The sequence below is a fragment of the Argopecten irradians genome, chromosome 2 (assembly GCF_041381155.1).
Source record: "Argopecten irradians isolate NY chromosome 2, Ai_NY, whole genome shotgun sequence".
NCBI classification, from domain to species: Eukaryota; Metazoa; Mollusca; class Bivalvia; order Pectinida; family Pectinidae; genus Argopecten; species Argopecten irradians.
Window position 1 is genome coordinate 18207429 of NC_091135.1, and position 244694 is coordinate 18452122.

Below are 244694 nucleotides of genomic sequence, written 5' to 3' on the forward strand. Positions count from 1 at the left end.
GAAAAGAAAAATGTCTGTTTAGTCTTTTGTGATATGTCCAAAGCTTTCGATCGAGTCTGGCATAAAGGCTTAATAGTAAATTTGAAATCTTACCGTATCTCTGGAAATTTCTTGTCTTGGATTGAAAACTACCTAAGTAAAAGGAGTCAGAAAGTACTTACTAATAACTGTTCTTCAGATTCAGGTTATATAAAGGCTGGTGTTCCCCAAGGTTCAATTCTTGGGCCTTTTCTTTATCTATATTAACGACATTGCAGAAATACTTGAATCTACAACGCGTCTTTTTGCTGATAATACATCTTTAAAAGCGTCTTCTTCTTCTTGTCCTGAGATACAAACTGTGTTAAATAGGGATCTAGAGGCTTTAAACAGATTGGCAAATACTTGGCTTGTTACCTTTAATCCAAATAAGACTGAAATTATTTTTATTACCAATTCAAATGATATTGATGAAGATTTAGATCTTATTTTTGATGGACATTTTTTTTAATTTAAGCAGTATACATAGACACCTCGGTGTAACTTTTAACTCTGATGCAAAATGGTCCGATTATATAAAAGAAGTCTATAAATCAGCGATGAAAAAAATAAATGTTTTACGGAAGCTTAAATACATGTTGAAGCGTGAGGATCTGTTAAGGATCTATAAAACCAACGCATTACCAGTTTTAGAATATGCAAGTTTGGGATGGGTGTACTTTGGGTGATTCAGAAAAATTAGAAAAGGTTCAGCGTGAGGCAGCTAGAATAATTACAGGTATGCCATCATATGCCAGGAACGATTCATAATATATAGAAACAGGACTTATATTGCTTTCATCGAGAAGAGAGTGACGTAAAATGCAGTTGACTCATAAAATGGGTAGACACCAAATTTTCTAACTAACTTACTTCCTACTTTTGTTGGTGTAAATAGGCAAGGCCTCAGAAATAATTTCAACTATAGAATTCCTAATTTCAGGCTTTCAATCACTAATATGTCTTTTCTTCCTTCATCTTTAAGAATTTGGAACTCCCTTGATTATGATATCAGATCAATGCTTTTCGCATCTTTCTTCTCTAACTTACCTCTTCCTGTACCCCGCTTCTACCTACATAAATGCAGTTTACCACCTCTACCACGCTAACCTGTTCCCAGACTCAATTTGTTTAAGTTGCGGTAACTATTGTGAGAATGCCTACCAATACTTTTTTGAATGTCAAACATACTTAGCTGCTCGAACAGATCTAATTGATTCTTTAAATAATTTAGATTTTCATGTACCATTATTTCTTGATTTATTATTGTTTTGAAATGAACATATGTCTTTGGATGTAAATTGCAATGTTTTTAGTAAAGTGCATATTTTCATAAGATCAAGCGGAAATTTTTAACATGTTTACTTCATAAATGTATATATATATATGAGTCTGTATGTTAATGTAAGTCATCATTTTTTATGTTAATGCGTATTACCAGTCTATGCTGTCATCTGTTGTCTATGTAACTTTGTAAGGAGATTGCTTCATAAGTTGTCATAGCTTGTGCCAGATCTTTTTTTCCATTTGGTAAATGAAATATGTTTATATTAAAAAAGTAACGAATTTGTCATTCCCAAGATAAAATATGAGTTCCTGAAAATGTACACATTTTGGTATGCAGTAAATGATTGATTAAATTAAGGAAAATTGTAACTCTCTTTATGATACGTCGTCCATCCAACACTTTTAAACCCAAGTTAACGGGATGAAGGGGGCTACCACGGGAAAAACGAATGGACCTATGTATATTAAAATCTCTCCAAAATTCCGTAGTTGAAACTCCAGCCCTATTTTTTAAAGTCGTTTGAATAAGCATTGGTTTAAAGTACCATTTAATGTTCATCTTAGTTTTGTATACTGCGCAACGGGATAACTGTGAGTTATCAATACAAAACGTGCCAGAATTAGCGGACATCAACTAAGTATTAACGCAAATATGTATACAGTGGTCTAAGAATATGTAGTATCATGCAGGTATCGGGTAAGTGTTGGCTGATCAACCTATTTCTTGACATGTTTTTCATGTAGTTTATCTAGATCTGATTAATATAGATTAGATATTTGTTACATATAAAGAACTAATCATAAAAAGATGATATGAAAAAATATTTTGTGTATCCATGGCAACCGGGGTATATACAATTTTCTATTTGAAAAAATGCATTAAAGGCCACTACCTTTCCGGAGCAAAATTTATAGGTTTCTTAAAAACATTAATAAAAAGAAAATATATATCGATGGCTTAAGATATTACAACACCAAACATATGCAAGATTTCCTGTCTAATGTACGATAACAGTGGAAATTCATTTCGATGTTTTGCCGTCTGGCGCAGTGATAGTCAACTACCGCGCGGCATTTAGGACGACGGCGGGAAACATAAAACGACCCGCGTTATGAAAATTAACATTTTATTATTCTAATAAACAGTTCTGAAGTGATAAGTGTGCTAGTAAAAACTTCTGCGACTCTACAAAATTATTGATCTCGTTTTACATTCTATTTTAAAAATAAAAGCCGTTTCGAAAAGGTAGTGGCCCTTTAATCTAAAAATAACGAAATTTCTTAAAATTCATGCCATGTTTCATAATGCACAGCATTTTAAACTGATTAAATCCTTATAGGCGTGTGAAGTCTTTCTTTTGAATATACCGCTCCTGAGGATGTCCCTCTGTTGAGAAATCAAATACATCATTTATATTCGTGTTGTGTACAGAACTTCCATCTCCCCTTCACATAGATGTAACTTTACGTGACCTTTTCTGTAGAGTAAATTCATTTAAAGAGCAAGTCGCATTTGGCAACTCAGAAAAAAAGTCAGAATAAATCTATTGAGTCCCAAAGACACTGACAAACTTTCTGAGTTGCCAAACTAGAATCGCTGGCGGTATGCTCCAGTGAAATATCAAGTTATAAAAGGGCGTCATTAGAGACACAACACGGATGACATTGATTTCGTCGGCGACAAACCGCCCCTTTTTTCACAAATACATCCAGATGGAGGGCGAAGCCACTCAGGAGTGTGGCGAACTTTTGTCGTTTTTATATAGTGCTACATTCTACTTTGGTAACTCAGAAATTCGGACAGTATAGTGCTCGATAGATACTCTTTCTGACTTACCAAAGACACTCGCTCTTTAGATAACACTGCATGAATGCAGAGCCAATCAGGGAAGTCGTAGATTTATTTTGCTACTTGGGAAGTTTGGTTGCCAGAGAGGAAATGTCTGAAGGGGGTGTAGAAAGGCCAAGGGAGTGGTCATCATGTAACGAAGAACATTTGGGCATCAAATATGATTAGCATCTTTTCTCTGAGAATGTCAAGTCATATCCTCCATATTCCATGGGTTACTATTACTGACATTATATAAATCCACCTTGCAACAGAAGGCACAGGCGAATATACAGTGATAATAACCACTGGACTATCGAGTATGATCAAGTCATAGCCCGAGATACTCAGATACCAGACCTAGACGTTATGACAGCTGCAGATATATCTATATGTCTGGTGTACGGCAAGAGTATCTTGGGATAGTCAAGTCAGTACAAGTCTACCATTAATTGTTTTAAATCTCGTCTCAACAGCAATTGGCGAATACTATCGTTCAAATTTTACTCTTGTTTTTATGAGGCTGCGTAACCACAAAATTTTTAAATGTAAATACTCAAAACGCGCCGCAATTAGCGATGGTAAAAATATCATGTATATAATTGTCATGCTTTGTTAGATTGTGCTTCTTTTGTATCTAATATTTACTAAACACAGTGTATCATATGCCATGTATGCACTATGTTTTGTTGATCCAAAGATTTTATTTGACAATTTCCATAGTGATCATGTCAGCATATCGAACCGACTATCACTTCGTCATAGAAACATTCTTTTTTGGGGATTTGGATGTGGCGCATTGGTAGAAGGCGCAGACCTGTGTGTTTGGCTAGGCGATTGGATGTCGTAGATCGTGAGTTCGAGGCTTAATTGTGTTTCTTTGATATTTAATACCATCTATATCTCTATATATACCGGAGGTCGGTGTTTTTTTTTTATCTTGTTACTTCAGATTTTAGTATCCGCCTCTTAAACCTGCCATGTCCTTTTTATGATGGCTCTGACAACTGCTGATATGTAGTGTAAACTTATGCATTCTCTGATAGGACGTTAAAATAATCATAAAACACTCAGAACGTACACCAAGTTACGGTTATGGATTGACGAATCTAGGCGGAACTAAAGGAGTCATGCATGTTTTGTTTCAATTTCTTCAAGTCTGTTTGAGCGTTTGTGTATTCTCATCAGGGTGACGTTCCTTTCTCAGATTTGTTGTTTGTGGCCCTCAATTTCTCAAATTTGTTTGGTTGTTCTGTGAATTAATTCGGTATTAAAAACTGAAAATATCATGTAGATTATAATATATCTAACTAGCTATAGTGTCACTGTACATATTTATGATTTCTGGCTAGGCTATTAAACACATCTTATAATGGACAAAAGATCTGTTTTAAATAAACAAAAAAAGGGCCCGAAATCAGTCAAATATAATAATAAATGTAGATTCTAGTCCAATACATATACATGTATACAATATACAGTACCTGAACTCTAAACAAACAACACCAGCCTGACTAGGAGACTCTGATGTAACAATGCAATCTTAATCTTTGTTCAACAATAAACAAATTCGAGTCGTGATAACCAATTTAAAAATGTATTATGACAATAAAGTTGTCATTTGATCTCAAATTTTGAACTGGATATTTTCCAACTGTGTCAAAATTTGCGATATCTAATTGTATGTTTATTTCGCGTGTTCATTGTATTGAAGCGCATGTACAACAATAGTAAGACAAACATAAAACAATGGCGATCACAGAGATAAAACGTCTAATCTTTCAACAGCGACAAGGTTGACTGATCAAGCAGGTGTGAATCAGATAAAAGAAGAGTATGACCTTTGACATCCGCACGGCTTCCATTGATACCGAATCGACCAATCACAGGCGTCGTTACAAATTACATTTGTTGACCAAACAGGTGCCCCATGGCCGTCGTCTTGTGTAGTCTTGCTATTTATGTTGGTGTTAATAGAATAACTTAACGTGGATGTGATAGACATTTGTCTGGAAGGAACTAAGACTTGCTTCTAGAAAAAGGTATGGCTCTGTTTTGGGAACGATAACTATTCTTCAGATATCAAGTGAAAATGGCGACACTACTGAAGGGTCTGGATCGGTAACTTAGGACGCGAGCAATAGTCTCGATTTCCCCTGTTTACTTACACACCTGACACGGTCAATGTTTTGACTAGCCATTTGAACGCGGTAGTCGGTTTAAAAGACATCACTTGTTTTCACTGTATATATTCTAACTGTAAACATATAACACAAAATTCTATTGCTACAAACACGTGTTTTAATATTTTATAACTTTATACCAACATGGGATCGCGATATACTGTCAATTTATTACATGTATAAATGCAGCGTGGATATAGTTTTATAAGGTATTTTCTATGGGTATATTCATGATAAGATATTTATGTGAAGTTTTTATTGACATATAGACAAACTTAATTATGAAGAGTCTAGATAAATAAATAGCTAAAATGTAGCGTTATAATTTGTACGCGAACTACAAATGTGTATAGCCTAAGATATAACTGCAGCAATGTTAGAGGTAAAGCTTGATGAGCAACTTTTGAAACATCATGTCTTACGCTCGTACTTATATAAGAAAATAACGATGCCAGTCACCTAACGATCATCAGAAGTAAAACTACTTAAATTTAGGCCTGACACATACCAGATTAATTTAAAGACATTACAGATTAGTGTACATGTAGGATATATTGGTCTGTCAAAATATCCAAAGGTGACAGGGCCAAAGTATCTCGGGAATATATGTACATGTATACCCAGGGTACCTTCCTAAATGACCATTAACAATCACTATGACTTAATTAGAATTTACTGTAAGTATTTTTAATTGCAAAGAACACTATTAGAATTGCACTTTAGGGAAAGTGATTCAACCAAGAAAATGTTAAACATTTAGTAATAAAGAAGTGCATCATAAAGGAATATCTAACTCACAAAATATTTTTTAACTGTCTATGAATTACTAGGACTAGGACAATCACTATGCGTTCATGCAATATTAAATTGTGACACAGAAATAAAAAGTACAATTACTGAGGCACTAGTTATAAGATTAAGTAAATAACTAATACAGCTTTACAATAAGTATATGTTTGAGGTATAGATATACATGCCAGAGCCAACCACTTCAAGCACACTGCCACCTAAAGGCTGTACCTGGCTGCTAACCAAAGGTGTATAGAATTGAAAGTGGTTTGAAAGGTGTAGGTGTTGAATTAACTAATTAGATTCATAAGATCATTATATTTCTGCCTACTATTGTTAACCGACTCGTGTTGTAGCTCTCAAGGAGTCCCATTCAGCATTATGCTCATACCTGTACTATTCCGGGAAATCAAAATGGAATGAATGCTTATTAATAATCCAATAAAAATGGTTCAAGATTTCTGTACTATAAGGAATAAAGCCTTGTTTCTTTATTTTTTCTATTTTTAACTATTTGTTTGTTGGCTTTTTTTAAAACCAGTATTAAATCATTCTATATGTTATTTTTTAAGGTCACTCACATTTAAATGATGCTACCAGAATAGCACTGACAGGGCAGGTATGTCTATGACTTCAGGAACCCCTCAGCCCCCAGAGCCGGGGGCACCTGATGACAGCTTTAACCAAGGGGTAAGCGTAGGGGGTCGTAGTGCTGCCACCTATTTTGAACGGTTCGGACATTACGAGTGCCAAGAACTGCTGGGATGGCAGCAGTCACACTGGATGTTATCAACAGACGAATTCAAACATCCGACGGACCCTCCAATGGGAATGATCAGTCAGCTGAATCCTGGGAATTCCAACAGTTGTCTGGTCCTGATACCAGCGGAAGAATCCGACACACTACCTCTGGATTACCGAGAGGTTCATCAAGTCATACAGGAATTGACATTTGGAATTTATGTGTTAAATCAAACTCCAAACATTTGTCTTGAGGCAAACTATGACTTGAGTACATCTTGTCAGATTCCGCCGGCGTACATTGACACTCGGATTGGACAGATACTGGTAAATGTGGACTACATGATGAAAAGTCTGTGGCATGGTGCTTATTTTCCTAAGGATAAACGGACAAAGTTTTCTGAGAGTTGGAGAAGGAATCTTGATATTGATCCCAATGGAAAGGTGGAGAGGATGAAACCACTTCTTCCCGAGTTCTCTGGTGCTGGTAAGTGGGTCACTGTGACCTATATTCTGAATTTGACTTTCATTTACAGATGACTTCTCTTAATTCTCTTTCTACAGTACTTGACATTTGGGTCATGGGTCCTGGGCATGGGTTTTCTGTATAAAGACTGTTAGTCATGCTTAGAAACAAGATCACTATGACCTACAAATTGAATTTTAATTGATATATTAGGAAATCACTTTTCAAGAGTGGAACTAATTCAGTTATTTTTCATTTTGAATCATACACCATTATTGTATTGAGGCCTATTAAATGAGTAATTTAGTGACAAAACAATTGGACCAACATTTTAGTACCTGTGGTTGTTGTGTTACAGGTATGCTGGATATAACTAAAGATCCTGATTATACAGATGTGTACGACAACCTCCCGCCGGAACCTCAGAACGACCCAGAAATGAATGAGGAGCGCAAGTTCTTTATGAGTTTTGTCGAAGATTTAAGTATGCAAATGACATTTTTCCAAAAACATGTGCAACAATATAAAGATATGTACATTGCTGAATCTGATTGGTTAGTGTCCAGTGTGGTCAAAGTTCTTGACGATCGCATCAACCACATTGGCTATGAACGAATCAACACCAGGTTACAGATGCATGAACAGATAATAAAGGAAAAGTTAGGGAATAAGGCAGAAGTTCGCCGTAACCTGTACATGTTAAAACTGATCAGCTTCCTCACGCCGTTCCTTATTGGGATGAGAAAAAGAATGAAAATCCCAGACATGAGTCGACTTTTACCGAATCTATCAAGTAAGTATATTACAAGATATGACTTAAATTCATACATTTATATTTAAATATTTTGTAAAGAAGCATTGTTTATAAAACATATTATTTTAATGCCCTTCACTATGATGTATATCAATTGTGAATTGATTTCTATAGCGTAGTTTATATAAAAGATTTCAATCCTGTTATGTGGAACATCAAAGTTAAAACATATTAAGTTAAAAAATTGCGATAAAAATCAAATTGAAATGAAATAGAAATTGAACCAAGGGAATATGCATATCATTTAATATTCAATATTGTATTCATCCGTGCCGATAAAAGTACTAAAGGAATCATAATATATTCATATGTAACTAATTATACTATTGATGAGATGTTTTATTCATTGGCTTCTTTAGAAATCTGTGGGAGACTTTCATTTGAATTTTAAATAAAATTGATCTTAATGGGGGTTTGAGTAGATCGAGACAGAGGTGAAGAGGGTTTTATTACTAGGCAGGTGTATGGAACTTATATCTCCTGTCAAGGCTGTATAGGATATGGTTGAACTTGTTAAAGGATATATTACAATGCAGATATATTGTCTTTTGTAATGCTGAAGTAATGTATTGATTTTCAGTAACGATCACTTTTCCTTTTGTCTCATCATCATAGCAATGTCCTTGTAGTTGTTTAGTTATTGTAACCCTAAGGTTCTCCTCTTAAGGATGTGAAAATTGTCCAGATTTTCTATGACAATTGCTTTTTATGAAAATTGTAAAAATGCTGGGAAAGCGTTGATGCATCATTATGAAATGATATTTTTTACTTTTGTTAAGATACTCACATTCATATATTGCTGTAGGTGTCATTCAAATCAAGGCAATCCATTCATTTTCTAGAGAATTAACTGATGTTGCTTTTGATTGCAATAAACATCCTAAATTGATGGAGGACAGACATATACTTTGACAAATTGACACTTATCCTTCTGATCTACCTGGTCTCTAAGTTTCCTTTTGGTCTATATTTGTATTGATTTACATTCATCAAAACCAGTCAGGGAGCTACATGTTTTATTTATGTTCTCAGATGCCTAAAGTAGTTCATACAGATTGGTAGTGACAAGAAAGTAAGTTCTCAGTAAATGTTGACAGGACTGAGATAAGTAGCTTAATCAACTGACTGCCATGTTTAGGAATTATTAATAGAGCCATGATTACTCAGTGTGTATATGAGACACATACAAACTAATTTGATATGCTTGGTTCAATACTCTCTATCTAAATGGCAGTACTGGTCTTTATACGGGTATGTGTTTTGATGAGTTGTTGCCAGGGCTGTGTTGAAATTATATGGTTTTGTCTTTGGTCAAGATTTTTACCCTCATATAAGGGTAGCCACCAGCTTCTACAAGACACTTATGCTCCTTATTGATCCAGACTGTTTATTGCCCAATAAACTGTATAATTTTCCTATTGGGAAAAATGTGCAGATTGCTAATGTACTATCCTGAAAGGCAATTATAGTGGAAATAAATGCAATGGGTCTTTCATTGACCATTTTGTAAACTTTTATTTCCACTAATTAATTGTATGGTGGTGTGGAAAAGAGTTAATGGTACCATAATGATCTGATAGATTCCTCTTAGTCCAATTATCGTACCAGAATCATTAGTGTGTGCACTGGGTTTGTGTTATTTATTGATGAGATTCTACCTGCCATATCAGACCGTAGGTATGGTTCCATTTTCTTACCAGGAATGTCATTGGCTTATTGATCAGTGTTGTTGAGGACTGCCTTGTGATATAAATACAGTAACTATTCAGGTATTCATTATATATTACAGTTCGTTAGTGTGAATATGTTGTTGTTCAGTGTAAGTTTCACCTTACATATGCATGGTTACTAAGTAAATAGTTTTAATGATGAGGCGAGATTTGGGAAACCTTATGTCTGAGAGGAAAATTATGTTTTTGAAAGCAATTAAGATGATGATTGGATAAAGAGATTTGAAAAGGAAGACTAGGTCTTTTGTCCCTCAGTACACATTTATCAGAGAGTTAACTGGATACCACTATGAGGGGGTACCAGCCATAGGTCGGATAACTTTATAATGCTCATTCCAAAACTGACACTAACAAAGGTCCTTTAGTCCCAGCATAAAACCTCATTTCCAGATGTATAAATACTTGTCATTTGTTACTTAATCTTATAAAAGTTGTTGGGTTTTAAAGGTCCTTTTATAGATTGGAAACCAAAAGCAAATTGCTGCGATAATTCTATTGACATTTGTTGAGTGGCTTGTTTTATCTGATTCAAGTGACTTGTTTTTAGAATGACTTGTAGTACATCTTATGTAACATACCATTATATTTTGCACCCATTCAAATGAAACGTCTGTAGTATAAGTTGGTATTAATGTATGTTCAGTGTAAGGAAGAGAAGATTTGTGTCCAGTACAATAACAGACCACCATTGTTAATGCTATATGACTTTGTTCTATAATACACCTGTATTACATAAGAGATTTGGTGTCACATGTTTTATTATAGGATAAATTAATGTTACACACAGGTAGCAGAACATGTCTAAATACTGACAACAACAAGGTCATAAGTTAAGTTATTCCAGACTATGTGTGTACTGTTTGGAGATAGGTGCCAAGTTTGGAAAGGTGTCTCAAACACTGTACATGCTGTACCAGTTGAGAACCTGCATGGTCAGCAGTCCAGTCCTACTACACTCCTTAATTTGATGTTTTTTTTAAGTCTTTGACATTTTTGAAAAGGACTATTTCACAGGAAAAAAAAATGTAAATAGAAGTTTGATGGAACAGCAGAGGAGAAATAATCAAAGCAGCTAGATTGGGGTTAGAATTGTTCCCCTCCATAATCTAGATGGAGATTAATATATACAAATTAAGCTGCCTGATCCTATCTATAGTCTTACTACACTCCTCCTTCCTTTACCCAAGTATTTCATCTTTGCATATTACAAATTGATCTCCGTTGCCGGAAGGTATAGATTGTAATGTCATTGTTTTGTGAGCAAATATGTGTTGTTTTCTCCAAAAATTATGATGTTACGCTAGCAAACACATTACGTTACAATCAATACCTTCCAACAAGGGCAGATAACTCTTTTTTATGCAAGGATGGAATAATAGACCTAAACCACAGTGGGACTCTTGCTTACATGGAGCCTTCAGAATTGGGTGACAGAAGATAGGGAAAATCCTACAGGCTCAAGAAAGAGGCTCTATAGCAAATCCATTGAAGTCTGTTGTACTTATAGATTCATGGGTTAATTTAGAGATAATGTACAAAAAAGTAATAAAACAAAAAAGTTATCACAGTTTTGTTAAAATTTTGGTGCTTTCTGATAACTTATATTACTGAATTTAGATAATTATGCAGCTGTAAAAGAAAACTTAATAGCAAGTTATAAGATGTATGGATTGTGCTGCACTTATATAGTTATAGCTACAGTAACTACACAAAGTCGTATACCCAAAGGATTTTATTGAACTGTGTCGTAGGGGACCATTATGGAATGTTTTAGAGTCTTATTGTGTTGGAGTCGTAGGCTTTGTGATAAACATGACTACTTTATTGGATCAATATCACTATCTATGGAGGTATACCTTATTGTGGCTATGTTAACATATACAGGCTGGATGCTGTTTTCAGAGTGGAATATGTCGCACCGACTAAATGTCGTGTATTATTGAATTATACAATGGTCTGGGCTACCTGTATAGGTGTACGATTCGATTATATTTAATTTGTGTCTATAGAGGCGAGATCGATCACAGCAGGATGTAGAGGAGACAAACTCAATACCCTACATAGATATATAAACACTTATATACGCAATACCATACAACATATTTAATCTTTTTAATCGCTTAAGTGTTTGAAGTCCAAATGGCAGTTTTACTCAATATATCGCACCATGTGGTGCTCAAAACCGGGACAGAGGAACTTAACAAAATTAATTTAACTTACTAGCACTTCTCTATTTCTCTTCAAATATCATCATAGATTTATAAATTTTTAAATATTTTTTATGATGATTAAGGGTTTTTTTATTATTGAAATATTATGAAGTCCATTTTCTTCATTTCAAGTCATTAGAAAACATCAGATATTTTTTATGAAGCTAAAATTCAAACCAATTTGAAATTTAAACATCTGATAGCCATTGATTTATTTACTGGTAAACATCTGCTGAACAGGAAAAGACGTGTTGGGGAGAGAGACATTAAGTATTTTATACCCAGAGGTAAATTACTCACTTAGCCTACCACAAGTTGGATCATAAATAAGCCTGCACGTTCAGTGGATTAAAATGTTAAATTTCACTTACTGATAGCTTCTGGATATATTCCAAGTACAACATTGTGTTTTTATATTTGAATTGGGTAGTGAAAGAACAGCTTATGTAATTCAAAGAAACTTGTGTTGGAATAAATCTGTTTTTAATAGTGGGATATCATATATACCATGACTTCAATAACTCTAGATATTGATAAGACATTAAGCCTAATGTATAAAGCAAACCTAGCTTTCTTTCACTGAATGCATTAATTTATTTAATTAATTGGCATTGTATTTAAAATCTTATTATTAATACTTCATTTGAGTTAAGAATTTTTGTCTTTGTCATTGGTAAATATGGTATGTTAATTTGAAAAGCTGTTATAATTTGAGATTAGTTTTGATTAGTTCCCTACTAATATTAGGAAAGGTAACCCCATAGCTTTGTGTTATATTCAATATATTCCAACTTTCAATCGAATATCCCCCTCCCACATTATCATAGAATGTCCATAATGTTACCAGATATACCTTGACATCCTAACTGTCCACCCATGTTTATAGAATGTCCATGGTGTTACAGAAATACCTTGTCACCCTTACTGTCCACCCAACATTATAGACTGTCCATGGCGTTACAGAAATGCCTGGTCACTCTAACTGTACACCCCAAATTAAACACTGTCCATGGCGTTACAGAAATACCTGGTCACCCTATCTGTACACCAAGCATTATAGACTGTCCATGGCGTTACAGAAATACCTGGTCACCCTATCTGTACACCAAGCATTATAGAATGTCCATGGTGTTACAGTACCTGGTCACACTGACTGTCCACCCATCATTATAGAATGTCCATGGTGTTACAGATATACCTGGTCACTTTATAACTGTCCACTGATCTTTATAGAATGTCCATGGTGTTACAGAAATACCTGGTCACCCTACCAATCCACACAACATTATAGAATGTCCATAGTGTTACAGATAAATATCTGGTCACTCTATAACTGTCCAACAAACATTATAGAATACCCATGGTGTTACAGAAATACCTGATCACCCTAACTGTACACACAACATTATAGAATGTTCATGGCGTTACAGAAATACGTGGTCATCCTAATTGTACACCCGACATTATAGAATGTCCATGGTGTTACAGAAATTTCTGGTCACCCTAACTGACCAAGTATCATGAAAGAATGTCTACCCGGTATATTGCTATCATTAATTTCTTGGTTTCATACCTATAAATAAGCTACCTGCCCCCTTTTTGTAACGGAATGTCTAGGATGTTACAGGAAACCTGTTCTCAAACAATCCCAGCTTTGTGTCAATATACATTTATCAGAATTCAGTTTATTTTGAAATGACATTTCTGTTTAAGAAATATTTGAGACATATTTAAAAAAAAAACAAAGGAGGTTTCTAGTTGAGGTATTTGTAAAATTAAATTATCGTCAGTAGAAAACTGATAGCGTTGTTATAGGTCTGAGTTTGTGATTTATCGATGGTTATATTACAGGGGTGTTTTTGTATTCCAGCCACATTGTACATGTGATGGTCTATAAGGATGATATACCCCCAGTCAATCTATTCACCTTACACACAAACAGATTAACCTTATACATAACCAACAACAATTCTATTTCTATCATTAAGCATATAGATGATTTTGAGATCTTTAGAATCGTACAGATTAATCGAGCAGAGACGTGTTCATGTTTAATGTTGAATCAGACAATTACCATTCTAATGAACATTGTTGTCAGATTATTGAATATCTATTTACTCGTTTGTACTTAGACAATTCCAGGACAGCATATCACAGGTTAATAGGCTGGTTTTTAAAGTACAAACACATAAATAATAAGTACACATAGGGGTCAAATATGGACTTAATTGTTATTTGTATTCTATAGTCAATTTATTTTACTGTACCTAGTATTTACGTTTAGGTACTACAGTCATCAATCATTTTTATCATTACCATGATAAATACTTTAACCTATATCAGTTTAATCAATATTGCTTTTCGGTATTGTTTTGGGCTTATTACTTGTATACATAGAATCTTTTTGATATTAATACTTCAATGTGATAAAAAATTAAGTCTTAATTAATTTACTTTTGAAGACACATTCACCCAACTATCTTAATTCTAAAACTGAGAGTTTTCATTATGAAAGAACACAGAAGCATATGTATAAGTTTACAGAAAACTTTTTGAAGCAGTCCTTTTTGAAAGTTGATATTTTTAAGCTTAATGCTGAATACTGACTCATGAATGAGGCAAATGTTTCACACAAAGAATATATTTAGTGCTAGGGAATTAAAAAAAAAAAACATTGAAAATTAAGAGATCTAATCAACATTATTCAATATAGACATGGTCAGGCCAACCTCTATATAAACTAATGTTTTCATATTGACTTAGCTGGATGGGAACTACCAGGATCAGGTTTTATCTGATGTTTACATTTAGTATTTTTTAACAATTACACATTGTGATCAAATTTACAATTATCCGTCTTCAAGTTTACAGAATTTTATATCAAACAAAAACTGTAATGTTAAAGATCAATTTCAGTACGGCCGTCTTTATAAATGAGGGCTGTAGGATACACGGTGGCCATTAATGGGCTTGTATTTACTGTAGTTATTTACAGTTAAACATTGTCGACCGAGACAAATGTACATTCACCAAAACCCATAGAATACAAGTGTTTACAAAACAGAGAATTTAAATATCAATATTGGTTTTGTTCTGTACATTGTTAAGTCAGTGCTGTTATACCTATACAGGTATATCGTCTACTCCTGTATGGTATCAATGTCATAAGACCATGAAAATATTCTCCCCAAGGTTCCATTATGATATATATTGACATGAATTTTAAATGCTTCTTTATATTAGGATTTGTATAATTAACAGCATAAGATAACAAGATAGGAAACCCACTTCTTCTTTTGTTTTAAATAATTATGATGATTTATGTTAAGATCTTGCAACAGCAATTTTGTTACATGAAGTGAAATATTAAAAATTATGAAATTATTGAACTGAAATATCACTAAATCGACTATTTATTTAAATAATATCATGAATTATTATTATATATTAATCAGAAATTGTTCATAAAAGTAGTCCACGATCATAGTCATTGTTTCACAAACAAGATAGAACCACTTCTTCTTTTGTTTTAATAATTGTGATATTTATTATCTTGCAACAGCAATTTTGTTCATGAAAATTAAAAATATAAATTATGAACAGAAATATCACTAAAACGACTATCTATTTAAAATCATGAATTATTATATATTAATCAGAAATTGTTCATAAAAGTAGTCCACGATCATAGTCATTGTTTCACACCATGCAGTTTACTTACATGTACCTATCATAGAGAGTAAAGAATATCCATGATACATTTTGTCGTAATTTTCCATTTTTCAGTTGGTGCTAACAATACAGCAGGTATATAAGAAAAATAGGGTGTACAGCTTAAACTGACAAATTGTGATGTGGGAACTTTCTTTTCGTTTTAACTTGAAATGTAACTTACAGTCTAAAATGATATATACATGAGTTAAGGCTCTATGTAGATGTGCTAATGTTACTAGAGAACCAAACTGACCTGAATTGGCTGTGATGTGACTAAAAATTAATTACTCTTATGCATTGATGACATATAAATGTTTATACATCAACATTTTCATCTGAAATCTAGTTTAATATTGTTAATTAAGTTGTGGGAAATGGGTAATAAGAATTGGTGATGTTGTAACTAACTTGATTATTAAAGGTATCAGATGTGCAGTTTCTAACACCGATTTATTAATTAGAATCTACTTATGGTGGAGTTGTATACTGACCTAACAACAATGTTAAGTAGGGAGAAATGTAACTCGTAAAATGTATGTTGATACACTGTATGTATGTGTGACAGTTAGTGTCATAATTAGTGTGGTATGTTGACGTCGGAATTAATTATTTTGTTAATTTATTATCGACTTATCAAATATTGTTTTGCTGGATATTGAATTCTTGTTTACTGATGATTAATTAATCTTTTTTTCACAGAAAACAAATTAATCAGCAGCGATCGGAATAGACTTGATTGTTTTATGATATTTTCGAGATAAAATTTGGCCTTTACTGTTGTTAATTTAATGTTGATATCTGAAAAAAAAAATAATACATGTGTATTTATATATATATAGTTATCTTTCAATTTGATACCTTGGAAACTGCTGCATTACATCATAGACTTCCATAATTTTCTCTGGCATAACCTTGACTATTAAAAAATAGAGATTTTTCATTTTTTATATTTTGTTTCCAGGTGATGAGTGTCGAACAGAAAGAGAGTTGCCTCCCTTGTTGCTTGGTCCAGACTTCAAGTGCAAGAACTTTCATTTTGAGAATAAGTTATTCCATCTGCATGGAGGTAAGAAGATTAAGAGTGAATCTTAGTTGTTCAATAGATTATAAGTTCATATAATTTTGTTGATTTTAATTGTACTTTGGGTCAGAACAATGATGTAGAATTTATATATGTCATTTCTGTAATCTTTCTTTCATGAAAGGCTCATATATTTGTCTATTGAGGGTCCCAACTTACAAATAATAAACAGTTATCCATAAGAGTGGATTTTTTAAAATTGTTCTGTAATTCTGATCTGACCTAGATATGACCTTTGCCCTTTGATCTTGACAGGTATCCTGCTTGACCTTGAGACAGACCCTATTGAGGAGACGCCCAAGTCGTTCCAGGATCTGTACCAGGAGATGATGTCAGAATCAGAGGAATATCTCGGTAAAATCCTCGAGTTTGAGACGCTGAAGGAACAGTACAAGATCCCAACTCGGACAATAGATGGAAAAGTGTAAGTTTGTTATTCCTACAGATAGGTTGATCTGAGAAAATAACTGGCTTTATGTGGTAAAACCTGATCAAAGTAAATGTTGTATAATTTTTTATAACTCAAAAAAAAAAAAAATAATATGGCAACTTTTTATATCTCTGCTTTAGGTATTATGTAATGATGATGGAATTTGAGACATTTTACCCACAATCCCCTCACAAGCCTCTCTGGGTACGTAGCTTCTTTGAGGAGATTGGACGACTAAAGATCAAGAAACTACCTTTCCAGGACCAGCAACTGATCGAACAGTTCAAGAAATACTTTGGATACAAAAAGTCCATCAAATACAAGGTAAGATCTCAGAGTTATACAGGGTCACTTTCAGAGTTCCAAAATTCCTGTGACGTCATTCGGCCCTCGATAGGTGTGTTTTCTCTGGCCTATTCTACACCAACTCATGGTTTATCCTAAACTTAATGCAATTTTACTTTTTTTAATTTCATAAACTATAAGCTGCTTAAGAATTAAAGTTTATCATGGAAGCACGGAAAATGCATGCATGTGTAGTAATATAATCTAAAATACTGTGCAGCAGTGATTATCATCATTGTGTACCAAATTAGCTATATATATTACTACATGTAGTGATGTAATTTTGGGAAAGAATGAAAGTTTGTGACTATAAGTAATGATGAGATAATGAAAAATGTTGGTTTGTTAGATTTGTTATATAATCAGCACACTCTGTTAAAGCCTTCAATGAATGAGACTCTGCTTTACAATATTTAGGGAAAAAAGCCAGTAGAAACAATGCCGGTGGTAGGTTATTGATTGTGTTATATAACGTCACTTCTTCAGTATCATCTACTCAAAACATTTACTATGTGATTCATTGAATAAATACTGAGGAAATGACAGAGTCTTGTGTTGTAACAGTGGAAGGGATAGTCTGGTTTGATGATTTTACCGTTTATCTTAATACATTTTCAGGTACTTAACCAGTGACAGCCTTTTATTAATCCATGTTTCTTTTAATAATACAGGAATTTAAATAAATCAGGCTTACTTCCTTCAATGTTATAATTTTAACATTATACGTATTGTGTAATATTTCTTGATGCAGTTATTGATGAAGTCTTCAAATTATTACAGTTATATTGTTATTTATGTTTGACTTTCCAAGTAAGGAAATATAAAAGCTAGCGGTCTATTTTTTGCTAAGGGGAGGTAACTCAGTGGTGTTGCTGAGTTTGTGTGTGATGACAATGGTGGCGGTCAGAGTGGTATTGTTTGATGTGATGACATTTACATGCTGTTTACTTTTATGTATCAGGGTCCAGTATCACAAACATTCCTGAACTAAGAGAATCTCCTAATATTAAAAGCATAATATGGAAGTTAAGAAAAATTTAAAGTTAATGAAGGAGCTTAATTTCAATTCAAAAAGTCTTTAGAATTTTCTGAAGTTGAGAAATGTTCGTGAAACTGGGCCCTAGAAATATCATACCTGCTTGTTTGTATGATGTATGCTGACATTGTAAAATTGATACAAAGTAATATGTAGATCTATTAGATGTTCACACCTTACAATTAAATATTTTTAAAAATTTAATTTAATAAAACATTCATTTCTTAAAAATGATTTATTTCTTGTTGTTATTATATATTTTTAGCTAACAAATATTTTAAATGAAATTCTTAATGGTGGTTTGACCATACTTAATTTGTTCTAGTAAACATCAATAGTCTTTCTTTAATACAGACCCCTCTAAATGGCCTGAAAGCTGCAGCACAACGGGGTCTCGTCATCATGTTCATGACCCAGGTCAGGAAACTAGGTCAGGCGTCACGGTTGAGTAAACAGGACGAGCAGGGCCTATCACTGCTCCACCACGCTTCAATGAACAACCGACCACAGATAATCACTCACCTGCTGTTACAGTCGATGGACATCAACGTCCGGCGTAACAATATCATGTCTACAGGTAGGTCATAATAACTTAATGAATGTTTATCTTGTAGTTTCTATTTTTGCATCTTAATTTTTTTTTCAAATTTTAAAACACAATAAAATGGAAGATTGTAAATTTATGAAGGTCAAACAATTTTTTTCTTTTGTTTATTGTAGCTACATAAAATTTCAATATCAAATGGTAAATTTGTTTGACTTTGCCATTTGAATTAAAATAAAAAATAGTCATGTGTTTCAAATTCACTAAACATTTAAAAAAAATTCATTTTAAGAAGCTTAGTTAAGAACATAGAATAATGTAGCCTTTTTCATTATTATTCTTTACTTAAAATTTTTCTAAATTGAAGCAATTTTAGACTTCCCCTGCCTTTTTAAGTCATTTTCATTATAGGTAGAGCTCCTTTCCGACCCACCTTCTATATATATGTTGTTATAACAAGTACAAGTTTATGTCTCTTAAAAAAGATTTAATTCTATTTAGAAATATTCAGAATCTATTATTTTAGTTTTTTTGTTAGAATTATAGATTTCACCATTGTTTTTGAAATAACAAATTAAAATTTTGTGTTCGTTTTTAAACTGTGAAGGAAAATGTGAAATGAAAATAAAGCCTGGACATATAATTATTAGTCATATACATTTTATCATTTTTCCATTCAGATCGTTATTATTACCACTAAACACTGGTATAATTTATGGTTGGTTACAATAGTTTTATACTAACTCATGGAACAGGTTAAGGCATAGATTTAATATACTTAGGACAAAGATAAGGAAGTATTTTCAGGCAACAATTAAGACTATACAAAATCCTTGTTTGCCGTTTAACTTTCTCTTTATTATAATATTGCATGGTTTTTGTCGATTGTGATTTCCGATTTACAACGATGTTTGGAATGTTTCTGTCACCTGTCTACTGACGTGTGTGTATTGTGTATATCATATGCATGTGGAATCTTGTTGCACAATGATACACTATTAACTACCTTGAATATTGCAGCTAATTAATGTCAAGTCAATTATCATTTTGTATTAATTACCAATGCAGAATCAATGAGAGCCTAACATTATTCAACTGAAGTAGAATTAAATTTGCTTGAAATTCTTTCCTATAATCAGAATCTTAGTAGAATAATTCAAAAGTAATCACATGGTTGTTCCTATTTACGTTGTAATACCATAGTAAAGGTAAGTTCATTATGAAGGAAGATGTCATGCATCATGTAATATTTCCAACTCATTGTACACAGAAAGTGATGATATTATACACAATTAATCCCAGTTTGATGATGTTTTTCACAATTTTTACACAGAGGGCCAGGGCAAAGGGTCATCGGATGGCCTGCGTTCGTTCTTCCTTGAGATTTGTAAATAAACCTTTCTGATTTTAATCTTTTCTCTCCCTCACCCTGCCCAGTCTCTGGACAAATAGATTTCTATATAGACAGGAAAATCTTTCTGCATTACTGCTTATCAACTCTATACTTCATATTCTATCAAAATGTTACAATTACATGTATTATGTAAAATGTACTAATAACACTGTTATTAAGCCCAACCTTTCACCAAAGTTAACGAGACCAAATAATGATCATTATAACCTGCATGTATTTTAATTGTTGATCCAACTAATATGTCACCTACCCTAATCCCTCCCCACCCACAGTCCATGTGTGTAACACTAATTGTTGTAACCCCCCTATAACGTCAAAATGTCTTATACAACATATAAAACCAACGGTTTTACTCTCAAAGTTTGAAAATATCATAGCTTTAAAAGTTCATGCTCCAAGAAATATAAGTTAATTATTACTTATTTTAATGAAGTATTGCTCAATAAAGTACGTAATGCTGCCAACGGAAGAAGAATATCAGAGTTAGTTGAAGCAATTTATTTTCAAAATCTATTTATGCCAAAACAAATCAATCCAGTAAACTGTCTCCTACAAGGTCAGCATGCAATGACCTTTCTTTGTTCCCTTTGGCGTAGAGGTAAAACCTTGGATTTACAGCTGTATTCTATCTCATGTATAATACAGACATCCATCACGGCCGTCTCACAATCCAGCTGGATATAGACAGAAGCAATAGAAAACACATTAAAACAGCAGCACTATACATTAAATTAATCATTTACACTTCATTATTATTTTCTCACATGAAATTTTGCAATATTGAATGTAAATTGCCAAGCACCATAAAAAGCAGCACAAATAATGTAGATATTTAATGATAACAATAAAGCTTTGTGTCATTAATGTTTTATTTCAGGCTTTAAGGATTAAAATTTGTGACTAAAGTCATAGACCAATTCTTAAGAAGAGGTCAGCAAAATCCCTTATACATACTTCATTTAATTAATGTGTTTGAACTATTTTTTAGCAAGTTTTGAGTTGCTTAAATTAAATTTTGCAGCTAAATGTTTTTTCATTTTTTTTTTGGATGGAAATCAATTATAAAACAATTAAAAACCTCTTTTAAAGGGACAGGAGAAATTGTGATGGAATCTAAAGCCACAGGTATTTGTGTCAAATGCATGAGCCTCACTTTGGTTTTTACATGTGGTGACATCATGATCATCCTCCACACTTAAGGTCATGTGATAGCTCACATGACACACTGCATGCTCTCATGCACAGTCAGTGAATGTCATATATGCAGTGCTCTCAGACATGCAAAGCATGTGCTATACACACATTATCTTTTTATCGCGCTTATTTTGATTTTCTGGAAACATAACATGCTGTGTGGAAGACCTGATGCTGATGGTTTTTCTAACAGTTGTGGAGGGAATTCTTGTTATAGCTGCCTTATAGGTTAGGGGTCTAAATATCGGGAGAAATTAGGAAAAATGGTTTGTAAAAGTGATGGAAATATCAGTTTATTTAATTGGGATGGAATTCAAGTTATTTGGTGGTGATGACATTAACATTAGAGTTATGGAGAAGAGTGGGGCGAGAGGCTACTGTTAGTTACAGAGCATGAAATGATACAGGGAAATTTGGCAATACTGGGAGTGGCTTTTTAGTGATGTTTGGAGGAGTTATGGGGAAGAAAGATGGAGAGTTTTGTTATTGACCAGGAAATATGTACTGGACAAAGAGAAATGATGGGTAGATAATGTAAGGAGCTATGTGGTAATAGGAGGGATTCAAATAGGATGAGCAATGTGGTAATAGGAGGGATTCAAATAGGAGGAGCTGTGTGGTAATAGGAGGGATTCAAATAGGAGGAGCTGTGTGGTAATAGGAGGGATTAAAAATAGGAGGAGCTAATGTGGTAATAGGAGGGATTAAAATAGGAGGAGCTATGTGGTAATAGGAGGGATTAAAATAGGAGGAGCTATGTGTGGTAACAGGAGGGATTAAAAGTAGGAGGAGCTATGTGGTAATAGGAGGGATAAAAGTAGGAGGAGGTGGTAACAGGAGGGATTAAAAGTAGGAGGAGCTATGTGGTAACAGGAGGGATTAAAAGTAGGAGGAGCTATGTGGTAACAGGAGGGATTAAAATAGGAGGAGCTATGTGGTAATAGGAGGGATTAAAAGTAGGAGGAGCTGTGTGGTAACAGGAGGGATTAAAAGTAGGAGGAGCTATGTGGTAATAGGAGGGATTCAAATAGGAGGAGCTATGTGGTAATAGGAGGGATTCAAATAGGAGGAGCTATGTGGTAACAGGTGGGATTAAAAGTAGTAGGAGCTGTGTGGTAATAGGAGGGATTCAAATAGGAGGAGCTATGTGGTAATAGGAGGGATTCAAATAGGAGGAGCTGTGTGGTAACAGGAGGGATTAAAAGTAGGAGGAGCTATGTGGTAACAGGAGGGATTAAAAGTAGGAGGAGCTATGTGGTAATAGGAGGGATTAAAAGTAGGAGGAGCTATGTGGTAATAGGAGGGATTCAAATAGGAGGAGCTATGTGGTAACAGGAGGGATTAAAAGTAGGAGGAGCTATGTGGTAATAGGAGGGATTCAAATAGGAGGAGCTATGTGGTAATAGGAGGGATTCAAATAGGAGGAGCTATGTGGTAATAGGAGGGATTCAAATAGGAGGAGCTATGTGGTAATAGGAGGGATTCAAATAGGAGGAGCTATGTGGTAACAGGAGGGATTAAAAGTAGGAGGAGCTATGTGGTAATAGGAGGGATTAAAATAGGAGGAGCTATGTGGTAACAGGAGGGATTAAAAGTAGGAGGAGCTATGTGGTAACAAGAGGGATTAAAAGTAGGAGGAGCTATGTGGTAACATGAGGGGTTAAAAGAAATAGTATAGAAAGCTGCTTGAAACATAAGAAGGTGTACTGAGCATGAAGCATATATCACTAGGATGGACAACATCTGGCAGCATGTGAATGATGCATGTTAGCATGGAAATAAGACTTGATGGTTCTTAAGACTGGTCAGAATCAATTTGCATGATATCTAGTCAAACGGCAAAGAATTGGTTGGTGACCAATTGACATTTAAGTCAATCCAATTCATGGTAATGTGTTTGCATATTATGGAAAAGTTAAAATATTGTTGTTTAGGGCTTTTATACATTGTTATGATGTTAAAGACCTCTGTGATGATATTATCTTGATATGAGGTTAAAGGTCAAGATACTGTTAAAGGTCAAGGATCAGACAGTCATTTTCATTAGGACAAAGGTCACAATAAAATATCACCTGATTATGAGGTCAAATGAGGTCAAATGTCAAGGTTATTATCACACAAGTGTCAAGGGTATTATTACACAATTGGTTTATGCTGTTGGCAATAATGCCTTGTTTGACTTTTTTATATTCTAATTTTGCTTTTTGAACTTCATTGCACTGAATTTTCATGGATTACTCATGCTTATTAAAACATTTTTTACTTTAAAAATTTACATATGCATATTTATATTTATATTTTCTCACTGTATGTATTATTGAATAGATTTAATTATTATACACTTGTACATCACAGTTATACACAATGCCACAACATTTAAAACTTTTAACAAATAATGGATAGCCTCACACATTTTGTACCTTTATTTAATATTTTAATGCATGGTACTTTTTTTTCAGAAGAAAATCTGTATAAACAAGATAAAGTTGCATGTTATATCCAATACATAATGCATTATGGAAATTAAAAGTGGAGAATTTATTAATCATTTTCAAATTGTATCTATCCAAGACAATTTCAATATGTTTCTAATATAATAATTACTACAGTCTGTGTGTATAGCTACAGCGCCCCTATTCTACCTAAAGAAACATGAAAATAATTTCCATTTTGCATTATTTTAAGAATATCTGATCATATGTCTAAATATAACTTGGTCATTCTGCTGCACATTGCATGAACTAAGTGATGAACTCTTATAACTTATACCCTTTACATTACAGTATATAAATATAGCTTTAAAATGCTTTACTGTTGCATGAACTGGAAAAAATAAACTAATATATGAATTATGCATTCATGTATATAATTTATATTTATTGAAATCTAGTTTTATATATATATATAAATAGTCATCCACTGATATCTATGTGTATTACAATTGCATGAGCCAGTATAGTTTACTTCCTGTTTTTATTGACATTGAATTGGAATGGTGATATATAACACATACACACTTTTCTTTCAATTAATTTTTTTTACCTTATGATTAGTAATCAAGTCACCTTGACAACAAAGTCTCTCATGACTTCTGTTATGGTGCCTTTTGTCCAATATTGTACATCACAGACAATGATCAAATGGCTAAAAGTATTGATCTCCCATGCCAGTCCGAATATAAATTTCAGATCAGAGTCTTACACAATTGAATGACTTTGACCTTTCTAGGTCAAGGGGTCAAATGTGTTAAAATTTCAAAAAAGACTTTTTCTTATTCAATGAGCCATGGCCATAATGCTGTGCCAATATGATCGTATACAATTTACATGAATGACTTCATTTAAGGCCATCTAAATGGGTTGAAGATGTTTTTAAAGAACAGTTTTGTTGGTAGTAGTAGCATTACTGACTTCTTTTAATTTCTTAAATAAATTGAAGTATGATAAAAGTAAAGTAATTATGGAATAAATGTTATCATTTCTTGCATCATTTTGTAACTTGTTTAAAATGTTGTTGAGTTGATAAACATTGTCAATACATGCCTTTTACTGGTTCTAATATGTCGATTTGTCGCTTATTACAAATGTGGACAGTCAAATACAACTTATGATTATGTAGGGCATTTTATATCCTACATACAGACATTCTGAAATGTATGTGTAAGCTCTCCTTCTACCACTATAAGAATACCCCATTGTTGTTTCTTGCAATCTAAAACCAGGTCATGCTCTCAGATACCTCCATATTCAATGTTGTACCATGTTGTAATGTAAGATAGGTAATATTAAAACATTAATTGATTAATATTTAACATACCATATTTTTCTTTCCTTTGAAAAACTGTTTCAGCTAATGTTATTTTTTTTATTTTCTAGGACTTCAACACTTTGTATAGAAATGTTGATAATAGTAGTGAATTTTAACAAAATTAATGAATAATTATATTTCAAAGTAATATGTATATCTCATTTTCACTTATAAAATCTTTAACTTGTATTTTATTAAGAATCTAATGTTTAATTATCATTTTAGTTTTAAAAGTTTTCATCAATTTAATGAACCAGTTACAATAATTATATATATGAAATCATGTTCATGAATTAATAATCACACATTGTATTTCATGTTTAAGAAGATGTTGCAATATTTTGCAATTATGCTTTTGCAATGAATACCAATAACATGTGGAATTATATTAAAAAAATCCTTGTAAAAATAGTATAAATGTAGTGACCTTAACATGACCTTTAATTGTTGGGTTACAGGTCCGACCTCCCTCCACGTGGCGGCTCGGTGTGGTGCCCTAGACGCTCTCGCCTGTCTCCTTGCCAACTATGGTAATATCCTAGCTACAGATCAAGATGGCTGGGCTGCTATCCATCATGCTGCTTTCTTTGACCATGAACCCGCCATCAAACTGATGATCAGGAAAAATGTGGGACTTATGGAACTAGTCACGAAAAATGAGTGAGATATTATCATTATTCTTTTGGATTTTATTCATATGATTATCATAGTTTTCAAGATTTCAGCATCAGAAGATGGATTTTGTTGTACATATATATATGTAAAATTGCTGTCAAATAGATATTCCTATCTACATTAACTTCTAATGATATTTAATAAGTCTCTGATGCTCAATAAGAGATTTTCTGTTATGTATATCTTGGTATGGAAGCCCCATTTTTGGTATTTTGATTGAATGAATTCTTTAAAAATTTTACATGCTGATATTTAAAACAAATTAAAGCAGGGCAAAAAAAAGGAGGCAATGTCACTTACAATGTTCTCAGTCTTGATGATGATAACATTTGATATTCAGTTTGAAGTCGACGCCCCTTCTCCTGGCGGCTAGCTCTGGAGGGCTGTCTGCCGTGAAATGTCTGATATGTTTGGGTGCAGACATCACCAAACAGGACACGGAGAACAATAACTTGGTTACCCTAGCTGCTCTGAGATTCCATACAAACGTCCTGGAGCACCTGATCGAGTGGGACAACAAGAGCGTCCCTGTGTGGAGGATCCTTGTCAGTAAGTAATCAACATATCAATCAAATATGGCTTATTAGGATTTCTTATTACTATAGCCAATATCTACTGACCTTCCCTTAGAAATGAAGGATGCAGAGTATTCACTTTGTCTGCATATTTGTGCTTGAGTCTGGCAAACAGTGGCTCATTAAGGGGCAAGCGGCATAATACTACCACGTGCTCGTGAAAGCCATGTAGGATAATAACAGCTTTTCTTTGGGTATGTCTGACTGTCTTTCCTTCATCTCCTCTGATCCTGACAGTGATAGTAAAATAAACTAAACTGATGGTTAGTAGTTCTTACCATCAACACCAGGGCATTCAGATACATTAATAGAGGTCAATGTCTAAAAGTCAGATAAGGCTGATCACTTTGCAGTAGAGAGTCTATTCAATGGTGACCACATGTAAGTACAAAGGTCAAACAGTCCTATTATAATATATTTTGGCATTTTGTGGCGCAGTGTTGTATATCTCATTGAAAGACAGCTTCAGGCTTTTATTGAGAATCCTTCCCATCCATTATATAGAGATGTGTTATGAGGATTTACAACTTGATATGAAGCTAATCTGTTGTCTGTCTATGATGCCCTATGAACCTTTTATAGCCTCAGTTCACTGTTTACAGAGATGCTGATAGATCCAGACATTAAGAAGAAGGACAGTGCAGTGAAGTGTCTGGAGGTCCTGTCCACATCAAAGCCACACCACTGGCAGGCCATACTGGACGCAGGTTAGTAACAATTGACTGATTCTGTTTTGACAATTGCTTTCATATGCTCCTGACTGATTCTTTTTTGACAATTGCTTTCATATGTCCCTGACTGATTCTGTTTTGACAATTGCTTTCATATGTCCCTGACTGATTCTGTTTTGACAATTGCTTTCATATGTCCCTGACTGATTCTGTTTTGACAATTGCTTTCATATGTCCCTGACTGATTCTGTTTTGACAATTGCTTTCATATGTCCCTGACTGATTCTGTTTTGACAATTGCCCTCATATGTCCCTGACTGATTCTGTTTTGACAATTGCTCTTCATATGTCCCTGACTTGATTCTGTTTTGACAATTGCTTTCATATGTCCCTGACTGATTCTGTTTTGACAATTGCTTTCATATGTCCCTGACTGATTCTGTTTTGACAATTGCTTTCATATGTCCCTGACTGATTCTGTTTTGACAACTTCTTTCATATGTCCCTGACTGATTCTGTTTTGACAATTGCTTTCATATGCCCCTGACTGATTCTGTTTTGACAATTTCTTTCATATGTCCCTGACTGATTCTGTTTTGACAACTTCCCTCATATGTCCCTGACTGATTCTGTTTTGACAATTGCTTTCATATGCCCCTGACTGATTCTGTTTTGACAATTGCTTTCATATGGCCCTGACTGATTCTGTTTTGACAATTTCTTTTCATATGCTCCTGACTGATTCTGTTTTGAAAAACTTCTTTCATATGCCCCTGACTGATTCTGTTTTGACAATTTCTTTCATATGTCCCTGACTGATTCTGTTTTGACAATTGCTTTCATATGCCCCTGACTGATTCTGTTTTGACAATTTCTTTCATATGCCCCTGACTGATTCTGTTTTGACAATTGCTTTCATATGTCCCTGACTGATTCTGTTTTGACAATTGCTCTCATATGCCCCTGACTGATTCTGTTTTGACAATTGCTCTCATATGCCCCTGACTGATTCTGTTTTGACAATTGCTTTCATATGCCCCTGACTGATTCTGTTTTGACAATTTCTTTCATATGTCCCTGACTGATTCTGTTTTGACAATTGCTTTCATATGTCCCTGACTGATTCTGTTTTGACAATTGCTTTCATATGTCCCTGACTGATTCTGTTTTGACAATTGCTTTCATATGTCCCTGACTGATTCTGTTTTGACAATTGCTTTCATATGTCCCTGACTGATTCTGTTTTGACAATTGCTTTCATATGCCCCTGACTGATTCTGTTTTGACAATTGCTTTCATATGTCCCTGACTGATTCTGTTTTGACAATTGCTTTCATATGTCCCTGACTGATTCTGTTTTGAAAAATTTCTTTCATATGTCCCTGACTGATTCTGTTTTGACAATTGCTTTCATATGTCCCTAACTGATTCTGTTTTGACAATTGCTTTCATAATGTCCCTGACTGATTCTGTTTTGACAATTGCTTTCATATGCTCCTGACTGATTCTGTTTTGACAATTTCTTTCATATGTCCCTGACTGATTCTGTTTTGACAATTGCTTTCATATGTCCCTGACTGATTCTGTTTTGACAATTGCTTTCATATGTCCCTGACTGATTCTGTTTTGACAATTTCTTTCATATGTCCCTGACTGATTCTGTTTTGACAATTGCTTTCATATGTCCCTGACTGATTCTGTTTTGACAATTTCTTTCATATGTCCCTGACTGATTCTGTTTTGACAATTGCTTTCATATGTCCCTGACTGATTCTGTTTTGACAATTGCTTTCATATGTCCCTGACTGATTCTGTTTTGACAATTTCTTTCATATGTCCCTGACTGATTCTGTTTTGACAATTGCTTTCATATGTCCCTGACTGATTCTGTTTTGACAATTTCTTTCATATGTCCCTGACTGATTCTGTTTTGACAATTGCTTTCATATGTCCCTGACTGATTCTGTTTTGACAATTGCTTTCATATGTCCCTGACTGATTCTGTTTTGACAATTGCTTTCATATGCCCTGACTGATTCTGTTTTGACAATTCTTCATATTCCACTATGCTCCCTGACTGATTCTGTTTTGACAATTGCTTTCATATGTCCCTGACTGATTCTGTTTTGACAATTGCTTTCATATGTCCCTGACTGATTCTGTTTTGACAATTGCTCTCATATGTCCCTGACTGATTCTGTTTTGACAATTTCTTTCATATGTCCCTGACTGATTCTGTTTTGACAATTTCTTTCATATGTCCCTGACTGATTCTGTTTTGACAATTGCTCTCATATGCCCCTGACTGATTCTGTTTTGACAATTTCTTTCATATGTCCCTGACTGATTCTGTTTTGACAATTGCTTTCATATGTCCCTGACTGATTCTGTTTTGACAATTGCTTTCATATGTCCCTGACTGATTCTGTTTTGACAATTTCTTTCATATGCCCCTGACTGATTCTGTTTTGACAATTGCTTTCATATGCCCCTGACTGATTCTGTTTTGACAATTTCTTTCATATGTCCCTGACTGATTCTGTTTTGACAATTGCTTTCATATGTCCCTGACTTGATTCTGTTTTGACAACTTCTTTCATATGTCTCCCGACTGATTCTGTTTTGACAATTCGCTTTCATATGTCCCTGACTGATTCTGTTTTGACAATTTCTTTCATATGTCCCTGACTGATTCTGTTTTGACAACTTCCCTCATATGTCCCTGACTGATTCTGTTTTGACAATTGCTTTCATATGCCCCTGACTGATTCTGTTTTGACAATTTCTTTCATATGTCCCTGACTGATTCTGTTTTGACAATTGCTTTCATATGTCCCTGACTGATTCTGTTTTGACAATTGCTTTCATATGTCCCTGACTGATTCTGTTTTGACAACTTCTTTCATATGTCCCTGACTGATTCTGTTTTGACAATTGCTTTCATATGTCCCTGACTGATTCTGTTTTGACAATTCTTTCATATGTCCCTGACTGATTCTGTTTTGACAATTTCTTTCATATGCCCCTGACTGATTCTGTTTTGACAATTGCTTTCATATGTCCCTGACTGATTCTGTTTTGACAATTGCTTCATATGCCCCTGACTGATTCTGTTTTGACAATTGCTTTCATATGTCCCTGACTGATTCTGTTTTGACAATTGCTTTCATATGTCCTGACTGATTCTGTTTTGACAATTGCTTTCATATGCCCCTGACTGATTCTGTTTTGACAATTGCTTTCATATGTCCCTGACTGATTCTGTTTTGACAATTGCTTTCATATGTCCCTGACTGATTCTGTTTTGACAATTGCTTTCATATGTCCCTGACTGATTCTGTTTTGACAATTGCTTTCATATGCCCCTGACTGATTCTGTTTTGACAATTGCTTTCATATGTCCCTGACTGATTCTGTTTTGACAATTCTTTCATATGTCCCTGACTGATTCTGTTTTGACAATTGCTTCATATGTCCCTGACTGATTCTGTTTTGACAATTGCTTTCATATGCTCCTGACTGATTCTGTTTTGACAATTTCTTTCATATGTCCCTGACTGATTCTGTTTTGACAATTGCTTTCATATGCTCCTGACTGATTCTGTTTTGAGAACTTCTTTCATATGTACCTGACTGATTCTGTTTTGACAACTTGCTTTCATATGTCCCTGACTGATTCTGTTTTGACAATTGCTTTCATATGCCCCTGACTGATTCTGTTTTGACAATTTCTTTCATATGTCCCTGACTGATTCTGTTTTGACAATTCTTTCATATGCCCTGACTGATTCTGTTTTGACAATTTCTTTCATATGTCCCTGACTGATTCTGTTTTGACAATTGCTTTCATATGCCCTGACTGATTCTGTTTTGACAATTCTTTCATATGTCCCGACTGATTCTGTTTTGAAATTCTTTCATATGTAGAACTGTTCGTTTTGACATATGCTTTCATATGCCCTGACTGATTCTGTTTTGACAATTGCTTTCATATGCCCTGACTGATTCTGTTTTGACAATTTCTTTCATATGTCCCTGACTGATTCTGTTTTGACAATTGCTTTCATATGTCCCTGACTGATTCTGTTTTGTTTTGACTGATTCTGTTTTGACAATTTCTTTCATATGTCCCTGACTGATTCTGTTTTGACAATTTCTTTCATATGTCCCTGACTGATTCTGTTTTGACAATTTCCTCATATGTCCCTGACTGATTCTGTTTTGACAATTGCTCTCATATGTCCCTGACTGATTCTGTTTTGACAATTGCTTTCATATGTCCCTGACTGATTCTGTTTTGACAATTGCTCTCATATGTCCCTGACTGATTCTGTTTTGACAATTGCTCTCCATATGTCCCTGACTGATTCTGTTTTGACAATTGCTTTCATATGTCCCTGACTGATTCTGTTTTGACAATTGCTTTCATATGTCCCTGACTGATTCTGTTTTGACAATTGCTTTCATATGTCCCTGACTGATTCTGTTTTGACAATTCTTCATATTCCGCTGATTCTGTTTTGAAAACTTCTTTCATATGTCCCTGACTGATTCTGTTTTGACAATTGCTTGCATATGTCCCTGACTGATTCTGTTTTGACAATTGCTTTCATATGTCCCTGACTGATTTGTTGATCTGTTTTGACAATTGCTTTCATATGTCCCTGACTGATTCTGTTTTGACAACTTCTTTCATATGCTCGCGCGGCTGATTCTGTTTTGACAACTTCCTTCATATGTCCCTGACTGATTCTGTTTTGACAACTTCCCTCATATGTCCTTGGCTGATTCTACCTCAACATCATATGATTCTCCATGGCATTGTCTTACCAGGTCTACCCACACACATCCTCATTTAACCACAATTTTATTAATTTTCCATAGAGTTGCCTCCTTCAATGATATTCCACAAGAACAGGAGGTGTCCGATTTATGATTTTTCACTTGTTTGATTATGTATGCGTATATTTCTTTATGTACATGTGTATATTTGTTTGATCTTGTAAGTATTCGCTGATTACAGAATAATATTTGTTAAAACTTTTGATTAAATCATATTTACATTAAATGTTGCTGTAAAATGTTGATGTACATGATGGTCATGCTCATGTGTGGTGATCTTGTACACCAAGTCCTAAAGTAAAGCTGTTCATTCTGTACATTTATAGTTGGTAATCCTAAAGGAAATTCATTAGTATCACACAGTGTATAATTACCTCAACATTGTTTGGTTTTTGTTGAGAAGGATTTTTCATCCGAGGTAAGGTTGCAGTGTGTCATTATCTAGCAGCTTACAGATCTCTTCTCTGCAGCTACGGTTTGAAAGCAAAATGTGACAATATCATTAGTAAAATGTTAGTTTGGTATGTAGCTTGTTGTTATTGTACCACGCCGCAACAAAGTTTTTAAAAATAAGGGGGGGGGGGGGGGGGGGGGGGGGGGTTATACTGGTATACTTTCAATCTGTCCATCTGCCTGTAGAAAAGTTTTGGCCATTAATTACAACTGGATCAATTTCAATGAAACTTGGCAGCCATGTTGTGGACCATGTGAAGATGTGCATGCATGTTTTTGATTGCCAAAACTTTGGTTTCTATGATAACTAGGTCACTATACATTTTTTTGTAGAAATTTTTTGTTCAGACATGTCCAACTACTCATAAATTACTGGCTATATCTAATTTCAATGAGACTTGACAGCAATGTTGGAAATCATGTGTAGATGTGCATGCTGGTTTTATTTTACCAAAATGTATGTTTGCCATGGTAACTACTGGTTAGGTCACTATACACAGGTTCTGTAAAATAGTCAATTATTTGTTAGCTTTTGGATTGAATTTGTTCAAATATGAATTGGTCGATTGTTGTAATATATGGATGTGTATAATTGATGCATCACATGCTTCAATAATGGTTACCGTGGAAACAAAATGGAGAAACATTTGGCTGAAATGGTCTCTAACAAGGGGTAGTCGGGTTGGGGATATTACTTAGCCATTGGCTTACAGTTCATAGTTTTTGGTTAGCTTTAGATAAGTGTCCAATGTTTTTGTTTATTTATTGTGTTTGTATTGTGTAACTACATTTTGTATTACAGCATATGTGATTTAGATGTTTATACAAAGTATTTTTTTTTCCATTTGATAAATTTACGCTCCTCATATCTGGGGATGGGGGCATTAAAGTTTTACATTGTCCTATCTTTCCAAAATTAGGTAACCATGAACAACATTTTGACCTCTGACATACAATGTATATCAAGGTAAATATTTGCTAAGGTGCTATCTCCTCAGTCCAATTTTGTCATCACTTAGTAATTAGGAGATGAGTTAAATTCATATACTAAAAGGTGGTCGTTGTGACCTATATTTTGTTCTTTAACTTTTATCAAATATAGCCTGTCCTACACTTAGTGTTGCTTGACCTTCACATTTGGGTTAAGGCTTGGTTTGTCAAAGTGTCCAGTACCAAGGGTAGGTCACTCCTACAGTATGTTTATATTGACCTCTGACATATCAATAAAAAAAAACATTCTAAATGTTAAGAGCTTTAAACAAAACATTTTTGTATAGAATTTGATTTTTGATGTGACAGAAAAACGACCTTTGTTTTGGTGCTATCAGATAATGTGGTTAGATATAGCAGTAGGGCCTTAAGATATTCACCACAATCTTCATAACTAGAAAACAATAATTATGTTTAAATATCATTCATGCAACCATTCAATAAAACCACTCTTATAAAAAAGAGGGATTTCTTGGTTGAACAATTTATATTGATATCATTTGCAAACAATGTAACCCCTCTTTCCTTTGATACAGATGGTATTCCAGCCCTTGTAAGTGTACTGAAGATCAACAATGAAGAACTCCAGTCTGTCGCTGCTTCTGTCATCTGTAACATCTCGGAGCAGGATCCAGTCCGTATCGCCCTCACCAAGGCTGATGCTATCCCAATCATCATCCAGTTACTGGGGTCACCGCTGGACGAGATTCAGTCGCGGGCGGCTCTCATACTGTCAGATATAGCCTGTATGGATGATAACAAGGACTCAATCTTTGAGAAAGAAGGAGTTGCTCCGTTAGTGAATCTGCTGGACTCGGAAATGGAGGATGTGTTAGCAAATGCTGTCAATGCTGTCCGTGTCCTGTGTGTGGCTAACAAACGAAACCAGGACGCTGTCGCCGAATGTGGGGGCATACCACCACTGGTGGAGTTCCTCACAGTTAACTCAGGTTTGTAGTAGGCTGTATTACACAACCAATTATTTCATTTCATACAATTATTGCTTAACCTTATTTACTGGAACTCATTAAACTTACAGATTTTAAAAAAAATTAATTTGGTGTTCCAACCAAATTTTACAATACAAATGTATATGTTGTGTAACATTCACAGAGATTCTCCAGGCAGGAACAGCGGCGGCCATTGCAGCTGTCACCGAGGGCAACAAGAATAACCAGGATGCAGTAGTGAACGAAGGAGCTGTCAAGTGAGTTTTTTCTTTGAAACTTGTTTATTGGGTGATTTTAAAAGAATAACATATTTGAACAATCATTTGAGCTTTGAATAAAGTTACTTTATCTAAGAGAAATTTTGAAATTTTTGATATTTATTTTAAATTAAGTTTTGTCTGTTTTAGGGAAATAACATTTTTCTTAAAACTTGATCTGTTACAGGCCGTTGGTAGACTTGATAAAGGGCCTGAAGAATGTCACAGTTCAGGTGAAGGCTGCCAATGCTATAGAGGCTTTATCAGAAAACAACCCTCGCAGTCAGAAGGCATTCCTGGACCTGGACGCTCCAAAGGCACTACTGAAACTCTTTAAGGTATTTTAAAACAGTATTGCAAAGTATAAATAGTTCATTATAACTTACTTATGCATACTGATTACTATGGTCTAGGGGTGGCAAATATGTAGTGCTAAAAAGAACAAAGTTTGATACATTTTTTAATGGAAAAAGATGAGCAAATAAAAAAATCAAAATTATCATGCGTTATCCAAAATTAGGTGTACTGAATTGTTTATTTATTTACAAGTCTTATGATATAATTTGATTCAAACGCAATGTTGTTTTAAAACAGAACTACCACGTGGAAGTACGGGAACAAGGAGCCTGTACTCTGTGGTCACTGGCGGGAAACACTAAAACACAACAGAAATATATCGCAGAGAAAACCACCATCTCTAACATCTGTGGTATGCTGTATGACTCCACGGAAAAACTCTTACATGTTGGTAAGTCAGGAATATTTCACAACCAATCAACAAGGGAGAAAATCCATTATTTGTCTGTGTGACAGGATGAAATTGATATAATTTTTAGTTGAACATTCAATCAACAACTCCATTTAAGAAGCATTCAACAATACAAGACTAAAAATATAAATACCAGACAAAACCCTAGTTATGATATGACAAACCTTTACCTGTGTAGGTTGTATGATGGCCATTGCTCTGGGACGAGAGAACATCGAGAACCAGAACAAGCTTGCCCAGACCGACGCTTTCCAACAACTTATACGACTGCTTCGTATCTATGGTAAAAACGAAGGAGTGGTACTCAGGGTTATCAAAGTGCTTGGAATTCTCTGTGTTGGTAAGTTGTACATTTAAAGACGGCATAGTCTTGAAATTTTAACTAATTAACATCCTTATAATTTTAATTTGATATGAACATCATTAAACTAATCATAAACATAAGAACTAACAAGTTCTACCAGTTCCGATTGATTAGAATGAAACCTTTCCATTTATTTACATTGTGCACTGAATATAGTCGATCAAAGAAAATTGTTTATAATTTAAAGCAAAGAAAGTTACGCCTTGTCCCATATTTGACATGACCTTGACCTATGACCTTCAGGTGTTGCCTACTGTAACAACAAGGTGTCCCAGAGACGTATCGCAGAGGAGAATGCCATCCCAATTCTGGTGGGGATCCTTAATAACCCATTGTCTGAGAAAGTCCAGGTAGAGGTCGCGACCTCTCTGGGCTGTATCATCCTTAGCAACTCTGAGAACCAGGAGAAGTTACAGGACTGTGAGAACTTCAAGTTTGACATGCTGCTAGACCTGCTCAAGTCCAAAAACGAGGTATGTCACAGTATACACAGTACATTATATTATATAGTCTATTATAGGAAGGGCTTATCAGGTTATATATCTGATGCAAAAATTATAAACTTCAAACATTCTGTTGGTAAGATATGACATCTGATTAATAGTTGAGAGAATTTTAATATCATCAATACCACAGTTTCAGGATAGCAAAATGAACTTTGGATACTGTTAGTTTCTAATGGTATTTGTAATTTCATAGTCCTGCCGAAATATTTTGTCATCATGACCAGAAAGTGAGACTAATTGTATACTCAATTGTTGCAGTTTTCTATATCCTAAAACTGCTGTATTGATCTGATTCAGTTTTACTGGACTATTTTCTTTTTGATTGAAACCAATTGTTTGTTAATAATTATATATACCTGGGTGTCTGTTGGTATTCTCCAGGAAATTCGACTGAGGGCAGGCATGGCACTGACAATATTTGCCTTCAACAACACACCAAAGCAGTTTGCCATCAGGGAAGCTGGAGGCATCAAGTATTCCGTGTTTGAACCCTTCATCAACTCTAGTGATCCGTACTTTGTCTGTTACGCAGCCTTTCAGGTATAAATCCACATTAAAATGATACCATAAAGTGAAATTTCTATATATTAACTATTTCATTATTTTACTAGACAACACCCTATGACAATTTTACTCATTGTGATAAATAAATTGTCATTCTCATGTGATATGTGCTTGTTGGTACAAGTTTGAAAACGATGTGGAGCATTTGTGAGGTACTACAGGTCATTTTTTCTCTGAATATTCCACCTTTCCTCCACATCCTAAACGTAGGAAGTCCTTGAATGACCCTCGCTGTTAATAGGACTGAAAACCAAACCAAACAAAATCCTTTTAGATCACCATGGTTATAACACAAACTGTAGGTTTGTTTTCTCTCTATTTCATAGATTACTGTTTTGGCCCGAGTCATTGTTGACCAGGACCAGGTGAACTTGACCGCCCGTGGCGTCACTATGCTGGTAGAGAAACTGGACCATGAGGATGATAATGTGATTGTATTAGCTGCAAGTCTCCTATCTAGTCTCGCCCATACTCGAGCCGGCATCCCGGATGCCATGGTAACCACTGGTGCCATTGAACAACTGGTGGACCAGCTGGACTCGCCTAATGACCAGGTGCGGAGTGCTGTGGCTGTCGCCATGGGATACATGACCTTCAATAGAACGGCTGCCCGATTACTGTTCAGTGCCTGTAGGAATACTCCGGGATTGTACAAAAGTCTGATGGACAATATTGGGAAAAACGCTAAAATTAGCTCTGAGTTTGTAGAGGACTTTCAGCGAGCAAAGATTGTTGGATTGCCCTCCCAATGGTAACTATGGTGATTTTATGATGTATATCTGACTGGATCTTTACAATGTCTCTTTTATAGCTACAAAACTTAATACATCAAAAATTATTTTAGCTTAAAATTATTAATGATGATACATCATACAGGATACTGCAACATTATATTGTGAAAGATTGATCCTTTAATAAAACTGCTATTATAAAAGACAATTTAAGATATTGATCAGTTATTAAATGATAAATTTCCCTTTACAGTCTGGAGATCAATGGCGGTCCACCAGTGACTCCCCCGCCAAGGATAGGTGAGTTGCCTCCCTTACTTATCATGTTACTGTGTATAGTAGGTTTAACGTTAAAGACTTTGACAGTAGTACCAATTTAGATAAACGTTCATTGACAGATTTGTTACTATTTAGTACCTTTGGATAAAATGTTTTTACCATTTTAGGAACTGCCTCCACTAGAGTATCTAGTCGTGCCAAATCTGCCCCAAGTTTCTGGTCGTAAGAAGTCTGGATTCCTTAGTACCGTGATCAGTAATGATAGTCGCCCGTCCACTCGAGCACGACCCATGTCTGGTGTCTCGTCGCTAAAATCCAACAAGTCAAGGAAGCAAACGCCCTCACCTGAGGGAGGATTTAAAACAAGACTTTCATCATGGAACAAAAAATAACCTGTAGATTTTCATTTAGGGGGAAACAAACCTGGTTAACAGAGGGAGGATTCGAAACAAGACTCATGGCTATTTAATTTCAAGAAAGCAATTATGACTTCACCATTACGAGGATTTAAAAAGTAGACTTTCTACATGGAACAAAAATAGTAATTAGTAGATGTTTAACTTTATAAAATATCTAGACCATTACTATCATCATTCATGTATATAGGAGACAACCAACCTGAATTTTCAATTTTGTTGAGGGTATATATTTATTAATTTAAGGCAAATTTTTGTTATTTTTTCAGAAAGATATTTATTTCCTTGATCACTAAGCAGAAGACTTCTGGATAAGTTTGAAAACTTATTTAACTTTGATTTCATTTTATCAAAAAATGATCCATTATTTTAAAATGTTTCTTATTTGATTAGCACATTATTTATTTTCTCTTCATATTTTTTGAAAAATTTTGAATTTTGATTCCAGTCTGTGATATTTGTTTATGCATATCCATATTAGTAAATTTAAGTGTAACAACATTTGTACATACCTAAGTGAGAACATTATGTCAGTAGAGAATGGCCGCTAGTACAAGCTATGGGGCATTCTCATCCATCCATTTCGTAAATTCCATATGTCCTTGTTTGACTGGTCTAACCCTATGATTATCAGGTACTTGCATTTGAGATGTCTAGGGTCTGTGGGATCTCTTAAAAACCTGTATTGCTCTGAATGACCTAAATGTAGATTTTTTTAGGTGAGCAGCTGCCTTAAAACTGCAGTGTAGTTATTTTACTAAGAATAAGCTAAGCATTTGTGATAAACAGACTATTTCCATATTGAAAATTGGAGAAAGAACATGTTTTTACCGGACATTTTGTGATTCTGCTTTTACAAGTTCATTATATTCACTGCTTCAATGTTATGGTTATGTGAATTGTCTGGTACTTTCCTGTATGTGTCTGTTATTGATCCGTTACTGGTACAAACCCTTCATGATTATTATTTCTGAGAGAGTCATGATAGCATTTTAATTTTTATTGTGATTAATTTTCGGCACCGTTGTGCTTTCATCAAATGTTGAGTATTTGGACGACAGATTAATGTATACATCATGTATCGTTATTTGGGTTATTCTCCCAGCATAGTTACTTCTCTTTGCTTTGTGTTTTTAACATGAATTTTAATCATGTTCAGTTGTTTGTAAATATATAGAAAACAATGTAAAATTACCAGTGCTTTTATGCTCTCATGATGTTTTTGACATTACTGTAGAGATATAAACCGTGTGTGTAAGCTACATTATGTGCTAGACAAGTAAAAAGTTGATGACTTTTTCATTACTGTATTTGACCCAGTAAGCGCCCCTATCCCAATATTTTGAAGCTTCAATTTCACTTACCTCAAAGTAAATGCAGACAGATAATACTGTACGAAAACTAACAGTTTCTTTATTTGATTTCTTTTGCAAATTGATTTATGGCTTACTTTGTGCAATAGTTTTGTGAAAGAATAGTCCAAAATTGGTCCCATAAGTGCCCCCTTACTTTCTTCAAATATTTAAGCATTATTGGGTTGATTACACTGACAAATGTATTGAGTGAACAGACATGTTTGTGTCATATGGTAAGTGACGGATGACTGAAGAGTGAAATGATTTATGTGGTTGTACTTTGAATGATATCTTAATGACTTGTGTTTGAGTATGCTAAAAGAATGTGTTCTGATAATGATTTTACTCGCTTAAATAAGATTATTTTTCCTGATAACAATATTCTACACCAGCTTCTTGGTTTGATATATATCGTCTTATTATGTGTCTTTACTTTCCTGATGATCATGTATTACATAAAAGATAGGGCTAAAATCAGGATACCTGCTATGTTGTAAAAATGATTTTATTTAGTTACATTGGAATAGAGAAGAAACATGCTAAAATATACTATTTCTAGTACATTTCACAAGAAGTATAAGGAGTTTTCTAGCAAAATTTCTCCTAACCAGGATTCAATATAATTTACAAAATAGATTTCTGGTACATAATTTTACAGAAATCAAATCCTGAATAAAAATTGGTTACATATTTTGGAGTCCTAAGATCAGATAAAGATATTCTTATGATTTCTTATGAAACCTGTTTTTTTTTTTAATATTGTTTTTGTCTAGAGACTTACAAAGTAAAAAATCAATATTATACGGTTTTTCCAATACAATACATGTATTTGTCTTGACCTGCTTATTCTATCCAGTTAAAACATTTGACACCATATAAGTCTGGCCTTCTGCATAGCATGTCTGTGATCAATTGGTCAAGTGTCTACAGACAGTGAGACATGACATACATACAAATAAGGCAATACTATATTTTGTTACTATAGTTACGTACAATATATATATATTTATATTTATTATCAAATGCTACACAGAGTATAAGTATCAAGTTATGAATTCTTTGTTTTAGCATAGAACTACATGTATTCCTGTAAAACTGTATATCCAAGTGGGTAATGGAGCATTCAAATCATGTCAACATAAAAATAAATCTTTGAAAAAAAAAAGGAAAATGAAATCTGAGGGGATAATTATTAAATTTGAACAGCTCTTATTATAAGCAAATGTGATAGATAGATTACTTAATAAGTCATGCTAGTGTCAATGTTGTAGTAAAGCCTTGTTTTAGGGGAAGGTAGTGTACAAGTTGCACAATTGTTGTAAACTTATGTGTAATTTTATGTACATGTAGAATATGTTGCACAGTTGTAGTGAATTTATACCATGTTGTGAAGTCTGTTAAATGTTAAAGAAATCACAGGAATAAAACATTGTTTTAAATTTAATTATTTTGTTTCATTTAATGTCTGGCTTACACAGTTCCATCCTCCATACTGCAAGGGTTCCGATCACTTACGATCCCTGCACCCATAGACTATCTCATAGTGAAATTGAAGGTAGCTCAGCGGAAAACATTTGACCAATCAGATTTCCTTTGAAGACTACAGAGAGACCTATGCCTAATAGCAAAGGCTCTTTTAATGTACATCAAATGACCAAATTACCTGTTCTATTCTGTTGCCGCCAGTTGTACTATGAGATAGTCCAGGGGTGTAGCGATCGTAAGTGATCGGGACCCTTGGAATATCCAGGATAACACAGTTCTTGAGTCAGCCAGTGATTTTATCGGAAATTTCTATAAACTACAATTTTCAGGATTTATTCCTTTCTCAGGTACACATCACCAACACCTTTCACATGATTAAATGACCATAGCTGTTAATAGAGTGTGAAGCACAAACAACTGAAACAAGAGGCCTTATGGGCCTGTAACAGTCACATGACATATGACACAAAGTAGAACTGTTAATAAATGGGCCAACCTGTGCCATTTTAGAGTAACCGCAAACTTCCCAAATGAAACAACATCAATAATATTAACTTTGTATTTAAAGTTTCATTGAGCTTTGTGCACTTTTACACGAATTATTGTGTTCAAAATTCATAACAAAGATAGTAACTCTGTAAGCTGTATAGATACACTTCACGCAATCTTCTTCAAGATTACTGAATATTTACTGTGCATGTTCACAACACCAGTAAAATTATGATGATACAAAGATGCTCTGTTTGTAAATTGTCAAAAGAAAAGGATTTTCCATGTCATGCGAGATCTTGTAAGGTTAGTCTGATACAAATTCATAAAACTTGGTAAATAATAATTACTCAAACTATTTCATTCACAAGATTATAATAATAAATAATATCACAAAGGGAGATCGTTTATGAAGTTAGTCGATTCAGTTCAAATTTTGAACTTGTCTAAGATCTTGCTGATGTTAGTCTGCATACAAAGTAAGCTTGGTGAAATATTAACTCGAGTGGCTGTTAACGTGGAAACGTACACGATCATGGATAAAAGACAGTCGCAATAGAGTCAGATGAGCTAAAATTATGATCCTGAAAACTTTCTTGTTTCTAAGCTCACCTAGCTAACACATCAACGTCTGAGCAAACATAGAAAATAAACAAAATATAAAAATCAATTTAATTTTCATTTAATTTGATCTCAATACTTAAAGACCATATCACAAGAGTTTTTTTTATTGAATACTGCTGAGTTGATATACACCTTAAATACTTTGTAACTTTTGTAATAAATTCCACGTTAAAGGTAGCAATATTTCATTCAGATATAACCACATGTTTGAAAACCAAGATTTTAGTATACATGATTCATTCAGAATTTTTTAAAGTACATTGTTTATGAAATATAATTTAAATGTTAATTTTTGTTGTTGTTAAATAGCTTAAATTAAAACAAATCATTACTAAACAGCTTTTAAAATAAAATTAGAAAACTTAATGTCTTTTTATAACCAAAACTTGAAAAACTGATTAGTTGTGGATAAATGTCTTATTATAATATTAGCAATAAAAAAACTTAAATCTTACTGAAATCCTTTATCTGATAGACAGTACTTAAAATACTTTCTCCAGCAGAATTTTCAACCAAGATTATATGTAGCCCTTTACATAAGTATATATTGCAGTCGTTAAAGTTACCGAGAATATGGAAGTCACGAATAATCATAAATAGGCCTTGTGTAAAATTACATATATTTCATTCTCCCATTTTACGTCTAAATCTTTAAGTTAGCACTTTTTCCTTCCACATTGTATGCATTGTATAAAATTCGGACTTATATACCGTAAATATGAAAATGATTTTGACAAGCCAAGAGTGTGATACAGCTAATAGTTGGTGGCCATGTACCAGACTTAATTGTTAAATGAGAAGCTAACCCATCAACACAAAGCATCCAATGTCATGGAAACTAAAATCATACTAATAATAGCACTATCCCCCATCTGAAAGTTTCCTTGATTATGGCTAATTTCATTTTCACTGCTAAACTTTTTACCACCTACAAATTGGCACCTTCATCATTTGTTAAGAGTTCAAACAGTAACCTTTTCACTGAATCTCAAAAACAATCCACCTGGTAAAAATTCTCTCAAGTGAAACTAGAACCTCTTCTATTATGCTACACAAGTTGTGCCAGACCAGGTATTCAGTTTGATGAGAGGATTGATGTTGATGTCAGTCAAGTTGTGCACCATTTTATACAGCAAGTTTCCTTCAGTTCTCCTGTTGTTCAAAGACTGGGTAGTTATTGTACACATCCTGCCAAGTCCTGCGGCCGTTAGCCAAGTCTCGTACAATCTCTGGTAACTCTTCAATCTGTAACAATGTCATGGTCATGTACACAAGTATTTTTACACTTTAATCGATTTTCTAGCCAATTAAAAACAAAAGTTTAAATTTTACCATATAAGCATTAACCATGTAAGACATAAATGCCTCTTCCGGGATAAAATCCAAAGAGGGACGGGACAAAACAGATATAGATAATGAAACTCTTTCATATGCAGATAAATGAAGGATGGGATACTCTACCCGAGGGTCACAAAATGTTGTAAAACCCGAGGCTTGCCCAGGGTTTTATAACATTTTGTGATCCTGAGGGTAGAATATCGCTATCCTTCATATCCACGTATGAAAAAGTATTTTTCTCTCATATCTCGAAGCTTTATTGCAATTTTACTACTATAAATTTCTGCCATTTTGAAATAAATTTGGAAAAAAAAACGTGACTGCAAGTCAATTCTCCATACATGAAAATATACGTGATATTCTCAATGCAAATCCCGTTTTTTGTGTTTTTTAAAATAAATCCAGCCTACTTTCTGAAAAAAGAAGAAGTTCAAATCGCACCAAGAAAATGGTAATTTTGGTGACGCCATGATATCATGAGGCTTTATTGCATAAGAAGCCATGCAATACAGCATCAGGCGAAATGAGTGTATTGCCCTGGACCAGCCAGTATTACACGTATAGGTATGAGAGAAAACAGTATATGTCACCACATTTCAGGGTAGGGACATAAAAATAAGACACTTTATTCACATTACTTTTGAAATAAATTATCTGTGACTATAACTTACTGGAGCTCGTATCTGTTTCATAGAATCTCTATCCCTGAGTGTGGCTGTTGGAGGGGACGACTTCACCGTGTCAAAGTCTATTGTTATACCGTAAGGTATAGCGATCTGGTCAGTACGAGCGTATCTCCGGCCGATAGAACCACTACTGTCGTCCACTTTGTGTGAGATGTCACATTTGGTTAGGGCTATAGCTGTAGGAGGATAACAATCATATGTTACTGGTATACATATATATACAAGGTTCTGGTCAGTATGGAAGGTGGGTCAGGTACTGTAAACCTTTCATGTAGGATTTCACTTCAGAGAACTTGGAGATCAAAGTAAATTTGCATCAGTTTATCTCCACAAAAAAATATTTACTGAAAGAATATTGAAAGTTTGATATTGAATTTGCATTCAATGCAAAGATCCTTTTAATCTTAAATCTTTATATTGAATATTGGTGTCTTATATTGAGTACAAAAAGCTTACAGTAAGTGTTGCAAGCAACACATGTCCCATGCTGTCACAGACAGACAGACAGACGGGAACAGACACTACAGTCCCCTCTGAGCTGCCCCTCCAGTTCACCGACAGGGGACTGATAATTAGCCACATAATGAGTCACATGGGTACTTACAGAGCTGTTTGACAAATGGCTGTAGTTCTGCTTTAGAACTGAGAGGCAGGACAGAGCACTTGTATGGGGCTATAGATGCTGGCAGAGTCAGATACTGAAAACAATTCAATATGTAATTGTAGTTATTATTTCAGCTTTATCACGATGTGTGGATTAAGAGAGGCAATGTAAGTATTATTTTGTGAAACGCTTCGATGGACATCTATCTATGCTGTCCTCTTTGTTAATATAGCTTCAACAAAGTACATTTTAACATTGTAGTTAACTTATAAATGAAATCTAAACATCACAAGGCAAATAAAAAAAAGAAGTCTGTTAAGGGTTACATTGGCAAAAAAAAAAAGGGTTGGTAGGTCGAGATTTTTTTTTCTTTTTTTTTTAAGTGTCTTTCACTTATGTGATGGTAATGGCCAAAACCAGAGTCTGAGATCAAAATCCTGACTTTTTTTTTTTCGTAGAAACGTGGAAAAAAAAGTTAGGGTCCCTAACCCTAAACAGACATAATGGTTTTTTTTTGGCCTAATTGAAACTAAGGTCACCATTAAACAGATATTGACTTTGAAGCTATAATGTGATTTAAGCTTACTGTTCTTTGTTCATCTCCTTCCCTTGTCTTAAAGCTGTGTTCAAATATAGAATACATGACTCGGCCAATTCCAAACGACGGTTCTATCACAGACGGCATAATCTCTTCAACTGTAACACACAAAAGTAAGTGATAAACAATTTTCAATGTATGCCTATAATATTATGTGACCAGGTTGTTTCTAAAGCATGATTAAACAATTTAATCATGCAAAAGACAACTGTGCACAAACTTTAGAAAGGTTAATACTAAACAGCAGGGCCCAGTTGTTCAGAAGATGGTTCAGATTTATCACAGATTAACAATTTTCAAATCAAGATAAAATAATTTCTTGTGAAACAAACATGATAACATTTTTTATAGAAGACTAAGTATTTTACTCTTTACCAACTTGCCCATTTTTAAATAAAAAAAGGTTATGCAGCAAATGGTTTGAAATCAATCTCAGACCTCAATCATTTGACAAATGATGCCAAAGTTGTGAAATCAAACCTTATGTATCTCTGCAGTGATTGAAGTCCATATGTCAGGTAGATAATTCAATGGGTAAAACATCAATAGGATGAAGTAAAAGCTGATGCTGTGACAAGATAAACCTGTCAACTGAGAGCTTGTATGACTTTGACTACATCATAAATGTGTACTCGTAATGTAAGTTTTAGGATAAATTAAAGTACACGGTACCACATTATAAGAAATATACTGACCGTGGACTGTCTTTGGGTAGCGCTTTATCTCCATCATATCAGGCTTCACAATAAATGGTTTACCATTGACGTCTAAAGAGGCCTCCCTGTCAATATAAAACAGATAATGTCCAGGAAATTCACAAATAACACAAACCAAGCTAAAGTTTGGAATTAATTTACCGTACGTAAGTAATAGAAGATTCCTATTCTATAACTGCAGTCAAACCTGTCTATAAAGACCACTCAAGGTATAGAGTTAAAATGGTCTTTATAGCCAAGTAATCTTTATACACAGGTTAAAATTAATAGTCATTTGATACCCTAGAAAAGTGGTCTTATTAAACAAGTGGTCTTTATACAGAGGTGGTCTCTATGGCAGGGTTTACTTATTAGATTTTTCAGACTCTTTATTAATTGGCAAATTACTTCATCCAATATGCAACAGTCTAGCTGATTGCTTGCCTCAGTAAAAAGTGTGCAAGTTTTATCTGAAACAACAATATAAAATCTGTAAATCTAACAAATTCATCCTTTTCTTTTCATAGTTGACGTATAGTGTGTTATCATATATGAGTATATAAGTGTAACTTACCCATTTTCTTTGAGGTTTTTTTCCAGGCTATCAATATCGTCGGTAGAAAGACTAGTAAGGTGGGACGATACATCTTTGGCATCTCTCTTGAAGGCTTTACCCATGAGTTTCATATTGGGTATACACTCTGTTACATCAATGGTTTTGTAGAGTCAGGTCAAGGAAAAAACATTAACATCAGGAATCCTATTAATAAAAGTCAATACAGTTACCAGAATCACCTGTATATTGTGGTAGAGACAAGACCTTCTGGCCCATTCCAGGACTGGGTAGTATTAACCTGATTTTAGTGTAAATCACCAGAGCTTTCTTATCCATATCAGTACATCAGTAGCAAAGTGATATGAGTGTCTGATATTCAACCAGCACCCCTCTTACTCTCAATTTGGGGTAACTGAGTGGTCGTATCTGACATTCTAGCATTAGCCCTCCACTTCTGGTGTCAGAGCTAACTAGGTAAGTCCTATATAGGTACTGAAGCCATGCAAAACCTGCTCGATCATTTGGGTTTTCTCAGGCACTCCAGTTTCCTCCCACTCTAAGACCTCTTTAAATACTAACAGTAATAAAAGTTTTATGACCAGTTAAAGCAAGGATATAGCTTCAGCTAACTTTCTCTCAGCGACGAGTTTGACACCAGTGGCCTTGGTATGTTGTGTCAAATCGTAACAGGATCGGTCAGCACATCCAACACACTCAATCCATCCCTGTAACAGAAAACAAGACAAAGTTGTACAAATAGCGAGAATCTTATAATTAAAGGCTTTATTTTAAGCATTGATGTCACTATTTTTTAATTTTATCACAGTATGAAAAAAAAAGTTTGCAAACTGTATGAATTTGTTTCATGCGCATAGCGGATTAGTTCAATCTAGATTACAAAACATCATATTAAAACTTTTATCCTACTTACATAAGACGTTTTACACTCTCCGTCCCAGCAGTCTTTGGCGTAATGAGCCATTTCGTTTGACATGTGCTGACGGAATCGAAGGCGCTTTGGATCAATGCCGCTCTTCACCATGAATAAGTAGATACGACCCATGAAGTAGCCCAGTGTCTCGTTGGAGATCAGTTTCTAGAACAAAAATATCACATAAAGGATTGCCCAATAATTAACCCATTCATTTGTGAATACATTTGTACAAGTTTGAAAATTAAACTTGGTCCATATAACTTGTTTTGATTCATTTCATTGTGACTGAAAGTTCAAGTTCTAGTCTTAGTTAATTTTAAGTTGACTCAATTACTCTGTTTCTTTGTAAAATTTTATGGTGATTTCTCGTATGAACAAATTTTTAAATCAAATAGTCTATGAGGAATCAGAATGTTTGAATGACTGTATTCAATACATGTATTCAGTGATTCTCAGATCCATGTATTGAAATGCCTCACCTCCTTCACAGCGTCCCCAATCTTTTTCCTTTCTGGGGCCTTGCCATCCATCTGGTTACATGCTGAGTACAGAGTCAATTCTATATCTGCCACAGAGTCAAACTTTGGATGAGTTGACTTCAACTCTGGGTCACAGAAGTGCTCTATTTCTGCCATTGTAAATTCTCTGTAAAATTAAGCAATCAATTTAGGCCATTGTCTATTGTCATTGCCTGATCTTTTTGACAAATCCTAAATTAATAGTAAAGCTGTTACAGTGAACTCTCTTGTTTTAGAGTTGTCAAATTTAAATGAAAAATTCAGAAAAGTTCAGATCCATAAAAGCACCAATTAACTAGTGACATAGTGGTAAATGTAGCATGAAATATCACACGATTTGAAAGAACTGCTGCAATCAACGCCATGTTTCCAACTTTCGGGTAATATAGGAAAAACCGAGTTGCATCACGTGACCGACATCGGCAATACCCGTATAGATCAGAATCTCTAGAGCCGTATCACGTGGCCCACATTGGCAATACCTGTACAGATCGGAATAGATTGTAACATTTTGGAGACTTCCAAGCTATTTTAAATGTGTACACGTAAAAAATCTATATCTAAACTTAATTGTTTAATAACTTTGCGAATACAAACTTTACAAAAGTTGGTAAATATGGTAAGTTTAATGAAGACACAGAGAAAAATATGTAGAACACTTTAAATAGTTTTTCTATGCCAAATATACAGCAAGTCACAGACCAAACAACTTTAAAGAGTCTGACTGCTTGTTTATATTTATTCCATACAAAACTTTCAAAATTTAAACTATAACACCTTTCAAATAACTATAAGGTTCCAGAATTTACCAATGGCTGACTTACAAAGGCAAAAGATGTAGATCATTATTTGTATAAAATCTGGAAAATGTCGGCCATACCACGTCACCATGAAGCTAACATAAAATAAGATAAATCGAGGACGAGAACTCATGGTTTACCTTACTCGGAGAAGGCCAGATCTGGGTGAGATTTCATTTCTGAAGGCATTACCAATCTGAGCTGCTGCAAATGGTAACTTTCCTTGATTAAACTGCAGCAAGCGTTTGAAGTTTACAAAAATACCCTGAGCAGTTTCTGGACGAAGGAACCTGTAAAGAAAAGGGTGTCAGGTGAGGTAAGTTATACTTGCTTCAGTTTGTAATAATAAAGGATAAAGGACATCAACAACATTTGAGTCCCACACCATTTATTTGACTATAAGTATGTCTGGTAACAGGCCCAACAACATATATCTACTGTAGATTAATGACATAGTATTCAACAATTAATCTTGGTTAGTAATAAAACATCTATTTAGGATTAAAATTAAGATTTCATGTGTATCAAAAAGTTAATCTTTTTACGCTTTAATATACCTAGTAGAGGCTGAACTTGACCTTCATATTGGCCTATAAATTACCCTTTCATCTGGCCAGTGGGCCCTATCGATGTGCCGAACATGAGGTTGAATTCCATCGGATCACTGACGTCATTTCCAGTCACTGGAGATTTCATCTCGTACTTGCTTATCAACTCGCCAAGCTCCTCTTTGGTCATACACTCTATCTGAGGTAGGAATATGATACAACTAATATTAATATATGCCTTCTGGTCAGATTAGACACCTAACAAAACATCCAATGATAATCCATCTATACCAGATGTGATATAGTGAGTATTATCTTCCCTATAAAATTGATGCTATCACAGAAACAAGATAAATTTGCCAATAGATATATTTATGTGCAATTTATACAGGGTAAGTTCAAATCTTACTGTAGGCAATAACTGTCGCATCTCCTCCTTCTTCTCTGCTGCCATCTTCTTATCACTCAATGCCTTCTCAAAGAAACCTGTGACAAACAAAGGGAGATAATTAAAAACTTCTAGTAACAAGGGGAAACAATCATAAAATAAATAACAACAAGGGAAGATAACTAGAAACTTGTTAAACAGGGGGAGCTAACTTAAGATTGGAAATTTGGGATAACATGGGAGACACATCATGATTTTTACACCTTTTTGTATTTAATGGTATATAGCCTGGTCTGATGAAGGCGACAGTGTACACATCGTACTAGTCATCAAAACTTCCCTGGTTGTGTAACAAATATTTCATAAAACAGGGGTAATAACTAAAAATTTGTGATAACATGGGTTCAGTGATAAATAGAAATTTGTAATAACAGGGGGGAGATAACGAAAAACTTGTGGTAAAAATGAAAACTATCTCATTATTAATATTTTAAAAACATGTAAAATATCTACTCGCTGCCTTTACAGTGAAGTGGTTTACTTTACAAGCCAAATTAACATACATCTTATGTCCCTTAAGATTTTTTGACAGGCGTTTAAAATGGCAATGATTTACAAAAGATGACATCACAAACCTTCGACTAGATGGTCGGCACGGAAACAAGCCCCAGTCTTCAAATCCTTTACCATGTGATCTTGAAACCTCTCCACGTGACCCGACGCTCTGGAAAGGAAAGACAACTTTCCAACTATCATCTTAAGTCAAAAGTTGTTTTTGTTGCTTTTGTCTTGTATGTTATCTTAATCTTACATTAATTTTGTATTTAGAGTACATTTGAGTTAAATATTTATTTCTCTATGACCTTGCTTTTCTTAATCAAACCAGTCCACCAATCAGCCAACTTTATAATTCTTTAACAAGTCTGTTTTATTTATATGATTAATCAATATCTATTTGATGGAAATAACATCAAAGATTTGGATATTGGGAGCAGTAGAGATATTTTTGAATAACCACATTCTCCTTTTTATAGAATCTATCTTTACTAATTACTTGAGGACATTTTCTGGAGTCAGCACAGAACAGTCCACTTCCAGCATTTGTTCTTCCAGTACAAAGAAGTTCCTCCATAGCTGGATAAGGTTTGCCTTTACAGCACATCCCATAGGACCAAAGTCATACAGGCCGTTAACACCTACAACAGAATAACAGAGGATTAGGACCGAAATCATACAGGCCGTTAACTCCTACATCAGAATAACTGAGGTTTGGACCAAAGTCATACAGGCCGTTAACTCCTACATCAGAATAACTGAGGATTAAGACCAAAGTCATACAGGCTGTTAACTCCTACAACAGAATCACTGAGGATTAAGACCAAAGTCATACAGGCCGTTAACTCCTACATCAGAATAACTGAGGTTTGGACCAAAGTCATACAGGCCGTTAACTCCTACATCAGAATAACTGAGGTTTGGACCAAAGTCATACAGGCCGTTAACTCCTACATCAGAATAACTGAGGATTAAGACCAAAGTCATACAGGCCGTTAACTCCTACATCAGAATAACTGAGGTTTGGACCAAAGTCATACAGGCCGTTAACTCCTACATCAGAATAACTGAGGATTAAGACCAAAGTCATACAGGCCGTTAACTCCTACAACAGAATAACTGAGGATTAAGACCAAAGTCATACAGGCTGTTAACTCCTACATCAGAATAACTGAGGTTTGGACCAAAGTCATACAGGCCATTAATTCCTACAACAGAATAACTGAGGATTAATAATACATGCTGTTAACACCTACAATATAATAACTGAGGATTAAGACCAAAGTCATACAGGCCATTAACTCCTACAACAGAATAATTGAGGATTAAGACCATAACTGAGGATTAATAATACAGGCTGTTAACACCTACAACAGAATAACTGAGGATTAAGACCAAAGTCATACAGGCCATTAGCTCCTACAACAGAATAACTGAGGATTAATAATACATGCTGTTAACACCTACAACAGAATAACTGAGGATTAAGACCAAAGTCATACAGGCCATTAACTCCTACAACAGAATAACTGAGGATTAATAATACATGCTGTTAACACCTACAATATAATAACTGAGGATTAAGACCAAAGTCATACAGGCCATTAACTCCTACAACAGAATAATTGAGGATTAAATAATACAGGCTGTTAACTCCTACAATAGAATAACTGAGGATTAAGACCAAAGTCATACAAGCCGTTAACTCTTACAAAAGAATAACTGAGGATTAGGACCATACAAGCTGTTAACTACAAAATAACTTAGGACAAGTCATACAAGGATTAACAACTCTTACAACAGAATTATTGAGGATAAGGAACAAAGTCACATCTTAATGACATATTAATGGGTTTTATAGGCATGAGTATAATGGCATGGTTTTCCATATCATCCTATAATCTTTAAACAACAAAATTTAGGGTCATAATATCATATGAACAAAGTAAAAATATGCAGATAAAATATCAAAAAGTGCAACCTATATAGCTAGTCAATGTCTGAATATGTCTCAGATGAGTTTTTAAATAGCTGATTTTATCTGTATTGTAATACTTATAACAAGGCATTTAAAAGACATTAATATTTGAAATTTCAATTTAAATGTTACAAATGAATAGGTCTATTTAAAACAAAAACAATAAAATCATACACATTTCTGTACATTCAACTTTGAAGTTGTGGATTTCACCATGGATGAAACATCCCATTTTCAATTACATTTACTCATTGAGTAATACTCAAACATTTTTATGAATTTTAAATTGCATTTAGATATCTTGATTTAAATTTGAAATTCTAATGACTTTATTATGAGACACTATAATTTTAGTTATTGAAATGTATAACATTGGAGACAAGGTGTCCATATTCACAACTCATCAAAATTTTAAATGTATCCTAAAATTGATATTACTTTGAGGCAGTGCCTATAATCATCATAGATATGTGCTGTTTTCTAGATTTTACAGCTTGTCTAATACATATAAATGGTGCGTACGAACAGACTTCATTTCAGTCTGTGTATACTTCGTGGAATAGGCAGCGTGCCGTGTCATACAAAGAAGTGAACAAGCGCACATGTCTGACAAATATCAAAACAGGTACTCCCGTAATAAACGCACTTGGAGCAGCTTTCATACTGACTCCACATGCATACCTGGCACATCCTTAACTCTTTCACCCCTATGTAACTTCAGTAGACTCTACCATCCATTGATCTGGATGAGTCCATTATCGCCTACAGTGGTGAGGTTTAAATGACTCTGACTATTAATAGGCCATTAATGTTTCAAATAAGTCCATGCCAGGCCCTTGCAGATCAACACATCATACTCATGATCAACGTGCAATATAACAATATGCTTGGTATATATATATAACAGCAATATAATATGAGCTTACTGCTGTCTTTTTCTTCTCATGTCATTTCAGAAAAATTTTCAATTACCACATACCTTAATATTTTCTAATTTAATGAACATACAGCATGCCTGAAATACGTTCTTATCGGTGAGTTTCATGCTCTACCTAGCTTCTGCTATCAAATTTTCTGCTTTATCTCCTTACCCTTACTTACATCAGATGTTATTCTGAACTAGTAAAACAACAGCAGTAAAACAGTGTAAACTTAATCAGCTCATGAATATATAATAGTGTCTAACTTACCTCCATAAATGGAGAAAGACTGGTCAAAGAAAAACTTCTGTATGAGTAAATCTTCCAATCTGGCTCGGTCAAAGTCATCCTTTGGTGATAATGCCAACTCCTTAAACAGTAATGTAAGATAAATATATATGACATTAGAATAATATCTAGTATTAATGTACTTTTAATGTTCTTTAAAGCATTGAAAAAAAAATCCCTCAACTTAAATCTAAAGGACATATCTAATTTGCTTTACAATTAGAAATAAAGACAGTCCTGTTACAGTAAAATCAGCTTCAGTGGCTACGTACGGTATGTATAAAGCCCTCTAGCTTGATATAATTAATAATAAGACTACTTTTGCAGACAACCCTAAATGACCAATATGACTAACTTTTGTCTGTTTAGAAAGACCACTTTGTGTACATTCTAACAACAGTTTTCCTTGTGCCTTGGGTGATCTTTCTAAACAGGTATGACTACCATATCAGCTTTTTTCTACTGACATAGTTAACAGGCTGAAGTTCTCAGAGAAATCTTGGCCTCCATCATTAATGATATTTATTATTCAAATTAAAAAAAAAATTAAAATAAAAAAATTTTTGTTAAGTGCAACATGTTCTGATAATCCAAAGCATCTGTAACAAAGTTTGACTGGTCTAGCTTTTAAACTTTGTCAGAAACAGAGCTAATGAATGCAAAATCTTAACAATGACGCTATACAGTCCGTCATCGGCACTGCTATCTGAATTCTGTTGCAGTCACAACAAGAACTGTATGAATTATTGCAGAAAAAAAAAATTCTATAGCAATGAGAACGGGTGTTTATATGTGGTAAATTTGCCTACCAACCTACCTTAGCTTCTAAGGCTTGCTTTCTATGTTTCAACTCAGCTACAGCTTTTTGGATGTCAACATCAGGAGCTTTTTCTGATTTCAACTTCCGTACCAAGTCTCCCTTAGAAAATAGAATATTAAGAGGACTATATAGAGATTAATTAACTTTAAATCATTAATCAATTCGTACACAAGTCCATATTATTATGTCCGTTTTGTTTTCTGGATAATTTTCCCAAAATACAGTACAAACATATATGTACAAATCACACCAACCCGCTCCTTTTACACTTACTACCCTGTGTTTTTTGAGATTTCCTAAATCTCAACCTGAGACTCTTTGACCACCTTCCATGGGTTATTTAGTTGGGCGCCTATGTAGAAGAACAGGGAAATACATGTGTGATTCCTGTCAAGTGCCCCGAGCAGGAATCAAATCCAGGTATTCGGTGTGAAAAACTACAGCTCTACTGACTGAGCCAAAGAAGCATGCATGCTCTGTCAGCTGAGTGACAGCTAGATCATATTTAACACTATGTACAAACCACACTGACCTGCACCTTTTACACAAAGAAAACATTATGAAGAAATTAGATGGGATTAGAATTAGGCATTTGTGGAAAAATCTGTGTGAATTTATGTTTTACACAGTTTTAAACAGATTTTATACACTTGTTGAACAAATGTAGATGTGCATGTGTCAAACACAGTGTATAATCAGAAACATATATACATAGAGATTGGCAACTCCGCCATTTTTACGATCGGCAGATGTACCTCTGTATGGGCTTATATAGGGGTTTTTAGATAAACTTTTAAATAGTTAAATATATATACAGCAGTATAACTTTGAAATTTTTTAAAAGTCCAGTAATTTTCAGATGGTTTGAGTTCGATTTTGGAAAGAATAAATAATATTTTAACTTGTATATTAATAAAACAAAATGCACTTCCGGTTTTGAATGTCTGATTTTCGAAAACACATGTAAAATTGCCGATTTTCATGCTTTCAAAAATCTTATTTAATAACATCAATTGGAAAAACTGGTCACATCAAACCATGATAAATGTTTAAACTTTGTATTGATGCAAAAATATCATGTTTAAAAGAATACACTTAAAAGAAGTTAGCCAAGGGAAAATGTCTATAAACCGGAGGTCCCTCTGACTGTCAACAAAGACAAAGAAGGAGTTTCCAATCTCTATGTACAGATGTTTCTGGTATAATGAAGACCTGCATTATGGAGGAGGATCAAATCATTATAGATTGGAATGTAAGGTTCTTCTGATTCTCACACTGTTGACAGATATTTAAATGAAACAGTCACATAGCTAGAAACTTTTGGAGTAATCGTGGGTTGCATTAGCCTTAGTGAAACAAAAATACCCTAATTATAATATTAATAAATTGACAATAAATAACAATTTCAATTTATTGCAAATATGATTTCCAATCAAAATCTAAATCAAATTGAGAGCCTACATGATTACTTTGTATTTCGGTTGGATCAAGAGTAAAGGTATGGACAAATGATGGTTACCTGTTCCTTCACTGCTGCTCTCAGTGGAGCTAACTGGGCTTCAATTTCAGGGTCCGACATGTCAACTTCTCTCCTCAGTAGCTGGTTGTATGCCTTGGTCTTCTTGGAGCCCCAGCTAGTCGATGATTCTGTTAAATGTACACTGCTAGAGAAAAATGTTCTAATAACCTGTCGGCGCGGAAAGTACTTACAACCGTATGTCTGCAGCAATGGTCTCACAAACCTTACCAACTGTTTCATCAGTCTGACATATTATGCCACGCTTCGACCCATAAAATCTAGGCACGAACGGGATAAGGTAACATTTCTTCATTTCCGACAAAAATCGCCTTATATTTATTACTAAATCATATTATATCATGCATCACACTCATAAGTGTTTCATAGATTAGAGCACTGAATGCCCTTTGACAATAGGAAAGTGATATAAATAAAAACTAAACATATCTTTACATCGTTTTAATGAATGACATAAATTCCATTCGTGTCCCATTGCAAAGCATCATGGGGATTTTCAAAGATGGCTGCGCCCATGCGGCGACTGTACGGGAAAGGAGGAAACTATCAATATGTTTTTCTAAGTGTGATGACTTAATGTAATCTTCTCATTTATACGGATACAGTATGTATTCTTTAGTGATCCATATTGTTGCTAGAACATCACTGAGTCACAAGATATATTTAAAAGTTAACAAGACCCAGTTTGCGAATCTGTCAACAAGGTTGCAAGGAAACCACGTGGTTCGATCAAGATGTAAACAAACATTCACGATTAGAAAACAGAACCACATAGCTAAAATCGGACGGCTTTTCTCGAACTCAACTATTCGTCAAAGGAAACTAGTGTTAGGGATAGAAACAAGTTTCGACGACACTGGAGCTGCAATCGTGGACGACGCTGGGAATGTATTGGGAGATGCACTGGAGAGTCAAACGAAAGTACACTTGGAGTAAGGGGAGATAATCATGTTATTTTATACCGGGTACATTTTTTTATCTAAAGTAATTTTGAACCTTAACTCAAAGCACATATTGTAATGATAGCTATTTATTAAATTGTGATGTATCCAGATGTAAATTTCCAGTATATCCGAAAATTATCTATTTTCCAGTTATAAAATCAATTGACGGATAAATAAATGTTTTACACTAGACATTATATCTTGATTTTTAACTTGAAGCCAACTGCATTATTGCATTAAAATCATTAGCATGCATTAAAGAACTCTCATTCAATATTATGATACCTTGTCAAAGTGTAAGGTGTCATTTTATTATTATTTTTTTTTTTTTACAAATTCTGCCTGCGAGGACTTAATTGCTACTACGGCACTATAACTTCAAATCATATTTTCAGATTTGGTGGAGCAAAGCCAGATGTTGCAAAGAGAATCCATGTGCAGAACATCCATCCAGTTGTAGAAAGAGCCCTTAGTGATGCCAAACTGTCTCTCCAGGTATGAACAAAAATCTTTTTATCTGATTTTAAAATTAAACATCGAAGCAGCTATTAAATAAGCACAATTAATTAAAGCATTCAAATTAATTTAGTTTTATATAATATGAGTATATAACTATTAATTTTGGGTAAATTATCAAATATCTGTCTCCCTTATCTTTTTAAAGAAAACAAAAGGGGAAAATTTTATATAATTTTAGCAATCTAAAAAACTGCGAGCTGATCCAACGCCGCTGTGAGCAATTGTAGCGAAAAACTGAGGGAGTTACGTGTAGGACCCTTTACATATTCCAAGCCCGCAGCCCTCCGTAGATGCCTTCAAGGGTAGCTTCAGGCATCCGCCACAATACCTGAGTTTTAATAAAGTAGAGTGGGTCGTCGAGTAAAACACAATTCAACTCCGTAATAAAGTTCCACGTGTATTCAGCAACAATAGCATTTACAGGATACAGTTACAGTTCACAGGATAACCACTCTGCTCTCTCAGCAGGAGCGCAGGAGCACTTCAGGAGAACCTCGCTCCTTTGCAGGAGCAATAACACTAAAACATAATACTTAGAAAAATGATTAGCCACAAGTAAACGTTGACCATGTGTAATATAGGTGTGGACACTGGCAGATTTTCCAGACCGATGTAGTCTTTTGTTATAGATAATGGGGAAGGGAGACGATTAATACCTCTCAAATAGGGCAGCAATAAAAATGAGGGAGACCCACATACAGTTATATATAATTATGTGCCACGGCCGTAGATAATTAATTATTTCATGGATTAAAGGCCCAGCATATATCCCCCATCTAATTACCAGCTGTCAACAGATAGATGCGTTATAGAAAAACACTAAATAATGATGAATAGACAAGTAATAAAGAATATAGAAAAATAGTACCACTATCTTTAATTAAGTTAAGACATATTATAAGTTTCCTTTTGATACAGAGACTTTGTAACTTCAGGATGTTGATGCTATTGCTGTAACTAACAGACCCGGCTTAGAGCCTTCTCTGTATGTTGGTCTCAACTATGCCAAGGAATTGGTTGCTAAATCTGGGTAGGTTATCTGCATTTTACTGGCCATCATAAAGAAAGTGGGCTGACATTTTAATAGTATAGAGAGGAAGGATATTCAATACGGAAAACTAAAGATTTTTTTACGTTCAAAAAAGGTTAATCGATCAATTTTTTGTGTATAAATGCAGTGCCATAATGCAAACAGTAATTTGACTTCAGAATCTTATTTACCATTATCAAAACCAATACATTAAAATTGTATAAAAATATCAAGGTATCAAAGTCAATGTTGAAAGAAGTCACTTGTTTGGTTGTAAAACTTTGTTGTAGGAAGCCGATGATACCAATCCATCACATGGAGGCTCATGCTCTCACAGCCAGGATGATCAAGGAGTAAGTTGTGCATCCTTCAGTCCATATATGGATACTGGTTGCTGCATCATTCTTTCATTTTGGTGTTGAAGTGTTCAGTTTATTATGCTGTATTTAGTCACACTAGCTGAGTATGTCTCTGATTTTCTTACAGAATTGATTTTCCATTCCTGGTTCTTCTGGTCAGTGGAGGTCATGCCCTCTTGGCAGTGGCCAAAGGAGTGGACACATTTTTGTTACTTGGTAAAGGACTGGACATGGCACCTGGAGATACCTTAGACAAGGTGAGGAATGTATTCCCATTGGTAAATAATCTAAATGATATAGTTTGTTATCAAATTAAGTACATAATATTCTTGAACTCGCCTGGTAGCTTGCACTTTGCACCATAAGGTCTTGTAGATTTCTATTCAACTTTGGAAATGCTATATCATCAGGTAAGTTGAGACAAAGACAGTAATTTCAGCCTCAAGTCATGTGCATTATTTTCTTAAATTGCAATCAGATGAAAAGTATGAAAGTATGAAAGTTTCTAAATAAGTAAGTATTTGAGTCTTTTAAGTTGCAATATCAGACTGGTAGCATGCTGAGATGACAGGTTTGTAAAGTTGTTCAACTCAATGACCTTGAACTTCTTTTATGGTATGGTAACTGAATGTAATGAGTCAACATTTTTCAGCTATTTGTTTTCAATAACCAAGAGGCCCAGTGAGATGCTGTGATGAAGATCAAGCTAGCTAAAAATTTTGTTGAGTGAGTGACCTTGGTCTATTCTCATGTAAGATTAAAGCATTCAATCATGTCATGGTATTTGGATAGTTTCCTTGCATACTGTTTTATTAATTAGGTATCTCGATGCCTGAACCTGAAGGTTCTCCCAGAGTGCCAGGGGATTAGTGGAGGTGCAGCAATAGAGAGGATAGCAAGGGGAGGTAATCCCAAGGCTGTCACTTTTCCTGGTATTAATATCAAATGTACACCAAATTGTGACTTTAGTTTTAGTGGAACTCTTACATTTGCAAGGAACTGGATTGCAGCTGAAAGACAGAAACATGGTATGTGACTGATAAACTATCACTTACGTCCTAAACAATATAATATTTATGTATAGTTAAAGTGGTGATTTTATATAAATCAGTAATATTTCTTTGCTTATGGTTGATCAGATTGTGCTTATTGAAAATAAGATCATAAAGAAATCTTAATTGTGCCAGATGTACAATAAACAGTTTGTTAGTTTTAAATTTCAAACCACTTTAAATTATTTTTGTGAGATAAAAATTATATAAGTTTGTGAGAGAGCTCGAACGCGACAATCTAATGTTACACAAATGTAATTGTATATGAATGCACTATTGTCAGTAACAGCCCTTAATTGTGATTCAATGTATTTTCGAATAGCTAAGAAGCAAAATATTATTTAAAGTTGCTCTTGTAGCAGAAAAGATATATTACACTTATGACTTTTCCATTTAGCTGGTATTGTAAAATGGTTTTGACTTTTCAGGTCTAGATGAGAATGAAATTATTCCCAATGTATCTGACTTTTGTGCAAGCTTCCAACACAGCATTATGCTACAGTTTCTCCGTAAGCTACAGAGAGGATTTCTGTTCTGTCAACAGAAAGGTATCGTCAGTGAGAAACCAACTCTGGTAAGTAATCTTACCAGGTATTCAACAATAATATTACTGTATATCTTCAGTGGATATATCACATTAAAACAACTTATTAACCATTAGATATAACTACACCATCTCTTTACTCCAGGGTCATGTTATGGTCATCTTTTATTTCCTTTTTAATAGTCTATCATGTGATATCATTTGCAAGTATTATGGGACAAAATTATGCAAGCATTATACAACTATTTCACATACTCCTAATTAACCTTACATGTGTGTAACATCAAAAAGAATCTCTAGTAATTAATACAAGGACATGATTCCATATGGGATGTTGCTAATCATCTTTTAATTTGTAACAGAATAAGGATCTGTATATCAATCGGGTAATGCAAAGGAAATTACTCATCATAAAATGTTTTAAAAAAATCATCTTTATGGTAGCACCTTATATTTCTCCCATAATTCAAAGTGATATTCCATGGTTGCTAGGGGAAAGAGATCTCTATCTTACACAAGGGGGTGTAAGACAGCTCACACGCGCTAGACGATAATGGGACGTCATCAATACATGTGGCATAGCCACGTCGGCCACGTCATGCATTGTCAACCAAGTCATCAGTTTTGACACATATTAAATCACGTTCCTGTGATAATGGCGCGATGAAAAGCCCGGAGAGCAGCGAGAATTTTGGATTTTTTCCTATTAGGTATGGGAGAAAAAGAAAAGCCTCGGGTTGACATCCAAAATCTTTCACTCAGGTTGAGATATCCTTGTCCACATGACAGACCCATGTAAGATTCTATTAATCTGACCTGATAAATATGTCTCTGATTAGGTGGTGTCCGGGGGTGTAGCCAGTAACCAGATTATGAGACAAGGCTTTGAAGCTGTCTGTGAGGAGAGTGGCTATTGCTTGGTGTGTCCTCCACCTGAACTCTGTACAGACAATGGTATCATGATCGCTTGGTACGTCATTCTCCTTGTTTATTGTAGTAACCATGGTAACAGGAACAGATGATAAAACTCCTCATTCAATATTATGTAAGCTCTCTGTCTATCTCCGATTTTTGTATGGATAAAATCTGCAATGATTCTAAATAAACCTATTTCATTTTATAGCATTTAGCAAAGAAATAGGTTTAATTCGGAAAAAATATATAGAAACAAATGATTTTAGTGTAAGTATGTATCTAGTACTAAACTAAAGCCTTACCTTAGTAATATTGAACATAAGTTTTGTAAGAATTTCTTTACTTGCCATTTGTGTTATCAAGCAAGTGTCCATTAAGGTACAATTAGTTCTGAAATCCAAAACATGCTGTCTAATCTGAGTTATGTCCCTTTGGTCTTAAATTTAACATATATATCAATGTCATTGAAGGAATGGTATGGAGAAGTTGCTCGCTGGTTCAGGGATTGCACCCGATCCCCAAGGAGTGAAGGCGATCCCTACCAAAGTCTTAGCCAGGTAAGATATAAGCCCTGTCCAGATAATTACATTGTAACATCATAATGTGTCCCTTGCTAAGTAAAATAATTTTCAATCCCTACAAAAGGCTGATTTTCTGTCTGATGCCCTGGAAACATATTAATCAGTCCATAGACTTTGTGCAGTCCTTTCACACTCATCCAGACTCCTTTCTCTTTTCTACTTGTAACTGCATGTTCATGCTTGCACATACTGGTACATTTTTGTAGGTTCACCTGGGCATGTTATTATTCCATGTAAAAAATCTGTAACCTTTTTTACTTAGAATTTCTAAGTTGGATCATAGGGTGGTGTACAGCACCATATTTAGGATTTCCTCATAATGGCAACATGCTCGCTGTGCACTTAAAGGGATGGCACTGTAGATGAGATGCTATGTATTGTACCTCTACTTTCATATTTGCCTTTGGTCAACAAATTATTTCTTGACCAATAATATAACATTTGTGGAAAGGACATAAATTTTGGTATTTGGCATATTTTAGCCATCACTTGTGATGATTTATCTCCAAAAAAATTGAAATCATGTTTCGTCTGTGTTAGGTGTCCAATTGGGGAATGCCATAGAGAAGAGCTTGTGTCGTGTCGCATTCAGCTACCAAGACTGAAACAACTACGTACTCGCTTGGACTCTATCTATAGTACAAATAAAAGTGACATGTCTAAAGGTTGACAACAGAGATCCCACCAATTAATGTACATGTCCAGTTTGCTCGGACTATCAGTCTTTCAGGATTTTTTTATTTATTTAAACTACATACCGTAATCTTTGATGCAGCTATACCTATATCTGCCTAAAGTTCTTGGCAGTTAAGAGACTGAAGAGGTAATAAGGATAGGACAAGCATTGTCTTCTGTGTTAGCTGGAAAATGACTGTGGCAGGTACTGTTAACCAACTTCCATTTGCATGTGATTAACTTTCTCTCCAATTTTGCGAAAGATTATTCCGCAAATTAATACTTACAGCTTTTATATAGTAATATCCATTCAATTCTAAACCAGCGAATGTTAATATTCGTGAACTTGTTTTGGAATGGAAATCGCAAAAAAAAATTAGTAGATGCAAAAGATGGTTGGTTTACAGTACATGAAGCATTACGAAGGAAAATCCTTGGGATTCAAACTTATGACCCCGACGTGGAGGTCTAAATGTTAGGATATCTGAACCACTTGGCTACCAAAGTCCCATGAGTTTATGAAAGTGTAATCAACATATTTACATAATATTTATAGGACTTAACAGAGAAGAGGACACAGGTTTATGTATGTAGAAAAGATAACATTTTATTTTCTATTCTGCATTGTCAAAAACAAATATCTTCACCAGTCTGTATTGTATTTACACAAGGGTAACACAGAAATCATGGCAAAAGTCATAAAATAACATTAATATAAATTAAACGACTAAGGGTGAAGAATAATGTTATCTATATATATAATGTCACAATAACTTATTGCTTAAAATAACACAAAAGCAAGAATTAGTCAAACACAACTCTGTTCTTTATCCAGATTCAAACAACTTTCAGGGTGAAATGTGTTGATAACAGCACAACTTGTTTCCTTTATTGGCAAGTGGAATATAGTTCAATCAATAGCAAATAAAACAAGTTTTTGTACAGATTGTTGACAGCAATTATGATGAAACGAAATACATGATTGTGTTGACAACAGACATGATTCAAAAGCAACCTACATGGAATTAAAATTAGACTTGTAATTCTGCTCCACTACGCTACGCTCCAATGCAAGTAACGTAACACAGAGTATCGTAGTGGAGCGGAATAACATGTCTAAATTTAATTAGATTGGATTCAAAAGGTGCAGATTCCTTGAAATTGTCAACATTCTCAAATATAGCGATATTTAATTGATTTATCATAAAAACTTGGTATCTTTACAATATTTTCAACAAGTAAAAAGCACTTGACTTTTAGTATTGTTTGACACACAGATAGATTTGGAATAAAAATGAACATTACCTAAATGACAGGTAACTACATCATGATACACCATACAAAAGAATGAGGACATGAGGAAATGTATTGCATTGAGTATGTTTTTTATTGTGAGCCTAGTTAAACGTGAATGTTTGTATGACAAGGGCTTGTGACACATACGGTTAACTTTTTTGTTTGTTTTTCTTCGTTTACCGGTATATATCTATTAACATTTTACTGTTATTACTCAAATATATAATTGACCCCAACTTGATGTCCACTTCTTTGCCGAGTAATCTATTTGATCGTAGTTATTGTTAAAACTCCAAAAACATGTACTTGCAAAGCAGTATATGCAAATTTAGTGCAAAGTTATCAATGAGCTTGCTCACAAGCAGTTTTCCTGAAACCTTGTACAGAAATAATACACAAGTTTGTTGTCTGTACGATAGGCACTAAAATTAGATTACCGCAAAGATATGTTCTATTTCATCTCTGTTTAATAGAGTTTTAAAAAGACAAACGACAAATCAAAATTACTTGAAATAAAATATGTGAACAACATCAAACTGCCAACAGAAATTTCAAGACTGAAATGGCTCTTATTAAGTACTATTCAAGCATTGGTAATTAGATTTGTGCCCTTAACAGAAAAATTATCAAAGTTTATCTGCCATTTAAAAATTGGTATAACAAAGTAACCGCTATACAAGACATTCATAGATATAGGTAAAACTTTAATAACTTATTACCCGATACATTTCATATCAACAAGTTTTAAATAAACAGGTGATCAGTTTGTATGGCATTTTCAGCAATGGCAAAGTTATTGAATTTGATTAAAGAACTTAATTATTGTGAACTCCTAATTAATTTGAATTCTAACAAATTATTAAGATATTTTGTACACAGAATGTAAATACAAAATAAATAAACTAATACTAATATAGCTAAATATGAACTTACAGTATTAACAAAATGTACAGTCTCGCAAGTCTGACTGACCAGGATTCAGACTAGTCTAAAGTCATTTAGGGCATATAGCACTTATCAGCACAGTCATATGTACAGGACATATTCTAGGAAGTATTCCTAGAACAAAATACATTTATATAGTACATATGAATGACAAATGCAATCTTCTTTTTGTCATTCTAGGTTGCACACACACAAAGTTATTTAAGGTATATCTTCTGTGTTTGGAAATTTTTCACTATGCTATTACACAGAAGATTTAATATGAAAAGAGCTATATTATGTATGTGTATTTACCAAAAGCAAGAAAAGAAAAAACATAAAAAAAACTCTTTAAGAGGAAATTACAATGACCTCATTAAGAAATAGCAATGCAACTCAAGAAAATGATGACCGTTTCCATTGTTGGACATCCCTGTAACTGAAAAGGTTATCAAAGATTCACAAACTTGCCATTCTAACAAGTTATCGGTCAATTTGAATGAGTTAGACCATAAGTATGAGCCATTTTACACCAATACGCCCTGTCTCAGCTTAGGTATAACACATTAAGAAACACCGACTGCCAATGTGGGATTAAATGTAGGTTACATTAATGTAAAGCAATATAAATATGGCAACTAAACCAAGTCAATTTACAGGTTTTAGCTATCTACAACATTGGAATTTTAATAAACTGCCACAAATTTGAAAATTGATTATCAGAGGTTGTGGAGAGCTATGAATTCTATTTATATCCACATAAACATGACTAGTGTACTTCTCTATCAAGCACAACAAGGAATCAGACAGATTGGTAAATCGGCCACCATTCCGTAAATATGTATGAAAAAGAACATTTTGATTTGCTGAAACAGAAAAATCTTAATGATTTTGATATAAAAATTAGTTGTGAAAAGAATGGAGAGATTGCTTGATCAACATTGTAGATAGCCAAGATAAGAAACAAATGCAGAGAAATAACAATACTGTATTAGGAGCGCGAGACAATATATTCCTTGGACAGAATAGATGTTTATTTGTATGGACGCAACATTGATATTACACATATATAGTTTTGTGTTCTCCAGCATTTGAGCTTATTCATAAGAGTAGTTCAAGAGATTAATACTCCAAAGATATCACAGGAAATTAAATATGCAACTGTATTTTTTGAAATCAATGATAGTTTATAGTAAAGATCTGTTACTCCAAGCAGTGAATTAAAGAATAAACACACACACAAATGTTTTGTTATACAGAATGCATTATAAAATGCCTAATGTATCCCTTCACTCGTTCTTTGTCCTCAAATTTACTAATCACAGTTTAGAGGAAATTGAGATACAGTGTATATTATATTAAAATCACTAATTTAAGTAGGCACAGGAGTTGTCAGTTTTACAGTACAAATAATCATTGAAAGATAAAGAAACATTACAAGCAGGAGAAAATAATGTCCTGTTTTACTGACCCGAAGTGTAAGGAATGTATCAAATGGCCAAGAAAATGCCAGGTAGGTTATCTACTTGAAACTTCCATGAAATAACTCCATAGAAATCCTCTAGATTTGTCCTGACACTTCAATTCAGCTGAAGCTGCCAAAGTACAGAAGGAAAAAAATGAGCAAGTAAATCAATTCCAACTGATCAGATCTCTCTTTTACAAATCTAGCCAGACTGAAGGAGATTCAACACGCATCTGAAACATCAACCTTGATAAAGAAAATTTTATAAACCTTAGCAGAGAACTAGGCACTAAAATGAAAGATCTCCAGGAAAAACAGATTTAAACCCATTACTACAATACCTTATATCCAGGATCATGGTTTTATTCTCCCTGACACAAAGACTTATCAAATTACTAGGTGATGAAGAGAAAGAGTGGATCAATCCATTTCAGCAAGTGGACGAGGACATGTTCATGTATAACAATAAGGTACAAGAATCAATAAAACTTAGATGTGTTCTGTAAAATCAGGCATGGTGATCAGAGCAACATCAATGACTGGTCCAATTCACAAACAAATAACAATTATATTGGAAAACATTGGAATACATCAGTCCTTAATAACATCTAACCTCATCAAAACCAGTCTGTCCACTCTAAACATCTCAGCATGAACAATTCAGCTTCCTTTCCAGTGTCCAAGTGACATTAATCTTGTACCGGTTTGATGTTTATACGGCACATTTGTATCATGTAGAGAATATGGATATCACCAATCTAACCATAGAAATAACAATTAACAGGAAATGCATAACAAAAACAAAACTTTAAAACAAATAATGAAGAGTTGAGATTTCATTGATGTCATGATTTTGTATGATTAACAGGCTCATTTGGGAAACTTGAGATCAAATGATTAAAACCTATTTCTCAGTAATTGGCCCGTGAACATTGCGACAACAATATCATACAAACCATATTATACAGAGTACCTGTATACTGACCATCGTATTGGCTGGGCATACCCACTAGAAGCCTAAATGCAGTGCCTGTTGAGAGTGTATACATATATTGAAACAACCAATACTTGTAGTTATCACACATGAGGTAATGAACCTTTAACTTTAACACATGCCCATAAACACTTTGTCCTATATACCCTACAATTTTATAACATGTTGCATTGGCACAACAAAAAATATCTAATTGATTTTAAAACATTGTTAGTGACTCATTCTGCAAAGCCATACATGAGCCTGAATATCACAAAATGAAACTTGGTCAAAACTGTTCTTAGATTGGAATTGGCCAATTACAGACAATGTTTAAAAAATGATGCCATATAAAAACCTTTAGAATAGTTTCAAGATCATCAAGCTAGGTTGGATGTTTGTAATAAATTTAACCGCTTCCTTAACCACATCCCTTTATCAACTTAGATGTAAATATTTTATGAAGATTTTTGCCATTATTATACTCTACAATAAGGGCTTAACAATAACAAGGATTCGCTTCACCATAAAAACTTACTATTTCACTTAGCAAGATTTTCTTGTTCCCTTCAATTTCATTATCATGACCACAGAATGATTTTTGGCATTAAAACTAAAGCATTAACGACCATAGTGACTTACAGAAGCGATATACCATTACAGGATGATGATCCTACGTATGGCACCAATACTAGTAATGTTTGAATACCTCCAATAATGGACTGGATCACTACACAAGTCCTTTCAGCTTACACACAGGGAATAAAGCTAAAAGTAGATGTTCCAAGTGCATTGGTTGAAGCAGTGATAAAATTTTGATAATGAGATTAGAACAAAGAGGACAACTGAAAATTGTGTGCTATTAAATATGTTCAATATCAAATAATCACTACATTCTAACATGCCTATTTACTGGAAGAAAATGTCAATGCTAATTGCAACATTTACACTATATCATTTTTTACATATTGAAAAACTGTACATGTTATAAATATATAATAGCTATTTATACTGACTGGGCCCTATGTTTTTTTTTCAAAGGGCAAACATTAATAAAATGTATACTACACTTCCGTTTACTCGAAACAACAAGTACAGCTTATACCATACTCCATACACGAAGTACAGCTTATACTGTTCTCCTCATTCCATGTACAGCTTATATTATACTCCATACACAAGTACAGCTGATATTAAACTCCATACAAAAGTACAGCTTATTCTATACTCAATATATCAAGAACAGCTTATTCTATACTTCATACATCAAGTACAGCTTATACTGTACCCCATACATCAAGTACAGCTTACACTGTACTCCAATACATCAAGTACAGCTTACACTGTACTCCATATACCAAGTACAGCTTATACTGTACTCCATATACCAAGTACAGCTTATACTGTACTCCATATACCAAGTACAGCTTATACTGTACTCCATACAGCAAGTACAGCTTATACTGTACCCCATACAGCAAGTACAGCTTATACTGTACTCCATATACCAAGTACAGCTTATAATACTCCATATACCAAGTACAGTTTATACTGTACTCCATATACCATGTACAGCTTATACTGTACTCCATATACCAAGTACAGATTATACTGTACTCCATATACCAAGGACAGCTTATAATACTCCATCAATCAAGTACACAATAAAATGCACTTCATATCAAGTATCCATTAGCTTACATTAAATGTACTCCACATCAAGTACAGCCCATAAAGCTTATACTGTACTTCACACGATGTATAGTGTATTGTAAGCCTATACCAAGTATGGTAAACATAGTACCCTACAAAGTATTTAAAGATATTTAGTTACACTCATTTAGGGCATAAGAACAGTAGTAACAGATCATTATTACATTTAATAATTGTTTTAAGGTAAATCAAAGATCATAAAATTCTCAAAATATGGACGGCACAGCGAAATGTGTGTATCTTGGTGTACTGTTCTTTCCTCAAGGTCGTCATGTCACACAACTAAATCTCATATTGGCTGTTTGTATTACCAAAATTACAGTTTGGTAGAAGGTGCTAGATTGTATGGAATCGTCATGGAATTCAAATATGGAATATTGTCTGAGCAGACAGTGTCGAGATCAACATGAAAAATGCCTGAGGAAGTTTGGTTAAGAAAAACAAATGAATACATCATAGCTTCATGCCTTGAATTCACAGGATTTCTGAGAAACATCCAATGTTATAATCCTTCAACAAATACAGAAATGGGGAACAGACCAGGAGACTTCTCTTCTAAAATCAGTTTTCTTTTAAAAATAATCTCACAAGTTTTGCCCAGAATGTTTGTATCTTGAAAACTAAATCTGACCTTGGGTTAGGGGATGACCTTGAGGATAAGATAACACCAAGTACACACCGGCCACTTTGGACCACTAAAGCCATTTAGTGTGGTTAAATACCAATCAGTATGTACACAACTCACATAAATTTCTTACACATATTTTACCAGTACAATAGGTCTCTGTGTCATCCTGAGACAAGACAGGTCCCTGTGTAATCCCAAGATGCAACAGGAGCCTGTGTCTTTAAAAGTTCATTAATTTATCCAAGAGACATAACTCTGGTAAAAAATGTGAAGAAGCATGTTAAAACTCGTTGGATGACAATATTTATGATATGATAGGATTTCTAACTGAGGACGTCACCCTCTGTCAGTCTTTGAGGATCTTTTGTCCATTCCTTGGTGACACAAAGCTATCCCCTATGACAAGCTTGCCAGTACCGTATGTCTGAATTTTTAAACAAATTCACCTCTGATATTTTCAATTGAACTATTCCAGCATTAGAAATGGAAGGGTTCAAATGTGTATTTAAGGGTGAATGAATAAGGTTTATTATGTAATCAATCTGTAAGCTTAAACACTGATAACCGTTTACCCCATACAAAACAATGCACCACAACAATGATAATGTAACAAGTGTTTAACATACTTAACTCAGTAATGCCCTATAAATAACTACGACAACAAATACAATGGAGTACAATCTAACTTGATAATAATTTTCAAAAATAAACAAATCTATATATGATATCTATGATAAGTTATAACAAAAACAGAACGACAATTTGACACAATTTAACCAAAGTGGCCAAGTTGTTTCCTGTAGACTACTATACAATGCACAATGAGGCTAAAGCAAAAGTTCATCGTGGATTATTTTCTATTTTATAATTATTTCTCAGCATACATTATCTCTTAAAGTTCTTGAAAAGACATAAAACTGGCAAGCTTGAAGGTGCTTTCCATTATTACCTGGAAATATTAAGTCTTTCTTTACACTATTCAAATTGATGATATAATGTAAAACTGGAATTCAGTAACCTTTTAGTTTAAAAAATGAATCTAATGAGAAAACCATATTACCATGAGCAATGGAAAGCATCTTTAATCAAGGGGCATAACTCGTACCAACATTTGCACTGGTCGTTTGTGTACAATTTACGAGTACAGTATTTAACATTGAGGTGGGGACGTCGACCCCGGTAGTGGTCATCTACGTGGTTCCCGTGGCCTGAGATTTCACTGTTATTTCTGGAGTTATGTAACATTTGCTAAGTGGACAGAACGCAGAATCCTCCCTTGGTTTCAGCACGAGTTGTGAAGGCTTGATGGGACAGTAGAGAAGTGGGGCCTTTATAGATGGCTGTGGAGGTCTTCTACAACACAAACACAAGCGTTACTACTACTATAATCATGGCTTTGTCATAGACGGCTGTGATATTCTCTTTTAACATTCAATGGTCAATATCAATCCAGAAGTGTTACTAATACCAAATCATGACTTTTATCTTTTATGGTCTTTTTTTCTGTTTTTGTTTTTATCTTAAACCCAGTATGATTGAGAGAGAGAATGTCACAGTGAGTAAATTGAATAAGTATTGATCACAGAATTGAAAATGTTGGTGAGGAAGTATGTATGATTGCTGTGTAGTTATTATATATTTATTTACTGTATTGATGAAATGACACTTTGGAAAAATAAAAGAATTTCAAAAAAAAATCATGAATTATACGGATGGCTTTATAGGGGTGCCTTTACCAGAAAACATTTCTGTTCAATTTTAACTTCATACGACACAGCTATGAGGTTGTATGTTTCCACTCGTCTAATTCTACAGCTCGAATGGTTCATTATTTAATTTCAGAGGTGAATGAGTAAAAGTATATAACCTGCTACTATCTTGTCAACTTACCCATTTTCATCTATGACCTTGACCTTTTCACAGCCATCTGGTGGCTCCCTGACGAAGGCGTATGACTTGTTAGGACGAGGACTGGACACGACTTTAAGAAGATTGTCCGGGGACTCACAGCCTTCTCCTTCAACTGCAACACCACACACATATCATTACTTATAGGTTTTATTACTCTTAGTCATTTGTACTAGCTCATAGATTGATAACAAATAGTTTAGCAACAAGACAAACCAAGTCTGGATGTAATTGGAATTTCTTAACAAGGCCGGCACTAAAGTTCATTTTCATGTCTCAAAGGCTTAATAATTGATAAAGTGGAAGCTAAAATGAAATCTCAACTCTTAAATGATTCATTTGTAAACCTAAAACTTTTTTGCTAAACACTATCTGGCTCTAGTCAAATCTAACACGTTTGCGTAATGTTTAAAGTCATTAAGAATGGTAAAGACAACTTTGGCTATTTTAAGTCGAATGAGGGATTGCATTAAGAGAAAATGATATTTCTGCGAAGCCCCACCTTTTTCAAGTCGGTCAGCCTCGCGTGGTGAGGACTCTGTGATACTTGAGGGACGGGATGTATCAAGGTGTCCAGGAATGATAGGCATGGCGGGACTGATAGACTGGGACCGACTCCCTGTACTGCCAGTACTACCCGTATCATCTATACAGCCTGACGGAGTCTGCGTGTCAACACTACGTGTACCGCTTCCACGTAACATCAGGATGTCATTTACTGGTGCACGATGTCCGTCAGGTATATCATGTACCTGTGTTGATCAAAAACATTGTTAGCTAAAGAGATAGGTAATACAGCTGCTTCAGTATCACAATACTCTATTCATCACGACCTACATTTAAAATATTCGCTTGGAAACAGCTATTGATTGTTTTCAATTTTTCCCACAAGTAAAATTATTTTCTCACAAATTAATGTTAAGTTCCAAAACAAATATGGTTGCTACCAATTCTTAAAGCATAAACAACTTGTAAAATGATTCAAAAAGTCCATCACAATGAAAAAAGAATGTTGTTGAGATGTCAAATATCTATGTATGAACATTCCTGAAAGGGGTGTGCGGATGGGACCAACTGGATTTCTTTATTCTACTGTTAAAATATGTATGGTGTTTATCTAATCAATAATATGTTGCAGTTATACATTTGAAGATTTATTTACAATATTAATATTAACATTCTACAATAACCGTTTTGTACTGGGATATTTTACAATTTCATCAGTGTAACATATCTATATTGTACACATTATATGTATTATTTCAAAAGCATTCTAATTAATTAGAGATAACTTACTAAAGATAACAAAGCACCTGTTACCTATTTGTACTTACCTGATCATCGTCTGTTGTTACCTCTATGTACGCATTCTTTAGCACCAACTTTTCAATTTCCTGTAATGGAAAACTCAGTATTGTCAAGCAATTTATTTTATTTTTCAAAGGAAAATTATTGGTCAGGTTCAAATTTAAAGATTTTTTTGTTTACACATTCTGAAATTTTTTTTATTGTAAACATAACATTGTTTTCTGATTTTAGTGCCTTTCATATTTATAAATACAGAGCTAAAATATAATTGCATTACATGTAATTGTATTTTCATTATACTGTTTAAGATGATCCACTACCGACAGAGCATAAATGATATTCATCAGTTGAACAATAATTGGTGTTTGATCTGTATATATATGTCTAATCAACAAAAATAATATAAAATTATTTATTTCACCTTTGGTGCATGCGCAATCAGTACTTCCTTCCATATAGGATATAGTGACACAGAGTTTTTTCGGGATGCAATTATTCATTTTTCATATTTTTAACTTTAAGTAAAATTAGAAGCTCAAACTTTTCAATGGCGGTAATGGTGTAAAGTAAGTAACTTTTGTAACTAAAGAAAAATACTAAATCGTCTGTTCCTGTTTTTGATAGTGCAAAAATACCATTTGTCAGCGGTGGAGCATCTTTAATATAGGTAGCCATTATAGTAATAAATCTGGTCACAATCACATTTGTGCTAAAATATGATTATTCCAAAACAAGTACGTTTACAGTATTCTGAAATTATGAAAATTTCCCTGGATATGCTGCACCGACTGAATCCTTAGTGAATGCACATTACCACAAGGCTTCTCTAGTACAATGACAGTGCTTCAGATGGTACCAGGTGTGAGAATCAGAATTATGGCCGGGGTAGGAAAGGTTAGGAGATGTAACAGATGAGAACAACCAACTTACAAATGTCACCAGCAGAGTGTGTAAATAAAGACAGATAGAGATGTTGTAGTTTGACATTAAAATAGTATACAGATTAGAACCATGATTAAATATGATAAGGTACATATAATGAAATACAGATTACAGAAACATAAAATATGATGTAAAGTAAATAAGTATTTATGTTGATCTCATTGTGATAGCAACTTCACAGTTCTATCTTACTGAGATATTCAGCCGGATACCAGTTACTGAAGTAACCACTTATCAACACTTCAGTATACACACAATTTTGGTCAATACTTGTTTGTGCATCTAATCTTATTATAAAGACATTATCACAGCCCTCTGATAATGGTGCCATAGTTTATTTGTAGCCCTTAATGCTTCATTTCCCTCTGAATGGCTGGTGTTGTAAATATCTAATCAACATCTCTATAGAACGTTCTGGGTTATTCATAATGTATACCTAGCTGAAAATTATTTGTTGACATGCACCAATAAAAACTAAGTCACTATAGCGAGTGATCTGTAATGTGTTAGTGTGTGTACTAAACCACAATGTCTACACTATAACTATTGTGCAGTGCTGCACCTCAACACGTAACATTTCTGTATAGATTTACCTTCACATGTAAAGGCAATGTTTAAAACCCCTAAAAAGATCTCAAAATCAAAGAACTTATATTTTTGTAAGATCTAATGTACGTCACTTTTGGATATGATATTTAAAGGAAAAGATTTAAATTTTCGACGAGAGTGAAATTATACAGGGTTGAGGACTGGCCACGCCCAGTGCCAATAAAGTATGATTGATCTAATAGTACAACTGTCAACACATACTGAAATTTCATATCAACAACGGCCAGAACTTCTGTTCAATAATATATGATACAATGCACTATTGTACAACGCAATTCACCGTAAATAACGAGACTGAGTTCCAGCACTAATTCATCATTTCAAAGTTCTGAAACCAAATAACCTCAATATTCAGAGTTTTTCTACCAGAATAATAAATACTGAATGTTACAGTATAGGTATCTCAATAACTGTCACCACATGTACATAATGGTAATATACATTTAAACTGTTAGCACATCACCAAACTATTCAAAGTTCTGAATAATTAACAAAATATTTTACCATACAATTGAAATTTTACATGCCTTCATTTAGATATTGTGTATTTAAATAAATCAGTCTATAGCTATTGATATCAATAATTCATTACTAGTTTTGTTGTTGTTAAATGTATGAATAGTGAATGGGTGTGTTAGTAATTCACTGAAATGTATGGGGGTAAAAATTCCCAGTACATGTATTAGAATCTGGTTAATATTCATGACAAAATGATCTGGTTTGTCATATATTACCACACAAGCAACAATTGGGAAACTGTGGGGGATGTTAATTTACACAGCCAGTTGGCTACGGGTTATTGTGATGTTCATTACTTTCCAATAAAAGTCAAATAGAATCCTGGCCATGTTTTGAATGCAGAATGGCAGTGAGGAGATCTAGGGGTGGTTAGGTAACTCAATATGCAGTGTAGCTGGCTACATATAGATGCTTCACCAGTGGTGGTGTTAGTAACTTGGAATACTTCATCACTGGTAGCTTCTAGAGAAGCTGCAGACCAGATGCCACATGTGTGACAGTCAGCTCAAGTCACATTTCCTCAACACTACAGAATTACAATGTGTGATGTTGTGACTGTTGACTCAAGTCACAACCCCTCAACACTACAGAATTACAATGTGTGATGGTGTGAAGTCACATCCCCTCAACACTACAGAATTACAATGTGTGATGGTGTGAAGTCAAATCCCCTCAGCACTACAGAATTACAATGTGTGATGGTGTGAAGTCACATCCCCTCAATACTACAGAATTACAATGTGTGATGGTGTGAAGTCACATCCCCTCAATACTACAGAATTACAATGTGTGATGGTGTGAAGTCACATCCCCTCAATACTACAGAATTACAATGTGTGATGGTGTGAAGTCACATCCCCTCAATACTACAGAATTACAATGTGTGATGGTGTGAAGTCACATCCCCTCAACACTACAGAATTACAATGTGTGATGGTGTGAAGTCACATCCCCTCAATACTACAGAATTACAATGTGTGATGGTGTGAAGTCACATCCCCTCAATACTACAGAATTACAATGTGTGATGGTGTGAAGTCACATCCCCTCAGCACTACAGAATTACAATGTGTGATGATGTAAATGTCGATTCAAGTCACATCCCCTCAAAGCTACAGAATTACAATGTGTGATGGTGTGATTGTTGGCTCAAGTCACATCCATCAACACTATAGAATTACAATGTGTGATGGTGTGAGTGTCGGCTCAGGTCTTCAACACAGTTTCACAATCTTAGACTCTAATCTAGTATATAATTATAATTAGTTTACATATCATATAAACTTATTATATCAAATGGGCAGCCAAGACAACCTTCTACCTAGTTTCATAATGGTGATAGTATACAAATATAGCCTTTTGTATTTATTTTTCATAGCACATGATTTTATATAAATTTAATCACTGCACTATACTATGGATAGAGCTGAAGGTATTGAACTTGGTACCTTTGGCTTAGTATTAATTTAAAAGAGATCTCTCTAGCCATGAGGTAGCGGTATATGGATAGTGGCATTACCAGGATTGCATACTGGTATAATGTAATGATCCATAATGGGTCATATATAGTCTTAACAAACAGTAACATGATATAAAATGGGTAAATATACAATATATAGGTATGAAATAGTGATTCAGATGTTACTATTCAAATAACATTAATATTCTTTAGGTAATATGGTGGAAATTTGGTAATTCTTACAGTTAGATTGGTAACAAATGATCTTGTCATTTTGGAACTTTCAGTTTCTCACACACATGGCCCACTGAAACTGCCATTGATATATAGGCAGCTCTAGTCATTAAAATTTCCTGTGATATACATTGAACAAATCCTACACATATCATGTGCCACAGCTTCACTCACACATGGCACTGATGGCAGGAAGCGTGTCCTTGATGGACCATCTGCTTTAATAAGTTCTCTTCCATTCACTGTGTAATTATGTTTTCCTGCAATATACATCCTTAAGTATATTGTACAGATAAATGTTCATTTTCAATAGTTTCATTAAATAAAGGCTCCATATATTTTTTTTGTTTTTCCTACAATAAGCCAAAGTTTACATAAAACTTTATCAAGACTCATTAAAGATAGATTATCACAAAACAGTTATTAAATGAACTTTCATGTTTGTCGATGAAAATAAGAATTTTCCCAAAATATAAGAGACAGCTTATCACCTGTTTATAAACAATATTTCAATAGCTGTCAGCAACAGTAGTTATTTTGGCCGATGTTTCTGATGATAATTAAATATTAACACCTAAAATAGTGACCATCTGCCTGGCCTGTCATTATCACATTAAAGTAGTGATGAGATGTTCAGCACATCCTACAAGTTCAAATCAACAACTGCAACCATGCGAACATGTCCACAGAGAATAGAAATAACCAGGTTTTGCATTTTTTTTACAGCCAATTCCTGTTGATGGCTTCTCTAAACTGTCTTGAAATTTTACATTCCCAGTACACAAATACAAAGAAAACAGTATCATATATGTTAAATCTTTCATTTTTGTTTATGCCTAAATATAAACTAGAAATATGTCTGTTAGACATTAAGTGCTCGCTAAATAGCTTCCTAACCTTAATTTCCACTGTGAAATCATCCTCTGCAACAGGTGTACATAGCACTTTCACTCAATATCCTTGGGACTATTGCAAGGATGGTTTACGCCCTTGGTGCATTGTAATAAATACTTTCTTTTACTTCATCAGAACTTTAAATGTGAAATTCTTGTAAACTTCTTGTTCTTTGTTAGTACATAAAAGTGGTTTATTATCATATTGATATTGATACGATACACTTTTTTCGCTGTTCAAAATAGTCGTCCGCTAGAACACTGTCCAGTCTCTGTGCACGTGTGGTGACTTACGTGTGTCATGCTTTTACGTCTTTCTTGGGTAAATTAGATCTAGAGCTCAGACACTCAGACTGATATTTTATAATGTGTTTTTTATTCTCTTTCTCTTATGCAAAGCTGTGTAATTTTATAAATATTAATTAGAACTGTAGCAAATGCAGTCTATGGTCACAGGGCTTATTAAGCGATAATGCAACGTAAACCTAGGACCTAGGATGATGTGAAATAAATTAAATATGTCGCCGATACTAAAAGTTATCCGTTTCATCATTTTCTTTTATTGACTATATCAACCTGAATGGCATTGTATTTCTCCGGAACTTTCCAAAGTCAATCAGATGCTTAGAATATCGTGACCGATGCAAGATTTTGTATGGTACGCCGCTTGAAGTTTACACAAAACAAATGCGCTTAGCACTGTTAATGTCACTGTTGTTTATTTACAGTAGATTATCGCTGACAAGTATATCTTGATTCTTGATATATGTTTTTGAAAGTTTGGTGTCACTAAATCATGGCGAAATCTATTAAACAGTATAGGACACTGACTTCCGGTATCGCGTGTGCAGTTGAAATCTGCGCATAGCGGATGTACACAGACTCTACACCAAACAAGGAAAAACACTCGCACTAAAAATGTAAATGCATTCGAAAATATCCACAATACAATCAGGAAACAATAACCAAAAGATGAATATATCACAGGCAACGTTCAGGAGATAAACACATCAGGGGAGACAATCAAAAGATGATTATACCAGGCACATAAGGGGAGACAACCAAAAGATGAATATACCAGGAGCGACAATCAGGAGATTAACACATCAGGGGAGACAACCAAAAGATGATTATACAAGGCACATCAGGGGAGACAACCAAAAGATGAATATACCAGGAGCGACAATCAGGAGATTAACAAATCAGGGGAGACAACCAAAAGATGATTAATTATATCAGAGGTAACAATCAGGAGATTAACACAAGGGAGACAACCAAATGATAAATATACCAGAGGAGATAATCAGGAGATTAACACATCAAGGGAGACAACCAAATGATGAATATTTCAGGGGAAACAATCTGAGATTTATACATCAGGGGAGAAAATGAGGAAATGAATACATTAGGGGAACAAAGAACAGATGAAAACATTTGGCGAGACCGTCACGAGATGAATATATCAGGGAAGACAATCAGGATGAATACATCACAGGACACAGATATGAGATGAATACATCAGGGGAGACAGTCAAGAGATGAAAACATTAGGGTAAACGAGATGTCAAGGGAGACAATCAATATTAATACATCACAGGAAATAATCAAGAGATCAACATTAATGAATAACATAGGGTAGAGACACTTTGATCAATATGCTTCCTCCAACACATTGACTTTTATCAGATTAAATGGTTAGAACTCTAAAACATACCGCACCAATAATTGCCAATCTTCTTTTAGTCTTTAATTTCCTTTGGATCATAAAATGATTTCTTGGAAGACAGCCATGAATGTGAGTGTAAACGGTTTATTTCTACACCTAAAGGCAAAGTACTGAAAATGGCAGTAAAACTGTTACCAGCGAGATTAATGACGGGGCCTGTAGCACATCTCTACAAAATCAATGCAGCCATTGCAATATGTTCTTTCTACACTGGGAAAATAATATCATAGTAGAGCAGTCTCCAGGGTAGTACAACATTTGGGGGCTCACAGCTGGGGATCATTTATATAAATATCTGGGGTGACAAAGTCATTTACTCACTGAGGATACCAGGACTTCACATAGACAGCTTAAATTTAAGACAACTGCAGTAAGTTTACAACACTGTTGTTGTAAGTTTACCACATGTGTTCTACAACTTTTTTTCAAATCCTTAAATCGCAAAATCATTAACTCTTGAATTTTTAAGAATTTGCTGAAATATTTATGATGCCAATAATGCTAATTAGTTGCATTGAAAATTGTGAGGTTTAATTCAAAACAAGACCTTACACCGTATTAAGGTATGCAGTAAGTACAGAAAAGAGTACAAGTTCTTGTATTAATCTGATTGTAATTCATTTATGACAAACCCTAAAGCAGATTTTGATTATACATGACCTATTGATGACTGTTATACATCTATGGCTAACACCAGAGAACCAAACAAGTCTGGCCTAAGATCATGTCTCTGGTCTCTCTTGACACCCCGTGACCTCACTTGGGTGGACCACTGCTAATCAAACTAACATTATAAAGTCCAGCTTCAAGTTGAATACACCTAAAACCAACAAAAACAATAAAATCTGGTGTGAGTGTACTTGGTATCAATGACCACATAATTAGATAGGCCTGGCCATGAAGTGACATTTTACAACATTATAAAAGCTTGGCCTTGAGTTATGCAGTATAACCACAAAATTAGCTAGGTCTGGCCTTGAGCTGACTATATAACAACATTATAAATTGTACCTGGCCTTGAGTTATGGACCTATAAGCACACAATTAGCTAGTTCTGGCCTTGAGTTGACTATATTACAACTTTATAAAAGCCTGGCCTTGAGTTGTGTACCTATAACAGAAGCCAGTTATACCTGGCAGGAGACTGATGAACAGCTAACAACATATTGATTTTACACAATTACATGTTCTTCATGAATATATATGGCCATTATCATAGCCTGTGGTTATATTGTCGTCCCTTTCCTCCCTGACAACAATAATGTGTCAAGATGTCATCCGCTCACCACCAACCACCACCATAGTCACCTAACACTGGTCCTCTCTTAATGATCTCCCCTGGCTTCTCTCATTAGTACAGGTGTTACATCAGTATCCTCATTAGTACCACCACAAATCTGTTATCTTATCAATATCATGTCATAGTCATTTATTATGGGATATGGATACAGATTACATTCATTATTTCTCAAATATTTTATCTCTAACAATATTACTAAACAAAGGAGAATGAACAATTTCATTAATTATTTCATTTATCATAATGTAATGTGCATACATTTAATAAGTGACCAAAATGTCATTAAGAGAACACCCAACAATGTTTCAGGTAAAACGTAAATTATATTCATTCCAGATGTATTTCCTTACTTCCCAACAACACCTGATCACTATATCTTTTCATTGAGTCCATTTCACTAAATTTTTATATGACCATTCATTTTCTATTTCCTTGTTTCAATGTCTCATTTTAATTGTAATCTCATGGGATCTGGACACATGAAAATGAGCCTTCAGTTCTCTTTTATTAAAGAATACTATAGAATGATACCCAAATTATTACATTACAAATAAATCCATTAGCAGTGCAAGGGAAAAAAACAAGTGGTACTTGGGTATATTTGTATGGATGATTCTGAGCCTAAAATATCAATAAGACATAAATACCCCAACTTCTGTATGGAATCAAGACGGTATTGGCCAGGAGGTGAATCTAGATAGACGGCATGGCACAGCACAATTACCCAACCTAATCTTTTATCATTGTGGGAGCATGATACAGCAGATTAGAAATGTTGAACAAGATGGTGCTATGAACTTCATATTCAATTACATCTACCTCACATGTACATAGCTAGGTCCAATCCTTGTCAAATCACCATCCTACATGAGTGTCAAATGGTGATATGATCAGGACCCACTGAACTTCGTGTTATATATGATCAAGCTCCCTTATGAAATTGGTACTGGGCATGGTAGCACAGTCATGGGAAACACTAATTGCATCCCCCTGCTCTATTTCATAGCAGGGCATCAAAAGTATAACATTTGACAATAAAGTTCAAATGCATTATTTCTTTTGAAATATTAATATATAAATATGCACAAAAAAATACTTCAATTCTGAATTAATAGAAACCTCATGACAATTGACATAAAAGCTGTTTTTTCTCTTATTTCTACAAACAATATATGTATGCACAATATTTAGATCCTAGCTGTGTAAGTATCAAACTGATGCAGAACTTACCATACTTAGGCCTTCAATGCTTTGTCTGTGCATACTTGGAGCCCAGCACAACAAATTGTACACTATTATACAAGTGGGAGAAATGTGTTTTCCTTAACTTAATTCTGTAGAAGACAACTCAGAGTATGTGAGTCACGGACACATCACTTAGTCATACTGTCTGCCTAAATGTACAGAACCATATTATAGTTCTTAAAAAATTATCTGAATAACTACCAGCATTCACACTGATGTATGCCAAGGAATGACATGCTATATTAACATTGTATATGCATGATACAATAATATGAAATGGCATATGCATATCTTGAACAATTAAATTTGAGCATATCAAATCACTAATAAGTTTGTTCAAATTTGAAATTTGAAATTAAGAAAAACAGCTATAAAAAAAACTTAATGAACAAAACAAGACGTCCAACACTTGTTAAATTATGTACCTGTCACAGGATAGTTATTAGATTATCCTTGATCAAGGTATTTTATTTTGGAAACAATTTAGACAAATGACTATAAGAACCAATGATATCACAATGATTCAAGAGTTTGAGACACATATGTGGAGTGTCTTAGATCTTGCTCCTTGTACACTACAACTACAAGTATACAGGGACCTGTTGGTAATTATAAAGCCATAATCAGACATTTTAGCCAGCTAAACAGATTTATAAAGCAAACCAAGCAGAAAAATAACTCCAGTATGTAGACCCACCCAGAGACTGAAACATGGTTTCAGCAAGGAAAGGAAATGGTCGACATTATCATCAGGAAAAGTGTGATATTACAAACCACCTTTATACAAATTACTGACCCTAATAACCATCCGGCCAACACAAACACTATATGTTTTGTTATTGGAAGAAATTTACATGTACTAACTTACATTTTATTTTCAATTACCTGATCATATGGATGTTTTAGTTAACTGTGTGTAGTATAGTTATTTATTAAGATTTAATTTCATATTAGTATATATTGATAATGTGTAGTCAATCATTTTTCAGAAATGCTGGACAATAATTAAAATGGCTATATGGCCTTTCTGTACTTCCAACATCAACAAAATAATGGCTATTCCTTCTGACAGATCTATCTAAATAGTAAATAGCACTAATTTCTCCATATGTACAGGTCCACAAGGCTATAATGATGTGTAACAGGTGCAGTCATTATTTATAAATCAGAAAACATCACAAACAGCTGTCAATCTGAATACTTTCCTATTAAACCAAACAACCGAGGTCTTTTTTTCTCCATTCTGCCATACAAAATTTCCATACCCAAATAACAAGGCATCCAGCAAGACATCCTGCATCAGGCCAAATGAAGGTGAAATTTTAACTGCAGATATTTCCTTTGATATAATAGATCATGAAAGTTATTGACTATTGAAAATACTTAAAAGAATTTGCTTTTAAATTCTAAGGTCATTTTGGGACATCCTTCTAGATGCATGCAGTATATTGTGTGTATGGTTGTCTCATTATTTTTGGAGGCTGCAGTAATACAAGAGAATTTGTAGCACTATCAAGATTTCAACTCTAACTGAAATATAAATGTATCCTTTTGATATAATGTCCTCCATAAGTTCTGTAACACTTTTTTATAGATATGATTAAAATACAGTCCATGACCGTGTAGCTTTAATAAACAAACAGGCATACTGTGTTATTATTTATCAATTGATCACTAATTAGTGAAAGCAACCCATTATTCCAATGTATATATCATACATTAACTATCATAACATGTATATATGTCACAGAACTTCTAAAGGGCAATGTATTTCTGTAAAATAAAATAATACATTCACTGACCATACTGAGTCCCTCCACACTGTTTCTCTGCATGCGCGAGATATTTGTTTTCGGGATGACATGAGCTGGAATGCCGAGGGGTTTGGAGACCCTTGAGAAGCTCTGTAGTACTGCCGGGGCTGTAGAAGACAAGGCCAGGTGATTCCCTGGTACAGGCTGTTTATATAACTCATTCTGTTGCTTACTACCCTCCTTGGACCGCTGTAACCTCTGTCGAATCAGCTGTTAATGCAAAGGTAACTTTTATTATAAATTTGATCCCATAATTACAAAGTAATTAATCAGACGTTTTTTTATGGAAATTATATCAAACAACTGTATTCTTTAATTGAAGAAGATTACAGAATTTATAAAATAGTCAAACCTCGTTTGCTCAAAGTCAACAGGATTGCAATAACACTTATAATTACAGCTATCAGAATTTACTTTCTAGTTTGGACCAACGAAGTACTTTAAACTAAACAGGTCTTGAAGTAAATATGAATTGGATTTAAATAAGTTTTAACTGTCACAGGCACCAGATCCTCAAGGAGTAGTCCTTTTCTGGGTTTGATCTAAGAATTGTGTTAGCGATCCGGATGCATGGCAGCAAGTATTTTTACCATTTTTATCCTATAACTAGAAATAACTGTCATCACAAAGGCCCTCACTGAAAAGCTCCAATGAAGTAATGATTTGTAGATCCCTCAAAGATATTACCAATGTATATATCTATGGTTATTTTAGTCGCCAAGAACTCCAGTGTACCTATATTTATTGAAATTTAGCTCTTCATTTTGAGCCATTTTGGGGACACAGCAGTCATTTTGGATTACTTGGGGAAATTCTTACCAATAGCACATATATATTTACATACCATCATGATTAGCTATTACCTTGTACAGTTTTGAAACAACAGGCCATTTGGTTTTTGGACAAACAGGGATAGACACATGTCTACAGTGATTACTTGACGGATCACGAATTTCTGCTTTGTGATCCAAAACAATGACTACAGTATATACAAATATTCCCATTAAAACTGCACTAAAATCATGGCTTAAATGTATTACTAGGCATCAGCTTATCATACTTTTTAGGAATTCTTATCAATTTTGAAAATACATTTAGCAGGGTTTAAAAATAATTGTTTCTCAAGTCTTGGTTTGTAATAGGAGATCAATTTCATCTTTTCAAAATAACCATTCTATATAATTTCCATCTCTCAGTTAAAGCCATAGCCGCTTATTGAAATACACCAGTGTCCACAGTAAATGTACATGTGACACCTTAAAAATTCAGTTTGAGGGCCGAGTTCAGCAGTATTAAATTTAACCTGAGTGTGGTTATGCATTTTCCAATCCAATCTCTATAGTATACAGCTCAACTTCAGAGGCTATTAGATGGATAAGTATGAAATTGAATTTATGGTAAATGGAAAACGCCTCGTGCAATTGAATGCAAATTTCGGTGGCATTCCCTTGTTAGGTAAAACTATGCACCAAAATCAAATTCAATTGGTTACAGACAAAAGCAATTTGATTTCATTTTTATAACGAAACACTGAGTTTGCATTGGATGAACCCCTAAGTAGGTCGGCCAATATAGTCTCCCCCAGAAATCTCTTAACATTATAGCTTTCTGTTTAAGTAAGCATATAAATTCAGAATATAATGAAGAAAGACAACATGAATAGAATAGTAGCAACTAGACAAATATATCACAGATTGTGTAAAATAATAGTTAGGAGTTAAGCCATGTTTCCAACATTTCTATTTAAATATTAATACAAAAGCGACTACCAATTTTCTAAATTATTAGGTTTCAGTGCAAAGCTGCCATAATTTGTTGATTTAGTTTACATCCAAAATTCTTTGTTTCTCTGAAGGCACTTACAGTGAAGAAGATATTGTCCAATATATCATACGTATCTTTGTCAGAATAAATATTACCCCAAGAAATAGATTGAACAAGACGTGTCTACCAGACTTAAATGTTCCGTCTCCAATCCATATCACAAAGTGGTAACACTATACAGGTCCCCTTACCTATACTAGCTAATGTTCAGGGTGAGGCATAAAAAGTCTGAAAAAAGACCTGAATTTACAGCTATATTACAGAAAAGTTTGTTATCTGATAAACAACCATATGATCTTAAGTGAAATTCAATTGGTCTCAGGTCTAATGCAAAATATTGTTCCATTTTCCTGCAGACAACCAAAAAGGTTTTTCAGTAAGTAGAAATATCTGAGACAAATATGTCCCAGCCTCCATATCATGTAATCAAAGTTCAACATAATACTAAATGACAGGACAGAACATATAAATAGTATGCCAACCTTGCAAACACACAGACCACAGACTTAGTTTTCCAACAAGTTTGTGGTTATAACAGAACTTTTCATCCCCATCAGGGTTCCTTTAAGATGTTTGTAATATGTGTATAATAAACGCTTATAACAAGATAACTTTGTTGGTCTCCAGAGGTTCCTTATAATCGTGTGTTATACTGTAATTTTTCAATTTACATAAAAATCATGGAGGAATTGTACTAGTAACATCTCATGTATTAGCTGGACAACAAGCAGATATTGTAATAGTATCCCATACTCTCAGACTTAGGACTTACCGCTAGCTGGTCTCCATGCCCAAATGATGCTGACCTCCGATGACCTTTGCGTTTTTTCTTGCTAATTTTTTGTCCTCTGTGTTGTACTTCTAGTTCTTCGGGGACCTCAGTCTGTAAGTCAAAGTATCATCGTTAATATGCAGGTTAATAATTATTATAGTCAGATGTGCAGATCTAGAAGTAGACATGATTTTCAGATCTATTGGTATCTAGATATGATGTTCAGATCTAGAGGTTGACATGATGTTCAGATCTAGAGGTTGACATGATGTTCAGATCTAGAGGTTGACATGATGTTCAGATCTAGAGGTGGACATGATGTTCAGATCTAGAGGTCGACATGATGTTCAGATCTAGAGGTTAGACATGATGTTCAGATCTAGAGGTTGACAATACTAGACATGATGTTCAGATCTAGAGGTTGACAATACTAGACATGATGTTCAGATCTAGAGGTAGACATGATGTTCAGATCTAGAGGTTGACAATACTAGACATGATGTTCAGATCTAGAGGTTGACAATACTAGACATGATGTTCAGATCTAGAGGTAGACAATACTAGACATGATGTTCAGATCTAGAGGTAGACAATACTAGACATGATGTTCAGATCTAGAGGTCGACAATACCAGACATGATGTTCAGATCTAGAGGTCGACAATACCAGACATGCTGTTCAGATCTAGAGGTAGACAATACTAGACATGATGTTCAGATCTAGAGGTTGACAATACTAGACATGATGTTCAGATCTAGTAGAGGTTGACATGATGTTCAGATCTAGAGGTAGACAATACTAGACATGATGTTCAGATCTAGAGGTAGACAATACTAGACATGATGTTCAGATCTAGAGGTAGACAATACTAGACATGATGTTCAGATCTAGAGGTAGACAATACTAGACATGATGTTCAGATCTAGAGGTTGACAATACCAGACATGATGTTCAGATCTAGAGGTAGACAATACCAGACATGATGTTCAGATCTAGAGGTTGACAATACCAGACATGATGTTCACATCTAGAGGTTGACATGATGTTCAGATCTAGAGGTTGACATGATGATCAGATCTAGAGGTTGACATGATGTTCAGATCTAGAGGTCGACAATACCAGACATGATGTTCAGATCTAGAGGTCGACAATACCAGACATGCTGTTCACATCTAGAGGTTGACATGATGTTCAGATCTAGAGGTTGACATGATGTTCAGATCTAGAGGTTGACAATACCAGACATGCTGTTCAGATCTAGAGGTAGACAATACTAAGACATGATGTTCAGATCTAGAGGTTGACATGATGTTCAGATCTAGAGGTAGACAATACTAGACATGATGTTCAGATCTAGAGGTAGACAATACTAGACATGATGTTCAGATCTAGAGGTAGACATGATGTTCAGATCTAGAGGTAGACATGATGTTCAGATCTAGAGGTTGACATGATGTTCAGATCTAGAGGTTGACAATACTAGACATGATGTTCAGATCTAGAGGTAAACAATACTAGACATGATGTTCAGATCTAGAGGTAGACATGATGTTCAGATCTAGAGGTTGACAATACCAGACATGATGTTCAGATCTAGAGGTCGACAATACCAGACATGATGTTCAGATCTAGAGGTTGACAATACCAGACATGATGTTCACATCTAGAGGTTGACATGATGTTCAGATCTAGAGGTTGACATGATGATCAGATCTAGAGGTTGACAATACCAGACATGATGTTCAGATCTAGAGGTTGACAATACCAGACATGATGTTCAGATCTAGAGGTTGACAATACTAGACATGATGTTCAGATCTAGAGGTTGACAATACTAGACATGATGTTCAGATCTAGAGGTTGACAATACCAGACATGATGTTCAGATCTAGAGGTTGACAATACTAGACATGATGTTCAGATCTAGAGGTTGACAATACTAGACATGATGTTCAGATCTAGAGGTTGACATGATGTTCAGATCTAGAGGTTGACAATACCAGACATGATGTTCAGATCTAGAGGTTGACAATACTAGACATGATGTTCAGATCTAGAGGTTGACAATACCAGACATGCTGTTCAGATCTAGAGGTTGACAATACCAGACATGATGTTCAGATCTAGAGGTTGACAATACTAGACATAATGTTCAGATCTAGAGGTTGACAATACTAGACATGATGTTCAGATCTAGAGGTTGACAATACTAGACATGATGTTCAGATCTAGAGGTTGACAATACTAGACATGATGTTCAGATCTAGAGGTTGACAATACCAGACATGATGTTCAGATCTAGAGGTTGGTTGACAATACTAGACATGATGTTCAGATCTAGAGGTTGACAATACTAGACATGATGTTCAGATCTAGAGGTTGACAATACTAGACATGATGTTCAGATCTAGAGGTTGACAATACTAGACATGATGTTCAGATCTAGAGGTAGACAATACTAGACATGATGTTCAGATCTAGAGGTTGACATGATGTTCAGATCTAGAGGTTGACATGATGTTCAGATCTAAAGGTTGACATGATGTTCAGATCTAGAGGTTGACATGATGTTCAGATCTAGAGGTAGACAATACCAGACATGATGTTCAGATCTAGAGATTGACATGATCAGATCTGTTGACATGATGTTCAGATCTAGAGGTTGACAATACCAGACATGATGTTCAGATCTAGAGGTTGACAATACTAGACATGATGTTCAGATCTAGAGGTTGACAATACCAGACATGATGTTCAGATCTAGAGGTTGACAATACTAGACATGATGTTCAGATCTAGAGGTAGACATGATGTTCAGATCTAGAGGTTGACAATACCAGACATGATGTTCAGATCTAGAGGTTGACATGATGTTCAGATCTAGAGGTAGACATGATGATCAGATCTAGAGGTTGACAATACCAGACATGCTGTTCAGATATAGAGGTTGACAATACCAGACATGCTGTTCAGATCTAGAGGTTGACAATACCAGACATGATGTTCAGATCTAGAGGTTGACAATACTAGACATGATGTTCAGATCTAGAGGTTGACAATACCAGACATGATGTTCAGATCTAGAGGTTGACAATACTAGACATGATGTTCAGATCTACAGGTTGACATGCTGTTCAGATCTAGAGGTTGACAATACCAGACATGATGTTCAGATCTAGAGGTAGACAATACTAGACATGCTGTTCAGATCTAGAGGTTGACAATACTAGACATGATGTTCAGATCTAGAGGTAGACATGATGTTCAGATCTAGAGGTTGACATGATGTTCAGATCTAGAGGTTGACATGATGTTCAGATCTAGAGAGTTGACAATACCAGACATGATGTTCAGATCTAGAGGTTGACAATACCAGACATGATGTTCAGATCTAGAGGTAGACATGATGTTCAGATCTAGAGGTAGACATCATGTTCAGATCTAGAGGTTGACAATACCAGACATGATGTTCAGATCTAGAGGTTGACAATACTAGACATGATGTTCAGATCTAGAGGTAGACAATACTAGACATGATGTTCAGATCTAGAGGTTGACAATACTAGACATGATGTTCAGATCTAGAGGTAGACAATACTAGACATGCTGTTCAGATCTAGAGGTAGACATGATGATGTTCAGATCTAGAGGTGTTGACATGATGTTCAGATCTAGAGGTTGACAATACTAGACATGACGTTCAGATCTAGAGGTTGACAATACTAGACATGATGTTCAGATCTAGAGGTTGACAATACTAGACATGATGTTCAGATCTAGAGGTTGACAATACTAGACATGATGTTCAGATCTAGAGGTTGACAATACTAGACATGATGTTCAGATCTAGAGGTTGACAATACTAGACATGATGTTCAGATCTAGAGGTAGACAATACCAGACATGATGTTCAGATCTAGAGGTTGACAATACTAGACATGACGTTCAGATCTAGAGGTTGACAATACCAGACATGATGTTCAGATCTAGAGTTAGACAATACCAGACATGATGTTCAGATCTAGAGGTTGACAATACCAGACATGCTGTTCAGATATAGAGGTTGACAATACCAGACATGATGTTCAGATCTAGAGGTTGACAATACCAGACATATTGATCAGATCTAGAGGTAGACATGATGATCAGATCTAGAGGTAACAATACTAGACATGATGTTCAGATCTAGAGGTAGACATGATGATCAGATCTAGAGGTTGACAATACCAGACATGATGTTCAGATCTAGAGGTTGACAATACTAGACATGATGTTCAGATCTAGAGGTTGACAATACCAGACATGATGTTCAGATCTAGAGGTTGACAATACTAGACATGATGTTCAGATCTAGAGGTTGACAATACTAGACATGATGTTCAGATCTAGAGGTAGACAATACTAGACATGATGTTCAGATCTAGAGGTTGACAATACCAGACATGATGTTCAGATCTAGAGGTTGACAATACTAGACATGATGTTCAGATCTAGAGGTAGACATGATGTTCAGATCTAGAGGTTGACAATACCAGACATGATGTTCAGATCTAGAGGTTGACAATACCAGACATGATGTTCAGATCTAGTAGATGACAGACAACATCATGTTCAGATCTAGAGGTTGACAATTACTAGACATGATGTTCAGATCTAGAGGTTGACAATACCAGACATGATGTTCAGATCTAGAGGTTGACAATACTAGACATGATGTTCAGATCTAGAGGTTGACATGATGTTCAGATCTAGAGGTTGACATGATGTTCAGATCTAGAGGTTGACAATACCAGACATGATGTTCAGATCTAGAGGTTGACAATACCAGACATGATGTTCAGATCTAGAGGTAGACATGATGTTCAGATCTAGAGGTTGACAATACCAGACATGATGTTCAGATCTAGAGGTTGACAATACCAGACATGATGTTCAGATCTAGAGGTTGACAATACCAGACATGATGTTCAGATCTAGAGGTTGACAATACTAGACATGATGTTCAGATCTAGAGGTTGACAATACATGCAGACATGATGTTCAGATCTAGAGGTTGACAATACTAGACATGATGTTCAGATCTAGAGGTTGACATGACATGATGTTCAGATCTAGAGGTAGACATGATGTTCAGATCTAGAGGTTGACATGATGTTCAGATCTAGAGGTTGACATGATGTTCAGATCTAGAGGTTGACAATACCAGACATGATGTTCAGATCTAGAGGTTGACAATACTAGACATGATGTTCAGATCTAGAGGTGACATGATGATCAGATCTAGAGGTTGACATGATGTTCAGATCTAGAGGTTGACAATCTACCAGACATGATGTTCAGATCTAGAGGTTGACAATACCAGACATGATGTTCAGATCTAGAGGTGACAATACCAGACATGCTGTTCAGATCTAGAGGTCGACATGATGTTCAGATTTAGAGGTTGACAATACCAGACATGATGTTCAGATCTAGAGGTGACATGATGATGTTCAGATCTAGAAGTAGACATCATGTTTCAGATCTAGAGGTTGACATTACTAGACATGATGTTCAGATCTAGAGGTTGACAATACCAGACATGATGTTCAGATCTAGAGGTTGACATGATGTTCAGATCTAGAGGTTGACATGTATCAGATCTAGAGGTTGATGATGTTCAGATCTAGAGGTTGACAATACCAGACATGCTGTTCAGATCTAGAGGTGACATAGACATGATGTTCAGATCTAGAGGTTGACAATACCAGACATGATGTTCAGATCTAGAGGTTGACAATACCAGACATGATGTTCAGATCTAGAGGTTGACAATACCAGACATGATGTTCAGATCTAGAGGTCGACATGATGTTCAGATCTAGAAGTAGACATCATGTTCAGATCTAGAGGTTGACAATACCAGACATGATGTTCAGATCTAGAGGTTGACAATACCAGACATGATGTTCAGATCTAGAGGTAGACATGATGTTCAGATCTAGAGGTTGACAATACTAGACATGATGTTCAGATCTAGAGGTTGACAATACTAGACATGATGTTCAGATCTAGAGGTTGACAATACTAGACATGATGTTCAGATCTAGAGGTTGACAATACATGCTGTTCAGATTAGAGGTTGACAATACAGACATGATGTTCAGATCTAGAGGTTGACAATACCAGACATGATGTTCAGATCTAGAGGTTGACAATACTAGACATGATGTTCAGATCTAGAGGTTGACAATACTAGACATGATGTTCAGATCTAGAGGTTGACAATACCAGACATGATGTTCAGATCTAGAGGTTGACAATACTAGACATGATGTTCAGATCTAGAGGTTGACATGATGTTCAGATCTAGAGGTTGACATGATGTTCAGATCTAGAGGTTGACATGATGTTCAGATCTAGAGGTTGACAATACTAGACATGATGTTCAGATCTAGAGGTTGACAATACTAGACATGATGTTCAGATCTAGAGGTTGACATGATGTTCAGATCTAGAGGTTGACATGATGTTCAGATCTAGAGGTTGACAATACCAGACATGATGTTCAGATCTAGAGGTTGACAATACTAGACATGATGTTCAGATCTAGAGGTAGACATGATGATCAGATCTAGAGGTTGACATGATGTTCAGATCTAGAGGTTGACAATACCAGACATGATGTTCAGATCTAGAGGTTGACAATACTAGACATGATGTTCAGATCTAGAGGTAGACAATACTAGACATGATGTTCAGATCTAGAGGTTGACAATACTAGACATGATGTTCAGATCTAGAGGTTGACAATACTAGACATGATGTTCAGATCTAGAGGTTGACATGATGTTCAGATCTAGAGGTTGACATGATGTTCAGATCTAGAGGTTGACAATACTAGACATGATGTTCAGATCTAGAGGTTGACAATACCAGACATGATGTTCAGATCTAGAGGTAGACAATACCAGACATGATGTTCAGATCTAGAGGTTGACAATACCAGACATGCTGTTCAGATATAGAGGTTGACAATACCAGACATGATGTTCAGATCTAGAGGTTGACAATACCAGACATGATGTTCAGATCTAGAGGTAGACAATACCAGACATGATGTTCAGATCTAGAGGTTGACAATACTAGACATGATGTTCAGATCTAGAGGTTGACAATACCAGACATGATGTTCAGATCTAGAGGTAGACATGACATGATGTTCAGATCTAGAGGTTGACAATACTAGACATGATGTTCAGATCTAGAGGTTGACAATACTAGACATGATGTTCAGATCTAGAGGTTGACAATACTAGACATGATGTTCAGATCTAGAGGTTGACAATACTAGACATGATGTTCAGATCTAGAGGTTGACAATACTAGACATGATGTTCAGATCTAGAGGTAGACATGATGTTCAGATCTAGAGGTTGACAATACTAGACATGATGTTCAGATCTAGAGGTTGACAATACTAGACATGATGTTCAGATCTAGAGGTTGACAATACTAGACATGATGTTCAGATCTAGAGGTTGACAATACTAGACATGATGTTCAGATCTAGAGGTTGACAATACTAGACATGATGTTCAGATCTAGAGGTTGACAATACTAGACATGATGTTCAGATCTAGAGGTTGACAATACTAGACATGATGTTCAGATCTAGAGGTTGACAATACTAGACATGATGTTCAGATCTAGAGGTAGACATGATGTTCAGATCTAGAGGTTGACAATACTAGACATGATGTTCAGATCTAGAGGTCGACATGATGTTCATATCTAGAAGTAGACATCATGTTCAGATCTAGAGGTTGACATTACTAGACATGATGTTCAGATCTAGAGGTTGACAATACTAGACATGATGTTCAGATCTAGAGGTAGACAATACTAGACATGATGTTCAGATCTAGAGGTTGACAATACTAGACATGATGTTCAGATCTAGAGGTTGACAATACCAGACATGATGTTCAGATCTAGAGGTTGACATGATGTTCAGATCTAGAGGTAGACATGATGATCAGATCTAGAGGTTGACAATACCAGACATGATGTTCAGATCTAGAGGTTGACAATACCAGACATGCTGTTCAGATCTAGAGGTTGACAATACCAGACATGATGTTCAGATCTAGAGGTTGACAATACTAGACATGATGTTCAGATCTAGAGGTTGACAATACCAGACATGATGTTCAGATCTAGAGGTTGACAATACTAGACATGATGTTCAGATCTAGAGGTAGACATGATGTTCAGATCTAGAGGTAGACATGATGTTCAGATCTAGAGGTTGACAATACTAGACATGATGTTCAGATCTAGAGGTAAACAATACTAGACATGATGTTCAGATCTAGAGGTTGACAATACTAGACATGATGTTCAGATCTAGAGGTTGACAATACTAGACATGATGTTCAGATCTAGAGGTAGACATGATGATCAGATCTAGAGGTTGACATGATGTTCAGATCTAGAGGTTGACAATACCAGACATGATGTTCAGATCTAGAGGTTGACAATACCAGACATGATGTTCAGATCTAGAGGTTGACAATACCAGACATGCTGTTCAGATCTAGAGGTCGACATGATGTTCAGATCTAGAGGTTGACAATACCAGACATGATGTTCAGATCTAGAGGTCGACATGATGTTCATATCTAGAAGTAGACATCATGTTCAGATCTAGAGGTTGACATTACTAGACATGATGTTCAGATCTAGAGGTTGACAATACCAGACATGATGTTCAGATCTAGAGGTAGACAATACTAGACATGATGTTCAGATCTAGAGGTTGACATGATGATCAGATCTAGAGGTTGACATGATGTTCAGATCTAGAGGTTGACAATACCAGACATGCTGTTCAGATCTAGAGGTTGACAATACCAGACATGATGTTCAGATCTAGAGGTTGACAATACCAGACATGCTGTTCAGATCTAGAGGTCGACATGATGTTCAGATCTAGAGGTTGACAATACCAGACATGATGTTCAGATCTAGAGGTCGACATGATGTTCAGATCTAGAAGACAATACTAGACATGATGTTCAGATCTAGAGGTTGACAATACCAGACATGATGTTCAGATCTAGAGGTGACAATACCAGACATGATGTTCAGATCTAGAGGTTGACATGATGTTCAGATCTAGAGGTAGACATGATGATCAGATCTAGAGGTTGACAATACCAGACATGCTGTTCAGATATAGAGGTTGACAATACCAGACATGCTGTTCAGATCTAGAGGTTGACAATACCAGACATGATGTTCAGATCTAGAGGTTGACAATACTAGACATGATGTTCAGATCTAGAGGTTGACAATACCAGACATGATGTTCAGATCTAGAGGTTGACAATACTAGACATGATGTTCAGATCTAGAGGTTGACATGATGTTCAGATCTAGAGGTAGACATGATGTTCAGATCTAGAGGTTGACATGATGTTCAGATCTAGAGGTTGACATGATGTTCAGATCTAGAGGTTGACAATACCAGACATGATGTTCAGATCTAGAGGTTGACAATACTAGACATGATGTTCAGATCTAGAGGTAGACATGATGATCAGATCTAGAGGTTGACATGATGTTCAGATCTAGAGGTTGACAATACCAGACATGATGTTCAGATCTAGAGGTTGACAATACCAGACATGATGTTCAGATCTAGAGGTTGACAATACCAGACATGCTGTTCAGATCTAGAGGTCGACATGATGTTCAGATCTAGAGGTTGACAATACCAGACATGATGTTCAGATCTAGAGGTCGACATGATGTTCATATCTAGAAGTAGACATCATGTTCAGATCTAGAGGTTGACAATACTAGACATGATGTTCAGATCTAGAGGTTGACAATACCAGACATGATGTTCAGATCTAGAGGTAAACAATACTAGACATGATGTTCATATCTAGAGGTTGACATGATGATCAGATCTAGAGGTTGACCTGATGTTCAGATCTAGAGGTTGACAATACCAGACATGCTGTTCAGATCTAGAGGTTGATAATACCAGACATGATGTTCAGATCTAGAGGTTGACAATACCAGACATGATGTTCAGATCTAGAGGTTGACAATACCAGACATGCTGTTCAGATCTAGAGGTCGACATGATGTTCAGATCTAGAGGTTGACAATACCAGACATGATGTTCAGATCTAGAGGTTGACAATACCAGACATGATGTTCAGATCTAGAGGTCGACATGATGTTCATATCTAGAAGTAGACATCATCATGTTCAGATCTAGAGGTTGACATTACTAGACATGATGTTCAGATCTAGAGGTTGACAATACCAGACATGATGTTCAGATCTAGAGGTCGACATGATGTTCAGATCTAGAAGTAGACATCATGTTCAGATCTAGAGGTTGACATTACTAGACATGATGTTCAGATCTAGAGGTTGACAATACCAGACATGCTGTTCAGATCTAGAGGTTGACAATACCAGATATGATGTTCAGATCTAGAGGTTGACATGATGTTCAGATCTAGAGGTCGACATGATGTTCATATCTAGAGGTCGACATGATGTTCAGATCTAGAGGTCGACATGATGTTCAGATCTAGAGGTTGACAATACCAGTCATGATGTTCAGATCTAGAGGTCGACATGATGTTCATATCTAGAGGTAGACATGATGATCAGATCTAGAGGTTGACATGATGTTCAGATCTAGAGGTTGACAATACCAGACATGCTGTTCAGATCTAGAGGTTGACAATACCAGACATGATGTTCAGATCTAGAGGTAGACAATACTAGACATGATGTTCAGATCTAGAGGTTGACATGATGATCAGATCTAGAGGTTGACATGATGTTCAGATCTAGAGGTTGACAATACCAGACATGCTGTTCAGATCTAGAGGTTGACAATACCAGACATGATGTTCAGATCTAGAGGTTGACAATACCAGACATGATGTTCAGATCTAGAGGTTGACAATACCAGACATGATGTTCAGATCTAGAGGTTGACATGATGTTCAGATCTAGAGGTTGACATGATGTTCAGATCTAGAGGTTGACATGATGATCAGATCTAGAGGTTGACAATACTAGACATGATGTTCAGATCTAGAGGTAGACATGATGTTCAGATCTAGAGGTAGACAATACTAGACATGATGTTCAGATCTAGAGGTAGACATGATGTTCAGATCTAGAGGTAGACAATACTAGACATGATGTTCAGATCTAGAGGTTGACAATACTAGACATGATGTTCAGATCTAGAGGTAGACATGATGTTCAGATCTAGAGGTTGACAATACTAGACATGATGTTCAGATCTAGAGGTTGACAATACCAGACATGATGTTCAGATCTAGAGGTTGACAATACCAGACATGATGTTCAGATCTAGAGGTTGACATGATGTTCAGATCTAGAGGTTGACATGATGATCAGATCTAGAGGTTGACAATACTAGACATGATGTTCAGATCTAGAGGTCGACATGATGATCAGATCTAGAGGTAGACAATACTAGACATGACGTATCTAGAGGTTGACAATATATACCAGACATGATGTTCAGATCTAGAGGTTGACATGATGATCAGATCTAGAGGTTGACAATACCAGACATGATGTTCAGATCTAGAGGTTGACAATACCAGACATGATGTTCAGATCTAGAGGTTGACATGATGTTCAGATCTAGAGGTTGACATGATGTTCAGATCTAGAGGTTGACAATACTAGACATGATGTTCAGATCTAGAGGTCGACATGATGATCAGATCTAGAGGTAGACAATACTAGACATGATGTTCAGATCTAGAGGTCGACATGATGTTCAGATCTAGAGGTTGACATGATGTTCAGATCTAGAGGTTGACATGATGTTCAGATCTAGAGGTAGACAATACCAGACATGCTGTTCAGATCTAGAGGTTGACAATACCAGACATGATGTTCAGATCTAGAGGTTGACAATACTAGACATGATGTTCAGATCTAGAGGTTGACAATACCAGACATGATGTTCAGATCTAGAGGTAGACAATACTAGACATGACGTTCAGATCTAGAGGTTGACAATACTAGACATGATGTTCAGATCTAGAGGTTGACAATACTAGACATGATGTTCAGATCTAGAGGTTGACAATACCAGACATGATGTTCAGATCTAGAGGTAGACAATACTAGACATGACGTTCAGATCTAGAGGTTGACAATACCAGACATGCTGTTCAGATCTAGAGGTTGACAATACTAGACATGATGTTCAGATCTAGAGGTTGACATACTGTGTGTGAAACCAATATATTTTTGTGTGCAAAATACATACAAGCAAATACATACATATATCAATATTGTTATGAATCACAAGCAAGTGAGGTTTAAATCTAAGAAGGAATACGACTTGTTAAATCTATGATGTTATTAGCTCAATTATAAACCTGGTATCATTACTACAGGATATACATAATCACTCTCCTAATTATCTATGTACAGGGAAGTTCAGCAGGACTCAAAATGTACTGTACCTGGTATTTCAATCATCCATTATCTATGATCAATATTTAAAGGTCAATAAAACAGCTATTTACTGCACGTAAAATTTTCCACAATTATAAAACATATTTAATCACTTTGAATTTCGTTTAATTCTAGTATGAAGGAAAATCATTGTAAGGGTTTGTAATGGGTGTTCAATAAATCAGCCATCCTCCTCAGATAAAATGGAGTCGCTATAAATATTTGGAATAAATGGCCCTGATCATTTTCTGTACTCAAATGGATGTGGGGGTGGGATATAAAACTCAAACACAGACTACCAGTAGTAGTGCTGAAAGCTCTGAAAGTGAGACAGATGGTGGACTAAAACAAGATGTCGGTGTGAAAGACTTTCAAAGTAATAGACGATTGTCAATAAACCTTGGCATTTTGTAGAAGGTATATAGAAAAGGGGGGAACCCTCCGGGAATGTTACAGGTATATTCAGTTCACTGACTAACCTCCAAATGCCATTAGTCAAATAAATTCATATAATCGCAGCACCATATAGGTATATAGTGTAGACTAATGGAAATATTCCAACAAAGACATATTTGTTTTTAAAAGCAATTTGAACAACTGAGAAATGTCCTTAATAGAAAAATCTGTCAATTCACTGATTCCAGATCTAGATACAGAATCTGGGCTAGAGATTTCACTAAAAAGGTATTAAGTTATTAGAAATATATATACAGGGATACATGGAGTTCAATTTGAGTGCAATTACGTTCCTTCTATAGTAAACGTACCAGTCACATATACTGTGTGTAGTCTTAATCACACAAGCAAACAACTATCGACATCAGTGTAAATCGCCAGCCTGCTCAAGGTATTTACGTATACCTAGTCCACGAAGTAAGAAAGGTCAACATTAGATTTCTCATTTGAAATTGAACTTATTAGATATACAATGACACATTGTCAGCGTGAAAACTCGAGATAAAATCTGAAATCCAATCTTTCATACCTACATACTGGAAAATCTGAATCCAAATTTGATTGAATTTTGGCCAGAAGTTTACATTATGACAAGAAAACTATGTAACTAAGACCAGATTTATAAATCTAGAAAAATGTCAACAAAGAGCTAGCTAGGCGTACTCCTTACACACCCATAACTATTTCAAAAGGTTACCTAGATTTTGTCATGAGGATTAAGTGCAAGAATTAAAGGTATAATTATATAAGGATCCTGTTATACAGAGAGTAAAGTATGCATTACAGTCATTTCAATGTAAATACCATTTCAAAACTGTATCTATTATTTAAATATTATGCAACACCATACATTAGAAGGTAAAATCTAGAATAATATATAATGAATATACTAAACTACTCAAAATAAATACATGTATATACAAATAAAAATATGAAATAAAGAACAAAGTGAAATTTTCAAATTATTCTTATGCTTAATGTTTGCATACATTAATTATACATCAGAAAAGGTCTACTGAAGTATTTCTAAACTGATTACTGGACAAATCATTTGGCATTGGATTACCGTATTCGATCCAATAAGTGCCTAGAGCGTTTGAAAAACAGATAAATAGAAAAGGTGCTAATTAATAAGACTTATTACTACAAATCTATACAGTTTTGTGTAGTTTTGATCTTTATTTATGCCTGGACAATTGAAATTGAGGCCTCAAAAAGGGGGAAGGGGTGCTTATTGGGACATGGGCGCTTATTGGGTCGAATACAATATAAAATATAGATCTACAACTTCAATCACTCATGGCATCTTATATAATCCAATACTTTGATTTAGATGAAATTCTGTTTTTGTCATTGGAATGTATCTAAACAGCTTTCTTTTGATTAAAACTTAATGTGAATGATATATTTTATGATGACTTTTAATTGATTTGAGTCACCACTATCTTGATTATTTTGTTTTAGATTACCTGTCTCATGGCAGTGGAATGTGTATACTTAGCAGTGTGATCTCAGATCTACAATATGGAAATTCCATCATGACAAAGTCTATCCCACTTGAATAAGTGATAGCTATGTATAGATCAATATTGGCGATGGATAGAAATCAATACAGGTGTGGTGACTTTTTTCTGTGTGCTTCAACATTTCCTTAGATCAATAGGTAGCAGGAGCTTAACTGTATTATATATTACTTTTCCTTTTCTATTATAGTGTCTTCTTACATGTTTTCAGTAGGAACTTACACGGTTTTCTTTTGACAAATTATACCCAATTCAAATTGAGTCAGCTCCAAGATATTGATTTCTGTCAGGGGTTTTACCTGTACAGCTTATCAGGTGTAGCTCATATTTCTCCTTGATTTTGTCCGTCAAGACCACTACTTATAGCTTGCGTGTAAAATTCTGTGTTAGATGTAAACAAACATTGTTGAATTCTGTCACCAATCATCATGATCAAATATATGTACCACTCATTTACATGTACAAGGAGTCCAGGACCCAGGCACATATATATGAACTAATGTACTAATTATAATACACAGCATAAATTGGTGATTGATTTATGATTTATTGCATTGGTACACATGTACATCCATTCCTTTTCATTTGTATAATTCAACAAGCAACTTTGTGGAATTTATATCCCCCACTTTCGTTAATCAAAGGCCCATGACTTTGTCACATTTAACCATGTGACCAAATTACAAAAAAAAATTGCTTAAGATTTGTGGCAGCGTCACTGAAAAGCCGAAATGGCGTTTTTCGTTATTCAAAAGGCCATTACTTTGCCAAATAGGGTCCAATTAACAGTGATAAATCTACCTGCGCATCCCGAGTGCTGGACTCACAGAATTTTAAAAGTACCCATGAAATTTCTGGGAATGAGTCTCTATAACACTGTGGGACCCATTGTTTTCACTAAAACCATTGAAAAGGACCCACGAACAATAATCGTAGATTGAACACTGAATTAAGGTCTGAATCGAACCTGGCCAAGGCCCTGAGACATTTAATCATTTTGCTATGTTTCAAGAACATATTTGCAGGTTATTAAACGAAAACCACCTAATGTGTCATTTTTCATTAATCAAAGGGCCATAACTCTGCCAAACAGGGTCCGATGAAAGTACCGAGCAAACTCATTTGAGCCATATGTTACAGACAGACAGACTGACAGACAGACCCAATTAGTTAATATCCAGCATTTGGATGAAAGCAGGGTAAAAAAACAACCGGTTTACATGATCTTTACTTAAGAGGTCAATTCATTTTTGACTGGCACTTGTTTGAAAGTTGTAGCGTAGGACTTTTTTAACAGTAGGATAACTTGATATTAAAATGACCTCAACTTTCAGTTTTTGTCATGTTCTGTACTTATTCTAGCAGAATACAGTGTTTATCAAGTGCACAGAGTACAAAATTCAGGAGAAGACAACCTCTTGTGCAACAGTACCTTATTGCACAGTGTGAAGTCACCTCACAGTCCTAGGGCAATGTGCTAATTCTACTTGCTCATTCCGAGTCTTGATTTCATAGACTTTTATAAATGACCCATATTGTTGTGTTTAACAATGCAGAACCCATTGTTTTTAAAATACAAATGAAAAGATCAGGATGTACATGCATGTATCTGTACCATAAAAAAAAATTAACAGTTAACCCTGTATCCAAGATATGCATTAACTAGTCTTTTACAATTACTGTAAGAAACGAGAATGAGATTTTTAACTTTGTCCAAATAGCCAGTTAATTATTCATGGAGGTAAATTTTGTTTGCAATTTCAGAGCTCTACAAATGTCTGTGGCCTTGAACTTTGGAAAGGGGGAGAAGCTAAGGCACTTACTGACTCAATCTAAAAATGTATCAATATGACCCCTGTGTCCATATAGACATGCCATACTCCAGCACTAGCGGGATGGGATGAGGTAGGACAAGACAATGTACACACCCCTAATACCAACCCCCCCCCCCCAACCCCCCTTCACCCTTTACATGGTGGGTGAGGCTTAGGAAAAATTACAAATTCAAAAGATAAATAATTAGCTGCTGCCTTTTTTAGTTACTGACCTGTGTACCCTTATCTACCATGAAGTGGCTCGTTGAGGAGAGGAGGTCCCCCGAGGGCCACTGACCCTTCAGGTAGGCCGCTGGCCCGCATATCGCCTCTAGAGACCCTGTCCTGCGCAGGGAAGGACTCGCTTTTACTGGCTTTGGTCTTTCAACTGAAAAACAATCAAGATCTTTATTGTACTTGCAAAAAAAGAAAACAACTTCAAAACTTTTTTTAAATTTTTTTAGGCAGTTAACAGAGCATAGAATTTAGTGTTGAACCCAGCATGACAGCTTGTACATTATAAATGATAGCTTAATTATGACCCTAGATGACATCTACAAACAGGTTATTCTTGTTTAGGCCACATTCAAATACCTTAATCCCTTCATGTCAGTAAATGAACATATTAATACTGGTACATAACTGGCATTAGCTAACTGGCATGGTGCCCTAACTTCAAACAGGTGCCCACTATATAATTCAAAAAGATCATTTACCCCATATACATCATAATGTATTGTGTTGTTATCTTATATACCCTTCCACCTAACATAATACTGTTCTGTGACACAAATACATGTATTTATTGTTAATCATCCAATTATACTACCTGTGTAAATCGGTCAGAAGTCGTACACCAATTCACACAGGATAAATCCTTTGAAAGCATTATCTTTTATGTACACATGTTTAAAGGTATAATGTCCATTTTAAGTCTATAGCTATAATTGGCCAGTGACTCAGTGATATTCTGTTCCACTCTCCTTAATTCCATTTCTAGTCAGTTAGCTAAGGTTTGAATCACTCCCTCTGTAGGGTGTACACTGATACGCACACTGTTACTATATAACTAAGTACGGTACTGTTACTGTATTAGTAGTGTAATTATCTCCCCTTACAGATTTTTTTTTTTTTTTTTTTTTTTTGGTCTGTGCACTCTGCGGTCAGTTTGGTTTGTTTTAGTTTTATGTCCTGTTAACAGCCAGGGTCATTATTAGTAAGGACGTTCCAGATTTGTTGATGGTGGATTAAAACCGGAATACCTGGAGAAAAGCCACCAACCAGCAGTCAGGACATGTACATGTTTACATGGGATTCAAACTCGAGATCCGCAGGAAGAGGGCTTGTAGTAATATAATAATGTCGAAACATCCTAACCACTCGGCCACTGCAACCATTCTGTGGTCAGACCCGCAGCAAAAGAAAATATGCTAAAGCTAGTTCCTTTTGAGAACTTTTGACCCCTGATCACAGAGGAAGTATATGTCCAACTGAATAATGCAGTCAAACCTTGTTAACAAGTGAACTAGACGTGTCTAATGGTAAAACATTTCTGGTTCAGTGTGATGAACGTATATATAACAAGTACTTGAAAATAGAGTGAAAAGTTTGATCAGTATTAACAAAATACATGTACTTAAAACCTTCCAATTAGACATATATATCTGATATCAGTATCAGTCCAACTGTTGTTATAGTGTCAACAGACAATTGTTCATAACATAGTCAGCTTTTGGCGATGGATCAAAAAGGTTTTATAATATGTATATTTGGTTAAGTAGGATAAATTTCACAGGAGATAACGGTAAAAACTAATAATAATTTGAATATAATTGTCTGTGAAGAATGTAACATTTCAGCCAATGCTAGTTATCACAGAGGTATTAAATAAGATATAACTTTCCTGATGGCATTTAGTATGTTTAATATTATTATCATCACTCAAATCAACCTCTGACATTTGATTGATTCCGCCATGCACGGGTTAAGGCGGAAATCTTGACCAGTCAAGTTAAAATAAAACATATATGTATACTTTGTCTGTACTACGTTTTCACTTGTGTAATGCAATTCTCTAATATAATGTTCATTCTGGAGTTATATATATATGCTAATGATGTACCGATAACCGAAAACATTGATTAAATCAAGTCTGACAAGAAATCGATTTGATAATTGATTTTGCCTATGAAAATTTTTAAAATTTTCATTGAAATAGATAGTTATTGTTAATGTGTTATGAATGATCATATACGTGTATATGTTTGTATTCAATGTTTTTATGTTGAAAAACCAATGTGAAACTCATTTTTCGTTTGATGTTCTTTGTCCCTTCACTTCAAACATGTTACAGCTAGTCCTTACGTAACCATGCATGGTCAGTGCAGTGTTTTGAATGTATGTCTATTTACAGAGAGGTCGACCGTGAATGCCATATAGCATTATGACAAATGCATATGTCGTCCACCAAGAGAAACCCATTTGTTCTGTTTTCACTCACAAGCAATATACTGTTGTAATTTGTGTTTCCCATAGTTGTATTTTGATGTAAGAACTTCCTGTTGCTCATGTGCAGGAAAACAACATGTGAAATGAACATGCTGTGTTGTCATCTTGCAATTGACATTGTTAATTTGTTACATTAAATGATTACCAAATTACTGATCTGAGTGATAATGCAGAGGGCCCCATTTCATCTGAAAAAAAAACATTTGAGGAAATCCCATGGCCAGAACACTTATCTTTATATGATAATTTCCTGGCCTTCAATCCACAGATTGTCCCACACAACAACAGAACAAATTTCCCACTACTAATGGCCTTTTTTGAACCTCCTAAGGCTATTTAAGTGATAGTCAACAAATACTGTTAAATTTTCGAGTTTAATTTTATGAAAAAATACGAGTCTTTGCATATCAACAGCTCTTCGTTCAGCTCAATTATGCTGCGATTTGGAGTCAAATGCTTGAAAGTGACAATAACATTCAATTTTGTTTTAACCAAATACAAGTATAATGAGTATCAATGACAAACTTACTTGTAGAAGTATTATTTCAAGTTCACAAAGCTCATATGTAGTCTCTCACCAGTTCATCACATTCACTGTGAAAACACATTGCCTGTCATACATAGATATATTTGTTTCTGGTATCATGATACAAGTCTTTCTTTAAGATCCAATATTTTAACACTAAGCTAATAATATGTTCAACTGTGTTATGTTGAGTACCTGAGTACGGATCAGTTTAATACTAAAGTTTTGGTAGAGCACTCTACCCATGCAGGGACAAAATTCAGCATCCTTGCAGTGACAGCACTATAAATAACTAAATGTCCAAAGGATTTGTTGATGGATAGATCAAACATTATTGCTCGATCAATAATTGGATCTTATTTTATTTAAAAAAACAAATAATCAACACTAAGTCGATGTTACATCCTACATGTTTAAATCATCAATATGAGATGATGATATGATGATACAGTGCAGTAGGCCTATAATGTTAATCATCATTCCACACTAAATCCTTATTTATCAACAAATAATTTGAACATTTAGTTGTCATTTGGTTTATTGAAATAAACTATTTTGGTTAGTAAACCATACAAACCCAATGAATCAACACTATAAATTAAAATATTAATAAATGAAACCGACAAAAATAATCTATGCCTACTTTCTTTATTATAAGTTTGGAACAAGAGTAGCTGTTACTATCAGAAAATTGGCCCAAAATCTTCTACTTTAGTCTAGTTTGTCTTTCTCATATCATTTGTCTTTCATCATTTCATTTATTAATTTTATGTGAAAAATACAATTTTGGAATCGTGCCAGACTGCGAATCTATTCACCCAGGAGTATGCAATTGACACATAACGGGAGTTTGGTAATATGCCAAAAATAATCAAACACTTGTGCGGCCATCTTACACTGTTTGCCGAAATATTTGTGAAAGTCGTCTGCATTGGCAGGTGGATTTTCATTATTACAACAAAATGAAATTTATAATTTGACAATAAAACATTCTAATTTACAGAAAATAATATATCTTAGGTAGGGTCTTTCAGCATATTTCGTAAATTAACAACCAGCATATATTTTCTGTGAGAATATGCATGTCCTCTGAAGCCATTACTGTGACAAAGACACTGGTTTTGGGCAAGTTGCCAAGAAATGTATCGCTCTAGTTTACCGGTGAAATACCAACCTTTAAAGCTCGGCGAACACGGAGATTTCCTTTCTGGTGAAGATCTATTATCTGGAGATCTTCTTGTAAGAATCAAACCTGCAGTAGGCGACGACACAGGGCTTTTTCTCGTCGGACTGCTTTTCAACGAGAACGGAATCACTGCCTTGATAGGTCTGTGAGTCTGAATAGGGGACGCATTTCGGCGAACCCTTTGGTGCGGTTGCCCTGACATTTTCCACGTTTAAATCCAAAACTTAATAAATTAAATACTATTTTTCCTGTAAATCAACTCTTACAGTCCCCTGGTCCCGCAAGGGAGCACAATACCCGTTATTCCGACGACCAGTATGCTTTCGCTAGTTCATCAATGAACAACACACAACCCAACACACAAAAAAATTCCGTCACGTGATTGAAATGCCACTACTTCATTGGTCAATCCCAACCATATTTCCTCGGCATAGTGAGACATGAAATTTATCTGGATGCATTGAATAATACACACATTTATCTATGGATTGTATTTATCTAGCATCTTTTATCCTTACATATTTCAGTATGACTTATTCGTTTACATATTTCAAGGATTAAAAGTCAAATCGTGTTATAAAAGTAACAAAGGCGATTGCAGTTACCTCCCCTATTACATCGTAACAACAGTGATGCGTAAACATCCGCTTCACGTGTCTTTATGTCAAAACAAATTAGAGGTATTTAAATTGTCCATTTAAACTAGGCCTAGCGTCTTCTAAGTCGGAAAATATAAATTACTTAGATACCTTTTTAGCTTATAAATGCAGTCATTTCTTCAATGCTGATTTATCCTCTCCATTTACGGCTATTTCTAAAACCAACACTTCCCCAAGCATTTGTTAACCTACTGGGGAAAATAGTCTTTCCAGTGTTTGATTGTTGATCGCTCAGACTAATTAAAACTTGCGAACTTCTTTATTTCTTCATGCAACAGTATCATGTTGAATTCTACGTTCGTGTGTTATCCAGTCGTTTTGTATACAAACACGTGCTCTGTGTAGTATGACCTAAAAACTACATGGCGTCCATAGCAACGTTGTCTGAATCACTTCAGTGATTGCATGAGTTAGGTCAAAGCATGTTTGTTCAACATAATTTCTTCTCTTTTTTTCCATATACGCACTGTTCCCACTGTTCGCACTGTTTTTCCAGTCTTGATGATAGCTTCAAGCTAATATGACTGTCCTTAATAAATGTTCATTATTCACTTTCTGGTTTGCGCATGCAAAAAGAGAGTTGTTAAAAACAATAAAATGATAAAAAAAGTCTATCCTTTCTAGTCCGTTCATTTCCTTCCTATTACGTTTATATTTATATGGCATACAAATCAATTCCTTAGATGAGTTTTCAATTCTTCTTTTGTAAGGATTAGCAAGATAACCCTACTAAATCCTCCCATCACTATATAAGGATATAGTCGTAAATCAAGATTAGCGAGGTAACCCCACTAAATCTCTAGAAGTTCTTTTGTCCTTGTTATAGAGACTATGTTGATCCAGTTGTAGTTGACTAATAAAAATTTGGATTGAATTTCAGCTCCATGTTCTTCCAGTGATCATTCAAACTGCTTTTGAAACTATTTAAGACTTTTGCTTCCACCACTTTGTTTGGTAATGTATTCCAATCATGCACCACTCTATTGGAAAAAAACATTTTTTTCTACAATTCAAATGGCATGTTTTTTTCCTAAGCTTGTAATTGTTTCCTCTGTTTCCTGTTCGATCTTCCACATAAAACATATCATTTTATCGACTCTGTCAATGTCCTTTATAATTCGATATGTTTGTACCATATCATTCCTCTTTCGCTGATATTGTAGTGTTGGTATTCCTAAACTTCTGAGCCGTTCACTGAAGGTCAATTTTTCATGGTCTTGACAAGTTTTGTTGCCCTGCGTTGCACGTTTTCAATCCGAATAATATCCTTTTTATATATTGGGTTCCAAACACAGCTCGAATATTCCACATGAGGCCTAATGAGTGATTTGTACAGGATTGTGAACATGTCCTTATCTAAATTGTCAAAACTTCTTCGGATGATACCAATCATTCTATTAGCTTTGGATATACTCTCAGATGTATGCTTGTTAAATTTAAGGTCCTTATCAAAAAAAAAAAAAACAAAAAAACAAACAAACAAACAAACAAACTCCTAGGTCTTTTTATTCCTTTGTTTGTTTGATTTCAGTTATTTGTTCATCTCCATCAGTCATATTGTAACTTTGTTGCGTGTTGTTGTAGCCAAAATGGATAGATTTACATTTTTCCGTGTTAAAGTTGATTTGCCAAGTTTCTGACCACAATGTTAGTCTATCTAAATCCGTTTGAATATCTCTTTGCCCATCCAGGTTAGCTGGTCCAATTAGCTTGGCATCATCTGCAAATAATTTAACTATCGAATTAACTTGTTCAGGTAAGTCATTGATGAAGATAAGGAATAGAACAGGTCCTAAAACACTCCCTTGAGGAATACCACTTTTTACTTCCTTCCAGCCTGAATAATTTCCATGCACAGTTACTCTTTGTTTTCTTCCTATTAGAAAATGACTTATCCATTTGAGTACTTTTCCTTTTATTCCGTAGCTTTCTAATTTCGACAACAATCTTTGATGAGGTACTGTATCAAATGTTTTTTCTAAAATCATACATAATATACAATCATAAAATAATATACAACTGTAACAGGATAATTATATATATATATATATATATATAGGTGATTGTTTTACTATATTATATGTAATATTATGTAATAGGACATATATATTTGGTTTGATTGTATATTGTATTATGTATCATACGTATAATTAAGAACTAACACATATGTGTGCTGTCCAGGGAGAGTCTAGATGGTGAGAGGGCTTTGAATGGATCTGTGTCTGTATGTGAATAACTGATTACTACTCACCTGTGTGTGCACGTGAGGGAGTGAGTATGTGTGCGAGAGTCGTTATGACAGATGACAAGGGACCTGTTTTTTTATTGGTCAGGACGGGTGCCTATAATTTTACCTGGGTAAGGAAGGTTTCATCCTCACCTGGCACTCCGTTCCTGACGAGGTGACAGACCAGTTGATTTTTAGGTCATCTGACCCGAAAGGTCAGGATGACCTATTGTCATCATGCACCGTCCGTCGTCGTGCGCCGTCCGCCGTGCGTAAACTTTTCATTCAAACGACTTCTTCTCAATAACCGAAAGGCCCAGGGCACTGATATTTGACCTGTAGCATGTTGGGATGAAGGGCTATCAAGTTTGTTAAAATGAATGACATTGACCTTCATTCAAGGTCACGGGGATCAAAGAGGCTAAAACTCTAAACGACTTCTTCTCAAGAACCAGAAGGCCCAGGGTACTAATATTGGTCCTGTAGGATGCTTGGATAAAGGGCTACCAGGTTTGTACAAATGAATGACCTTGATCTTCATTCAAGGTAACAGGGGTCAAATAGGTTTATAACTTTTAACAACTTCTTGAGAATAACTAAGAGTCCAAGAGACCTGACATTGGGCCTGTGGCATGATGGGATGAAATGCTACCAAGTTTGTTCAAATGAATGACCTTGATCTTCATTCAAGGTCACAGGGATCAATTAGGCTAAAATCTTCAAATGACTTCTTGTTCTTATTAGACTAGATTATTCAGAATCTATCTGGTAAGTGTTTATTATGTTTAAATTTGCAGCATAGCGTCTGTATATGATAAACGTTTATATACAATTTTGTAATTAATACAGGGTTTGCATTTTTATATTATAAATATATCTAAAAGTGATTGATATTTTGTCATTGAGCTATTTTTCAAGGTCATATGTTAATTGGTAAAGTAATTCTATTTTTGTATTTATCTTTTCATGAATTTCTATTAAATTCATGATGGTTTAATAGTCATTTGGTAAATCATTGTTTTAATCAACTCCCTAAAGAATTTGGCAAACCTTCACACCATAGCTGTGGGTTGATTGTGCGTTAGATTTTGAATATTATGTTTTAATATTTAAATTGTTATATGTCCGAATGTGAGAAAGTGCCAATGGAATTGTATCTAATTAAATTTATAGTTTTAGGGATAATTTAAGAGTAATTGAATATAGTCTATGTTCTTTATGTTACTGATTTATATTGGTTAAAGTCAAGGACGCATATGAGAAGGATAAGTCACACTGGGTTTTGGGGAAGTACATCCTCGATACTCCAGGGGTTCCGATCACTTACGATCTCTACACCCCTGGACTATCTCATAGTGAAATTGAAGGCAGCTCAGCTGAAAATATTTGACCAATCACAGACCAGCAAAGATTTCCTTTGAAGACTACAGAGAGAGCGACTCCCAACTTCAAAGCCACATAGTCAACCACAGTGTACCGTTATACGGCTCTTTTGATGTACATCAAAGGACTAAATTACCTGTTCTGTTATGTTGCCTCCAGTTTTACGATGAGATAGTCCAGGGGTTTAGAGATCGTAAGTGATCGGAACCCCTGGAGTATCGAGGATGGGGGAAGTACAAGGCAGGAGCTTTTGTGTTTTCTGATTTTCCTTTTATATCCGCCAGCGCAGGGTTACCGTCTTGCTTTCTGCAGCGGACCGTCATTTCATGAGCTGTCGTATTTTTTTAACGAAAATTTAAGACATATCCTATAAATCTTCCGTCCTTAAAACAAGTAATAAACGTTGTAAAATTTTATAAACTTTATATTGGTGTTTCGTTTGACTCGATAAGACAAGTATTTGCTGAGAAAAATGGTTTGTTGCCTGTACACAGGCGTCTCGCGTGGTGTTTAGACATGTAAAGAGACATTTACGAATCCTTCTAACTTATAAATTATAAAGTAGCGTGCCTGTACGAGTTATGTCCCTTTAACTATGGAATGTTTGTAAGTGTGCGCAATGTAAGATTTATAAACGATGTTTTGTTTCTTGTTAACAGAGTTTTTGTGTTGAAACTAAATAAACGGACGAAAATAGTGATTGGAGAAGTTGGAACATTATTTATCCGCCCAGGCGGGGGAACCCCGGTAACACAACAAAAGAAAAATTAATAAGTATGTAAATAAATAAGTAAATAGACTATTTGTTATTAATAGATATTGCATTTGTTATAAACAAATAAATATATTTAAATACTTGTATTTGTTACTGTAACGGAATCACTACTGTAACGATAACTTCGTTATGTTATAACGTTCCGGAACATTTAACGCTCCGCAAACAAGAAAAACAACAGCAAATGTTATAGGAATACTTTGATAAAACACATATTAAGCCTATGAGATAAAATGTTGATAATATCAGAGATTTAGATAGAGTGTAGTGTAAGTCTAAATTTCGTAGCTAACTTTATGTTAACTCATGAGGTACTGTAAGTGTCAGAAGTCGGTATAAATATATGCATTTTCACATTGGCCCTCATATATTATCATTGGTCATATATTTTAAAAGAAAAGATCAACTCAAAAGGATGATATACTTATTTCTCAGTCTAGTGTGAATTTTATTCAAGTTACTCTCACAAAACTTTCATAGGGTAGGGATTTCAGGGATTGGGGAACTTGACTCTGGCTGAGTTAAATGTGAAAAGGGGTAAGGACTTAATAGCATCATCTAAATTAGTCCATTTTTTTTAAAGTATAGGATAAAACAGACTTTTGTGTGAAAGCGAGTTGGTAATGAAGAATGCGAATTAAACTTTTACTGGTTTTGTTGCAGCATATTTTTAACTATGATGAGTTAATAAATTCGGATGAAAATCAGAAGTTTCATAAATTTTCATCAATATATTTTCTTTCTTGTTTTCTCATTACTTGTAATTTATATATAATGGTCTCCTTCATAATGACAAGGAGATCGACGTAAATCCTTGATAATAATGATCAATTTATTCACCTATACAAAATGCCTCTTTGCACGTTTCCCTCAATATTATTTACCTTGTCTATTGGAATAAGCTTAAACACGACGTCACATTTCAGCATTGAAGGTTTTTTTTTTCTTCAGATTGTTCATAGTTCACAACCATTTAAGATGGAGTTATCCTTCTTGCGACAGTATTCGGCAAGCCAACCTCTCAGATATAATGCAGTACTGATAATATTGAAAAACGGGTATATAATTTCTCATTAATATGTATGCCAAAGGAAAAGAAAATGCACATTTTTCTCAAAAAAAAAAAAAAAAAAAAAAAATAAAAATGTGAACCCAAATTTTTAATTACGTTGTAAAACATCTTTAAAATAGTTTATCGTGATTTTATGCGCATGTTTTGTTTGTTGTCTTGTTAGACATAAAGTAATGTTTTTGCGTTAGATGCAATGTCGTCGTAGAGGGAAGTATCAATGTTATGTGTTATCGATAGAGCCCGGTGATTGTAGCTGATGACGCTGACCCAGCCGTCTTCTCCCAGGTAAACATCGCGGTAAAGTTTAGAAAGGTAAATACCGGTAATTGTAGAAATAGGTATATCACACATGACCTAATTACTAGCAAGGGTTCCAGAAACCATATAAGTGGATTAACAAGGTATGGTGATACGCCTACTCGCGGTAGGTGGTCCGGAGCCTGTGATCGGACAGTCACTTTGGCAAGAAGCAGAGATTTAGAGTAGACAGTATATATTTATATCGATACATGAAGTAGTAGAGAAAGGGAAAGGGGTCTCTTAATTAGTTTCCAAAAGTTAATTTTATATTAAATGTGCTATCATTGTAACTATTTTTTTAAAATATAGTTTTTTTTCTGAATTGGTAGATTGGCATGTTTTTATAAAGGTTCAGATACTGAAAATCAGTGCTGTTCATTATTCTTTTTTTTTTTTAATTTCTTTCCGTTGTCTATAACCAGAAAAACAAAGAGACTAAATGAAACGCCGCCATATGTCTGATGTCATGTATCACTTTATTTATAACTAGAAGATGTGCTAATATTTAACATGTGCATTGAAGAAAAATTTGACTACTATTGCTTTTTCAATACATGAAAGTAGATTGAAATCTATCTATGAGTGAAGACACAAGAATTCATAGGGCGAAGGGTGAAAATAGAAAGCATTGATGTAGAATGTACATTACCCGATGAAACAAGTCTATTGCTTGATGTTAATATTACCTCTGGCATTGTTAGACTGTTCTTTCGAACGATCTTGGAATTAAATCATATTAATCGGCTTCCTTTGGATGAAAATGAATGTAGAATACTTCTCGTTAAGTTCGTTATTATACCCTTTTCATTGTATTATATTTAAATCTGTTTTAAATGATGTTCCCCTTCAATACTTACAATCTAGACTATCTTGGTCAGTGAAATGAAGGCTTTGTAAATCATAATTACATACTGCAGTTCAAACATATGAAATTGACAGATGATAGTATAGAATTAAAAAGATATAAGATATTAATTTGCTTCTTCTTGCTACACTTCTACCTTTGACCTCATGCAGCGATGGTAGATGATAACGGGATATAATCTAAATCTCTGAAGTCATCACACATGTATATCATTCATGGATGATTGACAGGAACAATGACCAGGATAAAACATTACACACATTAAATCGTTTTATTGATTATTTTCAAAACAGTATCAAATAAGTTTACCTTTCCTTACATCTCTATAGTACAAACATGAGTTATTAGTTACTATGTATAGTACAAATTGAATTTATAAATAGCGGTGTTTGTCGCAGATATTAATAGGTTGTACATGCATTCATTAGTTCTCAGAATGAGGGACACTTTATGTTTTTTATATATCAATTTTGAAGGTGGGGATCTTATAAGTTCACCAAAATTTTCAGCATTGATTTTATTGTTTCGATCGATTCGACAACCGCAGCCATGGACCACAAGATGGACTACCACCAATCGGCTGATACATCTAATTAAGTCATCCTTGTTCAATATGTTGTTGACACCGACTGATGGGTCAAAGCTTGAGGCCTGGTTATACCTTCAGAAATTCCTCAACGAGTTTGAGATCCGTCAAAGATCTGAGGACGTGACTATTATTGTTTTGTCTATGTGGCGAGGAAGAGACCACGCACATAGCCGGGATCACCGTCGTTCATTTCCAGAGAGGATGCTGGAATGTCAACATTTGCGCAACAGAATGGTTCTAGAGCAGCAGTGAGCTCGAGGACTCTGCGTCCTGTGACGCTCTAATGCCAAGCACCACCAACCGGACCCAAATGAGGACGTTGCCATCACCAATTCTACGCCAGCTCGTAGTTCTTATTAATGGGTCTGTTCTAAGAAGATCCTCGGTTGCAATGAGGACTTAGCCCTTGTGAAATCTGACGATAGCCAAGTGATTTGGGACTCCGGGGCCTGTCCAGATATTCAGTCGAGATCCCCTCCATCAAAGTTTTGGTGTGGAGTGAAGTGGCACGGATCGACGGAACTTCCTTGGTTTAACTGAGCTGTGGCTGTAGTACAGGTAACGGAGAACAAATTCCCCATTGCGGTCTGGAACGGAGTGTCCATCCCCCGACATGCCGTCTGTTTCCCAGGCAACGACACAGGTGTATCTGTGAGGTTCTGAACAGGAAATAAACGTGTCGTATGGTAAATCAAAACAGTTTTTGTGTTTTCAAAATTATTGCATACGGATCGTCGATATCAACGATGCAGATAATAAAGTACATACTGAGCACACGCTTATAAGGACATACTGAATAACCATTAGACCAAAAAAAATGTTTGTTTAGGGTTACATTGTCAAGGTGGAAGGATTTTTTTAGTGTTTTTCACTCTAAAATGATGGCCGGAACCGGAGTCTGAGGTCAAAATCCCGACTTTTTAATATGTTTTTTTCGTAGAAAAGTGGAAAAAAATTAGGGTCGGGGGTAAAAAATTAGGGTCGGTCGGGTAACCCTAAACATATTTTTTTGCCTGATATGGAAAAACTAAACACATTATAAGGACATACCGAGCACGCCTTATTTAAGGATTAACTTAAATAGATTTTTTATGTAATGGAGATATAACACAAAAATCTGAGTGTACTCTAAATAAACCGCGAAGCGGTTTATGATGAGAGTACACTCAGATTTTTGTGTTATATCTCCATAACATAAAAAAAATCTATTCAAATTAATTTTTATATTTCAATTTACTAAAGATAATCTCTTCAATATTCAAAATTCATTTTGGGACTCTTTTGTCTGTGAAATCATTACGCCGTCATCTCAGCCAATCGCGAAGCGGTTTATGATGAGTGTACACTCAGATTTTTGGGCTGATAAAGTAAAGCCAATGGAAATGCTCGTAACAAGCAAAATTGAATTATAAGGACATATTGAACAGTCCTACAATAAGGACATACTGAGTAACCCTTATAAGTTCATACCGAACACCCCTTATAAGAAAATACTGAGCGCCCATTATATGGACATGAATGCCGATATATATTTTGACCAAGGATTTATATTATATAAGTCTAATTTCCTAAATCCCTGCTTTTGACTTACCGAAAGCGTATACGAGAAGTAGTTGTATGTTTCACTTCGGCCTTCTGCCTTCAGCTGAAAATATGCAGATGTATCTGTTATGTTTTGGAGATTAACAACTGGAGATGCAATGAACACGATTTTACGCACTGATATCTATCATGAAGAGAATGAGTATTAATAGTTTGCCAACCTGTTTATAGTGGTCGTTCCAGTACTGGTCACTATAGAGGTACACATCATGTTGTACGGGGGTCCGGTCGGACCATTTGGGATCCCTGACGGAGGACAGTGCTGACCGCGGACTGGTCTGGTGGACAATACACAAGACAGTCGTTATCAAAGTAAAAAGATAAGGTAAAACATTAAGTATCGTCGCTCAGAGATTCACGGTTGATTGTGTAGCATGGTATAGTTTAAGGATGATCAGAGGCTATATAATTGTAAAAGGAGCGGGTTGGTTTGGTTTGTACATAGTGTTAGATATGCGGTCTCTTTCACTCAGATGAAGAACCGGAGCATGGCTCTTTTTCACACCCGACCTCTTTTTCACACCCGAGACCCGGGTTCGATTTATGGTCGGTGCACTCGACAGGAATCATTTATATTTCCCCACTTCTTCTACATTATCAAATATTTTCTGGTATTCAATTATAAAAAAATCAACTAAATATTTTTTTCATTTTCTTTATACATTTGTATATAAGCATTAAGGAACTATTCGCAATTGGTTACCGTGGCATATCGCTCTGCTTGACCGGAAGTGGAGGGACGGTCGTAAAACCAGTCACATATCTTCTGAGTCGTATCACGGTAACAGTTGATAGATTCTGAGAAGGAAAACACAATTATGTTTGTTTGTTTGATTGATTAACGTCCTATTAACAGCCAGGGTCATGTTAAGACGGCCTCCATGTATGCAGTGTGTAGCGTGTGTGAAGTGCGGGGTGCGTGTTTTGGGAGACTGCGGTATGTTCGTGTTGTGTCTTCTTGTATAAAACTAACATATTATCAAGACGACGATCACAAAGAAATGTGTGGAACTACCAAGAAGGTAAACTACGATAACGCGAAACTGCTGAAATCAGAGAAAATTAGAAGAAATTCATCAGTGATCATTGTATTCTCAGGGCTCCGATCTAAGATTCACTGAACACGTAAATGTTCTTAAATATAATTTTTAGGTGCCAACACAGTGAACACACAGATAATAGAAAATTTGACTTACCTTTCCGTTTACCGGTTAAATAATAAAATACTGGTACAATCACAGACAATAGCATCATGAAACGTTTTTGTAGTCGCTTATCGAAATTACGTCCAACTTTTCGCTTGAGAACAATAGAACACCTAACTACAGTCACTAGGGTGACGTAGTATTGTCGATGACGTCACAATACAGCAAAACTTACAAGTCTTATCAAAGGATGTCACAAAGCGTCATTCTTGTCAGATAACTTTCTGTTGACGGGTTTCATTATGGATCCTTATCATGCAGTGCTAATGTCTAAAACTGTATGTTATTTGGAAATATTTACATTTTGCCACAGCGACTCCTATTACTCTTAGATTAATCGTGATCTGCATTATGAGCCAATAAATGCAGCCTAGACTTGGTGTAGTAATATCTACATAAATGGATTTGAGTCTTGTTTACTAATACCATGTTAGTCCGCGCTGGAAAATTGACATTGTAGTTGAATGAACCAGTTTGGTTATGAAAAAAAAAATCTTTAAAATGTCTGGATAATTGAAAGTAAACTGAATAGCTATTAAAACATTGAAATTTTGTTATCTTTACAATTTTTTATAGGGACTATTTTTTATCACGTTGAACTTGGCTGTTGAGGTTAAATGGCTGAAGCGGGAAATTCAAATGTTCACTTGCATTTAAATTATGATTTACTTTGAACTAGAAAATCAAATGTAAATACAAAAATTAAAGGATTGTTAGATTGCGGGCGCTATTCTATTTATCTGCCATCCAGATTGCATTTATATCTCCAATAAATGAAATCTAACAATCCTTTAATTGTTAAATATTGTTTTATTTACTCAATTGTATTTATACATAAGATTTAAACAATATCAGCAATTACATAAAACCGTGTTTGATCATTTCTTTGTTGTTGTTTTTTTTCAAGAAAAAATGCACGACGTATTCCACCGCATCCAATCCGTTCAAGAGGTCCCCGGCGATATCCATGTTTAGCTATATTCCATATCAGCGACTCCATTAGGAATATACTTAGTATCTAGTAACCATGTAACCATGCTATATATTCATCCTGGTATAATATCTTTAGTAAGGTCATAGTTGTGTTATTTCCTGTTTTGATTCTCTGAAACCTACCACGCAGACAGCCAGGTGGAAAAAATAAACACACAAGGAAATATTAAAGTTGTATGGTCTATCACTTTCGCTCTTTTTGTCATAGTAAAAACTGTTTAAGTGTTATACACAAATTCCTCGTCTGTCCGAGGTTTAAACTTTCTACTTTTACCACTTTTTATAAAGTTGCAGCACTGGAAGTATTTTTAATTATAGAAGTAAAAATCTTTTTAACGTGTACACGTCAAAAATAACCTCGAAAGATGCCGAATCATTCCGAACTCTTCCGAACATCGTCGCGACAATTTCGAAGTAATACGAGAGTTGTGAAACCAAGAGAAATGTCAACAATTTTTCGTAAACAAAACACGTGGTCGACCTCAGCAGACTGGTTGTACAAAGAAATTAATGCTAAAACATTACAATTTTTGATACACACAATATTGAATTACGGCAATGTGTGAATTAGATGTTTCAAATACTCGCTCTGTGGACATAGACACTGTACCAGCACGATTTGCTCTTATTAGCCAGAAGGAAAACGTAAACAAACACATGTGCGCTTACGCTAGTTACCTGGATCACCACGTGCAGGACGTGTGGACATAAGTCACGTGGTACGATTCGGAATGCCGACAAAAGCCGAAGGTACTGAACATGGTGGTGATTGAAGGCGCTGTATTCAAAACCAGGAATATATGATCCCTAGATTTCGGCGCTCTTATAGGCCGACATATTCTTTTGGGGAGCTTAATCAATAAGTTATATGTGCATGTTCAAATATCAAATGTTTAAGCAATATATCTTTACAGTGAAAATTACCAGAAATACAACTTTAAACATAATTTTTCATAGAGAAATAAAACATTTTGAAAAAAATCAGGTTGTTACAGACCGTTATGTAGTACGTTTCAGATAATAATTGATGAAACTCGGAGAGTTTTGATACATTTAGCATATTTAAACATTTGTAGTAAGAAGCATCAAATTATTTTCCCCGATGCACATGAATCGTTGTGTTTGTTTTTTTCACTGTTGGGACCTAAAAGCTACCAGCACGCATACCCAAAACAGATAACCATATACCGTTGTATTGACTTCAAATAATTTTCTGGTATCCCACGGTGGCCATACAGTATGTTATCATAAAACGAAGAATTGTCCTACTAAAGAATTGATAAATGAATGCTTCAAAACACAATCTAAGACAACAATACATTATATGTATTTTATTCAGATTAACGTGGCCTTCTTGTTCATATAGTCCACTAGATGGTCGTAATTCCACTCGTCATACCAACGGCAACTTCCGTGCTGGTACTCGTCACAGGAGACACGTCCCTGTAGTTCCGCCCGCCGCGGTATTTCCGGTTCCGGTGGTCGCTTACCAAGGGAGTAAAAACTTTTGTAGTAATACCTTTAACACACAAAAAAAAAAAAATCACAAAGTTAAAAAAAATTAAAATAAATTACTATGCTATTATGTAAGATTTTTACTGAACTATGATCATTTACACAACTTTTCCGGGTATTTTTGTTACTCTTTTCATTTGACATTTCACAGTAAACGAAGATGCTATTATGTAGTTATATCCCCCATTTGGGTTTCGTTAGGCTACATATTGTAATAATCGTCAGTTTTTCCACCCATTTTGACTGTGCTCACCATCTCTGTAGAATGTACTTGTGACCCTTGTCCACCTTAGCAGCCTTGTGGATTGACATTGGTTCACACTTGCCGTCCTCGTTCATATTGTTCCACACCAGCGCCCGTCCCTTCTTTGGCTTGACCCATATGCCAAGTTCTGAAATTAAGTCATTGTCCATAGATATAATAAATGTTGTACTACTATACTGTACAAGACGACAATCATGCTTATTAATTGATGCGATACTACATTTATAAGGAAATTCCCAATATCCAGTGTCATACTGCATTTATCTGAATATGAAATAACACGCTTTCTTTCCTTTTTATCGCTACACAGATCTAGGGAAATGTTTCTGCTTCCTTATTTGTCTACGATATACCATAATAGTTTTGTCAATGAATCCCCTCACACTCCATCAAATCCCTCCTCTATCCGTCCCTGTAGCATTAAATCTCGCCAGTGTCTCTGAGAAGGGACTATAATACCCTTCAGTCGTCGTACATTCAAATAAAAACATGTGGGTAATTAAATATCGCCCCTATCACCTTCCCGGAACCTGAGCTGTATATTACCCGGAAAGATCGTCTCCCCACCCCTTTCCTGGAAATTTAGCAATCTCTCCCAGGGGTTCATTCATTGTGCTCCCCACATTCACATTGAAATTGTGGGTACGGCAATGCACTCTGGGAGAGATTAGAAAATGAGCTATATCCTACCCGGAAACATCGTCTCCCCGCCCTCTTCCACATCCTGAAGGTATACCAGTATAGTTCCCATTCGGTCCCTCAAGTCATTGGTATTTTCTGTGCAGTCTGTGTGTGTCTTGTAGCCTGAAAATAGTAAACACAAGTTTAAAAGGTGACGTTTGCATACAAAAGGTCACATATTAGGTGTGAATTATTAAATTAGTTGTGGCGATAAACCAGAGTTATTTCCCTTCGTTACACTATCTGAACCGGATATATAGGACATAAGTTATTATGATCTTGGTGCCAATAGATAACCACGTAATTTTTAACAACTATAAGATAAGTTTGATAGCTAAATTCACAGCATACGTAGGTTATCAGATATCATGCCAATATTTGTGTTGTCTCACCTATTCCGAGAGGATATGACGTAATCTGAAATTTCCCGCCATTTTCTGGGAGGAGACCGGTGGCTTCTTTGACCCTATACTCGAACACCTTGGAGAACCTGCTCTCCCCGGGGTAGAACGCCGTGCTATAGCTCCAGTTGGAGTGGAACCAGGACTTGAGCTGGCTAGAGAAGGTGGCGTTCATACATAGCGTTTCTGTAAAGACCGTCAAACATTTAATAATTTAGTGAATATTAACTATATGAACAAATTAGTATTTCAGACTTCAGTGTAAGATGTCTAGGACCACACCGATTCTAAATCCACCAGAGACGTCATAAAACAAAAAAAATGTTAGTCATGGACTCTCAGATATATAAGGAGCTAACAGGATTTGATCAGAACGTACTTGGCATAAAATCCTGTGGGGTAACCTTGACCTTGATACCATTGGCCTTGAGATGCTCTCTGAGGGTGTTGATGGAGTCGAAGCAGACGAAAGGATCGTTTTTGTTGGACTCTGCCACGTGTCTATCGTGAACTTTCATTAGACCGTCACATTCTGCATCCGAAAGGAACTCGTTGTACAGGAACACTCTAAGGGAAGGAATGAATGTTTTAAGTAGTAAGGTTGTTATTTTACGGAAAAATACTAGTATACCTACCTAAGAGAATTTTTTGCGTTAACACAAGTTCCATGGACTTTTTGTTATTCGGTTACTGTGGGTTAACAGAATGAACTACTTTACTGATCTGTTTCCGCTGTGCTATCAACCACACCGTATAACTGTTGTTCTGTTTCTATGGTAACAAGAACACATTAGACCTACCTGACGCTGCTGTTGTTTGGTTTCTGTGGTAACAAGAACATAGTAGACCTACCTGGCGCTGCTGTTGTTTGGTTTCTGTGGTAACAAGAACATAGTAGACCTACCTGACGCTGCTGTTGTTTTGTTTCTGTGGTAACAAGAACATAGTAGACCTACCTGACGCTGCTGTTGTTTGGTTTCTGTGGTAACAAGAACATAGTAGACTACCTGACGCTGCTGTTGTTTGGTTTCTGTGGTAACAAGAACATAGTAGACCTACTTGACGCTGCTGTTGTCCTGTTTCTGTGGTAACAAGAACATAGCAGACCTACCTGACGCTGCTGTTGTTTGGTTTCTGTGGTAACAACTCCATTGGAGGTAGTCTCCTGCCGTCGGCAAAGATTTTCTTAGGTGTCATTGTCTTCTGAAAAGTTGGTTTGAAATCTCTCACCTCCTTTGGTAGTTTTTGTTCAGTATCTACATTTTGTTTCTTAGAAGAATTTGATGCTGGACCACCTTTCTTGGTGGATTTTGACGTTTTCACAGGCTTAGAGGATTTTACTTTCTTACCCTGAGAAGACCCACTATTGTCTATGGAAGGATTTGTTGTCTTTTCTTCCTTTGGTGAAATAGTTCTCTTTGTTTTATGCATTTCGCCATTATCATCGCTCGTTAAAGGGACAGAACGACGTTCTGTTTTAGAGTCGCTGTCTTCGTCTATCATTGGATCATTTAGGTGTACCGCAGGTACCTCATCAATGACGTCACTTTGTAGAGTGTCTATATCCTCTGTTGAGTGTTCTGTTTTTGGTAGTTCTGGGGAATCTCTTGCTGTCCTGTCGGTAGATAGGGCCTGGAACTGAGGGTAAACGAGGGCGAAAAGAACGGCTAAACCTACCAACACAACGACACCTAGTGGCAACTTTGATGGTGATGGTTCACTAAGAGATTTTGCGACCTCTGCCGTCTGTGCTGAAACTTTAGAAACACCCCGAACCCCAGAAGAGGTGCTGCGTTTCTTTGCTTTCTGTCCCATTGTCTGTATTGCTTTCAGTTTTCTGGAACAGAGTGCCATAAATGTAAGTATCACCTGCTTATTTTGTTTGTTTGATAATTTTAACATCCTATTAACAGCCAGGGTCATGTAAGGACGGCCTCCCATGTAAAATAATGGGAAAGTCCATGTTCAAGCCTCGGTGTGACTACAACATTTCCATGTAATATAGTTATCTATATTAGTGTCTAAATGCATTATTTCCAGTCGCTCTATAGATACAACAGGATATATACAGTACATAAAATCTTCTGTTCTTATTAACCTTCATCTTATTAACTAGGTTCACGATTTCCAGGTCCCTTCGGCATTTACTCATCAACTTACCATGGACCCGGAGAACTGATATTTAGATAATACCAGATTGATCAACAACTGGGACATGATTTACAATAATTCTGAACTATTATACATATAGTTCGATAAATTATCATAATGGCGAGTTTTCCCATGCATGCTACTTTAAGACAGTCATATTTTATCTTGATTGGAAGTCTTCGACCAACCACATTTTGGTATAATAATAAAAAAAAAATGTAATACTTATATATAAAGTCAGACAAAAAAAATGAACACAATAAGAAAATGTACAACACAATAGATTGTTTCAAAATAAACATATATAGAGATAGAATGAAATATCACTGATTACGTGAAATTACAATACTACATTATGAATATGACAATCACATATTATCATGTAGTCGATATGGTCCTTTCCATAGTTGTACATACACACATGTACCGTATGTTTCCCCCACAAACGTTAACCTAAGCTTACCAATAGTTATACAGTTATATAACAACTTCCCTCGTTATACTTACTGTTGATCTGAGATTCACACGCCCACTTCGCACGTGTAAATCCTGACACCACGTGGGCCTATTTTAGTGAAAACATAGCGGTGATTATATACTATGTGTTATGTCCTGTGTAGGGTTTGTCCAGGAGTACTTATACCACACGTCATCACATTGTATAGGTATATACCTGACCACTGTACCCAGAACTTTGTTTATCTTCGATCAGGTGGCGTGGTAGGACCATCGTCAGCTTTACCTGTGGTACAAACAACAATGGCGAATGAAATGATATGTATCATGTATTGGTTTGCATTAACACACAAACGGTTATCATTGGTTGGCATGAACTAAACTCCATTAGGTATACACCATACCTTATTATATATACCCGGTGTGTCGGAGGAGGGCGTCCGCGGGGGTGGGGGAGGGTGTCCGCTGGGTTGTTACGATCACTTTTTTGTATGACATATCGCTATTATACAGACAGACGAGATAATACACGGCTCAATTTGACGATCCCTGCCCATGTGGCCTATCTATACAATCAGACTAGATAAGCTTTGATATAAGTTAGTTTGTACCTCAAGATATACTCCGTGTCCGAATGTGTACGTCGGCCAGACACCACGCAGATATAATTATTCATCAAGTTATAAGAGTGTTCCCCTGTTTTCTTTATTTGGAATGAAATCATAAAGTAACAAGCGTTATGTACCCAACGTAAATAACGACCACAGACAGTCCAGTGGTCGCTTTACACCATCTTAATATTTACGACGTTTACATTATTATTCAATAAATTCATGTTACGTTTTATGTTTTGTTAACTTCGAAAAATATAATATTCACATATGAATGAAAGGCTCATAACAAGATTGGGTAGGCCCGCTGCACGATAATAACTAATTAATTTGTCCTTGTCATTGGGATCAGAGAATTTATCATGTCTACACATATTTGGACACTGTGGCATACATATTTATCACGAGGCTTATATCTGTGGCATACATATTTATCAGGAGACTTGTATATGTGAAATACATATATATCAGTATACTTGTATCTGTGGCATATATATTTATCAGGAGACTTGTATATGTGAAATACATATATATCAGTATACTTGTATCTGTGGCATATATATTTGTCAGGAGACCTGCATTTGTGGCATACATATTTATCAGTATACTTGTATCTTTGGCATATATATTTATCTGGAGACTTGTATCTGTGTCATATATATTTATCAGTACCTTGTATCTATGGCATATATATTTATCAGTTGACCTGTATACTTGTACTTGGCATACATATTTATCAGAGACTTGTATCTGTGGCATACATATTTATCAGTATACTTGTATCTGTGGCATACATATTTATCAGGAGACCTGTATTTGTGGCATATATATTTATTATCAGGAGACCTATCAGTATCTTGTATCTGTGGCATACATATTATCAGGAGACTTGTATCTGTGGCATACATATTTATCAGTTGACCTGTATTTGTGGCATATATATTTATCAGGAGACTTGTATCTGTGGCATACATATTTATCAGTATCTTGTATCTGTGGCATACATATTTATCAGGAGACCTGTATCTGTGGCATATATATTTAATAGTATACTTGTATCTGTGGCATACATATTTATCAGGAGACCTGTATCTGTGGCATACATATTTATCAGGAGACCTGTATCTGTGGCATATATATTTATCAGGAGACTTGTATCTGCTAGTCAAACCACGTTAACTCGAAAAAGTGAAAGTATTAAAGGAGATGAGGTAATGTAGCGTCCAGACCAGTATTCCAACCCGTTCTTTAGCCGGATGCTCTTCTTGATTCGTGAGTATGATAAATACTGCACCTATAGTTTAATGATTCGTTTATTTTTCTGCAAAACAAACTATTGTCGATTTTATTTGTTATATGGGTTGTTTTGATGGGAAACATCCAATTTTATGATATACGATAAAGCAATTCCCCGTACACTGAAAAGTTAATCCGTCGTACAGTTAAGATTCAATCACCAAGCAATATGTCATATACATCGCTAATGTTATAGATCCTTTTCATAATCGGTCATATCAAACTTTATAAATGTGTGTGACATGCATCTATACATATCGCTATTTCAATCGGTTAAAAACATTTATATCTGTGATTCTTCTTCAGCTGATGTAGTGATTGCGCCATCAGGCGTTACTACGCAGACCATGCTAAATTAAACGGCGGTCTCTCAACAGTTATCGTAGGTTCAGAACATACAACTTATAAGTGCATCACATAGATGAGTAGTGTAAGTGAGGCAATTAATATGCTTATAATGGTACACATATTTGCAAAATAGATAGATACAGTATATGTTGTTCATCGTCTGCTTTTCGATAGTAGCAATATCCGGTGTACGGTTTTACACAATTATGCACTTTGTAGACTCAGTCGGGAGTAACGTTAACCTGGACGTTGATAAAACACTCCGCTGTATAGCCATATTTCTCATGTAAGAAATCCTGTAGTTTGATAAGTCCATGGAATCTCTGTGATACAGTATCCGGAAATGTTTATAAACCGCGGGTCACAGATATAGATGTTTCGCGGCCTTGTAACCTAGATCACTTCAAACACTAGTAAGTACTACATATATTTCACTAAAGCAATAATTTTTGTCCTAAATACTTACTCTGAAGAGTCAGGTAACAAGTCAGTTAACTAGGATTTCCCCATTTATACACCAGAAAATTTCAACAAATGACATGTTATCACATGATTTGTCATCGCCAGTCAGTAGAGACTGTACATGTATCCCTGGTAGTACCCAGACAGGCTCTGGACCGTGACGATTTCTATATTTGGAAACTGCTCAGTTACGATATCAGTGACAGACCAATAATTAAGTGTTTGAACATAGGTTTTCACTTACCTTGTATCAGAAGGTAATGCCATGATCTTAACGGTTTTTTCGAGGTACAGGCTCTGCATGTTGTAGTCTATACATCAAAGTTACTACACCCTTGTCTCACTCCGATTTTATTCAGTTGTTTCTATGATGGATTTCTCACATTTTATACCAGGCCTTTCTAGAAAAAGTTGTATGACTATTATAAAGCTTGCGGTTTCACTCTTACATATTGTAAAAATTACGAAATGGAGGTAATCACATGTTTGCGTTTTTGCTTCTGTATATTTTCATTTTCTTTTTATAAAACTGATTTAGATAAGATTCCGGTAATCATAATAATTATCACAACTTTGCGATTCTTCGAAATAAGTTTCGCAATGAAATATATTTTTTAGGGTAGTTCACAGTACATATGTATACATGTATTTGGGACAAAAAATTCGATATAATCTTACGCATCAATGTGATATTGATGTACATTTTATCTACTAATTTATATACAAATATAACAGAAGTATAAAATTTTATATTGTTATCACTTATTAAGTATAGAAATTATAACAATAGTATAAGTTATTTATTTGAAACGTCATTTTCTTATCACATAGCAAGCATAGAAATTATAACAAAAGTACAATGTATAAGTTATTGATTTGAAACTTTATTTTGTTATCACATATTAAGATACAAGACAAAGTGGTCCTTTATAGTCCATATAGAGTTCAAGTGCTTTATTCAAGGATAAGGTTCACATCCGGCATTTATACACTATTGCAGTTAAATGCTCCATTTTTTGGTATATCCATGCTGGTAAAATCTATAATGCTCCTACAAATATTCATAGTATTATATCTTCGTATTTTAAGTGAAATTTTTATTTGAAATTTCATTTTTTATTTGGCGTAGGCATTTTGTTCATATAATTGGTTAAAGATTTCTCTAAGAGACAAAGACAAGCAAGACTGAAGTGTAGACTACAAATTGTATAGAACTCTATATTCTATAGATATGGCTCAAACACATTGTATATTATACAAATATAGCATTTTGGTGAGGTCGATACATAGTTATATCGACCAAAGAAAAAATATTGACCGAGGACGTAGTCCGAGGTCGATATTTTTCTGTGGTCGATAAAACCATGTATTGACCGAAATCAAAATGCTATAATTGTTTTATTATTTTTTCTGAAATTGTTACATTTTGAAATGAGTGTGAAACTAAATTAGCATCGCATTTTAAATTCTGCTTCATGATGACAGTTACAATCCTATGACTTTGTAACAAGTATAATTCAAAAACAACATATTAGAACAGTATCAATTGATGCACTTCAAGCTTTTATTACATGAACCCGGTGCATGCGTGTTTGTAAATTGCATACATGTGCATGTACTCCATTATACATGTAGCTCCATGTCTTAAGGACATTCAATTAAATGTATAGTTTGTTCTCCGTTGAAATAATACACTTCGACGTCAAACATATATTAACAGATTCAGACTGACATTAAGATACATTATCTTATGCTTAGTACTCCATTCCGTAAGATGAAAGTCGTATACATACAGTAGGATTAGCCTAGGCCTAATTTGTTGTAAGTAGCCTAGGTGTAATTTTAAAAATAAATATCAAACGTATTCACTATTCAATGGCTCCAGACGCTTAATGAATGTTATTCGATTGTTTCCTACTCTCCTCATCCTCGAACTCCAGGGTTCGATCACCTACGATCTCTACACCCCTGGACTATCTCACAGTGAATTGAAGCAACTCAGCTGAAAATATTTGACCAATCACAGACAGCAAAGATTTCCTTTGAGATACAGAGAGAGCGACGCCCAACTTCAAAGCCACATAGTCAACCACAGTGTACCTTATACGGTTCTTTGATGTATCAAGGACTAAATTACTGTTCTGTTCTGTGCCTCCTACGATGAATAGTCCGGGGTGTAGAGATCGTAGTGATCGGAACCCTGGAGTATCGAGGATGTACTCTCCTATACCGTGTTTATAAGAGCGCAGCTCTCTGCGCGGCCGAAGGCCGCGTAGAGCGAAGCTCTACTAACCATAACACGTGTGTGAGCATATAGAATTCAATACATTCCAGTACCCCTTGGACTTTGAAATCGTGTCCCGCGGGGAAAGTCTCGCGCCTCCATGCAGGCAGCCATGTTTTAATTCTCGTTATCAGCACGACGAGATTTTAAATTTTCTCTGTAGGCAAAACGTTTCACCAGGATACACTTTGAAATTATTGTAATTAGTTTTAGATAACTACAAAAGGATAAGAACCGAACAATAAATGTACTGGTCAAAATGAGATACTGTCTGTGTGTTGTCAAGCGCACGGCACCGTCAGCCGTGACGTCAGGAAGCTTGATGCTAAAGATGACGCCACATATTCCCGCGCATTTTTGATACATGGAATGTTGCCAAGTTTTCCGCATTGGAGAGAAACGTGATCGAAAAAAAATGAAATAATCCAGTTGAATATTTCTTTCTTACCTGTACATGACGACTGCTAGACAATAATATTGGAGAATAACTTTTCCAAAAAATTAATGATCGGACTACAAGTTAAAACAGTTTTAATATCATTCTGAGGTTATAATCCTAACAATACATGTATTTACATTTTTTAAAAGTAGCTGCGCTCGTCTGAGGCTTTGCCTTAAAATCATATTATTGAAACTTTAAAAGCTTAAACTGTAGTCATCAGCTGGAAGTCGTCATCATCTTTGTTAGAAACCTTAACAATCAACTTCGTCTGTCACATTTTGTGGTTACGCTTCAAACTTAGGTTTGTTTCAAAGCGCCAGGAACACTAAGCATTTTGGTAACGTCGACGATAACGTTATCTTAAAATAACCGTGCAATATACTTTTTCTATAAACTACTTCCGGAAAAATCGTGCAATATAGTTTTTTATCGGTGATCACGTGGCGTGTTTTTGACCAATGAGAAGTGACAAAAAATCCAGAAAAATACTATAACGATATACGAAAATAATATAATACAAGAATTTTCGTTTTATTATTATATTATAAAGCGTTTTGATTTCCTTATTACCGTTCTTTTTTAGCATGTGTGTAATTTTGTTAACAATGATCAAATACACACTTCAATACCTTACTTAGATTCTGGTGAAAATTCTATAACTGGATACCAGAAAAAATTAACAGCAGTAGATATAGCCTCGTTTGTGGCTCGCTCTAATAAAATGTCGTCGTCTTCTTCCGGTTTTTCTATCATAACCGGAAGTACCCGGCTAGTACACCGCACGTCCTTGAGCTGAAGATTTGGCGCACTTGTACCTTGGTTATCGCCAAGAATGGCTACAAATTTCAAAGAATCCCCAGTCTCTAGAACTTCCAAAATGTTTTTAAATGTATCTCCAGCACCTAATATCAGTTTTCCATTGAAGTCCGGCATAGATACTAATATTTTAAAAGAAAATTTGTCGTGTTCTTTAAAATGACACCTTTGTCCGGTAGATGCCTTTAGCTTGCATACCATTTGTTCACTTGCCGACAGTTCAGTTGAGTAACAGTCACCGTACGGAGTTCCGAAACTACAGCGAATTTTATTGACGACAAAGGAAGGAAGTCCCGACAACATTGACTCAATATCATTCTCAACTTTGGAAATCTCCGCCCCTTCGAATGTTCCGTTCCAAACAACTTTTTGTCCCATGAAATTTCTGCACAGATTTTGATGCGGAATCCTGTTTCCATCTCCGAATGCACATAGTGAATTATATTCATTCCATTGTAGTTCAAATTTAAACGGAACAGAGTTTTCGGAAGTTGGAATTAAAGTAAAAACTGATGTTACAGGAAGAAAACCTATGATTCCAAAAATGAGCATTACATACTTTTTAACTGAACCTGATTTCCTTCTATCGTTTGATCCGAATAATGTCGATGTTTGTGATAAAATCAATGGAACAAGTCCAAGAACGGCTGCAATAGCGATCTTTGACGCCACACTCGTGGAAAAGGCCTGATAGACGCTGTACAGAATACCTACAACAATTGATATCGGTATAAGTACGGGCAAAAAGGCATTTCCTGCTGAAGCCCTTATCAACCCATACCACGTGGTAAACGGATACAAAGCAGTGGCAATGCTTAACCATGCTTGTGTGATTAAAAACGGAAGTAGAATTCGATAACTTCCGGCACCTGAATACCGCAGCGTCATGACAACAAAGAGTACCGGTAACAAAGAATATGAAATTGACGGAAGACTAACATTTATCTTGAGACCAAAATCAAAGCTGAATGCGAAAAATGGCCTCGTGAGGAAATCGACAATTTTTGAAATTACGGGAGTATTTGGAAAATTACGTGAAAGTGTTGGAAGGGACGAGAACAAATTCAAAAGTATCGCAAGCCATCGTGTCCATTCTAATGGTGTTTCGATGAAGAAAAAGAACGTCAGTGCCGTAACGACACACGATAAAACAGCGAGATCACAACACGGAATGTAGTTCTTGTTTGCCAACGAAAAGCCTCCAACGAAGAGTGGTAGAACCGCAATAAATATCCAATATGGCGCCAATTTATTCTTCATAAATTTTGATCTGGCTGCCTCTACGTTTAAATTCTTGTCAAGTTTTTGTAGTGTATTTGCAAGGCCGACACTTTTCCCCAGATTCTGTCTATTGATCATGATTTGGAGTGTTGCCACGAGGAGCACACAAAGTGTGACGTAGAACACGAGAAGCGGAATGACCATGAGAAGCAGGCTTGCCGACAGGAAACTGTAGAGGAAGAATGCCGAGATCATGTAGAGCTGGTTGGTAGGTAACAGTTGGCCCACCCACGACATACCATCTGATGACACGGAGTCCTGGAGTTCCTGTAGACCAACTTTTAACGTCTCCATCGGATATTTGGTTACCTATTTAACACAAAGAGACACTACATGGACCTTCTGTTTGTTTTATCTTTGATAATTCATTATTGTACATACAGTATATTTCTCTGCGTTATGACATGCAACTTGTGTGTAGATTGCTGCTGTGTGATAATACTAATTTGCAGATTTGTTCATTGTTATGATTATTTCCGAATAGAATACATATTTGTTTTTGAAATAGATAAAAGAATACGCAAATGTAGCAGGCAGTGAGAGTATAACAGATCTTTCAGTAATTTTATTTTACCATAATTTATACTGGCTTTCTGTGCGCCAGGACAACCTTCACCCACATAAATTAAGTAGATCAATGCAACATTACTTTTGTTAGTAAATCAGCTGATTTAAACTCATTTGATTGGTTTTCTCGCTCTGATGACGTCATATTCAGGGTCCCCTGGATTTGCTGGGATAATATCATTGAGAGTTTCTCTTCGGTGATGTCATCTCCTGCCTCTTTACCTATCGAAACGATTTTAACACGCACGTTTAATAACATAACAATTCTTCAGAACCGACATAATAAACATCATTCATATGCTGGCGATATGTGAAAATGAATCGCTATAAATAGTAGGCCGGATCCAAGTTTGCCACGTCATCTAATTGAGAATCAGTGACATGAGAAGCGACCAATCATCTTCCAACAAACAAAATATGCATAGCATGACTGTAACTTAAAGGATATAAATGTTGAACATTTTGAAAAATTCTATACTTCAAACTACAGAAGTGTTTTAAGTGCCTTATCAGGTCAACATACCAAGTTCATTGTCTCTATCTGGTCGTATATCGAAGAAATTTCGAATATTCTTCGACGGTAGGGAATAAACATTATGATTCTTTGGTCACAATACAAGAATACATACCTGCCGCCACGAGCATCGCTTTGACACGTGCCTCAGCTTCCATGACCTTGACTGAGGCGACATACCCCTTAAAGGTCATGGGCCCTTGCTCCTTTCCTTGTATTTTCCGGAAAAGTTGCCTGGCTGTCTCCCTAACTCTTTTCTCCTGGTCGCTGGTTTCCAGACACCATTTCACAGCAGCATTGTTGGCATTAGTGATACCTGACGGAAATCGATAATATTTGTCACCACTCTACGGAATATTACATAAGAATGTAAATATAAATCTGTTTGTTCGTGAGAGCAACGCCATTTATTTATTTGAAGTCAGAATTTCCAATGAAAAATAATACAAAGACGGAATTCATCAAATGGCTATAATTAAACTCCAGTTGGACCTTGCGTACATAAGCGGCCTCGTCGTCGCAATGTACTTGATGTTCTCTCTTATTAACTTCAAATTCATGTACATATACATGACATGGAGATTCCATACCTGTTTGGTCCTTTACACATTTCCGGAGAATATCCGTGGCCTCGTTGTTTGCTTTCCGGGAGACTTTCACCAGTAGGTCTATCGCCTTTACAGCGTCACCTTCTTCAGCTTCTGTGTCGGATTGGACCAACTCTAATAAATACTTCGCATATTCCAGCTGCTTTATTTCGTCGCCATCTTGTGCTGTCGTCTCCAACTTTTTTCGTTTGTCGTCGTTTCCTAAGAATAAAAGTTATACCTTGCATTTGCCATGTCGACTTTTTCCTCGAAGCCTTCATTTGTTACAAGGATTTATAAGTGAATGTTTTATACATAATGTAGCTTCTACCATTTTTATAACAGTTCGACTCTTTCAATAGAAATATTTTGGCAGATTTCAACACGGCATACTGTGACATAGGTATACTCTATACTACTTGCTGGAAAAGTCAGTCAGAAGGTGATATCTTTTCCGCTACAACAGTAGCTAACTCTATACATGTACATGGTAACACCTTGCATTATTCACAACAACCTTAACTCGATGCGCCAGTGTAGAGACACATACCCCATCACCTATGCGCCCCAACACCCAAACAGAGGGAGCGTACATGTATCTACAAGGGAAGGAGGGGCTTTGTTTGTTTGTTTGTTTGATTAATTAACGTCCTATCAACAGCTATGGTCATGTAAGGACGGACTCCCATGCAATGTGGTGTGATGCTGAGGTGTAGTGTTGTGCGAGGTGCGTGTTTTGGGAGACTGCGGTATATTCATGTTGTGTCTTCTTGTATAGTGGAACTGTTGCCTTTTTATAGTGCTATATCACTGAAGCATGCCGCCGAATGGACACCAAGCAACACATCCCACCCCGGTCACATTATACTGACAACGGGCGAACCAGTCGTCCCACTCCCTGAATGCTGAGCGCTGCTAAGCAGGAGCGGAAACTACCACTTTTATAGACTTTGGTGTGTCTCGGCCAGGGGACAGAACCCAGAGCCTTCCTCACAGGGGCGAACGCTCAACTCAAGGCCAAAAGAGAGGCGGTGCCAAGGGAGGCATTAGGAAAGATAAAGTCAGTGAGGAAGAAGAGAAAAGACAAGATCCTAAATTTAGTCGCCTTTTACGATCATGCAATAGGGGCAGCAGGTACAATTCTAACGCCCTACCTGCAGGACCTATCTACAAGGGAAGGAGAGGCGTTGTAAATGTTGGGTCAAAATAATGTTCACTCGCATCTTAATCATGTTTTACTTTGAAATAGAAAGTAAATGTAAATATAACACTTAAAGGATAATTAGATTGCATTTATTGGAGATATAGATATCTCCAATAAATGCAATCTAACAATCCTTTGATTGTTAAATAAATCACATTCCAGAGGTACAGTACACACAGGAAAAAGACGTCAGCCTTTATCCTTTATACTTTAGTATATAACTAAGACTGAGACACCATCTCACTGTTTAAGTACATTCGTCGCAGTAAACCCGGAAGACAGCTCACTAAACATATCACACGATCCCCTATACTGATGGTTGACGATAGAAAACCAACAATATGATGTGACCCATGTATGGTCGAGATCCGTTTTATATACGTTGAAAAGGGCATGTAGTCGATTAGTAAAGGTGTTTGAAATGTTACCACTAGTCCTTCAATTCTTTTTGAACCGCGTTGGCTGAGGAGTTAAAAAAATACTAACCCTTCATCACGAGGTTGTTGTGACCCAATCGTTAAAGATGCTCCACCGCTGACAAATGGTATTTTTGGTATTCACTATCAAAAACAGGGGCAAACGACTTAGTATTTTTCTTCAGTTACAAAAGTTACTTACGTCACACGATTACCACCATTGAAAATTTTGAGCTTCTAATTTTACATTAAGTTAAAAATATGAAAAATAATTAATTGCATCCCGAAAAAAATCTGTGTCACTATATCCTATATGGAATGAAATACTGATTGCGTATGCACCACAGGCAAAATTTTATTATACTTTTGTGTTAATTAGACATATATAAACACGATTAAATACCAATTATTGTTCAAATGATGAATGCCATTTATGCTCTGTCGGAGGTGGAGCATCTTTAACATGTCTGATATTGTAACACTAGCCCACAACCCCTTGACTCCGGAGGCAGAATGTTTAGTGTCTGACATTCTACCACGACTAGCTTCAGACCTCCGCCACTATTGCGTCCACAGATCGGTCGAGTGACAGGCCTTTTTCTAACCCTACGCCACCGCATGGGCAGGGGCACAATGGAGGAGTGGTTTAGGTGTCTGACATTATTATACCACAATCATATCGGTACTTAGCACGGTATAGCAGCACCTTTGCCAAAATTTGACTCTCCATCATCACTTGGTCGTGGAGACCGAGTGGTTAACACTAGCTAGCCTTCCACGTTCAAATGGTGCCATGGCGTCATGAGGTTGTATTGCACGGGTAGGTATGCAATACAGCCTCAGGCGACATTTATCAGAGTACACCCGTAGGTATGAGAGAAACAATAACAATACATCTGTACGAGAGAAATAGTTTATACAACGTCTACATTACCGATATAAGATAGTGGCATGAAAGTTCAGATAATACAGCGTTCAACACTTACCTGACATATTAGATGACATGTAGTAACTTCTCAAGTCTGTAGCTATAAGGAGGAGAGTTGTGTTTGACCGACTAATGCCCGAGCTGATGTCTGTCACTGTACAAATGTACCTTGTAGATGACGTGTACTATGAGACAAGGGTATCGCTGTGTGACATCAACATTAAGTGGTGTATTGGCGGCTGTACTATGCAGGTTAAAGTTACAGACTGATTGGACTAATCTATTGTGGACGATAAGGGGATATGATAACGATCTATCTTCTTTTATTCCCTCGTTTTTACGCGTTGATGCGTATTCGTGAAAATACTTTTTGAACATCCTGTTTGAGCAAGACAACACGCTGTATCATCAAAGGAAAATATTAAACAACTGGCAACTAGAAATTTTCAGTGGACAATTTAACAGGCTCTTCATTAAGAGGAATTGGGGTCAAGATAATTCATATTAACACTTTTGGCAGCCCTCATTTCAATGTGGTACAGGTCTAATCTCAGGTATCTAGGCCTTTCAGAACTTGACATCAAGTAGTTTAAAGATTTTAGGAATTTTGGCCCCTAGGCCAAGGTCATTCATATTAACAACCCTGGTAGACATTTATATCAGGTGGGCTTTCTAGAACTTTACAAGAAATAATTTGAAGTTTTTAGGTTTTTTAGCCCCTGTGACCTTGAATATAGGTCAAGGTCAATCATAATGACAAACCTGGAAGCCATTTATGTTAGCATGCTCGCGCCTAATATTAGACCTCAAGGACTTTCTAGAACTTTACAGGAAGTAATTAGAAGAGTTAAGGTTTTCTGGTCCTTGTGACCTTGAATATGGATCAAGGTCATTCATATTAACAAACTTGTTAGCCATTAACGTCAGCATTCTACAGGCCTAATATTAGGTCTCTGGGTTTTCTAGAACTTTAGAAGGTTTTTTTTTCGAGAAATTGTTCTTTTTAACTTTATTTCCATCAGGAAGTTGAAGTTTTACAGGAAAGTGTTATGCTAGTTATTTGCTCCATTTTTGATACTGCATAACATATCCAAGACAGAAAGAAATTCGTCCAACCATTAACGAGATATTGACATAAGTTTAAAACAGGAAGTGAGGTCATAGCGGCCATATTGGATTTTCGACCAACATGAAAATGCTGCTGTCACACCTTCAACTGACGCCCTACCACATTGTGACACGTTCGTTGGCATATCTCTTACTATTTTGGAGATCCTTTGTATACAACTTTCTGTGCAGAATAATGATAAAAAACCCAGAACAAAACCAATAAGTTTTTCATTCATAGGTAAAAAGCCCTAATTAAACTTTACACTTTCGATTCAAATATACTTTATTTCTAGATTTATATTGATTTAGAGTAAAAAAAAAAGTCGCAGATGTATGGAAGAATTGCATTCATGTATTTGAGGAGTTAATTTTTCTTTGTTTAAACAACAAACTTTATTCGCCGCAACTTGACGTTGTTTATGATCACCTATTGTCATCATGATCCGTCGCCATGCGCCGTCAGCCGTCCATAAAGTTTTCATTGGAACGACTGCTTATTAACCGAAAGACTGATATTTGACCTGTATCATGCTGTGATAAAAGGCTACCGAGTTTGTTGAAATTAATGACCTTGGCCTTCATTCAAGGTCGCAGGGGTCAAAAAGGCTAAAGATTTTAAACAACTTCTCGTAAAAACATGTAACTAAGAGGCCTAGATGCATGATATTGAGCCTGTGACATGCTGGGATGAAGGGCTACCAAGTTTGTTGAAAAGAATGACCTTGACCTTCATTCATGCTCACAGCTGTCATATATAGTAGAAACTTCCAACAACTGGAGAATTTCTAAAAACACCTACCTTGAATTGTTAGTTGATGTAAAAGTGAACACCTTCAGTCTATTTAATTGCTTTTATAATGATGCAAGATTGTTTTGTCCTACGGTATATCATGGGCCTCTTGTTTTGCGTTGGAAAATAATAATTGCATGATCTATGACCTTTTTAATTGACGCCCACACATTCTGATAGGTTAGCATTAGTAAATTATGTTATTTACACGTATGTACCTGTCTTTTGATAGCAGTGTTATCAGTTGATTGCTTTGTAGTAGGTGTACTGTAGGCTCGGTTATATCAAAACGTGATATTCTAGGCTCGGTTGTAACAAGAACAAGGACTTCATCAGTCACAATCGGATCACCTCAGAGAAATTTCCGGCAATCTTTGTTATATCCATTGCACGATCGTTAAAGCTGACAATGCAAGTTAAAAACACGCAGTTGAAATTTAAAAAAAATATATTAACGATTTTTTTTCCAAAAATTGTTTCTGAGACATCCCCTAGTTATGACAGTTTGGTATCTAAGGAAGTGGCAGCCATTTTTCTTTTGCTCTGCTTAGTAACCTTCACTGGCCAACCCCCTATATAAAGCATGGGACACTTGACACACGTGTATCATTCTATGTCTTGTCTCAGATACACATGCCCCGATATTGCAAATAACTTTGTCAAATTGAAAATAAACACTGCACTCACCTGGCAATATTTCATTGAAGTAATAGATGAATGTGTTGTCAGCTATATCCCAACATATGATGAATACGAACTTATAAAACACTTCAATATAAAAGTTCCATATATTTTTACAGGTGAGGGTTTTGTTTAGCTATTTGTAGGTGATATAACCTGTGGACGGCTAGGTGTATAGGTACATGAATGAGCGCACGTGTGTCGATTCACGCGCTTTATATAGGGTCGGTGAGTCATCGGAATGTAAAACAAAAATGGCTGTCCTCAACCGGGGAATGTCTCATAAACGATTCTTGAAAAAACGAGTATACTTATTTAGAAAAAAATCATTTTAATGATTTTAACTTGCATTGTCAGCTTTAAGGGCGAATAAATTCAGGATATTCTCTTGAAGTTTCCCTTTCTTTCATACCACCTCACTTTTGACCTTCCATTTAGCGTTCGCCACTGAGGACGTTCGCGGGTATTGTCCCCTGGCTGAGACACACCACAGGGACCAGACATACTTTTATTCAATTGCTGTCAGATTGCGTTCAAACCAGCGTAAAATCAGTAAGACATTCCATTATCATGTCAATAAAAACACAACATTTTATAATTTTCAAATTTAATACTTGATCGGGTAATTTCACATGTTACGTACAAATGTCCGGATTCCCAAACGTTCTATTGATGGTTCCATCAGTAATTTGTGATACACATCTGGCAACACTGACCGGGTGGCACGTATCGATCAACTTCGTCACATAATAGACTTGGACATATGACGTAGGTGCACGTGATTGTACCGGAAGTACATTTACACCCATCACACGTATCTCCTTCAATATCCGCGCCATCCGGGTATCTTATACCGTCTTTTATACATTCGCCTGTTTAACAAGAAATAATAAACTTATTGAGAATATTGTTGGAAATCACATCAAACTTGACCAGTGATTTTCTTATTCAATATAATTTCAGTTGTCTGTTACATTTCAATTGGGACAATATGATTAAATTCATTCAGTTGGTTGTTTATCCGCTTACTTCTAGCACGAAGTAAGCGAAGAGACAACCAGCTGAATTTAATCAGATTGTAATTGGGGAAAATACTACATTGCACCTTTCTTGAAACATGTATATTTTAGAGTTTTTTTTAATTTGGGAAAATGTTTGCATAAAATTGGGAAAACAGCAAATGTCTGATGGGGAAGGGGCCTTTATTCGGCCCCTATATATATATAATGTACCTAAAAAATCACTGTAGGCTATAGAAATGATGTAGCGTATGATATCTAAAATATACTAATGATACTTGCTTTATAGTGAGATAACATATACATAATTATGTCAATAGACACTATGATATATCTAATTATACTTTGATCACAAATAGTATTTAGGTATCTGAATGTTGATAAACATTATATACAAGCAAAAAAGATTGACATTGAAATTTCATTTAAGACGCATTAAATGGGTATTTAGTGTGCCGAGTATCTCTTTCTAAGTGAAACATTTCAAATAAATGCTAAGCTCTCAAAATATATCTGTAGTGGCTTTTGGATATTAATGTGAAATAGGTTAATAACCGTCTTCCCCTACATCAACAGTTTTATTGACTTACCAGGCATAGCTCTTAATAATGAAACTCCATCAGTTTCTATGGAGAAACACACCAGTAATGCGACAGCAAGCAAAACTGTAGAAAGATTCATCTGAAAATGGAGAGGAGAGAATTGATAAACCTACCAAAATGAAATTACGATGATGCAGAAAGTAATAGTTTTCTTAATATAAACAATAATAACGATTATATTTCCTCTTTCAAATAAAGTTTTGAAATAGAGATTCCATTATCGTGTATGAATTCATTGCGATAGTTTTATTTTTATTGACGGTACCCTAATTAATTACAATGTAGATATATATAGAAACACAACTAATACTAATTAATACTTCCATGAATACTTTCACAAAGTAATTAACCAAAAATAAGTTGTTTTTCAATGTATCTTCTAAATGAGTAATACACAGATGAAAACATTACCTTCGTATGAGATGTGTATGTCCAATCGACTTGAATTTATGTTTCAGAATGTTGTCACCGTGTACAGTTTCTAATTTTATACGATATGTCCGTGGTCCGCTGACCAGCTGGTGATGGGGCGACATGCCTGATCAGGTCGTCTGTACTAATTGTTTCATTAATATCCACAGCAGCTGGGTATGGCATCCACGTGTATATAACATATACGCTTATTTATGTTATCTAAAATGTCACCATTTAATATGCATTTCTAGTACCGGAAAACAGAACCCCGACATAATTCATTATAAAGTCCTACCGGATTGAACTGAAACTTTAAGCAAATGCAACAGACTTTGTTCCGTAAGCTACTCCTCCAAAGTGAAGTATTAAGAGTATGAGTGGCAGCTTGACTCTCTAATGACATTTGGATGTTAACCACAATAACATGTATGTAGTTGAAATTGAAATACGACTGCATTCATTGGTAGGGTGTAACCACAGGGACCTGGCACGATTTTTTTAAACTAACATTATACATATATATATATATATTATAGATACTATAATATATATGTATACTGTTGGTTAAAATTTTTCGTGCCAGGTCCTTGTGGGTGTAACCATAGTCGTACAAAACAAATTTTATGTCACATTATCGAGAAGCATACATTTGCACAAATACACGTTAAATAGGGTTTAGTTTACTATGTTTATTTCTGTTCACACGTATCATAGCCAGTGCCACATAAGTTTAACAGAAAAACCACCGACCTGCGGTCAGCACAGGACCTGATACTCCCTTACAGTTTACCAATACCTGGACCAATGCTAGTGTGCACGGATCGATTAAAATGAGCACATATAGGGGAGATTAGTGTCGTACCTACGCCCAAAATTAATCCACGGACAACAGAATGGGTCAAACGATATTGTGATTTAGTTGATGATCAGACATTTCAATTATTTGGACTTAATAGTGTACTTTGAATAATGAGCTATTTCTACCCGACAATATTCACAATTTATATCCTATAAATAGTTCTTGTTCTCATTAATTATTTCACAAGTGGGAAGCTATCCCAAGTTTGGATGTTTAGCATATTATAAGCTATGTCCTTATCACGTGTATAACGATTATCATTATTCTGATCAGAGTGCACTCTAAACATATGAGCTGTTGGTCAGCGATGTCCGAAAATGGAAATGCGCCAATATTATTCTGTTTCAAGTCTCCCAATGTACATGTACATGTCACTGATAATTGTCCGAAAAAAGGATAAAGAAAATAGGTAAACATATGTGAAATAACCCGGAAACAAATCTCCATGTCCAATGGAATTACATTCTAAGATACATGTATAGTTCTGTTGGTATGTCTTAAGCACTGATTATGGTCAGTCACTAGATAATATCTCAAAATATCAAACAAAAATGTCTAAGCCAACATTTCTTTCATACAAATTTAATTTATTGTGAGCGGTATCATTTAAACAATCACAAATGTGTCTCTAAGATAAAGCATTATACAGTTGGTGAGTAAGTCATCATTGCGTACAACATTTAATGTCCCGTTAACTTTCTTTCCCGGCTACTAACTTCCGCAATCTTGGCCGTTTGAATACGGACCCTTTCATACGAGGAAAATCGAATAAATTTACTTTTCCACACAAGTTGGACGAATATTTATTCGAGGAAATAATTTTTCGCGAATTAAATTTGATCACGAAATTAGTGAAAATCAGTTGCACACGAAAGAAAGTTGGTTTATAGCGCGCGGTTTCAGTTTAAATGTGAAACATAAACATGTTAACACTTGTTTAAAATACACATTAACATGTTAACACTTGTTTAAAATACACATTAATCTGACTTACATGAGTTGAACATTAATATGCAAACATTTTACAAATACAATTTACAAAGCCCTAGCTGAGTTATGCCTCTCCACCTCGCTCGATACAAGTTTCGTTTAGACCCTTAATGTTCCCATATTAGGTCACTAACAAACTGTGCAACTAATATAATAAGACAAGAATATGTATTGTTATATTGGTTTAAATGACGACACGCGTGACATTTTCCAAGACCATTCGTATAAGGTTTATAAAATCGTTCTTTGCCCGTCATCGGCAACAAAGATGACTGCCAAAACGAGCGTCACGCAGATGACATACAGTTCTTTTTCATTTTGACATGTATATCGTTACGCTAATGCTAATGTAGTAGATACGGAAGAATATTGAGTCGCTCGACTACGCATCGCCCAACACAGGTTTCTTTCAGACCCAATATTAATCATTTTAATCTTATTTTGTTTTACAGAACAGTGTGAGTATGTCCTGTTAACAGCTAGATACAGGAAAACTACAAGTAAAGGTAATGACATACTATCGAATATATGATAACTGCACCACAGTTTCACCACTTATACACAGCAACTCCGTTGTCAAAAATGCAAAATGCAGTAAACTGTCCTGAAATATATATACCCTCAATCTGTTGATGTTTTTCACAATACTAGCGCGCGGTAGACACATACTTTGGTATAACGATCACAAAGGGATACGAAAAGTGACACCGGAAGTGACATAGCAGTCGTGCTAGAAGTCATGAAATATATATTTGACTTTGCTATAATTGTGTGGTTCTCAGTGAGAAACCTAATGAGCACAACAGACGAGAACTATTAATCGAGTTACACATTCATTGTAACTATTGTATTTCCAGTCGGTACACATTCAAACTTTCCAGGGTAAATCTTACTGTTTAACTGTACAATATACAAATTCTATAAAAAATACTTACATTATGTACATTGTAATGCATGCTGATGATCAAAATACATGAACTAATTACCAGAAAGATGGGGCACAACACCTTATCTGTTCTATAACGCTTTGGACTAAATGAAAGTTTTTTATGATTTTTTTTCTAATCGTTTTACATCAAATTCTTTATTAGCCAATCTATAGACAACTTATCACTTTTTGTGTCACAAACCCTTTAAATCAAGGTTATTGTTTGATGTACTACACACATAACCTATTACAGTAATTAGTAATAATAGATAATATTTCGTCTTATCAGCCGTGTTCTCTTCAATTCTTCAAATTGAATAATAAGTCTTAACCGATTGATAACACAATATTTTAAAAGGATACTTTACAATATTAAGTTGATATACATTTGTCGTCTCTGTCACTGTTCATTATACAAACATTTTTGTTCTGTGTTCTGACAACATCCTTTGTTTTGTTAATATTTATTTAATTTAATATTATAATTTCCGTTAAAGTATAATACTTTTTCAAAAGAACTGCACCACATCGACAACACGACAAGTCGACAACACGACAAGGCGACAACACGACAAGTTCGACAACACGACAAGTCGACATTTTACCGCGACAACGACGAATTCACCACTTATACACAGACATTTTAATTGTTAAACTCCGTTGTCAAAAACACAGCAACTCCGTTGTCAAAAACAGTAAACTGTCCTGAAATATATATACCCTCAATCTGTTGATGTTTTACACAATACTAGCGGTAATCACATACTTTGGTATAACGATCACAAAGGGATACGAAAAGTGACACCGGAAGTGACATAGTAGTCGTGCTAGAAGTCATGAAATATATATATTTGACTTTGCTATAATTGTGTGGTTCTCAGTGAGAAACCAAATGCACAACAGACGAGAACTATTACCACAGATGGTTCGTACACAACTGCACCTTGAACAGCTGCTTTGGCTTCAACACTAAAATCCATGTAGCCCTTTTCACCTATATCAGTCCTCAACACAAAATAGTTCCATTTCGTATTGTTCTGTGAAGAAATAAATCCGAGTGGCCTGCTTGTAAACCACATTTTTCTCTCCTCGTCTATAGCTAAAGATGGTATCCAACTGATCATTTCTTCATCTTTGACAACTACTGATTGCGATGCATATGTTACGTTGCTAGGCAACGGTAGATTGACATCTACAGTGTCTGCTAAAGACCACTTGTAAACCGTAGTTAGACCGCTAAAGAAAAGGTTATTTGGCTGACTACAGTACATGCCCTCGCCGAGTGAAACTTTATTTCCAACTTTTTTAACATTAAATGCAAAAAGTACACTGTCGTGCTTGAAATCTCGTAACACGGAAGTTGGGATTCTGTACATGCGCTGTCCCGCCAGTGCAGTGTAATATACAAACTTGAAATCTGGTGACATGGATATACCTCGTATACCTAGATATCGTATTGACTCTGTCTTATTATGAACCGTTACATTTGAAAATCCAGATTCCGGGTTCATGGATGGATGAACGAACGAGTACGAGTAGTTCATATTGTGATCATAGACAATTAATTTCCAGTCATACGTGTCGGTTATATAAGCATGCGTGACTACACCTTCGGTAAAATCTAAAACCATGTCCGTTAGATAAAAATTACCATACCCCACCACAAGTCCGGGGAACACGTGCGTGTGTATTATCATATTGTTCATCAAATCTAAAATGACGAGTTTGGCGGGACATCTCTTCTGACCTTCCGGTCTGACGGAGACTTCTGGGTAATATCCAGTATCAACTATCCACATCCATCCCGTATTGGGATCAATTTCAAAAGCATTCACAAACTGCAAATGATCACATGTGGCGCCTTGGTTTATTTCCCAATTAGGAAACGGACGAAGAAGTGGTGAATTTGTGCTATTTTGGTCCACTATGATGTTCAATGACGATGGGACGCCTTTGCGCAGACGTGGTACAGTGACGTAAACACTTCCGTTAAATACTCTTACATTTCCTAACCGGTTATTATCCGGTATGTACGAACCATTTTCTATATATTGACGTCTGGTTTCCGTATCCGGCCATTCATAGTCCAATAACTGCCACTGGTATATGACTTCGTGGTCAAGACTAGCGCATAGATTTAAACTTAAGAATACACAAAAAGCACAGCACATAAAATTCAACTCCATGTTGAAGAAGATATTGGTATAGGTCACCTAAAGTCTAAAAATGTATATGTTTTATCTTACGGACGACAACTCTTGTTTATATCCCAGATACATAATCACAACAAGGGTTCACAGTAATCCATTCCCATACATCCTTAATAGAAAGCTTAACAGTCTGTAAACAATGAATCAGGTTACGTATTGTAAAATGTGGTTCTCGGGTTTCCGGAACAACAACATACGATGTATATTACACTTCTTTCTAGCGTGTCCAGAGCCTAAAAACCGAGATGAAATGAACACACAAGATATTATATATGAGGCACACACTTGACCACAAACTCCTTCTCAAAAGTCTTACTCAACGAGTAACGTCCAGATTCACTGTATGAGAGAATAAGTTTTAAGCACATACTAGCATAGCATATACCGAGGCATCAATACTACATTTTAAATCACTTCAAAGTGAAATCTCCCATATATTGGGGTTTAAACCGACAGGTCGGCTCGTTCAATATTGCTGATGAGTACGTAAGATTTCGTGACGACACGCAGGTATTATTTTCGTTCTCCTTATAAGTCTCTACCCAAACATGAGAGTGTGCGTATGTACTAATGATTATAAGTCCTTCGTGCCGAGGTGCCCAGGCAGAAGTAATACTAATTGTAAGTGTCTCTCCACTTCACCCAGTACACAAACACCCGCGACATCTTCAAGTGGTACCTGTTAGTGTTCATGTTTTAATATAATGGAGTAAACCTTCTCAACGACGAAATCTATTTAATAGACACAACAATGAAAAGCTGAACAGGTATTTGTTGAAAATGTACAAAAGGGTTGCTGTTGAAGAATCTTTTTGTCAATAAAGATAATCCGTGTAAAGCATCTATGTTATTTCAATGATACTTTAACACACTGAACGTTGAAAGTGTTTGATGAAAACTCTCAGTGTCTGATATTTTGTTGAGTATGTTCATCTTTGATGCACTTCCATTTAAAATTGATTTCTTAACTCTGGTTACCGTCTGCGATTTTAACAATCCTTGAGTTTTGGCGTCAATAATAATCCTTATTGCATGTTATATGAAATGAACAATTAAAAAAATGATCCAAACTCAAGGTACTAATGGTTCCAAACAACACCTCCCGGATTAAAAAAACAGTCACTTGCAAAACATCGCAGAAAAAAACATTGTTCGTAGAGTCCATGAGTTACAGTGAGTTAGGCTACTGTACATGCGTATGGACGAGCTTCATCCGACAAAAGCATTTGAACACAAACGATTTTCACCTTAAGAAGACAGTTTTGTCGGTTCTTAAAGTTATATCGCTTTTCAGATATCCGGTCTGTCCATTGTTTTCAATGTGTGCTAACCATCGAATATACACTCATTATACTAAAGGTTCTTTCCAGATGAAGGTCACACAAGTCACGAACGACACACAGAGGCGGTTTTATCCAAATAAATTGCATAAATATTTTGAGTAAGTGAAAAATCTCCCCCATAAAAATTCCTACAGGTTTAAGATATCCGTAAGACCATTCATTTACCTGTATCACGCTGTCTATTGAGTCATTAGTCACGATAGATCAGACAAGGATCGTCTATTGAAGGCTTTCACCAACAAATACCTCCATTTTATTTATCAAACTGCTGCCTGAACATGCCCTTGCCTGTCCCACTCTATGACACATCCACCCTTGTGATACACCTTTGTATTTGTAATCTACATCAGGATCAGGTAAAAACCCTGGTAAGCAATTTAAATATCTCGAGCGAAAATAATTCCTCATCTCTAGTGGGCAAGTGAGTGTGTGATGTAAACATGGGTTAGAAGTTAAATTAAATTTAAAGTTCAGAGAATGACTGTACATATTAAAATACGATCCATATTGCGTCAGTTTTAAGTCAAGTTTAGATTAAAGTTTCACGGGGAAATACTATGGAATATGAAAGTACTATACACAGAGGAACCCTAAGACGCATTATATGATGCATGTATTCGGTAAATTGTTCGAGTTTTTGACTTGTTTTATGAATAAATATGATAATCTAAATGAACGATTTTCAGTATAATACGCAGAGCTTGACACAAAATATATACATGTACATTGTACAAACGTAGATTTAACTCTTTATATACAAGCAAATGTTACAGTAAAACACTTTTAGATGTTTGTGGAGTCTAGATAAAAATTATACTCTATATGGCTTACTATACACCATGTAGAATATGATTTTACATATGATTTTTTATCTACACTTCTATTATAAAACATCTTAAAATGAACACTCCAGAGGGTCCAATTATATATGTATATTGCAACCAATTCTGAGATCCATGTATGATCCACCAACTAGAAATTCTATATTACATGTTACTGTACACATTTGCATTAAGTCGTAAGGATTTACATATGTGGCATTCACAATGCTTGGCCACCATGATTATTTACTGTAACAGTATATACATGTATCAATACTGAGTAGTTGGGCCTACCTTAAATGGTAAAGAGCATTCGCTAAAATGACATCCTTTCGTGTTCCTTGATGAAAATGTAATATTGCCAGTTTTATTGAATTTCAATCAAGCGCTTATAGTGTTTTGTTTGTGAATGAATAGAACGCATGAAATTCTTAAGAAAAACAAATTAAGAACTGGTATCGCCGGAAGTAGAAATAATGTTATAAAAAGCGAAATAAAATCCTTGGATTCCGATCAGCTTGAGTTTAGCATTCATTTGCGTCAAGTCTAAGCACATGATGCTATTTATCAAAATGAATGCTAGAATATAATCTAGAACGAACTACTGTAATATGAAATAATGCATTGATAAATGAAGATGTCGACCAACATCGGAAGCTCAAGCCAAGGCGGTTGATGAATCAAATCATCTTTACAAGCCGAAGACAGATACAGCCACACCGAAAACGAGGCAGACCAATGATGACGTAAGGTCGGCTGACCCTTGCGTCGGAGGGATTAGAGTCAATCCAGTGATATTCAGATAGCTGGAGTCGTCCACAAACGTACGCCAAACATAAAAGTTCCATGAGCCGTCTTCTGTGGAGTTACCAAAAAATGTATGGAGGTTATTGGAAGTGAACCAAAGGTATCCATTCTCGTCCATTCCCAGAGAATCAACCCATTCCATCCGGGGATCATTTGAGACGACCGTTTGGGTAACCATCTCTACTTTGGATGAATCTTTTCCCTGGGTTTCCATGTCAACCGAAACCGGCCATTTGTAAACGGCATTCCTGCCAAGTGTTGAGAAATACAAGTTGTGTTCCTTTCCGTAGTACATTCCGTCACCTTGACTGACTTTATCACCGACTTTACGTACAGACCGACTGAAATCTTCGACTGTCGCGAAGCTATCGCGCAGAACGGAAGTCGACACCTGGTACAAATTCAGGCCAGCGACGGAGGAATAGTAGACATACCGGAAGTCAGAAGATATGGCGATTCCGTTGATACCAAGAGGATTTACTGAAGTACTGCTGTTGGAAATTGTCACTCTTGCATAATCTGGATTCGGTTGCATGGAATCGTGAGCGAAAATGTAAGCTTTGTCCAACTTCCGGTCGTAAGCGACCAACTTTTGCCCAAGAGTGTCGGATATGTATGCATATCGCGCCGTTCCATCTGCACCGTAATCCAGAACGATATCATTCAGATAAAACATCCCAACGCCGACCTTTGTCTGGTCAAATGTATACCGATGTACTTCTACGTTCCTATTTATGTCATAAATGACCAGTTTTGGTGGACAACGGTCCATTGGTGCAACGTCAACTGGGCCGACAGCGACCAAACCAGTGTCTAAAATCCACATGAAGCCAGTATTTGGGTCGATTTCCATGCTCTGAACAAGATATAGGGCGTCGCAATCGTCCTTCCGGTGCATATACCAATTCGGATACGGACGAAGGATAGGCGAATCACTTCCGTTGTTGTGAACGACCGTGAGAGTTGCTGGGATACCTTTCTTGAGCTTCGGTATGGTTAAATAGACCGTTTCGTTGTAGACCTTTATTCCGTTTATAGCATTGTTCTCCGGGATGTAATCTTCGTCTGTGATGTACTGTTGTTTCATGGTGTCATTCGGCCAGTCAAACTCCAATGTCACCCACTTATACACCAACATCGGTCTGGTGCCTTCGTCCATTTTCACGGAAGACAAGCACGTGATCATGAACATGAACGTTGAAAACACCATTGTCAATGCGGACATTGCAAATTAGTCACAATTACAAAACAGAGTGTTCTGATGCGTTTCTTTGTTTAAGAAAGTGGGCTTCCAGTGAGTTTTCACAAGCGTACGTTCCAGTGATTTCTTTGGCGCTTTCCGAAAGTATATGTATTTAAAGTTTAATCCAAGGTGTCCGTTCTAATGTGCGTTAGGTATCTGTTCTTACACAAAACTAGCATCCAAGCATCCGATAAATGATTGGTGTTTTCTAATACACTACACGATACCGCTTATTTTCTACACTTATGAGTGAGGTATTCGTAATACGTTAATGTCTGACTCCTTTGTATAAGTACGCTACACGGCATGAATGTGCATGTACACTTTCTCTCATTCCATTATCTTTATAGGCGTTCGCATATGTATAATACAGTCGTAAAACACATGCCTTTCTGTGGCTTCATCCGGAAATGTTTGTTTACAATCACACAAAAATGTGAAGCGTCACCCAAACAATTGTTGACCGACTTTTACTCTGACTTACATGTACTTAAAATAACTCGGTTTCCGGATCAGTTATCATCCACAAAAAGGTCCTCGTCAAAGAATACAATATCCCAAACATTAGGCCTACTAGACACGAGAATGAAATTCCATTAGGCCAAAAAATAGGTCTGTTTAGGGTTACATTGGCAAAAAGATAGGGTCGGTAGGTAGGGATTTTTTTCGGTGTCTTTCACTCTAAAGTAATGGCCGAAATTGGAGTCCGGACTTAAAAAAAAATCGTAGAAAAGTGGAAAAAGTATGGGTCGGGGGAAAAAATAGGGTCGTCGGGTTCACCTAAACAGACATTTTTTTTACCTTACCTTCTCCATTCCTCAAAATCATCCTTGTACACGCGATTCATTTATGTTTAGTGTCAGGTAAAAAAGAATGTTGAAATAGATCAAAGGGAATGCTATAATAGATTACTTTCAATTTTGGTATTATTGTGAAAAAATGAAACTATGTGAATTAAAAATAGGATTTAGCATTGATGGCACAGGAAGAGGTTATCTTTGTTCAATGAAACCAGAGGAGGGAATGGTACATGTATATAAAAAGTTATAGAGGAGGGATAGGGGGGAGGGGGTTGAGAGAGGGGGGTACTAGGGATGCACATGTTGGAAGAGATAGGGAATGGAGAGGAGAGAGGGTGCACGTGGGGGAAGGAATAATGCGACTTTAATAAAATTCATTGTATTATTGTATTATATTGAGTAGGGGAGGAATGAAGGAGAAGATCTAGAGGGGTGGGAGAAGCAGTGGATGAGAGGGAGGGAGTGAAGAGGAGAGAGATGTGGGGAGAGGACTGTACACAGCTGTGGTCATGAACTTACGAAGCCGTTTAACATGTGTTTCTGTTTCATATTTTTGTATAATTTTGAGACAGACAAAATGCTAATATTAACATTATTTCGCTTCAAGGGAGACAACTCGACTAATGAACATGTATCACAGTCCATAATTTTGTATGTTAAGTTTTGTTGATTACTGTTTAGAAAATAATAACGTCATTGTGTCCTACCCTGGGCCGTTTTCGTTTATTCGGAACAACCGGTCACACTGTATTTATAACCGATAACGGCTCTGATTTGGAATATATCCGGAATGTTCAAGTTGGTCCGGACACGGCTCAATGCTTAGAGTGATCGATGTAAACATTTTACTTCCTGTTTTAGTTTTGTTTGTTGTGCAATTTAGATATTGCGCCTGCAACCGACCTTCCACGAAGGACGACAGATGATTGGTTCACTAAGATAATACTTACAACATGTTGTGTGTATGTGCATATATTCGGTAAGTATATTTTAATTATAGACCACATGACGGTACTGATAAGAGATGTTTTACCTGGTGAAAATATGCAATGAAAATAGGTCATCTCGCTTTAATGTCGTTAGCTATTTCCTTGTATTGGTAAACTAATCTTTGGTGTCTGTTTAAGTGTCTGTTGTTGTTTGTCTGCTTATTGAATCAACTACCGATGGAGCATTATATAACTGTTTGTCTTTATGTATGGGTATTACATGTATGTGATTATTTTTTTTTCACTAATTGACCTAATCAAATCAAGATTAAATAAACGTAATACTGACCATTATTTAAAGTCATTATAACCAAATAAAAATTATCTTGCAATTGTGTTCATTTCATGTGAGATTTTATTAATTGTCTCGAAAGGTTTAATTGTCGCTCTCCAATAGGGCTTGCGAAAATCATAACTCAATAGACTCGTGTCTGAAATATCATCTATTTCATAGAACACTCATTTAATAATTGCGAGTGCCCCGACCAGGAATCGAACCCGGGTCTCCGGCGTGGAAATCTACGGCTCTACCGACTGAGCCAAAGAAGCATGCTCCGTCAGCTGAGTGACAGAGACCGTATTTAACACTATTTACAAGTCACACCGACCCGCTCCTTTTACATTTATATGCAGAAATATGTTTCTGATAAATGCTTATTTAACTTAATGAATTTTTAAAAAAGAAAGTTTTATTTTCATGATCGTATTACATTATCTGAAATGATCATCATTAATATACATGTAACAGGAGAGGAGGAAATTTAGCGGCGCGACGGGATTCCAACCCAGGACCCGCCGAACACTAGCCGAGTGCTCTACCGACTGAGCTACCTGGTCATCGATGATCGACCCAGTCCGATCCTGCTATACTCCTCCCTCCTTTCTCGAAGTCTTCCCCCTCGAACATACGAGACCCTTCCAAACACCACCACCGTGGGTTATATAGTTGGACGCAATTTTGTAAGAGGAGAGGAGAAAATGTAGCAGCCAGACTGGGATTCGAACCCGGGACCCTCAGAACACTAGCCGAGTGCTCAACTGACTGAGCTACCAGCTGGTCATCAATGATTGACCCAATCCAATTCCGCTACATACAAATAAAAGTTTTAACATTGTGTAATGGGATTGGACTGGGTCAATCATCAGTGACCATGCAGGTAGCTCAGTCAATCGGCAGAGCATTCAACTAATGTTGTGAGGTCCTGGGTTTGAATGTTTTTCCTCTCCAGTTACAAATGTCCAATGACTGTGGACTGGTCCTATCACCCTGTCAAACCATTTGATTTAGCAGACCTTTTTGTGCCCCACGGTCTGATCGGTCAGCATACTCAAAATCAATTCCATGTGCACTGCACATATATATGTAACAGGAGAGGAGAAAATGTAGCAGCCAGACAGGGATTCGAACCCGGGACCTCCGAACACTAGCCGAATGCTCTATTGCTGAGCTACCTGGTCACTGATGATCGACCCAGTCCAATCACACTACACTCCTCCCTCCTTTATTTTTTTCAAAGTCTTCGCCCTAGAAGACAAACGAGGCCATTATACCACCGGTACCACCATCGGTATTTTATTTAGGTACCAATTTTGTAACAGAAGAGGAGAAAATGTAGCTCCCAGACCAGGATTTGTACCTGGAACCTCCGAACACTAGCCGAAGGCTCTATTGCTGGGCTACCTGGTCACGGATTATTGACCCAATCCAATCCCGCTACATCAAAGAAATATCACTGGGTGAATCAGAGGGATAGTGACAGAATGAGACAAAGGGAATTTACTCTGATAGATTAGAAAGTATTATGTGCATTTTACTGAAACAGAGATGGTGGCAGAATTTTATCTCCATCAGTATGGATGCAATATAAATCCTTTCTTTGGACTCATTTTGGTGCTTTGGTTTTGCATCAATTCATTTATACGGAATATCTGTATTTACTTTGACTCGTTAGAAATTTTGAATCTTATTATTTTGACTTATTATTGGTCAGATGGTTTATCAAGCCAAACAGATAAAGTTTGAATTATGATCATACTCGTGGTACTTGACAGGAACATTTTATTTATATGTATATATATTTTTATTTATGTTGATGTCCATATTGGATGTATAAGTCTTTAGGTGAAATAGAGGTTAGCAGATTAGAAGTAGAAAAGCTGAAGAAAACCGAGAACAATATTGTAAAATAAGAAAGGGTCAGTGTGGCATATATATACTTGTTCAATTCATGGTTATAAAACTTGACATGTATTTTTTTTTTACTATAGCTGTAGTATTTAAAAATATATATCACAAAAAAATCAAACCAAAATGTTATGATATGGTACATTTAGAAATTTGACTTATTAAAGTTTGACTCATTGAAGTTTTAAGGTCCAGTAATTATATAATTATTGTATATATGTTGACACTGTATTAATCAAAGGGTACATTTAAGCATTTACATACTGTAATCATTTTGTCTGTTTATCTCCTCACTGTTCGTCCTATTACTTGACAGAAATATATAATAATGTACAGTATGCAGTATATGTCTTGCTGATCAGACTACATGACTATCAATTACCCTGTACTGAACATATGTGTCATAAAAGACAGACAAGTTTGGTTGATAATTGTGCTTTTTGGTAATTAATTGCCACATATAGATTTAAATTTGAACATCTGATTTGGGCTAGGCATAATCACATATATATTCAAGAGGAAAATAAGATATATATGTTCTTAAGATATAGAATGAATACTATTAATTTATTGTTTTATTAGATAAAGAAATTAATGGTAGTTATAAATAATAAGATCTCAAGTTTGTAATCAAATTTCAAATTGAATCAAAATAATTTCAATATGATAATGGCTTTAAACATGAGAAAGTAACTATGAAATATCTATTTATAAAGATAGCCTAAAAATTGAACTGGTTATACCATATACCTGTTTATATCAAAGTGGGAATTTGTAGATCAGTCTTCTTGATTTGTAACCTAAGTTCTCCTGTATAGTACCTCACCATTAGTTAATTATTGTGCTTTTACCAGAACATTAACCAAAGAAATAAGTGATATAGCAACAAACAATTGTAGTGTGCTGTACGCACTTTATATTAATATATGGAAATTTGCAGTCTATTTTTAGTAGATAATTTTTCAATATTAGGTAATAATCTATTTATATATTGCATAATTTTGACTGCAGTATATTGACCTCTTTCATTATAAGTACATAATTCACATTTGTCCTGTTTTCACCAAATGCAATGATATTCTAATAGTTTGAGAGAAGATACCATATACAGGGTGTTACGTTGATCTTTATTTTTATGCCAGTGAATTATATAGATAATAATAATGTGTACACTTAATGACATAAACAGTACATAATCTTGCACTAAAAATAAATAATCAATATTGGGAATTATTACCAGTATATAAGTCCATGTTTCAAAAGGAGCAAGAGTTATCTCCCTTGTCACATTCTGAGTATATATTTAGTATATATATTTCTTGGAATTTTGTGGCGGCCATTAATAGAATAATGTGACTTGATTTGATTTATAAGGAAGGAAGGAAGTACATTTCTTGTGGAAGTAGGATTGTAACAAGAATTTTATTTTGAGGTAAAAGAATTGTGCAGTGTTTTAGAACTGCATGGTATAAATTGATTAGTACATTTGTAATTAAAATATAATAGGTTACATTTTGGACTCATATTTATGCATAATTTTATTTGACTTAAATCTAATTATCAAAAATTGTGTGGTTTTTCAGTGAAACAGAATCAGTCAGGATGAATTATGAAATAGGATGATTTATACTGCTGGAGTTCAAGACCCTTAGGTAGCATATCCTGTAAGTACATGTTTGAGTGTTTTGTACATATCTTGTATTCAATACAGTAAAAAGTTTATCTGATTTTCAATTACCTGAGACCTATTCCAATTTGCAATTTGACTTCAACACCACTGAAAAGAATTCATTGAAATTTTCCAGAAACTTTCCTTTGCAAAAGGTGAACCAAAATTGTTCATTATAGGATCCTACCCTCCAGGGGCCTGAGGCCCGCCCGCAACAGGACCAAAAGGGCTCAAATGCACTGAAATTTCGAAATTTCAAAGCAAAATAGTCAGATTTGTGAAATTCTTAAATTGACTTGTTTTTAACAACTAAAAAGACAAGGATTATGATTCTAGGCCAATTACATTAAAAGGATATCATTTTTGTTCAATAAATGGCCATGCTTTCCTTCAAGGTCACACCAAATTATAAATGTATAGGTTTGATTAGTTTAATATCCTATGAACTGCCAGGCCCGGGTCATGTAAGGACATGCCTGGTTTGTTGGTGGAGGAAAGCAGGAGTACCTGGAGAAAATCATCGACCAGCGGTCAGTACCTGGCAACTGCCTGACATGGGATTCAAACTCGCGACCCAAGGGTGGAGGGCTTGTGGTAATCTTCGGTAATTTACCCCATTTGCTGCGATTTATTCAGAAATCTGAAAACAAGATGGCTGACAGTCAGTCACCTTGGGCTTTAAAGATTAAGTTTGTTGTGGCTTTTTCTCAGATTATATCAAAGGTGTCTTTTTCAGATTTCATAGGTAGGTTTTTTTCTTCGTTTCTAGTTACTTATACTGCTATTTTGGAACACTGTAATGAAAACAAGGCTGACAGCTGCTATAGCTAGGAAGCCATTTTTGACTCTGACAATCAAATTTTGTTTTTTTTCTATTTCTCAGAAGGTGCTGATGGCATCAATCTCAAATTCCATATTTATAGTTTCTTCCTGGTTTCTAAGATATCATTTTGTGACTGATAGAATAGAATAGCAGAATGGCAGATATCCAATTGGAATAATCCAAATTAGTCATTAGCTTAATATTCCTATGTTATCTATTGCTTCAATGAGAACAGGAAAGAAAATAAAGGCCAACTGAAATCTGTCTTTGATTTTGACTGATAAAGATCTTTCAGTATGTGGCACTAATACCTTTCTGGAATATCTTGTTCCTTCTGGTTCTATACATGTATTGATTGCATGTATTGATAAACAGAAAATATCCCACTTGGTTGATGTACAAAAAGATATTATTGTAGATCAACAATTCGAAATAAGTGTCTCTTTCAAAGCTTCAAATATTTATATATAGATTTTACTCATTGTTTACTTCTGATAAGGGAAATATAATGAAAGGTAGGATTTTTAGGTCACCTGAGACAAAGTCTCAAGTGACCTATTCTAATCGCCTTTTGTCTGTCGTCGTGTGTCATCCATCGTATGTCCGTAAATGATTTACATTTTCGACTTCTTCTCCAAAACTGTTGAAGCAATTTCAATGAAATTTTGCAAAAACCTTCTAAGGCATAACGCCAATGAAAATTGTGAATTATATGGTCCCCACCCTCCAGGGGGCTGTGGGAGGGGCTAAAAGGGGTAAAGTTGAGTAAAATTTCAAAAATCTTCTTCTCTACTCACAGATGTGGTAGAATCAAATACTCTTCATAGATAGAAAGGTCTTAATGTCCTTTACAATAATTGTGAATTATATGACCCTGGGGTCTCTAGTTTCCCCCTGGGGAGGAGGTTAAGTTTACTATAGTTTATTGGGAAAACACATTTTTGAGCATTATTTGGTCATTTGTAATAGAAAATGAGTCAAATGTTGTCAGAATTATCAGTATGAGATGGCCATTTAATCCTATTAACAAATCTCTATGACTGACCCCCAGGGGCCTTAGGGGCGGGGTCAAATAGGCTAAAACTTGAAAAATCTTCTTCTGAAATTCTGGAAATGGTAGAATCAAATACTTTTCATAGATAGAAAGGTCTTAAGGTCCTTTACAAAAATGTGAATTATATGACCCTGGGGTCTCACATTTCCCCCTGGGGAGGAGGTTAAGTTTACTATAGTTTATTGGGAAAACACATTTTTGAGCATTATTTGGTCATTTGTAATAGAAAATGAGTCAAATGTTGTCAGAATTATCAGTATAAGATGGCCATTTAATCCTATTAACAAATTTTCTATGACTGACCCCCAGGGGCCTTAGGGGTGGGGTCAAAAGGGGTCAAATAGGCTAAAACTTCAAAAATCTTCTTCTGAAATTCTGGAAATGGTAGAATCAAATACTTTTCATAGATAGAAAGGTCTTAAGGTCCTTTACAAAAATTGTGAATTATATGACCCTGGGGTCTCACATTTCCCCTTGGGGAGGAGGTTAAGTTTACTATAGTTTATTGGGAAAACACATTATTGAGCATTATTTGGTCATTTGTAATAGAAAATGAGTCAAATGTTTTCAGAATTATCAGTATGAGATGGCCATTTAATCCTATTAACAAATTTTCTATGACTGACCCCTCAGGGGCCTTAGGGGCGGGGTCAAATAGGTTTAAACTTCAAAAATCTTCTTTTGAAATTCTGGAAATGGTAGAATCAAATACTTTTCATAGATAGAAAGGTCTTAAGGTCCTTTACAAAAATTGTGAATTATATGACCCTGGGGTCTCACATTTCCCCCTGGGGAGGAGGTTAAGTTTACTATAGTTTATACAGGGAAAACGCATTTTTGAGCATTATTTGGTCATTTGTAATAGGAAATGAGTCAAATATTGTCAGAATTATCAGTATGAGATGGCCATTTAATCCTATTAACAAATTTTCTATGACTGACCCCCAGGGGCCTTAGGGGTGGGGTCAAAAGGGGTCAAATAGGCTAAAACTTCAAAAATCTTCTTCTGAAATTCTGGAAATGGTAGAATCAAATACTTTTCATAGACAGAAAGGTCTTAAGGTCCTTTACAAAAATTGTGAATTATATGACCCTGGGGTCTCACATTTCCCCCTGGGGAGGAGGTCAAATTTACTATAGTTTATACAGGGAAAACACATTTATGAGCATTTTTTGCTCAATTTTCATTGGAAACGAGTCAAACTTGGTTAGAATTATTAGCCTGAGATAGCATTTTAAATCATATCCATATTGGTCCAGGGCGACCCCCTGGGGGCAGAGGGGCGGGGCCAAAAAAGGTCAAACAGGCTAAAACTTCAAAAATATTCTTCTAAAATTCTGGAAATGGTAGAATCAAATACACTTTATAGATGAAAAGGTCTTAAAGTGTGTTTTATAAAATTTGTAAATTATATGACCCTGGGGTCTCACGTTTTCCCTTGCGGAGGGGGTCAAGTTTACTATAGTTTATATAGGAAAAACACATTATTGAGCATTTTTATGCTCAATTTTCATTGGAAATGAGTCCAACTTGGTAAGAATTATTAGCCTGAGATAGCATTTTAATATCATATCCATATTGGTCCTTGCCGACCCCCTGGGGGCAGAGGGGCAGGGCTAAAAAAGGGTCAAATAGGCTAAAACTTAAAAAATCTTCTAAAATTCAGGAAATAGTAGAATCAAATTATTATAGATGGAAAGGTCTTCAGGTGTTTTATAAAAATTGTGAATTATATGACCTTGGGGTCTCACGTATCCCCTGGGGAGGGGTCAAGTTTAGTTTAGTTTATATAGGAAAAACATATTTGTGAACATTATTTGCCCAATTTTCATAGGAAAGAAGTCAAACTTGATTAGAATTATTAGCCTGAGATATAGCATTTTAACATCCATATCAGTCTTCGATGACCCCTTGGGGTCCAGCCTCCTGGGGGACCAGCCCTCTGGGGGACCAGAGGGGCAGGACCAAACAGTGTCAAAATGGTCAAAAAAGGATTTCAAAAAATACTTCTAAGTTCACAGGTTTGATGGAAGCAAATACTCTTCATAGTCTAAAAAGTCAAATTTATAAATCACTGACTAACTTCAAGGCCCAGCATATAGTGTTTATGTCTTTAATTTGTTTCATTATTTGTTTCATTATATATTCTAACTCAGGTGACTATTAAGGCCCATGGGCCTCTTGTTGGTTTAAGATTGAACCCTCTAGGGACTAAAATTACACCATGTAATCTATATCTTGATTTATCTGTTGGATATTGTCCAATATGTGTTTGTACTATTTTTCAAAGTTCTTTATGTTAAACAGGTAATTTTTAGCTCACCTGGCCTGAAGGGCCGGTGAGCTTATGTCATGGCGCGGCGTCCGTCGTCTGTCCTTCCGTCGTCCGTCCGTCCGTCCGTCCGTCCGTCCGTCCGTCCGTCCATCGTCCATCCGTCTGTACGTCAACATTTCCTTTAAATCGCTACTAGTCATAGAGTTCTGCTTGGATTGTAACCAAATTTGGCCATAAACATCCTTGAGGGAGGGGGAACAGATTTTGTATAAATTTTGGCTCTGACCCCCCCAGGGGCAGGAGGGGCGGGGCCCAATAGGGGAAATAGAGGTAAATCCTATAAATCGCTACTTGTCCTAAAGTTCTGCATGGATTGTAACCAAATTTGGCCACAAAAATCCTTGGGGGAGGGGGAACAGAACTTGTATAAATTTTGGCTCTGACCCCTCCCGGGGGCAGGAGGGGCGGGGCCCAATAGGGGAAATAGAGGTAAATCCTTTAAATTGCTACTTGGTCTAGAGTTCTGCATGGATTGTAACCAAATTTGGCCACAAACATCCTTGGGGGAGGGGAAAAGAACTTGTATAAATTTTGGCTCTGATCCCCCAGAGACAGGAGGGGCGGGGCCCAATAAGGGAAATAGAGGTAAATCCTTTAAATTGCTACTAGTCATAGAGTTCTGAATGGAATGTAACCAAATTTGGCCACAAACATCCTGGGGGGAAGGGGAACAGAAATTGTATGAAGTTTGGCTCTGGTCGCCCGGGGGCAGGAGGGGCGGGGCCCAATAGGGGAAATAGAAGTAAATCCTTTAAATAGCAACTAGTCATAGAGTTCTGCATGGAATGTAACCAAATTTCGCCAGAAATATCCTTTGGAGAATAAGAACTGAGTTTGTATAAATTTTGGCTCTGGTCCCAGGGGGCAGGAGGGGCGGGGCCCAATAGGGGAATTATAGGGTAATCCTATAAATTGATACTTGTCCAAGAGTTCTTCATGGATTGTAACCAAATTTGGCCACAAACATCCTTTTTGGAAGGGGAACAGAACTTGTATAAATTTTGGCTCTGGCCCCCCAGGGGCAGGACGTATGGGGCCCAATAGGAGAAATAGAGGTAAATCCTATAAATTGCTACTTGTCCTAGAGTTTTGCTTGGATTGTGACCAAATTTGGCCATAAACATCCTTGGGGGAAGGGGAACAGAACGCGTATAAATTTTGGCTCTGACCTCCTGGGGGCAGGAGGGGTGGGGCCCAATAGGGGATTTAGAGGTTAATATTAAAATTCCTTTACAAAAGAAACAATGAACCTGTATTCAGAACATTACCAGGTGGGCGATACAGGCCCTCTGGGCCTCTTGTTTATCAAGCAGCTGTTTATTCAGTACTTTTTTCAATGGTACAAAATCTTTGTATTTGAATCCGAGCCAAATTATATGTGACAAAAATACTTCACATTCCTTTCCATCTATGTAATTCTCCAAGGTCTTCACACAGGTATATTATACAAGTGTATCTAAAGAACTCATCAGATTAAACAGACAGGCATTAATCAATAACCAGGTATGCTTAACAAATTAATTAATGTAGAATGAGCAGGCAAATAGTCTGATGTCTGTGGTCCGTCAGTAAACAATGCTTGTGACTACTATTTCTAATTGAGAACAGGAATATCATATCTAGATTTCCTCTGGGACCCTAGCTAATTAGGCATATTGCATTTTAGGAACAATCAGAAAACAAGATGGCTGACAGGCAGCCATCTTGTATTTTGATAATTGAGGTTTGTTACAGCTGCATATTTCTCAGAAATTACCAAAGACATGTGTCCCTAACATCATATGTAGACTCCCATGGGACCCAGTTATGCATATTGCATTATGGGACCAATCAACAACAACATGACCAAATCTTGGATTTTGATATTTGAAGTTTTTTATTGCCTTTTCTCATAAAGAACCGAAGGAAACTTTTTTCAAATTTCATATGTAGCTCTCTCTAGGTCCCATATTGTGCATTGTATTTTTCAGAGAAAAGAAAAAAACCATGTCCAATAATACAGCCATCTTGGATTTTGACAATTGATATTTGTTACTTCTGTTTCTCATAAAGTAATGAAGGAAACATCTTCACTGTTTACGTATAATGTCCTTATGTTATCAAAGGTTTTAATGAAAATGTAAAAAGAAAAGCAGAGAACACATTTTTCAAACAATTTGATTGACAATGAAAAATCTATTGTGAGTATTAAGATCCTTCTGGGATCTCTTGTTTAATTTACTGAGTTACATTATCTTAAAGAATTATTCAATAAGACATCCTTCAGAAATTAAAGTCTAGTCAGCATATAGATAACTGAAGATCACCATACTTTGTAAAGAGTCTGAATGAGATTCGGCCCTTTCAGACCCGTCTCTTTACTACCAAATCATGAATATATCATTAGAGATTATTATATTAAATTCAAAACTATTAAAGTAAACTAAAAAAATCATATGATTGAATAACAATTTTAACATAGGTTAAAGCTAAATTGAATCTTTAACCATTTCATTTGTGCTGTATATACAACAACTTGGTAGCAATTCCATGCTTGAATTTATATTTCTTTTTTTGGAAACACAAAAAATTGGGCAATTTTTTAAAATCCTGTATAGCGTGCAGCTTACAATAATGCGTTGTTTTAATTAGTAGTGTATCTCTGTATCACCCAATGAAATAAGAGGTCTTAATCATGTGATGAAACAGACAATGTGATTGGCTGCTGACAGAGATATTTCATGGAACAAATGAATTCCTTACAGCCATTGGCTGAGACAAGTTCACTTGACTAATGGAGTCACAGCTGTGCTGGGGTCATTGTTGTTTGTGTATACGAGACACATGGATATGTGCCAAAGTCTCATATAAAGCTATAAGTTATATTTAGGTACACTGAAAATCTCCAAGTTATATTCTTTAGGAATTTCCTGACTAGCTTAACATGGACACCACAGGTAAACCTGGCTCTGTATGTTCTGTGGGATATAGTCATCCTTCTCAGGTGTGTTAGATAAGTAATAATTAATTAATTAATTCTACAGTGTTGTCACATTTACAATACCATGTGTTAAAGTAAGACTGTATCGTATCTGTTAGCATATATACTGGAGTGGATATATAGCATCCATTCTAATGTATAAATTGTGTTATAAATGTAGCCTCACTAAAGGAGTTAGTACTATTACATACAATCACTATTACATACAATCATGTTATTGTATGTAAACATTTTTTGCCTGCTTTTTAATGTTTTGTCTGTTTAATGTTGATCATTTTAATTATCTCCCGTAGTGAAATATTCTTGGTTGCTGCTCAGATCTTGCATAGAAATTGTCCGTCCATCTGTCTTCTGTCCGTTTGTCATTTGTCAACATTTCCTTTATATCGTCACTAGTCATATAGCTCTGCATGAATTGTAACCTGTCAAAAGTTTCATAATCTTCATAATCTACTGTACTAGAATATGTTGCATGTGGAAGTAAAATGCACATATGAGGTACCAAAGGGGGCTATATGGGTCTTTAAAGAGAAATTATTGGTACATAAATATGAAGCCTAATACCATTTTATTTCACCTTTTAATTCACCTGGCCCGAAGGGCCAGTGAGCTTATGTCATGGCGCGGCGACCATCGTCCATCCGTCCGTCCGTTTTATTTAATTTAAATTGCTACTAGTCATAGAGTTCTGCATGGATTGTGACCAAATTTGGCCACAAACATCCTTGGGGGAAGGGGAACAGAACTTGTATAAATTTTGGCTCTGACCCCCTGGAGGCAGGAGGGGCGGGGTCCAATAGGGGAAATAGAGGTAAATCCTATAAATCGCTACTTGTCCTAGAGTTCTGCATGGATTGTAACCAAATTTGGCCACAAACATCCTTGGGGGAAGGGGAACAGAACTTGTATAAATTTTGGCTCTGACTCCCCGGGGGCAGGAGGGGCGGGGCCCAATAGTGGTTATAGAGGTAAATCCTATAAATCGCTTCTTGTCCTAGAGTTCTAAATGGATTGTAATTAAATTTGGCCACAAACATCCTTTGGGGAAGAGGAACAGAACTTGTATAAATTTTGGCTCTGACCCCCCCGGGGACAGGAGGGGCGGGGCCCAATAGGGGAAATAGAGGTAAATCCTATAAATCACTACTTGTCCTAGAGTTCTGCATGGATTTTAACCAAATTTGGCCACAAACATCCTTGGGGGAAGGGGAACAGAACTTGTATAAATTTTGGCTCTGGTCCCCCGAGGGCAGGAGGGCGGGGCCCTATTGGGAAATAAGAGGTAAATATTCAAATTCCTTCAGAAAAGAAACAATGAACCTGTATTCAGAACATGACTTGACATTACAAACCAGGTGAGCAATACAGGCCCTCTGGGCCTCTTGTTAACTTTATTTATATTACATTAATTACAAAACAAGCTAAAATATATCTACAACATGTGTATACAAGTCACTTTCGATGACCCAGATGTAAGCCAACTAGAGATCTTAGAGTGGGAGAAAACTGTAGTACATGGAAAAAACCCATGTTACCAGGCGCTTGTGATCCGACAATTTTACGTCCATCCAGGGATTAAAAGGCATGTGACTTAATACAGCTCCATCATTTGATGTATTTGATGCTATAGTATGAGTTAGGTGTACCATTATCTATGACCAAAACCACTTTCATAGGGTCCCAAATGGCTATTTATAACACCATATGACATGTGCATAAAGACCGCATGGCTACAGAGACCACTTTCTCTTTGTGTTTTGATGGGCTTTTTAGACAGGTTTGAATGTTATATTATCCTCAAAGACTCCCCCCTTCCCACTTAAAAAAAAGGAAAGGAAAATATTTTGCACCCCTCCGCAGTCAGCTGGTTGGCCTTTATAAGTGTGAATATGTACATGGATATCCAGGCTAACACTCCACTTCATTTCTTTCCTGTTCAAACAGGAAGTTAATATAACATACATAACAGTATCGTGTCTCGCCATTTAGTTCCTCGCTTTGTTAATATGACACCTTAGTCAAACAACATGAAGCTTTATAATCTCAATTGCTCAGTCACTGTATGTAACATGTTTTCCCCTCCATGTTGTCCCCTAATTGTTGTCCCCTTTGTTGTTCCCTCCATGTTGTTCCCTCCATATTGTCCCCACTGTGTTGTCCCTTTGGTGTTGTCCCCTCCATGTTGGCCCCTCTATATTGTCCCCTCCTTATTGTCCCCTCTATGTTGTCCCCTCCATGTTGTCCCCTCCTTATTGTTCCCTCCATATTGTCCCCACTGTGTTGTCCCTTTGGTGTTGTCCCCTCCATGTTGGCCCCTCTATATTGTCCCCTCCTTATTGTCCCCTCTATGTTGTCCCCTCCATGTTGTCCCCTCCTTATTGTTCCCTCTATGTTGTCCCCTCCATGTTGTTCCCTCCATGTTGTTCCCTCCATATTGTCCCCACTGTGTTGTCCCTTTGGTGTTGTCCCCTCCATGTTGGCCCCTCTATATTGTCCCCTCCTTATTGTCCCCTCTATGTTGTCCCCTCCATGTTGTCCCCTCCATGTTGTCCCCTCCATGTTGTCCCCTCCATGTTGTTGTCCCCTCCATATTGTCCCCATGTGTCCCTCCCTTGTGTTGTCCCCTCCATGTTGTCCCTCTATATTGTCCCCTCCTTATTGTCCCTCTATTTTGTCCCCTCCATGTTGTCCCCTCCTTATTGTCCCCTCCATATTGTCCCCTCATGTTGTCCCCTCCATGTTGTCCCCTCCATATTGTCCCCTCCATGTTGTCCCTCCATTTGTCCCCTCCTTATTGTCCCCTCCATGTTTGTCCCCTCCTTATTGTCCCTCCTATGTTGTCCCCTCCTATTGTACCCTCCATGTTGTCCACTCTATGTTGTCCCCTCCTTATTTTCCCCTATGTATGTGTCCCCTCCTTATTATCCAATCCATGTTGTCCCCTTCATATTGTCCCCTCCGTGTTGTCCCCTCCCCTTCTTGTTGTCCCCTCCATGTTTCTCCTCTCCTTATTGTCCCCTCCCTTACGTTTTGTCCCCTCCTTATTGTCCCCTCCATGTTGTCCCCTCTGTATTGTCCCCTCCGTGTTGTCCCCTCCTTATTGTCCCCTCCTTATTGTCCCCTCTATGTATGTTGTCCCATCCATGTTGTCCCCTCCATATTGTCCCCTCTTTATTGTCCCCTCCCCTCCGTGTTGTCCCCCTCCCCTCCGTGTTGTCCCCTCCCCTCCGTGTTGTCCCCTCCTTATTGTCCCCTCCTCTGATGTTGTCCCCTCCTTTGTCCCTCCGTGTTGTCCCCTCCTTTTTGTCCCCCCCCTCCTTGTTGTCCCCTTCTTATTGTCCCCTCCCCTCCGTGTTGTCCCCTCCATATTGTTTCCTCCGTGTTGTCCCCTCCGTGTTGTCCCCTGGTTTAGTTACCTCCGTGTTGTCCCCTCCGTGTTGTCCCCTGGTTAGTACCTCCGTGTTGTCCCCTCCGTGTTGTCCCCTGGTTAGTACCTCCATATTGTCCCCTCCATGTTGTCCCATGGTTAGTACCTCCGTGTTGTCCCCTGGTTAGTACCTCCGTGTTGTCCCCTGCTTAGTACCTCCGTGTTGTCTCCTCCGTGTTGTCCCCTGGTTAGTACCTCCGTGTTGTCCCCTTTTAGTACCTCCGTGTTGTCCCCTCCTTGTTGTCCCCTCCTGTGTTGTGCCCTCCGTGTTGTCCCCTCCTTGTTGTCCCCTCCGTGTTGTCCCCTCCGTGTTGTCCCCTCCGTGTTGTCCCCTGCTTAGTACCTCCGTGTTGTCCCCTCCGTGTTGTCCCCTGCTTAGTACCTCCGTGTTGTCCCCTCCGTGTTGTCCCCTGCTTAGTACCTCCGTGTTGTCCCCTCCTTGTTGTCCTCTCTTTTGTGACCTTGACTCCACCAATTAGACACTGAACAAATCTGCACTATATATATATACTTGCAGTGAGTATGAATCTGTTTGACTGTTCAACGAACTATTGTGGTTGTATTACTGAACTTGTCAGAAATATGAAGGTGAAAATGCTACATTCAAGTTACAAATAACATAAAATCTGAAAAATTTGGCAGGGCTCAAATATCATCAAGTACATGTATATATGATATCCAAATAAAGTTTCCTTTTCAAAGTATTGATTGTCTGCATGTTAAGTTTATTTTATTTGTAGTTTAGTAGTCTTAAAATATGTCATCACTAACAACTATTTATACATTTTGTATATGGTCATTGAAGGATGTGTAAGGTTTTGACATTGGTGTAGGAAGCTTGAGCTCTAAGACATAAAGGATTAACCACTTGTATGTATACATATGATAATATGAACTTAATTTTCAAAAACTTAATATTACATTGTTAAAGATTGAATGTCGGACACCTAACAATTAAGCCAGGAAGGTCGGTAGCTTGTGATAGAATGTCTGACATCTTAACCACTTTGCCACCATGACCTGGAGGTCGGTAGCTTATGATGGGTTGCATTGACACCTTAACCACTTAGCCACCGTGATCTAGAGGTGGTAATTTGTGATTTAATGCCTGACACCTTAAATAATATATTTGACCCAATAAACGCCCCTTCCCCTTTTTGTGTTGCCTGCAAGGCAAGGGCGACACTTAGGTATCACTATGTCGGCGTCGTCAGCCTTTGTCGGTGTCGTCGTTGGCATCCGGAAAACGGTTTCCATGCGATAACTTAATTATTAATTGTCCAATTTCAACCATATTTAGTATATTGCTTTATACCAATGAGATCTTGGATGAGGTCAATAATGGTCAAAATTCGTCAATATTTGGAAGAGTTACGGGACTTTAAATTCATCAAAACAGATAAATCCATGGTTTCCGCTCGATAACTTTAGTACATATAAATCCATGGTTTCCGCGCGATAACTTTAGTACATGTATTTAATGTGTGATTTCAACTAAATTGAGTATATTGCTTTATATCAGTGAGATCTTAAATGAGTTTGATACTGGTCAAAATCCGTCAATATTTACAAGAGTTACAGGACTTTAAAATTGTGAAAACATGGTTTCCACTTGACAACTTTAGTAATTATTGTCCGATTTCATCAATAAGACCTTATATGGGTTCTATACCGGTCAAATTCCATCAATATTTGCAAGAGTTACGGACTTGATAACTTCACCTAATAATTAACAATATTTTCAACTGTTAATAACTAGTTTTTGTGATGCTGTGCAGGCGACACATCCACTTCAGTGGAATTCTTGTTAATGATTCTATTTTATTTACTTCAAATTAAATGCAGGCTGAAAATATGAAAACTTTGTTGGTTTTCTTAAAGATTTTTTTTTGCAAATTGGTTTATGGCTTACTTTGTAGAATGATTTTATAAAAGATTAGTCCAAATTTGTTTCCATTAAGCACCCTCTTATTTGCTTCACTTTCTTAAGCGTCATGAATGCTTATTAGGTCGAATACGGTAATTGGCTGTTGTAACCCAATTGGTAGACTGTTGATCAGATACCCTATAGCTATAACCTATGTGCAAAAATTAAATGACTTTAAACACTTAGCCATCATGGCACACAGATTATGTCCAAGCTAGGTCATGGTCTGATGTCAGACATCTTTAGTAGTGGCCATGGTAACTCACCAAATGTGGAGGGTTAGGTGTATTAAGTCAGACTAGTATTGTTGGCCACCTTGACAGGTTTGGGTAGATGTAACTAGATATACTGTGTGATATTATATAGAACGCTTTGTCGATGTTCTGATCATGATGAGACAGCCAACTAGCACAGAAACATCCTGTGTTAGAGGGTGTTAAGAGAACTACACCTCGCTGATAAAGGTGTTTTAAAGTGAGATAAGTATCACTGGTATCTTGTAAGGATGTTGATGATTTCTTTAACAATAAAACTGGGTGTTCTATAAGCTAGGCGTTGTCTTTTCTTTAGTGGCAAAAGGTTCCTATTAAGATCAGCGGACCAATGGCATGAGCAATATCTATATTTAGATTTACGCCATACTTAACATATTTGATATATACATGTATTGTACATGTACTACATTTAGTTAGAGATTACATATGCAGTGTTTGCCTACCGAAATAGGAAATTTCCTGTAGTAATAAATGTGATATAATTAAGATAACAATCACTTTGTCATTTAGAAAAGTAAATTTGCTTGAAAATTTTTGATACTTTAAACAAATGACTCATTAGCTGAATTCCACGGCATATCATAAAGCTACAAAATGGACCTTCCTTTTAGAGAAACAAATATATAGAAGTGATTTTATAATGAGGTTTAATATTATTGTACAATGCATTGTACAGATATAAAGGAATTGTCTGTTATTTCCCTCTATTGGGCACCACTCCACCTGCCCAAGGGGGATAAGTCAGCCAAGACCTATATTAGTTCAGTTCTTTATTATTTTGATTTTTGAACCACATGGTTCATCAGGGGTGCAAACATTAAGTGCAAACAGGAAGCAGTTGAAGTTTGTTGTTGCTATTTCTCAGAAAGCACTGAATGGATCTGTCTCAAATTTCATAGGTTCTTCTTGGATGCATTGTAGGAATTATCAGAAAACAATGTGGCCGACAGGCAGCCATCTTGAATTTTGAGAGTTGAAGTTTGTTACCACCATTTCTTAGAAAATACTGAAGGTATCTGTCTCAAATTCCATTTGTAGGAAAAGTAAAGAAGAAAAAAGCAGGAAAAAAATCTTTAATACACTTCCTGGTAAAGACCTATCAATGTTAGGCGTCAAGATCCCGCTTGGATCTCTTGTTACAAAACATCATTGCTGTATCAGTAATTTTATAATCCACCTTAATGTCTAATAGGCAGATAAAAAATGTTAATGGCTTGTTTTGGCTGTAACAGACAGATGATGAAATTCCATCTCTTTGACACTTTATTCATAAATCTTGGGTATCCATGTATACAATTTGCAATTTCAAGTCAGCACAGACCAGTTCCTTTCTCAGGGCAGAGTCAAGTCAGCATAGACCAGTTCCTTTCTCAGGGCAGAGTTAAGTCAGCATAGACCAGTTCCTTTCTCAGGGCAGAGTTAAGTCAGCATAGACCAGTTCCTTTCTCAGGGCAGAGTTAAGTCAGCTAGACATTCCTTTCTCAGGCAGAGTCAAGTCAGCACAGACCAGTTCCTTTCTCAGGGCAGAGTTAAGTCAGCATAGACCAGTTCCTTTCTCAGGGCAGAGTCAAGTCAGCATAGACTAGTTCCTTTCTCAGGGCAGAGTTAAGTCAGCATAGACTAGTTCCTTCTCAGGCAGAGTCAAGTCAGCACAGACCAGTTCCTTTCTCAGGGCAGAGTTAAGTCAGCATAGACTATTCCTTCTCAGGGCAGAGTCAAGTCAGCATAGACCAGTTCCTTTCTCAGGGCAGAGTTAAGTCAGCATAGACCAGTTCCTTTCTCAGGGCAGAGTTAAGTCAGCATAGACTAGTTCCTTTCTCAGGGCAGAGTAAGTCAGCATAGACCAGTTCCTTTCTCAGGGCAGAGTTAAGTCAGCATAGACTAGTTCCTTTCTCAGGGCAGAGTTAAGTCAGCATAGACTAGTTCCTTTCTCAGGGCAGAGTTAAGTCAGCATAGACTAGTTCCTTTCTCAGGGCAGAGTAAGTCAGCATAGACTAGTCTTTCTCAGGCAGAGTAAGTCAGCATAGACCAGTTCCTTTCTCAGGGCAGAGTTAAGTCAGCATAGACCAGTTCCTTTCTCAGGGCAGAGTTAAGTCAGCATAGACCAGTTCCTTTCTCAGGGCAGAGTCAAGTCAGCATAGACCAGTTCCTTTCTCAGGGCAGAGTCAAGTCAGCATAGACTAGTTCCTTTCAGGCAGAGTTAAGTCAGCATAGACTAGTCTTTAATGTATGAGACTATAATGTTATAAATGGGTAGCTTTATTGACCCTTCATTGTCACATATCTGTCATGTTATATACCATGCAGCTTATTAAAGGTAAATAGCTCCTTTCCAGAAATTATTGTTACGCTTTTCTCAGAAATGTACATCTTTACCAGAAATGATTATGAAGTTTTACTCTGAAACAAACATGTATAAATTGTCAACTTCAAACTAAGAAAATAAAGGTATTTCAAGGTATCTTTAGTTTGGGCTTAAACATGTATTGCCAAGTTGATAACAGGAAATCTAGAGGTTGTTCATGGTTAAAACTGGTTCTGAACTTGTATATTGTCAGTCTCGAATAGTTCCTTCAAAAGAAATTAAGATCAATGAAATCAAGATGTTGAAAACTTAATGTTTGCAATTAAAACATTGAAGTCTGAAAACAGAACAGGAAGCAATTACCGTAATCTCAAAGGGTCTTATAAGTCTTTGTGTATTGAGTTATGTGCCCTTGTGGATGTGTATCTTTGTGATGTCATTAGTTTGAGAGTGAAAATTATGTCCTTTTCTCTATCATGTTCAAACAATCAACACCAAACTGAAAGCAGAAATTTGTAATAGTCAAGGTGAGAATTGAGAAATACAGAGGGTATAGGGCTGAATTTAGTACTGGGGCATATTGCTAGATTTTTTATTGACAAACACAGCAAGAGACATTTAATGTATGTATAAATGATAGCATAGCTGTGTCTTCACATTAATTTTGGTACCATACTGGTAATACCTCAATAAGCTCATCATTTGAGGATTTATTTATCTAATTATTCATGTATTTTATAAATTGCCAAAAATTGAAAACAAAAAATATATATGCAACTACATAGAGATGTCAAAGTGAATATGAGAATCAATAAGTAAAAGGGCACATAAAAATGCATAAACAATCATAAAATGGTGACAATATCAGAATGGAAATATACGTGCATTAAAATAAGTTTTTGATAGATATATTGATGGGTAAAAACAATGTGTCTCAAACATAGTTTTTTTTTTTTTTTTTTTCTGCTGTAAAATGTTAGGTGAATCATTTGAACAATATTGTTGTAGTTCACACCCTATAGATGTTTATCCTAAGGAAGCTCACTGATGTATGATCATCACTTTTAATGCATGAAGTCAATTGAAAAATGAAAAGGTTTCGTTTTCATATCCTGATTTTTCGTGAAAGAGCATGTCCATGTTTCCTGTTAAAATTTAAGTCAAAGTAAATATCTTAAATCAATGATATGTATATATGGGAGTACCTTCCCTTGTAACTTTGAATCTGTTAGAAACTGCTGTATAGGTTTATGGTCTTTTCCTTATACTCTGGATAAGGAGCATCTTAAAGGTTTTATGTAAAATGTCTTATTTGGGATTACAAGTCATGTTTAAAAGAGAGCTTGTCATAAAAGCTTTATGTAAAATGTCTAGATTGGGATTACAAGACTTATGTAAGAGAGTTGAAAGCTTGTTACCAGGTATTGTAATTAAGGTCTTCAAGTTACAAATGTGTTGTTGTTTTTTATGTTTTTTTTAAATGTGGGTGCTTCAAGATTGAAAAATTCCCTGACAAAGACCATCTTTCCTTGCAATTATATGCATTAATCATCCTGTATTTGTGTGTCAAATACTATATCAGAGATTTGTTTTATTGTTTGAAACCAGAAATTGAAGAGAAAAACCCCAATTGTTTGTTACTCATGATTCCGTTGTACAATACAAAGATATCAGGTTACCTTCAAGTATAACGATCGAATCAGTGCTATTTTCTTTGGCAATTGTGCATGCTTGGAAAATATGTGCATCAAGGAATTTAGAAGAAAATGGAAATTAGTTTGGATATATCTAATTACCTATGTGTTCATAACTTGGAATATTGCTTATTGAATGTTCATGACTCCTTTCAGTGGTTGGTGGTATTCCATAGATCTCCATTCCTGTTCATTGTATACTTATAACAGTTAATTCTGTATATGATCGTAAAGGTCAACACATACGAATTAAAATACTTCAAGGTTCAAGACTTCATTCACAAAACCATTAAAGTACATTGATATTTCTGCAGTCAGCATATATTTATTTGGATAGACTGTGCTTTTAAAAACAATTTTATAGAGATTCCAAGAAGATCTGCATTAGCTTTTCAAGGAATGTGTGTCAGTCTTCTCAGAATTGGGCTGATCGAGGTATATATATACATTCCTATATATGGTTTGACAGCTATAAGTAATGTGTATAGGCTATCCTATACCTGAGAGCTGAATCCAGTATAATGTTACTCACACATTAAACCAGTCATTATGCTTCCAAGCTACTCAGGTTTTACTATCAAGATTGGATTTTAATGTAGTTTTCTTTCATTTTCAGCTTATCTTTCATAAAAAGGGGGGGGGTGCTAATTAATGTACTCAGATATTTGGCCTGTAGCATGCTGAATCTAATAGTTCTCTCATGCCTACAGGTGTAATACTCCAGCCCTCCACCTCTCGGGCACAAGTTCGGATCCCATGTGGGGCAGTTGCCTGGTATTGACTGCTGCTCTGGGAACTCCGGACGTTTAACTACTAAAAAAAACTCATGCAATACACTCATGTCACCTGAGGCTATATTACATGGCTTTCCAGAAAGCCATGCATTACAGTCTTGTAACATCACAGCGTTAACAAAATTACTATTTTCTTAATAAAAATTTTAACATATTTTTCAGAAACCTGTCTGGTTTTACAATAAAAGATTCAAACAATGGGACTTGAAATGTGGTACAAGATATCTAGAGCACATTCACAAATGTTATGTATACAGAAGAACTGTATATCTTTAGAAAAATAATGATATGTAACAGGGCAAAGGGTTTTAATTCGCATCTAGCATATGTCACTCTGAGCACAGGATCTTGTATATCTTTCCATACACTTATGAATTAAGAGGGGTGAGCCTATAGTGTTAAACCTACAGTACAGTATTCATCCTTTCAATTGCCACACCCTTTGTGTCACACCTCAATTTCATATTGGGCGGTAGCATGTATCTTTTAACAGAGGTTTTTATAGTTTTTCCCCGAGATAAAAAGGTGATAATAGCTAGAAATATTTTCATATCTTTTCTTTAAAAAATATATACTTGATATCTGGCTAATCGTTGATGAGGTTTATTTCAAAACAAAATGTAACTTTTAACATTCTATGTATAATATTTTTATCTACATCTTCATTTTTTGGAGATTTCTTTTATTTACCCTTCTTTACATGTATTTACATGTGTTATGTAACTGATGACCTTTCCTTCCTTATTTTCTAGGCTGTGTCCGGACGTGTCGGAAGTGTCTGGGATCAGTATGTGTGGGAGAGTACTTATACAGGACAATAATAAGGAAATCTAAGTGATATATACTCACAGCCCTCTAATCTTGTCGGCCAGATTTCAGTTTTGCTGTAAAAGGAAGTATTTGTGACTTTCAGTTGTCTGTGCGTTGTATTAGGTTTCATATTTGAATAACTGCAGACTTTTCTCCACTCATCCAAAAAGATGGCCAGTTTTAAGGAGGGAAAATGAGATAGGTCAATGTTGGAGTATTAGTGTTTCTGAGTTTGTCACTTGAAAAAACATGTCAGACGAAGAAGATTATGACTCAGAAAAAGTTTTGATTACGACTGACCACCATGGCCATGGTACAACCATTGTACTGTCGTACAATAACTTTACGCTTGATTGCAAAGACATTTCTGATTCAAAAGTACAACAGTCGAGGGAGGTGGAGCGTATGATGTTGCAATGTAGTAGTATAAGGGAGGATATGGAGGAATTCAAAAAAGATGGAGACTCAGCAAATGTCATAGGTATGATCAAGGAAATTCGTAACAACAGTTTCAAAGGGAAGTCTAAGGGAAGCATAACAATCAAAGACACAAAATCAGATTTGAAAGAGGAAAACGACACTCAAGAAAATTCTGATGGGGCAGAAAAGGAAACATCTGTGGAGAAGGTGTTTCTTAGAGAGGATGAAAAAATTATCTCAGAGAAAAATGGTAGCTTTAAAAAAGACAAAACGAGAGACGTTAAGAAATGGAAAAAAGAACTGCAAGATGAAAAAAATGGGAGCAGACAGAAGTTGAGGAATACCAATATGGAGTCTTCAACTGTTCAAGATAACAGGTTGGTATTAGGGTAGTATATCAATAACTGGATATAGATTTGTATTCATGCATTATTTGTGGAATAATTTAAATGATGTACAGCTTAATGATTTAAAAATACAATTATTCTGTCTTTTTTTATCCATCAGATTTCCATCAAAAGTGTGTTACCATGGAGACTGGAAGCTGGAGGAGGAGGAAACTCCCGTTAAGGAACTCATGTGTTTTCCCATGGAAAATGAACACACATTTGATAGCATGCAACCCGATGTTTCCATGGGTTCTTTGGACTTAGAAACAGATAAGATGGAGAACGCTTTGAGTAAGAACGATATGGACAAGGACTATGATGAAATGGAGAAAACAGATCAAGTAAAACCAGAGAACTGTTACACTGAACATGCAGACGACTTTCTGTCAGAAAGTCTCCTTGAGAGACAGTTGCACTTAGAAAGTTTGAATGAAGATGAGAAGATTGATCCTATAGGATTCAACAAAGCCTCTGTAGATCTGGACAAAGACTTTGATTCCAGTCTTAGCATGGACAGTGACAATATCATCCAGGACTGCTCTGGTACCTTACCCTCAGAAGTTTTGGAGGTAGAACCTGAGCTGTTAAGTACATATCTCGACAAAAATGGAAAGCTTCAGTCTTTTGACCCGGACAGCATGTCTGAACTCATTGATGTCCATGTAAAAGAGGAAGTGTCTGCCGAGGCAGAAGAGGATTTGAAACTACAAAAAGAAGCTATATTTTCTGGAGCAGACGTCAGTGCAGAAGATGATGAAAGACTGAACAATGGTCAGGTCACTGTCGACTTTCTACAGAAGAGTTCCAAATTGATGGGTAAATGTAGAAGGGACTTAAAAGACATTACCAACTTTCTCTTGAAATACACTGAAGGTAAGAAAATAGTACAAATATTGGTTTTCTTGTTGTTATACTTCCAGTTATAGGAAGTATCACATTATCTTGGAATTGCACATCAATTATAATACTAGAATAAATGTCAGTTGGTGTACTTTTACTTGTGCCTTACAACAGTAAAGAGAAATTACGTAACAAATATAAAGCAAGATCACCGATGGAATATGTACGCAAGATTTCATTATCAGACAATCACTGAAATTATGTACTAAAAGGCTCTTAAGAGTTGTGTTCATATGAATAAAAAAATCTTTAATATTGAACTCAACTCTTTGCTTAGCAATGAAAACAGAAATTTTCAATTCCCCAAAACTGAATTTCAGTTTAATTTTGAATTTGAAAATAAGAAATCTGTATCATAATGTTTCAGATGCCCAGAGAACTGCTCAGGTTTGCCTATTCAAGGGAGACAACCCACCAGACAGTCTCGGTGAACTGCTCTCTTACACAGAAGAGCTGAATGAGACAGTAGAATTGGTTACACAACTGAAGGATAGGGTATATTCAGCAGAACATAGTGGTCAGCTGATGGACAAACTGGACATTGGCACTTTGACAGATCTACAAGCTAAGATTTCTCTGACAGATCTACAAGCTAAGATTTCTCAAGGTGGGCTTATGTTATTATCTGTTGGTGTTATAACATCAAGAAGATTATAATATTATAGCAATAAACATACCAATACTGATAGAAATATAGATTCTGGGTTACGGTGAAGGCCTCTCAGATAGAAATATAGATTCTGGGTTACGGTGAAGGCCTCTCAGATAGAAATATAGATTCTGGGTTATGGTGAAGGCCTCTCAGATAGAAATATAGATTCTGGGTTACGGTGAAGGCCTCTCAGATAGAAATATAGATTCTGGGTTACGGTGAAGGCCTCTCAGATAGAAATATAGATACTGGGTTACGGTGAAGGCCTCTCAGATAGAAATATAGATACTGGGTTACGGTGAAGGCCTCTCAGATAGAAATATAGATACTGGGTTACGGTGAAGGCCTCTCTGATAGAAATACAGATACTGGGTTACGGTGAAGGAATCACAGATAGAAATATAGATTCTAAATTACGGTGAAGGCTTCTCAGATAGAAATATAGATTCTGGGTTACGGTGAAGGCCTCTCAGATAGAAATATAAGATTCTGGGTTACGGTGAAGGACTCTCAGATAGAAATATACTTCATGATATTTTGATTTTATTACATTTCATTATACAATGTATCTTGATTTAAGTGAAGTGGGTTCAGCTGTGTACATTGTAATAGGATCAAAGCATATTATTGCATTATACTGATGTCTTTTTGTCTCACAATCACTATCTTACTTTCACACTCAATACATATCTTAACATACTCTCAAAGCTGAGTCAAATCTTACTACTCTAAATAATTGATATAGTTTCCGTATCATTTTTTTGTAAGTAAAATTTCTGTTAATTAATAGCATATCAATTACTTCATTAAAATTTGTTGTATTTGAATAATTTAATCAATTTTTTATATGAACAGAAGATTAAATGTTTCATGCTTATTATCATGTAACAGGATTTGAAGTGCAGAACAGAGAAAGGAAGAAGATGAAAAAGAAGGTGAAACAGTTGGAGATGTGGTGCCTAGAAATGTTTGATAGTAAAACAGCCATATTGGATATCACAGCTAATGGCGTTACTCCATTTAGTAAATTCCAGCCCAGAATTACAGCCAAAGAAAAACTTGTTTGGACAAAAGGGCAACAGATTCCAAGAGATATAGTCAAAACATTTCCCTCTAAACTGCTCTCTGGTGGACAGTGGACCTCACAAGGTGTCAGGTACAAGGGAGATAACTTCAAAAGACAACCATCAGATTCTGGGAGTGGTTGTCATGGAAATGGATGCCCTGGAAATCGGGATCACCAAGTGAGTGATAATCTTAAACTATTGACATGGTACAGTAATATTGTCAAAAACCATGTATAAAAGGCCCGTCTGTGTCACATTGGCTGGCTCGCCTAATATAACTTGTGCCAGGTTCTTTTCTGTTTGCCTTTAAATGAGGCAAAGAAAAGTTTGTGTTGCAAAATTCTATGCTTAATCTTATAATATCTTAACTATGTTCATGTTTCATACCTAGAAATCATCAAAAAATGAAAATGGGAACAGGAAAAGAGATGACAAGGAAAATGCAAGAAACTTTGATGATGAGAAAGATACTGATGAGCTGGTAAGTTGTGTTAAAGATATTAAGTTATCTAGACAATATCATACCTAAACCATGCTGTATACAGTCAGACCTGTGTGTAAAGGACAAACAACGCTAGTCCTCATAAACCAAGTGGTCTCTATACACATGTTATATTGTGTTCTTATTAATTATATAAGCAGGTGACCACTAAGACAGGTCTGGATTAACCAAGTGGTCTCTATACACAGGTTATTGGATGTTCTTATTAAGCAGTTGGTCACTAAGACAGGTCTGGATTAACCAAGTGGTCTCTATACACAGGTTATTGGATGTTCTTATTAAGCAGTTGGTCACTAAGACAGGTTTGGATTAACCAAGTGGTCTCTATACACAGATTATTGGGTGTTCTTATTAAGCAGTTGGTCACTAAGACAGGTTTTGTTGCACATGTACATAATTGTTTTTTTTAGATGTGTAGAATCACTCCTAGTTGATTAACTTATCTCTTTTGCTTATATGTCAATAATGGGCCAAAATTGGACTTAAAAAGTCTCCTAAAATATTGTTGGTGAAGTCAGCTGACTAACAGGATCCACTGATTGGGAGGGGACAAAAGGCTTGAAGATATACAACAATAATTCAATTTTGCTTGTAGCATTTTCATTGGCTTATAAATTTACTTTATCAGCCCATAAAGGAAAAAATGGCGTCGCCATTTGTAACGTAGCTTCTGATTGGCTGAGATGACGGCATATTGATTTCATAGACAAAATAGTCCCAAAATGAATTCTAAATATTGAAGAGATTATATTTAATAAATTGAATTATAAGGATTAATTTGAATAGATTTTTTATGTTATGAAGATATAACACAAAAATCTGAGTGTACTCTCATCATAAACCGCTTCGCAGTTTATTTAGAGTACACTCAGATTTTTGTGTTATATCTCCATAACATAAAAAAATCTAATCAAGTTAATCCTTAATTACTATTACCAGAGTCTTTTCCAGTTTGAATATATAGGTTTTCTGCTGATTCATTTTATCAATATAAGCATCATAATTCAATTATTTAGTTTTTTGTGATTTAATCATGGCAGTTAAGTTTTAAAATATTTGTCACCATGGTAACAAAATTGAGGCTTTATGATTGGTTGCAATTTAGATGTTGTCAGATTTCAGTTAACTGAGGAATAAAATGTGCTGGAAGTTTCTGTGACATCATAATATAATTATTATTATTTTGAATAAATTTGACAGCCTTATAATAACATTTATTTTACCAAAAGTTAATTATTCTGACTTGCATTGGAGGAAATATGACATCTTGGATTTTTTATCATTTATTTACAGTGAAGCAAGAGTAGATATTTAAGAAGATATATTTTTGAGTTTTCTTTATGAAGAAATGGGATTGAAAATGTCCTTACAAAGAAACAAATCTTGTTAAGAGCTTTGCTGTGATTGACTGTTTTACTCTACTTATGAATTGAGATGGTATGGAGGCAAAGTATAAAGAGAACCAACCAAACATAACAACTTTGTCATGTACAGAATTTTAACTTTCCTCCAATAGGAACATCCTCCAGAAAGAAACAATAATGAGATGCCAGCTGAAGAAGACCCATCCGACACTACGGCCCCATCAGCCAACTTCAAGTTCCGTAGAAAAGAGGAAATATACAACACACTAGCCTCATTAAAGGAGGTAAGATATCCTGTGTTTGTGTTATTCTCTTCTTGTTTACCTGAAATGGTAAAGATAATCAATTGTAAAACTTACATGTATATATTTTTTGTATTCAAGACTTAGAATGTCTTAATAACAAAAGATTTTATAAAAATGAACTTGCAAAATATATTCTTCTGTAGTAAAAAAAAAAAAAAAACACCATAGGATTCATTTTTCTGGTGATCATACAAAATATTTTAAGAAATGTGTTTTTCGTTTGAAGGATGTGCCTCCAGATATTATGGAGGAAATTGGTGGCTGTTTGGTGTCCTGCTTGAACTCAAAAAAAATAGGAGGAGGCGATGTTATATCTCATTGCCAAATCTGTGCCTTCCTTTTCTCCCTCATCAGCCATTTTGGTAACTGCCAAAGTGACTATAACATTTGCTCTATGTGTCAGAGTACATTCTGCTTAGTCTCCATGCATCTACAGCTATGCATGAATAGGCAGCTGGATGAGACAGCACCAGAATGTCCATTACCAATCTGCCTTAAGATTCAGAACAAATTCAAGAAACACCCTGAGAAGATATCCCAGCGCGGAAGAGAACTATGGCCAAAATTAAAGAAATATCTTGCACGATTTTCCCAGAGCACAGAGGATGTAGGTCCAGACTTATCAGCTGAAGAAGCTGAGGATTGTCTTAGCTTAACGAGTATCAATCTAACAAGTCTAAGTTCTCTGCAGGCAAGTAGCATTGGTGGATTGTCGTCGTTAAGGTCTACTCGTCCATCCAGAACTAGCATCGCATTCCAACCAAATCTAGAGAGTATCTCGGAGAACACAGTCATCAGCCGACCAACTGGATCTCGATCTGAGCCGTTTGCTAGGAAAACTGAATCAGGGGAGATAATCTACTCCAGACAAGGTTTGAGACAGACTCGTCCATCAAGGTTATCACTATCAGAAGATTACAGAAGTCCTTATCCAAGTCAGTCAAGATCGGCCCCTCTTGTTAAAAAAACAGAAGAAGGAACGACAGTGTTGAACCAAGACTTTGAGTCTCTTCCTCCAACTTCACGCACAGATCGTAAAGTGTCCTTTGGTGCTGTCAATGCTGAAGTTTTTACAACAAAGTCTTTGCCATCACCAGAAGAACAGCTTGAAATTATTACCGAAGCTGTTCAATATGTATCGCTTAATTCCGAAAAGGTTTATGGAGGGGATAGAACAAGCAGTCTCCCTATAAATTTCATCCCACCAGAAACTGCTGATGACCAGTTGTACTCTGTCCAGATGAGACCTTCTGGAGTTCCAGGGATCGGAGAAGTTGTTTATGGACACAAAGACCGTCTAAGATATGTCGCACGTTATTGGAAGAGGATTAAAGAGGATTTTGAGAAAAATAAGACACTCCAGAAGAAAAGAGAGGAGGGTGTTGTGCTCACAGAAAACAAGGTATGTTTATATTTATTGAATATACTTCATTGAAAAATTTGTGTAAGGCAGGATAACACAATTACCACATCAGGTATACTCATCTTATACAGGAGGTAATCTTTTTACATCCTTAATTTTGCATAAGGTAAAACAAACATATGATTAAAACAACTTTTAAAAGAATCCAAAATCATTAAAAAAAATATCAATGTAGCTTTTCTTATCATCTTAGGAGAAGTTTTCGATTTTCCGAACACGTTACCAGAAAAATTTTCAGTGGATCCGCCTGACACATTTGGGGACTGGAATGTCTGGTAAATGCCACCTAGCACAGGACTACAACACAGACTTTAAATTCTGTATCAAAAAGGTCAGTCTGAGATATGTTTTAAAAATCTACATCATACTTTGTATAATACAATGTTCATCTTTCAAACAAGAAAATATAAAGATGTACAATATAATGTTGGACTTTTGAATAACAAAAAGTATAATTGTCATTCCAAAAGAATATTGAAACAGCATATAAAACCACATCAGTACATTTAAAATGATTGAGACCAGGTGTTTCTTAGGAGAAAGATTCTCCTGCTTAATCAACTGAGATTTATACTGTAAACTGTCATAAAAAAAAAGTTGAAATATTTGTTCAATAACAGAAATATTCTTCTTCTAACAACTCTTTTTATGGTTTCCTCAGATCCACATTTTAAAATTTGATGAACGTGAGCTTGATATCTGGAGTGACCTCTCTCACCAAAACATAGTTCAACTGTATGGGGCCATACGCCATGGACACAACATCTACATTTTTGAGGAATTCATTGATGGTCAGATTTAAGTGTTTATCTATAGAGGCATATCATTGCATATTTTAAGTTATTATATACTACTGAGTACTACAGTAAAATGAAGCGAAGCCTAATATCAGGATGATAATCTCCTTAGAAAATTTGATAAGATAATTATAAGATTTATTCACTACAGTCTACAGTATAATACTTTTATATCATAAATGTACAATAATGGGTTGTTATCCATCTACCCAGTTGTCAACAAGCTTACTTATCTTACAATCTAATCCCAAAATAGTGTTATTTTTGTGAAATCATTTAAGTAAATTGTACTAGAATTGTAACACTGTACCCTGGTGATTGTTTACAGGTGGATGTCTGACAGAAACAATCTACCTACAGATGGAGACAGGCCATCGGCTGAGTCACTGGACCGCGTTAAACTACCTACAACAGATCCTACAGGTGTTGGTCTACCTGGAAAAACGATCCGTCATCCATGAGGATATCAAAGGTAGATTAAGGATTTTTTTAAATCAGTTGGTTATAATACTCTTTACAGAACCAACAGATTCTGACTCAACAACTACACCAGTCTATATTCTATTGACTTCCAATTATTCTGTATTTCTTTTGAAGTAATATCATTAATTAGAAATTGTAATATTGCAGTTGAAATAATTTCTATCAAATTGCTAAATTAATGGACATTACCACGATTGTTTACAATGTGGAATCTTTGTTATGTTTCTTTCAAAACTGTTAGAAAATGTATTTTGAGTGTAATCCTGTGTGTTATTGAATTGATTAAAAGAAATAAAATGTAAAGAAAAACTATTTACTGTGCATTTTGATATTATTATTTTTTCTTAATTTCAGCTGACAATATCTTGTTAAGGAAGGGTACATGTAATGTGGTCGTGTCTGATTTTGGCGTAGCACGCCGGCTGGAACATGTTCTAAGAGAACCTAGCCCTGTTGGGACTCCAACTAGCTACAGTCCAGAAAAAGCCAAAGGTCAAGGTCATGGAGCAAGGTCAGACGTGTGGGCAGCCGTCTGCATTCTTATCCACATGTTGAGTGGCTCACCGCCGTGGGTAAAGAGATATGGAGGAGTCAAGACCTTAATTTTCGTTGTAAGTGGATTCATTTTAGTTGGTAATAAGACATCAATATTTAGAACTACTGTTCTACTATATTCCAACATCCCTTTAGTACGATATATGTTGAATCTATACCAAATTACAGAAATTTATCTATCTGTTGAATTAAGCAAATTCCTATTAATCATCTCTTAAATAGTTTGTCAACCGTAACCCTTTTTTTTCCAAAATTAGGTTATTTCACAAGGCACTGACACAATATTACACATAGAAGCATAAATATTTAAGACTTCATACAGGCATTTCTACTTTTAATATTTGATTTTATGTATTAAGTCTTACAGACGCTGCAAGTTAAGTGATAGCTAGATTCTCTATCCTACAGTAATGTTCAAACCTATACCATTCCTATCACTGATTTACAGATTGTGAATAGAGAACCACCTCTTCAGGATCTCCCTAGCAACGTCAGTCAAGATGTGTACAAATTAGTGGAGTATGGCCTACAGAAGGATCCAAACAGCCGCCCCTCAGCTAGTAAATTACTACAGCATGAGGCATTCAAAATACTCTCAGGTGACTTATTATAGATATGATCATTGTTTAAATGTACAACTGCATTTCATTTTGTATATGTATTACTGCTAACTTTTTTACGTAGTTATACCTAAAAATAGAAAATAAAGAACAAGAGGAAAAAGGAAATAACAGAAAGTTAAGAATTCTAAAGTGTATTAATATAAAGCCTTATGGTCCAAACTTTTACTCTATGAACATAGAATGTATGTGTACATGGTAGTTGTATTTTGCTATAGGTATCCCGGAAACCTTTGTGTCCGTACTGGAGTCTCCAATCAACACCAAGATCCAAATCTCAAATGAAGATGAAGTCCTTATCAAGGAGGTGAAGGATCAATATCTAGTACCACAGAGTATGTTACCATTGTCACAGGGTGCTTCATCTCAAAATACTTCTATATTACCCCCAGGATCTCGACACAATGTAATGCCTTCAAGTTCTGATTCATCAAAGGTTGGTTATGACATGACAAATCCTAGTCTTGGCGCAGAACCAAAAAGTATTCAGGAAAAACCTTCTCTTGTTAGATCATTTGGAGTGAGTGAAGAAATTCAAACACCAACAAAAACTTTCACTCCACGACCTCCTCCCACTGGTCTTTCGCACATTTCCAGCTTGGTGCCAGGTTTCCAAGAAGACACAACAGTCCTTGGTGTTGTGGGGCCACCTTCACCACCAAAATATGTGGAAATTGATCCAACTATATTTTACCAACAATATGTTGATGATAAGAATGTCCCTGAAGGAAACATTGGGAAGTATAAGGAGCATCTACAGCTTTATATGCCAGACCCAGAGAGCGAGTCAAATTCAGGAGATGAAGACATAGAAAAAACACTCAGTTTTGTTGGTTATTCCAATTTTCCTGCACTTGAAATGTTATTAGACTCTACAATCCAAAACGATGATACACCAGGACGCACAACAATTCCAGATATTGTTTCCAAGATGCATGATGAAGCCTTAATGCAAAATATGAATATGTCAGGGGAGGTAACTCACAGGACTTCAGAGCAACATGTTCCAACTAGTAAGGATAGTCTTGAAGGTGAGGAAACAGAACAGCAAGAGAGACATCATGGCTTCAATTTCATAGCAACAGATCCAAATGACATGCCCAATTTTGGAACTCTTCTTAGTGAAAGCCAGCAAAGTCATGACACCAACTCCAACAACTCCAATGAGGCAAACTTACCAACAGTTTTGTTCTCGTTAGAGGACACTCCTACTATCACCAACCAAGAATCCTCTTGTGATGAAAACTCTCAACAAGATGATATTGAATCCAGTGTATCAACAAAAAGTTCAACAGGAGGTCACATTTCTGGAATACAAGAAGGAAGTTCAAGTGACTGTGTATCTTCTCCAAGAAACGCTTCACAAGAATTGTCCTCTGGTGAGCCTCCTAGTGTATACAAACCATCGTATGTCCTGCCTGACCTGGAAGCTCTGATGGCCTCATTTATCATTGATGATAACCCCTCTATCCCTGAGGATGCCTTGTTTTGTTCTGGCGATGAAGCGACTTCTCTATCTTCTCCTCCTTCAACTCCAGACAAAGTTCAAGGTCATGTTAATGCTGTTTCGTTAATGACAAATTTTACACCAATAATAACAGATAAAACAAAAGGGGCCATCACTAAAACCAAAATGAAGCATTCTCCACCTGTTATGATAAGGAAAAGTCCTGTGGAATCTGAGGATGTAAGTACATTTACAATAAATTCTCCGCCTCAAACCTCGCCGAAGACGTCAACACCATTCATTTCCCCTCCGGCTGAAAAACAGGCGAAGAAGCATCTCCATTTAAATTTAAGTCCAAACAAACGCCACACAATTCGCCAGACATCAGAACCTCAACATCGCTCTATCCAATACAGATCGCCTAAACCCTGCGAAGTAAAGCCATATTTTACTCCACAAAGAACAGTGACTAGCCCACCAGTCTGGAGACCTAGCACCACTCCTCCAAAAAGTGGAGGCACCTCCTCCGGGGGCAAGTCCGATTCAAAGCTAGAACTACTGACAAGGGAAAATGAAAATAAAATTGGTAAGAAAGATCTCACCAACAAATATGCCAATATGTTCAACTTTGAACACTTAAACTTTCTGATACTCGGTAAAACAATTTGTTTTTGTGTGCAATTTATTTCTGAGTATTCTGTGGGTGATTACAATTTACAAAAAAAATTCAACTTTACGTACAGTAGTGTGTTATAACTGTAAATCGTAAAAAATGAAATACTGTGAAAATTTCATAGGGCATGAAAATGTAAAAATTGGTATACAGTACGGTGTATTTATACATTCATACAATTAAACTTTTAAACATACAAAATATTTCCCATACATGACAGTATACATTAACCTTTATTGACAGTCATTCACCACAATGTTTTAGATGTCATTAGGTAATCTCTGTAAATTAATTTGTTTAACAGTCATGTCTCAGTAAAACATGTCCCCATCTAATCATTAAATGCTTATAGATTTATGCTTTTATTATAATGAGATTTTCAATAACATTAGGTAGTATGTTGTTACATTCATGTTGTATTGCTATTAATTATGATTAGTGACTTGTGTTAATCTAATGACTCTGTACAATAATGATTGATGTTCTACTTCTTTCCCATGTACAGCGGAGCTTCTTGAAGAGATGTCACGCAACAGTGAGAATTCAAGATCACAGTTAGATGAATGGGTAAGTGGTGGTACTGTATACTTGGTACTATCACACTTAAGGGATAGAATTTATTTTGGTCTAATATTTAAAAAAAGAATCAAAAGAAAAGATTGTTTTTAATAGAGTATTTTGTATTTGTGTAATTGAGAGCCAACAATATGAATACAGTGGACCCGTGATAATCCGGACTATCGGTATCCGACTATCGGTGTCCGGAAAACTCACAATCCTGACGGCAATGTCAGGGAACGGATTTCCGTAACGTTATTTATACTGACTAGTCTCGAACACCGTTTTGGGAACGGAATGTAATTTTCGTTAATAAATTCCCGCAATAATCCGGACAATTTGTTGTCGCCACGCGCCGAGAAAATCCAAGACCAGCTACAGTCATGTGTAAATACTTACTACCACTTGACTGTGGTGTGTTGTCATAATGTGACAGCTGCCAGGTCATAGCCATGGGCGTTTATCTGAACACCTTTCACACGGGTACATGCAGTCATGTAACGGTTCATTGGTATTCTATAGGAGATCAAACTTCAGTGTTGTAATTGAGATATACACAATATATTTTGAGCCACACGATTTAAACATGCAGTTTGAGCTTGGGTACAGGTATGTATGCTGTAGATACCTTACTGGTTTTGCATGCAGAATATATCGCTCTGAGTTTCGGATACAATAAAGTAAGATTTACTCACTGAATTAAAAAGTATTTTAAATGTATGTGAATCTGTTCAAATTTATTGTCTATGATATAAGATATAAAGGCTACAGCACATGCCATTTACACGTGTGTGACATTGTGTATGATGTTAGACGTGAACAGGGGCGTGGTTGTTACACACGTCTCTAAGTAAGAAAGCAAAGACTTGTGGAAATGGTCAATAAAAACACACAATATACAAAATAACAATTATATGAGTTCATAAAATATTCACAACTATTTGTTATCATAGTCTTTTTTATGCCAAGAACGTAGATGATATTGATCCTTAGATAGGCATTTTAAAACATAATTTGCTGTATGACAGATCAAGAGTGGGATACGTAGCTACATGTATATACATGCCAAGTACACAATTAACGATGGCTTTCGGTTTCGTAATTTGAAAAAGGAATACGTTTATTTAATATTCTTAATGTAATAATATAAAAAAGCACCTATAAAACATAACAAACGAAGCATTTATTATAATACACGTATATTACATAAAAGCCTATCATCAATAACAAGGCAAAGGGGAGTAACTCGTCCGTGACAATTTAATTGGTTAAGAACACGGAATTCGACTGTCCGAAAAACTCGTAATCCGGACGGTTTAGGCTGGGAATGAAGGTGTCCAGATTATCAAGGGTTCACTGTACCCTAGTAAGATCATAATGAAAATGTGCATAGAGTCCATTACCAGCGAGTCCCTTAGGATCAATCAAGTGATTACTGATAAATGGACATCAATTGCTTTCTTACTAACAATGTTTTTGTACTTTAAGGCCACCTAAGACAATATCTTAGCAAACTTTTGAATACTTTCACCATCTGTTCATAGGATCACATGTCCGACCCTGAAGCAGAGGACATTTCCATTGCTAACGACGACGAGGATGAAACTTCAGCTGCGTTGATGAAGATACAGGAAGAATACATATCATTGGAGGTAAAGCGGGCAGATAGCAAAGGAGCGCTGGTCAGGGTCAGAACTGGGGACAGGGAACTATTCAGCATCAAGCTGGAGGGAGAACACATCCTCAAATCATGGGAAGAGGTGATCGACCACGAAATTTCAGAAAAGGTTCGTATCTAAATCATTGTAGGATATAATGACCATATCCTATAATAAAAGTACGGAAGGATGATAAATATGTTATTATTATCCTATATTAAAATGTATGGTATGATGATAAATATGTTATTATTGTGAATGCTCCTAATAATATTGAAAATTAAAAGAGGTTTATTGACAGGTAGCCATCTTGGATTATGACATTCAAAGTTTGTTATTGCGAATTTAAGTATAAATCTGAACACAACATAGCCATAATGTTCTCTATGTATTAGGTATTTCAAACAAAGAGGGAAAGCAGAGAAAAGATCCTGCTTTCCATTGATTGATATAAAACATTCTATGGTGGACACCAAAGGATCGCTCTGGAGTCCCCTGTTCTATATCAGTATATTCAGACAGCTAGATCCTTCAGTTAAGATAACCCTGTGGTAGATATAATTAGATTCAGCTTAAAGTTCTTGATTAAACATTTCCACCTGAAATCCTGATAGCTTTTCCCTCTTGTTTCAGTTGAATGTAGAGATGATCAATGATTTTATATTGGTGGACCATACTGGTGTTTCCTTGGATTTATCAGACTCACCACGTCGAGGGGAACAGACTATTTATGTACAGGAGCCTGACCCCGACAGTCCATGGAGTTGTCAGAACACTGTTATACAAAGACCAACCTTTTTCTAAGTAATCCATTGGGACCCACTGTTTATAGGCCTTCTGTTTTATTTTGTGGACGTGCTGGAAAGAAATTATTTTGGTTTTAAGAATTTTTGGGTAACAAACCTCTGGACATAGTCTACCAGTACCATGGTTGTCAAGTCAAAACACACACTTTCATTTATTTACTTGTTTCATATTACCTGATTTTTTGTAACACTGTAGTGATCACAGGCCATATCATATTAAACTTTTTCTTGACTTATTTTGGAAAAAAGAAAAGTAATACATTTTTTAAAAATTTAAAATTAAAACTCTTTTTTTTTTCTGTGATATTTTTCAATACATTGATCTAATAGGTTTATGTACAAGCTACTTTGAAATAGAAAGAACAAACTGACAACACTAAAATCCGGAGTGAAAAACCTGGATGACGTTATATATGCCCGGGCTGATAACTGATAGTGGGCCTGGGCTGATATCAAATTATGACGTCATAACTTGATATCAGCCAGGGCGCTGATATGACGGTGCGGACAACACTAGTATCACATGGGCAAAATGTTTGTTATCAAAAGTGACAATTCACCTTATAAACCACATGTACTGTATATTGGTTGTTTTGTTGTCACATTCAATTATCTGTGAGAGAAAATATACTTCACGTTGCTGTATTTATCCCTGCTTTTTGTTATTGTTTTACATAGATTTACCAGTGTTTCTGTAAATATTCTAAACAATCTGTTTTACATTAAGTTTGTACTATGCTGCTGATAACCAAAGCACCAATGAAGTATATTATTTTAATTTTGTGTCTGTTTGAAATCTAACCTATACATAACTTATAGATAAACATGTAATGCTATTTGTTGTACATGCTAGATCACCTTCAGAACATGACGCCAAAGTGAACAGAACATAAAGATGTGAAAAGATACTTTGCATATGCTTACTATCTATGGTTGTTATCTACTTTCATGTGAAGACTTTTTTCTGCAGAAAATTATTTTCTTAAATCGTATTTTTGCAGCACCGTTAAATCAAAACCACCTGTCAGGTAATACATATACTTAATAGACAAAGTTTTTTCTCCCCCATTAAAATCTTGTTGTAAGATATTAGCCTTGAAAGAAAGAAATCCATAGTTTGAGCCCTGGCATAGAGGTGGTATATGACATGTTTTGGTGCTGTGACCAAGATGGGTTGGGAAGGATCTCATTCTGAAAATACATTAAGGTAATGCTTTATATTGAGGTAGAGAAAACACTTTTTTTCATACAAAAAATTAATTTCCCAGAAACTTGACATTACTCCTCCCTCTTACAGCTGCAGGGCAAAGCGGTACTCAAACTGTTCCTTGGAGCCTATGAGTCCACTGTGTGCTGTCTTCTGGATGAAGACTTAGTAAAGGAAGGGAGTATTGCAAAAAATAACTTTGATATCCACTGTACTTACAACTGGGAAGATTTGCCTTTAGCTGCGTTTGAAGTTTGCTCTGGATGAAGACTTAGTAAAGGAAGGGAGTATTGCAAAAAATAACTTTGATCCACTGTACTTACAACTGGGAAGATTTGCCTTTATGCTGCGTTTGAATGTGTTGGTGTATGTTGTGATTTGTTCCCTGGCTGGCTATATTATGGCTGCCATTGGGAGCATGAAGGGCAGATATCTGATTGGTTAAGGTTTCTAAAAACAATAACTACATTGTAGCTTTAAAGCCTTAGGTTGTTTTGGTGTAAGTTTTCTTCTGTTTATTTTTTTATTTTTATTTTTTTTTCAATTTTCCCAAACATTCATACATACATGTAAGTTGTTTATATTTCAAGAGATACTTTTTACAGTTATATTGTATTTAAAGTGTCCTGTATATTCTTGCCTGTATGGGCTCATTTTGATTGTAGTTTTAAACATTTGGCTCAAAGCCACAGATACTGATTCTAGTGTGATAATGAAGCAAAAGTCTTTATTTTTATATTCAAATAGCTTTTTCTTTGCGTTTTATTGAAAAAGAAATCTTCGTATCAAGCAAGACTTTCTTCCTGTATTAGAAGAGCTGTGTTAATAAATATGATTGTATGTAAAATTTGCTTTATTCATAGAGATGTCTCTATATAGACAGATTTTTAAAGCCTGAGGTTATTTTGTTGTTTGTTATTCCCAAAAAAATCACGACTTGAAAATCCATTTTGCCATGACATTGTTTCGAGGAAGAGAAGCAGAACAGTGTTTCGTGCTTGAAGTTAGATTTGCCGTGTATATAAAATTTTTGCTACCTAGTTTAGTAGCTTTGATCAGGTGTACACATAGTGCTAATTAAAACATATGTATGTATTCCGAATACTTGGATGGTATATAGTCTTTAATTAATCAGATAATTAAGTATATCATGTTTTAAAGATAACTGAATTCTTTATATAGTTGTATGTGTTATCACCATGCAATACATTATACAAGAAAAGAGAACGAGAGTAACTGCACTCTCAGTTTTAATGTCTAATGATGTAATAACAAACTTTTAAATGAGCTTAATCTAAATTTGTCTTCGCCATAAAAATATATAATTGTTCAAATTAAGTTTGATATTATTCTCATTCATAGTTTACATATTATCTGTCCTTAATCATGATGGAGTTTTGCAGCACAACTTGTACTATGTAAATGGGTGATAATTGTGCCATTTTTTTGTTTTTGTTTAAATTTTTCTTTTAAATTTCAGAACGCAAAAGATTGTAGATATATATAGATGTGTGTACATATTATATGATAATAGAATAGATGTGAAAAACAAAGGAATGAATTTAAAGTCACATGTGCCACAATTTTCATTCTGTCACAAATCAAAAAGAGCTATTCATGTTATTCACCACCAAACATTACCAACATTTTGAAAATTGCAATATACTTATGAATAGACTTTAATTTTACAGAAAAATAAGAGCACAAAATGAAAAAAAAAATTCTCAGTTATGGCACATATAACTATCATAAATCATAATACCCTTTTCACAACAATTTAATTTCTCAATGTAGATTTAAACCATTATTTCATGTATTTTAGCTGCAATGTGAGTTCTAATCGCCTTTGAAATGCACAAAAATTTGGTGATTACTGTTAATATACGGCTTGGATTATTGTCTGAATTCAGAACAGACTGGCTAATGTACATGTATTATTATTTCTAAATTTCCAAAACCAGCAATACCAATCAACATTTTGATGCTGAATTACAATGAATAGTAATCTATGATTTTCCATTATTTTGCTTTAAACCATTTATCTTTTCTATATACCATATGTATGCCTTTCAATACTAGCTGTGATAATAAACAATAGTGCCTATATATGTATTGTTCTGTTTTCTATTCATTCTTGAGTATTATAGCAGATATATCTGTCTGTTTGTCCTATCAGCTTGAGCTTCTGTTAAGTTTTCATTTGTTCATTTATATGATTCTGCTAAAAGTACAGGTAATTTAATATGTGCCTGGTTATTATAAGGTCGAGAAAAACCAGAGTAGCCGGAGAAAAACCATCGACCTATGTTCTTTACCTGACAACTACCCCTAGTGGATTTCAAACTCCCTACTCAGAGGCGGAGGGCTGATAGTGGTACTAATATGATAGGACTTTACTAGGTCATTGTTTCTACACACTCATATTAAGCTGAAACTTGCAAGAAATGATCCTGACATGGTCATGAGGAAGTGTTGTTGCATCTCTGGATGATCCCAAATCGAAGATGGCTACCATGACACTCTATCTAATTTCTTTCCTGTACGATTATTGCCAAGGTAGTCAGATGACCGTTAAGACCCTTGGACCTCTTGTTTGTCTGACAATCTAGGACTCAATGAAAACTTACCCGGTAGACACTTCATAATATGCATAATTCAAGACAAGCAATTTACATTCCGATTATTTTTTTTTTTCCAAGTGACAATGACATAATTAATGAAAAGCTGATTTTAAGTTGATTTGGAATAAGACATAAAATATGTCCGCAGCCTTGAATGAAGTCTTTCAGAGCTTTTAATCAATGATTGTCTTCAACAATGTAAAGAAAAACAACCAACACTTCATCATTAATCCCAGATACATCTTTATTCAAATTTAAACCATGTATGGTGACATTGCTACAGATACAAATTCTGGTCCTTTAGGTTACTCCACAAGTGGCTGATCATGGCATGTCCTTTTATAATACCATGTCCTCCTATATAGCTATAATACTTATCTATATGATCCCTGCTGAGAATTTGAATCAATGACCAGCAGTCCTTAGATTTCCACTTAAGCATTGTTCATTCCCACAATTTACTGTAATTACCACTCTTACTGACCAGCTACATCACTAATGTTTAGATAACCAGAACACTCTGGTCCTCTCTCGACCATCAATACAGACAATATCATATTAGTTATATAGTCAGTTACTGACCCCTATAAAGGCATAGAGGGTCAGAAAGATTTATAGGGGGCGAGGGCGTAGCCCGAGCCTCCTATACTTCTTACTGACCATCGAGGACCATTTATTTGTTTTATTAATTCTTTGTTTCCTATTTGTTTGGTCAAGAATCTGAAATCAAACTTAAATCAAACTGGCACGAATGATAACAAACAATCGCCACTTTTGAAATAATTGGCCTATGCTAAATATTTATCAATGTATTTCTTTCAAGAATTTTCAAATATACTGTATAAGGAACCTACAGAATAATAATGAATATTTCATAAATCAACAATAATTTCGACATTTCTATGTGCACAGTAGGCCTACCTCAATACGACACCAGACCGTCTGTATATTGAAAGCATCACAAACAAGAGTGACACAAACATCCATCTAACATTTTAAGCACAATCTCCTTGATCATCTGTGCATTCTCGCTGAGATAATCACTTAAAAGTTATGCCGATAAATTGATTGTATAGTGAAGATTGATCTGTAGGTACGAACACCTCCATTTGTTTATAATCACAGTCTAGAAAACGCTTGAATTGTTACGTTTGACTTTCGCCGCGTCATCAACTTTCAAACTGGCGTAGGGGAAGCAACTCGTATTTAAAAAAATGCATTTCATTTAATTTGAAGTATTAAAACGATTAAAATTATTTTTACACAAAAATTAACAAGTAATATATAGTTTTACGGTAATGAAGTGGTATATTTAGTTGAAGAGAATGTGTTTAAATTTTGAAGCGAGGGCGAGAGCCGCCATATTGCACCATAATAAAATTTACCACGTGACGGCTCTCCGCCAAACATTTGGGGACATTTTTGTCCGAGGTGCGATAATCACTGTTGTCCAGTCCTCACCTCATCAGCTACTTAAGTAATGAGATGACGACTTTTTTGACCAAAAGGTCCAGTTCCTCTGCTGACCAGTGTCCAGTTCCTCATCTGACCAGTATCCATTTCCTCAGCTGACCAGTGTCCAGTCCTCATCTGACCAGTGCCCAGTTTCTCAGCTGACCAGTGTCCAGTTCCTCAGCTGGCCAATGCCCAGTTTCTCAGCTGACCAGTGCCCAGTTTCTCAGGTGACCAGTGACACCAGATAAAGGAAATCAGACCACCACTGTTTTTTGGTTATTGATGGAAACTTCACCTGAATAATTCAAATATTTTCTGTTAGGAACGAGATGAGGACATTTGATAGCTTCAGCTCAACACACATACATTATACAGTACCTCATGTCATTTCAGTATGTATTAAGAATCTCGCCTAAGATGCTGAAACTTTTAAATCTTTCCAAATGGTCTGATAATTCACATTTCATATTTAACAAATAAACACTTCATGCTGGAGTCTCACAAGATCACTTGCTTTCAATCAGAATTCTAATTTTACCAACTCAATTTGTTTTTCTTTGATAAACAAAAATTGTGATATATTTTCATGGTTATGTTTACCTTGGCAGAGTCTAAGATAGTGTTTACAGAGTCAGTGTGCTGGTGTAGGTCGGTCCCCTTGTGCCTCAGTAGTATGGATACTGACTCGCATACAGTCTGTATATCAATCTCTTCTTCAGCATCTAAAAACACAAAATATTTTTAATGGTTCCACACATCAAATATTTGTCCAACTAGAAATAACTGGAAGACACAATTACACCACCTCTATACCAAATTTATTGTAATTAGTGCCCCTCCTTGTTTCTGAAGGAATTGAAAGTTGTATTAATGCCAACCCCCCTCCATCACATTTAATTAAACAATGTTTTCCAATTGTGTGATGTTTATAACAAGAATTGTAACCTAGTTTACATTAAATTCATGTTTTAGCATATGAATAAACTTGTGAGTTTTTCACATGTGAATCACAATGTTATTATCAATATTTACTGAGACTAAGATAGATGTGCCATAAGAACGTAAGTTAAATATGTCTGTATTTTTGTCATTCACAGCTAGCTTACATTTAGGTCCCCCAATAAGTTCCCAACTTTGTTAAACAAATTAAGCACCCGGGGCACTTATTACAGCGAATATGGTATATATCAAAAGGTGAGGGGACAGACCACAGTAGAAGTGAACAGGACATAGGACGGACATGGGATATGCCTCCCCCATTTCATGATGGAGCAAACAAAACATTGATCAACAGGTGCATCACCATACAAATTTATCCTGATATCACACACATTGAAACTATTCAGTAATTAGAAGTACATCCCAGTAACATCCTCGATACTCCAGGGGTTTTTATCACTGATGTTCAATTTTACTATAAGATAGTCTAGAGGTGGATATAACTTCAATGATCTCAACCCCTGGAGTATTGAGGATGTTAGAAGTAATATTTTAAAGAAAACAGTTTTAGGTTACAAATCTCTAAAGAACAGTTCACACTCACCAGTGAAGTCCTTGGACATATTATCCAGAATACTTGGAATTCCAAACTCTGATGAGACTAAACATTCTGCACACTCTGTTTTCAGATTTTGGATAAAGTCTGATACATATGCTCCATTGGCCACGAGTATGTTAAGCAAACACCAAATGTAGTCACATACACATTCCATAAGGTCCTTTGTGATTGGAAAATTCCAAGAGTTCATGTGATTGGTGAGAATTATGGCTGCCATCAGGTTTTGACTTGATAGCAAGGTCTTTTCACACTGAAATTTAATTTTGAAATTATAAATACCAAGAGTGGTCAAATAGAAATTTTTTGTTTTTTAAACAAATCATTTATATACAAATTAAAGTTTTCTGTAATTCATCTCATGAAGTGTATTTATGTACACCTGCTTTTTTAATGACTGAGTGAAAGTATATGCATAAGTACAATATCAGATGAATTTAATTTGAAATAGTTGATATCTGTGACATTGATCCTAGAATATTACCTAACCTTGTGAAATCATTCTCAACTAATACATCCTGTAAACTAACCTATCTTTGGTGTGCAGTGGTTTCATTACTTTTGCGAATTTCCTGATCCAAGTAAGCAAATGTTTTAAATATCTCGTAAATTCATATCAATAGGAATTTTCTTTCATTTATCAAATCCCTGAATACTAATCTTTGTTAATTTGATTTGAAAAGGAATTTGCAAAATTAATTCACCAAAGAAGTCGGCCCGGATTACAGTAGTACTCATCATTCCTCATCATGGATCTTGTAACGTTTTGTAACAATTATTTGTATAAAGAACTAATATGCTATAACAAAATAATTTCCTTGGGCTCTTTAGGTTATTTATAACTGTGTTTTACAGTTATTTGATTAGATTTATAATTATCTAAGTATGATTATAACTTTAAGATGACCTTTTGACCTTAGTTATCAAAAGACATTTAAACTTACTGACCAGGTAAGATTGTAGAAATGATTCCAACACTTCAGCTACTTGTGATGTGTTACTAAACTGCTGGAAGATGGAACATACAGCCTGCAACAGGAACAACAGTGTATGATAGTAAACCAACACAAAAAAGTATGACAGTAAACAAACAACAAAGTATGACAGTAACAAAACATCAAAGTATGACAGTAAACAAAACAACAAAGTATGACAGTAACAAAACATCAAAGTATGACAGTAACAAAACAACAAAGTATGACATAAAAAGTATGACAGTAACAAAACATCAAAGTATGACAGTAAACAAAACAACAAAGTATGACAGTAACAAAACAACAAAGTATACAGTAACAAAACACAAAGTATGACAGTAAACAAAACATCAAAGTTGACATAAACAAAACAAACAAAGTATGACAGTAACAAAACAACAAAGTATGACAGTAAACAAAACAACAAAGTATGACAGTAAACAAAACAACAAATATGACAGTCATCAAGTATACAACATAACAAAACAACAAAGTATGACAGTAAACAAACAACAAAGTATGACAGTAACAAAAAACAAAGTATGACAGTAACAAAACAACAAAGTATGACAGTAAACAAAACAACAAAGTATGACAGTAAACAAAACAACAAAGTATGACAGTAAACAAAACAAAAAGTATACAAAACAAAAACAACAAAGTATGACGTAAAAAACAACACAAAGTATGACAGTAAACAAAACAACAAAGTATGACAGTAAACAAAACACAAAGTATGACAGTAAACAAAACAACAAAGTATGACAGTAAACAAAAACATCAAAGTATGACAGTAAACAAAACAACAAAGTATGACAGTAAACAAAACATCAAAGTATGACAGTAAACAAAACAACAAAGTATGACAGTAAACAAAACATCAAAGTATGACAGTAAACAAAACATCAAAGTATGACAGTAAACAAAACAACAAAGTATGACAGTAAACAAAACATCAAAGTATGACAGTAAACAAAACAACAAAGTATGACAGTAAACAAAACATCAAAGTATGACAGTAAACAAAACAACAAAGTATGACAGTAAACAAAAACAACAAAGTATGACAGTAAACAAAAACAACAAAGTATGACAGTAAACAAAACAACAAAGTATGACAGTAAACAAAACAACAAAGTATGACAGTAAACAAAACAACAAAGTATGACAGTAAACAAAACAACAAAGTATGACAGTAAACAAAAACAACAAAGTATGACAGTAAACAAAACAACAAAGTATGACAGTAAACAAAACAACAAAGTATGACAGTAAACAAAACATCAAAGTATGACAGTAAACAAAAACAATAAAGTATGACAGTAAACAAAACAACAAAGTATGACAGTAAAACAAAACAACAAAGTATGACAGTAAACAAAACAACAAAGTATGACAGTAAACAAAACATCAAAGTATGACAGTAAACAAAACAACAAAGTATGACAGTAAACAAAACAACAAAGTATGACAGTAAACAAAACAACAAAGTATGACAGTAAACAAAACAACAAAGTATGACAGTAAACACAACAACAACAAAGTATGACAGTAAACAAAACAACAAAGTATGACAGTAAACAAAACAACAAAGTATGACAGTAAACAAAACAACAAAGTATGACAGTAAACAAAACAACAAAGTATGACAGTAAACAAAAACAACAAAGTATGACAGTAAACAAAACACAAAGTATGACATAAACAAAACACAACAAAGTATGACAGTAAACAAAACAACAAAGTATGACAGTAAACAAAAACAACAAAGTATGACAGTAAACAAAACATCAAAGTATGACAGTAAACAAAAACAACAAAGTATGACAGTAAACAAAACATCAAAGTATGACAGTAAAAAAAACATCAAAGTATGACAGTAAACAAAACATCAAAGTATGACAGTAAACAACAACAACAAAGTATGACAGTAAACAAAAACAACAAAGTATGACAGTAAACAAAAACAACAAAGTATGACAGTAAACAAAAACAACAAAGTATGACAGTAAACAAAAACAACAAAGTATGACAGTAAACAAAACAACAAAGTATGACAGTAAACAAAACAACAAAGTATGACAGTAAAATTGTGCTGATAGTAACAAAACAACAAAGTATGACAGCAAACAAAACAACAAAGTATGACAGTAAAATTGTGCTTTATTCAGCCTACCTGGTACTAAAAGTATACCAACGTAAAGTTTGGTTATTTCAAACTAGGGAGAGACAATTTAGTTTTATAATTAAGCCGAGAAATTCCTTAAAGATGCTCCACCGCTGACAAATAGTATTTTTTCACTATCAAAAGCAGGAGTAGACGATGTAGCATTTTTCTTCAATTACTAAACTTTCTTACTTTACACCATTACCACCATTGAAAAGTTTGACCTTCTAATTTTACTTCAAGTTAAAAATATGAAAAATAATTAATTGCATCCTGAAAAAAATCTGTGGCACTATATTCTATATGGAATGAAGTATTGTTTGCGCATGCACCAAAGGCAGAATTATTTTATGTTATTTTTTTAGTTAATTATACCTTTATATACATGATTATTCACAAATTATTGTTCAAATAATGAATATCATTCATGCTCTGTCAGCGGTGGAGCATCTTTAAGGCTCTGCAGTCAATATATTTGCTTCGTAAATTGATGACCAGAATTGCTGTTAGTATTTATTGTTTGCGAATATGTGCATTTCTAAAGCTTATAAAACATGAAGTTATATACTTAAAGATATACAACATATATGTAATGATACCTTTGCCACAGTGACGGATCTGTTCCAAATCTCCATGTTAAAATGACAGAAAAGCTTTTTGGTACCATGGCAATGCAAAAATGTGGTTTCGGACTTGTTTTCTTCATTTTCTTCATTGTCAATATCTGTTTGATAAGAATTAATTATCAATTTTCAAAAAAGAAAACAAATTCATAGCCTAACATATATGTATATTTTACGTACTAAAATACTTGTAAACTCAATTTCATGTCTTATGATACATGCATTTACTAAAATGATACAATTAGTTTTACAAACAAGTCAAGTTTAATTAATATAAGAATTAACCTTGTATCCATAATAACGTATTGTTATTTAAATGTATCCAAGGAAATACACATTGTCAGGACATGCAGGTGACCTTTTAACCTCTGATGAAAGTGTTAAAACACTGTTTATTATACAATTCTTTTCTAGATCTACATCAAGGATAAAATTATCTACAACAGATTGACCTTTAACATACCTGGAGAGATAAGTACGCTGAGAAGAGTACTGATGTGAAGCATACCTCCTTCCACTGTCAGAGACTCATTCATATACCTGTTGTAAACGGGATTCAAAGTGTTAAACATAATTTTACAGAATTTTACAGTATAACCCCTCTAACTCGAACTTGCATTTCTCGAATCCCCCCCATTTATCAAACTGATCGTGTGGTCCTGACATATGCTACAAAACTCCAGATACCTCAAATTGATATTCATTAAACATTCCTCATTCCTAGAAAAGAAATATCATCCCCTTCCTATTAAATACATAGTAAAGATACCATCTATTCGTCACACAGGTGCTCAGACGTTGAATTTGATTTTTAGTGTATTAAACACAACTGCACTGACCGAGGGTACAGATCACGGTCTGTGTTTACACAGGTAGTGTCAGATCCGCAGGTAATTAATGGATTACCGGTAACAGCAACATCTACCTACATAATCACCAGTTGTTCTTCGTTTGTTAATCTGTATTTCGTTACGTTATTGGTGTTAAATTTCAATTGTACGCTCGCTAGCCTATTTAATGTTTTAGTTTATGTTAGGTTGAAAGTGCAGTGCTTATTTATGCAGCAAATCAATGTTATTTTCAATCAATGTGTTTTATATATTATATTTATTTTTATAAATTAGGTGATTTCACTTTCCTGATTTCTGTAGGTATTGGAAACATGTTTCTTCTTACATCATTACTTTTTAATGATACTTTGACTTGTGATTTTACCCGTGCTTATGTATTGTTCTTAAATAATTTATGATATGTAAATTTTAATCAATATGCTGCAATGTACCTCTTGACCTACATGTAGATGATTAATAAGTTTGGTAGGCCTATATGCGTCTGGCCTAATATACACTTCAAATTCTCTTCAGCACTTTACAATGTGCACTTTCATCAAATACACATTTTATTAGCACTACAATTGAATATCACCCAAATAAATATATTCAATGGTGGAAAACAATAATTAAAATATTATTGACATGAAAGGTTTGTCAAAGTGACCAGCACTTATGCCTATTATATTATGACTATCGATGACCAACCTCAGATGAGTTGAATATCCTGTATTCCTCGAACTATTGACCTGCAGTTTCAGCTAAAGGGGTTGTACTGTACTTTAAATTGATTGATTGAAATTGAATTAAAGTCATTCATACATATGATAGTCAAAAAATCCTTTTTTTTACAAGTATACAAATTGGAAGACAGTTCAACATACCTATGATGCAGTATCTGTAGAATATACAAACAGATATCCACAGATACCTGGTTACTTCTGCACAGTCTCACAATGGACGACAGCGAACTCTCCTGGAGTGGAGGTACATAGTATATCAGCTCCACAAACCGTTTCTGTGTACTTATCTCAAGTTTCGTAAAATATTTTGAAGTCTGATCTAAAACAGATGAAAAAAGCTAATATATATACTCATTTACTTCTGATGTCAAATATACATGTTTTATTTTGTAGGTGGATTGAATGTTAGACAGAATGCAACAAAATAATTACTATAGAAGAACTCTCATATTCTAAAGAGTTTTTAGAGAAAGACCTTTGATATAATTAGGATGTGTAATGAGGAAAAACAAAAAGATCCTACCACTAGACCAACGAGTCTTTGATATATAGGTTATAAAATAATTTGATTTAATACAGGTCCATTTGGATTGACCAATAGGATTACCATTCCTGAAATCTAAAAAGTGGATATGGAGGCTATAAATGGGAAAGATATGCTAAATGATTTTGTACCTGAAGTCAATTTATGCCAAGTAGCCTAGTTTCACATGCATCTTACAATTTAAGACAAGGATGAAATGACATTGGAAGTGCTCTATGTAAGTGAGGGAGAGAGATTAAAGATCTGTATATCAATTTGATATAATCTTAAACATCTGAAAGGTATATTCAGATTTATATCTATAAAGCGTTTAATATTTGTCTATTTTGTCCCGCATTACTGTTTGTATCCTATTATGTAATTGTGTTCGTTTTGTTATGTCTTGATAAAGGGGCAGATTGCCTCGAAAATTTGACAATTTTTTTTTGTTCACATGGTTGGAATTACTTCCTTGTCCCATATAAAGTGTTATTATAATCCTGGTATTTGAAACCAATCGTTTTGGACCAACAGGTTCAATAGAGAAACACTACCATTGATTACCACATGACTTGTACATACCTAAAACTTGATCCACAAAGTTCTGTATGATAGACATAGCTGCTGTTGACATTTTAGATTGACACACAGCCTTCTTCATCACCATTAGAATTTGTGCTACAATTTTGTGGTTAGAAATAGACATAAAGAACACTTCTGGCAACGTTTCCAGAAAAGTAACTGCCATGTTGGTGTCGATGAGATCTTCAAATTGGTGATCCATGAAGATGTCGGAGAAAAAGTTGAGCAGGTCTTTCCTTTGGTTGGAGTGAGGATGGCAGCTTGTGTATCTAGTCAGCATCTGTTGTAACAAACTGTCCAGACAACCTATGGAAACAGTGTGTGTTTAACTCATCACCGGTACATATAACTTTACAATTTTTTAATTCATACTGAACATAAATATTTAGTGAAGTCTTTCTTTTCTTCCTTTAAAACATAATTATAATGACAACACAAAAGAAACAAAAAATAAATTTGAATTATGAAAATGGCTTGATTTTATATTTCAGGCAACATATTTTTCATTGAAGAAATATTTTATCCCTTGAAAATTATATACAAATATCATGAAAATAAAGGACTTTGACATTTGACTTTTACCGTGATCCTGATATTGAGACAACAGGCGATTGATGATGGTCATCACTGTATGCTGGTCCTGGGAACTAAGCCCCTCCTCTTGGACAACGTCACCAAGGTAATCAAAAATGTCAGACTCCCATGACAAATTACTACTGTTCTGTGATTGGTCAGCTTCAAGTATCATAAAGTGGGTCATGATGTCACACACAGCCAGATTAAGATTTGTTGCTGTCAGCTGAAACAGTTATTTTATAAGGCTGGTAAATGATACCCATAATACACTGTTCAGCTCAAGATGTTAACTTGATCAATTGATTCCTAGCTGGTATTTTATAAGTGACAGTAATTAAATAGACATAAATCATAGACTCTTTCACAATGACATAGTATGGATATTCTGACAAATTTTGTAAATTCAGAAAACTTTCACATAGAACTTGCATGTGAGTGAATAATATTCGCATAAATAAGACAATTTTCATTTTTATTTCAAAGATAGAATCACACTAGGATTATGAGATCAAGAGTTCACCCTCATTTTGCTGCTATAAATACTGTAATTAAAACAAGATAACAAAACCATCAATCTCTTTTACCTGTATTTCTGAGCTCTGCTTTTGTTTTTTCTCTTTCCCTGACCTTTCAGCTGGCTGGTGAACAGCGTAGGGGAAATGTTGAAGGAATTGGTTTCTAAAGTCTGACAGGTATTTGTTTTTCAATGTCTCCATCTATATCGGACAAATGAAATACACAGCTGTTTATATCATATTTTAAACATTTTACAACTTGCAAAACAATTTATAAAATTAACTGGTCCATCAAACTACCCATAAAGCTTCATTCCTTTCAAGGACATGTGACACTATCGGAGCTTTTCTGTAATAATGTGAATAACTTAACCAACCTGTACTTACCAAGGATGGATTGTTTTTATCCACACATTGCCATAGTAACTGTATAACCTGTAGTACACTGCCACGGATGCCTAGGGATTCCTGGGATATCAAGCTCCCTACGAAACAGAATGAAGTGTGATTAGTGTTGGATACATAAGTGTACCATTTGTTGTAATTAATTACTATTAAATTTGATCAGCAAGTTTACCATTCAGTAATCCATTTGAATTTCGTTGGCCATCTGACATATTAATCACATCACAAAGTTGTATTGCAGTGGTAGCCATGCAATGATATTAAAGGGAAACGAACCTAAAATAAGTTTTTCTGTATGCTAAGATACGGTTTTCAGATATTTATTGAATATTTATTACAATGATTGGTTATCTAAAACGACAGGAAAACATGGGGAATACCTACCCCAAAAATGATAAAAATAAACCGTCATATTTATTTTTTGGAACACAAAAAAGAAAACTGATCAAAAGCAAGGTTATGATGAACGACAAACTTGCTGACACGACAAGGAATATCAGTTTTCCACATTTTAAGATGACTTTCTAATTTACAATCTTTGACATATGAAGTACATGTATAGGCCATATTTGTGAATATTCATAAAAAAACAGTTTGTTTTTAGCGTAACTGAATTATAAGTCAAAAGTCAAACGAGACTTTTCGTTCGACGGGGCACTGCGAAGAGAGGTTCTTGACTTAATTGCACACATGTACATCACGCAAGTATAAAGTGGGAAGTTGCTCCCGTCTCTTGCATTGTAGTGATTCCATTTATATTTGCCTACTTTCCCAATCGCGCACATTACTGACTCTTGTCGTAATCCAGTTTCTATTGGAATTTGTTTGTGTTTCCTTCACCCACGCTTTCGGCCCACCATTGTGTTTACGTTCATTCAATTTGTGCAGTGCATTGTGGGAGGTCACTAACGTTCAATACTACTATTTTTATCACACTGCAGTCTACAAAACTCGTCCGGGTCGGTTCAAAATACAGAAAAATGGAATTTCCATTATAATCATTTTATTTGACACATTTGCACAATAACTGATATACAAAATGTATATTACTTAGTAAGGTATCTGACACGTCTTAAATATGTAATTTACTCAAATTTATATGGTTTATTAGGTTCATGTCCCTTTAATATTCAGTAGAGGTATTGATATTTCAAGGGGAATACATAATATATCTAGGTAACTCAAATCAGCAGTATTGGTAGCTTATTCCAGGATGAGAGAAATCCCTCTTTATTGAACAGACCTATACAATATTGACTTAATTATTTTCACATTTTCACTGTAATCCCACTATATAACATTACTAAATGCTGTTGGCATTGCCTATTGCATGAACTGTCATCCACTGATTTTGACATATTTATCATTATGATGGCTGCATTTTGAAATGGCTGGTCCATCGTTAACGATAAAAATTTTTATTCATTATAGAAGCAAAATCTTTATTACAAAGTTGTTATTAAAAGTAAATAAAAGCATTGAACTGCATTCATGATCAGTTAGCAATTATGTGATGATAAATGCCAGCTGGACAATGGCAAACTTAACCTGAAGAATTAGCACTCTTCATTAAATTTGCCATTGTTCAGTTGGAATTTATCCTTCCATAATTGCCAACTGAATGCATTTCAATGCTTTAGTATCTCCTTCGTAGAGAAATTCTATCAGGGCCTACCTTTTTTACTAAGCATATGCTGTGAGCCCTCTGCCTCGACCCAGCACTCCAACAGGAGAGGCACCAACACCTGTACAAACTTCTCCATGCCACCTTGTCCAGTCAGGGCATAACTCTCCTCTGTGGAGGTCAGTTTCTGACCAGACCTGTGAACAGTAACATGTAAAGGATTGAAATATCTTATGTTAAGTATTATAATTATGACAGGAACCAAAACATATCAAACATGTACTTCGTTTCATTCTTGTTTGAACATTTACATTTGTAATTATATTTCTTTAATTACATTATAGTAATATTTTAAGCATAATTTGCTACACACATATAACATCTTAACAGGAAATGAAAAGTAAATAAAGTTATGACTATAAATTCAGTGTTAGCACGTTCATCAAAAAGAGTACTTAACTATATTTTATTTCATGTAACAGAAAAATTCTATTTTTTTTAATGTCTGAATTATGTATGAGTACATGTATATATGGACTATCATTACCTGACGGGAACTCCACAAGAACCAAGTCTAGATACAAATGTCTGTGGTATTGGTAGATAGCCAGATTCAGTATCCCATCGGACAGTCCTACCACAGGACATCACATCTTCTGATACAGCTGACCTTTGACCTGAGGTACCATTAACTTCATACTTCATAACAGCTGATAAAAGTTTGTGTAGTCTTTCTAAAACAGTGCTCCTCCACTTCTGTGAAGTTGTTTTTCTATTTGGATTCACATTTAGAGTTCTCTTTTTATCCCCTGTAGTTTTAGATGAAGAAATCTGCTCAATAAAATTAGGAAGAAGCTTATTAGAGCTCCCTATGACCAGTAGAGGGAAGTTATCAAGGAAAATATCCAGTATCTTCAAGGAGTCAGATTGTATGTCATCATAGATATGAGACATGGCACAGCACAGGTGGGCACTAATCACTGGGAAGAACGAGCTCAATTGTCGTTCTGATATAAGTGGTAGGCATGATTTCAGAAGTTTTATATTTGCTTGTCGTACGGCCGCGTCTTTGTCAGAGAACGTAGACGCTGAACGCTCCAAAATCGTCGCCATGTGTGACCTGATCAGATCAGGGTACGTAGTTAAGAGTTCACGCATCCCTGTGAGAGCGTCATGTCGGACTGTTATACTGTAGTGTAGACATTGGGTCAATAACTCCTGCAATATCAATTTACCTCAGATTACCAAAACATTGAATAAATAAAATTAGAAATTAACAAGTAGTCAATTAATACAAACTTTTGTCTTTTAAAGTTAATCACAAAACAACTTGTATACATATAAGCTTTATAGATATCTTGAAATGATATTATCATGACATTGTTTTGTACTGCATTTACTAATTAGTGCATGTTTTCCTATTCCTTTTTTTTTTTTTGATCAAAGTCTATAAAATTCTGAATGGAATAGATAAACTAGATAAAGACAAGTTATTTACAATTTCTTCAGCTAGTACTAGAAGTAATAGTTTAAAACTCTTTAAGAAACAGAGCAGGACTAAAGTCACACTAAGTATATATAGTCGGCGAGTGGTAGATTCGTGGAACGCCCTTCCAAACTTCGTAGTAGAAGCCCCTACTCTAAACTCGTTTAAAAACCGACTGAACACTCACTGGAATTCAGTACCATGCAAGTTTTACCCTAGTTTTTCGATCTGATTAAAATACAGATCCTTATAACCACTTCGTTCAATATAGGATCTGACATTATCCCATATGGGGTCACGTTCGGATGACCTTTTACCACGTGTACTCCAGATCAAATACATTTTCTACACATTTCTACGTCAATTGATAACACTATTTCGTCCCAGTAAGCATATACATTTAGCATTGTTATGCACTTTGGGCGGGATGACTACCTGAACGAAAATAATTTGGACAGCTTTTTCAAACTAGTTCATCCCTAGTCAAGATTCTGGCAGTGCAAATTTGATTGGCCATTTCCAAAGGTCATCCTGACATGACCCCTAATGGGATGTTGTCAGATCCTCATATCAAACGTAGTGATAATAAGGATCTGTATTTTAATCAGATTGCCAGCTTTTATATGGCACAACCGGACAATAATCTAGTAAATGAACAAAACGCGCCACAACTAGCTGGAACCAGCTAACTACAGTGTCTAAGAAGAGGTAACAGGTAACAGGTAATTTTTAAGTATTTAGATGCATTTAAACAAAATAATAAGCCAGTGCCCCATCTCTCCAGCCACCACCATCAGCCTCAATTTTGTGACCTGGTGGCAAAGATCTAACATTTGGTCACAGGAGCAGAAGCTACATGTTGTAGAGCTATAGACGTATATGTCTGAGTGAACTATTACCCACTTAAACATCATGACCATGAGGTGATTCCTACTAATGGTAGAATGTCAAACACCATCTCAACCAGTAGGGTCCAGACTTTACCTCTAGGATATTCAGTATATCTGTCCAGAGAGGTGAGAAAATGGTGGAATGACATCAGATACCTTTGGTCTCTTGCATGAATAACACAGGTTAAATTACACTTAAAATAGTAAACCAATAATTCATGGCCTAGCTAGTTACCTTTGTACTAACCTTTATGTTTAGATTCCTTTTTGTACTTGGCTGAGAGTCGTCAGATTTCAGCCGCTGTATCACTTGTATGGACCGGGTTTGAAAACTACCTGTAGTCACATTATCAGCCTTTTTTAACTGCTTGCCCACTTTGAGTTTCACTTTCTGAAAATCCTTCTTCTTTTTCTTGGCTTTCCCCATTGTTAATTAATTCCTGTAATTCAAAAGGAACACTTAAGTAATTTAAAATTCAGAATTGCTAAAACTTAAGTGTATATAAATAAGAAATATATAACCTCTGGGTTTGCGAAATTTGAATCCAATGAAGGGCATGTACTGACCCTGGTTGGTGTTTTTTCAACAGGTTCTCTGATTTTCATCCACCAACAAACCTGGAATGTCCTTAAATGAAACTGGCAGTTATTAGGACTTTAAACTAATATAAACTCGTCAAGCTAATACATATCAACAACACTCTGGGCTTATAATCATGCAGTTTACTGGAAGGAATCTAATTTGCAAGCAAGTAGAAATGTTGTGGTTTATACATCTGGAGTTTCTTTATTAGATTTATTTTGCAATTTTTTAATGTTTTATATATACTTTTGTGAAAGGTTAGTCCAATTTGGTAATATCCCACTCCCCTTGATTTCCTTTTTCTTTTTAATACCACTTAACACTCATATTTTTGGCTAGAATGCAGTAGTTTGAAATGATATGGACTTTCTGATCTAGTCAATATATATATATGTGTATATGGTACAGGTGGTAGAACATAATATGATTTTAGGCAAAGCTATGAAAATGTAAATGCAAAGGTAAGATTTTCTTAACAATCTCTTTTTGGGGGTTCATCTATTACAACTGATTTCATTATGAATTTCAAAAATGTAAATATTTAGTAATCTCCCTTGAGTGAGATTTTGGATACGCAACACTGGACCAGAAGCATGGTTTTGGAAAAAATATAGCCTAGCTACCCTACGATGTTCATATAGTAGCTATATATATAGAGGTAAGCTATAACATTTTTTTCCAAAATCAAAATCAGATGCCTGTGACTGGATTTCATGTGATTTCCGTTTCCGGTTTATGCAGGAAATTTCTCCACTCTATGTTAAATGGGTAATATACTTTGATTTATGTTACATAGTATCATAACAATCAAGCCTTTAGTGCTGCCATGCCATACAAAAAAACAATTAAAAATCTGATAACCCTACAGACATTATAAAAATCACTGCCTACTCAAAAACCTTTTACCACTTTGGCCTCAAGTAAACAAATAACATCCTTAACTTTTAATACCCCAATTATGATAATACCTGGAAATCGAATCCATGGATCCAAGATACTCTGGTCCTGACACCAAACTTGGACATTATGACAGATATGTCTGGTTTAGAGCCAGAGTACACTGCTATATCAAAAGGTGAAACTCCCAGACACCGTTTGGTATCAGGCCAGCTACATGTAGGTTATATCTCCTATTATAAGACTGACCACTGAGAACTTACCTTGTTTTTTTCAACAAATGAATAATTTATCTACCCAAATATAGCAATATGTTGAGATTAGAGGTGATTGGCATACTATGAGAAAATGGCGAGGAAGAAGAGGGAAATTTAAAATTGCGGAATAGAAACCACTGTGTTGACACGATAAAAAGTGCATGTGTGATGGCTATGAGTAAATAATTTATTCATTTGTTGAACAGATCAAAGTGGCAAATCGCTGTGGTAATATTTTGTAAGCAGTCTGAATAGGAGATGACCTGGCCCGGCACCAAACAGTCTCGAGTTCCACCATTTGATATAGCACTGCGCTCTGGCCCTAAACCAGACATCTATCTGTCAGTCCAGATTGTCTCAGGCTACATCTACATCTATATTATATTGACCACCTTCATCAAGTTGAAGTTTATGTCAAATTGGAGTGAGTGAAAAAAAAAAAAGTTTAATAGGCAGAAAGGATTGCTGATTTAAATGCTGAAGTTGAAGGGTTTGAGAGAATTTGTGGTTGTAAGGAATTCCAGTCTGTTATGGTTCAAGGAAAAAATGAATATTTACGTGTTTGTGTTCTGCATGAGGGAGTCTGATATGTGTACGGATGTGCATGTCTTGTGTTGCGTACTGGAGGAACGAGTAAGTCTTTTATAATGTTTATTTTATAATGTGTTATTTTATGAAGCATGGTTAGTCACATGTCTTTCCTACGGTGTTCTAGAGAGCGCCAGTTTAGATGTTGTATCATGTCACCAACACTGGAGGTGTTTCTTTGTTTGTTGGTGACAAATCTTGCTGCTCTTCTTTGTACCATTTCAATTTTACTGATGTCTGATTTATTATAAGGGTCCCATACTGAGCAGGCGTACTCTAGTGATGGTCTAACAAGGGTCTTATAGGCCTGTTCTTTAATAGAGGTAGAGCCGATCTTGAGGTTTCTACAGAGAAAGCCCAGGGTGGAGTTGGCTTTTCCACAGATGTTGGATATATGGGATTCCCATTTCAGATTTGATTGAATTGTAATGCCTAGGTATTTGGCTTTGTCTACATGTTGTAATTCTTTCTGGTGTAGGATGTATTTGTGATGAATGGCCTGTTTGTTATTTGTTATTGATAGGATGTTGCATCTGTCTGGGTGGAATGACATTTCCCAAGACTTTTCCCATTCGGCTAGGTCTATTTAAGATGGATTCATTTCTATTTTAGGTTTCGACTGCAAGGATCAAGGATGAAGAGAAAAAAATATTTCAAATACAATACTATTCCACATATACAGTCGTGACATAATCGTCATATTTTGAAGAAGAACCTGTTCAAAGGATTTGTGCATCGCAAATTAGTAGATCTAAAACATTTTTATAACAACACATTTGGCATCCTGTATAGGAATAAACATTGTCTTTGAGACATATATTACAATTTTTGAAGTTTACCAGACATCTATGATATATATTTCTGAACTTACCCAGCACTTTTTATACGTTGTTTATAAATATTACATGCACGTGTTTTATACTCGGAAGCCTGTGAGTATTCTCTAAAATGTTAATAACTTCCGAGGAGAACCGAAAATGTGTATATCTTACAAAATTATGTGGAAAGAAATAAGAGGAAAATCGTGTTTAAAAGTATTGAATACCAGATTTAACGCAAATAAATACAATAAATGATTATGGCATAATTGTTTAGAATCGTGTTTTTTCTTAGATCTTAGATATTGCTTATTTTTTTATTATCATTATACATTTCGTTTACATACAAAGCCAATATGTTGGTTTGTAAGATATATTAACCGGCAATATGGTGACTGTCGACGCGGCAGTTTAGTTTCTGTTTGTCGTTTATAACTTATTCTGACTGATTTACACTTATATTATGTAAGTATCTTACTTTTACTCACTAACATTTAAACTCTTTATATGGATTCAACATTATTTTGAAAAAAATGCCCCTTATATTCGCCGAATTATTCATTTAACACATAAAACATTTTGACAGGTGCGTCCTTCCTTGTCAAATACGTAATTTGTAAAGGCGAACGTTATATAAGACTTCGAATGATGCTCTTTTAACTATTACTGCGTGCTTATTTATATTGACTTTTGTTAAGATTATAAAAAAACAACGTTTTTTGGATATTTATTGACGAAATCATTGGTTTGGCATTTTGGTAGATTGATGCATGACACAAAGCTTTTACTACTATTAAATGTCTTATGATCAACATGATCATATTTTGGTTATCAATCCAAGTCAAAGTTTTCAGATCTGCAAAGACTTTCTCATTATGATTATATGTTGTCTATGTAATTATGACCTGCCCCTGAAGCTGAAATTTCTGTATACACATTTCTGTTTTCAGCGATCTGATGTCCAATGGAGTTTACAGAAGTGGTTGGCTGGATGGCCTTCACCACATCTGTCATTGTCCAGTTGGTTGGAATGTAAGTATATATACCATTAGTATCTTGCTCGTCTACATACATCATTGGCGTTTCATTAAACACACATTAATGTTGGGTTTTTTTAAATGAACATTCGTTTTCATTCTTTCATTCAATGAATTGATTTAACATCTACTGACTAATTAATTTCAGTGAGGTTTGCATGCGAATTATCAAGAAAGGATCAACAGGGGACATATCACCCATACCATTTCTGACCTACTTCATTGTGTAAGTATGCACAGTTTTTGTAACAATGACATTTATGGGGGATTGATAGAGTTTAAGGAATCTGGTATATACCTGAACAATGTATCTTTGTATTTAAGTAGCTACATGTAGGTTATGCATAGACATTTTATAAGCAAAATGTAGCAACATTTGACTTCGATATTACATATTGTACAATCAAATCATGTTATAGACAGTGATAATCAAATTATCAGAAAATGAGAGGTACATGAATGTGTACTTGAGGACCAGTACTTTGTCCAATAGAACACTTCTGAAGTTCAAATTAAACACTATCTTTAAGCTAAATGAGTTTAAGTTAACAAGATTTGGTTGTGCTACATTTCGGCAGCTGGTACATTTCTGTTGATATATAACCAATTATGGGACTGTTTATATAATTACCAGTCGTATCACCTATTGCCTTTAATGCATACATTATAAATACCAAGCATGTCATCAGATAAACATATGCTACCTAATGCATGATGAGTGTAGGACGTAGTGACTGCATCTATACAGTAGTTTTGATTTATGCCAATGTATACCAGGCATTTTAAATAAACATATAGACATTCTGGTTCACAGCTGTGACACATGTATATTATGTTACAGGTATTGTAACAGATGTTAATGAATGATCTACAGGTTTATGTAACTATATACCTGAAGATATTGATTGTAAAGTTGGCTGTTCTCAAGTGTGTCAAGTGATTAGCTATAGGAGATTTCAGAAAAGATGGTGTGGCGTCACTGAAAGTATACATCCGGGTCCTCAAAGGTACAAACACAATATGGCGATAAATTAAAACAATAACAGATACGTACAGCCCTGCTATACAATCGATACTGTGGCAAGAGTATACACTTTCATACATGCAAATTCTGATTTTAAAATGGTTTCTTATTGTTTAAGAGGTTACAGACATTTATATTCTTATATTTACAATTGTTTATCGCTAAATATATTTCTGTAGATTTAGTGTTGAAGCCAGCTTGCGAAACGGTGCCGGGTCATCACATCACACGTACCCGTTTTTTGTTCACACGTAGAAATCCATGTTGTGAAAAAGTTATGAACAGATAATTGATTTGATTGTGTCATATTTCTGTTGTACATGAAAAAGCTGCTCACAACACTATTTAACATAACGAAAGGTGGACCATATCTGGCCAGACCACGGCCGCTTGTGCATGGCTTCGTTGCTGGTAGATCACCGCAGGCCACAGCATAGTTTGGGAAATAAATCATATTAATAATTACCAACACTTTTATCTCAATAAGGCCTTGTTTAAGATATATATTTTGTTATTTAATATGTACATGTTGTTTAAATGGAATGCTCTTGTATCATAACAAAATGACGAATAGTAATCAAACTACATGTGTTACACATACACGTATGGCTGCCGATCTCGAAAAATAAAGTGAAATCTTTCAGTTTTAATGCTGCAGATTTCATTTTTAATATTTCATTTTCAGCCGCTTTTATCCCATAGACTGCTATGTTAAGTCTCAAATTGAAGTGATATTACTTTTAGATAATTTGAATACATATTAGGTAGACTTCATTTAAATTGATACAAATTACAGATCGTAGTACTGTATATGCCGACCAGGATACATGTACATTGCGCACGGCTTCGAGAATCCTAAATACTCAAATTTTGTTTAAAAATATGATAAAATGAGCCTACAAACTGACTCATTTGTATGTTATAAACTAAATCCCAAAATTGATGACAAAAAAATTAACCAGAATACGTAATTTTATGACACTGAAAATGGACGAAATTCGGGTTCTCGGCTGTACTGTAATGGCTGCCGTGGGCTTGGGGTAATCTACCAAAGCAAATGTTTAATTTTGCACTAATCATACATTGTAAGGCATTTTATCAAGTAACACTTCGAAAACAGTAATTGCTTATAATTATATTTTGGGTGACTTAGAATTTAATTTGTAATTTCAAGTTTATATTTGCAATATATCTGTCAATGTTTATACGTAATGGCCACCGTGTTTTCTCGTAGCGGTCGAAAATGGAGTATAAACAGAGTAAAATATATGAATACCATATGTTTAAATTTGTATATTATTGTAAAATATTTTTATTTACACTTTTTGAAATTAAAATAATGCAATAGTTCTCGGTTTGCCGTACTATTTATTACAATAAAATGTAAACAAACATCGCAAGCGGCTGTGTTCCCTCAATTTTTATGTGTACAGATATAAGAGTTGTACCTTTGAGCGCACGGATGTAACTTTGTGTGACGTCATTGCCATCTTTTCTGAAATCTCCTATTGTAAGCTTTATTTTTCACTTGATATTTTTTTCATGTTTTATATCCATTGCAATCCATTATTCATACATGTATTCACTTTATCATTTATCAATAATAACAGTCTTTAAGTGATGTATACCAATGTCTTTTCGTTGATGTTTTTAAAGGCTTCCTGTTTCTGTAAATCATTTCAGCTCTACTTTGGTACACAGGTCTGCTAACAATAGTACTCATTCTAACAGCAATATTACATTATTTTTCTTTTTTAAATATTCATTTGATTTGTATTAAATAATCTCTTTGCTTAATTGCCAGTCATAGCTTGTGTATTATGTGTAATATTAATGTAGATAACATCTTTTTCACCAATAGTATACACTTTCTAGTTTTAGACCTGTTATCAGTAAGTATATAGTGGTGCACTTCTTTTTTCTCACTATGATTTGTTAAAATAACAATATTTTGTCTGGTATTAATTGACTCACTTCATCATAAAAATATTAGGATTTTCATTAAATGCAACCATAAGATTTTGAAAGAAAAATTACTGATTGACTTCTATAGCTGCTACATCAGAATACATGTACAACAATGTAAAAACAAAATGTCTAACATTCTTAGTTTTACAACATGTAGATGTCCATATAGATCATCATTCAAATTACTATGTGGCACTTTTTAATTCTAGATAATATCCATAATAGTGCTTATTATTTTGAACTACAAAATTACAGGAATAAAAAATAATGACATAATTTTTTGTCAAATGCTCATTTGTATTAACATTGGTTAGAAACTAAATATTAATTTTGGGATGTGGTTACAATAATGTTGTGAATTGATTTTAAATTATTGATAAATGAAAGGGAAAAAAATTCAAGTGTAAAAAGTTACTTATTTTTGCAGAAGTACAGAAAATAAGCCCCTCAGCCAACAGATCAAAAGCTTATTTGCCTTTTTTTGATTATTCAATTAATAATTAATTTCTTCAGAGATTCGTATGTTTTGGTCAGTCAGTTTTCTGTTTTGTTTGAAGCATTCTTGTGAATATGAACAAATTTACTAAAGAAGATATCAGGTTTTATAGGAATCTTTTTACAAAACATAATATACAGGACGACAGCAACAAAAACATCATAACATTGTGAAGTGCTTTGTGATTAATGAGTGATTTGCAAAATAATATAGCGGTAGTGCTTTTCCTAATTGAGGAAAGGATTTTCTTGTGATATGTAGAAGTGAACATAAATGGTTTTGATTGCTAATAGTTCAGGATGTTCAGGGAGAAAAGGATACATAAGTTTTTGTTTTACTTCATCTGTTCAATCTTCTGAGTGACCCGGTTCTTTCTCATCGAAGTCATTGACATCCTTGATACTCCAGAGCTTCCTATCACTTACGATCCCTACACCCCTGGACTATCTCATAGTAAAACTGAAGGCAGCTCGGGGAAAACACCTGGACCAATCACAGGCCTGCATAGCTTTCCTTTGAAGAATACAGAGAGAGCGACGCCCGGCTTCAAAGCCGTACTGTCAACCACAGTGTACTGTACATGTTATATGGCTCTTTTGGTATACACCAAAACACCAAAAGGCTGAAAAAACTGTTCTGTAGCCTCCAATTTTACTATGAGATATATCAAGGGGTGTAGAGATCGTAAGTGATCGGAACCCCTTGAGTATCAAGGATGAGTCCTTGACCCACTGTACATGTACAATGTATGTATATCATTTCTTGTTTTTGTTTATTTTTTATATGTATAAATATTAGATAGATAGAACAGTTTTGAACCATTTTTTGTTAAATGTATTCTTAGATTTTTTGATCTGCACAAATCTTCTTAGTCTTCAGTGCTTTCATGTTCACACTAAAAACCGCAAATTTTTATTGGTTTGGTTGGTGATAACAGCAAAATAGTGAAACTTAATATATTGTAATCCTTGATTTAAAGCTTGCTTTGTCATATCTTCATTCACAATTGTGATGTAGTTTTATTGCTAAATCCAACAAATTGGTATCAGTACAAGGCAAGTACTGAGGATATATATAGCACAAAAATTTACAAGATATTGTTCATGTATAAGCCCCATCAACTTTTGATATACACATGTATATTTATTCAAGTTACACTAAGAATCACAATATCTCAAATGGTAGTTATGATCAATAATTTAACTCAGCCACAATATTAACTCATAAAATAGACAACTCAATATATATATCAATATATTTTATAGATAAAAACATGTACACGACATTCTTACATCATTTGGCTTTTAAACTTTTGGTTGTAAACAATAATTGTATATCATCATTAAATACATTAAAGATGCTCCACTGCTGACAAAAGGTATTTTATCAGTATCAAAAACAAAAGCAGATGATTTAGTATTTTTCTTCGGTTACAAAAGTTACATACTTTACAACATAACCACCATTGAAAAGCTTGAGCTTATAATTTTACTTCAAGTAAAAAATATAAAAAATAATTAATTGCATCCCGAAAAAATGCCGTGGCACTATATCCTATATGGAATGAAGTACTGATTGTGCATGCATGAAAGGCAAAATAAATTATCTTATATTATTTTTTGTGTTAATTAGATATACATATACACGATTAAACACCAATTATTGTTCAAATGATGAATATCATTTATGCTCTGTCGGCGGTGGAGCATCTTTAAAGTATTTTTGTACTATTACTGTTTAAATTAAACATATTTAAATGTACAAATTAGTGATCAATTAAAGAGAATCAAAATCAGTTGCAAATATAATACCAATGCACAAAGAGATGATATTTAGTACTGAACAAAGAAGGCATTAGTAAGTGTCCCGACGATTGGAGTGGACATAGCTTCTTAGCAAGGTCTCAACATTTTCACAATTTTATTAATTGATGTTGTTTTGTTTTACAGTGCATGTCTGTGGGCCAAGTATGGAATCCTCCAAAACATCACCCAAGTCCTCGTCGTGAATTCATTTGCCTCTCTTCTCCAGTTCCTGTATCTTGTAATATACTACACATTTACTGTCAGAAAGGTACAGAAACTGAGAGACCAGAATAATGATTGAATCATTATTTAATTGTTTCATACTTGAATATTTGCTTAATCTTCTGGAAAATACTGTATTGATCTAACTGCCACTTGCCGAAGGGTTAATTGTGCTCCATTGTGCTGTATAGTTAAATATTTGTCTACTTTGTCCCATATTTCTGTTCGTATCCTATTATGTAATCGTGTTGGTTTTGTATGTCTTGATAAAGGGGCAGATCGCCTCGAAAATTTGACAATTTTTTTGTCCACACAGTTGGAATTACTTCCTTGTCCCGTATTAATCTAACTGATACATATTTAGTAATAAATCCATATGGTTTAAGATAAAGCTGTTAATTGAGCCTAAGCTATTAATGGTGCGTGTTTCTCTTTATCTTGGTGGTGAAAGGTTAAGAGTTATTGCTACTACACTTAAGATACAAATTTAAAACCAAAACATCCATTAAGTCTGAGAGAACTGTTGATAGGTTGAAGTCATTCATTTTGAGTTACAATGTGTCTCTTTATATGACTTGGTACTTGTTTTGCTGTTACAGATTTTAAAAATGATTTCCGATTGATAAACTTCAGTATATGTTTGAGATAAAAAAAAAGAGTTAAGATTAATTTTTTTTTATGAAATTGTTTCTTCCTGTCAGTAGAAATCATTGGTGTTTCTATTTTCAGTCCCAGTTTGTGAAGTTGTTTTTTGTGAGCAGCCTCATCCTGTTTCTACCACTTATCTATGTAAAGTATTATCAGGAGGATGAAGCCTTAGCCACTGCTCACTTTGGCTCGTTCTGTGTCCTCATGTCCATCGTAGCATACGGAGCTCCTTTCGCCTCATTGGTAAGATCATAAACCAACAGTTCTCAGTGCAAAAGTCAGTTAACTAACTAAAATCGCTTGTAAGATCAGTTAACTAACCATACTCACTTGTAAGATCAGTTAACTAACCATACTCGCTTGTAAGATCAGTTAACTAACTATACTCGCTTGTAAGATCAGTTAACTAACTATACTCGCTTGTAAGATCAGTTAACTAACCATACTCGCTTGTAAGATCAGTTAACTAACCATACTCGCTTGTAAGATCAGTTAACTAACCATACTCGCTTGTAAGATCAGTTAACTAACCATACTCGCTTGTAAGATCAGTTAACTAACTATACTCGCTTGTAAGATCAGTTAACTAACCGTACTCGCTTGTAAGATCAGTTAACTAACCATACTCGCTTGTAAGATCAGTTAACTAACCATACTCGCTTGTAAGATTAGTTAACTAACTATACTCGCTTGTGAGATCAGTTAACTAACTATACTCGCTTGTAAGTATCAGTAGTTAACTAACCGTACTCGCTTGTAAGATCAGTTAACTAATATACTCGCTTGTAAATCAGTTAACTAACCATACTCGCTTGTAAGATCAGTTAACTAACTATACTCGCTTGTAAGATCAGTTAACTAACCATACTCGCTTGTAAGATCAGTTAACTAACCATACTCGCTTGTAAGATCAGTTAACTAACTATACTCGCTTGTAAGATCAGTTAACTAACCATACTCGCTTGTAAGATCTGTTTACTAACCATACTCGCTTGTAAGATCAGTTAATAATTACATTATTAATATTAAGGAAAGTTTTCCCTTGTAGGAACAGTTCTCAGTAAATACACCACTTAACTAACAGTTTCAATGTTAGAATCAGTTAACTAACTTGAACTAAAGACAATTTGAATGGCAAGTTTAGTACATATAGGGGAGGTAACCCCTATTACCACACCACCTCCACCATGGTACAATATTGACCATATGTATAGATTCTTTACTCAGTTTCACCATAGAATGTTTTCCCTTTTCAGAATGACGTTATGAGAACAAAAAGCACAGAATGTATGTCATTTCCGGTGGTGTTTGCTAACTTTGTGGTAGCTATAGAATGGTTTGTGTATGGTTACACAATCAAAGATATCAATGTACAGGTAACTCTGTTTTTATTTATACTCCTTACATTAAAGGAACTCCTCATTTAGTCAAATCCAATCTTTGTTAGTCTACTCCACAGACTGATAATAAGGTTACTTAGTGAAATATCAATCTTTGTTAGTCTACTCCACAGACTGATAATAAGGTTACTTAGTGAAATATCAATCTTTCTCCTATACTTGTCTGGTAAATCTCCATTTTCGTAGCCCAGAGGGAAAGATTCATGGGGAATATTTTACCATCTTGAGGGTGAGACAGGGAAGATATATATTTCTTTAAGTTGTCAGACATGAGGCTTGCCAAGTGTTTGACAGCTTAAGAATCTTACTCGAAAGGTTGAGATTCACCCTATTGCCTTCTCAAGGGAGTGAATGATTATTTTTCTTTCAAGCTATTGACTTTCTAATGTGTTTATTGTCAACATTGTATTAATGACCAACATTGATGTAAGGCACATGAATAATAGCATGACATCAACATAGTTCAGTATTGTCATCATACACTGTGTTTAATCTGATTATTTGTATCTGTTTCAGTGTTCAAACTTCCTTGGTGCAGTGTTAAGTTTTATACAGTTAGGACTATTTATAAAGTACCCTTCCAAACCTAAACAGACAGCCACCAGTGTTTTGTGATCCTCAACCTTGTGTGGAGATTAAAAATCATCCTCAGCGACTCATCAAAGTTATTTCATATCAGCAGCAAAGACATTTCCAGAGATCCAAGGGAACAGTTTCAGTAATATGTATTGTCTTTTTTGGTTTGTATTAACTTACAATTGTTGAATATTTGTGAGTATTAAGGGCTAAATGAAAGAGTAAGTATTTGAATTTTAAAATAATAGTGTATAAGTATATGGGTAAAACTTTAAAATTTTCCTTAAAATAGGTTTTATTAATCATCAAACTGTTCAGTTGCTTGGACATAAAAAGGATTTTGTCAAGAGTTTATTATATGTAAAAATCATAGTCACTAGGTTTGCTCTCAATGCTGATAAATGACATCACTTCCTAGGTCGTATTATCACGACTTGCTTATTAATTAATTGTATGTTGATATTCAAAACTCTGTTTGTTCAAAAATATCTTTGAACTGTTATTATATTCATCATGAGTTTTAAACTCATTTTGCTGCAGAAAGGTATTAATTACTCAGTAAAGAAACAAGTGCTAAACAGGTCACAATGTTTATGTAAGGTTAGGATTTAGCAGATAAGGTTAAAAGTTCATAAAACAATTCTAGGTTGTTATGAAGGGAACATTATGTAAAACGTTTTTTCAGCCTTTAGTACCAACACTTGATACAAAATTGGATGTCATACTGGTAGTTGTAAACATAGGTAAAATACTTTGTAAAACTGGATACTTGTTTGGTTGCTTTGGTTGAAATACATTATGAAATTGGATGTCCTATTGGTTGCTGTGGTAAAAATACTTTTCTAAAATTTGATACATTTTTGGTTGTAACTGGCAAACAAACCTGATAAAACCTAGATTGACTTTGGATGATATGGTTTCAACACGCTCAAGTCTTTCATTATCTTATATTTCATCAGATTTTTTGTTGCTGTAAAAACGATAAAGTTTAACTTTATTTCCTAGATGCTATATCAAAACTTATGTAGAACAGGTTTGCCTTGGTTGCTATGGTTAAATCTGGTTACTATGACGATATTGCATTACTAAGTTGGTCTCATGTTAATTTCTGTGATATATGTTTATGTTTACATGAGTTTGTTTTTAAATCACCTGAGACGAAGTCTCAAGTGACCTATTCTAATCGCCTTTTGTCCGTCGTCGTGCGTCGTCCGTCGTGCGTCGTGCGTCGTCGTCGTGCGTCGTATGTCCGTAAACAATTTACGTTTTCGACTTCTTCTCCAAAACTACAGAAGCAATTTCAATGAAATTTTGCACAAACCTTCTAAGGCATGAGGCCAATCAAAATTGTGAATTATATGGTCCCCCATCCCCCAGGGGGCTGTGGGAGGGGCCAAAAGGGGTAAAATTGAGTAAAATTTCAAAAATCTTCTTCTCTACTCACAGATGTGGTAGAATCAAATACTCTTCATAGATAGAAAGGTCTAAATGTCCTTTACAAAAATTGTGAATTATATGACCCTGGGGTCTCTAGTTTCCCCTTGGGGAGGAGGTTAAGTTTACTATAGTTTATATTGGGAAAACACATTTTTGAGCATTATTTGGTCATTTGTAATAGGAAATGAGTCAAATGTTGTCAGAATTATCAGTATGAGATGGCCATTTAATCCTATTAACAAATTTTCTATAACTGACCCCCAGGGGCCTTCGGGGCAGGGTCAAAAGGGGTCAAATAGGCTAAAACTTCAAAAATCTTCTTCTGAAATTCTGGAAATGGTAGAATCAAATACTTTTCATAAATAGTAAGGTCTTGAGGTCCTTTACAAAAATTGTGAATTATATGACACTGGGGTCTCACGTTTCCCCCTGGGGAGGGGGTCAAATTTACTATAGGTTATATAGGGAAAACACATTTATGAGCATTTTTTGCTCAATTTTCATTGGAAACGAGTCAAACTTGGTTAGAATTATTAGCCTGAGATAGCATTTTAACATCATATCCATATAGGTCCAGGCTGACCCCCTGGGGCAGAGGGGCAGGGCCAAAAAAAGGTCAAACAGGCTAAAACTTCAAAAAAATATTCTTCTAAAATTCTGGATATGGTAGAATCAATTACACTTAACAAATGAAAAGGTCTTAAAGTTTGTTTTATAAAAATTGTGGCTAAAACTTCAAAAATTTTCTAAAATTCTGGAAATAGTAGAAACAAAAACAAATAATTATAGATGGAAAGGTCTTCAGGTGTTTTATAAAAATTGTGAATTATATGACCTTGGGGTCTCACGTTATCCCCTGGGGAGGGGTCAAGTTTACTTTAGTTTATATAGGAAAAACATATTTGTGAACATTATTTGCCCAATTTTCAAAGGAAATTAGTCAAACTTGATTAGAATTATTAGCCTAAGATATAGCATCTTAACATCCATATCCGTCCTCGATGACCCCTTAGGGGACCAGAGGGGCAGGACCAAACAGGGTCAAAATGATTAAAATTTCAAAAAATACCTCTAAGTTCACAGGTTTGATGGAAGCAAATACTCTTTATAGTCTAAAAGTCAAATTTATAAATCACTGACCAACCTCAAGGCCCAGCATATAGTGTTTATATGTCTTTAATTTGTTTCATTATTTGTTTCATTATATATTCTATCTCAGGTGACCGTTAAGGCCCATGGGCCTCTTGTTTTTAAATGTTTTTAAAATCTCGAATAGTCTGCTTGAGGAGTTACAATTGCCCTTATGTTATGGTGGTTCTTTATTCTATTTGACAGATATAGAATTATAACAATAGTTCTTGGCCTCAGAATCAAATAAAGGCAATGGCAAGGAGGCATTTAACACATTTTCTGTTCTTTTCTGTATCATTAATTGTCTAAGATTCTTTAATATTTGATTTAAGACCAATCTGTGTTCTTGCCAGACAAACTTGTGGACCACTTTTCAAATACTCATGTTTATTGAATGATACAAATCTTTTTATTGAAGTCCTCTGATCCTAATTTAATCCTTTTAGCAAACACACATGACTTCAGAAAAACACACAATGTAATAATTATGTGAATATTGTAGCAAGGTTATCATGACAGTAATTGAAAATTTAAAAAAAGTTTGTTTTTTCCCTGAAATTATTTGGTGTGTGGAAAGGTTGTACGGTACTGTATAATTTATCTAATGATACATACTTGCCTTTATTTCCTGTTTTGAAATAAACTTCGACCTATATCTGTATGATTCATGCACAAAGTGCACTGATTCGTCCAAAACCGAAATAACTTCCTGTTGAATATTTATAAAAATAAATGGTTCCTTTTGATAATTCTTACGATACAATAGCATGTAAATGACAAATCTTGCCTTATCCAGCCATCATGAATGGTGCTATATATGAATAATTTACTAAAATGAATCAGTCTATGAAAATATGTACGATTCTTATCAATTTAGTAGTTAAATCATCAAATTAACAAAATTTTGTGTCCTTGCCAAAATTTTCCATTTTAGTTTCTGAGATTTATTAGAAAATTCTATCATTCAAAACATTATTTTTGTTTTGTTTTGAGTAATAATGTTTTCATTTTAGCCAGTCAGTTGCCGTATTGGCCAAATAGTTAAGGTGTTTTGAAATATGACCTCTAGCATTCACTAACCTCTGGGTTGTGAGTCCACAACTCATGTAGCCAAAATCCAAAGCAGTCATTCAACTGTTAAAATATGAAATCATACAGACCCCGGTCCAGATTCACTTATAACTGGAAATTCTACTAGTCTTCCTTGTTACTGCAAATAAAAGAATCAAATCGCATGCTCACACAAGGCAGACGGTGCTAACACAATGTGCAATAGTTTAACTTATGAGGCTGTATCTCCTTGTGTAACATGAATGAGAGGTCATTGATGAGTTGGTCTTGGACTTTTTTTTACCTAAGATTAAATTTACTTTATATTAAAGTACCAGTATTTAAAATCATTGTACATATGAATAATTATTTAAGGGTGTATGTGTGCTTGATTACAAATTCTGTATTCAAAAAGGGTTTCAATAGGTCAATGTATTTTGATTGATGATATAGCATTATTTTAAATTTATTGTTTATTTTTATGATAGCTGAAATATTGCTGATAAATTAAATTTTGTAATTTTAGAGGGAGATTTATAAGGTCATGTTATGTGCATTGTGTACAAGAGTTATCGTTGTTTGATGAGATTAACATGTGGTTGTATCCATGACTAGTGTTAAGGTTTGAGATTGTTACATTTGCTTGTTTTGTTCTATAGATTGGACATGAAGAGAGGAATATCAAAGGGAACTTGGTTATTAATTTATATACAAGTTTGTAGTAATGTATTGACAGATATTCCTCAAATTTTTTGTTGATGTTATAGCAGTTTTCTTCCTATCAATTGAGAACATTTTCTTGTCAGGAAATATTATTGTTTAAACACTTGATTACCTCATCGTAAAATGACAAATAGTTTTCATCCTTTTTATTACAAAAGGGGTCAAAGAATATATTTATGCCAACAGCTGTTCCATATTTACATTAACTTTTGTTAACTTTTTTTTTCGATACAAAATCTGTCACAAAATATATTTAGTCAAATGGAAAGCTGCCAATCACAAAAAAAAGCAAAATTATAGATCTTATTTGTACAATTAATTAGTAACATTTTTTTAAAGAAATACATATTTGTATTCAAATCCTATGTCTTAGAGTGTGTTACATATTACTGCTAGTATATAAATCATTTACTGAGATATAGTAATTACATTATATAGATTTCACATTTAATGTTATGATCACATGTGACTGATACAGGGCTGATAAAAATGAATAGCTCAAATCAGTTAACGAAGTCACTTTGAATATCTTGATTAAGATATTAATGAGATCCAGGAAATGGATATAATTCAGCCAACAGTTTCATTCTTATAGATTGGAGATTTTACATGTATATGAATTATGAGAAGTGAGGAAACAATTCAGATGCGTGTGAAGATATTGTGCAGATCAGTGTATATTTTCTGTGAATGCATCAGTGTCCTTTATTTAGAGAAAACCTTAACTTAATCTTCTCCATAGGAAATCATTAAAGCTGTTATGGAAAAAATCTTAAGTTAGGGAACTTCCCTTTACTTTTGTAAAGCTTTCATATTGATAATTTCAAGACAGAAGTTTCCTTATAAGTTAAGGAGTATTGATGAAATGTCTTGTTTGTTTATACATCCTAGCAACTGTGCAAGAATGTTAACATTTATTGACGTTTATGGAAAGGTGAAAATGTTATTTCAAAATATATGTCTAAAGAATTGTACAGTTTTATGTACAAGTGTTGCTGTTTTTTACTTGTGATGTGTATGATAAGTGCCATAATGTTTAACTGTTATATATATACATGTATATGAATGAATTAAAGACTTATCAGTTAATCTTGTACGTAACTGGGGGTCGGCTTTAACACTATGGATATGTATTTTATGACGATGATATTGGGACAAATCTTTATACATCATACTGATTTTCACTATTGTTTTCATCACCAATTATTTACTATTATACAGTATACACTGTACATGTATATGTCTATCAAAGGCATATTCGTTTATTTTTTTGAGAATTATTAAAGGGAACATTTACATGTTTTATGAAGGGAACAGATGATAAGACTACAAATTGGTTGTACCAAACTCCATCTTGAAAACAAGAAGATATGTTTTTATTTTAAATAACTAAACTAGTAACATGTATCTAAGTCATACAAATTGTCCATAAGTCACAATGACAGTTTACAACTTTTATTTAAAACATCCAGCATTAGTGTAGTTAATTTACTGTCCGTCCTTTACTGATTCCCTATATCATCACTACTTAAGGAATCCTTAATTAGGTTTTGCTTTTTTTTGTTTTATTCATCCATCCTTCCATCTGTCCTTTGATAAATTACCCGTTTCATACCTTACCTTTATGTCTCTCGTTCCTACATTCACACATGCCCTACAACTGCACGTTCTGAAAAACCAAATGATGTTTTATTTTGGCTTCAACTGAAAGGCTGTCTTCTCGACAAAAAGAGGGGTGTCGATTTGGGCCTTTTGGTGGCCATGAACGATAGCTTTGATATTTTTTTTACATATATCTAGGGGAAGGTCGGGTCTGAGTCCCTTTCATGTTATAAGTGGTTAAACAGGGAAGCCATCGGAGGGTTCAAATTGACACCCTGAAATAAACGTCTTTTTCAAATCCCAGAATATCCCTAAACTTCGTATCCACATTTGGAAGATAATTTGGAAGCATTTTTGAATAAAAAATATTGAATCATTTCCATTATCAACGGCTTTGCCAGGAGCTGTATACACAATGATTGTATTTTTGTCTTTTTATTTTCGCTTCAATACTTTGTCTCTGTCCATGTGTTATTTACATGATTGTGGGCAAGGGAATAATGTCCATTAGTCCCTTTCTGAAGACAATCAATTTTTGTTTTTTCTCCTTAATGTTATCGTTTCTTCTACTGTCATTGGCGATTCTTATTTCTATTGTAAGTGACATTACGAACCATCTTACTCTGTATGTAGAAAAACAGTGAACATCTCATTTCAGTGTACCCTTTTTCTTTCGTCGTTGTTTTCATGTAGTTAATTTGTTTATTTATTTGACGACACACCTAATAGTTATGTTCTATTTGCGACCAGGTACTTACAGTATTTAAAAAAATACTTGGCTGATCATCGTTAGAGACCTTTCATCGTCAGATACCCACGTTGGATTGCGCTATGCAACACGCTACACTAATTATCACTGAAAAGTGTAACGTATCCTAGTGCAATCAATCGTAGAGCTTCGACGATGTTAACTGATTAAGGAAACTGTTACAAAGTTGGTCATTTTTTAATTTGTTAGTTTTTATGAATATTCTAGTGTACTATTTATTTACCAGTACAGTAAATTTGGGATATTTTTCATGTCTGCATATTCACAAGACAAATTCGTTATACATTTAAGTATATTGGCGTTTCTAAAGTTTGCATTTGTATCAATTTTATGACTTATCTTTGGCTCATTTCATATTCCTATTACATTACACCTGACTTAGCATTTCGCAAACTGCAATCTTTAATGGAAGTTACATTTTTTGATGCAAACATGCTCAGGAAAAAACCCTAGTATTAATGAATTTGCAAGCCACAAAGTAGTCATTTAAAGTCAACATTAGGATGTTGATGTGTTGACTGAGAGGCAAAGTAAGCCAAAATATAACCTCAACCCATTTTACGGTGTAAACGTGTAAGGATATCATATAAAATCATAAATTCTTTTTGTTTACTTCCGATTTTGGAGTCAACCCAAAAATCATGCTCACTGATATGTAACGTCTACGCACTAGCTTTATATTATAAACTGTTTATGTTTCACATAAAACTGTAGTTGCCACAAATTACAAATTATGTATACCTTAGTTTCATTTTATACCAGTAGATATATGTATCTTTGAATATGTGTGCGTGCTAAAAGACAAATTTTAACAAATGGTGCAAAATAGAAAACTATTTTTATGAATCGTTATGATTTGTTGAATAATTGTCTCTTATTTCTTTTGATGAAATTATCATTTGATAATGGAATTTTATTTTGCCTTTACTTGCCATATGTTGCCATATGGTTTGCACAGTAGGACATATTTGTCATACAAGAAATTCTTACCACATAGACATCAGGTTCAATATGTTTGGTGTACATTCTTATTGACTTGATTTGATTTAGATGCTGCATAGGTATCGGGTTTCTGTGATTTAGTACTATATAGGAATATCAATTACACAATTAGTCTTTAAGTAATAACTACAGCATACCGGTCGTTTTCTTCATTTAAATCTTTTCGCATATAGATAGTTGATAAGATACTTTGCATACTGTGCATAGTCTACATTTTCATAATTGTTCATGCCCAGTCTTGACAACAATATGCAAAGGAACATGCAGTATTTCAGGGACACAGAAATCCTTGGGTATTGATACAAGAAGAGTGATAAAATATGTTATACAGGAGATAGCACATCTCATTAATCCCTGTTATTTCACGACCCCATTTAATCTTTGAATTAGGAGAGCTGAAAAATGTTTATTCAGGGGAGATTTTGAGTGCACACATTTGAAATAATACTATTATCAGTATTTTTTTCAATTTGTATTAATTATATATATGTTTATTCATTCATAAACCGTATTTGTTGTGTGTACTTTTTCCACTTCGTAAACCAGTGAAACTACAGAACCAAACGAGTACTCACGTGGTTATGTCTCTCTAATGCTCATCCTGTGTTCTATGTCTATGGCGATCCTATATAATGTTGAAAAGGTGTTATTTTGTTCCGTGTTAATAGTTACAAGTTGGAACAAGAGGTGCTAGGATGAAATATATGTAATAAAATATGGAATATATTTCTGGAATTACAGTGTATTTGTAGTGTTATTCTATCACACATGACAGGGGCACGGGCACGATATTTGGGACCAATCTTCATTGCCTGGGAGTCTCAAAGCAGAATTCTTCAACGTGTCATTTTACACGATACGCGTTTTGTCATCTTCTCTTGACATTAGTGCTGCTTATGATGCAGTGCATGCAAGCTTGTCTTATACAGTCGATATCCAGTTTGGTATGCGCTTTATATTCTATTTTGTCATTTAAGGGGATAGAATATGTTGTGTTGGAGACGAGAACAACTTCCGTCAGTCACTGCAGTCATCATATCCATGTAACAACATCCAGAGCTTGAGGAACATATCGGAAAGCTTTTCATTTGACCAGCTCGACCGTTCTGATGTAAATCCTGTAGTTTTATCTCGAAAGCTACGTCATTTTGTTGTAAATTGGTTTGCTGTGCAAAATCAAACGTTAAGGGTTGTTCTTATGAGGCGCACAACATATAAACAACGTATTGCATATATAAAAACGAATTTTATTTCTTAACCTGTCATGATTTAGACACGACATTATTGGCACTTCAGTCAGTTCAATTAAAGTGAACTTCATGTATATAATATCACAGTCTATACAGTTTATGTATGAAAGCTGGAGTATTCTTCATTTGGTAGGTGAACATTTCGTTATCATCTGTTTGATTAATTATTTCATCATTATTCCAGTCTTAGTGACATGACACCTTAAACTTGCCCATATTAGCCGGGACAGTTAATTTCAATACAATGCTTAATCACAGTCACACAACAGATTACAAATCAAAATGGGACAATTGTTTTGAAGGGCCCGTTTTGAAACATCTGTCATTCAGGCGATGACTTGTATTGTCTCAATACAGGTATCACAAAAAGAAAAAAAGTTGCACTTTGCCGTGAAAACTAAAGAGCTTCCGTCATAACGAAATCACCCACATATTGATTGTGTTAAGAACATGTGTGATGAATGGTCATTCTATTGCACTCGCCAATTATGTATCTGTTGTATTCATTCATGTACTTGAACTTCGGCTTCATCTTCGTCCAGAAGTTCGATGCTGAAGTCGTCTGTATATTTCAGAAACTCGGGGCACTAAAACAATAAATAAAATTCATTAAATTAAGGTTCAAATGAAAAAAAACAAAAAAACAAATAGACGTTTAAATCTACAATCAAAATATGATAAGACCAAATATGAACCAGAAAAAGATTGAACTATACATTGTACTTGTAGGTATCTACAAATAAAAGACAATAGGTAAAACTATCTCTATTGCCAAACATTCAGTTATGATATTAATTAAAACTACATTTTTGCATTCTTAAAGCTGTTCAAAACGTTATCACGCATACCGGTATCTTAAATCCAATAAATATGTTTATTATGTTTACCGCCAATGAAATATGCATTTGGAAAATATTACTAGAATCTAACATGGGCCTGTGAAGTGGACAGGGATATCTCAACCCGAGTGAAAGATTTTGGCCGGTCAACCTGAGGCTTGCCGAGGATTGATGGCCAAAATCTTTCACAAGGGTTGAGATATCCCTGTCTACTTCACAGACCCATGTTTGATTCTTTTTCTCCCATACTTAGTTGAAAAATGGTGAAATTCAACTTGATTTCCAGCTTTTTCGTCACGCCATCATCGCAGGAACGTCGTTTTGCGTCAAAATTGATGACGTCATCTACAATGCGCACCGCAGTTACGCCGCATATATTGATGACGTCACGTTATTGTCTAGCGCGTGTGAGCTGTCTTACACCCCGTGTAAGATAGAGATATCTTTTCCCTAGCAACCATGGGATATCCCTGTGAAGTATGGGAGAATATATGACTCTTTCATATGTACATATGTAGGATAGAGCTATTCCACCCGAGGGTACAGAATTTTGGGTCAGAACCGAGGCTTGCCGAGGTAAAATTCTGTACCCGAGGGTGGAATAGCTCTATCCTACATAATTTACATATGAAAGAGTTATTTTCTCACATTGCTTGTCGAATTACTTGCACGAAAGTTGAGGCAGCCATTTGTAATAAAATCAATTAACTTCTTAAATAATCGATCGATTTTAAAAATAAGAACGCCATTCGAAAGAACTCATCAAAGTTTGGTTTATATTGAAAATATAAACAAGAAATCTTAGGTAAAACGGTTTGAAATGCAAATTAAACAAATGAAATGGTAAATAAATCCGACAAATCAATCGAAATAGAAGAAAAAATGACGTCAACTTTGGCTGACATGACGTCATCTCATTGTTTTTTTTCAATTGTGACGTCACAGCTATGTAAGATAGATTTATCTTACATAGCTAGCTATGTGAGAAAGTCAAGTCTAATATCTTACCGGTATTTTCAATAGCCATTGCCATCCCATTCCTATTAAACAATACCATGTCTGAAAAGGATAAGAAACATGATACATACATGTAGAAGAAATACACACTTTATATACAAAAGAATGCTAAATTTAAACAAAAACGTCCAATATTTGTCGTAAGCGAAACGAGGATCGAGAATGTCCTAACAGTTACAGGGAGGTAATACATTACAAAGTATACAGTATGTAGCGAGAAGGGTGGTCACTATAAGCAGGTTTATAATTTTAACTATTGACATTAATGAAAGATAGAGATAATGACAGCGATGTCAAGTATAATGGGGCATCCGCAAACCAATGAACACGATTTTAACCTTGTATTGTCAGCTTTAAGGACGGTCGTTTTAAAGATCATAAGTTTTACTTTACTTACCAAGTATGCCGTGAAAAGTATGTAGAATAGTAAGATGATCGTTATAAGGAGGTACATGGCCCAGTGTTGTGGTAGATCGGGTATATACACGGCCACAAAATACAGGTTTATACCTATGACCACTATAGACAGTACACTGGTGAGGATCTTTGTTACTCTGAAACAATAAATACGTCAATATATTTTTATCACCACAGCTCTGGAGATGAATTTCATACAAATGAATTAAAGAGTGATTAGTTATCAGAATAGCCCATATATTCCATTTAAAAAGAAATGAACTTAGTCTAACTCAGCAATAACCTGAAGCATGGTAAATGATAAACATTTGGACACAAAATGTACATATCTCACAAAAAAAATATATATTCATAATGTTTTCCTGTGTATGTTTTCCCTTTTTAAATTAGTTGACAAAACCCTGAAAAAATAACGAAAACTATTTTAGTAAACTCAGAAGCAATCTTGATCAGACTTCCGTAGACAATACTTACAATCCGTTTTTAAATTCGCCCATGAGTTTTTCGGAGTTGGTGAAGGTAAGGATTGGAATGAGAGCGAATGGTAACTGTAGACTCATGAGAACATTTAACAGATCATTCATATCGGTCAAGTCCCCTATTCCTTTGTATATAGCGATGAACACAGTCGGTAAAATGGCGATGGACCTTGTAAAGAGCACTCGCTGCCATCTCTTCCACGTTAAGTTTAGAAATCCCTGGTAGTTAAACACATACGAAGTATTTTTACATCCATGAAATTTCCTTAAATGACTATTTTAACTTTAATTCTCTTCCATCTTTATATCTTATGGTATTGATTGCCATTAGGAATGCTACTTTTTAATTCAATTTGTCAGGATTATAATTTATAAATATTGCAGAGCACACAGCATTCTTTCAGCATTTACCACTTCTTCTGTCTTTTTCGCTTTCTATACTTTTTCCTTCTTGAAAATACACACGCACAAATAATTATAATTATTTTCATTGCATATGTTTTACATAGGGATAGCAAATTTGAATTAGATTTCCCCATATATGTATTAATGACTGTAACACAGACATAAATGTTACTCACCTCCATGGCAAACTGACCAGAATAAGTACCGGTCATTGTAGAGCTCTGTCCAGCGGCCAATATTCCTACTGCCCAGATATACATAGCGGCGATGCCATATTTACAACCTAGATATATCCCCTGTAAATATAATGTATTTTTGTTAATAAATTCATTTTTAAAAATGGGAGGGGCATACACATTAAGGATATAACAGGTTCCAAAATGTAAAAAAATGTCAAGCGTGTTGAAATTTAAAAAAAAAAACATTTTGAAAAAAATGTTACATGTATTTTCGAATGTAGTCAGTATATCACATGAATGACACGAGTGAGAAAAATGTATTCACGATATCATATGTCTTCACATATATGAGAGATACAATGTAACAATTTTCAGTTTACCCCTCTGTATATATCAACATCAGCCACCACGTGCGAGTTCTGTTGGAAAAAAGGACAAAAGCCTTAATATATTAATCGTATGTAGCAGATAAAATACTGTAAACACAACTTCTGGCATTTTTAGCGACATCATCAATGAACTCAGTTATTATTATTCAAGGTTATTTTATCAGTTAAAACATGATGGCTATACTGTACATACTAAAGTTCTGAGAATACTTATGTTTGCTGAGAACAATCTTATTTAGTATTTCAACGATCATCATTTCCATGTACGCTTATTTTCTATTAAAACCACCGATGATCATGAGATATTCATGTAATGCAACAATTTACGTACGTTAAATAAATCAGAATACCGGCTGTTGGCACTCGTACAGACGTCATACTGCCAATGGAATATGTATTTATTAAATTGTTATCAATAAATGAAGATACTTTCTACATCAAAGTATCAAACATTCTTTCATTAAGGAAAAGCATATCTTAATACTTGATACTTAAATTTGAACACCCGAATAAAATTCTCAACAAAGACCGCTATTTTCTTATTTAGAAATAATCTACATATAGTCCAATATGGCTAAATAATATAATATAAACCTTTAATGTTAATCATCATATTAACTACATAAATGTCTCGCAAACTTTCACCATTTAGTTTGCAGCAATAATGCATCATCAATGAACTTTGAAGTTTGAGCATATATTATATTTAGGAAACTTTTAACGTAAATTTGAAACCAAATTGTATAAATAAATAAATAGATAAATGATAGATATATTTACAATATCTTCTGATGATCTGCCGTAGAACCCCTCAGCAAATACAGCAGTGACAAAGACGTTGATGAGGAAGGAAACGAACAACGCTATGGCAGCCTCGATAAAGAAGTACATATTGGCTTCACTGACAGCTTCTTTCATTTTCCTATTAACAGCCCTCGACTGTGTGAATGAGAACAAATGTAGAATCAATTCAATCAAAAATCATCTATATACGTATGGGCAACATATAAACATAAAGAGATGAAAAACATGAAATAAAAGTTTCAATATAGGATTAGCTTTCACTATGAAAATGTCGATAGTTAATACAAAAAAAACCCAGTGCTATGTACGTGTCAATTCCCTTCGAAAATACAGCGACTAGGTACTCAAGAAGGCCAATGACGCAGGTTTTGCGAGACGTGCTTTAAATGTTGAAATTAGAAAATAAGTTTCCTCTACTGACTTGCCTTGACTAGAGCTGAATGAAGGTAAATATTATGAGGCATGATGATTGCTCCGACGATTCCGATACCTTGCAGCAGTTCATCAGATCCACAATTTTCACAGTAGGGGAAGAACATTCCTTTTAGGACGCTTGGCTGGTCTGGTGCAGCTACAATATACTAAAGTACTACGGAAAATCAGAGGAGAAGAGAATACAACTTCAACCTAACTCCCCGTGTCACAAATGTAAATATCCAATGCATTGCTATTAAAATATGAATTGTACAGATAAAGGCGCTGGTGTCTTCTATGTGTACCGCTTCGTAACCAAAAAGGACAAACACTGTATACTGGTATTACAGTATCCCTTATAAACACATTACATTTATAGCCATTCTCCAAAGTCAAACACTGCCTATTTAAAGGCCCAATATCCGTATCTTTCTTATTTTTTCATGATTTAGAAGAATGTTGAAAAAAAATCCCGTTGTAAATCATGCAGAAACAGGACTAAATCAAAGTCGAGATGAGCGATAACGATTCGGAATATTTTGATAAAAATCAAATAATTATTAAACATCGCTAGGTGGGTCCCACTTAGTCAAACAAGCCGAAGTTAGCCGACATTGTAACGTCGCTGCCGAGAACGTCATGTGACTACCGTAACTACGTACCGTCTGTCCGAACTCTTCCGAAAACGGGTCATGAACTTTCTGACTTCCGTTCGGCAATAATCGTAACTTCTATGGCGACCATTTTAAAATAAAGGCATCTTTACATGTATCGACTTTCAACAACTGCTGTACCAAAGTTATTAAAAAATATTAGAAACATTCTTTAAGATATCTTAATTTCAACTACATCTACAAATACTAACAATATCGGAGTGGAATTCAACTTGAAATTTTGTTGATAGTTACGTATAGTGTGTGGCTTTAATATGCATTTCTATGGCGTGTGTGGTACAGCCCTTACCTCGTACCCGAAGCTGACGGACATGATGGTAATGAGGAAACAAAAGAAAGCCTCCAGCTTCCTCAGTCCGTACCGGTCCAACAGAAGAAAAGTGAAGGTGTCAATGATAGTGATGAGGACGCCACCATATAGAGGTATTCTGAAATTAAATTGAAAAAAAAAATGTTGTAATAAAAATATCAAAATGATTTTATTGTAATGTTTACAGGGATTTTAATAGCCAAATGGTTCAGGTCAAAATCTGAATTCAACATGGATTGCGTTGAAGAATGATGAGGTTTTGTGATACGTCACTGGCATGAAATTATGTTAGCAATTAAAACAAAAAATCAAACAAAGCAAAGATTTAAAATTATTGATTTATTTATTTATCAATTTATTTATTTTTAAAAGAAATGAACGTTCTTGATTATTTTAAAGAATTTAAAACACCGACATTGGTTTGGGAGGATTAATACAAGTAATGAACAGCTTCTATATAAACTATAATTTGGATAAACTATTGATCGCTCTATGTGTACTTACACACCATTGGATAAACTATTGATGGTTCTATGTGTTCTTACATTTCATTGGATAAAATAGTGATAGCTGTAACATTGGATAAAATGCTGATGGCTCGATATGTGTACTTACACACCATTGGATACAAATTATGGTTCTATGTATACTTACACTCCATTGGATAGAATACTAATTGCAATAGCTGTTCCAATGACTTCCTGTATATCAGACCCTAGAAGTACACAAAAATTTAGGTAAAGTGGTGTAGCAATCACACATATCATTAAAGGCCCACTACCTTTCCGGAGCAAAATATAAAGATTTCTTAAAAACATTGATTACCTCAGAAAATATATACCGATGGCCTAAGATGAGGTTACAACACCAAACAAATGCAAGATTTCCTGCGTAATATATGATAACAATGGAGAGTCATTTCGCTGTTTTACCGTTTGCCGCAGTGATAGTCAACTACCGCGCGGTATTTAGGACGACGGGGGAAAACATAAGACGACCCGCGTTATGAAAATTAACATTTTATTTATTTTAATTAAATTGTTTAGGAGGTGATAATAAGTGTAGTATTAACGTTAAGTTAATAACTTTTGCCACTCTACAAAATTATTAATCTCGTTTTACATTCCCATTTTAAAAATCAAAAACCGTTTCGGAAAGGTAGTGGGCCTTTAAGGAATGGATTTTTATTTTGTTAAGGTTATGAGGGTATAATGATAATGGAGCACGTGTAAATTATAATTTACACGTGCTCCATTATCATTATAACCTCAACAAAATAAAAATCTATTCCTTATATTTATAGTTTTTCACAAAATGAAGATGATTCATATAATTCAGTTGCATAATTTTTATATTTAAATACCCTTATTTTTTACTCTGCCGTCATCGTCAACGAATTCGATTGAACAGCTGATTGGAATCGAGTCATTCATTTGTTCCCACCAAAAGTGTGGGTTATGACCTCACGTTGCCACGCCAACGACTATTCCCGTAACAATAGAATCGCCGCACGTGTTGTATCATCATTATACACTGATAATGATTATACTAGAAAGCAAGGTTATTGAGTCCATGTCAGTGCAAACTGTAAATATATACGCATAACTTTCTTTGACTGAAGTCGATACTTTTGTTTCGAGAGGTCTTCTTTAAGAATTTTGTAAAGAAACCCTAATATATTTGTGATCAGAATGAAGTCACTATTACGACTGTAACATGAGTCAACTCCCATTTATGACCGGCTAGACAAACCACGCATTCTACGCAGCATTGTGTGGATTTAGCATATATTATAAAGAGGAATGCAATGTCACCTATGATTGCGATCTCCACCATTACCCACAGTATAACACGGGGTACTTTAGGATAACGTTTGAAGCAAATCTCGGCCAGATGTAAGCCAGTCACTACGCCCAGTCTGGCCGCCAGTCTCTGCATTAGGAGTCCTAGGACGGTCGATATCATCAGTACCCATAGTAACTGGGATAACAAAATAAGAGTGCGTTAATAGGATGTATGAAAAACAGTAACAAAACAGCAAATTCTCATGGCAATATAACACACTAGCGAAGAGAAGGAACAAGTCATGATCATGATAAATTTTAAAATGATATACGAGGACCGTCTACATGATTCTTTGGTTGAGAAGAGGGGGACATGTTCACCAGAAATTACCAGCTTGAGTATGTTTTAAAACAATAACTTCTCCGGAGGTTAAGTGTACGATTTTTAAATAGGTCATAAACCTAATGGGCCTCTGTTTTTTTTATTACTTCGTGAATATTGAGGTTTATTTTTTTATACAATTCAATTATATGCGTAAGCGGTTTGTGGTTGAGATGATAACATGAATAAGGAGTATCCTGGGAATCGCGGATGGGATAATCCCCGATAAAGTATTTACACAACTTTTCCTAAGTAATGACTGTGTGACAAGATAAATAATTAAGTGGAAACTCATCCTCATATACCACTTTGAATTAACTGCTCATATACACATCTATGTCGAGATTGCTAATGCAACCGTATGTATAAATGTACATATTTGTGAATATTTGAGAAATTAAACCTTCATTTACCAACATGACGTTTAATGTTTTGATAAATACTAGTGATAGAAAGGAATACTACTTGGAAATAATTGAGTTAAATGATATAATGACCGCCATACAAGTTTTATGTATAATTCTCTCCCATTATCAAGACTTTTGGTCTTTATAATTACTGAAGAGTCATGGTAGGACGATACATTTGATGCGAATTATTGAAAAGAAGATATCGCATAAACAAAATGTGTCCATAGCAGCTACTCTCTATTAAAATTTCAAACGCGAATTGTGGTTTTCAATATTACGAGGTCCTCTACGATGAATACATAAGAAGATGAAAAAACTCACCTTAAATTGGGCACTGGCACCAGCTCTGAGGTCCGATTCCACATTCCCCGGGTCCAAGTAGGCTATGCTCATCAAAAACCCAGGGCCCGTGAAGGCCCATAATTTACGGAAACTGAAGCGCGTCTAAAATAATAAAAGAAATATTACATTTATAAAAAAATGTCCAAAATAGTCAATCGCGTACACAAAATATATCAACTTTAGTCTGTTTTCCTTTCGAGATGCAACAACTTCATTAAAATTAAAGACATAAAACGTTTCATAACAAACACACTTTATCGAAGGCTGATTTGACGCAAAAAGTATGCCTTGGTATTATTTATTTAATTGAATTCTAAAGTTTTCCTGATTAAATCAGTATTCGACAATTCATTAATATATAAAATGGCATTTAAAACATGCGTGACCAGTATTACAATACAATACAATAATATCTTTATTTATTACATATATAAACGAGAAAAGAACTGAAATGTATCGTTTAAAGTGAACATGGGCATACAACAAGCTGATCACCTCAAGTTATGAACCTTGGCTGGTGTTGACTTACCCCATCAGGCTGTGGAACAGCTACCCGTTCATCAAAGTAGGTCGATGCATTCGTATCATTACTGTTCTTTTTAACCGTGTTCACAGACACAGGCGACAGTTCTGCCATCTCGTTGGGTAACTCTACAGAGAAAACATTTTATAGATGTAAATTCCACAAAAAATAAGATATACTAGTTCTTCTATAACATCTGCGTTGGCTGGTATGCAATCCATGAAAATGCTTGTAAAGTTTTTTGCATTTATCGATATTGACTGTGTACACATTGATTTTGTTTTCTAAACAGTTAAAGCTTAGAAGCTGCTACAAGTTGTTTCTGCTTGTTACCAAGGGATACGCACTCAAATGAAATAATGAAGAAGAACATTTATCCGTAAGTATCAATATTTTAATACACAAGATATTTTTTTTCTAATATTACCATTAAGGACATACATAATGTATATATTTTAATAATGAATAAACACGGCGAACATGCAAATCTATAACTTGATAAATACGCTCTTTATCTAATCTAGGTTGAAGGCCAAACATACATAATCATATACACTTTAAAAACCTCAGATAAGGTAGAGATTATGTATCCGAAGCAGAAATAGATTTACGCTTATACATGTTTGATAATTAAGCGTGTTTCTGGCATATTTTGTTGCGATCTATTTTATTATATATAAATACGTTATCTATATAGGAGGTTCACTAGCAATATAGGTTACGTGAATCTTGTGAACTATTGATCTTGTCAACCTTCTGAACGTTACCTTGATATTTGTTTGGTCGAAATATGGAGCTATGCTTATTGCCAATTGTTTGAGTTACCCCTACTAAACGATTATCCTTTATACCTTCAGAATGTTACATTCAATGAGTTACCCCTTACTCCTTCTAAACGGCCATCATTCTTTACCTTCAGAATATTACATTAAATACTGTATATTTACGTTTTGTAGGAATCACTTAGGATGACGATAGACACGGCTGACTGACGCAGTCAGTACCTTCCGGTAGTCCATGTGCTCATTTGTGTTAAAACATGTAAATTATCAAATAAAATACAAGGCGAGCTTAAAATATATATACTCTTTAAAATGTGTCTAGCCAAAATAACCAAACGTTTTAGTCATCTTTGTTTTCAAACGTCACATTTAAGACGTAATAAGTATTAACGAAATGAAATATATGCATTGAAGTGAATTGATGAACGCCCATTATAAGTGAAATACCATTTGTTTACTAATAATAGATAATAGTACTAGGCCACCCCCGTATCACTGTGTGAGCTGTATAGATACATATTTATCGATAACCGAATATAGATATGTATTACCTCTGAGAGACAATCGGACAGAATACACAACCTGTATTGCGGTCGTGATAACGCTAGACAACATAATCTGATCGATAAATACATGTATATGGCAGTACTAGTGTTATGTATATGGTAGTGATAGTGATAGAAAGTTATTAAAATACCATAAAAATATTGTAATTTACAATAATTAGGTAATGTTTTAATGCAAAACAGATGCACCATTATCGGTTAATCGATTATAAAGAGAAAAATATCATGACTGACAGAAATTAAGCATTATATAAAATAGTAAAACATAGTAAGTATACAAACTATACAAGTACAAACTGTTGCGAGATACAATAAAAATGGATCATTAAAATCAGTATACACTAATGCAATCATGAGGTCACAGACTTCTTACCTTTTTCAGATTAAAATTCATCTAATCCGCAAACACTAATAATATAACGTTTGAATATTAGCTGTCAGAACACGGTGTGTGCATATGTAACGATGTGATGACACAGTCACGTGTTTCTGACTGTGAGTGTGGATAGTGACGACTTAACAAAAGTGTATACACACACTACCGTTTATGTCGGTAAATGTGAGTATACTGAAATATAAAGTCCTTCGCCAATACTTAAAAATCATTCATATATGACAGTTCCACATAGGATTGGCGAGAATGACATATAGGAGAAAGGTCAAATATGGCATTAATAGTGGTCATCCTCATCGCCATATAAAGTTATTGTTTATTACTGAAGTCAAAGGCTCTACAACATGCATTACACCAGAAAACAACCACAAATACATAACATTAAAATTCAAGAATAAATACTATAATGTCAATAAATGAGAAAACCCATTAATGAATTATCAAGAGACGCTTAACTAAGTATAACGAACAATAACTTATATAACATGTATAGTAATCTTCCTTATAGCTACATGTATAAATATTGATATATGAAAATAAATCATTGCCTCTCAGATGGTAAGATAATATACTTAATGTAAATAATAATAGGCAAAGATCACACGTGGTTGAGAATCTAATAATAATAGCAAAGAGTGGAAAGATAATGGATAATAATACAAAACTTATTTATCAAAAATACTTTTTAGCTTACTTTCCATTATCGATGAAGTTGCTGCCAGCGACTTTATTTCTTCTGTTGACCTTGCTCTGTTTGGTAAAACAAACTTATATTGTTACATCTCACAAGAGGAACGTGGCTATTACTACAACACATTTAGAAGTTACTTTCGTTTTTCTCAGTCGATATGATTACATAAATAAGCAATCCATCAATATCAAATGAAATATAGACTAAACTGTAATACCATAACTGAATGTTCATTAACTAGACTTTAAATGTATATTACAATAAATATTTACACAACATCCAGATTCGCACTCACCGGCAATTATAGCGGAAATATTATTATTTAAGCTTATGAAATGCGCTGACGCTGCACTGGTTTAGATTTTCAGAATTGACCACATCGTCTTTGTACCCACCTTTCTAAGACATAATTAGCTTCCTCGTTTAAAGCACAATATTACAACCAGAAAGAATTCAAATCGTCAATGAGTAAACATTTTGTTATCTTTCACATGGATATTTGATGGTACGATTCATGGTTTGAATACTAGCTTAGCCTGGTCAACTTACCACATTTCTGTCATCAACTATGCGTGAAGTTGCTATTGCTACAGTTTAAAAGTCAAACGAATGCCCCACTATGGAAACCGGAGATAGATTATCCGCCTATATAATAAAAATATTATTTGCCGTGCTTATTTCAACGTAAATGTATATATGTCAACCTGACGAGTTTTCATTCATATGTCGAGAGGCTGGTATCTTAGTACATACGAACTTGGGGCAACACAAGTGCATATTTGATCCCGGCAAGGCATACGTAACAGTAGAATGGATAACGTCGGGCGTTCTTACTCATGTCGAACATGCATGCGTGCTGTTTCAACAAACGCTTTGTAAATGCAGCCAATATTTTTGTTCTATACACTGCAAATATAGCAGAATTGATTAGAGCATTTCATTAATCAATGGGTATTCTGTGTACGACCGTCTTTCGAACAACGTGGGTTAAAAAATAGAACATATTATTATCAATGTCTTTATAATTATAAAAGCATACAGTACTATTATTTCCCCTACCTTTACTCATGACTGAAGTACACATGCTTACTCATGGTAGTATACAGAGGGAAACAAACATTTTAAACTTTCGTCCATTACTGTAGGCAGTTTTATGTTTATTACACTGTTATTTGTAAAACTCGTTCAGCATGAACAGATATTTGAACTCTACCTATTGATCGATTATGGAGTAACAGAGGAGTAGCATTATCTTCATTTCACTTATTTGCTCCTGTTCTTGTCATCGTTCCATTGTCTTTATAATGTGACTCAAACTGGGATGTTACAAGGTCTGAATTGGAGAACAAACTCCAACTACACGAATATCATTAAGGAGGAACGGTGAGTTGAAGAGAAAAGAAGTAGATCTGTATAGGGACCTCTTGTTTCTAGATATTGCAAAACAATGTGATACCATCTCCATAATAGAGCTGACAATGAATTCCAATGGAAGAATGTTGCGTGGAAGCATATAAAAGGAAGTTTTTGCATCTTCACTAATAGAGTATTTGCAGATTATTCCCCTGTCACGGCTGCATGAAGAATATCGGGCTGGCCTATGCCACCGACGAGACGGGCCACTGGACATAGTGGAAGTCATCATAGCCACCTCTACTAATGTCATATGACTCACCAGTCGAAAGATAACTGTACATAAGGATAAAACATATGAAGAGGCTTGATACCACCTGAAGACGTCAACATAGGCTTTACAGTCAAAGAACACTAGTGGCATACTTAAGCAACGAATGTCACAGACCGCTAAATATCTAACATATGTAAGGCATTATTAGAATGCTGTCTGCGATATAACCAAATATATAAAGGTATCAAATTGTATGGTTACCTTTGTTAGATAAAATTTGATTTGAATTAATAACGAATTTCAAGCCGAGAGAGAGTTACGTGTCCCAACCAATGACAAAAATGAACAGGATTAGAGGCCGCAATCAGTGGTTGAGCTACCATTCGTTAAATTATGGCGTGGCAAAAGATAGTCTTTGGATTACAGAAAGAGTGTATATAATATGCGCCTGTACTCAGGTGAGTATACCACCAATGTTTTGTTTTTCTTTTTATTATTGTCCATATCCGTTATTAATATTTTTAATTTGCAACTTTCCCTTCATACAGTTATCACAATATTACTTTCACTGTCGAGTCCTCTGTATTGTATTGTTAAGTACCGCAGACTGACATTACTTTTAAGTTCTACGTTGTAATTTTTAAATGTGTTAACTATTTTCAGCAATTTTCCTTTCTCTTGTATATTGTTCGTCGTGACATTCGGGCGATAGACAATTTCAAGCCTTCAAACGAAGAAAACAATACCTGTACTTGTACTATTTGTACATTGTCATGAACGCAAATGTAGAGTTAAACGTGATACTTACCACCTCCCCCTCCTCCCAAAAAGACACTTTCCTAATTGCGCATGACTAGCTTACAACATATATTTACTTCTTTTTTTGTTTCTGTAACAGCTTACTAGTAATCCAATCACCATGGATCCCCAACTATGTACATGTATTATAGTCTACTTAAGATAAAAGTTCAATATGACGGAATTTATTTAGATAACTATGGTCATTCTGCATGACATATAACCCGTAAATGTGTAATACTTATGTTTCCACCAAACTTGTTCTTGCTTGATGTAGATATAACATGGATTTTATTTGGATTTTTTGCAGCCATGTAACACTTTCATATACGTTTTTACTATAACTGAATTCTTAAAATCTCTACATGTCATTGCCAGATATTTAATAAATGATGCTGCGATATCCCTAAAAGGAAAATGGTGCCCGATATTTTGGCATGGGCTTATTGTTTATATTCAATGTCACAATGTTAATATTACTAGTATTTTGTACGAATCAGCTTTTTTATATGTTGATGTACGATTACATTTTACGTGATGATTTAGAATAACGTTATTTCAGTTAAAGTGATTCAACAAGATCAACAATTCTGTTATGTGTTTATTTGTATGAAGATTTTTTATGATATATTGATCAATACATCATAAAAAATGTGACTGACTAAAAACAGATTTTGTCATACTTTTATCATTACAGCATTAAGAGCAAATCGATTGATTCATCACCTTATGAAATTAACCAATGCTAGATTCAATCCTTCAATACATAAGCCAATTCAAGTAAAATCTGTAACTTCGCTTTATTTCACTAAATAACATTCACATATAGACATCTTGCACTATTTTTGAATATGAACATATAAACAGTACCCCCAGAAAGACTAGTTTATAAATGCGCCAAGAGTGATTTTCCTGTAAAATATGAACAATACTTGTAACGATTAAACAAATTTAGTAAACAATATGTATATATATATATATATACATGTATATATAAATTATCTTGCAATGTTTACCTGGTTCAAAGACAGGAACTTCTCATCACAGATATTTTTGATAAAAATCTATGTTGATAATAATATACACAAATATTTTATAATGCTTCTTTAATTGTTTGGTTGTTCTTTATGTCCAATTACTAGTTTTGTTTAAACAATACATGTACCTTAACAATGTGTAGGACAGGCTTTTCAGATTTCAATTTCAACAAAATTATACGGAATTTCAATAATCATATATACAACAAATTGAAATTGGATTGAACAACAGGCAACGTCAGTATATGCAAGTTCTCTCCTAGACTCTTTTTGATGCAATCATTGACAATAATCGGTTATACTGGATAACATAGAATGTTAATTGTGTAGATACTTCCGTTGTATTCATTGTTGTTATGGAACCATGATATAACAAAAACAAAGAAAATTGTTAAAAACAAAAGTGAATCACTCTTAGATAAACATCCGATATTTTTATTATGGTTTTAAAGTTTCAATGACAAGAAATCCCAGAGGGATCTTGGCACCCGCCAAAGAACAAACTATGATTGACAATGGAAAGAGGGATCTTTTCTCTGCTTATTAAACCTCAAATATCAAAATCCAAGATGGCCACCTGTCAGCCATCTTATTTACCGAATAGTCCAAAAATGCAATTTACACAACTAGGACCCTAAGGTAGCCTTACATATGAAATTTGAGACAGATCTCTTCAGTAATGATAAGAGCGGAACTTACACAAAAATATGGTACATTTATAACAACTTCCTTTTAGGCCTACTGATAAAACGTTATTATACATTTTTTTAATATTTTACATGATTTGTTGTATTATTACAGTTATTAGGCACAGATTAGTTATAGGAGAAATACAATCTTCTAACCCTTATCTTAGTCATCTTCAATTTTATTTG

The 244694-nt window shown here is 35.1% G+C and overlaps 14 protein-coding genes and 1 long non-coding RNA gene across 31 annotated transcripts; 4 read left to right on the forward strand and 11 right to left on the reverse strand.

Annotated features, from left to right (window-relative positions):
• The first annotated feature begins 5035 nt into the window (after nt 1-5035).
• On the forward strand, nt 5036-38620 carry LOC138314679 (ankyrin and armadillo repeat-containing protein-like). Of its 7 annotated transcripts, XM_069255140.1 has the most exons (24): nt 5036-5175; nt 6678-7333; nt 7671-8105; nt 15853-15873; nt 16742-16846; nt 17117-17285; nt 17432-17615; nt 18054-18083; nt 19027-19249; nt 20550-20603; nt 21720-21755; nt 26090-26291; nt 26647-26855; nt 27484-27588; nt 34374-34787; nt 34951-35044; nt 35232-35382; nt 35639-35792; nt 35992-36153; nt 36421-36650; nt 37065-37223; nt 37574-37998; nt 38232-38278; nt 38425-38620. In XM_069255140.1, exons 2-24 carry the CDS (start codon nt 6727-6729, stop codon nt 38481-38483), a joined length of 4275 nt encoding a protein of 1424 aa, XP_069111241.1. In that variant the 5' UTR covers nt 5036-5175; nt 6678-6726; the 3' UTR covers nt 38484-38620. The 7 variants fall into 7 exon arrangements, with proteins under 7 accessions (XP_069111241.1, XP_069111244.1, XP_069111246.1 ...); XM_069255143.1 differs by lacking the exon at nt 21720-21755; XM_069255145.1 differs by lacking the exon at nt 20550-20603.
• Nucleotides 38621-42668: 4048 nt separating this feature from the next.
• LOC138314680 (glycine--tRNA ligase-like) lies at nt 42669-56659 on the reverse strand. Its single transcript, XM_069255147.1, has 17 exons — nt 56372-56659; nt 54850-54951; nt 54015-54114; nt 51346-51487; nt 50927-51015; nt 50313-50389; nt 49957-50102; nt 49496-49645; nt 48517-48682; nt 48035-48199; nt 47720-47828; nt 47122-47266; nt 46548-46633; nt 45841-45950; nt 45255-45348; nt 44636-44826; nt 42669-43871 (listed from the first exon to the last, which is right to left on the reverse strand). The coding sequence occupies exons 1-17, from the start codon at nt 56609-56611 to the stop codon at nt 43770-43772; spliced, it is 2214 nt and encodes a 737-aa protein (XP_069111248.1). The 5' UTR covers nt 56612-56659; the 3' UTR covers nt 42669-43769.
• Nucleotides 56660-56892: 233 nt separating this feature from the next.
• Nucleotides 56893-65082, forward strand: LOC138314681 (tRNA N6-adenosine threonylcarbamoyltransferase, mitochondrial-like). Its single transcript, XM_069255149.1, has 10 exons — nt 56893-57321; nt 57729-57828; nt 58788-58882; nt 59173-59235; nt 59369-59498; nt 60062-60269; nt 60722-60867; nt 61677-61807; nt 62223-62309; nt 62874-65082. The coding sequence occupies exons 1-10, from the start codon at nt 56996-56998 to the stop codon at nt 63001-63003; spliced, it is 1416 nt and encodes a 471-aa protein (XP_069111250.1). The 5' UTR covers nt 56893-56995; the 3' UTR covers nt 63004-65082.
• Nucleotides 63804-107467, reverse strand: LOC138314682 (protein FAM117B-like). The gene is made up of 8 exons (XM_069255150.1): nt 107087-107467; nt 103112-103266; nt 86561-86671; nt 83953-84174; nt 73250-73309; nt 72418-72667; nt 71898-72030; nt 63804-71360 (listed from the first exon to the last, which is right to left on the reverse strand). The coding sequence occupies exons 1-8, from the start codon at nt 107298-107300 to the stop codon at nt 71198-71200; spliced, it is 1308 nt and encodes a 435-aa protein (XP_069111251.1). The 5' UTR covers nt 107301-107467; the 3' UTR covers nt 63804-71197.
• Nucleotides 107468-114691: 7224 nt separating this feature from the next.
• LOC138316902 (uncharacterized) lies at nt 114692-118554 on the reverse strand. The gene is made up of 5 exons (XM_069258549.1): nt 117767-118554; nt 117274-117368; nt 116732-116848; nt 116560-116613; nt 114692-115627 (listed from the first exon to the last, which is right to left on the reverse strand). Exons 1-5 carry the CDS (start codon nt 117822-117824, stop codon nt 115430-115432), a joined length of 522 nt encoding a protein of 173 aa, XP_069114650.1. The 5' UTR covers nt 117825-118554; the 3' UTR covers nt 114692-115429.
• A 1530-nt stretch (nt 118555-120084) lies between these two features.
• On the reverse strand, nt 120085-127330 carry LOC138314683 (uncharacterized). 4 transcript variants are annotated; one of them, XM_069255152.1, is made up of 8 exons: nt 127199-127330; nt 124289-124523; nt 122742-123467; nt 122010-122197; nt 121622-121816; nt 121239-121352; nt 120537-120675; nt 120085-120287 (listed from the first exon to the last, which is right to left on the reverse strand). In XM_069255152.1, the coding sequence occupies exons 3-8, from the start codon at nt 123443-123445 to the stop codon at nt 120104-120106; spliced, it is 1524 nt and encodes a 507-aa protein (XP_069111253.1). In that variant the 5' UTR covers nt 123446-123467; nt 124289-124523; nt 127199-127330; the 3' UTR covers nt 120085-120103. The 4 variants fall into 4 exon arrangements, with proteins under 4 accessions (XP_069111253.1, XP_069111252.1, XP_069111254.1 ...); XM_069255151.1 differs by lacking the exon at nt 127199-127330 and adding an exon at nt 126959-127097; XM_069255153.1 differs by lacking the exon at nt 127199-127330 and adding an exon at nt 126735-126870.
• Nucleotides 127331-129158: 1828 nt separating this feature from the next.
• On the reverse strand, nt 129159-136282 carry LOC138314684 (wolframin-like). The gene is made up of 5 exons (XM_069255155.1): nt 136052-136282; nt 133449-133667; nt 132974-133174; nt 132427-132566; nt 129159-132086 (listed from the first exon to the last, which is right to left on the reverse strand). Exons 1-5 carry the CDS (start codon nt 136068-136070, stop codon nt 130311-130313), a joined length of 2355 nt encoding a protein of 784 aa, XP_069111256.1. The 5' UTR covers nt 136071-136282; the 3' UTR covers nt 129159-130310.
• Nucleotides 136283-139153: 2871 nt separating this feature from the next.
• LOC138314688 (uncharacterized) lies at nt 139154-142415 on the reverse strand. The gene is made up of 3 exons (XR_011207408.1): nt 140607-142415; nt 140184-140274; nt 139154-139446 (listed from the first exon to the last, which is right to left on the reverse strand). It is a non-coding gene; the product is annotated as an uncharacterized lncRNA (long non-coding RNA).
• A 5-nt stretch (nt 142416-142420) lies between these two features.
• On the reverse strand, nt 142421-147433 carry LOC138314687 (protein yellow-like). Its single transcript, XM_069255157.1, has 2 exons — nt 144276-147433; nt 142421-143248 (listed from the first exon to the last, which is right to left on the reverse strand). Exons 1-2 carry the CDS (start codon nt 145570-145572, stop codon nt 143220-143222), a joined length of 1326 nt encoding a protein of 441 aa, XP_069111258.1. The 5' UTR covers nt 145573-147433; the 3' UTR covers nt 142421-143219.
• LOC138314685 (protein yellow-like) lies at nt 146297-150253 on the reverse strand. The gene has a single exon (XM_069255156.1). The coding sequence runs from the start codon at nt 149790-149792 to the stop codon at nt 148452-148454; it is 1341 nt and encodes a 446-aa protein (XP_069111257.1). The 5' UTR covers nt 149793-150253; the 3' UTR covers nt 146297-148451.
• A 976-nt stretch (nt 150254-151229) lies between these two features.
• LOC138314689 (uncharacterized) lies at nt 151230-189146 on the forward strand. Of its 4 annotated transcripts, none has more exons than XM_069255158.1 (18): nt 151230-151589; nt 155368-155448; nt 173821-174675; nt 174806-175560; nt 175955-176194; nt 177131-177483; nt 177698-177787; nt 179325-179456; nt 179704-180879; nt 181094-181231; nt 181562-181691; nt 182026-182169; nt 182535-182791; nt 183184-183334; nt 183574-185388; nt 185981-186042; nt 187578-187820; nt 188325-189146. In XM_069255158.1, the coding sequence occupies exons 3-18, from the start codon at nt 174128-174130 to the stop codon at nt 188493-188495; spliced, it is 6405 nt and encodes a 2134-aa protein (XP_069111259.1). In that variant the 5' UTR covers nt 151230-151589; nt 155368-155448; nt 173821-174127; the 3' UTR covers nt 188496-189146. The 4 variants fall into 4 exon arrangements, with proteins under 4 accessions (XP_069111259.1, XP_069111263.1, XP_069111260.1 ...); XM_069255159.1 differs by lacking the exon at nt 151230-151589 and adding an exon at nt 155119-155216; XM_069255162.1 differs by lacking the exon at nt 155368-155448.
• A 3404-nt stretch (nt 189147-192550) lies between these two features.
• Nucleotides 192551-210559, reverse strand: LOC138314690 (testis-expressed protein 10 homolog). Of its 2 annotated transcripts, XM_069255164.1 has the most exons (16): nt 210470-210501; nt 207841-207901; nt 207521-207713; nt 205445-206115; nt 204949-205094; nt 203256-203353; nt 202938-203069; nt 202360-202576; nt 201778-202083; nt 200814-200991; nt 199563-199639; nt 199076-199200; nt 196284-196364; nt 195324-195588; nt 194381-194502; nt 192551-194075 (listed from the first exon to the last, which is right to left on the reverse strand). In XM_069255164.1, exons 3-16 carry the CDS (start codon nt 207698-207700, stop codon nt 194004-194006), a joined length of 2670 nt encoding a protein of 889 aa, XP_069111265.1. In that variant the 5' UTR covers nt 207701-207713; nt 207841-207901; nt 210470-210501; the 3' UTR covers nt 192551-194003. The 2 variants fall into 2 exon arrangements, with proteins under 2 accessions (XP_069111265.1, XP_069111264.1); XM_069255163.1 differs by lacking the exon at nt 207841-207901 and having other exon boundaries at nt 210470-210559.
• LOC138316480 (uncharacterized protein B0403.1-like) lies at nt 209699-210151 on the reverse strand. The gene has a single exon (XM_069258174.1). The coding sequence runs from the start codon at nt 210149-210151 to the stop codon at nt 209699-209701; it is 453 nt and encodes a 150-aa protein (XP_069114275.1).
• Nucleotides 210560-210793: 234 nt separating the features above from the next.
• LOC138314691 (sugar transporter SWEET1-like) lies at nt 210794-220760 on the forward strand. 2 transcript variants are annotated; one of them, XM_069255165.1, is made up of 8 exons: nt 210794-210881; nt 211367-211448; nt 211602-211679; nt 214161-214178; nt 216891-217014; nt 217698-217859; nt 218873-218992; nt 219533-220760. In XM_069255165.1, the coding sequence occupies exons 2-8, from the start codon at nt 211381-211383 to the stop codon at nt 219629-219631; spliced, it is 669 nt and encodes a 222-aa protein (XP_069111266.1). In that variant the 5' UTR covers nt 210794-210881; nt 211367-211380; the 3' UTR covers nt 219632-220760. The 2 variants fall into 2 exon arrangements, with proteins under 2 accessions (XP_069111266.1, XP_069111267.1); XM_069255166.1 differs by lacking the exon at nt 214161-214178.
• Nucleotides 220761-228537: 7777 nt separating this feature from the next.
• On the reverse strand, nt 228538-240508 carry LOC138314692 (natural resistance-associated macrophage protein 2-like). Of its 3 annotated transcripts, none has more exons than XM_069255167.1 (15): nt 240361-240508; nt 237931-238052; nt 237381-237503; nt 236298-236463; nt 235138-235198; nt 234463-234601; nt 233511-233666; nt 233062-233220; nt 232613-232660; nt 232273-232311; nt 231890-232009; nt 231304-231527; nt 230810-230966; nt 230404-230454; nt 228538-229143 (listed from the first exon to the last, which is right to left on the reverse strand). In XM_069255167.1, the coding sequence occupies exons 1-15, from the start codon at nt 240365-240367 to the stop codon at nt 229060-229062; spliced, it is 1656 nt and encodes a 551-aa protein (XP_069111268.1). In that variant the 5' UTR covers nt 240368-240508; the 3' UTR covers nt 228538-229059. The 3 variants fall into 3 exon arrangements, with proteins under 3 accessions (XP_069111268.1, XP_069111269.1, XP_069111270.1); XM_069255168.1 differs by lacking the exon at nt 240361-240508 and adding an exon at nt 239646-239764; XM_069255169.1 differs by lacking the exon at nt 240361-240508 and adding an exon at nt 238872-239003.
• Between the last annotated feature and the right edge of the window lie 4186 nt (nt 240509-244694).

What these genes read in the sequence shown, in the direction of transcription:
- LOC138314689 (XM_069255158.1), top strand. Translation starts at nt 174,128, where the DNA reads ATGTCAGACGAAGAAGATTATGACTCAGAAAAAGTTTTGATTACGACT. An exon ending in CACTAGCCTCATTAAAGGAG is followed by an intron (nt 179,457 to 179,703) that starts GTAAGATATCCT and finishes TTTCGTTTGAAG; the next exon opens with GATGTGCCTCCAGATATTAT. An exon ending in GATCACAGTTAGATGAATGG is followed by an intron (nt 186,043 to 187,577) that starts GTAAGTGGTGGT and finishes ATCTGTTCATAG; the next exon opens with GATCACATGTCCGACCCTGA.
- LOC138314679 (XM_069255140.1), top strand. Translation starts at nt 6,727, where the DNA reads ATGTCTATGACTTCAGGAACCCCTCAGCCCCCAGAGCCGGGGGCACCT. An exon ending in GTGAACGAAGGAGCTGTCAA is followed by an intron (nt 35,045 to 35,231) that starts GTGAGTTTTTTC and finishes GATCTGTTACAG; the next exon opens with GCCGTTGGTAGACTTGATAA. An exon ending in GGAAAAACTCTTACATGTTG is followed by an intron (nt 35,793 to 35,991) that starts GTAAGTCAGGAA and finishes TTACCTGTGTAG; the next exon opens with GTTGTATGATGGCCATTGCT.
- LOC138314687 (XM_069255157.1), bottom strand. Translation starts at nt 145,572, where the DNA reads ATGGAGTTGAATTTTATGTGCTGTGCTTTTTGTGTATTCTTAAGTTTA. An exon ending in TCTCGTCTGTTGTGCATTTG is followed by an intron (nt 143,249 to 144,275) that starts GTTTCTCACTGA and finishes TGTGCTCATTAG; the next exon opens with GTTTCTCACTGAGAACCACA.
- LOC138314680 (XM_069255147.1), bottom strand. Translation starts at nt 56,611, where the DNA reads ATGAAACAGTTGGTAAGGTTTGTGAGACCATTGCTGCAGACATACGGT. An exon ending in CCCACTGGCCAGATGAAAGG is followed by an intron (nt 49,646 to 49,956) that starts GTAATTTATAGG and finishes TTTTCTTTACAG; the next exon opens with GTTCCTTCGTCCAGAAACTG. An exon ending in GAGAGTGTAAAACGTCTTAT is followed by an intron (nt 47,829 to 48,034) that starts GTAAGTAGGATA and finishes TTTCTGTTACAG; the next exon opens with GGATGGATTGAGTGTGTTGG.
- LOC138314690 (XM_069255163.1), bottom strand. Translation starts at nt 207,700, where the DNA reads ATGGGGAAAGCCAAGAAAAAGAAGAAGGATTTTCAGAAAGTGAAACTC. An exon ending in AGCAGAGCTCAGAAATACAG is followed by an intron (nt 202,577 to 202,937) that starts GTAAAAGAGATT and finishes TAACTGTTTCAG; the next exon opens with CTGACAGCAACAAATCTTAA. An exon ending in GATCCGTCACTGTGGCAAAG is followed by an intron (nt 196,365 to 199,075) that starts GTATCATTACAT and finishes TTCCTGTTGCAG; the next exon opens with GCTGTATGTTCCATCTTCCA.
- LOC138314681 (XM_069255149.1), top strand. Translation starts at nt 56,996, where the DNA reads ATGTATTCTTTAGTGATCCATATTGTTGCTAGAACATCACTGAGTCAC. An exon ending in CAAACGAAAGTACACTTGGA is followed by an intron (nt 57,322 to 57,728) that starts GTAAGGGGAGAT and finishes TCATATTTTCAG; the next exon opens with ATTTGGTGGAGCAAAGCCAG. An exon ending in CCTACCAAAGTCTTAGCCAG is followed by an intron (nt 62,310 to 62,873) that starts GTAAGATATAAG and finishes CGTCTGTGTTAG; the next exon opens with GTGTCCAATTGGGGAATGCC.
- LOC138314691 (XM_069255165.1), top strand. Translation starts at nt 211,381, where the DNA reads ATGGAGTTTACAGAAGTGGTTGGCTGGATGGCCTTCACCACATCTGTC. An exon ending in ATTGTCCAGTTGGTTGGAAT is followed by an intron (nt 211,449 to 211,601) that starts GTAAGTATATAT and finishes AATTAATTTCAG; the next exon opens with TGAGGTTTGCATGCGAATTA. An exon ending in TCAAAGATATCAATGTACAG is followed by an intron (nt 218,993 to 219,532) that starts GTAACTCTGTTT and finishes TATCTGTTTCAG; the next exon opens with TGTTCAAACTTCCTTGGTGC.
- LOC138316902 (XM_069258549.1), bottom strand. Translation starts at nt 117,824, where the DNA reads ATGATGCTATTGTCTGTGATTGTACCAGTATTTTATTATTTAACCGGT. An exon ending in GGAACGACCACTATAAACAG is followed by an intron (nt 116,614 to 116,731) that starts GTTGGCAAACTA and finishes GCATATTTTCAG; the next exon opens with CTGAAGGCAGAAGGCCGAAG. An exon ending in ACTTCTCGTATACGCTTTCG is followed by an intron (nt 115,628 to 116,559) that starts GTAAGTCAAAAG and finishes TTTCCTGTTCAG; the next exon opens with AACCTCACAGATACACCTGT.
- LOC138316480 (XM_069258174.1), bottom strand. Translation starts at nt 210,151, where the DNA reads ATGTCATTCCACCCAGACAGATGCAACATCCTATCAATAACAAATAAC.
- LOC138314692 (XM_069255167.1), bottom strand. An exon ending in GCAGATCATCAGAAGATATT is followed by an intron (nt 232,661 to 233,061) that starts GTAAATATATCT and finishes TTCCATTGGCAG; the next exon opens with TATGACGTCTGTACGAGTGC. An exon ending in TACTTTTCACGGCATACTTG is followed by an intron (nt 230,455 to 230,809) that starts GTAAGTAAAGTA and finishes TATCCTTTTCAG; the next exon opens with ACATGGTATTGTTTAATAGG.
- LOC138314685 (XM_069255156.1), bottom strand. Translation starts at nt 149,792, where the DNA reads ATGTCCGCATTGACAATGGTGTTTTCAACGTTCATGTTCATGATCACG.
- LOC138314683 (XM_069255152.1), bottom strand. Translation starts at nt 123,445, where the DNA reads ATGGGACAGAAAGCAAAGAAACGCAGCACCTCTTCTGGGGTTCGGGGT. An exon ending in CCAAACAACAGCAGCGTCAG is followed by an intron (nt 122,198 to 122,741) that starts GTAGGTCTGCTA and finishes TCCTTCCCTTAG; the next exon opens with AGTGTTCCTGTACAACGAGT. An exon ending in CGGGGAGACGATGTTTCCGG is followed by an intron (nt 120,676 to 121,238) that starts GTAGGATATAGC and finishes ACTTAATTTCAG; the next exon opens with AACTTGGCATATGGGTCAAG.
- LOC138314682 (XM_069255150.1), bottom strand. Translation starts at nt 107,300, where the DNA reads ATGTCAGGGCAACCGCACCAAAGGGTTCGCCGAAATGCGTCCCCTATT. An exon ending in GTGTGGAGGGACTCAGTATG is followed by an intron (nt 73,310 to 83,952) that starts GTCAGTGAATGT and finishes TTTCCATTACAG; the next exon opens with GAAATTGAAAAGTTGGTGCT. An exon ending in GGCTGACCGACTTGAAAAAG is followed by an intron (nt 72,031 to 72,417) that starts GTGGGGCTTCGC and finishes GTGGTGTTGCAG; the next exon opens with TTGAAGGAGAAGGCTGTGAG.
- LOC138314684 (XM_069255155.1), bottom strand. An exon ending in ATGTGTAAAGGACCAAACAG is followed by an intron (nt 133,175 to 133,448) that starts GTATGGAATCTC and finishes GATTTCCGTCAG; the next exon opens with GTATCACTAATGCCAACAAT. An exon ending in AGCGATGCTCGTGGCGGCAG is followed by an intron (nt 132,567 to 132,973) that starts GTATGTATTCTT and finishes TCGTTTCGATAG; the next exon opens with GTAAAGAGGCAGGAGATGAC.